Source organism: Mustelus asterias, chromosome 11 (assembly GCF_964213995.1).
Source record: "Mustelus asterias chromosome 11, sMusAst1.hap1.1, whole genome shotgun sequence".
In the NCBI taxonomy this organism is placed as follows: Eukaryota; Metazoa; Chordata; class Chondrichthyes; order Carcharhiniformes; family Triakidae; genus Mustelus; species Mustelus asterias.
In genome coordinates, this window is record NC_135811.1 from 72,155,972 (window position 1) to 72,444,329 (window position 288,358).

A 288,358-nucleotide genomic window follows, 5' to 3' on the forward strand; every position below is an offset into this window, starting at 1 on the left:
CTCCCTCGGTGTTACCCGAGCAGGCGCCAGAGTGTGGCAACTCAGGGATTTTCACAGTGACTTTATCGCAGTGTTAATGTAAGCCTTGTGATACAAATAAATAAACTTTTAAACATTGAGATATCCTGATGATTTGAAAGATGGTATAGAAATCCAAATTCCTTCTCTTTAGCAAGAAAACTAAAGATACTGAAGCAGATAATGCTGAAGGAATAATTTTTCTCTCTGTCTTCACTGGTTTCTATCTTCTAATCTGCATGGGGTTGGCTCTAAGACCAACTTTTTGTGGATGAACCTCCATTGGGAGCTCTAGAGATCTGGAGCTACTGGTTGCAATGCCTGGAGAGAGAGAAAGTGGAGTGAAGAACTTCCTGCTAAGTTTTAATCTCCACACACTAGTCTCCTTTGAGGTGTTGATAATTTGATTGCATAATTTTGGCGTGTGGTCAGATCCTACCCGTGGTCCTCAGTTGTAAAGTCACCGAGCTTTCATGGGATATGTCTTTACTTCCATTTGTTTGTTTTCACCATAATCTTAATGGGGCTGTTGACATCGTCTTGCCTCTTTTCTGATCCTCTTCAATCATCCCTCAAGCCCACATAGCAACACTTTCCACCATCTAATTTTTCTTCTTCCTCTTCTGTTTGTACCTTCCATTTCTCCTTCAATTGTTGCTAGGACAAGGCAATCAGGTCTTTGATTCCAAAATCCGTTCTTGGAAACCTGTCTTTCTCTAACTGTACTAAACAACAATTTTGATTCCTGAATTTCTACACTTGATCGAATCCACTCATTTATCTTTCTGTTTGTCTAGCAGATTCTGAGCACCCTCCACCATTACACATGTTTCAAAAGGTGTTCTCTCATCTCAGAGTTTTTCTGGGCAACATCCAGGCTTGGGATGACAAGTGGCAAGTAACATTCGCACCACAGAAATGCCAGGCAATGAGCATCACCAATAAGAGACACTTTAACCACCGCCCCTCGACATTCAATGGTGTAACCATCACTGAGTCTCCCACTGTCAACGTCCTTGGGGTTACCATTGACCAGAAACTCAACTGGACTCGTCACATAAACACAGTGGCTACAAGAGCAGGTCAGAGGCTAGGAATACTGTGGCAAGTAACTCACATCCTGTCTCCCCAAAGCCTATCCACCATCTACAAGGCACAAGTCAGGAGTGTGATGGAATACTCCCCACTTGCCTGGATGGGTGCAGCTCCAACAACACTCAAGAAGCTTGACACCATCCAGGACAAAGCAGCCCGCTTGATTGGCAACACATCTACAAACATCCACTCCCTCCACCATCAATGCTCAGTAGCAGCAGTGTGTATTATTTACAAGATACACTGCAGCAATTCACCAAAGATCCTTAGACGATACCTTCCAAACCCATGACCACTTACATCTAGAAGGACAAGAGCAGTAAATACGGGGAACACCATCACCTGCAAGTTCCCCTCCAAGCCACTCACCATCCTGACTTGGAAATATATCGCTGTTCCTTCGCAGTCGCTGAGTCAAAATCCTGGAATTCTCTCCCTAACAGCATTGTGGGTCAACCCACAGAACATGGACTGCAGCGATTCAAGAAGGCAGCTCACCACCATCTTCTCAAGGGCAACTAGGGATGGGCAATAAATGCTGGCCAGCCATATCCCACGAATGAATAAAAAAGTCCAACCCTCATATCCAAAGAGTGCAACACCCACATTAGTGACTCGACTTGAAGTTTTTTGTCTTCATGCGGATTTTGATTTCCAGATGTCATTGGTCTTGGTGAAGCAGCTTTTTATTTTCTTCAGTTCTTTGCTGAAGACAGACCAGACCTACAGCTTCACAGGGCAATGAGGCAGGTCCTACATCCACCCTGAGCTGGAATGTTCTATTAGCACCAATCTGATCCACACCGGCCGCCCAGACAATTGGTCCCCCAGAAGAGTCTGAGTGTTTACCTGCCTGTTGTCATCCGGAGCTATGGATAGTGATGGGAGAGGCTCTGATTTCTTTCTATTACATGGCTGACCAGGAATCTGTCCCTTTTTTACTGCCTCCTATTGGTGTGTGTTGGCAGGATTTATAAGTTGATGCTCAACCTGGTTGGCCGAGTTATGAACACACCTTCCTTGGCCGTCAAGTCATGGACTCGAACCCAAACCTTGTGGCTTTGAGGAAGGGACAACTACCCACTGCAACACAAGACCACCACAGCACATCAGCAGGGAATGATAAAAGAAAGTATTATTTAAAATGACAGAGTAAATACACAGCTACTTGTGGTATTTTCAAAGTTAAGCTGCAGACCATAGAGGTATGAAACAAACGAGAGCTTTTATTGGGAACCCTTTATTTACAGACCCTTAGATTAGACTGACTGTAAACCCGACAAGTGCTGATGATGGCATCGGTATGTCACATCATTAAAACTCTTAAAGGGACCTTGTCCCAAATAGGGACAAACATGAATACACACTTTCCTCCCTCTTTACATCAGAGGTTCCTGCAGTGAAACTCAGTAAAACGCTAACAATCCCAATCTACAATATAAACAATTAACAAACACAACTGTCAATAAATTGGAGGATGCCGATTCCTGTGTGGTTGTCGGCGAATCTCAGGCATCAGATTTATTTTGTGTTGACGGCAACCTCTGGTGTTATTGGTTCAATTTGAACCATATCCATTGTTGTCTCAACTGGAGCTGACATATGAGTTGGAGGGTGACTCGATTGCTTTTTTAAGCTTTCACTTCTGAGGCTTCATCTTCTCTACCTCTCAGAGATATTTCCTTGCAGTTCATTCCATTTCACACTTTCATCCGCACTGCTGACCGCGGTACCCCAGGATAGATCTTAGCTAGAGTAAGGTGGAGATGGCATTCTGCAGGCTTTGGAGTTCTTCGACTTCACTCCAGCTCATTTTCCTCTTTAGCTCTTACCCTAGACTGTCAATCTGTTTAGTTGCCAACCGCTGCCCCTCGGGCTGCTTATCAGAGCCTCCTTTACCTGAATCTCGTGGCACAGCCTTCTCCAGATTGTGGTGTGACTCCGTCTCTTCCCTTGGTGTTGTGTTCTCGCTCCATTCACCCTCACGTTTTAGGTCTTGATTCTGTGCCACATCCTTTTGCTATTGCCTTTGTTTATGATCAGCAAACTTTTCTGAAACTTGTTTCTTTCTCCAACATGCCCATTTGATATGCCCCTTTGTGCCACAATGCCTGCATTTTGCAACTTTACTCCAGCAATTATCCAGTATTTGTACATCGGTGTCAATTTTGAATCTGTGCCTGTTTTCGGGTCTCAGCCGATATCTTATAGACTTTAGTGCTTGAGCTTAATTGTTGTGCTTCCTTAGCTGCTAATTCCAGAGAGGTCGCAACTTCTAAAGCCTTCATTCGGTCTAAGTTGCTTTTAGTTAACAGCCTTCATTTCTAACCCGCACACTAGTCTATCTCTAATGGTGTTGTTGAAAACATCTCCAAATTTACAGCATTCAGCTAATTTTTATGAATTGTGTGATTGATTCATTTTCTTGCTGGTTATGCTTATGAAACCTGAAACTCTCGGTAATGACCAAGGGTTTAGGAGAGAAGTAGCCCTGCAATATCTCCACAATCTCACCGCACGTTTTCGAGGCTGGATTTTCGGGTTCACCAGACTTTGTAAAGTTTTTCTCCCCATTGTCTTCAGGATGATCAGGACTATAATGTCTGCCAAAATTTTGTTTGCCTGGACAGGTATTCGAATATTTGAGTGTATGAGTTCCACCATTCAGCATTTTCATCATACTGCCCCACAGTGCCAAAAACTCTCACCATTTTTATTATAGGAAGCCTTGTGTAAGCACAAATATGCCACAAAGTTTTAAATACAACCTTGCTTTTTTTTCAAACGAATCCTGAGCTCTTGTCCTTTCGCTAGTTCTCAATTGTTGCAATTCTTGCTACTCACAGTAGAGGGGGCATCGTTCCAGACACTGTTCCAGAACATACTTCTGGATGACCCTTTGTCAGACTCGAAACGTTGGCTCTATTCTCCCCCCACAGATCCTGTCAGACCTGCCGAGATTTTCCAGCATTTTCTGTTTTTGTTTCAGATTCCTGCATCTGCAGCATTTTGCTTTTAACTGTTCCAGAATATTCCGAGCAGAGCACGTGGCAGCATTTTTTACATTGTTTTCTTTTGAAATCTTTGTTTAAATTCTGATTCCTTTGATGGCTGCTCTGTTATTCGGAACCCCTCTGTCATCAGCTTTCGTGCAGCGATATTTTTGTCTTAATCCTTTTTGAAAATTGGTCAATGATTTTTCTTAATGTAGAAAAATTACAATACATGTGACAATAATAAATTAAAGCAAATAATTCACCGGATTTCTGCAGTTATTTTTCGGGTGTTTTCAACGTGGATTCAATCACCTCGTCGCCAGTTTTCTTTGTGGTATTTAAGAAGAGAAGCTGTGGCCCACAAAGGTACAAAACAGACAAGAGCTTTTATTGGGGAAGGTGTTGTTCTTACAGACCCTTGAATTAGACTGACTGTAAACTCAACTGTTAGTGATATCATCAGCATGTCATGTGATCAAACTCTTCAAGGGACTCTGTCCCAACTAGGGACAAACATGATTATACAACACTACTTATTACAAGTATGGAAGAGTCCCTTTTAAGAAATAGAGCCCATCAAGACCAACTCTCCAGAACAGCTCTAATGAGTGTGACATTACTGTGCCTTTAAAAAATGTAGTTTTAATCATGTTCTCTGCAATTTGTAAGCAAGCCTTTTGTTTTTGTTATTGGCACAGGCTGTCTGATTAGATGTCTTTTTATTGCTGCTTAAATGGTTTCAATGGGATTTTGTTTATTTTTAATTTGGGCCTAATGTTTTATGAGTTTACGACCCTTTTGAATTATTAAGGGGAAGAATGATTGACAGGTCAGGTGATGGGAGCTCTTTTACTTTCAGTTTGGTTCCGTTTCAGAGGCTGTCGTGGTTTTCAAGCTGCAGGCAGGTTTTGTCTCTCTCTCTCCCTGGTGTTTTGAGAAGGTGTTTGGACTTCAGACTGTAAGGTAGTAATTCTGTGCCTCTCTCCCTGGAATTAGAAATTGTGCTATATTGGAAGTAGTTTTTCTTACTTTGCTGGAGTGAAGAATTCTGATGTTGGTGGTTTGCTAGCTGGGAGTGGCATTCTCTCTCCCTCGGGTTCTGCTGGAATTTACAAGGCTGGGAAATCAGAGTTTCAATTCTCCAACCAAAAGACTAAGTTCCAGCATCACTTGAGCATTCTTATTTTCTGTGCTAAACCTGCGGTATGTTTATAGGGAGGTTTTGTGCTATCGGAACAGGGCATTTAGTTGTTAAGATTTATGCAACATCATGGTTGTTTTTTCTTGTTTGTAACTGGTAAAAGCTATTGCTAATTTTCTTTCTATATGTTAACTGTATTCTTAAATGAACTTTTTTTGATAAAGGCTCCCTAGTGGGTCATTTGAATTGTATCTGCAGTGAAACATCTTATGCTTACCTGTGCCAAAATTCAAAGTGCAAAACTTGTGGTCTAGACTGACTTCATAAAATACCTTGGAGTTTCTGACCTGGATTATAACAACGAGCATGAAGCAACTTCAAAGCTACTCTGCTGCTGTGAATGCATTAATTCAGGGTTTCCTAGACTGGGGTTCCAATGGATACATCCGGGCCTTCCAGAAAGCTGCTTGTCCAATCAGAGGCTGCTTCTCCCTGCATTGGCAGCTGTGCAGTGAGAAGCCTGCCCATGATTGGATGAGTTGGAAACAGCGGGAAAGTACGTCTTCAAAATTCCAGACCAGTGTGAGGCTGAAGGAAAGGTGGAGCGAAGTATAGCGGACAATGGAGTAGCGGGGAGAGTGCGAAGGAAAGTGGCCCATAGAACAAGGGGGAGAGCGGGCCATGGGGCGGGTGTGTGTGGGCGAGAGGATCTCGGAGTGGAAGTGCGAGTTGGGCAAGATGGGGGAGGGGGAAACTGGGTGAAGGTTGGGGTAGGAGAACGGACCATAGACTTGTGAGAGAATGGGCAGAGTGTTTGCAATGTGTGTGTCTGTAGGTGAGAGAGAGGTCAGAAACTCCAAGGTATTTTATGAAGTCAGTCCAGACCACAAGTTTTGCACTTTGAATTTTTGCACAGGTAAGCATAAGATGTTTCACTGTAGATACGATTCAAATGACCTGCTAGGGAGCTTTTATGGGCGTCGTTGGCTGGCCATGCCCCACAAATGAATTTTTAAGAAAGTGTTGTGTGAGAGAGGGAGGTGAATGTTTCACACTGTGCTCCTCCCACACTGCCTCAGACTCCTCCAATCAGATTCACTGCGATTTTCAGTGTACCATTACTGTGGTACAGCAAGACGGTAATTCTTCACTTTTATTCCTAGACAGAATTTAACGCTTTCTCTCTCGCTGTCCAGATATATACCTAGACCCACATAATGTGAAGATGCAGCTTCCCCCTGTTGTTCTCCAATCTCCCCCAATAATACTGGATCCCATCGTTGTCATGGTGGATATTCCTACCCCCTGCCCCGGCCCATCACTTGGTTCCTGCCTATGCCCCATGTGGACCTCCACCCACCCCATCTGAAGGCTGTGTACACGGTCACTACCAAGGTGAACTTACCCCCCCCCCCCCCACTCCCACCCACCTCCCCCCCCACCCCAAGCAGAGCTTCACATACCAACCCCCACCCCCAACTTTATTATGTGTTTACAATCTAAATGCCTCCGGTTACCAGCCCTGTACAGAGACAGCCAGGCCCAGGGACAGTGACTGGGAGACAGACCTGTACACCAAGCTGTGCTTTTTCCCTCTGGAGTACACATCCCTTGCCTCTCCCTGCAGCTTGGGCATGCCATACTCCCAATGATTGCTCCTGTTGCATGCACTCTGCATCCTGAACTGTCTCTGGCTTCAGACAATGAGATCCACACTGCCCCTGCGCTGCCTGTAATCTGTGACTCATTTCCACATCGTCACCGGAGTGTCTGGCGTCTGTGACCCCCTGACTGATCCCAGACCACGGACTTGGACTTTTACAGAGTTCCCCATTGCCCTTCGAACTGAGGACCACTGTGTCCCCTCCCAACCCCCCCTTCCCCCACCCCCACCCTCTGAGTGTTTGTTTGGCTTATCCCTAATGTGCCCAACTAACACCACCTATCACCCACTCCTATTCTGGAGTCTGTGTGCATCCCCTTCCAGTCTAAGGGCCTGATTTTACCATTTTGAGTCTAAGTGCCGAATCTGGGCGTCAAATAGATCCGAGCCTGGAATCCTCTTTGCAGCGCGCCCATACGCGTTTTGCCGGCTCCAGTCCGATCCGCGCTGTGGGCGGGGCTTAGCGCTGGCGGACCGATCGGAGCTCTGAACTGCGCATGCGCAGTTCAAAAAAAATCCAAAGCAGGGCGCGAAAGAAAAAAAAAACAGAAAGTGGAGAGAGTGGCTCTCTGACGATCATCCTCTGGTCGGGGGGAGGGTCCGCCACCACTCTGCGGGTGATCCCTCCTCCCCACTGGAGGAACGAATCCCTCCTGCCGGAGTGGACGTGCAGCCATGCCATCCCACAAAACCTTCAGGATGAAGCGATTCCTCGCTAAGAAGATGAAGCAGAACCGGCTGATTCCACAGTGGATCCGCATGAAAACCGGCTACAAGATCAGTACAAGTCCAAGAGGAGACACTGGAGAAGGACCAAGCTGGGCCTGTAAAGGGATACACCATCACTGGTACACTACCAGCCACAGATAGTGCCCCCTGCAGGGGCAAGAGAGCAGGAATGCAGAGGGATCTCGGCGTCCTGGTATATGAATCACAACAAGTTGGTATGCAGGTACAGTACATGATTAGGAAGACAAATGGATTGTTGGCATTTATTGCAATGGAATCTAACATAAAAGTAGGGAAATATTGTTGCAGTTGTGCATTGCTTCAAATTGCATGTGGGGTACCACACACAATCCTGTTCTCCTGTCATATGCAAGGATTTATTTTCAGCAGAAGAAGTTCAAAAGGGTAATCTTACGAGGAAAGGTTGAGCAAGTTGGGCCTATGTCTATTGGAGTTGAGAAGAACGTGAGGTGATTGTATAAAATCCCGAAGGGAGAAGCAAATTCCTGCAGATGCTGGAATCTGAAACAAAAATAGAAACTGCTGGAAAATCTCAGCAGGTTTGAAAGATTAGCTCTATTCTCTCCCCATAGGTGCTGTCAGACCTGCTGAGGTAATTTCCTCCGTGGGAAAATCTAGAACTAGGGGACACAATTTAAAAATTATGGGTTTCCCATTTAAGTCAGAGATAAAGAGAATTTGTTTCTCTCAGAGGTTGTTAGTCTGTTTCCTTTGAGGGAGTGTAAACTGATGTCTTTGGATCCAGCCGAGGCCTCGAGTAGGAGCCCAGTAACACAACAGGGATGTTGCCGCTCTAAGTGCCAGTGGAATTCTTCTGATAAGAGATTGATTGAATGACCTACATCCATGCTTTATTTACCTCCAGCCATGCCTATCTCAATGTTCTTCTGGTTGGCCTCCCATCTTCCATCCAATATAAAATTAAACATTCTGCTGCCCATATCCAAACACACCTGAGTCCCATTAAGCTATCACTGCTGTCCTCATAGAATCATGGAATCCCTACAATACAGAAAGAGGCCATTCGGCCCATCGAGTCTGCACCGACCACAATCCCACCCAGGCCCTACCTCTGTATCCCTACATATTTACCCACTAATCCCTCTATCCTACGCATCTCAGGACACTAAGGGCAATTTTAGCATGGCCAATCAACCTAACCCGCACATCTTTGGTCCTCACTGACTCCAGCTATAATAAATTCTATCCTTCCATGGCCTTAACCCTCCCTATCTCTATAACCTTCTCCAGTCTTAAAATGGTGAAGAGTCAATGATATAGTGGTATTGTCACAAGGCTAGTAGTACCAGGTTAATGCTCAGGGCACATGGGTTCAAAACCCGCCAAAGCAGCTGATGGAATTTAAATTCAATGAATGAAAGTCAAAATTCAATTAATAATTTGAAAGCTGGTCTCAGTAATAGTAAAACTGATAGAAACCAGCATTGATTGTTGTAAAATTCCATCCTAAGTGTCCAGTTAGTATGAAAACAGGAGAGTTGCAGATCTGTTTTTTTGGGGTTGAGTCTTTATTCCCAAACCTATGCACTTAGTGCATGGAAAAATGGGCTCGACTGTTTCCAGCTATTACAGGAAGTGGGTGGGGCTTAATTCGCCAGCCAGCTTGCTCTTCCAGCAGAGGGAGCTATTGCACAGATCTCTGTGGCTGCACATGTGCAATTGCAATAGCAGTTGGCTAACAGAGAGCTATCAGGCCTCTGCTGTTGCTGCCAGCCTCAATCCAGCCCCATTTGCGAGCCCCACACCACCTGAAAATATCACCCCACCCCGCAGACTGATTGTACGCTTCTCCCCAACCAAAGGCAGGCAGAGTGTGTAGCGGGCCCCGTTCTCCCCAATCGGGCCGCCCTGGCCTGGCCACAACCCCTCCAGGCCCTGCCTCTGCCTGGTGCGCACTACCAAGGCCCCAGGCTGGTGGTGCCAAGGTGGCACTGCCCAAGGGAAACCCCTTTGCCCTCAATTCCCTGGGGGGCCTCAATGGCCTCCGGTTCTGCTGGTGAGGCCAACGCGACTGTTCCCCATTCATGGGAAACAGATGTTTTCCTCACCGGAGAGAACCTCTCCTGGCGAGGCCACAAAGGCAAATGAGCCCAAACGATTGAGTTACAGGCTCTCTAATGCCATGTAAATTAAAATTTTAATAAATTTAAATAGATTATTCAGCCTCTGGCCAGAAATCGACAAGAGGCTCACTGCGCCGGAAATCAGTTGCCGGTAAGATCGCGAGTCAAGAAATTGGGCACGATCCTGATTTCCTGGCCCTGATTTGACCAGCTCACTCTGCTCATCGATGGGTGGGGTGAGCCGGTAAAATCGTGGCCATAATGTCCTTTAGGAGGAGAAAATGCCCATATCTATACTGGCTTACACGAGACTCTGGATTTACAGCATGTGGTTGATTCTTAATTGCCCTCTGAAAGCCACTCTGTTCAAGGGCAATTGGGGCAACAAGAAAGAATATTAATACAAAAAACCCTCTGTGATCTTTGCACGTCTCCAATTCTGGCCTCTTTCACATCCACTGGTCCATTACTTTGGCTGCCAAGTTCTAAGGCCTGGTTGAGATCTCTTCATTTGACTTGATGTTTACTTTGTCCGGTTACGTCTATGAAGCAATTTGGGATGTTTTCTTATGTTAAAGTTAATCAATAAATGCCAGTTGTTGCTGATTGATAAATGCCAAGCACAACTCCATGCTGGTATCTGAGCCAGACTCTACAAAGGGGATGAAGGAACAGAAACAGACATAAAGCCACCTCGCTGAAGGTTCCAGAGCTTCTCCTGCCTGTGGTTTGTTCTGACATCGCCACAATGGCTTTGGGTTCCAGGAATATTATTCCCATCCCAAGGTTCATGGCTTGTAGGCAAGGGTATCTCCCTTCTAATGATGGCTGAATTGTGGTGAATAAAGCACACAGGACACAATTTTGTTTAAAACAGCTCAAGTATATTGTGCATGCTGTTTGTTACACCAATTTCCCCAACATTCTCTGAACACTTCCTATGTGAATCACCACACAAAAATCATGCAATGAATGTATATATCTACATAAGAGAAACAATGCATTGTTATGAGCTAGATTTTTCCAGAGCACAGCAGCACAGTTTTAAGAGGGTGCCTCTATATTTGGATTTCAAGGTAGATTCTTGACACCAATCCTCTCTCCTTCTCTCCTGAAGGTGTTGGCTCCTTGGGTTCTCCGAGAGTACCGGTTGCCCTCTGGGTCACCTTGCCTTGTGTTGATCTGAGTGTTGATTTGCTATTTGACTACCTGGGGGATCACATTTGGGCCTTACCTTCTCTTCGCTCCAAGTCCTCATAATGTGCTTCCATCTGATGGTAATCAGATGGGAAAGCACCGACTGAACCTCACTTTCCCTCGCCCAGAGATACGATGGCCAGTTGCAGAATTCCAATGGCCACCCTGGTGCACGGAACGTGTGTCAAACCTGGGACATTCACTTCCTGTACTACTCAACTCCTCATTGGAGCAAACACCAGCCATCGCAGGGCCAAATAAATGACATTCAGCACCTCTTCAACAGCTGGACGTTTTAAGGGGAGGAAAGGATTTTTAGAAAGAAAAATTAGAAACTTCTTTAAAAGTCCTGTGAGGCTTTACTGAGGCAGGATGTATAGCTGGATGCAATGCTGCCATGTTATCCGTTTTAAAATAATCAACATAACTCAAGTCATCTGTGGTTATTGAGGTATGACGGGAATATCAATGATTTGTGACATTTCTCCAGACAATTCACATCTTGCCTTGGGATCCTGTGATTAATGATCTTTCCTTGTGATTGGCTGGAAAGTCCTTGTATTCTGCTTCAAACCTGGCAGCCCAATGGCTTGTTGATGCCACGCCAGGATTGACAGATTGCGGGAACCTTACACATAGCAACAGCTTCAGGTCTTCGTGATCGAGGGTGCTGCTTGGTACATCTGGGACACAGAGGCACAGCCAATGTCTAAAGGGTTAAGAGTGACTTGAAGGGAATTCTGGTATTCAGTAAAAAAAGGGGGGGGGGGTAAAACCTTGAGTGGCAAAAGATAGCCCTCATTCCTCCAATTCTAGAATGTATCAGCCTGTCATCAATTATGCGTTCACTCTCTGTAGTGATATGGTTGCAGTACCATGCTGGTTAGATATGGTCGCATTTCAGAGCGGATAGGTCCAAGATCGCAACAATATCCAGAGAACAACATCACTATACAACATTATATTTCTGTCATGGAATCTCAACAATGTAATCTAGTGCTGCTCTAATTTACATTATTTTCACATTCAAAAGTTACAGCAAACTACAGACATAACAGAACCCTTTAATATATTATTTCATATCCCTGCACCAAATAGCTAGTCATTGCTGAAGTGTTCAAAGTATGAAGACAGTCAAATCCAAAAGACTAATTAAACATTCTTACAGCAGATTTACAAATACAAATTGAGTGTTGAATTATTGGTTTGTTTTTGCATAGTGAACAAGTTCTGACCTGATGGGATTTGCTTTCATTTCAATTCAAGTTCAGATGTTGATTTGTTAGGACGCCTCTTTCTTAAAACTATTTTTGCTACAATGGCAATGACCGTTATGCTCAGGACAATACCCAGTACAAGCAGGATCCACTGGCCCACTTCTGCCTGCCCTGGTTTTAGACTTAGTCCCAGAAAATCCACTTGGACGTCTGAATCATCTGTCACGGCAAGAGCTGGAAAAAAAATGAGAAAGTTAATCGTTATTCTGATCAGCATACAGGGTGACAAGAATCACTGTTGGTATCACAAGGAGGCCTTTCAGCCCCTTGAACCTGCCCCGCCATTCTATCAGAACATGCCTGATCTTTACATGTCCAGTTATCCTCCTTTCCTCACTGTTATGATAGCTACCAAGGACTCCTTTGACTCTCGCTCTAATAAGGTTCTAAACTCTCCCACTAGTGGTTTCTCTTATTTCCTGTTTGAATCCCGTCCCTTGGGTGGCATGGTGGCACAGCGGTTAGCATCGCTGCCTCAGCGCCAGAAACCCAGGTTCGATTCCCGGCTTGGGTTACTGTCTGTGTGGAGTTTCCTCCGGGTGCTCCGGTTTCCTCCCACAATCCAAAGATGCACGGGTTAGGTTGATTGGCCATGCTAAATTGTCCCTAGTTTCGGAGAGATTAGCGGGATAAATATGTGGGGTTACGGGGATAGGCTGGGGTTGTTGTCGGTGCAGGCTCGATGGGCTGAATGGCCTCCTTCTGTACTGTAGGTATTCTATGATTTACTGTTTTAAACACCTTGGTTAGATTACACAAAGAGTTATAGGAGATGGAGGTCTACCCCCAATCTGCAAAAAAAGGATTGCGGATGTTGGGGCGGCCAGATAACATTTTCAAGATAGATTCTTATTAGGCTGGGGATATGGAAATGGATCACTGCCTAATCTTCTTTGCTGAATGAATGAATGAAGCCCTCTAAAACCCTCTTTCTGAGGTGAGGTGCCAAGAACCAAACACAATACTCCAAATAGGGTCAGACTTAAACTCTGCTTAACTGAAGCATCACATTGTCCCCCAGCCTCCTTGGAATAAAGACCAACATTCTTTTGAACATTTTGATACTTGGCCACCAGCTTTCAATGATTCCCAGATGATTTAGAGATACCCAAATTTTTTCTGCTGCCCTTTGTGAGTTTGAGGCCTTGAAAGTTTTGGAAGAGCAAGACCACTGGTCCAAGATGGGTGATTATTAGAGTCACCCCTGTCAGCAGGGCCTGAATGTAGGAGCAAAGCCTTTCCCACTCTGACACTGACCCAGACAAAGGGGCCAGGTTAACCCTTCATTCTTTCAATGTTCTGCTATAGCTGGAGCAGGCATGTTTCTTAGAAGTGACGTGTCGTCAGCTGTGGCTCAGTTGGTAGCACTCTCACCTGATTCCCAGGATTCTGGGTTTATGCCCCATTCTAGGGCCTGAATACAAAAATCAAGACTGACACTTCAGAGAAGTACTGAGGGAGTGCTGCACTCAGGGCTGCTATCTTTTGGGTAAGATCAGAACATAGGACTTTGGAGCAGGAGTAGGCCATTTGGCCCTTCGAGCCTGCCCCACCATTCAAGAATATCATGGTTGATCCAGTCGTGGACTCAACTCTACTTTGCGGTCTGCCCTCAATAACCCTCAATTCTCTTGTCTACTGAGATTCTAAACTGAGGTCCCACCTGCCTGTTCAGAGGGAAAGATTGCATAGCACTATTGTGAAGAGCAGGGGAGTTATCCCTCACCGTCCTGGCCAATATTTATCCCTCAATATCACAAAAATATATTATCTGCCCATCATATTGCTGTCTGTGGGAGTTAACTGTGATAAAATTGGCTACTGTTTTTTCTATATTTCAACAGTGACTACAATGCAAAAATTGGTTGTAAAGCACCTTGAGATATCTGCCGGTGGTCATGAACAGTGCACATTTCTCTTTCCTTTTTAGATGATCAGTTGTTTCTGGGATCAATTAACTCTCCACAATAAGGGTCTGGAGCCCACTTAGGGCCGACTGTACTCTTAGATTTCAGCTGATATGAGTCTCCTACAGGCCATTTCAGGCCAGACTAGTGGAGCTTCCCTGAGGATTTGGGAACACTTGTACCTGCACATGTGTTCTAAAGCATAGCGTTTGTATATTCCACACATCAGGGAGGACTAGCTTAGGAGAAGTTTCTTTATGCAGTAAATGATTAGGATAGGGTAGTTGAAGCGAATAGCAGAGATGCATTCTAAGGGGAAGCTGATTAAAACATGAAGAACAAACTGAAGGTTGTGCTGCTACGGTGCGATGAAGTAGCGTTTTAGGGGATTCACGTGAAACATAAGCACTGGCACAGAGCAACTGGGCTGATCGGTCTGTTTCTGTGTTCTACATTTTGGTTTGATTTGATTTATTGTCACATGTATTAGCATACAGTGAAAAATATTGTTTCTTGCGCGCTATACAGACAAAACATATCGTTCAAAGAGAAGGAAAGGAGAGGGTGCAGAATGTGTTACAATCATAGCTAGGCTGTAGGGAAAGGTCAACTTAATAAATGGTAGGTCCATTCAAAAGTCTGATGGCAGCAGGTAAGAAGCTGTTCTTGAATCGGTTGGTATGTGATTTTATATAAATCTATAAATCAACCCCAAGGATTATGAAAAGCCCATTCAAAAGGTTTTAATTGGATTGACTGACGGTGGTGTGGACTATTCTTTTGAGTGCATTGGTAACGTCGCGACCATGAGAGCTGCCCTTGAAGCTTGTCACAAGGGTTGGGGAACCAGTGTGATTATAGGGGTGGCAGCTGCTGGACACGAAATTTCAAAACCAGGCACAAAGCTCCACCTTGAGCCCCTGCTCCATCAGTATTTGAGTTACGAGTGCTGAAGCTGAGTATTTAATTTCCATATCTTCAGTTACTGGATTGACTAAATGTATGACAAGTTGCCTGAGGTTTCCCTGATGTTCTTCTTGAAAATTGTTGCTCATGTTAATGTTGTTGTCTTTTAGTTTCCTCCTTAGGTGACTTCAGGAGTTAGTGGGGGAAGGAATGTGGTAGCGTGGCCCCTTTAAGGGGGCATTCCCTATGGGCCACGTAGTAGGGTCAGACCCTATGAAGTGTCAAAGTGGGAAACTGAGCGCAAGGGCGTGGATCCAGGGGGAGGATCCACAGTTGGAGCCAGGAAGGAGTAGTGTACAGTCGCATAGTTATTCTGTCTGACCCTGTTGTAAATATAGTTATTTGTTTGTTGGCAATAAAGCCTTTTGTTCTTTAGCTTCAGCTATCAATTTATTACAGTTCCATATTTAATCTTGATCATAGCACTGCAGCCCACTCACACCCAGGGGCTGTAAAGATTAACACGCTGTGAATTAATGGGAGCAGTTGATAAATCATCACTATCAACATCATCATAGAAACACAGAAGAAAAACAAAGCTATTCAGTCCTTCATGCATGTTGTGTAATCCAGTTATGGCTGATCTATATCTTCATTCCATTTTCCCACCTTGGTTCCACAGGCCTATTGCCTAACTAAGGAAAAATCCGTCAACCTCAAGTTTGAAAGTTTTGGGGAAAGGAGTTCTGGATTTCCACTACCCTTTGTGAAGATGTGCTATCTTGACATCCTGAACTAACTTTCCCGAATATTAAGGGAGGGACATAATTAGCTGGTTCTATCAATATGACAACATTATCCTAAGCTTTATTAACAGGGGCATTGAACACAGGAACATAGGAGCAGGATTAGGCCATTCAGCCCATCGAGCCTTCTCTGCCATGGCTGATCATCCATTTCAATGTCTTTTCCCCCCACCTGATCTTCCATTTCATCATTGGCATTTAGAAATCTGTCAATTTCTGTTTGAAACATACTCAGTGACTGAGCTTCCACAGCTCTCTGCGGGAGAGATTTCCAATCCTCCAAGGCAAAAAAAAACTCATCTTGGTCCTAAATGGCTTCCTCCTTGTTTTGAATACAGAAGCAAGAAAGTTTCTTAGACCTGTATAAAACACTGGTTCAGAATATACTGCCCAGTTCTGCGCCCGCACTTTAGGAAAGATGTGAAGGCACTGGAGAAAATGCAGAAAGATTCACATGTGAGTCCAAGGATGATGAAGTTCCAGTTATATAGAACAATTCGAGAATTTGGAGCTGTTCCTCTTGAAGAAGAGAAGGATAAAGTGTGAAGAAATGTGAAAAATAAAACTGTTCCCATTGGTGGAGGGATTGAGAAGCGGGAGGCACAGATTTAAGGCAATTGGCAAAAGAAGCGATGGAGACATGAGGAGAAATATTATCACGCAGTGAGTGGTTAGGGTCTGGAATGAACTGTAAGAATGGAGTGTGGTGGAGGCCTGCTCATTCAAGGCATGCGGGCGAATTGGATTATTGTCCCAAAACGAAGAATGTGCAGACGTATGGGGAGAATGTGGGGCAATGGCACCAGTGAATTGATCAGAGGGCTGGCACAGATACAATGGGCTGAATGGTCTCTTGTTCTTTAACGGTTCAACAACATTCTGCTGACCTGGAGTCCAGTTGTACTCAGGCCATCCCAGGGTCTCCCTATTCTTCACGTTTTCTGCAATGAGCCAATTAGTCAGTGGCTGGAAGTATTTCATCAGAGAATCAGCAGACATCGTTGTGTTCCCTGTGATCATCCTCATGGCCTCGGGCCAAGGTTTGCTGCTTCCCATTTTCATGGCATCCCTGAGGAGGAAGTACAACAAGAACTTACATTTATATGAAACCTTTCACCTGAGAAGTGATACACGATTCCTCACATAACATTACAATGCAAAATTAGACCTCGAGCAACATAAAGAGATATTACGACAGAGCCAAAATCTTAGTCAAAGAGTTAGATTTTAAGGTTTTTACCTTAAAAGAAGAGAAGTAGAGAGGCTGCATTCACTTACATTATAACAGTAATTACATTAGAATAATCATATGTGAAGCTATTTGGAATGTTCCTAGAAGATATGATAGATCCATATAAATGTTGGATGAACAAGTTTGAACAATGTGATGTGAGAATGCTAATTTAGACCAAGGTTTTTGCCATTCTTTCAAAGATCTTAGAAATAGACAATGTCCTGCCAGTGAACTTCACTTCGTGGAGGCAGCACTAGAGTTGGGCTGGGGTTCGCACTCTTGGAAGCAGCAGGCCGTTTTAATCACCAGTCACCTCGACTGAAATTACATTTTGGAAGTACAGGAGTGTGGAATCTAGAGACTGCAGATTCGAACAGATAAGAAGAGGGCAGAACTTGGTGGATTCCTTTGGATAGTCAGTGTACCCCTTTGGAGAGGTAAAGTACCCATTTGGATAGGGTCTCAGGCTAGATTTGGGAGAGGTACAGCACCTCTGGCATTGTTGAAACTGAACATGAATATGCATTTCATTTTACACATAAACTCGTTGGAGCTGTCAAACAGTAAAAAAGCTGTCCAGGTGTCAAGAAACTGTCCAGCTGCCAAGGAACTGTAATAGAGCTGTTAAGTTGTTGCAGGAAGCATCAACACTGTCAAAGAATGGCCACAGATACTAGGTGAGTTGGCACAGATGGAATAAGGGCAAAGGATGGTGGGCATGGGTTTGCATGAGTTCGCAGTATGTTGGAATGGGGGTATGGAGACAATGGGAGTAGACAAATGGACACTCTGTTGGCATGGGCAGTATGGGGGTTCTGGGGTGGGTAGGCATTGGTTGATTTAGGATGTGATGGGTGGGCCATTATTTCAGTGAGTGAATGGTCGATATAAGGAGATTTTGGAGACAATGGTGGTTTGCTGATTCATTAAATGAAAATCAGATTTTTTTCAGAAAATGACATTCTGGGATAGAGTAAGTGAGTTGTTATTTGAGACATGGCATGGTGTGCATGGTGGAATTTTAAAAAATCCACTCATGGGACATTGCTGGCTAGGCCATCTCAAAGAGCATTTAAGAGTCAAACACATTGGATGTGGAGTCACATGCAGACCAGGCTTAGTAAGGATGGCAGATTTCCTTTCCTCAAGGACATTAGTGAACCTAAATGTGTTTTTTTTACAACAATTGATAATGGTTTCATCGTCATCATTAGACTTTCAATTCCAGATTTTTGTTGAATTCAAATTTCATCATCTGCCATGGTGGGATTCAAACTCAGGTCTCCAGAGCATTACCCTGGGTCTCTGGATTACTAGTCCAGTGACATTACCAGTATGTTACCACCTCCCCTATTATGGGCTTTTCCACGTGGTGCCTGGCTCTGCCGTACATTCAATGGGAGAGATTGATCACCATGATTAGCCGATAATTGATTGACAGGTTGTATTATTGGTCATTTTCTTCCAGCATTTACAATGTGTTCTGAGTGTCTAAAAGGTTTGAGGGTATCGGAAGGGCAGTAAGACATAGATAGGAAGACACCTTGCTTTGCATCTTACCCAATGAGTTTTCCTGCAGCTTTTGACCTGTAGATGTCACATTTATACAGAGGTCCCCTCTGATTAGCGACTTTACAAAGACTCTCGTGGAACTGGAACTGGATGATGAAACTCACAAAGTACCTGAGGAAAGGTAAGGCATACAGTCGGATTCCAGATGTGGCATTTAAGTGGACAGATTCATGAATTAGGATTCCGATGACAACTCACAGATCTGAAACGTTAACTCTGTCTCTCTCCACAGATGCTGCCAGACCTACTGAGCATTTCCAGCATTGTTGGTTTTTATTTCCAACATCCACAGTATTTTACTCTTGAGACTCAGTACTGCTTCTTGCTCAGCCCAGCGCCACGTTAACGGACGATTGTGAGGCTTTGTCTAATCCAATTTAATTCTGGTGAGGGGACCTGTACTACATCAACCACATTAGAGGACTGTTTTCAAATTGGAAATCCACCGAGCCATCTCCAACAGTACACTGCCAAAAACTCCTGCAATCCCATTCCTTGACTCTCTTGCTTCTCACTTTTGAAAGGGAAAAGAGGAGGCTTCATTCAGAAAGGGAGAATTAATTAACTTCATAACCCTGCATCCGGGAAGACATTTTGCTCTTTTTAAGAATATTGGATAAATTCCACCTGTATTAGCTTTGTCAATGTGTGATGCTATTGCGCCTATATGTATTTTAATCGTGTTTCTCTGCAGTTTTTTAAGCAGGTCTAGCATTTTTTTGTATTGTTGCTGTGATGTCTGCACCAGTATCTCTAATTGTCGCTGAAGTAATATAATGGGCATCTTGTTTATTTTTAATTTGGACTAATGCAGTGTCCTGGAGTTTCATGACCCTTTTTGAATTGTCGGGTGAAGAATGATTGGCAGGTCAGGTGGTACCTTGCAACATTTTTTTTTATCACAGCAGAAATCCAAAGGTTTTATTTTCATTTTGGCAGATGCTGTTTAGACTGCAGGCTGAAAGCAAAGTTTTTCGCTTCTCTCCCTGGTATTGGAAATTCTGCTGTTGGTGGGCTGGCTCACGAGAAGCGAGAGGCAAGTAGTGTCTCTGTCTCTAGAAGTGTGCTGGAAGTTCCAGGGCCGGAAAGCCTCAGCAGTTCAATTCCATATTCAAGGGACTGATTCACAGCAGGTGTTGCAAAGCTGCAAGATCCAGCATCATGTCAGCATACTTACTTTATGTGCCAAGCCTAAAACGGGGTGTATGTTTGTGGGGTTAATTTGATTTTGAACAGCATATTTAGCTGTTAAGGTTTATACAGTATCATGGGTTTTTTGTAATTAGTAATGGTTATGCTAATTTTCTTACATGTTAACTGTGTTCTTAAATAAACTTTGTTTGATAAAAGCTCCCCAGTGGGTCGCTTGAATCATACATGGAGTGAAACATCTTGGCCGGGATTCTCCCAAAAAATTCTAAGTCCCCAATTCATGTGAGAACAGGAGCAGCTCCCGCCAATTGTTTTAGCATAATTTTTAGATTTAATCTCCAACACTCTGAGCATCACAGAGTGCCCAAGCGGGATTCCCTCTGAAAATCAGGGGGTGGGGCCTATTCCCACTGGAGAGGCCGCCAGCATAGCGCTGGAAAAGCTATTGTGCATGCACCAATTTATCAGAGCGGAGATCGGCACATGTGCAGTGGCCCTGCGTCGCCGGCTTCCTGATCGCTGGCCAGCCTGATTGCTGACCAGTCCCACACCACCCCCCACCCCATGATCACTGGCCTCCCAGACCTCTCCGGGTCAGCCCCGATCCTCCCCCCTGGCCAGTGGCCAGCCCCCATCACCGTCCTCCCTCCCTCTGCCTGCGATCCTAGTGCAGAGTGGCAGTGGGTCCCCCTGCCCACCGATTAGCCACCCCGCCACCTTGGCACTGCCAAATGCCCAGTGGGCAGTGCCAAGGTGCCCCTTGGGCAGTGTCGGAGCCCAGCCTGGCACTGGCCTTATCCCCGACCTCCTGAGGGAGGGGGGGGGGGGGATCTCACTGGCCTCTCTTCACTCCAGTGGAGTCGGCTGCCTGTTCCCCGTTAGTGGTGGGGGGAGAGCGGGAGATGCTAGCGGGCCTAGAGACTTCAGTCCCTGGCCCGCTAATCAGATGCTAATGTTAATTTCAATATTGAAATCAGCTCTGCGCTGGAGATTACTCGCAAAATCTTGGAGCCAGAGATGCGTGGAGGCCGTGGCACCCAGCGAGAAGCCCGTAAAACAGCCTCCTCTGATGTCTCCCGGCCCATTGCGCTGCTAAAGCAGGGAAGCGGGCTGGGAGAATCCGCCCCCCGCCCATGCTTACCCGTGCCAAACTCTAAGTGCAAACTCTATAGTCTCGGCTGACTTCATAAAACACCTTGGAGTTTCGGATCTGGATTATAACAAATGACAGCTGCCCACTCCTTTAACCACACAAGTCCATTTTGGTCACCAGGTACATTCCCACTAATGTAACAAGGGGTATTTCTGAATTCATATTTATGTATTCCTTGTATTCACCCCAATGAGGGATAGATTGGGGGCTGTTTGTATGGTTGCCAACTCTAATTGTGCTTATTCCGGAAGCATCTATATATGCAGACAAACTTATTCCATTTCCATTTTTTTTTAGTAACTGGAAATGGTTAAAAGAATTTTTTAAAACACAACTTTTTAAATGTCTCAGGGAATTTTCTATTTCTTGATTTGCTCACAGTGGTGTCTGGGAGATTAATCTTTCATTCCAGGAGAATCTGGGACAACCCTAGCTGTTAGCGGTAGATATACAATTCTCCAATCAGTGATCAGGATACATTGACACCATCACTGGGCTGGGCTAAGATCCATGTCGGACACATACCTGACATAAGGAACGCTTGAAGGAATATGGAACTTTGCACCGGGATCAAAATCTTCTTCTGAGCGAGGGACAGGAGGACACAGGCCCTGATATTTTAACCTGTAGGAAAGAGATACAAGGTAAGCTGGACAGTTTTACAACACTGGTCCATTTGTAAATGGAAGAATACTTTATATGTAAAGTAAATAATTCATAAATAAAATATACATTTATGTATTACACATATAATTTATATGTATTATATAATTATGTATAATATAAAATATATACATTCTATGTGTTGCTACCCTACTGTGCACGATCTAGTAGAGGAGCATGCTCGAAGGTTAAGGCAGTTTTTAATAATTCATTCCAAGACATGAGCATCACTGGCAAAGCTGACACTTATTCCCCATCGAGAGAACATAAGAACATAAGAACTAGGAGCAGGAGTAGACCATCTGGCCTCTTGAGCCTACTCCGCCATTCAATAAAATCATGGCTGATCTTTTCATGGACTCAGTTCCACTTACCCGCCCGCTCACCATAACCCTTAATTCATTTACTCTTCAAAAATTTATCTATCCTTGCCTTAAAAATATTCAATGAGGTAGCCTCAACTGCTTCACTGGGCAGGGAATTCCACAGATTCACAACCCTTTGTGTGAAGAAGTTCCTCCTCAACTCAGTCCTAAATCTGCTTCCCCTTATTTTGAGGCCATGCCACCTAGTTCTAGTTTCACCTGCCAGTGGAAACAACTTCCCTGCTTCTATCTTATCTATTCCCTTCATAATCTTCTATGTCCTATAAGATCTCCCCTCATTCTTCTGAATTCCAATGAGTATAGCCCCAGTCTACTCAGTCTCTCCTCATAAGCCAACCCTCTCAACTCCGGAATCAACTGAGTGAATCTCCTCTGCACCCCCTCCAGTGCTAGTATATCCTTTCTCAAGTAAGGAGACCAAAACTGTACACAGTACTCCAGGTGTGGCCTCACCAGCACCTTATACAGCTGCAACATAACCTTGCTGTTTTTAAACTCTATCCCTCTAGCAATAAAGGACAAAATTCCATTTGCCTTCTTAATTACCTGCTGCACCTGCAGACCAACATTTTGTGATTCATGCACAAGGACACCCAGGACCCTCTGCACAGCGGCATGCTGCAATTTGTTACCATTTAAATAACAGTCCAAGAGAGAAGATCCTGGTGGCCTTGCTTCTTGAACTGCTACAATTTATGTGGTGTAGGTAGACCCACAGTGCTGTTAAAGAAGGAGTTCTAGGGTTTTTACACAGCTACAGAAAGCTACAGTGATATGTTTCCCAGTCAGGATTGTGTGTGACGAAGGGGAACTTGGTGATGGTGGTGTTCCCATACTCCAGCTGCCTTACCCTTATAAGTGGTAGAGGTTGTGGATTTGGAAGGTGCTGTCAAAGGAGCCTTAGTGAGTTGCTGCAGTGCATCTTGTAGATGGTATGCACTGTGGCATAGTGCGCTGGTGGTGGAGGGAATGAATGTTTAAGGGGTGCCAATCAAGTGGGTTGCTTTGTCCTGAATGGGTGTTGAGTGTTCTTGGAGTTGCTCTCATCCAGGCAAGTGGAGAGTATTCCGTCACACTCCAGACTTGTGCCTTGTAGATAGTAGGGAGATTTTGGGAAGTTGGGAGAGATCCAGCTTCTTGTCTTCCCCTGATGCTCACACCACATTTACTCCCTGCAGTCCATTTGTTGGGGGGATTAGTTGGTGGTCGTACTGGGTTAGACTGCTTGCCTGGGTGTTGCACATCTGCTCTTCAGCATGAAAGCAACTTCAAAGACACTGTGATATTCTCATATTCACTGTCAGTATTATATCACTGAGACATGTGACATCTTGAGAATGTTTCTAACAATCTAATCGGCCAATTGTATGATCTAGATTATAATATCCAAGCATAATACCAACAACAGAAATCCAATTGTTTGATTGGCTGCCCTGAGAGAGTGGTTATCCAATGCCATGTTTTGATGTCATGAGTTGTTAATGATGTCAATATTTGTTTTTTTCTGAAACCTCAACAGTTAGAACATCAACCAATCTTCACAAATATTTCCTGAAAGTAGTTGTTGGCCACTATTTGAACATAAAGTTCAGAGCTTCACTCATGGACAACGATCTCCTGATGAGCCTTGTTTGTGTATTGAGGATAAATCCAATATCAGGTCAACAATTTCTGTAAGCACTATTGAAATTGGATAGTGGAACAATGCAAAATACTGACCCAAATCATTAGGACAGGTGACACAAGGCCCACAAAAAAAATCATACCAAGCACAAGGGGCTATTTCAAGAGGGGTGGAATTCACAAATACACAACTCATGTTAAACTTACATTGAAGTCTGGTTTGGCCACACTTGGAGTTACAGTCACCATATTATACACAGGTTACAAAGGCACTAGAAGAGGGTCAGCACCAGAACTGTGAGATTATCAAGAATGAATTAACTGACTGTATGTGTGCTCTCTTAACAAGGCGACATAACAGATTTCAAATGATCCAAATATTTTTGTCGAGTAGACACAGCGAGTGTTCTCAGGGAAGAGAAAAGCTAGGGCTTATCGGTAATAGGGTAGTCATCATGAAATTAACTGGGAATGAAGAAGAAACCTCTTTAACAGGAAAGTAGCGAGAATGTGAACACACGACCACAGGAAATGGTTGAGGTGAATGGTATAGATGCATTTATGAGGAATTTGATAAGCATATGTAGGCAAGGGGATGAAGGACTATGTTGATAAAGTTAGATGAGGAAAGAAGGGTGGAAACACAAATGGAGCAGAAACTCCTGCATCGACTACTTTGATCAAATGGCTGAAATTATATGAATTTCTCATTGAGGGCAACCTAACTTTATGTAGCTTTCTTTCCTGTTTCAGTCTCTCCTTGCTCTTACCTGGTGTCACTCTGTCATCTGATGTACTCAGTCTTTCTCCCTCAATAACTGATGTACTCGGTCTCTCTCTCTCTCACTCCCTCTGTTAGCTGAAAGACTCGCAGTCTCTCTCTGTTTCTTCCTCTCTTTCTGTTACCTGAAGTACTCGCAGTCTCTCTCCCTCAGTAACTGATGAACTCAGTCTCTCTCTCTCACTCTCTCTGTTAGCTGAAGGACTCGCAGTCTCTCTCCCTCAGTAACTGATATTCTCAGTCTCTCTCTGTTTCTCCTGCTCTCGCTGTGAGCTGAAGTACTTGCAGTCTCTCCTTCTTCCTCTTTACCTAAGGAATGAGTAATTATTTTATTTCTGTCACAAGGTGGTAACCTTCTTTTCTCCCGATTATTTTTGTTTCTCTCAATTGCTCTCTGCTGCTATTTTATTTGTGTGTCTCTGGATTGTACCTGAGGTTCCACCATTCCTGGTTGTAAGCATCTTCTGAAATGCGCCCATCAAACACCTTCCATCGCCATTGATCCATCAGGTAGCTAAATGGAAGGAAAGCAATCTTGTCCAAGGCGATGCTCATCAGGTAATTAATATCACTCTCTGGGTAAGAGAAATGTCCAGAAATTATATTTCACAATTGTTAATATTTAATCAATTATCCTCATGAATAATTCCACTTCCTGACTCTAATATCAAACTGCTGTTCGGGAATGGAGAGGCAGCATAATCTGATGCAAATTTGGTCCATTTTCCTTCACTATTTGTGCCAATACTGTGCCTTTAAGAAGTATATTTTAATCATGTTTCTCTGCAAGTGTTTCAACCAGGTCCTAGCATTTTATTGGTGCCATGATGTCTGTAACTGGTGTCCTCTAATTGTTACTGAAGCAATATAATGGACATCATGCTGATTTTAATCTGGCCTAATGCAGTGTTCTGGGGTTTAATGGTCCTTTGAGGATTGTTGAGTTATTGGGAGCTTGATTTGGGGATGATTGACAGGTCAGGTGATGTGCCTGGGGACAGTATTTTTCCACAGAAAATTCCAAGTTTTTTGTTCGGTTTTCAGTTGCTGCTAGAAGCTGTTGAAAGAAGGCAGTGTCTCCGTCTTTCTCTCTCTCTCTCCAGAGGTGTGCTGAAAGTTCCAGGAACTGGGAAGCCTCAGAGAATTGTTCCAATATTCAAAGGACCAAATTCACAGCAGGTGTTAAACAGCTGTAACTCCAGCATCACGGGAACATACTTGCATTTTTGTGCCAAGTCTGAAGAAGGTTGTATGTCTGTGGGATGGTGTTTAACTTGGAACAGCAGAGATAGCTAGCTGTTAGGAGTTATACTGTGTCATATTTAATTGTTGTAATTGGTAAAAGTTATGCTAAATCTTCTTGTTATATTTTAACTGTGTACTTAAATAAAATTTGTTTGATAAAAGCTCCCTAGTGGGTCATTTCATAGAAGTATCATAGAATCCCTACGGTGCAGAAGGAGGCCATTTGGCCCATCGAGCCTGCATCGACAGCAATCCCACCCAGGCCTTATCCCCGTAATCCCACATATTTACACTGCTAATACCCCTGACACTAAGGGACAATTTTAGTATGGCCAATCCACCTAACCTGCACATTTTTGGATTGTGGGAGGAAACCGGAGCACCCAGAGGAAACCCACGCAGACACGGGGGGAATGTGCAAACTCCACACAGGCAGTCACCCAAGCTGGGAGTCGAACCCGGGTCCCTGGTGCTGTGAGGTAGCAGTGTTAACCATTGTGCCACCATGCGCCCACTTGAATCATACCTGGAGTGAAACACCATATGCTTACCTGTGCCAAATTCAAATATAAAACCTTAGGGTCTAGGCTAAGTTCAAAATAGAGTTTCTGGCCTGGGTCTTAACATGTTGGATCTGGGAATCTATTTCATGTGTTGGTGTTAGAATACAAGGAAATAGAGGTAAACCTTCAGCTGCAAGGCCTTGGTTATGCCTAGGGGCTAAATGACGTACTCATGTTCCTGTTGCTATGCTGTTAAACTGAAGATCCCATGACACTATTCAAAGTAGAGCATTGAAGCTCTCCCTCGTGACCTGATCAATACTTACTTCTCAAAAGCTACAGAAGGATATAGATAGGCTGGAAATTTGGGCAAAGAAATGGCAGATGGAGTTCAATCCTGATAAATGCGAAGTGATGCATTTTGGTAGAAATAATGTAGGGAGGACCTATACGATAAATGGCAGAACCATAAAGGGTGTAGATACGCAGAGGGACCTGGGTGTGCAAGTCCACAGATCCTTGAAGGTGACGTCACAGGTGGAGAAGGTGGTGAAGAAGGCATATGGCATGCTTGCCTTTATAGGACGGGGCATAGAGTATAAAAGTTGGGGTCTGATGTTGCAGATGTATAGAACGTTGGTTCGGCCGCATTTGGAATACTGCGTCCAGTTCTGGTCGCCACACTACCAGAAGGACGTGGAGGCTTTGGAGAGAGTACAGAGGAGGTTTACCAGGATGTTGCCTGGTATGGAGGGGCTTAGTTATGAGGAGAGATTGGGTAAACTGGGGCTGTTCTCCCTGGAAAGACGGAGGATGAGGGGAGACTTAATAGAGGTGTATAAAATTATGAAAGGCATAGATAGGGTGAACAGTGGGAAGCTTTTCCCCAGGTCGGTGGTGACGTTCACGAGGGGTCATAGGTTCAAGGTGAAGGGGGGGAGGTTTAACACAGATATCGGAAGGACATATTTGACACAGAGGGTGGTGGGGGCCTGGAATGCGCTGCCAGGCAAGGTGGTGGAGGCGGACACACTGGGAACGTTTAAGACTTATCTAGATAGCCATATGAACGGAGTGGGAATGGAGGGATGCAAAAGAATGGTCTAGTTGGACCAGGGAGCGGCACGGGCTTGGAGGGCCGAAGGGCCTGTTCCTGTGCTGTATTGTTCTTTGTTCCTTGTTCAATCTGCATCACTAAAGGACATTATCTTGCCATTGTGACATTGCTGCTTGTGAGAGTTTGCAGTGGGCAAATTTGTTGCTGTGTTTTCTACACTGTAACAGTAGCTACATTTCAAAAGTACTTTGCTGGTTGTCAAGCACTCTGGGATGTCCGAAGAAAAGGTCGACAGTCTCAGTACCTTCATGTGGGGCCTTAGTTCCCTAGATGCAATTTTATGTCAAGTCCAGGGGCTGGGTGGTCGGGGAGTTTGAGAGACCAGGAGGGTGTGGGGAGGTTACAATCCAGCCTCCATTGGCTCCTCCTCTTTGGGACTGCCTGTAGTCCCAGCAGTGACCACCACTGGAAGCTGACACTGTTGGGACGACAAAGTTGCCAGCCATCCAACTGGCTGACACTCTATAAAATGGGGGTAGAGACCTTGACCAAAGCCAATTAATGCCTTGTCAAGCGTTGAATAGCTGTAAGGCAGCTGGTAACTTTCTTTGGGGATGGGGGTGGTGTAAGAAACCCCACCATCTAAAAATTCCTGCCTTCTGAGTTCAAGCCACCATCCTCTGGACTCTATTCCAACCTGCCTCTGCACACCTCATGGGTAATGGCCAATAATCATGCCCCATTGACCTCACAAATCCTCCACAGTAAGAGTCTGCAATTACCTTTGTTATTTTCCACCTTGTCAAGGAGCCCGATGCTGTGGAGATGTTTGGGAGTAGATACTGACAGAGCCATAACATCTCCAATGGCCTCGTGGAAACCAGGGTTAGCTCCGTCTCGGAATGAGATGTGTTGGTCTTTGTACTGAAGGAAATATTGAACGTGACCCATTTCATGGTGAGCTGTTATCAGGTCTTCCATGTTCACTACCGTGCACTGCTTAATCCTGACAAAAGAACAGGAAATGATAATATTGTGATGGAATACTCTCCACTTGCCTGGATGGGTGCAGCTCCAACAACGCTCAAGAAACTCAACACCATCCAGGACAAAGCAGCCCACTTGATTGGCATCACATCAACCATGTTCAACATGCAAGCCCTCCACCACCAGTGGCAGCAGTGTGTACCAAGCACAAGGTGCACTGCAGCAACTCAGCAAGGTTCATTCGACAGCACCTTCCACAGTTGCAACCTCTACCATCTAGAAGGACAAGGGCAGCAGACACATGGGAACACCACCACATTCAAGTTTCCCCCCAAGCCACTCACTATCCAAATAGTGAGAGGCACAGATTAGTTAGATAGTCAATATCTTTTCCCAAAGGTAGGGGAATCTAAAACTAGAGGGCATGGGTTTAAGGTCAGAGGGGAGAGATGCATAAGTGTTCAGAGGGGCAATTTCTTTCACACAGAGGGTGGTGAGTGTCTGGAACAAGCTGCCAGAGATAGTAGTAGATGCGGGTACAATTTTGTCTTTTAAAAAGCGTTTAGACAGTTACATGGGTAAGATGGGTATAGAGGGATATGGGCCAAATGCGGGCAATTGGGATTAGCTTAGGGGTTTAAAAAAAAGGCGGCATGGACAAGTTGGGCCGAAGGGCCTGTTGCCATGCTGTAAACCTCTATGACTCTGACTTGGAAATATATTGCTGTTCCTTTACTGTCGCTGGGTTAGAATCCTGGAACTCCCTCTCTAACAGCACTGTGGGTGTATCTACATCACATGGACTGCAGCGGTTCAAGAAGGCAGCTCACCCCCGCCTCCTCAAGGGCAGTTAAGGATGGGCAATAACTGCTGACCTAGCCAGCATTGCCTGCATCTCATGGAAGAATAAAAGAAAGACTTTTGTAGCACTTGGCAATGAGGAAAACGTCCCAAGCAAACCACTCTATCAGGAAATTGTATCATCAACATGGCGTAAGATTGTGCCAGAAGTTGCTGAGGGTTGTTACTGTGGTGGGGGTGGAATTTTGGACCACGAGGCTTGCCTTGAGTCTGGGTTGTGTAGGAAATAGCTGCAGGTCAGCCCATGAGAGGGAGGAGTACATAATTTGGAGTAACACATGGCCAAGAAGTTGCCAGGGCATAGAGTTGAGCTTTTTTAGAAACCAGTAGCCAACAAACACAATCAATCACTCCGTGTTTACTTGGCATTGTGGACCCCAGTTTGGCCAGTGAAACACACTTCAGCTTTGGGCAAAAGGAGCAAAACTGGGAGGGGTTCTGCCAGCGTGGCATACTGCCAGTTCTGTCGCTGCTTTTGAATGCAAGATTGAGGGTGTGGGAGGGAGTACATCTGACCTCACCCACTGGAGTTCCTGAAGGATCGGTACACAGGGAGTGGTGAGCTGGCAGAACCAGAATCAAAATTTCCCATTCGCTCGCCAGGCTTCGGCCTCCGGATTGCTCTGAACAGCCCAGGTCTGTTACAGCACAGAAAGCAGCCATTTGGCCCATCGTGCCTGTGTTATCTTCATCCACCTCCTTGGCTTCCCCCACTGTTGCTGTGCGTACATTCTATGTCTGAACAACATTTATCTTTTGATGACAAACTGAATTTTTCACCCACTAGTTACTGTCTGATTTATTGAAATAATCCTTCCCTAGTATATGTAAAAAAAAGCCTTTAATTTCAGTCAGTTCTCCCTTAAACCTGCTCTCTTCCAATGAGAAGATCCTTAGGTCGGGATTCTTTAATCTCTTCCGTTCCCGCCGCACTGCCTGTAAATACACGGAACTTGGTGTTCTGTCAAAACTCCATTCACTGCGGCAGCAATGGAGAATCCAGCCGCGGAGGAGGTTAGGTGTTTTTGGTATTTGTCTTTCCACAAAACTACATTGTTCCCGTTACTCACCCCTTTCTCTCGGATCAGCTGCAGCACTCACTGGTCAGGAGGTCAGGGGTTCAAGACTCACTCCAGAGACTTAAGCACGCAACCTAGATTGACCCTGAGGGGGCTGCACAGGTGGTACCATCTTTCTGGCTTCACCAACTCTGAGGGGAGAGGAGGAAGTAGGGAACAACTCAAAGGGGATTAGTGGATTGGGGGGGGGGGGGGGCAGTGGTGCTGGCAAGAATGTTAGAATGTTGACTGGGACTGGAGGATGTTCAGAGGAATGCAGTGCACAGCCTTGAATGGGTTCAGGAGGAGTTGTCCAAAAACAAAACTATGCCCTTGTGACAGTTTGTGTATAAAATACTTTACTTGCATCCCACTTTCTTGACTCATTGATGCTCTGCACACTGCTCCTTCGAAGCTTCGAGTTCTCCCCAACACACAAACACACACATATCTCCTCGCACGACAAGCATACACAGAAGTCCCTCTTCCCAAACCCCCTCTCCCCATTAAATGTATAAACTGTCTCCCAACCCTGGACTTGCTGAACACCACTCTCAGCTTTGCCATATGCTCCCCCCTCCCCAACTCCAATCGGGTTTGCCAGTACCCCATCGTTAGACATGCCGAACCTCCTCCTCGCCGACTCTGGGCATTCCGGAATCCTGGATTCCAGACACCTCCCCACCCCCCAACAACCCCCACACCTGAAAAAACATCTTGGAGTAGTCACATGAGTCACACCGTTTCAGCTCTGCGCTCACCTGTCTGCACCTTGTACCTGACTGAGCTCCGGGCTGCACAAGCACCGCAACACAGTGCATGTTGGCAGACACCAAAATGTCTCTCCAGTCGCTGCCTGGAGGGAGCCAGGGCCCATGCTATCCCGGGAAACCCACACACTGGAAGCAGGACAGTAAGACAAATCATGGGACAATCTCGGTTGGTTACCCTGCGTTATTTAGGTTCGCAGTTAACTTGATGCCCTTTCTGTTAGAGTTGTGAACGAAGCCCAATCCATCACCCAAACCAGCCTCCCATCCATTGACTCTGTCTACACTTCCCCGCTGCCTCGGCAAAGCAGCCAGTATAATCAAGGACCCCACGCACCCCAGACATTTTCTCTTCCACCTTCTTCCGTCGGGAAAAAGATACAAAAGTCTGAGGTCACGTACCAATGGACTCAAGAATAGCTTCTTCCCTGCTGCCGTCAGACTTTTGAATGGACCTATCTCGCATTAAGTTGATCTTTCTCTACACCGTAGCTATGACCGTAACACTGCATTCTGCACTCTCTCGTTTCCTTCTCTATGAACGGTATGCTTTGTCCTGCTTAGCACGCAGGATACAATATTTTTCACTCTATACTAATACATGTGACAATAATAAATCAAATCAAATCAAAAAGAGGGATATCAAAGATCCCACAACACTATTCAGAGAGCAAGAGAGTTCTCCTTGGTGGTCTGGGCAATATTTATCCATCATGTAGCATGAGCTGGTCACTATCAAATTGCTGTCTGTGGGATCTGGCTGTGCACAAATTGGCTGCTGTAATTTCATGGTACATTGCTGACAATACTTTAAAAAGACCTCATTGGCTGTGAGCCTCTGATGCCTCTCAGCAATATCCTGCTGCCCCCGACACTAACCTAAAGTCTTTCTTGTTGAAAAAATCCCAGGCAGAAGCATGGCAAACAACTTCACGGCCTTTTGGCTTCTCAAGCATCGACTTATCCCAGAATTCCTTGGGCATTGGTATGAGGCCAAGCGATGTGAAGAAATGGTCCGATTCATTAAACATTGTTCTGGGAGTCCAGCCCTGTTCACGAGAGAGATTGAGTTAAATGCAGCAGAACAATGGCACGGGAGCAATGAGACCCTGCTAGGCCCTCCTCCTGCTTGCTGTCTGCTTTGTGCTGAACACCGTGGCACACAGAACTCTTGAGCGTAGAACAGAAGGGTGATCTATTACAAGGTGTAGTAAATGAGAACATAATGGTACAGGACAAATGGGTATAAGCGAGAGTCCTGAATGGGCAAGACTAGGATGTACCAAGTGTTAGATTGACTGTGCCGGTTTATATTGGAGTCTCCAAACTGGAGTAATTCACGTTGGTTTTTTCAGTGGGACGTGAGAGGAATCTCCCACACTCTGTGCACTGCAGAGTTCCCTGGTGTGTATATCATTCGAAATCAGGGGTGGGATCTATTCCCACTGGAGAGGCCGGCAGCATAACACTGAACGGGCCACTGCGCATGTGCCGATCTGTCAGTGCTGTGATCAGTGCATTGCCAGTAACCCCGCACTGCTGGCCTCCTGATTGCTGGCCAGCCCCATGAACCCCGCAGCGCCAGCCCTCCGACCCCCCCACAGCCCGATCGCTGGCCTCCTAACTATTCGTGATGAGGAGATGCCGGCGTTGGACTGGGGTAAACACAGTAAGAAGTCTAACAACACCAGGTTAAAGTCCAACAGGTTTATTTGGTAGCAAAAGCCACTAGCTTTCGGAGCGCTGCTCCTTCGTCAGGTGGGTGGGAGTTCTGATCACAAACAGGGCACAAAGACACAAACTCAATTTACATGAATAACGATTGGAATCATTATTCATGTAAATTGAGTTTGTGTCTGTGTGCCCTGTTTGTGATCAGAACTCCCACCCACCTGACGAAGGAACAGCCTGTTCCGAAAGCTGGTGGCTTTTGCTACCAAATAAACCTGTTGGACTTTAAGCTGGTGTTGTTAGACTTCTCCGAACTATTCCCCAGCCCAGCCCCGAACTGCCTCCCTCCCGGTCCACCCCGATCTCCACCCACCCTCTCCCCAGGTTCCCTACCCCCACAATCCCGACCTTCCCCCCCACCCCCATCAGCCCACCCCGATCACTGGTCTCCCTCCTTCCCCCGTCAATCCTCTTTGCAGAGAGGCAGCAGGACCCCCCCACCCCCACTGATTGTCCCACCGGTCCCTGCCCCCAGAGGTCCCACCCCCTTGCCACTGCCAATGCACCCCCCCCCCCGCCTAACCCTCTTGGGGGTCCCCAATTGCCCCCCCCTTCACTCCAGCGGGGTCGGGCCACTACTTCCCCGTTAGTGGGGAGCTACAGTAATACCTGCTGGAGTGAACCACTCTGGCCGGGGGGGGGGGCGCCGCCGGATATCCAGTGCTGGGAGATGCTATTGGGGCGGGAACGCATGCGTGAACCCTGCGAATCGGCCGACGCAAGAATCACCCCCTTAGTTTTGGATTGAATTGGAGTAGAAGGGTGAAGGAGTTACCCGGTGTAATGGGAATTATTCCCTCAGAGACTAACCTGAGCAATCATTTGAGGTGTAGCATCAACATGGCTGGCACTGGGATAAGGCATCACTAGCTTGTAGACATTGTTCCACGATTGGGCCCACATATTTCCTGACAAAGCAGAAAGGTAATGTCAACCAGATGCAGAATGTACAAATAAAGAACAAAAGAACAATGAAAATTACAGCACAGGAACAGGCCCTTCGGCCCTCCAAGCCTGCACCAACCATGTTGCCTGACTTAACTAAAACTCCCTACCCTTCCGGGGACCATATCCCTCTATTCCCATCTCATTCATGTACTTGTCAAGACGCCCCTTAAAAGTCACTACCGTATCCGCTTCCACTACCTCTCCCGGCAACAAGTTCCAGGCACCCACAACTCTCTGTGTAAAAAATCTGCTTCGTACATCTCTTTTAAAACTTGCCTCTCGCACCTTAAACCTGTGCCCCCTAGTAATTGACTCTTCCACCCTGGGAAAAAACTTCTGACTATCCACTCTGTCCATGCCTCTCATTATGCTAATCATTGCTAATGCTAATGCTAATCATTATCTGTTAAATTTCTATTGCATTGTTTTGACATCTGTTCAAACATATGTTTATGATGGTGTCAGCTCAAACCATCTACAGTTGCAGCCACAGAATCATCCACATCTTTATTCCCTTCTCCATAGCTCAGTTGATAGTGCTCTTGCTGTCCCTACCAGTCCAAACCACATCCCTTGAATGAATTTTAAAAATCTCTCCGAAGATATATTCCATTGAGAGAGAAAAAAACTCTATGAGAAGGATGCAACATCCATAGTTAACTCAGGAATAAAATTGAAAGAAAAAGCATTCAGTTCTGATAAGATTTGTGGCAAGTCAGAAGATTGGACATAATTTAGAAACCAGCAAAGAAAATAACTAAAGTAAAGATGAGGGAGAAATTAGAGTACGAGAGAAAGACGGTAAGAGTTTCTACAAGTATTTGAAAAGAAAAATACAAACTAAAGGACGTGCGGTGAGACGAGGGGAATAAAGTCAGCAATAAGTCAATGTTGGAAGCACTGAGCAGGTATTTATTGTCTGTCTTCATTGTAGAAGACACAAGAAACAACCCAAGAATACTCAAAAGTAAAGAGTAAAAAGGGAGAGAGGAACTTAAAACAAGCACAATCATGAAGGGAAAGGTACTGGGAGAACTACAGTTACAAGAGGCTGACTCATCCCCTGGCCTGCATCCTGGAGTTTTAAAATAAATGGCTGCAGAGATAGTGGATGCACTTGCTGTGATCTTCCAAAATTCCATAGATTCTGGAAATGTCCCAGCAGATTGGGAGATCACAAATGTAACACCTGTATTCAAGAACAGAAAGCAGGATATGATAGGTCAGTTTTCCCAACAGCTGTCATTGTGAAAATGCTAGAATCCATTATTAGGGAAGTAGTGGCAGGACAGTTAGAAAATCATAATACAATCAGGCAGAGTCAACGTGGCTTTGTGAATAGGAAATCATCTTTGACTAATTTATTAGAGTCCTTTGAGGAGGTAACACGCAAGTTGGATAAAGGGGAACTTGTGAAGGTAGTGTTTTCGATTACCAAAACGTGTTTGATAAGGAATCACATCAAAAAATAAGAGTTCATGGTGTAGTGGTAACATCTTAGCATGGCTAGAGGATTGGTTAACTAACAGGAAACACAGAGTGGGAATAAAAGAATAATTTCTGGGTTGACAAGCTGTAACTAGTGGGGTGCCACAGGGATCAGTGCTGGGGCCTCAACTATTTATATCAATTACTTTTTGAAGGGGCCAAATGTATGGTAGCTAAATTTGCTGATGACACAAAGATAGGTAAGAAAGTGTGTTGCTTGAGGACACGATGGGCGAGATTCTCCGGCCTCCCAGCTATGTGTTTCCCACCAGTGGGAGGTGGTGCATTGTTTGCTAACGGTGGGATTCGCTGTCTCACTGCTGTCAGTGGGAATTCCCACTGATATCACCCCATGCTGGCGGGAAACAAATGTGCATTTGTTCATTTTGAAAAAGCAGTGTACTATTTAAATGGAGAGGGATGGTAGAACTCTGTGGTACAGAGGGATCTGGTTGTCCTTTTACATGAATCAGAAAGATAAGTATGAGGATACAGAAAATGATAAGGTAAATGAAATGTTGGCATTTATTGCAAGGGAAATCAAGGATAAAAGAAGGGAAGTTTTGCTACAACTACTCATGGCTTTAGACACCACATCTGGAGTACTGTATACACCTTGTGTCTCCTTACTTAAGGATATAATCGTATTAGAAACAGTTCAATGAAGGTTTACCCAACTGATTCCTAGGATAAAGGATTGGCTTACGAAAACAAGTTAAACAGGTATGGTCTATACCCACTGGAATTTTAAAAGAATGAGAGGTGATCTTATTGAAGCCTAAGGTCATGAAAGGACTTGACAGAGTGGATACTGAGAGGATGTTTCCTCTTATAGGGGAATCTAGAAGGAGTGCCTTCTAGATGAGGAGGAATTCCCTCTCTTGTTAATTCTCTTCCACAAAGAGCAGAGGAGGATGGATATTCAATATATTCAAGGCTGGGTTTATGGATTTTTGATCAACAAAGGAATCAAGGGTTATAGGGGCAGACAGCAGAATAGAGTTGAGTCCACATTCACACCATGGAGCGGCATGGTGGCACAGTGGTTAGCACTGCTGCCTCACAGCATCAGGGACCTAGGTTCGATTCCTAGCTTGGGTCACTGTCTTTGTGGGGTCTGCTCACTCTCCCTGTGTCTGCGTGGGTTTTCTCCGGATGCTCCGGTTTCCTTCCACAGTCTGAAAGACGTGCTGGTCAGGTGCATTGGCCATGGTAAATTCTCCCTCAGTGTACCTGAACAGGAGTGTGGCGACTAGGGGATTTTCACAGTAACTTCATTGCATTGTTAATGCAAGCCTACTTGTGACTAATAAATAAACTTTAAAACTTCAGATCAACCATGATCTTACTGAATGGCGGAGCAATGTAAAAATACAACATTGCTTTCCTGCTCTTATAAACAATGCAAAATGAGAATCCAGAAACTAATATATCCCTTTTTTTAGTTGTGTTTTGTACTTCACTCAACTTCAAGCACCAAAAATCCTCCAAGCCACCTGTCTCACTCCCTCTTCCTCAACTTACACAAACACTTCCATTTAGAGTGTAACGTTCTTTTAGAATCATAGATTGGTGCAGCACAATGGAGCGGCTTTCTCCCAAAGCCAGTTCCTGGGAAGAACGATCTAAACAGTCCCATTTCCTCTCCTTTTCCTGGTGGTCCAGTTAATGTTTCCTCCTTCAAGTATTTATCTAATTCCTTTTTAAAAGTTACCATTGAATTGGTTTCCACCACTCTTTTCAGCGCCTTCCAGATCATCATAACTCGCTGCATTAAAAAATTCTCACCTTTGCTCTATTTCTTTTCTGAGTTACATTACACCTGTGCCTTTTGCAACTGGAAATAATTTCTCCTGATTGACTTTATCAAGACTTTATCATGATTTTGAACACCTCTCTCCTTAACCTTGTGTGCTCTAATCCCAGTTTCTCTGGTCACTTCATGTATTAGAAGCTGCTCATCTCTGGTCCCATGCTGGTAAATTTTCTCTGCACTATCTTGCCTTACTGAAATGTGATGCCCAGAATTAAATGGAATATTCTAAATGAGGCGCAAGATTGTTTTATAATGCCGTTCTTCTTTTTCACAATTGACAATATTTCCTGACATCCAACCCCTCGCTTCTGACTCCTTTCCCTGTCAACACCAATATCATCAACTCCCTCGTAATACAAAGAAATCTCAACCTCTCTGTCCTTGCTCACCCCATTAATAACCTTGCCTTCTACCCCAAGGTTCTTGAAGGTGTTGTTCCAAGTTTGTGTCTATTACTCCTGGAACTCCCCAACCCATAATGTGGAGATGCCGGCGTTGGGGTAAACTGGGGTAAACACAGTAAGAAGTTTAACAACACCAGGTTAAAGTCCAACAGGTTTATTTGGTAGCTTGTGGCTTTTGCTACCAAATAAACCTGTTGGACTTTAACCTGGTGTTGTTAAACTTCTCACTGTGTGTACTCCCCAACCCCCCAGAGCACTGAAACAATGCTGACTAAAAGTCATGGGTTGAGTGCCTCTTTCCTTGATTAATTGGATTGGAGTGTGGATTAGATCACTGTTTGGAAGCAGTAGTTTGGACACTGCAAAGGAAAATTAAAACCCTGCTTCACAAAGCTCATATTAAACACACCCAGGGGCAAATTGAAAACTGAAGAAAGAGAATGTGCTGACTAGTATGTATTGCAGTCACCATTCCAGAATAAGCTGGTGTAACTATCCATCTTACCCAAGAGGTGGGCTGGGATTGGACCTTTCAGGTTGATGTATTTACTTCCATATTTCTTGTGCAATGCTCTCCTGACGTAGGCGTGTAGGTTCTGATATAGGGGCTTCAGCTGGTTGTAAATTCTCTCCAAATCTGCTTCAAAGGTTTTGGAATCATAAAGAGACCTCCAGAAAGCTCCATTATCAGCATGACCTGAAATAGAAAGGGAAATAAAATGGAGAATGTGTCATTCCATGTAAATTCATTCCTGTTCATCTTTTCTCACATTAAGGGAATAATACAGGCATATTGAATGATTAATGACTGGCAATGAGTCTCACACCTTTGTCAAGTCTAACCGACCTGCTGCATGGATTAGATATATGGAACCCTTCTTGTTAAGTCCCAATGGATGAGATCCCAGAGCATCAACCCAACACTGGTTAGCAATTGCACTCAGAGGTCAGGGGGTGACAGGTGTGGGAAATAGAAAAATTCAAATTGTTTCTTCTGAGACACACTGTTAGATTTACCCCATGCTGTACCTGTACTGGGAATGTTTGATGGGGACTGTGTAGAGGGAGCTTTGCTCTGTATCTAACCCCATGCTGTGCCTGTCCTGGGAGTGTTTGATGGGGACTGTGTAGAGGGAGCTTTACTCTGCATCTAACCCTGTGCTGTACTTGTCCTGAGAGTGTTTGATGCAGTAAGGAGTCTAACAACACCAGGTTAAAGTCCAACAGGTTTATTTGGTAGCAAATACCACTAGCTTTCGGAGCGCTGCTCCTTCGTCAGATGATGAAAACGTGTTTGATGGGACAGTGTAGAGGGAACTTTACTCTGTATCTAACCCCATGCTGTGCCTGTCCTGGGAGTGTTTGATGGGGACAGTGTAGAGGGAACTTTACTCTGTATCTAACCCCATGCTGTACCTGTCCGGGGAGTGTTTGATGGGACAGTGTAGAGGGAGCTTTACTCTGTATCTAACTCCGCGCTGTACCTGTCCTGGGACTATTTGTTGGGGACAGTGTAAAGGGAGCTTTATTCTATATCTAACTCCGTGCTGTACCTGTCCTGGGAGTTTTTAATGGGACAGTGTAGAGGGAGCTTTACTCTGTATCTAACCCCATGCTGTGCCTGTCCTGGGAGTGTTTGATGGGGACAGTGTAGAGAGAGCTTTACTCTGCATCTAACCCTTGCTGTACTTGTCCTGAGAGTGTTTGATGGGACAGTGTAGAGGGAACTTTACTTTGTATCTAACCCTATGCTGTACCTGTCCGGGGAGTGTTTGATGGGACAGTGTAGAGGGAGCTTTACTCTGTATCTAACCCCGTGCTATACCTGTCCTGGGACTATTTGTTGGGGACAGTGTAAAGGGAGCTTTATTCTATATCTAACTCCGTGCTGTACCTGTCCTGGGAGTTTTTGATGGGACAGTGTAGAGGGAGCTTTACTCTATATCTAATCCCATGCTGTACCTGTCCTGGGAGTGTTTGATGGGACAGTGCAGAGGGGGCTTTACTCTGTATCTAGCTCCATGCTAAACCTGTCCTGGGAGTTTTCGATGGAAACAGTGTAGAGGGAGCTTTACTCTGATCTAACCACGTGCTGTGCCAGTCCTGCGTCTGTTTGATATTGATGTTGAAATTTTGGTGCTAACATTGCTCACTATGAATTTATGTTTCTTTTAACAAAAGGAATTCAACAGCCAAAGATACAGTCAAGTCACTGCAATGCTCCAGAATGTCAATTTTCCCTTCGGCAGCTTGTGTGACTAAAGTCCTAAGGACCCTCCTACTCCATTAGGCCTCACCATTCAGCCTCGCCGCCTTGTTGCTCAACACCACGTATCTCTTGAAGTTAGTCCTCATTTTCTTTCCTGATGCGTCTCTCCATCCTTTCCAAGCAAACAGCAGCTCGTTGTAGTCATTTGAAGTTGCCATGAGCTCTGTTAGATCTGTGGATGGTTGACAGATCAGACAGTGTAAGACCTGAAGCTGAAAAGTCCTGGGTTCCAGTAATTAACAGAATCTTGCTGGCCATCAGCACCAGTTTCCACTGGGCATCAGACCAGAGGGACAGCTCAGTGTTTTCAAACCCTTCAAAACCCATATATATTCAAGACGGTTTGTGTGTATTGTAGAGCTTTGTTTATGCCTTTATAATAACAGGGCTGTGGGTCCATATATATTTATAGGGTTGTGCATATAAAGGGTGCTGCACATTTTATAGGGAGGATATTGGGAAGATTCACTCGCATTATATCAGCAAGAATGAGAGGGTATAGTGAAGAAGAAATGTTCAACATTGCAGTCATAATGCAAGAGAGAATTAGAGAGCTTAAGATGATGAGAAAATTGAGATATTTAATAGTGCAAGACTGCCTCTTGTGTTGGTGAATTCTGGAGGCACGGAACGAGGATTATCACTGGAGAAGATGGCAGAAGATTGGAGGAAATGCTTTCCTGCAGAAGACACTTTCAACAGGGGTTCGAGGGGTCGAGTGGCCTATTCCTGTTCCTGGTTCTTATGTTCATACCTCACGTGTCAGAACATAGTTCAAACGTACAAGAGCTGATGAGAGAGGATGTTTGTACAGATAAAAATATGTTTGCCAAATCATTGCACATTCAATCACACATGCAGAAATGATGCTGTGCAGGAAAAATGAGAGAAGGTATTCCATTCTAGTCTGTGACTTACCAGGGTCCAGAGGGTGACAAGTCTTGTCAGCGCGACACACTTTTGCAACACTGTAGGTAGTTTCCATATCAGACAAGACATTATTGTACTAGAAAGAAACATGTTGGAATGTTAAAAATGCAATTGTTTCGATTCAATACACTCAATAGCTTGAAACTGCAAACACGTGGTAACTAAATGTGCTAAAGATTGGAAAATAATTCACTCTGAATACCATACAGTACAATCAGTAACTCACTGAATACCGTACCGTACAATCAGTAACTCACTGAATACCACACAGTACAATCAGTAACTCACTGAATACCACACAGTACAATCAGTAATTCCCCTTGAATACCTTACAGTAGTTGTTTACTCTGAATACTGTACATTGTGATGAAGAATTCACACGAATACTATAGACAAATGAGTAATTTACATTGAATTCTGCATAACGCTACCAGGGGAGAGAGGAGCGACAGTGGCAGGCCAGCTAAATATTAGCTGGTGGTTTAATCATTGGGACAATGATAGCAGCAAATGTTTTTTCACCCACCCCCGCTCCTTTCATCCTCACAACCCTCATCTCACCCACTCAACTCCCTTCATCACCCAACTCCACTCCTTCAACCTCACCGAACCCTTCCCCCACCTGCCCAGACAGTCTGCCTTCACTCTAACCAAACCACACTGTCACACTCCCAGACCCCCACCATCAGCTACTTCTCCCCACCAAAACCCACCCCTCCATAACCACCACCTACCCCTCCCCCACCATCATCCACCCCTTCTCCCACTGTCACTCGACCCAAATCCGCACCGTCACCTACCTCTCGCTCACCGTCACCGTCCCTAACCCCCTCCATTCACCTATCCTTTCTCCCTCCCTCCAAGGACAGCGCACAAAAGGAATATCAAGCAAGATGGAAAGTCAGTAGAACTTTATTAAGTGAAAACATTTCAGCTGGAGGTCCACAGATCGGTTTTACGCTGGCGTGGATTTTCTGAGGGATCTTGCGCTGGTGTCCACCATGATGGATCAGGAAACCCACTGGGGGCCGGCATGAAACAAATTTGCATCCCGCTGATGGGATACAAATGAAGGCCCAACTGGAATCCTCCACTGGTGCCCGAGTCTCCATGACACGAGCGGGAAAACACGCCAGCCCGGAACACATTTGGAGTAATATGGCATGCAGAAGTCAGGACTTAACAATGCGGTGGTGGTTGCCTCCGGAAATTGGGATGGCCACTGGCAATCATGGATTTGGAACACCACAGCCGTGGGTGGAGGGAACATCTACAACTAGATCTTCCAGGTTTGGTGCCCTGGCAGAGATCCAGCTTTTAGCCTTATAATTTTCCTGGAGACCCATCTTCTTTCTTCAATAGTGCATCAGTGATGCTGGATGCCTTTTCAATATAGATATGGTGGCACGGGCTTCATGCCATCCAGGTTGCTCCACCATGGAATATGGCGCAAACCACCCAGTTGCATAATTAATCAGGTTGGGGCCAGATGAAATGGCATGCTTTCCCACCATCCTCCACAGTGGGAAACACTCCATGTTCCTGCTCCCACCACGGGACTTGGTCCCCAAATGGGTGGATTTCACCCATTATCTGATCATTATCACAATGGTCCTTGTGCATAGACTGGCTGCAGTCCTTCTTCCTTTTGCCTCTCCTGTGGCGTCCTCTTGCTCAACAACCCTGCTCCTCCTCATTGCCGGCCCCTCCATGCTTCTTGTAGTCTCCGCTCACCTTCCTGGTGGACCTGTGAGAAGAACAAAATGTTACAATAGCACAATAGCTTCATTTGTCACATCACCATTGTTTTATCTTCATATTAAATGTAAAAGATGGAAAAAAACATTTTGCCCCGAGCCATGCATGCCAGTGCTCATCCACTGTACAAATGTCCTCCCAGTCTAACCTCCTCTCCTCATGCACGTGGTTGTAAACTTGCACTGACCGGAGGGTTGGTAACTAGATACAGGTGATAGGTAAAACGGTCCAGTGGAACTCAGGAGACTTCTTTTTAACATAACAAATTCTGGTATGGAATGCACGTCCAGATAGGGCATTAGAAGTGATCCAAGGCTAGCTTTCAGTAGGGTGATGAGGAAAGTGGGACTAACTGGAGAGCTCTACCAGGGAGTTGGCACAAACACAATGGACACAAAGTCCAAAGATGTGCGGGTTAGGTTGATTGGCCATGCTAAAATTGCCCCTTCGTGTCCTGGCATGCGTAGATTAGAGGGATTAGCGGGTAAAATATGTAGGGATATGGGGGTAGGGCCTTGGTGGGATTGTGGTCGGTGCGGACTCGATGGGCCGAATGGCCTCTTTCTGTACTGTAGGGTTTCTATGATTTCTATGATGACTTCAGCTCTGCTGTACAATTCTATGCAGCCATGGGAGCCATGAACTTCACAAATCTCAGATGTTCCTCCTCTTTGTCTCAATCTTGGGTTTCCCCTGTCCAGTGCACTTATCCTGACCCTCCAATCTCTCCACAGGCCACAGTTTGTACATCCTTGCAACTGGGCAGCTAAGGGATTCTGTCCTTGTGAGATTAGTCTCCCTCAGGAAGGGAGTACCTGCAACTCTCTCCCAGGCGTTATGAGCCCCCTTACCAAGCACAGATAGAGAACATTGGAGAGAGTGCATCACACTTAGTGTTTAATGTGCTCGTGAGTATAGGAATAGGAAGATAGAGCAGATGAAGGTGTGGCTGAAGAGATGGTGACAGAGGGAGGGTTTCCTGGATTACTGGATCCTTTTCTGGGGAAGGTGGAACCTGTTCACTTCGGGTGGGTTGCACCTGAACCGAAATAGGATCAACATCCTGTGGGGAGGTTTGCTAGTGCTGTTGGGAGGGTTTAAACTAATTTGTCAGGGGGATGGGTTGCGGAGTGGAGGTACTGTAGGGATTGATGAATAGCCAAATATAGAAGAAAAACCAGGTCAGTCTGGAAGGCAGTACAAAGAGAGATGTTAAGGCACAAAGGAATATGGCAAGGCTGGATGGCATTTGTTTTATGAACCATAAAATGCCTGCAGTACAGAAAGGGGCCATCTGGCCCATCAAGTCTGCACTGACTTTCTGAAAGAGCATCCCACCCAGGTCCTCCGTCCGTTCTATTCCCCATAACCCTGTGCATTTACCATTGCTAATCCTGCACATTTTTGTACACTAAGGGGATAATTTAGGATGGTCAATCCACTTGACCTGCACATCTTTGGACTGTGGAAGAAAACTGGATCACCTAGAGAAAACCCACGCAGACATGGGGAGAACATGCAAACTCCACACAGTCACCCGAGGCCGGAATTGAACATGGGTCCCTGCTATTGTGAGGCAGCAGTGCTAACCACTGTGCAAGAAGTCTCAGGGATAAGACTGATGAACGAGGGTGTTGATTGACACATGGCTATCGCAGAGACATAGTTATAGAGGGGCAGGACTGGCAGCTCAATATTCTGGGGTATAGAATGTTCAGGCAAGGTGCGGGTGGGGGGGGGGGGGTGTAAAAGAGGAGGTGGCATCACAATATTGATCAAGGAGTCAGTTACTGGAGTGAGGAGGGATGATATCTTAGCAGGCTCCTCAATTGAGGCCATATGATGGAACATTAGAAGAAGGGGGCAATCGTGTTGTTAGGAATGTGCTAGAGGCCCCGCAAACCGTCAGGGAGAGATAGAAGTGCAGGTATGTAGACAAACCTCAGAAAAGTGTAAAAATAAAAAGGTAATAATAGTCAGTGATTTCAACTTCCCCAATCTTAATTGGGATAGGCAAAGTGTGAAAGGCTTAGAGGGAGCGAGATTCTTAAGGGCTTCTGAATTGGGAAAAGGCAAATTTTAATAGGATAAGACAGGATCTGGCCAAAGTGGATTGGGAGCAGCTGCTTGTCGGAAAATCCACATCAGAGCAGCGGGAATCATTCAAAAAGGAAATAGAGAGAATCCATGGCCAACCTGAAAAGGTAAAAGGTGGGATCAATAAGTCCAGAGAACCATGGATGTCAATGGATATACAGCATTGGATAAGGGAAAAAGGGAGGCTTATGGCAGACACAGGGGGCTTAAAGCAGTGAAAGCCCGAGGGGATTATAGAATGTGCAGGGGGTACTTAAGTAAATTAGGAAAGTGAAGAGGAGACATGAGAAAACACTGGTGGGCCAAATAAAGGAAAATCCCAAGGTATTTTGTAAGTATATTAAGGACAAGAAGGTAACCAGGGAAACAGTAGGATACATTAGGGACCAAAGTGACAATCTGTGTGTGGAACCAAAAGATGTAGGTGAGATATTAAATGAGTATTTTGCATCTGTGTTACGATGGAGAGGGACAATGTAGGTATAGAAAGCAAGGAAGGGGACTGTGAGATAATTGAAAAGATTAGCATTGAGAGGGAGGTGTTAGCAGTTGTAGCAGGTTTAAAAGTGGATAAATCCCCAGGCCCAGATGAGATGTATCGTGGGCTGCTGTGTGAGACAAGGGAGGAGATGGCAAGGCCTCTGACGCTAATTTTCAAATGCTCTCTGGCCACAGGAGAGGAGTCAGAGGACTGGGTGCTAACGTGGTACCATTATTCAAGAAGGAAAGTAGGAAAAAAACAGGTAATTACAGGCCATTGAGTCTAACATCAGTGGTAGAGAAATTATTGGAAAAGATTCTGAGGGGCAGCATTAATCTCCATTTGGAGAGCAAGAATTAATCAAGGATAGTCAGCATGGCTTTGCCAAGGGGAGATAATGTCTCACAAATTTGATTGAATTTTTCAAGGAGGTGACTAGGTGTGTAGTTGAGGATAATGCAGTTGATGTAGTCTCCATGGACTTCAGTAAGGCTTTTGACAAGGGACACTGATCAAAAAGGTAGGATCCCATGGGCTATTTGGAAAATTGGATCCAAAATTGGCTTAGCGGCAGGGTGCAGAGGGTGATGGTTGAAGGTTGTTTTTGTGACTGGAAGCCTATGACAGGGATCGGTGCTGGGTCCCTTGCTGCTTGTAGAGTACATTAATGATCAGGACGGGAATGTGGGGGTTATGTTCAGTAAGTTTGCACATGACACAAAAATTGGTGGTGTGGTAAACAGTGAGGAGGAAAGCCTTAGTTTATAGGATCTTATAGACGGGTTTGTCAGACGGGTAGAACAGCGGCAAATGGAATTTTACCCTGAAAAGTGTGAAGTGATGCATTTTGGGAAAACTAACAAGGCAAGTGAATATACAATGATCGGTAGGATGCAGGAAGTACAAAGGACCAGAGGGACCTTGTGGTACATGTCCAAATATCCTTGAAGGCAGCAGGACAAGTAGGAAAGGTCGTTGAGAAGGTATATGGGATACTTGCCTTGATTGGCTGAGGCATAGAAAATAAGAGCAGAGAGGGAGGTGGTGGGGTAGTGGTATTGTTGCTGTGCTAGTAATCCAGACACCCTCTTTCCATGAAACCACACATACCTTGCAAGGATCCTTTGTCTTCACAATCCCCAACGGTCGTGACAAACACCTCCACCTCGTGCAATGGTGCCTAAGGGTCTTCATTAAGGAGGTTGTAGAAACTCTTCACCTTCTCTTGAAATTTCTCTTGCGACATTTTTATTTGTTTCATTTCTGTGAGCAAATGTCAAAAATGGTTAATTCCTTCAAAATCTTTACAAAGCAGCTTGTAAAGGAAGTATTTAAAATTTTAATAATTTTTACAAGTTTGTTAAGGGTTCTCAGAAATTACGTGTTGCTTACCTCTCATTGCCACATCTTAACTGAGTTTGTGGCGACTGTTTTCAGGTTTGAATAGTGCTGTGTGGTTGGTCTGTGAGTTACACCATAAGACACAATTAAATGTTTATGAGTTTAGGGGACTTTAAAAGCACACCCTGTGAAGAAGTCTAGAATCTCTGACAGCAACATCTTGGTTTCTGCCTTTAACTGCGCATGTGTGGACTCCAGAAGTTGTTGCAATTTCAAAGCAGTAATAATGGTTTCACTATCATTACCACTGCCATATATGTGTCACTGGAGTATAACACAATGCAATTAGAAATTTATGTCACATACTGTGCAACTCAATCAATAATGCATACAAAACAATATATGGCGCAGTAATTCAGATCGATAACTATGTAATATAAAAAATAATTCAAATCATTCCCCTATTTTGCAGGCAGTAATTCACAGCAAATAATACATTCAATAGTTGACATTGATAACCACAAGACATAACCAGTAATTTACATCAACTGCTAAATGACAAAATCAGTGCTTTGCATCGAATACTATATAACGCAATCAAAGATTTGAGGACACAATCAGTAATTAATATCAAATACGAAACAAAATATAAATAATTCACATCAATGTTACAGGCAGTCAGCGAATTACGCTAACCTCTACACAACACATTCAATAATTTATGCTAAATTCAAGCTGACTAATTTAATAATTGGTATCAAATACAGTGGTAGCACAGTGGTTAGCACTGCTGCTTCACAGCTCCAGGGACCTGGGTTCGATTCCCGGCTTGGGTCACTGTCTGTGTGGAGTTTGCACATTCTCCTCGTGCCTGTGTGGGTTTCCTCCGGGTGCTCCGGTTTCCTCCCACAGTCCAAAGATGTGCAGGTTAGGTTGATTGGCCATGCTAAAATTGCCCTTAGCGTCCTGAGATGCGTAGGTTAGAGGGATTAGCGGGTAAATATGTAGGGATATAGGGGTCGGGCCTGGGTGGGATTGTGGTCGGTGCAGACTCGATGAGCCGAATGGCCTCTTTCTGTACGGTAGGGTTTCTATGATTCTATGATTCTTACTATTCCATGTGCCCAAGTAAAGCATATTAAATATAACACAACATAATTAAGAAATTCTTATCAAATGCATGTGTTCCAAACTGTTATTAATATCAGATACTCTGTGATAAAATTGGTAATTCAAATCAAATACTTCCCAACAAAGTCATTCACATTCAGTCGAATATTTCACCGGATGATCAGTGATTCACATCACATAGCGCATAACAAAATCAATAAATTACACTGAGATATTATAGTCAGTACCTTACAACAAACGTTAAAAAGCACACACAGTAATTTATGCTAAGTATTACTAAATGCAATCAGTAATTCACCTCAAATACTAAACCACAAAACTAGTAACTTACATTACATTCCACAGGTGGAATTTTCTGGCCCTTCCTGCTGCCGGAGTCTTTTGGTCCTGCCAATGGCTACCCCCACTGCAGGTTCCCTGGCAACAGAAGGTGCGGACCATGCAAGATCCTGTAGACATTGGATGGTTAAAAAGATCCCACCTCTGCCGGCGGAAGACGTGCCACAGGTGGTGGTGGGGGTGGGGGGAGAACATCCTGCCTTACATACCTGAATAAATAATTCAACTGAATGCTGGACAGCTCAGTAACCATAGAGCGTGATTTTCCCCAATCTGCTGCGAAAGTGACTCACCATTGGCGGCGGGGGGGGGGGGGGGGAGGGGCAGGATCTTCTGGTCCCACATTTATCAAAGGGGTTTCATAGAACATAGAAACATAGAAACCCTACAGTGCAGAAGGAGGCCATTCGGCCCATCGAGTCTGCACCGACCACAATCCCACCCAGGCCCTCCCCCCACATATTTTACCCGCTAATCCCTCTAACCTACGCATCCCAGGACTCTAAGGGACAATTTTTAACCTGGCCAATCAACCTAACCCGCACATCTTTGGACTGTGGGAGGAAACCGGAGCACCCGGAGGAAACCCACGCAGACACGAGGAGAATGTGCAAACTCCACACAGACAGTGACCCGAGCCGGGAATCGAACCCGGGATCCTGGAGCTGTGAAGCAGCAGTGCTAACCATTGTGCTACCGTGCCACCCCTGTTGAATGCACCCCTCGTCGCCGTGAAACCCGTGGCAGGGATGTGCCATTGGCGGGACAGGAAGATTCTGCTGGCATGTGCGATGTTTATGTACCTTTAAGAGTTTTTAAAAAATGTATGCTCACTGCCTTAGGTGATGTCATTGTTGGGAGGAGGAAAAAAACTGTGGGCAGGTTAGGTGGCAGGAGTTCATTTTCAGTTTTGGGAGTTGGAGTGTTAGCAACATCAAGCTGAAAGAGAAGTCTCTCTCTCTCCCTGTTCTTTTTTTCTTTGGAAATTCTGTTGGTTAGCTGAAAGCAAGATCTTGCTTTTCTGAAGGGTGAAAATCTGCTGCTGTTGGGGGCTGGACCAGAATCTCTGGTGTTTTGGGAAGCTGTCTTGTCTTCAAACTGTTCTGAATCTCAAGAGCATTTGACTGCAGAATTCAACTAACAACCTCAATCCCAATATCACCTTAGTCTATGCTACGATGAACGTGTTTAAAGGGTTGTTCATGAAGGCTGGTTTGATTGGGACAGCTTATATATATTCCTTAAGGGTTATACATTATCATGATTGTTTGTTTCTTGTTTGTAATTGATAAAAATTCTTGCTAATTTTCTTACTATACTTGTTAACTATATTCTTAAATAAATTTTGATAAAAGCTCCCTAGTGGGCCACTTGAATCATACCTGAAGTGAAACATCTCATGCTTATCCTAGCCAAATTCAAGATGCAAAACTTATGATCCCAGGTGGGCTCCACTGAACACTTTGGAGTTTCTAACCTGAACCATAACACGTAAACAGCCAGAACATCTTCCCCATTGGAACAGGAGCAGGCCATTCAATCTCATGAGCATTTTCTGCCATTCTATAAGACCTTGATGATCAGTATTCCAACTCCAACTGCTAGCCTTGGCTCCATATTCTTTTACCTCCTCATTGAACTAAATTATTTATTAATTGAGTTAACATCTATGCTTGCTGTTGGGAGATGAGGGCACTTCCACCAGCCTTTGCATGATGACTTTTAATGCTGATTTTATTCCTGGACATACACACCAGTAAAAGTTGTTTCTAACTCCCTATTAAAACCTTTCAAAATTAAGAGCCTTAATCAACTCGACACTTAACTGTCTGCATTCCAGAATACAAGCCAACTTTATGCCGTCTCTGGAATCATTGGTAACATTCTGAGAATCTATGCTCTTCTCTTTCCAGTTTCAAACGATGCATGTACAGTAAGCAATGACGGTGAATGGTACTTTGGCTTTAATTGCAAGGATGTTGGAGAAAGAAAATCTTGCTGCAGTTATAAGTGCTTTAGTGGGACCACACCTGGAATGCTGTTACCGGTTTTGGTCTCTTTTCCTAAGGAAGGATGTACTTCCCTTCAAGATGCTGCACTGAAGGCTCACTGGATCAATTCCTGGGGTAAGAGGGCTGTCGCGTGGGGAGGGTTTGAATGGAACTGGACAATATTCTCTAGAATTTCATTGATATATTTCAATGAGATCTAGAATGAAGTATGAAGTTTTTCAAGGTTTAGATGCTGTGAGGCTGTTTCCCTGGTTGGAGCATCTGAAAATAGAGGGGGCATGGTCTCAAAATAAAGAGTCGGCTATTTATCACTGAGATAAGGAAAAATCCCTTCACTCAGAAAGTTGTGAACCTTTGGAATTCTCTACCCCCAGGTTGTGGATGTTCAGTCAATGAGTATCTTCAAGGCTGAGATCAATAGGTTTTTGGTTACGCAGGGATTCAAGGAATTGGGGTGGGAGGGGGGTGGGGGAGGAGGGTGGGAATATTGAGTTGAGGCTACAATCAGATCAGCCATGATCTTATTGAATGGCAGAGCAGGCTCAAAGGGTCGTGAGGCCTACTTTTGCTCCTAACTCATATGTTCATACGTTTGTATGCTTCACAGGAACATGATAAAGCAAAATTGGATACCAAACTATATTAGCAGATGCTAGGTCAGATGATCAAAATCTTGGTCAAAGAGGTAGGTTTTCAGGGCAGAAGTTGTCACGCTGTGGGAGATTACAGAGATAGTGAGGGGCCAGAATACGATGAGACTTGAGAAAAGTAAAAGTATTTTAAAATTAAATTATGTTTTTGTTGGGAGCCCATGTCAGTGAGCATTGGGATGATAGGTGAAGAGAACTTGGCATGAGGAAGGACTTGGGCTGTACAGGTTTGGATGACTGCAAATTTACGGAGGGTGTTGCAAAAATGGATTCTCGAAGTAATGAAGGCATGCATAAAAGCAGAATGGAGATGGTCATGTTCTTACGATAGTCTTTGCTGTGGCACGAATGAGGTTGGAAGTTCAACTCAGGGACGACTATGATACCAAGGTTATGAACAGTCCATCAAATGCTATATGACACAATCAGTAATTAACATCAAATACCAGAACAGAAAACTCGTTTTTGATGCGAATTACAATAAGGCAAAATGAGCAATTTTCACACTTAATTCAGACCAAATACCAGACAACAACATCAATAATTCTTGTCAACTAATAAACAGCACAACTAGTTATTTGCACATTACAAATTAGAACTTCAAAATAAAGAGTAGACTACGCAATCAGTAATTCACTTAGAGTATTATGTTCATAGAATCCCAATAGTGCAGAAGGAGGACATTCAGTTCATCAAATCTGTACTGCCCCTCTAAAAGAATACTTAGATCTACCCCCCACCCTATCCCCACAATCCTGCGCATTGATCATGGCCAACCACCTAACCTGCACATCTTTAGACCGTGAGCACCCGGAGGAAACCCACGCAGACATGGAGAGAACGTGCAAACTCCACACAGATAGTCACCTAAGGCCGGAATTGAACCCAGGTCCCTGGCGCTGTGAGGCAGTGCTGCTGACCACTGTGCCAAATCTGCTGTCCATCACACCAAACAGTACGCAAACAAATCAGTAATTTAAATCAAAAACTGTATAGCTCAATAAGATTTTCACAATAAAACATTATACAGCATAGCCATTCATATCGAATGCTACGTGACACAACCACTAATTAAGGACAAGTGAAAAGAAGTCAGCCATTCAGCCCTTGGGCCTTTTTATCCAGTGCGATCATGGCTGATCCGAATCTGAATTCAATGCAGCTGTCTTGGATTCCTTTCTACGAGTGATCTCAGATTAAAATTTACTAATTGAACTAGCCTCTGGGAGACTGTTCCACACTGCCACTATTTTTTGAAGAAGTACTTTCTAACTTTTGACGGAACGACCTGGCTTTGATTCTGATGTTATGTTTCCTTGATTAGAATCCTCTACCAGGGGATTTTTTCTCTCTGTCCACAGCATCCTAAAAACCTGAATCCAATCATCTCCTTAATCTTCTGTATTCAAGGAAATACAAACCTAGCTCTTGACATCTCTCCTCATGACTCTTGGTTCACTGGTGACATTTTGTTTTATCTGTGTTGCATTCTTTCTAAGGCCTATTTATTCCACGTAAGGTGCGTTGCCTGGAATTGTGCACAATATGCCTAACCAAGGCTTTGAAAAGCTGCATATCCAAGCATTTTTTAAATGCGATAAAGATTCCTGCCTCTATTGTCCTTTCAGGCAGTGGGGCCCACAACCCTCTGGGTGAAAACAATGTCCTGTAGTTTACTAAAAAATTCTTTGACTTTAAAGCTATGCTCCCTGGTTATTAACTCCTCTGCTGAGAGAATCAGATCATTCCTCTCCATTCTAATCAAGACCATCATTTGTTTGGCCTTCATTGCGAGAGATTTCGAGTACAGGAGCAGGGATGTGTTGTTGCAATTATACAGGGCCTTGATGAAGCCACACCTAGAATATTATGTGCAGTTCTGCTCCCCTTTTCTGAGGAAGGATGTTCTTGCTCGCAAGGGGATGCAGTGAAGGTTTACCAGGTTGATTCCAGGGATGGCGGGACTGATGTATGAGGAGAGATTGACTAGGTTAGGATTGTTTTCATTGGAGTTCAGACGAATGAGAGGGAATCTCATGGAGACTTTAAAAATTCTAACAGGACGAGACAGGCTAGATGCAGGGAGGATGTTCCCGATGGTGGGAAGGTCCAGAACCAGGGATCACAGTCTGACGATTCAGGGTAGACCATTTAAGATGGAGATGAGGGGACATTTCTTCACCCAAAGAGTGGTGAGCCTGTGGAATTCATTACCATAGAAAGTAGTTGATGCCAAAACATTGAGTTTATTCAAGAGGCGGCTAGATATAACACTTGGGGCGAATGGGATCAAAGGTTATGGGGAGAAAGCAGGATTAGGCTATTGAGTTGGACAATCAGCCATGATTGTGATGAATGGTGGAGCAGGCTCAAAAGGCCGAATAGAACCATAGAACCATAGAAAATTACAGCTCAGAAACAGGCCTTTTGGCCCTTCTTGTCTGTGCCGAACCATTTTTTGCCTAGTCCCACTGACCTGCACTTGGACCATATCCCTCCACACCCCTCTCATCCATGAACCTGTCCAAGTTTTTCTTAAATGTTAAAAGTGACCCCGCATTTACCACTTTATCCGGCAGCGCATTCCACACTCCCACCACTCTCTGCGTGAAGAAGCCCCCCCCTAATATTCCCTTTAAACTTTTCTCCTTTCACCCTTAACCCATGCCCTCTGGTTTTTTTCTCTCCTAGCCTCAGCGGAAAAAGCCTGCTTGCATTCACTCTATCTATACCCATCAAAATCTTATACACCTCTATCAAATCTCCCCTCAATCTTCTACGCTCCAGGGAATAAAGTCCCAACCTATTCAATCTCTCTCTGTAACTCAGCTTCTCAAGTCCCGGCAACATCCTTGTGAACCTTCTCTGCACTCTTTCAACCTTATTTACATCCTTCCTGTAACTAGGTGACCAAAACTGTACACAATACTCCAAATTCGGCCTCACCAATGCCTTATATAACCTTACCATAACACTCCAACTTTTATACTTGATACTCCGATTTATAAAGGCCAATGTACCAAAGGCACTCTTTACGACCCTATCCACCTGTGACGTCACTTTTAGGGAATTCTGTACCTGTATTCCCAGATCCCTCTGTTCAACTGCACTCTTCAGAGTCCTACCACTTACCCTGTACGTTCTACTTTGGTTTGTCCTTCCAATGTGCAATATCTCACACTTGTCTGCGTTAAATTCCATTTGCCATTTTTTAGCCCATTTTTCTAGTTGGTCCAAATCCCTCTGCAAGCTTTGAAAACCTTCCTCACTGTCCACTACACCTCCAATCTTTGTATCATCAGCAAACCTGCTGATCCAATGAATGGCCTCCTCCTCCTATCAGCTATGTTTCTATGTTTCTATCTTTATATACCTTGATTAAATTTTCTTTCAGACACCCCTATGCTGATGAAAACAACCTCTGCCTACCAGAAAATTGATTTAATGCACAAAGACTTCAGCCAGTGTGGAAAGTGTTGAGGTGTGCCAGGTGTTAGTGTGGCAGGTTGATGCCAGGTGGCTGCTCTGGGATCAGTGATGAGGATACAGTTTGTATTGGTGGCCTGTTGGTTCCATTCCTGCTGCCACATGGCTTCTGCTGTTATTCCTTGGCACAGTGTTCTTAGCTACACAATTAGCGTGATGGGAGGCGAGCAAAGTCCTTGTGTAGCATCAAATTGTGGTTGATGTAATCTTTCTCCAGGAACTTTCTTGTGACGATCACCCTCCTGATGTGAGGGCCAGGATATTGTTCAGCACAGGGAGTCAGTGGAGTAGAGTTGATCGGGGGTGGGGGGGGGTGGGGGGGGGGGGGATAGACAAGATGGTACGCATGTTGAATTGAATTGGGTGTCTACAAGTGAATCCTGAATGGAGCTCACACAGTCACGCTGACATTAAAGCATGAATGTAGCACAGAGAGATAGCGACAGTAAATAATGAATGGAGTTCACACAAATAAAGAAAATGCCTGCTAAATAGAACGATGAGAGCATAAGAAATAGGAACAGGAGGAGGCCATTTGGCCCTTTTGAGCCTGCTCCACCATTCAACAGGATCATGGCTGACCTGACATTTCTCATGTCCATTTGTGGGGATCAGGGCTAGCTGGCTGGGAGAATTGGGGAGCAGCGGGAAAGCGGGTTTTGTGCCTGTTGCCAAACCCGCTGTGACTCTCCCAGGCAGCGCTGCTGGCGCTGGATAGGTTCTCAGCCAGAGAAGCCTATTAATATTCAAATACACACATTTAAATACAATTAGCAAACTTTGAAGTGGTTTGCAAAAGAGGAAGTGAAACCACAGACTATCAATTAGGTCTGACTCTGTCTACATTGGGTCAGGATCAATGGGGTACTTGAGGAGCAGTCAACTATAAAGGGAAATCAAAATAAACATGTGTGGTTAGAGGGTGATAGAAACCCCTTGATCTGACAGCTACATTTTTACGAGGCACTGAATGTTGAGTTTGAATGTTGGCTTCAAGTGCAATGGAGAGAGTTTCAATGATTTCTGCTTGTTAGGGAACCACAGCAACTTTAAATCAGAGCTGTGTGCATACATTGGGGCTGAATGCACAGCTGGGAGGCAGGACCCCCAACACTCCCCCCCCCCCACCCCAGGTGAAACTGACATCTCCTCAATCAGCGGACTGCAAATGGGTCTGCTCACACCTGCAGCATCTGACAGGGAGAATGGAAACCTCCGCTGCAGAATGGAGTGCTGCAATGATTGATCTTGCCAGTTGATCCAGGGGGGGCATGGAGATCAAAGTTACCTGGTACTTCAGAATTTGCACAGCTGGCAGGCAGGAATGGAGATATTAATCACAGGGCTGCCTCAAATCACCATGTCAGGGGTGATCTTCACATATGCCAGGGCTAGAAGGAGCAGTCCAGCCAAGACACCCCCAACCCAGCAGAGAGTGGCAAGGTCAATCACTTGTCTCCAGCCCAAGCCCACCCAATCCCCATGTTCCTTGAGGGACTCTTCCTCTGCAGCCTGGCAGCAGCAGAGGGGCAAATGGCCACTGGATCTACCTCCTCGAGCATTCTTGGGGCGCAAGATGCCAGGCCAAGGTGTCAGGGGCAGTGCACCATTTAAAGATGGCGACCCGGACTTGGAACATCTGGGCTGGCTGGCGGTTTGTCCGCTATGAATAAATTAGCATAAATACTTTGGGAGAATCCCACCTGATAGACGCTGCTAACACCAGTGGGAAACTCTTCAAGAAACCCTCCAATCCTCCAAGTGGCACAGTAGCACAGTGATTAGCACTGCTGCCTCACAGCGCCAGGGACCTGGGTTCGATTCCCGGCTTGGGTCACTGTGTGTGCGGCGTCCGCACGTTCTCCCTGTGTCTGTGTGGGTTTCCTCCGGGTGCTCCGGTTTCCTCCCACGGTCAGAAAGATGTGCTGGTTGGGTGCACATTGACCATGCTAAATTCTCCCTCAGTGTACCTGAACAGGCGCTGGCTGGAGTGTAGCGACTAGGGGATTTTCACAGTAACTACACTGTAATGTAAGCCTTCTTTTGGGACTAATAAATAAACTATAAAAACGTTTTAAAAGTTTCCTGTTGGCATGGGCATTTAGATTCATAGAGGTTTACAGCATGGAAACAGGCCCTTTGGCCCAACGTGTTCATGCTGCCCTTTTTTTGACCACTAAGCTAGTTCCAATTGCTCACGTTTGGCCCATATCCCTCTATACCCATCTTACCCATGTAACTGTCTAAATGCTTTTTAAAAGACAAAATTGTACCTGCCTCTACTCCTACCTCTGGTAGCTTGTTCCAAACACTCACCACCCTGTGTGTGAAAAGATTGCCCCTCTGGACACTTTTGTATCTCTCCCCTCTCACCTTAAACCTAGTAAGAAGTTTCATAACATCAGGTTTATTTGGAATCATGAGCTTTCGGAGCGCTGCTCCTTCATCAGGTGACTGAGACTTCTTACTGTGCCCATCCCAGTCCAACGCCGGCATCTTCACATCATGACCTTAAACTATGCCCACTAGTTTTAGACTCCCTTATCTTTAGAATCAGATGTTGACTATCTAACTGATCGATGCCCCTCATTATTTTATAGACCTTTATAAGATCACCCCTAAGCCTCCTACGCTCCAGGGAAAAGAGTCCCAGTCTTCCAGCCTCTCCTTATAACTCAAACCATCAAGTCCCGGTAGCATCCTCGTAAATCTTTTCTGCACTCTTTCTAGTTTAATAATATCCTTTCTATAATAGGGTGGCCAGAACTGTACACAGTATTTCAAGTGTGGCCTCATCAATGTCTTGTACAACTTTAACAAGACTTCCCAACTCCTGTATTCAACGTTCTGAGCAATGAAACCAAGCATGCCAAATGCCTTCTTCACCACCCTGTCCACCTATGACTCCAATTTCAAGGAGCGATGAACCTGTGCCCCTAGATCTCTTTTTCTATAACTCTCCCCAACACCCTACCATAAACTGAATAAGTCCTGCCCTGGTTCGATCTACCAAAATGCATCACCTCGCATTTATCTAAATTAAACTCCTTCTGCCATTCGTCAGCCCACTGGCCCAATTGATCAAGATCGCGTTGCAATTCTAGGTAACCTTCTTCACTGTCCACTTTGCCACCAATCTTGGTGTCAACTGAAAACTTACTAACCATGCCTCCTACATTCTCATCCAAATCATTAATATAAATGATTGGTCCCAATTTGGGAGAATCACGGCCAGGACTCTGCCCCCACAGCTCTCTGTGGCAAGGAGTTGCAAATCCTCAGAGAAGAAATTCCTCCTCATCTCAGTCTTAAATTGATGCTCCTTTATTCTGAGACTATGCCTTGGTCCCAGACTCTCCCATGAGGGGAAATATCCTCTTAGCATCTACCCTATCAAGCCCCTTAAGAATCTTATATGCTTCAGTGAGATCACCTCTCATTCTTCTAAATTCCAATGAGTACAGTCCTAACCTGTTATAAGACAATTCCTCCATAGAACATAGAACATAGAACAGTACAGCACAGAACAGGCCCTTCGGCCCACGATGTTGTGCCGACCTTCATCTGAAACCAAGATCAAGCTATCCCACTCCCTACCATCCTGGTGTGCTCCATGTGCCTATCCAATAACCGCTTAAATGTTCCTAAAGTGTCTGACTCCACTATCACTGCAGGCAGTCCATTCCACACCCCAACCACTCTCTGCGTGAAGAACCTACCTCTGATATCCTTCCTATATCTCCCACCATGAACCCTATAGTTATGCCCCCTCGTAATAGCTCCATCCACCCGAGGAAATAGTCTTTGAACGTTCACGCGATCTATCCCCTTCATCATTTTATAAACCTCTATTAAGTCTCCCCTCAATCTCCTCCGCTCCAGAGAGAACAGCCCCAGCTCCCTCAACCTTTCCTCATAAGACCGACACTCCAAACCAGGCAGCATCCTGGTAAATCTCCTCTGCACTCTTTCCAGCGCTTCCACATCCTTCTTATAGTGAGGTGACCAGAACTGCACGCAATATTCCAAATGCGGTCTCACCAAGGTCCTGTACAGTTGCAGCATAACCCCACGGCTCTTAAACTCCAACCCCCTGTTAATAAAAGCTAACACACTATATGCCTTCTTCACAGCTCTATCCACTTGAGTGGCAACCTTTAGAGATCTGTGGATATGGACCCCAAGATCTCTCTGTTCCTCCACAGTCTTCAGAACCCTACCTTTGACCCTGTAATCCACATTTAAATTAGTCCTACCAAAATGAATCACCTCACATTTATCAGGGTTAAACTCCATTTGCCATTTTTCAGCCCAGCTTTGCATCCTATCTATGTCTCTTTGCAGCCTACAACAGCCCTCCACCTCATCCACTACTCCACCAATCTTGGTGTCATCAGCAAATTTACTGATCCACCCTTCAGCCCCCTCCTCTAAGTCATTAATAAAAATCACAAAGAGCAGAGGACCAAGCACCGATCCCTGCGGCACTCCGCTAGCAACCTGCCTCCAGTCCGAAAATTTTCCATCCACCACCACCCTCTGTCTTCGATCAGACAGCCAGTTCCCTATCCAATCGGCCAACTTTCCCTCTATCCCACACCTCCTTACTTTCATCATAAGCCGACCATGGGGGACCTTATCAAACGCCTTACTAAAATCCATGTATATGACATCAACCGCCCTACCTTCATCAACACACCTAGTTACCTCCTCAAAAAATTCTATCAAATTTGTGAGGCACGATTTGCCCTTCACAAATCCGTGCTGACTATCCCGGATTAATCCGCATCTTTCTAAATGGTCGTAAATCCCATCCCTAAGGACATTTTCCATCAATTTACCAACCACCGAAGTCAGACTAACCGGTCTATAATTACCAGGGTCATTTCTATTCCCTTTCTTAAACAGAGGAACAACATTTGCCACTCTCCAGTCCTCTGGCACCATCCCCGTGGACAGCGAGGACCCAAAGATCAAAGCCAAAGGCTCTGCAATCTCATCCCTCGCCTCCCAAAGAATCCTAGGATACATTTCATCAGGCCCAGGGGACTTATCGACCTTCAGTTTATTCAAAACTGCCAATACATCCTCCCTCCGAACATCTATTTCCTCCAGCCTATTAGCCTGTAACACCTTCTCTTCCTGAAAAACATGGCCCCTCTCCATACTGAGGATCATCCAATTGAACCTTCTCTGAAAACCCTCCAATAAGACAGTTTGCCGAATTCTCCCATCCAGCCTGTCACTGGGATTTTAGTGGGCGGCTTGTGGAGAATTTGAAACGACATTGTGGTTGGGTGGTAATTTCCGGCTTTTAGACCAGCGCGGATGGAGAATTCCACCCAATAGTTTTCCTTAAATAAGGAGACCAAAATTGCTCCCTGTCCTCCAGATGTGGTCTCACCAGTACTTGGTACAGTTGCAGCAAGACTTCCCTATTCGTATATTCCAACCCCCTTGAAATAAGGGCCAATATTCCATTCGTCTTCCTGACTATCCACTGTACTTGTGTGCTAGTTTTCTGTGCTTCGTGCACAAGTGCCCCCAAACCCCTTTGTGTTGCATCTTTCTGCAGTTTTTCTCCATTTAAATAAAACTCTGTTCTTTAGTTTTCCCTTCCAAAATGAAGAGCTCACACAGATACACAGTGAACCCTGAATGGAACTCAGACAGAGACACACAGTGAATCCTGAATGGAACTCACACACAGACACACAGTGAATCCTGAATGGAACTCACACATAGACACACAGTGAAACCTAAATGGAACTCACACACAGACACACAGTGAATCCTGAATGGAGCTCACACAGAGACATAGTGAATCCTGAGTGGAGCTCACACAGAGACACAGTGAATCCTGAATGGAACTCACACACAGACACACAGCGAATCCTGAATGGAACTCACACAGAGACACAGTGAATCCTGAATGGAGCTCACACAGAGACACAGTGAATCCTGAATGGAACTCACACACAGACATACAGTGAATACTGAGTGGAGCTCACACACAGAGAGACACAGTGAATCCTGAATGGAGCTCACACAGAGACACACAGTGAATCCTGAGTGGAACTCACACAGAGACACAGTGAATCCTGAGTGGAACTCACACAGAGACACAGTGAATCCTGAGTGGAACTCACACAGAGACACAGTGAATCCTGACTGGAACTCACACACAAACACACAGTGAATACTGAGTGGAGCTCACACACAGAGAGACACAGTGAATCCTGAATGGAGCTCACACAGAGACACACAGTGAATCCTGAGTGGAACTCACACAGAGACACAGTGAATCCTGAGTGGAACTCACACAGAGACACAGTGAATCCTGACTGGAACTCACACACAAACACACAGTGAATACTGAGTGGAGCTCACACACAGAGAGACACAGTGAATCCTGAATGGAGCTCACACAGAGACACACAGTGAATCCTGAGTGGAACTCACACAGAGACACAGTGAATCCTGAGTGGAACTCACACAGAGACACAGTGAATCCTGACTGGAACTCACACACAAACACACAGTGAATACTGAGTGGAGCTCACGCACAGAGAGACACAGTGAATCCTGAGTGGAGCTCACACACAGAGAGACACAGTGAATCCTGAATGGAGCTCACACAGAGACACACAGTGAATCCTGAATGGAACTCACACAGAGACACAGTGAATCCTGAATGGAACTCACACACAGAGACACAGTGAATCCTGAGTGGAACTCACACAGAGACACAGTGAATCCTGACTGGAACTCACACACAAACACACAGTGAATACTGAGTGGAGCTCACACACAGAGAGACACAGTGAATCCTGAATGGAGCTCACACAGAGACACAGTGAATCCTGAATGGAACTCACACACAGAGACACAGTGAATCCTGAGTGGAACTCACACAGAGACACAGTGAATCCTGACTGGAACTCACACACAAACACACAGTGAATACTGAGTGGAGCTCACACACAGAGAGACACAGTGAATCCTGAATGGAGCTCACACAGAGACACACAGTGAATCCTGAATGGAACTCACACAGAGACACAGTGAATCCTGAATGGAACTCACACACAGAGACACAGTGAATCCTGAATGGAGCTCACACAGAGACACAGTGAATCCTGAGTGGAACTCACACAGAGACACAGTGAATCCTGAGTGGAACTCACACAGAGACACAGTGAATCCTGAGTGGAACTCACACAGAGACACAGTGAATCCTGACTGGAACTCACACACAGAGACACAGTGAATCCTGACTGGAACTCACACACAGACACAGTGAATCCTGAGTGGAACTCACACAGAGACACAGTGAATCCTGAGTGGAACTCACACAGAGACACACAGTGAATCATAAATAAACTTCACACAAATCCTGTGGAAACATCGCCTCTTTAAAGGGCAATCATTTGCAGGCCACATGATCGGACCAGACTCCATTGAACAAAAATGTAGGAAGCTGGGCCAATCCACTGTGAGGGTGCATGTACTAGGACTGGGAAGTGTTCAGCTGGAGCCTGGGAAAGAGAGCAAACCTGTGGGAAGTTTCTGTCAACCCTTTCGAAATTACATAGTTATTATGGATTAATAAACCCTTCTTGTTGGAGTCATTTTGAAATGCTTCGTTATTACAGATGCAGACAATGATTCCTGAATGGAGCTTGTAGACCGAGTGATCACGTGATGATACGGCTACTCAAAGGGTGATGTGACTGATGCACGGGATTACTCCCCTGATTGCAGGTAAATTAGAATCATATAATAGCTGCTCAGACTAGTGAGTGAATTATTGTCACCAGTCATTGGAGCACTTCTATGTGGTGCCAGGAGATGGCAGTATGGCACACAGTCTTCACCGCATCAATCTGCTCATGTTGATGATAATATTGTGGACAGCTGGACCAATTTTGAAAAGGAGTGGCGCATATATTGTGGTTCCAGGCTATCGGATAAATCCAAAAAGCTAAAAGTTTACTACTTACTAAATCTAGTATGCCCGGAGGCCGTCATCAAGTTTGAATAGTTTGTCTTTCAAACTGAGTGGAAAGAAAACACTTAAGTCATCCGAAAAGTTTGAAAATATTTGCTTTCCGGTGACGAATCAACAGGGACATGTTTAATTCTGTAAACCGGAGATCTGATGAACCGATAATCATAAACCACAACCTTGAGAATCTTAGTGAAAAAATGTTCATTCGATATCTTGACCAATACCCTCTGTCCTCCAGAGTGATCGAGTGTGCAAGCTGTTGTTGTAAGATTTAACACAACAAACAGTCATCAGCATTTGCATGTTAAATGAACAATGTGAAATAAAGCAGCAAGGGTTTAGGTGGGAAACAGCAGTTTTTGCGGTGTAGGGCATGCCCTGTCCCAACTGTGGAAGCCACCGCCCTCGGAACAGAACAGCAGGTGGTGTTAAGGCCAAAGCTGCAATAAGTGTGGCTAGTGGAATCATTTTGCAAAATGCTGCCGATCAAAACCACAGCAACCTGCCTTTGCCACCAGTCACATTGCAGCCAGTCAGTCCTCCAAGGTAAGAAACGTCAGCTAGGTGAACGAACTGAAGCTCAGCCAGAGCACTGAAACCACTGAGTCTCCAACAACACTGTGATTGTCGATATCATCACAGGAAAGGCTGAGATTTTCACCATCCCGAACATGAAATGCAGCAACGCAAAACTGAAGGTAAAGACCGACACTGGAGCAAAGTGTAGTCATGTATTGCCCAGCCGAATGCTACAGGAACTAAACCCATATGCAGCACCGGAGCCCAATATCCAGATAGAGCTTGTAGTTAATGCCAGACCATCCACACTCCATTGCCCACAGGGCAGCTTCAAGCTTTACATAGTCGACCAGAACATAAGGCAACGTGTTAGGTCTTTGGGACAGCATCACACTGGGATTCATCCACCTTGGTCCAGAGGGACATGCACTACGATTCCAGGCCCCAGGAATGATAGAGCATAAAAGACCCTTTTCAACTGCAACTCCATTGGAAAGTTCCCAGTAATATACTACATGAGTCTAGATGATTCAGTCCCACCAACAGTTTGTGCTCAGAGAAGAGTATCAATAGCACACACACTAACATCTCAATATCACTGGGTGTCCCAAATTACATAGGAAAGTTGCAGATAGCATGATCGCATGATGACATGATCATATGGCAACTTGGAGGTTCACAGAATGGAAACATGACATGACTCTGCAGTGTGGGCAGAGTAGAAGAGCTGCTCAGAGCACTGAATCGAAAACACTACAGCGAATCCTGAATGGAGCTCACACACAGAGAGACACAGCGAATCCTGAATGGAGCTCACACACAGAGACACAGTGAATCCTGAGTGGGGCTCACACACAGAGACACAGTGAATCCTGAATGGAACTCACACAGAGACACACAGTAAATCCTGAATGGAACTCACCCAGAGACACAGTGAATCCTGAATGGAACTCACCCAGATACACAGTGAATCCTGAATGGAACTCACCCAGAGACACAGTGAATCCTGAATGGAACTCACACACAGAGACACAGTGAATCCTGAATGGGGCTCACACAGAGACACACAGTGAATCCTGAATGGAACTCACACAGAGACACACAGTGAATCCTGAATGGAACTCACACAGAGACACAGTGAATCCTGAATGGAACTCACCCAGAGACACAGTGAATCCTGAATGGAACTCACCCAGAGACACAGTGAATCCTGAATGGAACTCACCCAGAGACACAGTGAATCCTGAATGGAACTCACCCAGAGACACAGTGAATCCTGAATGGAACTCACCCAGAGACACAGTGAATCCTGAATGGAACTCACCCAGAGACACAGTGAATCCTGAATGGAACTCACACACAGACACACAGTGAATCCTGAATGGGGCTCACACAGAGACACAGTGAATCCTGAATGGGGCTCACACAGAGACACACAGTGAATCCTGAATGGAACTCACACAGAGACACACAGTGAATCCTGAATGGGGCTCACACAGAGACACAGTGAATCCTGAATGGAACTCACCCAGAGACACAGTGAATCCTGAATGGAACTCACACACAGACACACAGTGAATCCTGAATGGGGCTCACACAGAGACACACAGTGAATCCTGAATGGAACTCACACAGAGACACAGTGAATCCTGAATGGAACTCACACACAGACACACAGTGAATCCTGAATGGGGCTCACACAGAGACACAGTGAATCCTGAATGGAACTCACACACAGACACACAGTGAATCCTGAATGGAACTCACACAGAGACACAGTGAATCCTGAATGGAGCTCACACACAGACACACAGTGAATCCTGAATGGAACTCACACACAGACACACAGTGAATCCTGAATGGGGCTCACACAGAGACACAGTGAATCCTGAATGGAACTCACACAGAGACACACAGTGAATCCTGAATGGAACTCACACAGAGACACAGTGAATCCTGAATGGAGCTCACACACAGACACACAGTGAATCCTGAATGGGGCTCACACAGAGACACAGTGAATCCTGAATGGAACTCACACAGAGACACACAGTGAATCCTGAATGGAACTCACCCAGAGACACAGTGAATCCTGAATGGAACTCACCCAGAGACACAGTGAATCCTGAATGGAACTCACCCAGAGACACAGTGAATCCTGAATGGAACTCACACAGAGACACACAGTGAATCCTGAATGGAACTCACCCAGAGACACAGTGAATCCTGAATGGAACTCACCCAGAGACACAGTGAATCCTGAATGGAACTCACACAGAGACACAGTGAATCCTGAATGGAACTCACACAGAGACACACAGTGAATCCTGAATGGAACTCACACAGAGACACAGTGAATCCTGAATGGAACCCACACAGAGACACACAGTGAATCCTGAATGGAACTCACACAGAGTCACAGCGAATCCTGAATGGAACTCACACAGAGACACACAGTGAATCCTGAATGGAACTCACACAGAGACACAATGAATCCTGAATGGAACTCACACAGAGACACACAGTGAATCCTGAATGGAACTCACCCAGAGACACAGTGAATCCTGAATGGAACTCACACAGAGACACAGTGAATCCTGAATGGAACTCACCCAGAGACACAGTGAATCCTGAATGGAACTCACCCAGATACACAGTGAATCCTGAATGGAACTCACACAGACACACAGTGAATCCTGAATGGAACTCACCCAGAGACACAGTGAATCCTGAATGGAGCTCACACAGACACACAGTGAATCCTGAATGGAACTCACACAGACACACAGTGAATCCTGAATGGAACTCACACAGACACACAGTGAATCCTGAATGGGGCTCACACACACTGACACACAGTGAATCTTGAATGGAACTCACACAGAGACACACAGTGAATCCTGAATGGAACTCACACACAGACACACAGTGAATCCTGAATGGAACTCACACACAGACACAGTGAATCCTGAATGGAACTCACACACTGTGGTAAACCACTGTTATATGTTATCTGTAGTGGTTAAACACCGTAGTTAGTATTTCTCAGTACCTGTATATGTGGTACATCCCTGTCGGTTCCGCCCAAGTCTCCTCCCCCTGGTCTGGGTATAAAGGCGGTGGCTCCTCTCCCTTGCCCTCAGTTCAGACCCGATCACCGACAGGGATGGCTCCAAGTTCTTGCTAATAAAAGCCTATTTGTCTTGCTCACAACTAGTCTTGGCTCGATTGATCGTGCATCACTTTTATTAGCAAGTTTTTTTTTATCAAATGGAACAGTTACTGAAACCCGAAAGGCTGAATCTGGACCCACAAGCTGCTGGAGCCTCTAACATGTTTGACCACTGGCTGCAATGCTTCGAGGATTACATCGAAGCCTCCACTGCCATCAGTACAGATGCTGACAAACTACGGGTGCTCTGCGGCTGGGTAAGTGACGTAGTATACGCTACGATCCGAGACGCGGAAAATTATACGACCGCTATCGAACTGTTAAAAGGCCTGTATAATAAACAGCCTAACGAAGTCTACGCGAGACACCTCCTCGCTACGCGCAGATGGCAGCCAGGTGAATCAGTCGACCAGTTCCTGCACGCGTTGCGACTGCTTGCCTGGGACTGTAACTGTACGTCTGTGGCTGCCACCCAATATACAGATGATTTAATCAGGGATGCCTTTGTCACGGGCATCGGGACTACTTACATCCGACAACGGCTGCTGGAACAGGGTGCGCTGGACTTAAAGAAAACAGAGCAACTGGCTGAATCCCGAGAAGTGACCTCCCAATACTTCGAAGCCTACTCACCTGACCACGTGGGCGCATCCTGGACACCGCGGCCGTTGCTACCGGGAGGACCACAGTCCTACGCCGCCCCACGCCTCTCCGGTGACCTGACCACTGCTGCAACCTCTGGAGGCCCGAAATGCTACTTCTGCGGCCTGGGTAAGAACCCCCGACAACGCTGACCAGCGAGGGAGTCGTTCTGCTCTGCGTGTGAGAAGAAGGGGCACTATGCCAAGGCCTGCCGTAAGTCTGCTCCCAAATCCACGAGCGCGTGTGTGACCCGCGGGGGCCGCCATCTTGGACGCCCCCGGCCGCGTGCAACCCGCGGGGGTCACCATCTTGGACGCTCCCGGCCACGTGCGACCCGTGGGGGCCGCCATCTTGGATGACCCCAGCCACGTGCGACCCGCTGGGGCTGCCATCTTGAATGACGTCATCGGCCGTCGGCGACCCGCGGGGGCCGCCATCTTGGCCGACAACGGCCGCGAGTGACCAGCAGGGGCCGCCATCTCCTATCTCATCAGCCCCCTACGGCTATCTGCAGGATTCAACAGTGGCATCGGTGACCCTGGACCAGACGAAGCCTCATCGTCTTGCCGACTCCATGATGGACATTGAGGTAAACGGGCACAGGGAGCATTGTTTGTTTGACAGTGGGAGTACGGAGAGCTTCATTCACCCCAATACGGTGCGCCGATACGCCTTTTCCGTGCGGCCCGTCCAGCAGACGATCTCCATGGCGTCGCAATCCCACTCTGTAAATGTCCTCGGCTTCTGCGTGGTGACCCTGAAGGTGTGGGGCATGGTATACGATAACTTCAGGCTCCTCGTGCTGTCGCACCTCTGCACTTCCGTACTCCTGGGGCTCGACTTCATGACCCATCTGAAGAGTGTCACTATACAGTATAATGGGCCTTTTCCCCCGCTCTCCGTCTGCAATCAGCAGTGTCTAAATTGCCCACCGCGCACCACCTGCAGTCTCTCGACTCTTAAGATCGCCCCTCCCTCCTTGTTTGTGAATCTCACTCCCGACTGCAAGCCCATCGCCACCAAGAGCAGGCGGTATAGTGCTGGAGACAGGGCCTTTATCAGGTCCAAAGTCCAGCGGCTCCTCAGAGAAGGGATCATCGAAGCTAGTACCAGTCCCTGGCGAGCACAAGTGATAGTCGTTAAGTCCGGGGAGAAACACAGGATGGTCATTGACTACAGTCAGACCATTAACCGATATACGCAGCTGGATGCGTACCCCCTTCCCCGCATATCTGACATGGTCAATCAGATTGGACAATATCGGGTATTCTCCACCATTGACTTGAAGTCAGCGTACCACCAGCTCCCTATCCACCCGGAGGACCGCCAATATACGGCGTTCGAGGCAGATGGTCGCCTTTACCACTTCCTCAGGGTCCCCTTTGGCGTCACCAACAGGGTCTCGGTCTTCCAGCGCGAAATGGACCAAATGGTAGACCAGAACGGGCTGCGGGCTACCTTCCCGTACCTGGATAACGGCACCATCTGCGGCCATGACCAGCAGGACCATGATGCCAACCTCCACAGATTCCTGCATACGGCTAGTCTCCTTAACCTGACCTACAATAAAGAGAAGTGCGTGTTCAGTACACACCGCCTCGCCATCCTCGGGTATGTAGTGGAGAATAGGGTCCTCGGCCCCGATCCCGACCGTATGCGTCCCCTCCTGGAACTTCCCCTCCCCACTCGCCTCAAAGCACTGAGAAGATGCCTGGGTTTCTTCTCGTACTACGCACAGTGGGTCCCCAACTATGCGGATAAAGCCCGTCCGCTCATAAAATCCACCCTTTTTCCCTTGACGGTGGAGGCCCGCCTGGCCTTCGACCACATCAAAGCTGACATCGCGAAGGCCACGATGCACGCTGTAGACAAATCCATCCCGTTCCAAGTGGAGAGCGATGCGTCTGATTTCGCCCTAGCCGCCACCCTTAACCAGGCGGGCAGACCTGTGGCCTTCTTTTCACGAACCCTCCAAGGCCCCGAAACTCGACACTCCTCTGTCGAAAAAGCGGCCCAAGCCATAGTGGAAGCTATAGGGCACTGGCGCCACTATTTAGCTGGTAAACGGTTCAGCCGACTCACGGACCAACGATCCGTTGTCTTCATGTTCAACAACATGCAGCGGGGCAAGATCAAGAACGACAAGATATTACGGTGGAGGATTGAACTCTCCACCTACAATTACGATATCTTGTATCGGGCCGGGAAGCTCAATGAGCCACCTGACGCCCTGTCCCGTGGAACATGCGCCAGTGCACAGGTGGACCGGTTACGGGCTCTCCACAACGACCTCTGCCACCCGGGGGTCACCAGGTTTTCCCACTTTATTAGAGCCCGAAACCTGCCCTACTCAGTTGAGGATGTCAGGTCTATAACTCGGAACTGCCAGGTCTGCGCGGAATGCAAGCCGCACTTCTACCGGCCAGACAGGGCACATCTCATAAAAGCCACCCGCCCCTTTGAACGCCTCAGCATCAACTTCAAAGGTCCCCTCCCCTCATCTGATCGCAACATATACTTCCTCAATGTCATTGACGAGTACTCACGTTTCCCCTTTGCAATTCCCTGCCCAGATATGTCCTCGGCCACAGTTATTAGGGCCCTGCGCGGCCTCTTCACTCTGTTTGGTTACCCCAGCTATATCCATAGCGACCGGGGACCCTCCTTCATGAGGGAGAAACTGCGACAGTACCTGCTCTCCAAAGGCATAGCCTCAAGTAGGACTACCAGTTACAACCCCCGGGGTAACGGATAGGTAGAGAGAGAGAACGCCACTGTCTGGAAGACCGTTTTACTAGCGCTACGGTCTAAAGGCCTTCCAGTCACCCGCTGGCAAGAGGTCCTACCGGAGGCACTACACTCCATTAGGTCCCTCCTGTGCATGGCAACCAATGCCACCCCCCACGAACGGATGTTCATGTTCCCCAGGAAGTCTTCCTCGGGGACTTCACTACCGTCGTGGCTGGCATACCTGGGCCCTGTCCTGCTTCGGAAGCATGCCAGGACCCGTAAGTCTGACCCCCTGGTCGAGAGGGTACAACTCCTCCACGCCAACCCCCAGTACGCCTACGTGCAGTACCCCGACGGGCGGGAGGACACAGTATCTATCCATGACCTAGCGCCCGCAGGTGACTCAAGGACCCCTGTAGCCCCCAACCCCTCATCCCCAACCCCCGACTTTGTCCATACCATGTCAGAATCACTACTCACTCCTCTCACCCCTGTGTACAGCTCGCCTGAGCCCCAGGAGTCGTCACCACGCACCCGATGGGCGGATGAAAACACGGATGACAGCTACGTTCCGGCGCTCGAAACGACACCGCGACCTGAAACCACGTCGGAACCGGTACTATGGAGATCGCAGCAGAAGAGCAAGACTCCGGATAGACTCAATCTGTAAATATTGTAAATATTGTTCACTCTGCCTCACCCCCGATGGACTCTTTTTTAAACAGGGGGTGAATGTGTTATATGTTATCTGTAGTAGTTAACCACAGTAGTTAGTATTTCTCAGTACCTGTATATGTGGTACATCCCTGTCGGTTCCGCCCAAGTCTCCTCCCCCCTGGTCTGGGTATAAAGGCGGTGGCTCCTCCCCCTTGCCCTCAGTTCAGACCAGATCACCGACAGGGATGGCTCCAAGTTCTTGCTAATAAAAGCCTATTTGTCTTGCTCACAACTAGTCTTGGCTCGATTGATAGTGCATCACACAGACACACAGTGAATCCTGAATGGAACTCACACACAGAGACACAGTGAATCCTGAATGGAGCTCACACACAGAGACACAGTGAATCCTGAATGGAACTCACACAGAGACACAGTGAATCCTGAATGGGGCTCACACACAGAGAGACACAGTGAATCCTGAATGGGGCTCACACACAGAGACACAGTGAATCCTGAGTGGAACTCACACATAGAGACACAGTGAATCCTGAGTGGAACTCACACACAGACACACAGTGAATCCTGAATGGAGCTCACACAGAGACACAGTGAATCCTGAATGGGACTCACACAGAGACACAGTGAATCCTGAATGGGACTCACACAGAGACACAGTGAATCCTGACTGGAACTCACACAGAGACACAGTGAGTCCTGAATGGAACTCACACAGAGACACAGTGAATCCTCAATGGGGCTCACACACAGAGACACAGTGAACTCACACAGAGACACAGTGAATCCTGAATGGAGCTCACACACAGAGACACAGTGAATCCTGAGTGGAACTCAGACAGAGACACAGTGAATCCTGAATGGAGCTCACACAGAGACACAGTGAATCCTGAATGGAACTCACACAGAGACACACAATGAATCCTGAATGGAACTCACACAGAGACACACAGTGAATCCTGAGTGGAACTCCACAGAGACACACAGTGAACCCTGAATGGAACCCACATTGATACAGATGGGATTTGGGGGGTGGGAAGAGAGAGCTTTCAGAGTTGTGGGGGGTGAGAAGGAGAGCTGTGGGGTCATGAGGTGGGGGAGAGCTGTCAGATTGATATCTGGTAGTGTGGGGTTGGAGGCAGCTAAAGTGTGATGTCTTTTTGAACAATTGCTTGGTAGACACTGATGGTTCCTCAGAGAACATTTCACACCAATTGAATCTCCGCTGGAAATAAATACCTGTGTAAGTTTTTCGAAGGACTGTGGAGCTAGACTCAGGACTGTCCGAGCAAAATTCCCACCGCCTCAGAGCCCTCGACCCATTTCCGATTCCTGCGATTCCTCTGGAGGCGTGAGCCACCGTTTGGGAAGAGTATAGTCCCAAATCTGCCTTGTGTGCCAGGGAGTGAACGTTTAAATATCAGTTGTAGAGGTATGAGTTCTGAAGAGTTAATATTCTTTCCAGTTCATGAAAACAGAGAAAATTTTTAGTACAAGTGGAGGTTTCAGAAATGAGAAACCTCCTGGATCTGGAAGTTAGTTTCACCTCTAGCAACTGGGTGAGTGGATATCACACGTAATGGAACTCAGCAACAGGGTTGCACGATGCATGTCATATTCCTGATCTGAGAGTCTGCCAGAGTCTGTACGAGAGCTTCATTTAGCACAAGTATAGTCCTTGAAACCAGTCCAGGGTAGTGGAGGCAAGCTGTGCAGTTAAAATGGAAGAAGTAGCCGATACACACACACCTTTCTCATCTCAATTTTATTGACTGCAACTTTAAGGCCGAAATTCTCCCGTCTCGCCCGCCGCAAAAATTGAAAAAGAAAATCCGGCGGAATGCTTCAAAGTTTGCTGAGGTTGGGCAGGAATTTCTGGTCTTGGGCCATGTGTGGCTGGAGAATCCTGCAGTGAAAACCATCCCAAACTAGCGAGACCCTTCTAAATGGGCAGATGAGACTCTGAAGAGGTCTTCAAGGCCTGGTCTGCCATTTTAACTCGAGGCCTGAACAGGACAATGACTTCCTCTGCTGACCAAGCCAGCTGGCAAGACTCATAGCTAGAAGATGCTCGACATTCAAATAATTTTTATGATTTTTGTTTGTGGGCTCAGAGGAGCTGGAGTCTTCCCGCAGGCCACACACACAGAAACGTGGGGTCGTCCCTTGTCTCAGAATTTCTCCCATACCTCATCGCCTGATGTGGTCTCCCGTCCCTGGGACTGGATTTATGAAATAGCTGATTGGGTCCATGTGTGGGTCAACTTCTCAGTGATGGGCCTCACACCATTTTATGTACTTTCCGTAAAATTCCCTCTATCGGCTGAACCTTCTGGCTGAGAAGACGGGGTAACTAAGAGGCTCTCACAATCTAATGTCACTGGCTGCAAAAGATTTTTCACTTTTTCACTTGTGTCGATCTGGGAGAGATCTTCGAACAACCGGTGAAAGAAACAGAATCAATAAAGATGGACAGGTTCTTGAGGTTTATTTATTAGTGTCACAAGTAGGCTTACATTAACACTGCAATGAAATTACTGTGAAAATCCCGTAGTCTCCACACTCTGCCACCTGTTTGGGTAGAATTTAGCAAGGCCAATGCACCTAACCAGCATGTCTTTTGGACTGAAGGCCTATATATCAAATCTGAAGGGGATAATCTGAATTAAAAGTCCTGATTTTAAATGTTGATTTAAATAGAAGCATTTGCAATACTAACTGCACATATTAAGTAAAGAGGAAAACATATAAACTACCTTAACCTCTTCTTAAGATCTTATTTATTTGTCCTCATTACAAATCGGTACCATAAAAATTGTGTCCACGTTAAGACCTGGAGAAAGTTATTGATGGTGTTTTGTGCAGGAACGCACTTCCATATCAATCCATTAATTTTCACGGGTTCATCATCAAAACTTTAACCCTGCGAGCTCCGAGCTGACTGCTCACAAACTACGTTTTGGACATGTTCAGTTCTCCAGCAGCTCATCCCCCTTACAGCTGCATGGAGTCTGACTCTGCATTCATCACACCAACAGGGATCAAAGAGCTCGAAACACTTCACTTGCACAACAACTATCTGCTTCATTTGGGTCTCAGCAGTCAGGTGTCTGATCCATAAATTAGGCTAGTCTCTTGCTCCATAACAAGTTGTGCCAGGTTTATGTATGAACCCAACGTGTTGCAGCCCCTATTATAGTTATGTAACAATGAGCTATTTCCGATAATAACACAATAACTAGGAGCTTCACTGACCTCTTTCACTTCCTCTTCAGGAAGAGCTGCCCGTTCAATGTCACTGAGTTTCTTCAGAATTCGTTTGATTCCTGGGTTTTGGAAGTCTGTGGAGTCAAAATTCCGAGCTCCCTTACCATACACCAGTGAGTGGTTAGACATCTTCAGGCTCTTCTCCAGCTAATTAAAGAAAATAATTCATGAGGCGTTTTCCAGCTGTGGCATTCAGGTAGATGATTTATTTATTTTAAACGTTTGCATGCACACTTACTAACACATTTATATATACCCAATCAAATACATCCCTAAGTGCAGACACATGCTGATTCACAGGCGTGTATTGACATCACTGACAGTCACATGGCCTTACACTCTGACTGTCGGTGCATGCACAGTTTTTCTAACCACTGATGTCATCGTTGTGCATCTCAAAACCTTTTCGCACCCACTGCCAGCTCCTTTCACTGCTCCCAGTCACACACACACACACCTCTTGGCTCCCTCCTGCCTTTCACTGCGAGGTTGCTTGTTCCTTCTCTCTCTCAACTCCCCCTATTATTTCGCATGTTCCTTTGCTACTCCCTTTGTTTCTGCCTGCCACTCCCGCTGTCCATTCAGGGAGCGAGCCAGCAACAATACGAGTGGTGAGAGGTCCTGGAGGATGTGAAGAAACAGTGAGGGGTCTCTGGGGAGAGGAACCAGGACAGAAATATCTTTGTTTGTTTAGCTGCAGGCAGCAGCCTGGGGTGGGGCCATCAGTGATGTCAGAGACACTGGTGCGGCATCTGTGCATGTGCAAGAAGTAACACCCCTCGCGTTGTAGCAGGGGTAAATGCAGCCAATTGGAATCTAACAGGCAGGAAAGTGGGAGGTGGAGGGGAAACTTCTAGAAACCATATTTTGGGACAAAATTAATGGTCACTTGGGCAAATGTGGGTTAATTAAGGTGAGGCAGCATGAATTTGCTGAAGGCAAATTGTGCTTTACTAATTTAGTGGAGCTTTTTAAAGAGGTAATATAGAGGATTGTTGAGGGTAATGTTGTTGATGTGGCGTACATGGACTTCCAAAAGGTATTTGATAAAGTGCCGCACAACAGACTTGTGTGCAAAGTTATAGCTACTGGAATGAAATGGACAGTAGCAACATGGATATTGTGATGATACTGTGCCTTTAAGAAATGTATTTTAATCATGTTTCTCTGCAGGATGTTTCTGCAGTCCTTGGCAATTTGTCGGCACCATGTTATCTGTTGGCTGGTGTCCTTTATTGTTGCTGAGGCAGTGTAATTGATATCATGTTGATTTGAATCTGGCCGAATACAGTGTTCTGTGGTTTTAATGGTCCCTTAGGATTGCAGAATGGAGTTTGGCTGTGGGTGATTGACAGGGCCTGTCATGTGGCTAGGGGCAGCTATGCTTCACAGAAAAATCCAGTTTTTCGTTTCGATTTCAGTAGTAGCTCCAAGTGGAGAGTAGCAACAGTGCTTTTTTCCTCTCTCTGGAGTTGGAGTTTCTGTTCTCTACGCGGCTCTTTTTGGAAGCTGCCTGACATTAAATTTAACTCTCTGAAGTTTGGCCGTTTTGAGGATATCCTTCTCTGCAAAAAGCTGGTGTGGATTTCTGTCCACAGGTGTTACAAAACTGAAGATCCAGCTTCACGTGAGCATACTTGCTTTTTTGTGCTAAGTTTGAAGAAGGGTGTATGTCTGTGGGATGGTGTTTAACTTGGAACAACAGAGATAGCTAGCTGTTAGGAATTATACTGTGTCCTGTTTAAGTCTTACAATTGGTAAAAGTTACGCTAATTCTTTTTGTCATATTTTAATTATGTTCTTAAATAACCTTTGTTTGATAAAAGCTTCCTAGTGGGTCACTTGAATAATACTTGGAGTGAAACACCTTATTCTCATCCTAATGCCAAAATCAGATGTAAAATCTAGGGTCTAGGCTAACTTCACAAAATACCTTGGAGTTTCTGGCCTGGATCTTAACAATATTGGATTGGCTAAGTGGCAGGAAATAGTGAATATTATATATACACACATATATATATTTTAATGACATAAACCTTGTTTTACAGAGCACAATTTCAATATCTGCGGATGATACAAAAGTTGAAAGTATTGCAGATTGTGAGGAGGACTGTGTGGAACTTCAAAAGGACAATTTGGTGACTGGGCAGACAGGTGGCAGATGAAACTTAATGCAGCAAAATCTGAAGTGATTCATTCTGGAAGAATATAAAATAAAAAGATCAATTCTAAAGGGGGTGCAGGAGCAGAGGGACATGGAGTATAGGTGTATAAATTATTGAAGGTTGCTGCTGAGGGATAAAGCTCACAGAATGGTGGGCTTTATTAAGAGTTACAAAAAGAACAAGATTCAAGGAGGTTAGAAAGGGTCTGGACAGAGCAAAGTAGTAGAAGGATTGAGAACCAGAGCACATAGATTTAAAGTAATTGGCAAAAGAAACAATGGCAACACGAGAAAGAAACATCTTCACGCAGCAAATTGTTAAGATCAGAAATGCACAGGCTGAGAGTGTGGTGGAGGTAGGTTCAATCGAGGCCTTCAAAAGGAACTTATTATCTGAAAGGAAGAATGTGAAGGACCATGGAGAGGAGGCAGTAGGTGAATTGCTCTTTCAGCCAGCACAGGCACAATGGGCCAAACGGCCTTCCTTTAAGCTGTAGCCATTCTATGATCCTGTAAAGTAGTGGAACACCTGGTTTTATACTCCGATATTACCCTAATGAAAGGATAAAATTGGGTGGTGTATAAAACCAGCGTCCCACCTGTTAGTTCCCATTGGAAAGGTTAGGTTAACATTTCTCCCTCGAGATGCACATGTACAATGAATTTGGGAGTGACATATTGTGATGTGTTGACAGGTCTGTCCACGGTCATGTACTATCCAGAACCTCAGCAATGATGGTTTATTGTACATTAGTGGGAACGAGTCACTGGTAGCCAATGACAAAGTTATAGCTCATGGAATATAAGGGACAATAGCAATGTAGATACAAAATTCGTTGAATCACAGGAAGCAGTGAATAATAGCCAATGGATATTTTTTGGGTGTATATGTGCATAGATCATTGAAGGTGGCGGGACAGGTGGAGAGAGCAGTTGATAAAGCATATGGGGGCAATTTCCCCCCCAAAAAACTACGTGCCCAAAAGGGTGGGAAAATGGGAAATTTTTCCGCCAGTTTTTTGGGCAACAGTGGGGGGTGGGAGGGGGGGGGGGGCGAATCCCACCAGAGAGGCCGGCATCAGCACGCTGAGGGGGCCACTGCGCATGCGCAGAGCTCCCAATAGAAAGATTGGTGCATGCGCACTGGCCCCCCACCAGTCAGCCTCCGGGTGGTTTCCCCAATCCCCCCACCCCAATCGCTGGCCCCAACATGCCCATCCTGCCAGATAGCCAGCCCGACCTCCCTGGGCTCTCTAAATAGATGCAAATACTCATCATAGTATTGTAATTGCGCCATACAAAATGGCCCGGGAAATTTGTTTCTATCCTCCTGCTGGTATTTCCTGGCTTGCTGTGCTACTCAAGGATGAGAAACTTCAGCTACGAGGGTAGATTAGAGAATTTGGGGCTGCTCTTAGGGAGAAGAAGGTTAAAAGGAGATTTGATAGAATTGTTTAGAATTATGAAGCGGCAGGACAGAGTGGGTAGGAAGAACTTGTTCCCACTCGTAAAACATTTGAGAAAAAGAGGACACAGATTTAAAGTGATTTGCAAAAGAAGCAGATGTGATAAAAGAAACTTTTGTTTGTGTTTGGAATGTACAGCCTGGTGGTGTGGTGGTGGCAGCCTCAATCGAGGCATTCAAGACGGTGTTAGATGATTACTTGAATAGAAAAAATGTGCAGGGGTATGGGGAAAAGGCAGGGGAATGGCATTCAGCCATGATGCTTGTTTGGAGAGCCAGTGTGGGCACAATGGGCCAAATGGTTTCCTCCTGCACCATATCAATTCTGTGATCCTGTGATAATGTCCTTTAGCAAGATGTTGCAATGATGGTCTATTCTACATGTAGCAAAGAAAAATCATTGGTGTTCTATTATCAAAGGGTTGGATGTTGCTAATGGAGATTTATTGCCATCAGATATCAAGTGTTCACTGACAGGACAGACCAGATTTGGTTTAATGCTCAGAGAACTACAGTTGTGTTTTCACTCATTTTGCACCTTGTGGATTCAAATTCTGAAGCAGAGTTCCACTGAATTACAATATCATTGGAACTTGGGAAGGGTATCCTCCCGAGAAATCCGCTGCCTTCAATTTTGGTTAATATAGTCCTCGAGTCCAGGTGAAACTGCATATGGGGCTTAGGATGCTGCCAAAAAGGATGAACATACCATGACCTTGTTGTTATGTTCAGTGATGTTGGTATTGTATGTCCATGAGGCCTCTGTATAATCGAACCATACTTTCTCCGTAACCTTGTCGTAGTTCTGTACAAAGTTCTGTGCTAATCTTTCATCGGTGACTTTGTCTGCAAGGATTTAAGTGACAGATTATAGTCATGGGAGCAACAACAACAAGAGCAACAAAAACAACAGTAACAACAGCAACTAGAGCAACAGCAAGAGCAACAGAAACAGCAACAGAAATAGCAGTAACAACAGAAACAGAAACAGCAGTAACAACAGCAACAACAGAAACAGCAGTAACAACAGCAACAGAAACAGCAGTAACAACAGAAACAGAAACAAGAGCAACAGCAATAACAACAGCAACAACAAGAGCAATAAAGCAGCGCCAACAACAGTAGCAACATCAGCAGCGACAACAGTAATAACAGTAACACTAACAGCAACAACAAGAGTAACAATAACAGTAACACTACCAACAGCAGCAACAACAGTAACACTAACAACAACAGTAGCTAAAACAGCGACAACAGTAACACTAACAGCAGCAACACCAGTAACAGGAGCAACAACAGTAACAGCAGCAACAACAGTAACAGCAGCAGCAACAGTAACACTAACAACAACAGCACCAACAACAGTAGCGACAATAGTAACAGCAGCAACAACAGTAACAGCAGCAACAACTGTAACAACAGCAGCAACAGTAACACTAACAACAGCACCAACAACAGTAGCAACATCAGCAGTGACAACAATAGCAACAGTAACACTGATAGCAACAGCAACAACAAGAGTAACAATAACAACAGTAACACTAACAACAACAGTAGCAACAACAGCGACAACAGCGACAGCAACAACAGTAACACTAACAACAGCAGTAACAGCAGCAACAACAGTAACAGCAGCAGCAATAACAGCAACAGCAACAGTAATACCAACAACAGCACTAACAACAACAAGTGGCAACAACACTAACAACAACAGCAGCAACAACAGTAACACTAACAACAACAACAACAATGGTAGCAACAACAGTAACAACAACAGCAGCAACAACAGTAACACTAACAACAGCGGCAACTGTAACACTAACAACAACAGTAACACTAACAACAACAGTAACACTAACAACAACAGTAACACTAACAACAGCAACACTAACAACAACAGTAACAACAACAGCAGTAACAACAGTAACACTAACAACAACAGTAACACTAACAACAGCAACACTAACAACAACAGTAACAACAACAGCAGTAACAACAGTAACACTAACAACAACAGCAGGAACAACAGCAACACTAACAACAGTGGCAACTGTAACACTAACAACAACAGCAACACCAACAACAACAGCACCAACAACAGTAGCAACATCAGCAGCGACAACAGCAGCAACAACAGTAACATCAGCAGCGACAACAGCAGCAACAACAGTAACAACAGCAGCGACAACAGCAGCAACAACAGTAACAACAGCAACAGCAGCGACAACAGTAACAGCAGCGACAACAGTAACAGCAGCAACAACAGTAACAACAGCAGCAACAGTAACACTAACAACAGCACCAACTACAGTAGCAACATCAGCAGTGACAACAGTAATAACAGTAACACTAATAGCAACAGCAACAGCAACAACAAGAATAACAACAATAACAACAGTAACACTACCAACAACAGCAGCAACAACAGTAACACTAACAACAACAGTAGCAACAACAGCGACAGCAACAACAGTTACACTAACAACAGCAGTAACAGCAGTAACAGCAGCAACAACAGCAACAGCAGCAACAGTAACACCAACAACACTAACAACAGCAACAACAACAGTGGCAACAACAGTAACAACAACAGCAGCAACAACAGTAACACTAACAACAACAGTAGCAACAACAGCGACAACAGCGACAGCAACAATAGTTACACTAACAACAGCAGTAACAGCAGTAACTGCAGCAACAACAGCAACAGCAGCAACAGTAACACCAACAACACTAACAACAGCAACAACAGCAACAACAACAGTGGCAACAACAGTAACAACAACAGCAGTAAGAACAGCAGCAACAACAGTAACACTAACAACAACAACAATAACTGTGGCAACAACAGTAACAACAACAGCAGTAACAACAGTAACACTAACAACAACAGCAGCAACAACAGCAACACTAACAACAGCGGCAACAGTAACGCTAACAACAACAGTAACAACAGCAGCAACAACAGTAACACTAACAACAACAACAATAACTGTGGCAACAACAGTAACAACAACAGCAGTAACAACAGTAACACTAACAACAACAGCAGCAACAACAGCAACACTAACAACAGCGGCAACACTAACAACAACAGCAACACTAACAACAACAGTAACACTAACAACAACAGTAACAACAACAGCAGTAACAACTGTAACACTAACAACAACAGCAACACTAACAACAGCAACACGAACAACAACACTAACTACAACAGCAACACGCATAACAACAGCAACACTAACAACAATAGCAACGCTAACAACAACACTAACTACAACAGTAACACTAACAACAGCAACATTAACAACAACAGCAACACTAACAACAACAACACTAACAACAACAACACTAACAACAGTGGCAACAGTAACACTAACAACAACAGTAACACGAACAACAACAGCAACACTCACAACAGCAAGACTAACAATGGTAGCAACAACAGTAACATCAACAACAGCAGCAATAACAGTGACTCTAATAACAACAGCAGTAGCAACAATAATAACAACAACAGCAGCAACGACAATAACAACAACAGCAACAACAGTAACCACAACAACTGCAACACCAGTAACTGCAAACAACACTAAAAACAGCAGCAACAACAGTAACAGCAGCAACAACAGCAACAGCAGCAACAATAACACCAACAACAGTGGCAACAACAGCAGCAACAACAATAACACTAACAACAGCAGCAACAACAGTAACACTAACAACAGCGGCAACAACAGTAACACTAACAACAGCGGCAACAACAGCGGCAACAACAGCGGCAACAACAGTAACACTAACAACAGCGGCAACAACAGTAACACTAACAACAGCAGCAACAACAGTAACACTAACAACAGCGGCAACAACAGTAACACTAACAACAGCGGCAACAACAGCGGCAACAACAGCGGCAACAACAGTAACACTAACAACAGCAGCAACAACAGTAACACTAACAACAGCGGCAACAACAGTAACACTAACAACAGCGGCAACAACAGCGGCAACAACAGCAGCAACAACAGTAACACTAACAACAGCGGCAACAACAGCGGCAACAACAGCAGCAACAACAGTAACGCTAACAACAGTGGCAACAACAGCGGCAACAACAGCAGCAACAACAGTAACACTAACAACAGCGGCAACAACAGCGGCAACAACAGTAACACTAACAACAGTGGCAACAACAGCGGCGACAACAGCGGCAACAACAGTAACACCAACAACAGTGGCAACAACAGCGGCAACAACAGCAGCAACAACAGTAACACCAACAACAGTGGCAACAACAGCGGCAACAACAGCAGCAACAACAGTAACACCAACAACAGTGGCAACAACAGCGGCAACAACAGCAGCAACAACAGTAACACCAACAACAGTGGCAACAACAGTAACACCAACAACAGTGGCAACAACAGTAACACCAACAACAGCGGCAACAACAGTAACACCAACAACAGCGGCAACAACAGCGGCAACAACAGTAACACCAACAACAGCAGCAACAACAGTAACACCAACAACAGTGGCAACAACAGTAACACCAACAACAGTGGCAACAACAGTAACACCAACAACAGCGGCAACAACAGTAACACCAACAACAGCGGCAACAACAGTAACACCAACAACAGTGGCAACAACAGCGGCAACAACAGTAACACCAACAACAGCGGCAACAACAGTAACACCAACAACAGTGGCAACAATAGCGGCAACAACAGCAGCAACAACAGTAACACCAACAACAGTGGCAACAACAGTGGCAACAACAGTAACACCAACAACTGTGGCAACAACAGTAACACTAACAACAGTGGCAACAACAGTAACACTAACAACAGTGGCAACAACAGTAACACCAACAACAGTGGTAAAAACAGTAACACCAACAACAGTGGCAACAACAGTAACACCAACAACTGTGGCAACAACAGTAACACCAACAACAGTGGCAACAACAGTAACACCAACAACAGTGGCAACAACAGTAACACCAACAACAGTGGCAACAACAGTAACACTAACAACAGCGGCAACAACAGTAACACCAACAACAGTGGCAACAACAGTAACACTAACAACAGCGGCAACAACAGTAACACCAACAACAGTGGCAACAACAGTAACACCAACAACAGCGGCAACAACAGTAACACTAACAACAGCGGCAACAACAGTAACACCAACAACAGTGGCAACAACAGTAACACCAACTACAGCGGCAACAACAGTAACACTAACAACAGCGGCAACAACAGTAACACCAACAACAGTGGCAACAACAGTAACACTAACAGCAGCGGCAAAAACAGTAACACCAACAACAGTGGCAACACCAGCGGCAACAACAGTAATACTAACAACAGTGGCAACAACAGTAACACCAACAACAGTGGCAACAACAGTAACACTAACAACAGTGGCAACAACAGTAACACTAACAACAGCGGCAACAACAGTAACACTAACAACAGTGGCAACAACAGTAACACCAACAACAGTGGCAACAACAGTGGCAAAAACAGTAACACCAACAACAGTGGCAACAACAGTAACACCAACAACAGTGGCAACAACAGTAACACCAACAACAGTGGCAAAAACAGTAACACTAACAACAGTGGCAACAACAGTAACACCAACAACAGTGGTAAAAACAGTAACACTAACAACAGCGGCAACAACAGTAACACCAACAACAGTGGCAACAATAGCGGCAACAACAGCAGCAACAACAGTAACACCAACAACAGTGGCAACAACAGCGGCAACAACAGTAACACCAACAACAGTGGCAACAACAGTGGCAAAAACAGTAACACTAACAACAGCGGCAACAACAGTAACACCAACAACAGTGGCAACAACAGTAACACTAACAACAGCGGCAACAACAGTAACACCAACAACAGTGGCAACAACAGTAACACCAACAACAGCGGCAACAACAGTAACACTAACAACAGTGGCAACAACAGTAACACTAACAACAGCGGCAACAACAGTAACACTAACAACAGCAGCAACAACAGTAACACCAACAACAGTGGCAACAACAGTAACACTAACAACAGCGGCAACAACAGTAACACTAACAACAGCAGCAACAACAATAACAGTAACAACAGTGGCAACAACAGTAACACTAACAACAGTGGCAACAACAGTGGCAACAACAGTAACACTAACAGCAGCGGCAAAAACAGTAACACCAACAACAGTGGCAACACCAGCGGCAACAACAGTAACACTAACAACAGTGGCAACAACAGTAACACCAACAACAGTGGCAACAACAGTAACACTAACAACAGCGGCAACAACAGTAACACCAACAACAGTGGCAACAACAGTAACATCAACAACAGTGGCAACAACAGTAACACCAACAACAGTGGCAACAACAGTAACATCAACAACAGTGGCAACAACAGTAACACCAACAACAGTGGCAACAACAGTAACATCAACAACAGTGGCAACAACAGTAACACCAACAACAGTGGCAACAACAGTAACATCAACACCAGTGGCAACAACAGTAACACTAACAACAGTGGCAACAACAGTAACATCAACACCAGTGGCAACAACAGTAACACTAACAACAGTGGCAACAACAGTAACACCAACAACAGTGGCAACAACAGTGGCAAAAACAGTAACACTAACAACAGCGGCAACAACAGTAACACCAACAACAGTGGCAACAACAGTAACACTAACAACAGTGGCAACAACAGTGGCAACAACAGTAACACTAACAACAGTGGCAACAACAGTAACACTAACAACAGTGGCAACAACAGTAACACTAACAACAGTGGCAACAACAGTAACACCAACAACAGTGGCAACAACAGTGGCAAAAACAGTAACACTAACAACAGCGGCAACAACAGTAACACCAACAACAGTGGCAACAACAGTAACACTAACAACAGTGGCAACAACAGTGGCAACAACAGTAACACTAACAACAGTGGCAACAACAGTAACACTAACAACAGTGGCAACAACAGTAACACCAACAACAGTGGCAACAACAGTAACACTAACAACAGCGGCAACAACAGTAACACCAACAACAGTGGCAACAACAGTAACATCAACAACAGTGGCAACAACAGTAACACCAACAACAGTGGCAACAACAGTGGCAAAAACAGTAACACTAACAACAGCGGCAACAACAGTAACACCAACAACAGTGGCAACAACAGTAACACTAACAACAGTGGCAACAACAGTGGCAACAACAGTAACACTAACAACAGTGGCAACAACAGTAACACCAACAACAGTGGCAACAACAGTAACACTAACAACAGTGGCAACAACAGTGGCAACAACAGTAACACTAACAACAGTGGCAACAACAGTAACACCAACAACAGCGGCAACAACAGTAACACCAACAACAGTGGCAAAAACAGTAACACTAACAACAGCGGCAACAACAGTAACACCAACAACAGTGGCAACAACAGTAACACTAACAACAGTGGCAACAACAGTAACACTAACAACAGTGGCAACAACAGTAACACCAACAACAGTGGCAACAACAGTAACATCAACAACAGTGGCAACAACAGTAACACCAACAACAGTGGCAACAACAGTAACATCAACAACAGTGGCAACAACAGTAACACTAACAACAGCGGCAACAACAGTAACACCAACAACAGTGGCAACAACAGTAACACTAACAACAGTGGCAACAACAGTGGCAACAACAGTAACACCAACAACAGTGGCAACAACAGTAACACTAACAGCAGCGGCAACAACAGTAACACCAACAACAGCGGCAACAACAGTAACACTAACAACAGTGGCAACAACAGCGGCAACAACAGTAACACTAACAACAGTGGCAACAACAGTGGCAACAACAGTAACACCAACAACAGTGGCAACAACAGTAACACTAACAACAGTGGCAACAACAGTGGCAACAACAGTAACACTAACAACAGTGGCAACAACAGTAACACCAACAACAGCGGCAACAACAGTAACACTAACAACAGTGGCAACAACAGTAACACTAACAACAGCGGCAACAACAGTAACACCAACAACAGCGGCAACAACAGTAACACTAACAACAGTGGCAACAACAGTAACACTAACAACAGCGGCTACAACAGTAACACTAACAACAGCAGCAACAACAGTAACAACAGTGATTCTAATAACAACAGCAGCAACAACGGCAACAACAGCAACACTAACAACAACAACAGCAACAACCGCAACACTAACAACTGCAGCAACAACCACAACAACTGCAGCAACAGCAGCAGCTGTAACACTAACAACAACAGCGACAACAACAACAGCAACAACCGTAACAACCACAACAACAGTAACAACAGCAACAACAGCAATGACAGTAACACTAACAGCAACAACAGTAACACTAACAGCAACAACAGCAGCAACAGTAACAATTGTAACACTAAGAACAACAGTAACAATAGTAACACTAAGAACAACACCAACAACAGCAACAACAACAGTGGAACAACAGTAACACTAACAACAGCAACAACAGTTGCAACAACAGTAACAAGAAAACAACACTAACAACAATAGCAACAACAATAGCAGCAACAACAGCAGCAACTACAACAACAGTAATACTAACAACAACAGCAAAACTAACAGCAGTAACAACAGCAATACTAACAACAACAGCAGCAACAAGACCATACAGAACTCCAACACCTACAGCAACACCAATACATCAAAAACAACAGCCACAACAGCAAGACCCACAGCAACGACAACAAAAGCAACAACAAAAAACAGCAACAACACCAAGAACAACTACAAAACAGCTGCAACTACAACAGCAAGAACAAAACAACAACAATAGAAATAACAACAACAGCAGCAGCAGCAACAATGTATATATATAGCACCTTTAATGTGGTTAAAATGTCCCATGACTCTTCATTGGACTAAATCTGACATTGAGCTACAGCTATTTGGACAGGTGACCAAAATCTAGGTCAGAGAAATGGATTTAATGAGCATCTTAAGGAAGAGAGACAGGTAATGAGCTGGAGAGGTTTTGGGAAGGGGTACCAGAGATTATGGTCCAGGTGTTGAAGTTATTGCCACCATTTGTGGGGCAAGGAGATGCACAGGAGACCAGAATTGAAGGATTGTAGAGAACTGAGAACTTGGAAGGTTGTAAAGTTGGAGAAGATAGCAGAATGAAGGGAGCATGGAGGGATTTGAAGACAAGGTTGCAGATTTTAAATTGGAGGCATTGCTAAAGTGGGAGCCCATTCGGCTAGCACTTAGATGACTGCATGACAACATGGCAACACACAAGGCACACACTGGGTAATTCCTACCTGTGTTCAGCCACTCAGAATAGTCACGAGTTGATTTGGCAGATGTGTGCAGCCAGCACACTCTCAAACTTTGGGGAATTATGGGCAACGCTCTAACCAATGCCATAGTGTTTAAATCTGTGGTCCCGTTCAATGTCATTACATCCCATAATGCTGTCACTGACAGATTCTGGGGGTATTTATCTGCTCTTGTGTCATCAGCACTATGATCTCACTAGGATATCGCTATGAGGGTCGGCACGGTGGCACAGTAGTTAGCACCGCTGCCTCACAGCGCTAGGGACCCGGGTTCAATTCCCGGCTTGGGTCACTGTCTGTGCGGAGTCTGCACGTTCTCCCCGTGTCTGCATGGATTTCCTCTGGGTGCTCTGGTTTCCTCCTGCACTCCGAAAGACGTGCTGGTTGGGTGAATTGGCCATGCTAAATTCTCCGAACAGGTGCCAGAGTGTGGCGACTAGGGGATTTTCACAGTAACTTCATTGCAGTGTTAATGTCAGCCTAATGTGACACTAATAAATAAACTAAACTAAAAAAAAACGATCAAACCTTTTCAAAACTCGAGGTTCATAGAGTTGAACAAGTATAAACCAACAAATGAAGTGAAATTCCAGTAAGCTGACCCTCTTTCAGAAGCTGCATGGAATTCTATAAAGTTACAGGAAAAATGGAAGATCGGATGCTTAAGCATCTCACTTTTGCTTCAACTGCCTGCTGAAAGTGGTGCACATTGTCAGATAGACAGATTTGCAAATTCATTTGACAGAATGCTTCATCGCCAGAACTTTCTGGCAAGCACCAAGACTATCTTGGCTGCTGCTGAGAAGGGTTGTCTGTGTCAGATCCTTCCCCCCCATGCACAGAGCCTCAGTTCCCCCATGCACAGAGCCTCAGTTCCCCCATGCACAGAGCCTCAGTTCCTCCACATACTGCCCTCGAGGTTGCTGTGGTGGGGAAGAGAATGTCATTTGCCTCCTTCCGGAATGTGCCTTAATGAAGAAGGGGTGGGATTTTCCAGCCCTGTCCGCTCCCGGTTAGAGTCAATGGACTTTGGGCTGGCCTGCTGCATCCCCCGCCAGGGCAGGGACGGAAAATCTTGGACAAGGTCTGCAGTGGTTTCAGTCAATGTACAGCCTGAGTAGCTCCATGGTGCACGACTCTGAGACTCTACAGACTATTCCCAGAAACGCACTCCCAGATAAACAGCAACTGTTGCTGGCAAACAATCAATTCAGTGAAAGACTCCCTTTGGTCTGCCCTCAAACCAGTGTAAAGAGCTGTCAGTGTTGTAGCCTACCATGCCCCAAGGCTCAGGATACATATGCTGAGGGGCTCACTGAAGCTTGGGGTAGTTGCCGCAACACTTAGTGGGAAACGGGGACATTCTAATGCCCCACCATAGGAAACCGAGAGACTGGGAAAAAGGGGCTGTATGTACCAGAGAATCTTTGATATGAAATATCCATTTTAACTACAATCTATAATTGTAAAGGTAGTGAAACTTCTCAGTGCGCCACACACCATGTTGAAAGGAATTTAGCTGTATTGCACTTTTTGTAAATGTCAAATTTAAGCTGTTATACAATGAATTTTAGAAATATAATGAATAAAGTGTAATTTTTGTAAAACTAAACCTGTTTAAAGGCTTCCTGATTTGGCTCGATATTCTGGCCTTATGTCGGTTGGTAGCACTCTCATCTAACATATGCAATAGGGGCAGGAGTAAGCCATCCGGTGTTAAATGTCCCACGCCAGAACATCTGGCACCGATATTTCGAGGGATGAATTCTCCAAGCAGGGCCATGGAGTTTTGGTTGGAGTGTTTGATCTGCTCTGCATGCTGTGGATGTTTTCCTTTAGGGAAGCCAGCCTTAATTGACAGACCTAATTCCCAGTCAAGAGGGGGATATTCTGGAACTGAAGCAGCAAGTAAGGAATTATGGTAATCTCCAAGCAGGCTTTTTATTTTGATGAACCGTGACACAAGAGATGCAATGGGTGAGGAGAATATGATTCCTGACTGGCAGAGGGACTGTGGAGGGACTGGGGAGGGTGGCGGGAGGAGGTAGTTTGCTTGAATCTGTGGTGCCTCACATGACAAGGTGGTCATTTGGCTGGATCTGGGTAGGGGCAAATACTGCTGCTGTTCCTGGACCACAAGCAGTGCTGCAAAAGCATTGACCTTTATCCAAAGCTGTCCTCTCATCCCTTGACCGTTTGAGTTCCTGTGGTCTGGAAAACCCAGACAACCTGGGTTAAACCTGTGGCATAGGTGAACTCTCTGGCTTGCAATCTCACTATAATATTTAAATGGCCAACCTTTCTCCATATGGTTCACTGTCCCCCAATCCTTTCCGACCGCCCTTAAATCCAAGTGAACCAGTTGGGAGTCGAATTTGACACTTAAACATTATTACACCTCATCCTACACCAACATACTCGTTTCTAGAGTTTAGGATGACCCCCATAATATCATTTGACCCACCAGTGCAACACTGAATGAGTGCTGCACTGTTGGAGATGCAATCTTTCATGTGCAATGTTAAACCTGTCTGCTTCCCGGTGGGTGTAAAAGACAACAAGGCACCTTTTTGAAGCAGGGATGTGATCTCGAGTGTTCTGGCTAAAATCTATCCTTTTACCAACATCATTCAAAGAACAGATGATCTGGACCAGTGATGGGAACCTACGACCCAGGGACAAAATGCAGGCCATCTGGGCTCTGAGTGTGGCCCACAAGACATTTTGTTGACTGTTGCCCTTGCACGGGGCTGCCACATTCCGCTGATTTCCATCCATGTAGTTATTTTCCTAACGCTGCGACTGAAGTAATTCGCACGTAAAGCAAGGGCAAGTGAAGCGAGGTTCTTGCTGATTGCTCACAGCATTGACTGTGAGAGCCTCTGTGTCCCAACTGTAAATATATATTTTACTTCAACTTTACCACTTGAAGTTGATAGTAGTTATATTTATAATTAAACATTATTTTTATAATGTGTTATGAAGTATTCGGCATGTATCAAATTAATTTAATCTTGAGTGAACAAGCCTGATTTCAATCTTTTGGCCCACTGAGATGAAGGAGAGCCACTCAGGTGACCCACTCACCAACCTAGTTTGCTAACCACTGATCTGGTCATTGCTGTTTGTGGGATCTTGCTGTGCACAAATTGGCTGCCACTTTTCTAATATTACAAAAGTGACCAGGCATTTCAAACAACTGACTGGATTGACTCTGAAGCACATCCTGAGGTTGGGAATGGTCCTATAAAAATACAAGTTTTTCCTTTGTTCTTTCAGTTAATCTCACAGGAACTGACTCAATGACGATGTACAATGAAGGGTCTCACTGTCTGCCGCAACTACTGAAAGTTGTGTTATCATTGTTGTAACGTAGGAATCGGGGTAGGAGATTCACACTCAGCAAGAAATTGCTAAATGAAATAAACCAACGTCCATCTAATTCGCTTTCTATTATCCTGGTCGACCCATGATAAAATGATAATGGAGTTTTGACCAACCCCAGTGATCATTCTCTGTCAATAAAAAGTCTAAATCAGACCCAGATCGGAGGTCAGGATAACCCCACTGGTGGACAGCTTTGGAAACACTGGGTTCAAATACTTGTTAAAAGGAAATTACTGCGGATACTGGAATCTGAAACCAAAAGAGGAAACACTGGAAAATCTCAGCAGGTCTGGCAGCATCTGTAAGGAGAGAAAAGAGCTGACATTTCAGGCTTTGATAAAGGGTCATCTGGACTCGAAATGTCAGCTCTTTTTTTACCGATGCTGCCAGACCTGCTGAGATTTTCCAGCATTTTCTCTTATGGTTCAAATACATGTGTTTCTCTCGAGCATGTTACACTCACCGATATCAACTTTCTTATCCTGTATCACAGGATATAACTTTACTTATGTTGAGTCTAGAGTACTGGTTGAGCACTAGGAGGGCTATAGAATGCTTCCTTTTATAAGCCAATGCATTGAAGGTTGGAGAGGGAGGTTAAGGGGAGGTTATCTGGAACTATGCAAAACACTAATTAGGCCACAACTTGAATACTGTGTGCAATTGTGGTCACCTCATTACAGCAAGATATAATGCATTGGAGAGGGTACAGAGGAGATTCAAAAGGATGTTGCCAGGACTGGAAAAAATTTCAGCTTTGAGGAAGATTAGATCATTTGTTCTCCTTAGATCAGAGGAGGCTGAGACGAGGTTTAATTGAGCTGTACAAGCTTGTGAGGGTTGTGGATAGAGTGGATGGGAAGGACTTATTTCCGTCAGTAGTGAGGTCAGTGATGTGGGAGCATAGATTTAAATGATGGGTAGAAATATTAGAGGGGGTCTGAGGAATTGATTTTCAAAAGGTTGTGGGGGTCGGAGATTTGCTGCCTGAAAGAATGGTAGAGGCAGAAATCCTCAACTCATTTCAAAGGTGTCTGGATACGTACCTCAGGTGCTGTAACCTGCAGGGTTACAGTCCAAATTTTTTGGTCGCTGCAGACATGAGGGATAGGGTGGCCTGTCTGAAAAGGAGGAATGTGCAGGAATGAGGGGAGAGGGCAGGAGAGTGGCAGAATGTGAATGGCTCCTTAGGAGAGCTAGCATGGACACAATGGGCTGAATGGCTTTCTTCTGTAAGGATTCTCTGATTCTAACAGCCCGTACACGTGTATTTACACTGATGACATTATGAGGCACACAGGGAGATCTGGGAATAGTGACTCTGCAGATTGCTTATTGTAATCAGTTTTCATCAAGACCAGCAGCTCTCCTTCAAAACTGAATAACCCAGAGAGGTACGGCATAGCCAGTCAGATTGCTGCACTTGATTGAATGAAGCTGATTGGTTGCTGGTACAGGCTTGACCAAATGCCTGAGGTAAGTGTCCTCTAACACCTGACCCATTTCTTACACCTATCCTTCTTGACACTTACCAATGCCACCTGGGTATCCATCAGGGACTGGAGGGCGCCATTCAAAATCGGGCCAACCAAGCTCCTCATTGTTTTGCTTGTTCTGTTCCTGCAGCCAGCCAGTGATGGGTGTAAAATACTCAAGCAGGGCTGAAGCATCCATTTTGTTGCTGCCAGTCATCTGCTCAAGGATAACCTGCCAAGCTTCAGAGGAACCAGCGCTCAGTGCTTTACTGAAAGAGAGAGCACAGGAAAGTATTTACGCATCATTTTCCAAGATGGCACAGACTCATGTAATGTAGTGGCCAGGATTCCCTGACCTGGTTTGGGGGTGGGATTCTCTGGTCCTGCTGCTGTGAATGGAGTTTTGGCTGAGCGCTAAATTCTCCATTCCCGTTGGCACTAGTGGTGGGACAGACGACATCGGAGAATTCCGGCCAGTGGAAGAGATCGCTGGTTGGTTCGATTCAGTGTAGAATCCAGGATTGCTGCCTCATGCATTGGCAGTGCCTATGTCGGTAGGTTTATATTGGATTCTACACGTGCATCCTGATAACAAATATGGTGTTGTATCATTCCTCCCAGCCATGTGGCTATTTAGTTTTGTAATGTCTTTGGGTGGATATCACTATGACCAATATTCCAGTCACAGGGTTGGGCTGCCACCATCCCTGATGACGTAGGTTCTCAAAATCACTTTATACAATAAAAATAAGTCCAGCCAGTCAAGGAGCTCAACAATTCTGGGGCCCCAATGACAGGTATAGCAGACTGCCTTATTTAATATTCTGATAAAAGTGGTGAGGTCTCAGTACCTCAGCAAGAAGCAGTGACTGAAGGCCAAAGAAAGGAGAGACAAAAATGAAGAGCAGGGAGATGGTCAGCCTGGCTAACACTACATTTCCTCAGTGGGCCTTTGTGTCTTTCTCAGGCAGGTGCGTTATGGGAAAACCCTTTATTCAACTGCAATTTTGGATTTTAATGAGATTTGAGCATGCTCTGTGTGGCCACAGGATTCAGTCTCCACACACCATTGATAATATTGTGGCAGGCATCTTTTACAGATAACGATGCAGAACCTACCGGAGTATGTCACCAGCTTGGCGTGACTGGTAGATGTCACATTTGTGCAGAGGTCCTTGGTGTCCAGATGCATTGCACAGAGCTTTGTGAAATTGGAACTGCAGAATAAAACTCACAAAGTATCTGCAAATAGTGAGAGAAAATTACAAACACAGGAACTGGAGAAGACAATTCAACCCCTTGAGCAATCCCGCTGTTAAATTAGATCACAGCTGATGCCTAATTCACTCCATTTACCTGCCTTTACTCCCTATCCTTGCAGGCCCTTACCCCAATAAAACTCTCAGGCTTGAATATTTGAAATGATCCATCCCCCAAGCCTTTTTGGAGCTTGTGGCTCCAATTCCATTTCTCTCCCTGTCAATGTTTTGAGACTAAACCAGACTGTTCACAACTTTGTCACAACTGACATCAAGATGAACTCCAGCCACATATCGGGTCATCATTAAAACTGCCTATTTACACTAGTCATCGAGGTCATAGATGTTAACAGCATGGAAACAGGCCCTTCGGCCCAACTTGTCCATGCCCGCCCAGTTTTTAACCAATAATCAAGTCCCAATTGCCCGTGTTTGGCCCATATCCCTCTATACCCATCTTACCCATGTAACTGTCTAAATGCTTTTTAAAAGACAAAATTGTACCCGCCTCTACTACTGCCTCTGGCAGCTCGTTCCAGACACTCACCACCCTCTGTGTGAAAAAATTGCCCCTCTGGATCCTTTTGTATCTCTCCCCTCTCACCTTAAACCTATACCCTCTAGGTTTAGACTCCCCTACCTTTGGAAAAAGATATCAATGCCCCTCATTATTTAATAGACCACTAACTCTATAACATCACCTCTGCCTCTGCTGAAATCCTCATTCATTTTTGCTTGTCTTACATCCAGTACAGGATGAGGAATTATTTCCTCCAATTAAATATTGGGAAAAATGAAGCGATTGTTTTCGATCCCCACTCAAAATATTGTTCCTTTCCTGGCCATAGTGTGAGATTAAGTCAGTTTGTTGAAAATTTTGGTGTCACCTTTGACACTGAGATGACCTTTCAACCTCATTTGTGTCATGATAAAAATCTCCTGACTCTTCCTGCTATGGACCCATGTTTGTCTTCACTAATCTTTTTACTTTATCTATAGAAGCTTGAACAAGCCATTTTGATGCTTCTTGCTAGTTTATGTTCATGTTCTGTTCTCCCTTTATTCATCACTTCCTTGGTACTCCTTTCCTGAATTCTAAAATGCTCCCAATCATCAAGCTTACTACTTTTTTTCGGTAACTTTATAAGCCTCTTCCTTTGATTTAATACAATCTTCAACTCCCTTTGTTAGCCACAGTCGATTTACATTTTCTGTTGGATTCTTTATTTGTTGGAAACCATGGGGGGAATTTTATGCGAAAAATAGGCCCCACCCCCGGCACTGCCCAGATGATTGAACACCGGACTCACTAAAGACATGCTAATGAACATTTAAATATATTTGAATAAATGATTCAGCTTCTTGCTGGAAATGGGTGAGAGGCTGACCGTGCTGGAAATCCTGGTTAGATCGCATGAGCCAGGAAATCGGGCGCGATTTCCTTGCTCTCGCGCGATTTTTACTGGTTCGCTCTGTCCATCGATGGAGAGGGTGAACCAGTAAAATTCCACCCTGTGTATTAATTCTTTAAATTCTGGCCATTGCTTGTCTACCAACATAGCTTTTAGTGTAGATTCTCAATCTACCACAGTCAATTTACCCCTCATATCTTCATAGTTTCCTTTTTTTATACCTTCCTCCCACCTGATCCTTTATCTCCTCCCTCCTCACTGTTCAAGGCCCCACACACTCCTTTCAGGTGCAGCAACATCTCACTTGCACCTGCATCAATTTGGTGTACTGCATTTGCTGCTCCCAATGTGCTGTCCTCTGCACTGGGGAGATTAAATACAGACTGGATGACCACTTTGGGGAACACCTTCGCTCAGTGAGCAAGAATGACCCCAACTTTCCCATTGTTTGCCATTTCAACTCAGCATCTTGCTCTCACGCCCACGTCCATCCTTGCCCCGCTGCAATGTTCCAGTGAAGTCCAATGTAAACTGAAGGAGCAGCATCTCAACTTCCAATTCGGCACATTGCAGTCCTCAGACTCAACAGTTCATTCAACAACCTCAGCATGTGACTTTTCTCCTCCATCATGACCCTTTCTTTTATATCCAAAGCATTTTTTATCCCAATACAAAACCTCCCCACCCCCTCCCTCATTGGGTCATCTGTCACTTGTTCTTTAATTTTGCTTTCATTGAACACTCAGCTTTGTTTTCCTACTGGAACATTCTGTTATCTTATTTTTCTGCCGCTACTCGCACCTCCTATAGTTCTTCACACTGCCATGAATGTTTCCTGTCTTGTGCAATACACATCTTTGTTACAATCTCTCCGAGCTCCCATCTATTACTGAGCTTCTAGTCTGCTCCACCCCCACTCATACAGTATATGATCCATCACATTTCTCCCCCTCATTAGCTCTGAAGAAAAATCACATAAACTTGAAATGTTAATTCTATTTCTCACTTCACAATTGCTGCCAGACCTGTTGAGTATTTCCCAACATTTTCTGTTTTGTTTCAGATTTCCATCATCTGCGGTATTTTGCCTTTATAACTGTAAGTCTTTATTGATTCCTGGGACTATTTACAAATATACAGTGGAGGGTACAAGCAAGGAGCTGTCTCCATGTTTGCTGGTACAAACATCTCTGTCCAACACTCAACTGATCCTGGGTGCTGGTCATGTGCCTCTTACATCATTGTGTGGATGGTACTGTACTCAGTCCCACATTAACCCTCTATGTGCCAGGCCTTTATACTACATCTGTGAAGCACTTTCAGAAGTTTCATAAAGTCATAGAGGTTTACAGCATGGAAACGGGCCCTTTAGCCCAACTTGTCCATGTGCCCCCTTTTTTTAACCACTAAGCTACTCCCAATTGCCCGTGTTTGGCCCATATCCCTCTAAACCCATCTTACCCATGTAATTGTCTAAAATATTTCATTATGTTAAAGGTGCTATGTTGTTGTTCTTTTCAAATCCCTCCATGGTTTCATCCCTCCTGATCTCTGTAAACTCCTTTGGTTATACAACTTCAGTGAAACCTGCGCTCATCTAATTTGTCCTCTTTTGACTTCTGGTTTTGATCACTCCACCACTGATGGTCCTGACTTTAGCTGCCAAGGTCCATTGAATTCTCTCCTTTGCCCGCTCCCCTCCTTTCAGACACTCCAATTTCTTTGATTAAGCTTTTAGCCATCTGCTCCAATATCCTTTTAACGTGGCTCAGTGTCTAATTCTCCTTTCAACGCTCATTGGGACATTTTAATGCATTAAAGGCGACAAATGAACTGTTGCTGTTGAGAGAGTTGCGGATTTCCAAGATCTTTGTGTCAGGAATGCTTCTGAGTTCACTCCTGAAGCCCAATGTTACCCCCCAGCCAGTGGAAATAGTTTATTTCTATATACCCCAGCAAATCATAGAATCCATACAGTGCAGAAAGAGGCCATTCAGCCCATTGAGCCTGCACCGACAACAATCCTATCCAAACTCTATCCCCGCAAGCCCCATGTATTTATTCTACTAGCCCCCCCTGACATTGAGGGAAAATTTACCATGGCCAGTCAACCTAACCCACACATTTTTGGATAAAATCCTTTTATCATTTTAAAAACCTAAATTAGATCAGCCTGCTCTGCGTCTCCCTCCCTCCATCACTCACTTCCCTCCTTCCCTTCTAAACACAAGGGTCTGCAATTCAAATAAAAGCAAAATACTGTAGGTTGGGCAGCACGGTGGCACAGTGGTTAGCACTGCTGCCTCACATCTCCAGGGACCCAGGTTCATTTCCGGCCTCGGGTCACTGACTGTGTGGAGTTTGCACATTCTCCCCATGTCTGCACGGGTTTCCTCCGGGTGCTCCGGTTTCCTCCCATAGTCCAAAGATGTGTGGGTTAGGTGGATTGGCCATGAGTGTCAGGGAGCCTTGCAGGGTAGATTTGTGGGGTTATGCGGATATGGCCTGAGTGGGATTGTTGCCAGTGCAGGCTCGAAGGGCCGAATGGCCTCCTTCTGCACTGCAGGGATTCTATGGATTCTTCTATGATTCTATGATACTGGAAATCTGAAATAAAAACAGAAAATGCTGAAAAGATTCTGCAGGTCTGGCAGCATCAGTGGAGAGAGAAACAGCTAATGTTTCGAGTCCAAATGACTCTTCCTTGGAACACCAATTGCAAACTAAATTCATGTAACCTTTGTTTAACCCTTTTAGCCCCTGTATCATTCTGTGCTGGACAATCTCTGACGTCTATAAATCCTCACTATGGTCAAATGTCAAAAGCTGAATGTCTGATGATTCATAGTCAGTCTTTGGTGTTTCTTTTTTCCCCATTCCTCAGTCTTTCCGAACCCCTCTCAAGAAGGTGTTGATTCATGTTGGGGATCAGTTCTAACGTCACTGCCTGTTCTATGCTATCTCATTGATTGGGAACTTGGGGTCCGTAGCCCCAATGGTTTTAGCAAGGGTGGAGATTGAGGAGGGAGAGAAGAAGCTGTGACCGTCACCATCCTCCGCTGTTTGCTAAGGTTCCACTCGCTGGATCACCACTGCCTCCTACCCTGCAACAGCAGTGTCACTTTAGCCTGGACTTTAGTCCTCAGGGAAGCAGGTCATCAGCCTGTCCTGCACCTCCCTCTCTCCATCACGCATTTCCCTCCTTCCCTCGCTTCCCTCCCTCCCACTTGGCCACTTGCTCTGCCTACCCAACCCCATCTGTTGTATCAGGAGTTGAGACTTGGAGCACCAGTCAGCGCCACTAACACATCCCTTGGACAGGAAAAGGATTAAAAATAACACACTGGAAATGGGGTTCTTCTGAAATTCAATGCTTTTGAAATTAAGATGACACTACAGTTTGAAACATAAATGGGCCTATTGTAAAGAGAATCCTGGGGGATAGGCTGAAACATGGCTTTGATGGACAGTAATGTTGTCCAATCTGAAAGCCTTGCGATGTGATGGAAGGGTGCGCTGCGGTAATCAAGCACTTGGCAGATGCTGCATACCTGGGAATTGTTAAACATTGGCCACACTCCAGTTCCCACCAACCCTCAATGATCTTGCTGAATGGGGAACTAAGTTCTGCCACAAGAGCAGGGCAGCAATGCCATTGGCAGCGGTAGCAGTCCCAGAAAAACAAACGGTACTTTGCACTCAAGTCATGCATATTTTCCAGTGCACTCTCTATTCTATCAGGTTTATTTGGGCAGGGTATGGAGAGTGGTGCCATAAACACAGTTTCACATACAGCTATTGACCCCCCAAGCTTGGCCTCCTTTTCCCTGGTCGAACAAAACTCCCCACACAAGAAAAGCAGCTTCCCCTCCCTCCAAATCCACCAGGAAGATGACTTTGCCTGCTGCAAGTCATCTATAACCCACTGTGGATCTGAAGGCAATGGGAACATAGAAAAGTCAAGTGTTTCTCCCTTTTGATCAACTTAATCACAAAATGGGCAATTTAATCCATGACTCGTAATGAACAAGCATTAAAAATTGGTTCCCACTGCTTGCCATCAGTAATCATGACCCGCCTTTAATTCACTGCCAACCTACTGTCTAACTACCATCCCACCATCAAAATGCTGACATTTTGCCTCCTACACAATTACGTCCCCCCACCCGCCTCATTTCCCACTCTCGAGAGCTTCACTAGGTTCTGCCCTAAGTTCCTGGTTCCTTTGCCAACAGCAAGAATGAAGGAGCTCTGTCTGAAATCCTACTCCGTTGGACAATGTTACCTGATGTAAGGTGTGTTTGCCGGGATGTGGTACTTGGCACCAGGATCAAAATTTTTTTCATTTCTTAGAATGGGTGGGCAGATCCCTTGGTACTTTGTCCTGAAAAACACGTAAACGTCAGAAATTAAATCCAAGGCAAACCCAAAGACTCAGATCAACCTCTCAGTATGAGCCACTCGTTGTTTTGTTGTCGCTTTACCTCAGGTACCACCATTCATAGTTATAGTTCTTTGGTGAAATCCGCCCACTGAACACTCCCCAGCGCCATTGGTCAATCAGATATCCAAATGGGAGGAAGGCAATTTTTTGCAAGGCCATTTTCAGGAGGTAGTTAATGTCGGTTTCTGTCAAGGAAATAAAGTGATTGCATTAAGTAAAATAGAAGCTGAGTGAGTGATTTCCCTTGCAAAGATTTTCATATCCCCTAACTTTCTTTCCTTTCCTGAAGGTGCTGACTCGGGGTTCTAATGGACAGCACAGCTCTTCAGTACGCCAGCCAGACAGGCAGATCATGTATTGAGTTCCTGATAAGTCTCACAATACCAGGTTAAAGTCCAACCGGTTTAATTTGGTAGCAAAAGCCTTTTGCTTTTGCATCCAAATAAACCCGTTGGACTTTAACTTGGTGTTGTGAGACTTCTTACTGTGTTTACCCCAGTCCAACGCCGGCATCTCCACATCTTGAGTTCCTGATGACAGGAGGGATTTTGAGGCTTTAGAGAGGGTTCACTGGGAGACTAATTGCTGCAAGAAAATATATACGCAAAGAAAAACTTGAAAAAGCAACTCATTTATTGTTAGAATGATGCAGGGGGTGGTATAGTAAACTTGTCTATGGGCTACAAAATGATGGGACAAGATATATGAAAGCAGACTGTTTCCAGTGGTTGTAGCTGGGGCTGGGCAATATATTTGCCCTCTGTGCTGCTGGAGAAGAACATTAACCAGTGTTCCTGCCCTAATCACCACTCAGCCACTCTTTTTGCAATGCATCTGTGGTAATAGTCTGTGAACACCCACTGACTGTAACACCTGGAAGAGTGGTACCTTAGTGAGCTGTCAAAGTGCTGCCATGAAACGATCCCTCAGCAAGAGTCAGCAATTCCAGGAGAGGCAACATGAAAACTGAGGAAAGGTAAAACAAATCAAGAAATAACAACTGCCTGACACCAAGTTGAGCTTAGAAAGCTGATCCTGACTGGTGGAGTAAGCTTTTCTTTCACCTTTTTCAGGCTGACCTAAAGTGCATTTTAGCTAATGAAGTCCTTTTTGAAATATATGTAGGGTCAGAGGCTAGGAATACTGCGGTGCTTCCTGAACATAGAAATACTCACCTCCTGACTCCCCAAAACCTATCCACCATCAACAAGGCACAAATCAGGAGTGTGATGGAATACTCCCCACTTGCCTGGATAGGTGCAGCTCCAACAACACTCAAGAAGCTCAACACCATCCAGGACAAAGCAGCCCCGCTTGATTGGCACCACATCTACAAACATCCACTCTCCACCACCAATGCTCAGTAGCAGCAGTGTGTACCATCTACAAGATGCACTGCAGCAATTCATCAAAGATTCTTAGACAGCACCTTCCAAACCTATGACCACTTCCATCTACAAGGACAAGAGCAGCAAATACATGGGAACACCACGACCTGCAAGTTCCCCTCCAAGCCACTCACCATCCTGACTTGAAGTATATCGCTGTTCCTTTGCAGTCACTGGGTCAAAATCCTGGAATTCCCTCCCTCACGGCATTATGGATCAACCCACAGCACATGGACTGCGGTGATTCAAGAAGGCAGCTCACCACCACCTTCTCAAGGGCAACCAGGGATGGGCAATAAAATGCTGGCCAGCCAGCGATGCCTGTGTCCCACAAATGAATAAAAAAAAGCAGTAGCCCCCAATTTGTGCACAGCAAGCTCCCACAAACAGATATGTGATAATAACCAGAAAATCCATTTGAATGATGTGTTTTACATGGTAATTATTAGCAATGTCGCCTGGGAGAATCCCTTTGCTCTTGATTAAAAGAGTAGCATTTTTCACATGCACCTGAAAAGGCAAACAGGACTTCAGCTTAATGTCCCATCCAAAGGATGACACCTCTGACAGTGCAGCACTCTCTCAGTATGGAGCTTGCCAGTCTGAAGTTTGCACTGAAGTCTCTGGAGTGGGACTTGAGTCAATAATTTTCAGACTCAGAGGTCCTGGGGAAGGGGAAGGAAACAGGTTAATTGCAACTGAGTGAGGAGGAAATGTGTGTGCCAGAGATTTGCTGCAGCTATCAGACAGGCAAGTTCAGAGGCAGTGCTGCCTGCACTGATAAGCAGAAGAAATGTCAGTCAACCTCCAAGGTGATAAATGTCAATGAATTTTATCTTTGACTTTGAATTAAAATTCAGCTTTTCTTTCTATTCTGTGAGTTTGTGCTCATTATGGTGAAGATAGTCATCAAAAGAGAATGGACCACTGCTTTTCTTGATCTATATTAATAACCTAGACTATTTCAAAATTTGCAGATGACATAAACTTGAAGCATTGTGAACTGTGAGGAGTCTAGGCAGCACGGTGGCACAGTGGTAGCACTGTTGCCTCACCACGCAAACAACCTGGGTTCAATTCTGGCCTTGGGTGACTGTCTGTGTGGAGTTTGCACATTCTCCCCGTGTCTGCGTGGGTTTCCTCCGGGTGCTCCGGTTTCCTCCCACAGTCCAAAGATGCGCAGGTTAGGTGGATTGGCCATAATACATTGTCCCTTAGTGCCCCAAGATGTGTAGCCATGATGTGGCGATGTCGGCGTTGGACTGGGGTGAGCACAGTAAGAAGTCTCACAAAACCAGGTTAAAGTCCAACATGTTTATTTGGTAGCACGAGCTTTCGGAGCGCTGCTCCTTCACCTGATGAAGGAGCAGCGCTCCGAAAGCTCGTGCTACCAAATAAACTTGTTGGACTTTAACCTGGTGTTGTGAGACTTCCTACTGTGCCCAAGATGTGTAGGTTAGGGGGATTAACAAGTGGGGTTATGGGGATAGAGTGTGGGTAAGATACTCCTTTGGAGAGTCCGTGCAGACTTGATGAGCCGAACGGCCTGCTTCTGCACTGTAGGGATTCTATGATAGTGACTGATTTTATGAGGATATAAACAGACTGGTAGAATGAGCAGGCATGTGGCAGATTAACATGATTGCAGAGAATTGTGAAGTGATACAGTCTAGTAGGAAGAATCAGAGGCATGGTAGAATATAGAGCACGATTCTAATAGGGGTGCAGGAACAGGAGAAGCCTGGGATAGATATGAGCAAAATCATTAAATATGGAAGGGGTGATTTCACAAGCTGTTAATACAACATGTGGGATCCTGGACTTTATAAATAGGAGCATACAGTATTAAAGGAAGAAAATTATGTTAAACCGGCAGAAAACACTAGTTCAGCCTCAACTGGAGTATCGTGTCCAATACACTGCATTTTTGGAAGGATGTGAAAGTATCAGAGAGGGTGCACAAATGATTTACGATCATATTTGCAGGAATGAAGGACTTCTAGTATGTGAATAGATTGGAAACATTGGGATTATTCTCCTTGGAGAAGAGACTGTTGAGAGGAAAGTTGATAGAGGTGTTCAAAATCATGAGGTGCCAAGAGAAAATATTACCTTTAACAGGAGAGTCGAGAACCACAGGATACTGATATAAGTTGAATGACAAAAAGAGCCAATGGTGATATGAGGAGCAATGTTTCTACGTAGTAATTATGTATGATCCAGAATGTACTGCCTGAGAGTTTGATGGAGGCTGAGATGTTGGGGCTTTGAAAAAGGAACTGGATAATCTCTGGAATAGAAAACAATTCAACCGCTATGGAGAAGGGGCAGGCAAGTGGGTCAAACACGTTGTTCCTACAGAGAGCTGTCAGAGACAAAACGGCCGGAATTTTTCCATTTTGTTTCGAAGTGCCGGGCGGGCGTGTAACTGGGAGAGTTTCAGATCTCTTTTTGAGCATGTTTTTAGGCCTCCCCCCATACGCACTCTGGCTGCAAAATTTAAAGCAAGTTTGTTGCTTGCTGCAGAAGGTGGGGCTTAATGCGCCCGAAAGCCTGCAGAGGGAGGTAGTGTACATGTGTAGACCACTGATGCTGCACAGGTGCATTAACAGATAGAGAGCTTGTCAGGCCCCTGCTAGTGCAGGCAGCCTGAAATAGCTCCCCCCCCCCCACTCCCTGCAATCGTGAGGGCCCACGGCTCAAGATGCAGCACCTAGTGACCCCACCACTGCCCAGACCGCTCACGGACCCCTTCCCTCCCCCCACTGATCACGGTTCTGCTGTCCTGACCCCACCGATCGCTGCAGAGTGCCAGCGGGCCCTCTCGCCCTCTCTCCCCCCACCAATCGCTGCAGAGTGGCAGCGGGCCCCCTCTCCCCATTAGCCCCACCCCCACTGAGCCCTCCCCCATTGGCCCCACCCCTACTGGCCCTCCTCCAATTGGCCCCACCCCTGGCACTGCCTGGTGGGCATTGCCCATGTGCCAGGGTGGCATTGCCAGACTGGCATGGCCCAAGGGGCATCCTCCCCTTGACCTCGTGCTCCCTGGGGGGAGGTCTCTGCTTCCACCAGCGAGGCCAAGACAACAGCTCCCCATTCATGGGGAGCATGTCTATTCCTCACCGGCGAGAACCTCTCCTGGCGAGGCCATAGAGACAGGTGATTCTGGACGATTGAACGCCGGGCTCGCTAAACACATTCAAAAGGCGATTTGCATGTATTTAAATAAATTAATTAGCCTCGCTCCCATTTCCAGTGAGAGGCTGACCACGCTGGAAATCCTGCGCTTGTAAAATGGCGCCATGATAACAGGCTCCAATTGCACTACTCGCTTTACGTCCCACTTTACAACCACGTCGCGCCCGAAAACGGGCATGATGTGGTCGTAAAATACTGCCCAACGGGTTGAAGGGTCTCTTGTTGTGATGTAACTAAGCTATCATTTGATTCGTACACCTATATCAACCTCAAACAATCTCGGATATACTGGACCATGGGTTAGATAAGGAGTAAAGCTCCCTCTACACAATCTGGAGACAATACACATCTTTTTAGCCTGTCTTGATGCTCTCTCCACTCACGTTGTTTTGTTTCTTAAAGACTTGATTAGCTGTAAGTATTCGCATTCCAACCATTATTCATGTAAATTGAGTTTGTGTCTTTATATGCTCTGTTTGTGAACAGAATTCCCACTCACCTGAAGAAGGGGCTTGCAGCTCCGAAAGCTTGTGTGGCTTTTGCTACCAAATAAACCTGTCGGACTTTAACCTGGTGTTGTTAAACTTCTTACTGTGTTTACCCCAGTCCAACGCCGGCATCTCCACATCATTGAACATTCCCAGGACAGGTACAGCACAGGGTTAAATACAGAGTAAAGGACTCCCCAGTAAACACTCCCAGGGCAGGTACATCAGGGGATTAGTTGCAGAGTAAATTTTTCTTTGTTTTTTTTATTTTCACTCTCTCTTTCTCCATTTCTGATGCAAAGACTCACAAGCCAGCTTGGGGATTCACGTGTCAAGATTTTGGATAAGTGGAGTGAACGGCCAGTCAAGGATGGAAGAAATAGCCAACTATTACAATCTATTTACGGCACACAAACTGGACATTGCTCATGAAGTTTCGGGATTGGAAAGTTTATTTTTATTCTTCCAAGGAATGAGGGCATTGGTGGCTTTATTATCCATTTCTATTTGCCCTTGAGAAGGTGATGGCAATCCACTTTCTTGAACCGCAGCAGTCTCTATGATGTAGATATACCCACAGTGCTGTTATGGGAGGAGTTCCATGATTTTAATCCAGTGACGGTGAAGGAACAGCAATATATTTCCAAGTCAAGATGGGATGTGGCTTGAAGGGAATCTTGCAGTGGTGGTGCTCCCATGCAGCTATTGCCCTTGGTCTTCTGGATGGTACAGGTCATGGATTTGGAAGGTGCTGTTGAAGGAACCTTGGTGAGTTGCGCAATGTGAAATGGTGCACGCTGCTCCCACTGTGCATTGGTGGTGGAGGGAGTGAATATTTGTGGATGGGTTGCCAATCAAGCGGCCTGCTTTGTCCTAGATAGTGTTGAGCTGCTAGAGTGTTGTTGGAGCTGCACCCATCCAGGTGAGTGCAATTCCGTTACATTCCTGACATGTGCCTTGTAGATGGTGGACAGGCTTTGGGAAGTCAGGAGCTGAGTGACTCACCCACCAGATTCCTAGTCTCTGACCTGCTCTTGTAGCTGTAGTATTTATATGGCTGGGCCAGCTCTTGCTGAATAATGACATAGACTGCTTCAGCACCTGAGGAGTTGTGAATGGTGCGTGTGGTAGCAAAGCTAGTCTCACTAATGGTGACCATGAAGCCATTGTTAATTGTTGCTAAGACCCGTCTGGTTTACTAATGTCATTTAGGGAAGGGAGTCTGCTCTCCCCCACCACCCCCTCCTCCCCACTCCCACTCCCACCCCACCCAGCAATGTGGTTGATCCTTAACTGCCTGCTGAAATGGTCTAGCAAACCCCTCAGCTCAAGGGCAATTACAAAAGGGCAACATATGCTGGTTTTATAGTGATGCTCACATCCCATGAAAGAATGAAAAAATAGGGGCTTGGTCCCCACTATCCAAAGTGTCAGTTCCCCACCAACTCCAGCAGATCTGATGCTGTCTCATGCTTTAATGAGTGTGATTGGCAAAGGCAGGGCTTCTGCCTGTCACTGGGAGGACTGGATTGGTTGACAGTTCTTCAGTCATCCAGGAACAGTGCTGTAGTGGCCAGAAGAGGCACTGCAGGTAGGTGCCTGGAGCTAAGTGCTGGGAACTGGAGAAAAGGCATGGGGCAAGATGTGAGGTAGTGGGAGTTTGGGGGTTGTAGTGGGAGTTTGGGGGTTGTAGTGGGAGTTTGGGGGTTGTAGTGAAGGCCTTGGGAGTCATTGGGGGGGAAAACTGGGGTCTTGGGGGATAGATCAAATAGGTCATGCTCTCTCCCCTTCACCTTCCCCCTCCCCACCTCCACCAGAGTACAGTTTAAGGCGAGGAGTGTAACATTTTGGCCATAAAATGTTCCAGGAGGCTTGGAGCATTTTGATTGTTTAAGTTAAGTAACTGAGCTAGAAGGTAGCTGTTGGAGTTCAATGTGGATGTAAATAGTTTGAAGGACAGTTGGGAACTAAAGCAGGAGTCTGTGATAAATGAGTGAATGCAGTGTTAATCCAGATAAGATCTTGGGGTTGACATGTTATTGTCTACGGAATTATTGGTTCAGTGCTTAACTGTGGTAAAGATGGGTAAGGTATAAACTGCACATGCAAAGAATTTTCACTGAAAGCAACTTAAAGTTCTATCCAAGAGGAACGCCGGGCTCCTGAATAATCTTGAAAACACAAACAGATGGACCGGTCAAAAAGTAGAAATGTAACTATTTAGGGAGTGAGGAAGGAGAAATTCTGATCTCCAAATAGTTCAGCCAAGGTCTAGGAGGCTTGCAAAGTATTCAGAAAACTCCCTGAACAATATCAGATCTTATTGAATGGTGGAGCAACCTGGAATGACTGAACGGCCTATTCCTGCTCCGGATTTGTAAGTTTGTTTTTTATCTCAAAGAGTCGAGAGTCTGTGGAACTCTTTTCTCCAGAGAGTGGTGGAGGCCCAGTCATTGAATAAGGCAGAGTTTGATAGATCCTTGACTAACAAGAGAGGGACTGGCATAGTGGTATTATCATTAGACTTGTAATCCAGAGATCCAATGTTTCAGGGGTCTCGGTTTGAATCCCACCACAGCAGCTGGTGAAATTTGAATTCAATAAAATTCTAGAATTATGACCATAATGACATAAATCCTTGGAAATGGGTACTGGGACCTCCAGTAAGAGTGATGATGAATTGTGGGAGAGTATGGAGGGTGGGGGCACAACATTCTCAGCCCTTATTTTCTTCTCAGTCCCTCTGTAGGGCACCTGAATAGTCACACAATGCTGTGATTAGTGCTGGGGTGTAATATAGATCAGAGGGCTTATATTCCAGTGAGCCACTGAAAAATCAAAGAAAGTGGAAGTTAAGTATAAATTCACTCACCCCTATCCTTGCGGCCAGAAAGCCCCAGCGTTAGGCTTTCTAGAAAGGCCTGTTTGATATACTTCTGTTTTACCTACTCTGATTTCAGCACAAGGTTCCATCAGGGAGTACACCTACACTGGGAGGTGTGAATGACCTAGGTCTAAAAATTGAGCAAACTGTTCTACGAGGAGAACGATTGGCTGGTAGAAGTGAGGAAACAGGTGAAAACCTGTACGAAGAAGCTTGTAGCTTTTGCTACCAAATAAACCTGTTGGACTTAAACCTCTTATGAAGAATAAGTTACCAGGGAAAGTCACTGAACAGTTCATGGGGAGAGAAATGGTGGAACTGAGCAAATTAGTCAGTGGAGTTGAATTTTATTGATGCATTGGGGCTCATTGGGTAAAATGTCCTTGCCCTGTTCCTAAACATTGCTCCCCTTTATCTCATAGATTCTCGCAGTCCTTGAACCTGATAGTGAAGGAACTTTGAGCAACTTATCAGTGTGCTTCAATTACAGATATAGCTATTACTCAAGTTGTTCAATATAAATTATAATCTAAAACAGATAACAAATTCAAAGTGTAGGTGCTTTTCAATATGAGTTAAGTGTCGTATTCATGAGGAATTACACAAGAGGATGTCAATTATTGCCCAGCATTACGGTCTAGAAATACAATAATGAAATATTGATGCACGGCACTACCTTCAGCCCCTTGAAATCCAACCTTGGTTTTACCTAATAATGACCGTTTGTTGTACCTTGTTCTCTTGTCTATTTTCTCCAATTTAAGGGTTATTCTGCTTTGAACATTAGTTTTGTGTTATCCTTTTTCGGTCCCTCAATCATTTTTAAAAATTGCCTCCATTGTGGTTCATATCACAGCAGCAGAAAAGCACTTGCCCAATTCCTCTTTGAAAATTACAATTGAATCAGCTTCCACCACCCCATCAGGCAGCATCTTCCAGATCATAAATGCTCGCCATGTAAAAAACTTTCCTCATCTCTCTTGGTAATCTGATCCAAGCCAAAGCCAAGACCAAGACACAGAACTTTTCTTTATTAAGAGGGTTTATTGACTTGTTCAATCTCACAACTGCCCTCCCATTCCACCCAGTGTCCCAGCTGTCTCCCATTTCAACCTTTTTTCATAGAATCCCTACAGTGCAGGAGGAGGCCATTCAGCCCATCGAGTCTGCACCGACAACAATCCCACACAGGCCCTATCCCCGTAACCACATGTATTTACCCTGCTAGTCCCTCTGAAACTAAGGGACCAAGCATGGCCAAACAACCTAACCCACACATCTTTGGACTGTGGGAGGAAACCGGAGCACCCGGAGGAAACCCACGTGGACACGGGGAGAATGTGCAAACTCCACACAGACAGTGACCTAAGGCCAGAATTGAACCCAGGTCCCTGGCGCTGTGAGGCAGCAGTGCTAACCACTGGGCTGCTGTACTGCCCAAACAAAAAATCAAAACAAAGATCAAAAAAATGTGAGGGGGTGACACCCCCTCCTGAGGCACTAATGTGAAAGAAAACGTAACAAATTAAATCAAAAAATCATTCCCATGGGTGATGATGCACCCAGGCTCCATGCCACCCATCTGTAGCCGAAGGCCTCAAGCATATTGTTAGACCACCCAGCTGTGAAACATAGCTGTGGTAGAGGGACAGACAGCTGGGTTGGACAACCTGCTTGTCCGCTATTTATACTCTTTTTGAACAAAAAGTCAATAAATTAAACAAATATCAATACATGGGAAAGGGTGACAGTCCCCGATGGGGCATTGAAACTAAAGCAAAACATCAAAGGAAATTTAACTAACTAAATCAAAATATCATTTCCAGGCAGGGGGTGATGAGGTACCACAGCCCCCATGGTGCCCACTGATCACGGAAGGCCTGGAGCGTGCTGGTGGACCACACGGGTGGAATTTTCCCATCCCGCCCACTACAGGAATCGTACGGGCAGGACATGAACCATGCAAAAGTCCATTGACATCAGGCAGCAATTTCCTGTCTTGGGGCAAGCAAGGCCAGAAAATCCTGCCCCTCATGTTCCCCCTTCAAGGCCACTTGGCCATCAACATAGCCGTGGTAGAGAGGCAGATAGTCAGGTCCGATTAGCCCCTTGTCCTCTATTTATATGCTCTTGTTAAAACCATTAAATCAAACAAACTAATTAAGTACTTGAAATCCCTGAAAGGGGTATTGTAAAAAAAAACTTTAAAGAAAACTTTGCAAATTAAAATGTCATCTATTATATGCTTTTAAATTAAATAAATGGTCAATAAATTAACCAAGAATGAGAGGGGGTCACAATCCTGGTGGGGCACGGTAACAAAAATCAAACGTCAAAGAAAACTTAACTAATCAAACCAAGATATCATACCTGGGATTGTCACCTATTTATATGTACTCAAAAACAATTAATCCCATCACCTGTTTCTCACAAACTCAAGAATGTAACTGACATTAACAAACCTTAACGATGTAATCGGCATGGCATTAACACCTCTGATTCTTTGTTATCTTGAATCAGTCTCCTCTGTTTAATGACACTATTGCCAGTTTCTCCTGACCTGCACTACTTGAACATAGAACACAGAACAGTACAGCACAGAACAGGCCCTTCGGCCCACGATGTTGTGCCGAGCTTTATCTGAAACCAAGATCAAGCTATCCCACTCCCTATCATCCTGGTGTGCTCCATGTGCCTATCCAATAACCGCTTAAATGTTCCTAAAGTGTCTGACTCCACTATCACTGCAGGCAGTCCATTCCACACCCCAACCACTCTCTGTGTAAAGAACCTACCTCTGATATCCTTCCTGTATCTCCCACCACGAACCCTATAGTTATGCCCCCTTGCACTACTTGAGTTGCAAAGTCTTTTGAAAAAGCTATCCAATTAGTCCCACCCTCCTGCTTTTGCCAACATAATGTTGCGATTATTAGGCCAGATTCTCTGATTTCACCACGGCTGGGATTTTCCGGTCCCACTGCAGAAAAATGGAGATTTGGCTAATCGCCAAATTCTCCGTTCTCGCTGACGTGAATTCCAGCCATTGTTTCTCTTCAAGTACATATCCAATCACATGAATAAATCTGCTTCCACCGCCCCTAAGCCATAGCTGGATCTGTGGCGGGAATTCTCCGGCTTCGCCCACGGTAGGGATTCTCCGCTCCTGCTGCAATGAATGGAGTTTAGACTGAGTGCCAAAGTCTCCATTCTCACTGGCAGCAGTGGTGGGGTGAACAAGGTCATAGTAACCTGGCTTATGCCTTATGTTTTGTTCTGGCGAGGTGCCTTCTTACCATTGTCATCCACGGCATTTTGCAGTAATCCGATCTTTCTCAAGTGCTTGGGAGTAGATACTGAGAGTGCCATTACGTCTCCGACTGCTTCATGGAAGCCTGGGTTGGCCCCACTCCTGAAGCTGACTGGTTGATCCTTGTACTGAAGATAGTATTCCACATGGCCCATTTCATGGTGCACCGTGAAGAGCTGTTCCATAGTGACTGTCGTGCACTGTTTGATTCTGGAGAGTCAAACGGAGGGGGATGTATGGTTAAAGAAGCCTCTTGGTCACATCCAGAAAGAAACAATTGTTACCAAAGATCCAGTGAATAACCTCTCATTAATACCAAGACTAGCATTTATATGGCTTTCACAACCCCAGTACACTTTACATCCAAATGAAAAATTTTGAAGCTAGTCAATGTTGTAATGTAGGGATCGCGGGCGACAAGACTCCACAAGGAACAACTCAACAAATATCTGCATATTCTGTTCTGGTGGTGTTGGTTGAGGAGTAAATATTAGCCAGGACACTGGGAGAAATTTCCCAGGTCTTCTTCAAATAGCACCGTGGGATATTTTACCTGAGAGGGCAGACAATTATAACATCTCATTCAAAAGACAACACCCAGGACAATGGAGCATTTCACTGAAATGCCAGCTTGGATTTTGTGCTTTGTTACCTGCAGTGGGATTGAACCCACAACTTTCTAAGGCAGAGACAAAAGTGCCTCCATCTGAGCCTCAGCTGCTTTCCAATAACTTCATCAGTGTTGTATCACATAACATAGAGAGGGGGATAAAACTTGACCTCCTCTTGGGAAATAAGAAAGGGCAGGTGACAGAAGTGTCAGTGAGGAATCACTTTGGCACCAAAGAACAGTACAGCACAGGAAACAGGCCCTTCGGCTCTCCAAGCCTGTGCCGCTCATTGGTCCACCTAGACCATTCGTTTGTATCCCTCCATTCCCAGACTGCTCATGTGACTATCCAGGTAAGTCTTAAATGATGCCAGCGTGTCTGCCTCCACCACCCTACTTGGCAGCGCATTCCAGGCCCCCACCTCTCTCTGTGTAAAAAACGTCCCTCTGATATCTGAGTTATATCTCGCCCCCTCACCTTGAGCCCGTGACCCCTCGTGATCGTCATCTCTGACCTGGGAAAAAGCTTCCCACTGTTCACCCTATCTATGCCCTCCATAATTTTGTACACCTCTATTAGGTCTCCCCTCATTCTCCGTCTTTCCATGGAGAACAAGCCCAGTTTACCCAATCTCTCCTCATAGCTAAGACCCTCCATACCAGGCAACATCCTGGTAAACCTTTTCTGCACTCTCTCTAAAGCCTCCACGTCCTTCTGGTAGTGCGGCGACCAGAACTGGACGCAGTACTCCAAATGTGGCCTAACCAGCGTTCTATACAGCTGCAAAATCAGACTCCAGCTTTTATACTCTATACCCCGTCCTAGAAAGGCAAGCATACCATATGCCTTCTTCACCACCTTCTCCACCTGTGCTGCCACCTTCAAGGATTTGTGGACTTGCACACCGAGGTCCCTCTGTGTTTCTATACTCTTAATGGCTCTGCCATTTATTGTATAACTCCCTGCTACATTAGTTCTTCCAAAATGCATCACTTCGCATTTATCTGGATTAAATTCCATCTGCCATTTCTCCGCCCAATTTTCCAGCCTATCTATATCCTGCTGTATTGTCCGACAATGTTCATCGCTATCCGCAAGTCCAGCCATCTTCGTGTCATCCGCAAACTTGCTGATAACACCAGTTACACCTTCTTCCAAATCATTTATATATATCACAGGTCCCAGTACAGCAGAGGTCCCAGTACAGAGCCCTGCGGAACACTACTGGTCACAGACCTCCAGCCGGAAAAAGACCCTTCGACTGCTATCCTCTGTCGCCTGTGGCCAAGCCAGTTTTCTACCCATCTAGCCACCTCTCCTTGTATCCCATGAGCCTTAACCTTCTTATCCAACCTGCCATGAGGGACTTTGTCAAATGCCTTACTGAAATCCATACAGACGACATCCACGACCCTTCCTTCGTCAACCGTTTTTGTCACTTCCTCAAAAAACTCCACCAAATTTGTAAGGCACGACCTCCCTCTTACAAAGCCATGCTGTCTGTCACTAATGAGATTGTTCCGTTCTAAATGCGCATACATTCTGTCTCTAAGAATCCTCTCCAACCAGTGATGATTAGTTTTAAGATAACTATGGAGAATGATATGTCTGGCCCAAAAGTTAAAATTCTAAATTGGGACAAGGCCAATTTTGATGGTATCAGACAAGATTTTCCAAAAGTTGATTGCGGAAGTCTGTCGGCAAACAAAGAGACGTCTGGTGAGTGGGAGGCTTTCAAAATTGTGTTAACCAGGGTTCAGAGTAAGCACTTTCCTTTTAGAGATAAGGGCAAGGCTGGTAGAAGTGGTGAACCCTGGATGGCTCGAGATATTGAGGCCCTAGTCAAAAAGGAGGAGGCATATGACATAGATAGGCAGCTGGGATCAAGAGGATCCCTTGAAGAATATAGAGGGCGTCAGAGTAGAGATAAGAGAGAAATCAGGAGGACAAAGAGGGGGCACAAGATTGCTTTGGCAGATAAGGCAAAGGAGAATCCAAGGAGCTTTTACAAATATATAAAGGTCAAAATAGTAACAAGGGAAGAATAGGTAGGACCTCTTAGATGACCTTGTTGATCCTTATGTGCGGATCCACGAGAGATGGGTGAGACCCTAAATGAATATTTCTCATCTGTCGAGAAAGGCATGGATGTTAGGGAACTTGGGGAAATAAATATTGATATCTTGAGTGTACATTTTACAGAGAAGGAGGTGCTGGAAGCCTTAAAGTGCATCAAGGTACATAAATCACCAGGGCCTGATGAAGTGCATTCCAGGACATAGTGAGAGGCTCGGGAGGAAATTGCGGGTCCCCAGCAGAGGTATTTGAATCATCGACAGCCACAAGTGAGGTGCCTGAAGATTGGAGGGTGGCAAATGTTTTTAAGGCCACACTTGAAATACTGTGTACAATTCTGGTCACCCTGTTATAGAAAGGATATCATTAAATTAGAAAGAGTGCAGAAAATATTTACTAGAATGCTACCGGGACTTGATGGTTTGGGTTATGAGGAGGGGCTGGATAGACAGGGATTTTTTTCCCCTGGAACATAGGAGACTTAGGGGTGATCTTAGGGGGCTACAAAATAATGAGGGGCATAGATGAGATAGATAGTCAACATCTTTTTCCAATGGTAGGGGAGTCTAAAACTAGAGGGCATAGGTTTAAGGTAAGAGGGGAGAGATACAAAAGGGTCCAGAGGGGCAATTTTTCATACAGAGGGTTTTGAGTATTTGGAACGAGCTGCCAGAGGCAGTAGTAGAGATGGGTACAATTTTGTCTTTTAAAAAGCATTTAGACAGTTCCATGGGTTAGATTGGTGTAGAGGGATATTGGCTAAACACGGGCAATTGGGACTAGCTGAATGGTAAAAACTGGGCAACATGGATAAGTTGGGCCGAAGGACCTGTTTCCATGCTGTAAACCTATATGACTCTATAACTACCAAAAATAATATAAGGCCAGCTAGAGGGATTATTTCATCGAAAACATCCCATGTTCTTAATCTTTTTGACCATCTTCACGTTTTCTTTATATTGGTTCATGGGATATTGGCGTCGTTGGCTGGGCCAGCATTTATTGCCGAGGGCATTTATGAGTCAACCACATGACTATGGGTCTGGAATCACATCGGTCAGACCAGGTAAGGATAACAGATTTCCTTCCCTGATGGACATGAGTGAACACAGTAACAGTTTTAACAACACCAGGTTAAAGTCCAGCAGGTTTATTTGGTAGCAAATACCATTAGCTTTCGGAGCGCTGCTCCTTCGTCAGATGGAGTGGAAATTAGTGGACATGAGTGAACCAGATGGGCTTTACGACAATCGACAATGGTTCCATGGTCATCAGTTATTTTCAGATTTTGTTTTAAATTGAAAGGTGCTATTGTTGTGCAGGCTTGCTGGGCCAAATGGCCTCTTTCTGCACTATAGGGATTCTATGAATTCAAAGTTCACCATCTGCCATGGGGCAATTTGAACCCGGGTCCCCAGAGCATTACTCTGGGTCCCTGGATTGCTAGTCCAGCAATGATACCACTACAGCACCTTCTGGCCTGCTACAAGGGGCGGTTCGGTGGCACAGTGGTTAGCACTGCTGCTTCACAGCGCCATGGACTCAGGTCCTATTCCTAGCTTGGATCATTGTCTATGCGGAGTTTGCATGTTCTCGCCGTGTCTGTGTATGTTTCCTCTGGGTGCTCTGATTTCCTCCCACAGTCCAAAAGACGTGCTGCTTAGGGTGCTTTGGCCATTGCTAAATTCTCCCTCAGTGTACCCAAACAGGTGCTAGAGTGTGGCGACTAGGGGATTTTCACAGTAACTTCATTGCTGTGTTAATGTAAACCTGCTTGTGACACCAGTAAATAAACTTTAACTTTAAAAGTTGGGGACCAACCTGAAGTCCCTACGGTTGTAGAAGTCCCAAGCGGATGCGTGGCAGACAACCTCCCTGCCATCCTTGGGCTTCTCCAGCATTGAGTGATCCCAGAATTCCTGTGGCATGGGGATCAGCCCCAGGGAGTTGAAGAAGCGCTCGGACTCCCGGAACATGTGAGTGGTATTCCATTTCTGTAAGATATTGAGAGAGGTGAGGTATCCATCGCCAGGACAGCTGCGATGTGCACACAAAGGGGACTGGGAAACTGATAAAACACCAGCCGCCCCTTACCCGACGCCATTACAAGCCTCATGTTGCACATCATGAGGGAAATCTCCTTGGACCTCAACATAAGCTTCATCTTGGAGGTGATCCCCACTCTTCTGATGAAATATTGTTTTGAGGGGTTTAACCGGTCCCGGTCGTTGCCGCTGAGGACAATTGCCGACCCCCTCCTGCGGCGGCTAATGGCAGACTGACACCTCGTGGCGGCTGGGCTGGAAAATCTCCCCCCAAAACCCATGACCATCACATTAGTGAGTTTGTGTTGGGTCGGTGTTAATCTTCACTGCTGCATTACTTTCTTCATTTACTGGTGGCCCCCACGCTTCCAATTAATTTAGTGATGTGCAAACGACTGCTCCTCTATTTGTTTATTCTCTGGGGTCTGTGCATGGATTATTACTAAAACAGAAAATGCTGGAAAACCTCAGCAGATCTGACAGCACCTGTGGAGAGGGAATGGTGCCAACGTTTTGAGTCAGGGTGACCCTCACCCAGACTGGAAACGTTGGCTCTATTCTCTCTCCACAGACGCTGACTGACCCGCTGAGATTTTCCAGTATTTTCTGTTCTTGTTTCAGATTTCAGCAGCTGTAGTATTATGCTTTTATTTCCATGGATTATTGATTCTCTAACACCTGCTGCTTCAAAAGTATATGTTATTCTCTGGTGTTCTTCCTTCATTCAATTCTTTTAACATTTCTGAACCCATAGCAGCTCCTCTAATGTATATTTTAAAATCTTTTCATGGGATGTGGGCATTGCTGGCAATGTCAACATTTTGTTGCCCATCCCTAATTGTGCTTGAACTTGGCTTGCTGGGCCATTCCAGAGGGCAACCACATTGCTGGGGGTCTGGAGTCACATGTAAGCCAGTGCAGGTAAGGATGGCAATTTCCTTCCGTAGTTTCTAGGTACCCAGATCACCAACAACCTGTCCTGTGTCCTGGTGCCCCCCCCCCCCCCCCCTGCCCCCCCCCCTCGCCCCCCCCCCCCCCCCCCCCCCCCCCACCATGCCGACACTATAGTTAAGAAAACCATCAAAGCCTCTACTTGCTTAGAAGACTAAAGAAATTTGATGTGTCCACTACGACTCTCACCAACTTTTACAGATGCACCATAGAAAGTATTCTTTTTGGTTATATCACAGCTTGGTATAGCTCCTGCTCTGCCCAAGACCGCAAGCAACTACAAAGGGCCATGAACGAAGCCCAGTCCATCATTCAAACCAGCCCCCCACCCATTGACACTGTCTACAGTGGCTAGTGATTGTGGAGGGGGGGAGGGAGCAGGCAATGATCGCTGGGGTGGAGCGTTGGGAGTGGGAGAGAAGGACTGATGATCACGGGGATGGGGGTGGGAGAAGTGAATGCTAGCTCCAGCTGGGAGTGGGGAGGGGAACACTCAATGTTCTCACACTGTGCCCAAAGGTCGGAAGATCCCGGGAACTGGGTGACAAAGGGGTTATGCATATTTAAATACTCCGTTAAATTTGCTAATTGGCATCGTGCTCTTTCTGGGCACGATCCAGTTTGTGCCATTAGGAAGGGACCGGAATAATTACAAACTGTTCGTGACTGAGCGTGGAACCGATATTTAGGCCCAAAGGCTATCTTCCACTATCAGTGCAATCTGTGCCAGGCATGACAAGGTCGGAAAATTGCCCACATGAATTCAATTGCTCCCCAAGCTCCATTTCTCTAAACATAAGGAGATAAGAAATAGAAACAGAGTAGGCTATTTGGCCTCTCAAGTCTGTTTCCAGATTCAACAAAACCATGGCTGATCCTCCACCTCACCTTTACCTTTCTGCACTATTCCCATATCCCTAATTCCTTTATTATCCAAAAATCTGTCTTGACTACTCAACAAGTGATTTCCACAGCTCTCAATTCAATCAGTCCAACGATTCGCAACCTTCAAGTTTGTTGATGCATTTTGTTGGAATACTCACTGGTTCATGAATTTTTCATTCTGCATGTGCACCATGTTATTAATTGATTGACCAGGTTAGTATACCTGTTGATCTTTTTATTTTGTGATTCACTGCTATCTCCTGCTCCTTTGATGGATATTAAAATTGCCTCTGAATTTGTTAGCATTTTAAGTTCTTCATTTGCTGTTGCCTAATGCCCTATAAATTGATTGATTCTATATGTCCCACTGCACCATTGACATTAATTAATTGAAGGGCATTTGACGTGTGCTATTGTACACACACTTGAGTGAACTTTTGATGCATGTGACTTGGTGTTTGGTTTGTGTTCCTTCTTTTGCAAGGATTTTCTCTTACTAAAATTTTCTAGTTTACTCCATTAATATTTCATCTCCAAGCCATCAAGTCTGTTGTCCGTTAGTTTAGGGTGCAACATCACCAAACTCTTTCAGGAACATTCCTGGGAGTTTTCCTGGAAACCTGAAGAAACGCCCAACAAAATTCCCGAGAAGTTTTCAATATGATATAAGGCTTCGCTTCCTGTGCGCAATGCCAGAGTAGGTTCATTAACATCTTCTATGTACAGAGATAGAATAACTAGTTCATAATGTAAATACAACAGCAACCTGCCTTTATAAAACACTTTTAACTGAGGGAACCACCCTTAGAGAATATTGCTTTGCATGAGAGCAATCAGATATCTAAAGAGCATCTTAAAGGAGGAAAGTGATGTCGGACAGGGTTTGTCGATCTCATTTGTCCCACCCCCACTGCCAGTAAGAATGGAGAATTTTACGCTCAGCCATTCACTCCGCTCACTGCAGCGGCACTGGAGAATCCCAGCTGCGGGCAAGGTCGGAGATTTCTGATGGTAGAGATGGAGCGGTTTAGGGAACACATTCCAGAACTTGGGACCTAGAGTTGAAAATTGGAGCAGTGCAAGAAGGCAGGATTAGAGGATTGAAGAGATCTCGAAAGATTGTACAGCCAGAGGAGATCATAGAGATGAGGATTGTGCAGGCAGCAGTTGGATTTGAACATAAGGGTGAGAATTTTAAATTTGAGGTGTTGCCAGATGTGCAACCAATGCAGGTCAGTGAGCATAGGGACTGTCACAGTTTAGCATGAAGGCAGCAGAGTTTTAGGTGAATTCTTGTTTATGTGGGTTGGAAGATAGAAGGTGGCCAGGGGAGCTTTGAAATAGTCATTTAGAGGTAGAAAAAGCACAAATTAAAGTTTTAGTGGCAGGTGAGAAGGGGGTGTGATGGGTGATGTTATAGAGATGGCAGAAAGTGGATTTTTCTAATGGAGGGGATATGAGGTTGGGGAATGAATTGTTGGTGTGTTTTCAGCAAAGAGAAAAGACAATGACCTGGATGTTTACAGGGGCAGGTAATGTAAGTGGGGGGGCGGGGAGAGGGGGAGGGGTGGGGAGAGGGGGAGGGGCGGGGAGAGGGGGGAGGGGCGGGGAGAGGGGGGAGGGGCGGGGAGAGGGGGGAGGGGCAGGGAGAGGGGGAGGGGGCAGGGAGAGGGGGAGGGGGAGCTTTGAACTGTAAACCTGGAAGTGGGTTTTACAAAATGCTGTGAGGTTTTAACCCTGTAATTTTCCTATTGTGTATCTGACAGACTTCGGAGTCATTAGAAGCAATTCGGAATGATCTGTTACCCCTGGAGGCTTTGTATGGGGGAATATGTGGACCTGGGGGCATGAGGTGAGGTGAGGTGGGGTTGGGTGCACTCTCGCTCCTCCTGACCTACAAACAGTGCTGTAGAGGAGCTACCATCCCCTCCCAAAAGCTACCTTCACCTCCTAGGAGCTGCTGAGAATTCTACTGCTACAATGAAACTGCCAAAGCAAATGAAATCAGAAGCTTCCAGCCTTGTTAAAAATTTTAATTGAATTCACATCTCCTGGTTGGCTGTCCACTCCTTGTCCCACCTCCATTAAACCTGGAAATGGACATGTCGGAAGTGGAGTTGGGATGGTGTGAAAATTAAAATAATAACATTTTAACATCTGACCTGACACCAACCCACCCATTTTGGGGTTTTAAAAATCACCCAAATGGCTTTAATGAATGTTTAATCATTGTTAAATATTTAATTGGAAAAAATTATGACTCATTCGACTAGTGTCCAGTTCCATGCTGTCACGTTTGACCATTAACTACTGTCTGACATGACCTAAAAAGTCACCCATGGGTGCTAAAGACTCTTAACAAGTGGTTTACGAAGTCCCAGTTCCACTTTCTCGGGCAGCCAGCCATAGGTAATAAATACTTGCCTTGCTAGCGATACCTACATCCTGAGAATATTTTTAAAGCATATTGTAGATACAAGGTAGTGGATTTGATAACATATTATAAAAAATATATTATAAATAAGATGTCTCATATGAATTATGGAAACAACGATATGGTGCTTGATAATATATTGTTGAAAGAAGACTAGCACATTCATTTATATACATCTATAAACTAGATACAATAACTAATACAATATTCAATATATACAAACATAGTACTTTACATAAAGCCTAGATACAATGATATCCATTATAGGCACTGTAGCACATGATTATGTAACCTTCGATATAGATAAAATATTTGATCCTGTATTTCTGATGATACTGTTGTCTTTAAGAAATGTCCTTGTACAAGGTCTGTTGTAGCACTTTTATACACTCGGAGCCGCTCTGTCTACTGGCATCCTGTACTGTTGCTACAAAAGCATAATTGCTTCTAATGGCTAGAATGGTGGTTTTAATCTGAACTAATGCTGTTCTGCTGGGATTTTTCAGAGTGGGGCTTGATTGGGATGATTGGCAGGTATGGTCACGTGACAGGGGAAACTGGACTTACCCAGAATATTCAAATTTAGATGTTGCTTTTGAGGCAAGAGAGCAGTGTCTCTCTTTTCCCCTCTCTGAAGCTGGAGTCTTGAATCTGTCAGGAGATAAGTTTCTTTCTTGGAGATTCTGCTGTATGAGAGTGGACCTTTCTCTGAGAGTTGCTGTTTTGGAAACTGCAGAGAGAGAGAGGCATCCTTTTTCTGTCTCTGAAGTCTGGAAGCTGCCAGAGATTAAGTTGTGTAACCTCCCTGAGGTTTTGCTGTTTTGAGGATATATCCTTTTCTGAAAATTGCTGCCTGGATCTCTGTCCAGAAGTGTTAAAAAGCTGAAAATCCAGCATCACGGGAGCGTACTTGTTATCCATAGAAGAAGTTTCACAGAATCCCTACAGTCCAGAAAGAGGCTATTCGGCCCATCAAGCCTGCACTGACTACAATCCCACCCAGGCTCCATGCCCGTAACTCCATACATTTACCCTGCTAATCCCCCGACAGTAAGGGACAATTTGGCCAATCAACCTAACCCGCAAATCCTTGGAGTGTGGGAGGAAACTGGAACATCTGGAGAAAACACTTGCAGAGACGGGGAGAATATGCAAACTCCACATAGACAGCCACCCGAGGCCGAAATTGAACCCGGTCCCTGGCAGTGAGGCAGCAGTGCTAACCACTGTGCCACCGTGCTGCCCCAAAACTCAATCTTATTTGGCAGAGGTAGGATTTGAACTCACACCTCTGCAGAGACTGGAGTGTTAGACTGCTTGCCCATGCTACCATATCCAGTACTTCTTTGCGAACTAATTCTGGAGAAGGGCGTATGTCTATGAGGTATTGCTTTAAATTGGAATAACAGAGATAGCTAGCTGTTAAGGATTATACTTTGCGATGTCTAAGTCTTTCAATTGGTAAAAGCTATGCTAATTCTTTTTGTTATATTCTAACTGTTTTCTTGAACAAAGTTCATTTTTATAACAGCATCCTTGCGAATCACTTGAATCAACTTATGTTCAACCTAATGCCAAAATCAAATGCAAAAGTTGAGGTCTAGGCTAACTGAACATATACCTTGGAGTTTTTGGTCCATGCCTTAGCATATTATAGACAACTTATCTGATGAGAAATTACTGATAGCGGGATATGGTAGCTTCATACATTATTGGTACTCGGGTGTAGTATTTCAATGATTTTATAGATATGGGACATAGCTGCCTACAAATATATGAAAGACACTGACATATACTGACTAATGATTGAAAGATAAATTGATACAGTACCTGCTATATATATTATAGATATTATACCTGATTATCTGATATATTACATGTAAAGCAATAAAGAGGTTGGTATATTTCATGTACCAGCATGTCTATTGTGGTAACACTCATTTAAAAATTCAAAATGTTTTCCCCCTAGTCTCAGCTATTCCATATGGTATCAGATTAGGCAAGAAAAAATGTTGCTATCCCAGAATATTGCGTAAAAGTTTTATTGGTTGTGTAATTACCTTTGTAATCTCCCACATTTTTTTGTTCGAGTCTCCTAATTGGAAATATTAAGTTTCAAGTCCAAACATGGCTGGTATGTGGAACCACACAAGATGATCAACTCACCTTTGCAATCATTGTATTGGTGACATCAATAGTGCCTTTATTTGGGAATGGAATCATCATGTCATAGATGTTGTTCCATCCTTGGGCCCACATATTACCTGAAAAGAGGAAAAAGAGCAAGAATAGATGTCTCTGTCTGTGACAACACTATGAATTTCCATAGTGCCTTTGGCATAGTGAAATAACCATGTTGCTTCCACAGGAGAGTAATCAGACAGAATCTAACCCTGAGACAAAGAAGGAGACATTAGAACTGGTGATCAAATGTTTAGCCAAATAAGTAAGTGTTAAAGTGGGTCTAAAAGGAGGAGAAAATATTTCTCCTCTAAAATTAGCAGTCTTTCCCCTTGTTTTTGTGGCTATGACTCATCTTTCATTCCCTCACCCTGCAGTATAAATATCTGCCACTTTCTATGCCTTTTAGCTTTGACAAAGGGTCACCAGGACTCAACGTCAGCTCTTTTCTCTCCTTACAGATGCTGCCAGACCTGCTGAGATTTTCCAGCATTTTCTCTTTTGGTTGGAGAAAATATTTCTGCTGGTTGAGGATTCTAGGAGTAGGGGCCGTAGTCTAAATATTAGAGCCGACCTTTCAACATTGAAATTAGGAAAGACTTTGTACACAAGGAGTGGTGAAAGTTTGAAACTCTCTTCTGTAAATGGTAATTGGTGCTTGGTTTTACATTGAAGATTGACAGAAGGTATTAAGGAATATGGAGCTTGGTGGCCAGTCAGCCACTATCTCAGTTAATGGTGGAACAAGCTCATGTGTCTAAATGGTGTCGTCTTAATGTTCCAAAGCAAGGAAGAGGGAATACCAGACATTAGGACCTGCATTGCCGAAGGTGCCAATGGGAGAAGAAGTGACAGTTCCATGATTTTCCAATGCTCTTTCTGAGGCTTTAATGGAAACAAAGTCCGACAAGAAAAATGTTTTCCCAGCATCTGGTAGAAGAAATCTGTCAAGAAAGACCAAGGCGGCATGGATGAAAGTGAAGGTGGATGTCGTTAATTAGAGAGTTGTCAGGACGGCATGGATCTGGTGCAGAAAGCACTTCAATGATCTGATGAAGTCTGGAAAGTTGAGTGGCCAGTGGTTGCCGGGAGATAGGTTTCTAACTCTGTACACAGTGTTACAACTGAGATGCACTATTTGTCACCAGTTCCATTACTCCACAACATGTATTTAAATAATTTCTCCTGCTGGTTATGAAGCCAAATATGTGCTTTACCTCTTAGTCTCAGAATGACCACACTAAACAACAAAATTATTAGTTTATCGTTAAAACAGACTTGTCAAGGATAAAGGCAAAGCTTATTAACATATAATATGAAATATGCTGTTAGGATCCTTGAGGTTCAATTAAGCAGCACTTTTTACTCCACTTCCAATAATTTTTTTTTGCTTTAGATTTGTTGTTTGCAGCAGGATGTCTTAATCGCTGGAGACTCCAGAACAATCCAATAAGTTTGTCTAAACCTACAATCAACTTGAGGAATCTGTTTGTATCTAATACATGCAAGCTAGTATTTAAGTTCAGTATCAATTAACTTTTAATTGTTTTATTTATAAGCAATGCGAGTTTTCAGGTGACGGTAATTACCCAATAGATGTGCAGGAATAGGTCCTTTGAGATTGATGTACTTGGGTCCATATCTCTGATACAACTTTCTCCTCACAAAGGCATGAAGATTAAGGTAGAGAGGTTTGAGCTGGTTATAGATATTTTCAATATCTTCTGCAAATGTCGGTGAATTGTACCAGGATCTCCAGTTTGCTCCTGTGTCACTAAATCCTGCAAACAATGACAATTAGCTGTGGCTACAGGAAGTTTCATATCATTTAACAACAACTTGCCTGTAAACAGTATCATTAACTTAAACATTCGAAGGTGATTCACAGAATTGTCATCAGACAATTGTCAGAAAGCCACGTGAGGAGATAATTACACATGATGGAAATGTTTGGTCAGAAGTGGGTGTTACGAGCCTCGAAGGATGACAGAGAGATGATGTAGAATGGGATTCTAGGGCCCGTTCAACATGTAACTTGATACAGATTAGCGTTAGACCTTGTTAATCACTAAAAAAGATGGAAAGGATAGAAAGTCTTGGAAATTGAATATAAAAGTTGGGAGGCCATGCTTCAGTTGTACAGGGAATTGGTGAGACCACATCTGGAGTAATCTGTACAGTATTGGTCACCTTATTTAAGGAGGGATGAAAATGCATTAGCAGTTCAAAGAAGCTTTACTAAACTAGTAGCTGGAATGCACGGATTGTTTTATGAGGAAGGGCTGGATTGGCTAGGTTTGTATCAGCTGGAGTTTAGAAGAATAATAGGTGACTTGATTGAAACATACAAGATTCTGAGTGGTCTTGGCAGGATGGATATGGAAAGGATGCTTCCTCTTGTGGAAGAATTTAGAACTTGGAGTCACTGTTTAAAAATAAGGGGTTGCTCATATAAGACAGAAATTAGGATTTTTTTTTTCAGAGGGCCGTGAATCTCTGGAACTCTGTTCCTCAAAAGGTAGTGAAAGCAGAGTATTTGAATAGTTTTAAGGCAGAGCTAGATAGATTCTTGATTAACAAGGGGGTTTACTTATTTACTAGTGTCACAAGTAGGCTTACATTAACACTGCAATGAAGTTACTGTGTAACCCTCTAGGGAGGTACCCCTGCCCTTCCTGAAATGTAAGCAGAGCTGGAAAGGCGATGCGGGATTCAATTCCTAGCAGCTTGCTTCCTGGGAAACACAGCCAAATCTGAAGCTAACCGTATGATTAAAATATTTAAATAATTGATCCCTCCAGTAAAACCAGAAGTGGGTGCATTGTAGATGTGTTGGAGTTGGGTTTTCAGTTTTGATTGCCCCCTTCCATTACACTCCTCTCCAACATATCCTAGCGTTGGGTGGTTAGAAATCCACTGTTAATGTCAGAAAGATAAGGGCTGAGATTATGCATGCTTCAGAAAATTAATTGAAACATTTTAATGCCTTCAGTATCCCTGGTCTGACAAAAACACAGGGATTTTCAACATTGCTGCCAATCAGTGCCTAGGAATCAGCAGCTATGCCTGACTGGTACATGGGATTCACTTTGTTAATGTCACTTACCATCCAATCGAGAGGCTTTGTTACTCAATTTTACAAATTCTGTGTACTTGTCTCTCAGTGGATTCCCAGCAGAGTTGTGCCACCCTTCCCAAACATACAGCAGCTTTTTGTAACTCCGGGATTTTGCCATTATTTCCACAAGATCTGGAACACCAGAAACAAGAAACAATATGTCAGATTCTGTCTACATTGTGCCCATCACACAGGACAGACACAGCACAGGCCTAGATATAAAGTTCCCTCTACACTATCCCCATAGGTGCAACACAGGATTAGATACAGAGTAAAGCTTTCTCTACACTGTTCCCATCAGACACTTCCAGGACAGGTACAGCATGGGGTTAGATGCAGAGTAAAGCTCCCTCAACACTGTTTCCATTGAACACTCCCTGGACTGGTATAGCACAGGGTTAGATACAGAGTAAAGGTCTCTCTGCACTGTCCCCATCAAACACTCCCAGGGCAGGTATCATAAAATCATAGAATCTACAGTGCAGAAGGAGGCCATTTGTCCCATCGACCCTGCATCGACCACAATCCCACCCAGGTCCTTTCCCCACAACCCCACGTATTTACCCTCCTAATCCCCCTGACACTAAGGGGCAAGTTATCATGCCAATCAATCTAACCCGCACATCTTTGGACTGTGGGAGGAAACCGGAGCACCCGGAGAAAACCCACGCAGACACGAGGAGAATGTGCAAACTCCACACACTCCAGGCAGGTACAGCAGGAGCTTGAAGTAGAAACCCCTGTAATCTGCCCCAATACTGCATCTTATATCGTCTTACATCAATCATTCTGTAGACACTTCCTCTGATGCCCAAATTACACGAGCTCCTGGAATTTATATAATGTTTTCTATGTTGTCAGATGCTTCAGAATTCTAAACAATAAGAAGGATTGAATCTGAATCTGGGGGATGGGGAAGAGAAATGGAAAGTTAATGATGGAAAACCCAAGGCACAGTTATACAGAGCGTCTTTGAAACTGGGAAGGAAGTAGCAATGGGATAGGAACTGAGATCTACAGAATGGCTGTATAAAACACTATAATGATGGAGAGGAGAGAATGAAAGTTCAGGAAAGTCCAGTGTTAGAGGGGCAGATGGAGCGAGGAACAAAGTGCTTAAACATCTTCATGTTTTGGGATTCCTTATTTTTCTCTTCCATTCCCATATTTTCTCTGTACCTTCCCACAATGTCTGGAGCAACTGCAGCTGATGCAAATATGTGGCTTACAATAACTTGAACTCAAGGCTTCCTTAAAGGCTGAACTCAATGTCCTCCACAACAGATCCTGACTGATGGACATCTGGTAAACATCAGGTTACCCCTAGTGTCCCGATAGTCATACCAGATTGGCGTTCTCAATGTTCCCAAAATTATTTGTCAGCCAATAAGTTGGCAATGTCCAGTTTTGTCTTTTTCGAGTGCTGGAGAATGGAGGATGATCACTGGACCCTTGAGTTGAAAGATGTGCAGGTTAGGGTGGATTAGTAGGGTAACTGCATGGGGTTACAGGGATAGAGCCTGGGTAAGATACTCTGTCGGAGAGCCGGTACAGACTTGATGGGCTGAATTGCCTCCTTCTGCACTGTAGGGATTCTATGACTCTTGTGCCAATTTTGGCACAGAAGAAGGTTATTCAGCCCATCGAAGGATGAGGGACTTGAGCTACAAGGTTTGAGAATCTAGGGTTTGTTCTCCTTGGAGCAAAGGAGATCGAGTGGATATTTGATAGAGGGGTTTAGATAAACTGGACTCAAGTAAACAGTTCCAATAAGCTGATCATAAAGGAACTTGGGGACACAAAATTGAAGATTTGGGCAAAAGATACAGCAGGGATGTGAGGGAGAACAGTTTTTCCTTTGTAAGTGGTAATGAGCTGGAAGTTGCTGCCGTTGAGGGTGGTGGAAGCGGAGACGATCAATGATTTCAAAAGGAAATTGGTTGGGCTACACACAATACTCCAAACTGAGGAACAGGCCTTTGTGGCAATGGAGCACTCAGTCTGTATCGGCAATCCATGCTGAAAAGTATTTCTCAGTGCGTTACAGCGAATTGTCATCCCGCACTTAGAGCATTTTAAAAATAGAAACACATAAAATGGCTAAAATCGAATAGACAATATAAGACATAGGAGCGGAAGTAAGGCCATTCGGCCCATCGAGTCCAATCCACCATTCAATCATGGTTGATTTCAACTCCATTTACCCGCTCTCTCCCCATAGCCCTTAATTCCTCGAGAAATCAAGAATTTATCAATTTCTGTCTTGAAGACGCTCAACGTCTCGGCCTCCACAGCCCTCTGTGGCAATGAGTTCCACAGACCTACCACTCTCTGGCTGAAGAAATTTCTCCTCATCTCTGTTCTAAAGTGACTCCCTTTTATTCTAAGGCTGTGCCTCCGCGTCCTAGTCTCCCCTGCTAATGGAAACAACTTCCCTACGTCCATCCTATCTAAGCCGTTCATTATCTTGTAAGTTTCTATTAGATCTCCCCTCAACCTCCTAAACTCCAATGAATATAATCCCACAATCCTCAGACGTTCATCGTATGTCAGGCCTACCATTCCCGGGATCATCCGTGTGAATCTCCGCTGGACCCGCTCCAGTGCCAGTATGTCCTTCCTGAGGTGTGGGGCCCAAAATTGCTCACAATATGGAAATAGAAACCAGAGAACATTAGCTTGCACCCGATGAATATGACACCTTTTGTGCTCGCAATGGTGAGACTATTCAGTATCTCTTCTCGCATTGTTGTTTCTTACGTTATGCACCCTTTTTGCCCCATGTGACTTACCAGGTTCGAGAGACCAGCAGTTGGACTCTTGTTTGGGCGGACACACCTTAGCAGTGGAGTAAATGCTGTCCATTTTGCTGAGGATTGTGTTGTACTGCAAAGAAAGATAGTTGATCAACACTTTCCAACTCATCAGTGAAGGGCAATGTACCAGCTACAGGAGGCATAATGGAGCCACATATGTGCTGCTTCCTGAGTTATCATAGACAGGAAATAGGGACAGTCGGGGAGTGTGAGATTGAGCCTCCACCACTTTTTGTACAATCACATATTTCCTGGAGCAACTAAATCTGCCCATGGGGCAGATTAGTGTCTTAATGTGGTGGATGTGATGTTGGAATGTATCCTAGGTTATCTTCCTGAGATTATGCTGGACAAGATTCAGGCTTGAAACCTATCAGGACAAGCTTCCATTGTGTACCAGTACAATTCAGTGGGTAACACTCTTGCCTCTGAGTCAGAATGTTGTATGTTCAAGTCCCACTTCAGCATGTAATCGAGGTTGTCCATCCTGTGCAATTGTGAGGGAGTATGCACTGTCGGAGGGGCAATGCTTTTGATGAGATACTTAATCATGGTCCAGTCTGACATTCCAATTGAATGTAAATGATCCCATGACACATTTCAAAGAAAGACAAGAAAGCTCTCCTGGTGTTCCAGTCAATATTCCTTCCACAAACCATCTCCACCAAAATTTCCTATCTATGGTACCTTGATATTGGTAAACTGACTGCTGCAGTTACATAATAACAGGAAATATACTTGCAAAGTAATTGGGCACAAAGTGTTTAGGATGTTCTAAGGACATGAAAGTGTTTGTCACTCCAATTGGACTACATTATAAGGAATTATATAGCACATATGGCACAGAAACAAGCTATTTGACCCAGCTGGTCCATGCTGGTGTTTATGCTCTACTCAAGCCTTCTCCCATCTTTTTTCATCTAAATCTACCATTGTAACCCTTCCTTTCTCCTTTATTTACTCGTCTAGCTACCCCTTAAATGTATCTAGACTATTCTCTTCAACTATTCCCTTTAGTGGTGAATCCCACATTCTCACTGCTCTTTGAGCGAAGAAGTTTGTACTGAATTCCCTACTGGATTTCTTGGTGACTCACTTATATTGATGGCTTCCAGTTACGCTGTTTCCTGCAGGAGGAAACATTTTCTCTGTATTTACCCTATCAAAATCTTTCATCCTATTAAATACCTCCAGCAGGCCATCCCTCAGCCTTCTTTTTTCAAGATGAAAGAGACCCAGCCTGTCAATCCTTTCTTTATATTTATACACACGTATTTCTGGTACTATTTTTGAATATGGTCATCATTATAGCATCCCTGAGATAGCCCGAAAACACTCTTCTTCCCAGATGAGGTTGTACAGCCGTGCTAGGAGGGTATCTTTGTTGTTTCTCAGAATTTCAGTCGACTGCTCCAGAGGCCTTGTTGTTGTTTTTCAACCTCATTCTAGACCGGGCTGATGCCGAGATTGGGTTGGACAAGGTACCGACGGCATCAAGTCAAAAGCAGAGTCTCAGCTGAGACGTTTGGCAAAATGTTGTCTCCATTGAGCATTGACTGCTTCCCTGACCTAGCTGAGCTCCTGTCCATGCTTGGCTTTCAGTGGATGGGCCCTTGAGTGCCTGGACCCATAGATTGCCTGAAGAAACTGCACATGTTGTCAGCGTCTGCCAGTTGCTGGATCTTCCTTACTCCTCCTACCCACCTTATGTCATGGTTTTATTCTGCGTGAGTGCTATCAATTCCTGTAGGACTGCTGCTTTGCTCATGAGCCTTGGCAAAGTTCCAGGTCATTGAAAACTTTGCACTTATCCTCCATTAGGTCCCGGATCTTTCTCTCCCTCCATTTGTATTAGAAATTCAACCATATTGTGATCACTCATTCCAAGAGGATCCCTCACAAGAAGATCATTAATTTTACACAGGACCAGATCCAAGATAGCTCGCTCCCTCGTAGGTTCTGTAACATGTTAATTAAAGATAACATCAGGGCAGTAGTGAGAGACGATATAGGCTCTAAGGAGCAGAATGTGGAATCGTTGTGGGTGGAGATAAGGAATAGTAAGGGGAGAAAGTCACTGGTGGGCGTGGTCTATAGGCCCCCAACTAATAACTTTGAGGTGGGTCAGGCTATAAACAAACAAATAATGGATGCGTGCAAAAACGGAACAGCAATAATCATGGGGGATTTTAACCTGCATATTGATTGGTTGACTCAAGTCGGATGTGGTGGACCCGAGGAAGAGTTCTTTGAATGCTGTCGGGATAGTTTCCTCGAACAGTATGTTACAGAACCTACGAGGGAGCGAGCTATCTTGGATCTGGTCCTGTGTAAAATTAATGATCTCCTTGTGAGGGATCCTCTTGGAATGAGTGATCACAATATGGTTGAATTTCTAATACAAATGGAGGGAGAGAAAGATCCGGGACCTAATGGAGGATAAGCGCAAAGTTTTCAATGACCTGGAACTTTGCCAAGGCTCATGAGCAAAGCAGCAGTCCGACAGGAATTGATAGCACTCATGCAGAATAAACATTGTATTCACAATGTTTTCTAGTAGGGAGACCAAGAACCTCTTTTTTTGTTAGTTTAGTTTAGGATTGATTAGGTACTATGGGCACACACTGTCGTTGCTGGGGTTGGAAGTTGAGAGGTTGGCAGTGAGGCATTGACAGGGAAGGGTCACCTTGTTAAGATCTTTGAGGACTTAATTTTCTTGGACATCTCGTCTGTTGTTTTTGCTATTTGGGGGTCAGGGAGATGGTAGATCGGATAAGGCAGTAATTGGCCCAGCAATCCTTAGTACCTGTCATGGTGTGGGTGATGTGGCCACCTCTGCAGTCTATTACTTGAACAGTGACATAGCTGAGCAAGTGCTAGTGTTTAGAGTCATTGAGGTTTACAGCATGGAAACTTTCGGCCCAACTTGTCCTAGCTTGTCCGGTTTTTACCATTAAGCTAGTCCCAATTGGTCAACACAGTGCAAGGAGATGGTCTGGGGAAGGATAACCAGTTTGCGACAGGTAGGGACAGAGCGTGCAATCAAAAGAATGCACTAACAAATCGGGTCCATATAAAGGCTAGCATAAAGACACTTTACCTGAATGCACGTAGCATTCGAAACAAAGTGAATGAGTTGATGGCACAAATCAGTACAAATGGGTATGATCTAGTGGCCATTACAGAAATGTGGTTGAGGGTGACCAGGACTGGGAACTGAATATCCAGGGGTATCAGACATTTCGGAAGGATAGACAGGAAGGAAAAGGAGGTGGGGTAGCTCTGTTAATTAAAGATAACATCAGGGCGGTAGTGAGAGACGATATAGGCTCTAAGGAGCAGAATGTGGAATCGTTGTGGGTGGAGATAAGGAATAGTAAGGGGAGAAAGTCACTGGTGGGCGTGGTCTATAGGCCCCCAAATAATAACTTTGAGGTGGGTCGGGCTATAAACAAGCAAATAATGGATGCGTGCAAAAACGGAATAGCAATAATCATGGGGGATTTTAACCTGCATATTGATTGGTTGACTCAAGTCGGACACGGTGGACTTGAGGAAGAGTTCTTAGAATGCTGTCGGGATAGTTTCCTCGAACAGTATGTTACAGAACCTACGAGGGAGCGAGCTATCTTGGATCTGGTCCTGTGTAAAATTAATGGTCTTCTTGTGAGGGATCCTCTTGGAATGAGTGATCACAATATGGTTGAATTTCTAATACAAATGGAGGGAGAGAAAGTAGCGTCCCAAACCAGTGTCCTCTGCTTGAACAGAGGGGAGTACAATAGGATGAGGGCAGAATTGGCTAAAGTAGACTGGGAGCGCAGACTAGTTGGTAGGACAGCTGAGCAACAGTGGCGGATTTTTAAGATTTTTCTCAGTACTCAGCAAAAATATATTCCTGTGATAAAAAAGGAATGTAAGAAAAGGGATAACCAGCCGTGGATAACTAAGGGAATAAAGGAGAGTATTAAATTAAAAACCGATGCGTACAGAGTGGCCAAAACTAGTGGGGAATTAGAAGATTGGGAAAACTTTAAAAAACAACAAAGAACTACTAAGAAAGCGATAAAGAAAGGAAAGATAGATTATGACACTAAACTAGCACAAAATATAAAAACTGTTAGTAAAAGTTTTTACAAATATATAAAAAGGAAAAGAGTAGCTAAAGTAAATGTTGGACCCTTAGAAGATGAGAAGGGGGATTTAATAATGGGAAACGAGGAAATGGCCGAGGCCTTAAACAAGTTTTTTGTGTTGGTCTTCACGGTAGAGGACACAAATAGCTTACCGAAAATTGATGATCGTGGGACTGTAGGAGCTGAGGTCCTTAAAACGATTACTATTACTAAAGAGGTAGTGCTTGGTAGGCTAATGGGACTAAAGGTAGACAAGTCCCCGGGCCCGGATGGAATGCATCCCAGGGTACTGAAAGAAATGGCAGAAGTAATAGCGGATGCGTTGGTTGTAATTTATCAAAATTCGCTGGACTCTGGGGAAGTGCTGGCTGATTGGAAAACAGCTAATGTGATGCCACTGTTTAAAAAAGGAGGTAGACAAAAGGCGGGTAACTGCAGGCCGGTTAGCTTAACGTCCGTAGTTGGGAAATTGCTGGAATCCACCATTAAACAAGAAATAGCAAGACACCTGGAAAAAAATGGTTCGATCAAGCAGACGCAGCATGGATTCATGAAGGGAAAGTCGTGTTTGACGAATTTACTGGATTTTTATGAAGATGTAACGAGTGCGGTTGACAGAGGGGAACGGGTGGATGTGGTGTTTTTGGATTTCCAGAAGGCATTCGATAAGGTGCCTCACAAAAGGTTACTGCAGAAGATTAGGGTTGGGGGTAAAGTGTTAGCGTGGATTGAGGATTGGCTATCTAACAGGAAGCAGAGAGTTGGAATAAATGGGTGCTTTTCTGGTTGGCAGTTGGTGACTAGTGGCGTGCCGCAGGGATTGGTGCTGGGGCCTCAACTGTTTACCATATACAGAGACGATCTGGAGGAGGGGACCGAGTGTAGGGTAACAAAGTTTGCGGATGATACAAAGATGAATGGGAAAGCGAATTGCGTGGAGGATGTGGAAAGTCTGCAGAGAGATTTGGATAGGCTAAGTGAGTGGGCAAGGATCTGGCAGTTGGAGTATAACGTTGACAAGTTGGAAGGAATAATAGTAAAATGGACTATTATTTAAATGGTGAAAAATTACAACATGCTACTGTGCAGAGGGACCTGGGGGTCCTTGTGCACGAATCGCAAAAACTCAGTTTGCAGGTGCAGCAGGTGATCAAGAAGGCAAATGGAATGTTGGCCTTTATCGCAAAGGGGATGGAGTATAAAAGCAGGGAGGTCTTGCTGCAATTGTACAAGGTACTGGTGAGGCCGCAATTGGAGTACTGTGTGCAATTTTGGTACCCTTATTTGCGGAATGATGTATTGGCCTTGGAGGGAGTACAGAGAAGATTCACCAGGTTGATACCAGAGATGGGGGGGTTAACTTATGAGGAGAGATTGAGTAGATTGGGCCTGTACTCGTTGGAGTTTAGAAGGCTGAGGGGAGATCTTATAGAGACATATAAGATAATGAAGGGGCTAGACAGGGTAGAGGCAGAGAGATTCTTTCCACTTAGAAAGGAAACAAGAACTAAAGGACACAGCCTCAAAATAAGGGGGAGTCAGTTTAGGACAGAGTTGAGGAGGAACTTCTTCTCTCAGAGGGTAGTGAATCTCTGGAATTCTCTGCCCATTGAAGCAGTGGAGGCTACCTCGTTAAATATGTTCAAGTCATAGGTAGATAGATTTCTGATCAATAAGGAAATTAAGGGTTATGGGGAGCGGGCGGGTAAGTGGAACTAAACCACTATCAGATCAGCCATGATCTTATTGAATGGCGGGGCAGGCTCGAGTGGCTAGATGGCCTACTCCTGCTCCTATTTCTTATGTTCTTATGTTCTTAAATGCCCACGTTTGACCCATATCCCTCTATACCAATCATACCCATGTAACTGTCTAAATGCTTTTTAAAAGACAAAATTGTACCCGCCTCTACTACTACCTCCAGCAGCTTGTTCCAGACACTCACCACCCTCTTTGTGAAAAAATTGCTCCTCCTTTTGTATCTCTCCCCTCTCACCTTATACTATGCCCTCTAGTTATAGACACCCCTACCATGGGAAAAGATGTTGATTATCTACCTCATCTATGCCCCTCATTATTTTATAGATCTCTATAAGATTACCCCTAAGTCTCCTACGCTCCACGGAAAAAAGTCCCAGCCTGTCCAGTCTCTCCTTGTATGTCAAACCATCAAACCCCGGTAGCATCCCAGCAAATCTTTTCTGCACTCTTTCTAGTTTAATAATATCCTTTCTATAATTGGGTGACTAGAACTGTACACAGTGTTTCAAGTGTGGCCTTACCAATGTCATAGAATCATAGAGTCATAGAGGTTTACTGCATGGAAACAGGCCCCTCGGCCCAACTTGTCCATGCTGCCCATTTAAAAAAAAACCCCTAAGCTAATCCCAATTGCCCGCATTTGGCCCATATCCCTCTATACCCATCGTACCCATGTAACTATCTAAATGCTTTTTAAAAGACAAAATTGTACCCGCCTCTACTACTACCTCTGGCAGCTTGTTCCAGACACTCATCACCCTCTGTGAAAAAATTGCCCCTCTGGACACATTTGTATCTCTCCCCTCTCACCTTAAACCTATGCCCTCTAGTTTTAGACTCTCCTACCTTTGGGAAAAGATATTGACTATCTAGCTGATCTGTGCCCCTCATTATTTTATAGACCTCTATAAGATCACCCCTCAGCCTCCTACACTCCAGAGAAAAAAGTCCCAATCTATCCAACCTCTCCTAAAAACCCAATCCATCAAGTCCCGGTAGCATCCTAGTAAATCTTTTCTGCACTCTTTCTAGTTTAATAATATCCTTTCTATAATAGGGTGACCAGAATTACACATAGTATTTCAAGTGTGGCCTTACCAATGTCTTGTACAACTTCAACAAGACATTCCAATTCCTGTATTCAATGTTCTGACCGATGAAACCAAGCATGCCGAATGCCTACTTCACCACTCTGTCCACCTGTGACTCCACTTTCAAGGAACTATGAACATGTACCCCTAGATTTCTTTGTTCTGTAACTCTCCCCAACGCCCTACCATTAACTGAATAAGTCCTGCCCTGGTTCAATCTACCAAAATGCATCACCTTGCCTTTGTCTAAATTAAACTCCATCTGCCATTTGTCAGCCCACTGGCCCAATTGATCAAGATCCCATTGCAATCGGAGATAACTTTCTTCACTGTCCACTATACCACCAATCTTGGTGTCATCTGCAAACTTACTAACCATGCCGCCTATGTTCTCATCCAAATCATTCATATAAATGACAAATAACAGTGGACCCAGCACTGATCCCTGAGGCACACCGCTGGTCACAGGCCTCCAGTTTGAAAAACAACTCTCTACAACCATCCTCTGGCTTCTGTCAAGAAACCAATTTTGTATCCATTTAGATACCTCACCTTGGATCCCGTGAGATTTAACCTTATGCAACAACCTACCATGCGGTACCTTGTCAAATGTCTTACTAAAGTCCATGTAGACAACATCAACTGCAGTGCCCTCATCTACCTTCTTGGTTACCCTTTCAAAAAACTCAATCAAATTTGGGAGACATGATTTTCCACTCACAAAGCCATGTCTTGTACAACTTCAAAAAGATATCACAACTCCTGTATTCAATGTTCTGACCAATGAAACCAAGCATGCTGAATGCCTTTTTCACCACCCTGTCCATCTGTAACTCTACGTTCAAGGAGCTATGAACCTGTAGTCCTAAATTTCTTTGCTCTATAACTCTCCCCAATGGCCTACCATTAACTGAGTAAGTCCTGCCCTGGTTCAATCTACTAAAATGCATCACCACACATTTATCTAAATTAAACTCCATCTGCCATTCATCAGTCCACTGGCCCAATTGATCAAGATCGCATTGCAATCCTAGATAACCTTCTTCACTGTCCACTATGCCACCAATCTTGGTGTCATCTGCAAACTTACTATTCATGCCTCCTAAATTCTCATCCAAGTCATTAATATAAATGACAAATATTTGGACCATGTGTGTTGTCATGAGGTCTTTCAAGAAAGGAGACAAGTCTGATTGCAGTAACTACAGAGGAATGTGCCACCAGAAAGATCATTGCAAGGAACCTCCTCAATCACCTCCCAGTGACCAAGAAACTCCTTCCACAGCTGCACCGCAGCTTTCTTAAATAAGGTAAAAGTAAAGTTTATTTATTAGTCACAAGCTTACATTAACTCTGCAATGAAGTTACTGTGAAATTCCCCTAGTCGCCACACTCCTGTTCGGGTCAATGCACCTAACCAGCACGTCTTTCAGATTGTGAGAGGAAACCAGAGCACCTGGAGGAAACCCACGCAGACTTGGGGAGAACGTGCAAACTCCCCACAGACAATGACCCAAGCAGGGAATTGAACCCGGGTCCCTGGCGCTGTGAAGCAGCAGTGCTAACCACTGTGCTACTGTACCGCTTTCTGTGTGCTTTGTTTCTTAAGTTTGCAGCAACACTTTATTGTGGGGAACTTCCCATCCCTTCAGCCATCGGCCTTTTTTAAAATTTAAAATGCCAGCGCTTCTGTTTGTTCTGAACATCAGCAATTCCTTTTTATTATGTTTCTTTATTTTAACTTAAAGCCACAGCACCTGCTCAGCAAGATTAATTTCCCTTTTTTGTTTACTTTGTAAGTTTCTTTTGTACACCTTTGACACTCTTGACCAATTTTACAGGTCCTTTTCTGCGCCTGTCTTTTAGCTTCTTTAATGCACTGAGCCTGAAGGACTGCGACCTAGTCTACAATGTAAATATAGGTATTTTCTATATTTTGCTCACCCTTTTTGTGGTTTCTGATCCAGGGATCTTGCCATATTCTCTCTGTTGCCTACCCGTCTTGTGTCCATCTTCTCTGCCTCCTACATTACTCAGGATTTGGCAATGTCTTCTTAGTTGCACATCTTTCTATTTAGGCTTCAGTGTTCCATGCCTTGGGATATTGTTCTGCTTTCCTGCATTTAATTGCCACCTCTTTATCACCATTGATCACCAGCATCAGTCAGCATGGTACTATCACTAAATCCCACTCTGAGAGCATGACATATTATGTACTTGATATGGATTCTTTATGTTGCAGTGGTGGTGGCTCATTGATGAGATCTTGAGACTTATATGTTTATACATAAGCACTCTTATTGGTAGGCTTTAACTATGTACAGTTCCAAGTATGGTTTTGCATGGAGCTATTCCATGCAGGCATTATGCTTACTGAGTTCAGTTCTCGACTATTTTATGAACATGTGACTATGTACATCACACTGTAGCCAATGCAACTCTCCAGACCCACATTAACTCTCGCTCTGCTGAGCACCTTTATACTATAATGCATGCTCGCACATATCACCACACTACAAAGTTATGAGGGGCAAATTGGCTGTGGAAAATTCAATTATCCTGCCAAAAGTCGATTGACTTTGGCAGGACCAGGAGATCCCACCTTCTATGCCTGTCTCCATGGAGGAAGATACAAAACCTTCCAGAAATAGTAAGGAACCAAGGGACTAGTCAAAATGGAGTACTGAAGGAATTTATTAGTGAAAAAGTAGCAGAGCAGAAATTAATGCAAATGAAAGTTGATAAATAAGCGGCAACAGTTTAAAAAGCAGGAACACAGAACGTGGACAGTTTAAAAAGCAGGAACACAGAGCGGTGACAGTTTAAAAAGCAGGAACACGGAGTTTGTTTGTGCATTATATTTATTTATTTATTTTTCAGTTAAATTTGTGTAAAAAATCAGAGGTTTTTTTCCAAAACAGGAAGTAGGCCCAGCAGAAGCCTGGGAAGGTTTTGGAGGGTTTAAAAGTGCTTACCTTGGAGGTTTCAGCCTCATTGTTCCACAGGAGCAGGCTGAGGGTAAGGGAGTTTGTTTGTGCATTATATTTATTTATTTATTTTTCAGTTAAATTTGTGTAAAAAAAATCGGAGTTTTTTCCAAAACAGCAGAAGCCTGGGAAGGTTTTGGAGGGTTTAAAAGCAGGCTGCACTTTTGAGCGGGCAGCGTCGTTAGTGGGCAGCAGAGTGAGCAGGGGGCAGAGTTAGAGCTGAAGGGCTTTGGCTCAAAAGGGCTTCGGCGAGAACAGGCAGAGGCGAGAGTAGGTTTTTCTTTTTCAGAAAGTTTATTCCTGTTTTTCCCCAGAGTAAAAAAAAATGCCAGGCAAGATGTTGGAATGCTCCTCTTGCAGGATGTGGGAGATCAGGGAGACCTCCGGTATCCCTGACGACAGCACCTGCAAAAGATGCATTCAGCTGCAGCTGCTAGCAAAGCGTGTTAGGGAACTGGAGAAGGAGCTTGATGACCTCCATCTAATTCGGGAGAATGAGAAGTATATAGACAGTAGCTTTAGGGAGATAGTTACACCTAAGCAGCAGAGCACAGGAAATTGGGTTACTGTAAGGAGAGGAAATGGCAGTGTGAAAGGACAGGCAGAGCAGGGTTCCCCTGTGGCCATACCCCTCCACAACAGGTATACTGAATTGGATACTGTTGTGGGAGATACTTTACCTGGGACAAGCTGCAACAGCCGGAACTCTGATACTGAGTCTGGTTCTACAGCGCAAAAGGATGGGATGAAGAAGAGGAGAGCAGTAGTGATAGGGGACTCAATGGTCAGAGGTATGGACAGGAGGTTCTGTGGTCGGGACAGAGACTCCTGCATGGTTTGTTGCCTCTCAGGTGCCAAGGTCAGCGATGTCTCTGATCACGTGCACAGCATTCTAAAGTGGGAAGGTGATCAGCCAGATGTCGTGGTACACATCGGTACAAATGACGTAGGAAGGAAGAGTGAGGAGGTCCTAAAGAGTGAATACAAAGAGCTTGGAAGGAAGTTATAAAGCAGGACCCCGAGGGTAGTAATCTCAGGATTGCTACCTGAGCCACATGCCAGTGAGGGCAGGAGTAGGATGCTTGGGCGGATGAACACGTGGCTGAGGAACTGGTGCAGGGGGCAGGGTTTCCAATTCTTGGATCATTGGGACCTCTTCTGGGGCAGGTGGGACCTGTACAAGAGAGACGGGTTACACCTAAACTACAAGGGGACCAATATACTTGCAGGGAGATTTGCTAGTGTTATTGTGGAGCGTTTAAACTAGATTTGCAGGGGGATGGGAACCAGAGTGCCAGAGCAGATAGTGGAGCAGGGGTAAAAAGACAGGTTAGTTCAAGCAAAATCACAAATGGAAGGGTTGAGTGTGGTGGAAATAATCTTTTGAGGTGTGTCTATTTCAATGCCAGGAGTATTGTGGGGAAGGCAGATGAGCTGAAGGCGTGGATAGACACATGGAAATATGACATTATAGCCATTAGTGAAACTTGGCTACAGGAGGGGCAGGACTGGCAGCTCAATGTTCCAGGGTTCCAATGTTTCAGGCGGGATAGAGGCAGAGGGATAAAAGGTGGGGGGGTGGCATTGTTGGTCAGGGAAAATGTTACAGCGGTACTCAGGCAGGATAGATTAGGGAGCTTGTCTACAGAGGCCCTATGGGTGGAGCTGAGAAACAGGAAAGGTATGACCACATTAATGGGGTTGTATTATAGACCACCCAATTGTCAGCGAGAATTGGAGGAGCAAATTAGCAGAGAGATAGCTGACAACTGCAAGAAACACAAAGTTGTGATAGTAGGGGATTTTAATTTTCCACATATAGATTGGGACTCGCGTACTGTTAAAGGTTTAGACGGGGTAGAGTTTGTAAAATGTGTTCAGGAGAATTTTCTACATCAGTATATAGAGGTGCCAACTAGAGAGGATGCGATATTGGATCTCCTATTGGGAAATGAGTTAGGGCAGGTGATGGATGTGAGTGTGAGGGAACACTTTGGATCCAGTGATCATAATGCCATTAGTTTCAACCTGATCATGGATAAGGATAGATCTGGCCCTCGGGTTGAAGTTCTGAACTGGAAAAAGGCCAAATGTGATGAAATGAGAAGGGATCTGGGAAGTGTGGATTGGCACAGGCTGTTCTCTGGTAAGGATGTAAATGGAAAGTGGGAGGCCTTCAAAGGAGAAATTTTGAGAGTGCAGAGTTTGTATGTTCCTGTCAGGATTAAAGGCAAAGTAAATAGGAACAAGGAACCTTGGTTCTCAAGGGAGATTGTAACACTGATTAAGAGGAAGAGAGAGTTGTATGAAATGTACAGGCAGCAAGGAACAGATCAGATGCTCGAGGAGTATAAAAAGTGTAAGAAGCTACTTAAGAGGGAAATCAGGAGGGCTAAAAGAAGACATGAGGTTGCTTTGGCAGACAGAGTGAAGGAAAATCCAAAGAGCTTCTATAGGTATGTTAGGAGCAAAAGGATAGTGAGGGATAAAATTGGTCCTCTTGAAGACCAGAGTGGTAGACTGTGTATGGAACCAAAAGAGATGGGGGAGATACTAAATGGTTTTTTTGCATCCGTATTTACTGAGGAAATGGGCATGGAGTCTATGGAAATAGGGCAAACAGATAGGGAGGTCATGGAACCTTTTCAGATTAAAGGGGAGGAGGTGCTCGCTGTCTTGAGGCAAATCAGAGTAGATAAATCCCCAGGACCAGACAGGGTATTCCCACGGACCTTGAGGGAAGCTAGTGTTGAACTTGCAGGGGCCCTGGCAGACATATTTAAAATGTCAGTATTCACGGGGGAGGTGCCGGATGATTGGAGGATGGCTCATGTTGTTCCGTTGTTTAAAAAAGGTTCCAAAAGAAATCCGGGAAATTATAGGCCAGTACGTTTGACGTCGGTGGTGGGCAAGTTATTGGAAGGTGTGATAAGGGATAGGATCTACAAATATTTGGATAGACAGGGACTTATTAAGGAGAGTCAACATGGCTTTGTGCGTGGTAGGTCATGTTTGACCAATCTATGAGAGTTTTTCGAGGAGGTTACCGGGAAAGTGGATGAAGGGAAGGCGGTGGATGTTGTCTACCTGGATTTCAGCAAGGCCTTTGACAAGGTCCCTCATGGGAGGTTAGTTAGGAAGGTTCAGTCGCTAGGTATACATGGGGAGGTAGTAAATTGGATTAGACACTGGCTCAATGGAAGAAGCCAGAGAGTGGTTGTGGAGGATTGCTTCTCTGAGTGGAGGCCTGTGACTAGTGGTGTGCCGCAGGGATCGGTGTCGGGTCCATTGTTGTTTGTCATCTATATCAATGATCTGGATGATAATGTGGTAAATTGGATCAGCAGGTTTGCTGATGATACAAAGATTGGAGGTGTAGTGGACAGTGAGGAAGGTTTTCAAAGCTTGCAGAGGGATTTGGACCAACTAGAAAAATGGGCTGAAAAATGGCAAATGGAATTTAACGCAGACAAGTGTGAGATATTGCACATTGGAAGGACAAACCAAAGTAGAACGTACAAGGTAAATGGTAGGACTCTGAAGAGTGCAGTTGAACAGGGGGATCATAGAAATCATAGAAACCCTACAGTGCAGAAGGAGGCCATTCGGCCCATCGAGTCTGCACCGAACACAATCCCTGATCTGGGAATACAGGTCAGAATTCCCTAAAAGTGACGTCACAGGTGGATAGGGTCGTAAAGAGTGCCTTTGGTACATTGGCCTTTATAAATCGGAGTATCGAGTATAAAAGTTGGAGTGTTATGGTAAGGTTATATAAGGCATTGGTGAGGCCGAATTTGGAGTATTGTGTACAGTTTTGGTCACCTAGTTACAGGAAGGATGTAAATAAGGTTGAAAGAGTGCAGAGAAGGTTCACAAGGATGTTGCCGGGACTTGAGAAGCTGAGTTACAAAGAGAGATTGAATAGGTTGGGACTTTATTCCCTGGAGCGTAGAAGATTGAGGGGAGATTTGATAGAGGTGTATAAGATTTTGATGGGTATAGATAGAGTGAATGCAAGCAGGCTTTTTCTGCTGAGGCTAGGGGAGAAAAAAACCAGAGGGCATGGGTTAAGGGCGAAAGGAGAAAAGTTTAAAGGGAATATTAGGGGGGGGGGCTTCTTCACGCAGAGAGTGGTGGGAGTGTGGAATGAGCTGCCGGATAAAGTGGTAAATGCACTTTTAACATTTAAGAAAAACTTGGACGGGTTCATGGATGAGAGGGGTGTGGAGGGATATGGTCCAAGTGCAGGTCAGTGGGACTAGGCAAAAAATGGTTCGGCACAGACAAGAAGGGCCAAAAGGCCTGTTTCTGAGCTGTAATTTTCTATGGTTCTATGGTTCTAAATCCCCTGATGATCTAGATCCCAGGGTGTTAAAAGAGGTGGCTACAGAGATAATGGATGTTTTGGTGATCAACTTTCAAAATTCTATACATTCTGGAAACGCGCCTGCAGTTTGGAAGGAGCAGATATAATCACACTATTTAACAAAGGAAGGAGAGAGGAAATGGGGACTACAGACCCTTCAGCCTGACATCAGGGAAACTGCTGGAATTTATTCTAAAGGATGAGATAACCGTTCACTTACAAAATAATGATCTGATTGGGTAGAGTCAACATGGATTTATGAAAGGCAAATCATGTTTGACAAACCTTTTGGAGTTTTTTGAGGATATTACTAGCAGAATGGATAAGGGGGATACCAAAGGATGTGGTGTATTTGGATTTTAAGAAGTATTTTGAGGAGATGTCATGCCCAGGGTGGAATTTAACAGCGCTGGCATGGTGGGGGCAGGGCCATAAAATGTGGTGAGCCCTTCAAAAAAACTAGAAAATCCCACCTGCAGAAGGGGCTGTAAAATTTCACACATAAGGTTCGTGAACAAATTTAGAACACATGGAATTGGGGATTATCTATTGGCATGGATTGAGAATTCGTTAATAGACATATAACAGAGAGTAGGAATACATTTGGGTGGAATGGACGTGCAGATATTTTTTCTTAAATGGGGAGTGTTGATGTCAAAGGGACCAGGGTGTCCTTGTTTGGGAGCCACTAAAAGCTAGCATGCAGGAGCAGCAAGCAATTAGGAAGGCAAATGGTAAATTGGCATTTGTCACAGAAAGATTTGAATACAGGACTAAAGATGTCTTTCTTCAATTGTACAGAAGTTTGGTTGGACCACACCTGGAGTTGGCTGTACAGTTTTGGTCCCCTTACCTAAATAAGAATCTACTTTCCAGAGAGAGAGTGCAGCAGAGGATAACCAGACAAATTGGTGGGATGGTGGGCCTGTCCTCTGAGGAGAGCTTGAGAAGACTGGGCCTTTATTCTCTAGAGTTTGGAAGAATGAAAGGTGATCTCATTGGAACTTACAAAATTCTTAAAGGGCTATACGAGGCAGATCCAGGAAGGATATTTTCACTGGTTGGGATTAGGGATGGGGAAGTCTAGAGTCAGGGGACACAGTCTCAGAATAAGGTGCAAGCCATTTAGGACTAAGGTAAGGAAGAATTTTGTCACTCAGAGAGTGGTGAATCTTTGGAATTCTGTACCCCAGAAGGCTGACCCTGAGCATGATTAAGAAAAATCCATAGATTTCTCAATACTATTGACATCAAGGGATTTGGGAATAGCATAGGAAAATGATGTTGAGGTAGATAATCAGCCATGATCGTATGAATGGCGACGCAGGCTTGATGGACTGAATGGCTTACTCCAGTTCCTATGTTCCTACTCATGTCTCAAAACAAAACCTTAAACCTAAAGGGTAAGAGGAGGCAGTGGCATAGTGGTAGTGTCACTGGAATAATAATCCAGAGACCCAGGGTAATGCTCTAGGGATGCAGGTTCAAATCCCACTATGGCAGATGATGAAATTTGAATAGAAATCTGGAATTAAAAGTCTAACCATGCCCACAAAACCATTGCTGACTGCCATAAAAACCCCATTTCATTCACTAATGTTCTTTAGGGAAGGAAATCTGTCATCCTTACCTGGTCTGGCTTACATGTGCTACATTTGAATCCAGATCCACAGAAATGTGGTTGACTCTTAACTGCCCTCAGGGATGGCCAGCCAGCAATGCTCAAATCACATGAATGAATAAAAAAACCCCCAGCCAATTACATAGGAAGAGAGGTAACTAGTTAAGGCTTGATTATGCAAATACATCAATAGGTATTGCAGTAAATGAACAGTACGGAACCTTTGAACAAAAATGTTGACATGTTCAGCAAAAATAAATTCCACTGAAAGATTTAAAAAATTGACAAGAAAGAGGGATTTAAATTTCCCCAGTAAGAATACCTGAATTTTCAAAAGATATTTGATAAGATGTCCCCCACAGGTTTATAACCAAGATAAGGGCGCATGGAGTTATGGGTAACATATCAATATGCTGGAAGATATGACACTGAACAGGAAGCAAAGAATATGGATTAATAAAACATTTCGATGCTGGCAAGCTGTAACTAGTGGATTACTGCAAGGATCAGTGTTGGGACTTCAGTTATTTTATATCAATTTACATTAATGACTTATACTAAGAGATTGAGAGTAATATATCTAAGTTTGCAGGTGATATAAAGTTAAGTGGGAATGGGAATGAGGAGGACACAAAGAAGCTGCAAAGAGATTTGAATAGATTAAGTGAGCGGGCCACAAGGTGGCAGATGGAGTAAAATGTGGGGAAGTAAGAGACTATCCACTTTGGTTGTAAGAATAGTAAAGACCAATATTGTTTGAAAGGCAAGAAACTTGTAAATGTTGATGCCCAGGAAGACTTGGATGCATTTATAAAGGACCTTAGGAAGCTAGCATGCAGATAGAGCAAGCATTTAGAAAGTCAAAAGGCTTCTTGGCCTTTTAAGGTAAAGAAATTAGAGTACAAGAATGAGGAATTCCTGCCGTAATTTTACAGGAACATTAGTGGGAGCACACCTGGAATACTGTAGACAGTTTTGGTTTTCATTTCTAAGGAAGAATATAATCATATTAGAAGATGGTGAAAGATGATTTCACTTGGTTGGGAAATCTTATTTCTTCACACAAAGGGATGGGAACACTTGGAATTCTCTGTGCCAGAGGGTTGTGGATGTTACATTATTGAATTTATTCAAGGCTGAGATAGACAGATTTTTGATTTCACTGGGAATCAAGGGATATAAATTATTTTTATATATTTATGGGATGTGGGCGTCACTGGCTCAGCCAGCACTAATTACTCAAGCCTCAGGGCATTTGAGAGTCAACCACATAGCTGTGGATCTGGAGTCATATGTAGGCCAGACAGGAAAACAGATTAGCGAACCAGATGGTCATTGCACTTTTAATTCCAAATTTTTATTTCAAATTTCAACATCTGTAGTGGTGGGATTTGAATCCAGGTTCCCAGAGCATTACCCTGGTTCTCTGGATTACTAGTCCTGTGACAATGCCACTATGACACTGCCTTCATGAGAAGAGTAGGTGAGAAAGTGGAGTTGAAGTAGACTATCAGCTATGATCTCAGTGAATAGAGGAGCAGGCCCAAGAGGCTGGGATTGTCTACTCCAGCTCCTAATTCTTTTGTTCTTTTCAAAAAAATTGTCTTTGGGTTCTGACGCAAACTCCATCAGGACACAATGTCTATTATTCACAACATTGTCCCCAGTTTGATTCCAAGATGAGTTGGGGAGGTCAGTGATTGCTTTGGGAATGTCAGTGATGCAGTTACAGCATTAGTGTGGACAACAGTGTTCCTGGGGTGACAGTGCTGATAAGACCAAAAGCTTACCTGCTTTCTCTCATTGAGAGGGAGGTTGGCAGCACCTAGGATACCAATATTATTGATGAGTTTTGTCAAGGTTTTATCTGTAAAATTGTTCTTGATATCATTAAACAGCTCCTTTGCTTTCGAGGCCCAAAGTTCCACAAAGTTCTGTTCTTCCAGGGAGGCATTGATCTGTGTATCAGAAATAAGACCACACATTAGTACAGTAGCATTAACAGCCTGCTTATGCCAAACTCCTCCATCACCAGCTTCACCTTATCTCTCTTTGCAGCGAGGCACAAGACTTTCAAGACTAAGATACCTTGGCCAGGATGATTGACCATGAAGGCAACATGGCTGCCCTTCATCAGACATTTTGAACAAAGAATACCGGGTAGCCATTGGGAACAAGAATCCTGAGCCAACTGTAGTGGCCTTGCTGCATCCATCTAAAACCAGCTCAGCAGAGACTGAAGATAGAAAACGCAAACTTCCAAGAACAGCAGGGGCTATCAAAGACTTGGGCAGTGTTAGAGAAATCCCTCGGGTGAGCCTTATCAATCTACCTGTCCTGGGAGTGTTTGATGGAGACAGTGTAGAGGGAGCTTTACGCTGTATCTAACTCCATGCTGTACCTGCCCTGGGAGTGTTTGATGGGGACTGTGTAGAGGGAACTTTGTTTTGTATCCCCAACAGTTTACTTCTACTTTGTTAAAGTTAAAGTTTATTTATTAGTCACAAGTAAGGCTTACTTGTGACTCTCACTGCAATGAAGTTACTGTGAAATTCCCCTACTTGCCACCGTCCAGCACCTGTTCGGGTCAATACACCTAACCAGCATGCTGCTGTGCAGAAGGACTTGGGTGTCCTTGTGCAAGAATCACAAAGAGTTGGTTTGCAGGTGCAGCAGATAATTAAGAAGGCAAATGGAATTTTGTCCTTCATTGCTAGAGGGATGGAGTTTAAAAACAGCGAGGTTATGTTGCAGCTGTATAAGGTGCTGGTGAGGCCACACCTGGAGTACTGTGTACAGTTTTGATCTCCTTAATGAGAAAGGATATACTGGCACTGGAGGGGGTGCAGAGGAGATACACTAGGTTGATTCCGGAGTTGAGAGGGTTGACTTATGAGGAGAGACTGAGTAGACTGGGACTACACTCATTGGAATTCAGAAGAATGAGGGGAGATCTTATAGAAACATACAAGATTATGAAGGCAATAGATAAGATAGAAGCAGGGAAGTTGTTTCCGCTGGCAGGTGAAACTAGAACTAGGGGGCATGGCCTCAAAATATGGGGGAATAGATTTAGGACTGAGTTGAGGAGGAACTTCTTCACACAAAGGGTTGTGAATCTGTGGAATTCCCTGCCCAGTGAAACAGTTGAGGCTACCTCATTGAATGTTTTTAAGGCAAGGATAGATAAATTTTTGAACAGTAAAGGAATTAAGGGTTATGGTTAGCGGGCGGGTAAGTGGAGCTGAGTCCACGAAAAGATCAGCCATGATCTTATTGAATGGCAGAGCAGGCTCGAGGGGCCAGATGGCCTACTCCTGCTCCTAGTTCTTATGTTCTTATAATTAGAACATAGAACATAGAAAAAATACAGCACAAACAGGCCCTTCGGCCCACAAGTTGCGCCGGTCATGTCCCTACCTACCTAGGCTTATATATAGGCTTACCTATAACCTCAATCCTATTAAGTCCCATGTACTCATCCAGAAGTCTCTTAAAAGACCCTATCGAGTTTGCCTCCACCACCACTGACGGCAGCCGATTCCACTTACCCACCACCCTCTGAGTGAAAAACTTACCCCTGACATCTCCTCTGTACCTACTCCCCAGCACCTTAAACCTGTGTCCTCTCGTAGCAGCCATTTCAACCCTGGGAAATAAGCCTCCGAGAATCCACCTGATCTATACCTCTCAACATCTTGTACACCTCTATCAGGCCACCTCTCATCCTTCGTCTCTGCAAGGAGAAAAGACTGAGCTCCCTCAGCCTATCCTCATAAGGCATGCCAACCAATCCAGGCAACATCCTTGTCAATCTTCTCTGCACCCTTTCAATCATTTCCACATCCCTCCTGTAATGAGGTGACCAGAACTGAGCACAGTATTCCAAGTGGGGTCTGATGAGGGTCTTATAAAGCTGCATCATTATCTCCCGACTCCTAAACTCAATCCCTCGATTGATGAAGGCCAGCACACCATACGCCTTTTTAACCACCTCCTCTACCTGCGAGGCCGATTTAAGAGTCCTATGGACCCGGACCCCAGAGTCCTTCTGATCCTCTACACTACTAAGAGTCTTACCCTTGATATTATACTCCTTCATCCCATTTGATCTGCCAAAATGGACCACTACACATTTATCCGGAGGGAAGTCCATCTGCCACTTCTCCTCCCAGTCTTGCTTCCTATCTATGTCACGCTGCAGCTTCTGACATCCCTCCAACCTACCCACAACACCACCAACCTTTGTGCTGTCGGCAAACTTACCAACCCATCCCTCCACTTCCTCATCCAGGTCATTTATGAAAATGACAAACAGCAAGGGTCCCAGAACAGATCCCTGGGGCACTCCACTGGTGACCGACCTCCATTCAGAAAAAGACCCATCTACAACCACTCTCTGCCTTCTGCAGACAAGCCAGTTCTGAATCCACAAGGCAACAGCCCCTTGGATCCCATGCCCTCTCACTTTCTCGAGAAGTCTTGCATGGGGGACCTTATCAAATTGTTTGCCATATCCTCTCAAATCTGCATCCCTTGTGTTTAAGGGAGTGCATATGGAGGCTATACCAGGGGAAATACCCAGAGTGAGAGAATATGGTTTTATTGAGGGCTGTGCTGTCTGTGTTCATAACATGGCTCTGGCCCACGCTTTCTCTGTGTAACACTCTCCAGCCTGTTTTCTGTGCATAACACACTTTGGACTGTATTTACGGTCTGTATCACACTCTGGCCTACTTTTCTTTTGTGTAACACACTCTAGCCTGTCTTTTCTGTATGTAACACACTCCTGCCTGTGTTTTGCTCTGGCTTGTGTTTTCTGTGCAAAATGCACTCCAGCTTGTGCTTCCTGTGTGCAACACAGTCCGACCTGTCTTTCCTGTATGTTTAATACTCTCTGGCCTGTGCCTTCTGTGTAGAGCACATGCTGGCTTGTATTTCCTGTGCATTAACACAATTTGGTCGAGCGTTTTCTGTGTGTAACACATTCTGGTCTGTGTTTTGCACCAGCTTGTGTTTTCTATGCATTAACACACGTTGGCCTGTGTTTGATGTGTGTGATGCACTCTGACCTTGTTTTCTGTGCATAACATTTCAACCTGCACTTTTGGTGCTGAACATGTTTTTGCTTGTGTTTTCTATACATAACATACTCTGGCCTGTTTTCCCTGTGTGCAGCACACTCTGGCCTGGGGTTTCTTACGCTCCAGCCTATGCTTTCAATATGTAATACACTCTAGCCTGCGTTTTCTGTGTGAAATAAAGCCTGGCCCATATTTTCTGTGTGTGTAATACACTCTGACCTATGTTTTGGTGTCTTAACATATTCCGATTTGGTTTTTCTGTGTGGTGAGAGATGATCTGCTGGGTATCTCTGTTAGCCATTGTACCGCCGGTTACCTGGTCAGTGACATCTGACCTCAGTGGCATTCTAATTACCGACCACAGGTAGAAAATTAAATCTCGAGGCAGTTTCTGTGAAAATTGCTTTGACTGAAGAAATTTGCTGTTGCAATTGACGTGGGAGTTGTGTTCCAAAAGCAATACTGGAAAATGTTAGATGGTTGTGTTGGACATAATGTTGATATCTACAAGGTCACCGTGTAGTCAAACATCACTGCAAACATTTCATCCACTTTAATACACAGTCTGATTAGCAACTAAAGGATATAATTTTTCAAGAAATTCTCAAAGTTGCCTGCCTCAGGCCTTGCTGGAACAATTGCATCAAAGATCAGAATGAAATAGACCTCACTCAATATTTTCAGCAGTGGTTGGTTTGTTACCAATTGCCTTCCTCCCTGAGTGAAAGAGATGCAATATCAAACAATGCTCCTGATCACTATCCAGTGACTGCCACTCAAATATTGGACAGAAAAAGAACATTGGATTAACCTGTGAAGTCTCACCACTGGTGATATTTTGACAGTGATTTAAACCTTTAACAGCGTTGAGCTGATGACTCAAACTGATGACTGGAAACAAGGATTTTGTGCCTAATGTAATTGCTGTTTTCTGTATTGCAAAGAGAGTTGGAGAATGTCCATCCTTTGTCCAATTCAAGGGTTTGATATGGAGGCACCTCAGACTTGGTCTATACTGTGGAAAATTGAAGAAAACTACAATGGACAGCACCAACTGCTGTACCTGGCTTTTTACCACCTCAAAAAAGCCTTTGACCGGGATTTTCCGCCCTCATTTCCGATGGGCAGGAGAGCCGATGGAGGTGGAGAATTCAACCTCAAATGGCGTTTACACCAGCAGGATTTCCATTCAAATTGTCCCCACCCTCTAGCTAATGATGTAGAAAGGTTGGGAACCCCATTACCATACATTTACATCTCAGTAGGGGCTTCTTCATTATATTATCCTCCCATGTTCGGAATTCCCTCCCCCACTGAAGGAACAGAACGTCACACTGGCAGGGTTTACAACAAATCTGGACCAATGGGGACCTGGCAAATGCTCCCACGCAGGTACAGCCCCCAGGGGGCCGGGGGGAGGGAGGGGGATGGAAAGATCATGCCCAGACAGCACCCCAGTGGTGCACCTGGCTGTACCCCCTGGCAGAACCCCCTGTGGGGCAATGTCTAGGCAGTGTCCTGTGTTTGTGGGGGTGGGAAGGAGGTTCCACGGGGACTCTTTTTTAGTGGTTCTTAAATTTGACCACCCTGAGGGCCCTCAGAAATCTGTCACATCCTCTGTTGACTCCACAATCACACGCCAGCTGTGGTCCTCACCAATGAAACCACCACAGACCCTATCTCAATGTAGGCTGGGGTCAAACAAGGCTGTTATAAAGTTTTACAGTTCATTTATTAGTGTCACAAGTATGGCTTACATTAACACTGCAATGAAGTTACTGTGAAAATCCCCTCGACGCCATACTTCGGCGGCTGTTCGGGTACACTGAGGGAGAATTTAGCATGGCCAGTGCACCTAATCTTTCAGACTGTGGGAGGAAACTGGAACACCCGGAGGAAACCCACGCAGACACGGTGAGAACATGCAGACTCCGCACAAACGGTGACCCAAACCGAGAATTGAACCCAGGTCCCTGGCCATGTGAGGTAGCAGTGCTAACCACTGTGCCATGTCTCATTGCACCAACTTGCTTCTGTATTCTCCTCACTGCAATACTGCATCTAACCTCAAGAAAATTGCCCACAGACGTGGAGATAATCTACAGAATAAAAATGTTCAATTTACACCACCTCCAATCGAAAACCAAAATAATTCCAATTTCAGTCATCGCGCTTCAGTATGCAAATGACCCTTGTTTGTGTGCTCACTCAGAAACTTGTCAGATAAAGGTCTGACACATAAAGGGTCAATGTGAGTCTGAGTACAGTACCACCCACACAGTGATGTAAGTGAGCGCATGACACAGACCCAGGGGCCATGTGGTTTTGAGTAGAAATTAGTAATACTTAAGAGAGACCTCCCAGCCTATATACATTACTGTACATGTGTAAGTAGTTCTAGTAATTGAAAAATACTTGCATTTAACCTACTGAAGGCTATGAAGACATATTTAAGACATGTGGTTCTGTAACCAACACCCTCTCAACAAAACAGAGCTCCAGGTCATTGCAAAGTCCTACTTCAAATGGTGTCACGGTGGCACAGTGGTTAGCACTGCTGCCTCACAGCTCCAGGGACCTGGGTTCAATTCCTGGCTTGGGTCACTGTCTGTGTGGATTTGCATGTTCTTCCCCTGTCTGCGTGGGGGGGTTTCCTCCGGGTGCTCCAGTTTCCTCCCACAGTCCAAAGATGTGTGGGTTAGATCGATTGACCATGCTAAATTGCCCCTTAGTGTCCTGGGATGCATAGGTTAGAAGGATTAGCGGGGTAAATATGTGGGGTTATGGGGATGGGGCCTGGGTGGGATTGTTGTCGGTGCAGACTCGATGGGCCGAGAGGCCTCCTTCTGCACTGTCGGATTGTATGATTCAAAGCACATGAGTAAATGGACCTTTCATGAAACATCCAGAAAACTAAAGTCCTCTTTGAACCAGCTCCCACAGTACAACAACCATTAAGGACAGTTTGGCTGGGTTTCCCTTTGAGATTGTTATTAAGCAGCACTTATGTATAATTAATGATACCTGCCAAATCTTTGCACATATTCTCTTGAATATGATTTGGGGCGATCCAATGGAGATGTTTCAGATGTTAGGGTGGATAGAGACAAACTATTTCCTGGGGGAGTCCCAGAACAAAAGGGTCACAAGCTTAAAATTTAATTGAAGCCATTTAGGAGTGATCTCAGGAAGCTTGTATTGATGAAGTTATGCTACCATCAATGTTTCCTCTAATTTTTTTCCAAGTGCGTGGGCGATTATTTTAAGTGCACAGCCTCTTTAATTTTTTTGTAGACCACACATTGGGGTAAGTTCAATTGCGCGGTCTGCACAGCAACTTTCATGTTGCTGAGTGGACTAGAGGAAACGTTGACTTTCTTAGAATGAATTGTGGAACATGTTCAAGGGAATGAACAGCTGATTCCTGTTCCTGTGTTAACCCAAGTCAATTGAAGGCTGACAAAATATGTTTTATTGTCACAGGAGATGTGAATGGAGCAGAACTCTGTGAGATCATCAGCAAACAAACCCTCTGTTGACATGCAATAGTGTGTGAGCAGAAATTTCTTCCAATGAAATATTGGGAAAACTGAAACCATTGGTGGGACATTAGGTGGGATTTTACGGTCTCGCTCACTCCGAAACCGTAAAATCCCGCCCAAGATCAACGGACCTTCCCATGTTCCGCGCCCCTCACCCGCTCCGATCCCTGTGGCGGGTGGGGCGGTAAAATTCCAGCCATTGTATTTCGCCTTGTGAGGAGCTGCCAACCACATGTCCAAGATATCACTAAAACTGCCTTTTTCCACCTCCTTAAGATTATTCAATTTCTCCCCTGTCCCAGCTCACCTGAAGTCCTGATTCATCTGATAACCCTGGATTTGACTATTACAATACACCCCTGGATGTCCTCCCACATTCTGCCCTCTGTAAACTTGAGCTGATCCACCACTCCACTGGCAGTTTCCTAACTCACAACTAATCCATTCATCCATCAGCCTGTGCTCGCTGAACTACATTGGCTCCCTGTTAAGCAATGTCTTTCAATCCTTCTATCCACCTTATCTTGAAAATGTCTTCTACAACTTTAATTCTGGCCTCTTAAGCACCCTGATTTTAATTGATGCGGCATTGGTGGCCAAGTCTTCAGTTCCCTAGGCCCCAGGCTCTGGAGTTTCCTCCCTACACCTCTCTATCTCCTTTTCCTCCTTTAAGACACTCCTTAAAACTTAATTCTTTGGTGGAACGTATAATTATCTGACCTAATATATGCTTTGAGGCTTTATGTGGAATTATGCTTTATCGTATCTCTATGCTGCATCTTGCAAGCTTTTAATATGTTAAAGGTGCTATATAAGTACAGACTGTTGTAATTACAAGTTGTGATTTGATGGAGGAAGGTCAGTTGTTGATCAATCCATACTTTCTTTAGTTGTGCAATTAAAGAAAGTATGGACAGTTCTCTGAGGAAATCCTATAGTTATGTACAGTAATGCAATAGTGCAATAGATATGTCACTGGAATAGGAACCTAGAAGCCTGACCTAATAATCCCATGGGATCCCATCACAGTAATTTGAGAATTATGGGGAGGCAATGGCCTAGTGGTATTATCACTAGATTATTAATCCAGAAACTCAGCTAATGTTCTGGGGACCCAGGTCCGAATCCCACCACGGCAGATAGTGGAATTTGAATTCAATTTTAAAAAATCTGGAATTAAGAATCTACTGATGACCGCGATATCGTTGTCAATTGTCGGAAAAACCCATCCAGTTCACTAACGTCCTTTCGGGAAGGATATCTGCCATCATTAAGCGGTCTGGCCTTCATTTGACTCCAGAGCCACAGCAATGTGTTGACTCTCAACTGCACTTTTTTAAGGGGGAGAGCAGGAGGGCAATAGTTATTGGGGACTCGTTAGTTAGAGGGATAGATAGGAGGTTCTGTGGCAGCAAAAGAGACTCGAGGATGGTATGTTGCCTACCGGATGACAGGGTCCGTGACGTCTCGGACCGTATTTTCCGGATTCTTAAGGGGGAAGGGGAAACAGTCACAAGTCGTGGTACACATTGGTACCAATGACATAGGTAAGAGAAGGTGATGGGGATTTAAAACAGGAATTTCGGGAGCTGGGCTGGAAGCTGAGAGCCAAGACAAAACATGTGGTCATCTCTGGTACGTTACCGGTGCCACGTGATAGCGAGTTGAGGAACAGGGAGAGAGTGCAGTTAAACATGTGGTTGCAGGGATGGTGTAGGAGGGAGGGTTTCAGATACGTGGATAATTGGAACACATTCTGGGGAAGGTGGGACCTGTACAAACAGGACGGGGTGCACCTGAACCAGAGGGGCACCAATATCCTGGGAGGGAAATTTGATACGGCTCTTCAGGGGGGTTTAAACTAATTTGTCAGGGGAGTGGGAAAAGGAGTTGTCGTCCAGAAGTCAGTGTTGAGGGTGGTGAGGTATTGGGGAAGGTATCAAGGTCAAGGGTGGGTACCGGTAGACAGGAAGGTGGGTTGAAGTGTGTCTCCTTCAATGCAAGGAGCATCCGGAACAAGGTAGATGAACTTGGGGTGTGGATTGGTACTTGGGACTACGATGTTGTGGCCATTACGGAGACGTGGGTAGAACAAGGACAGGAATGGTTGTTGGACGTTCCGGGGTATAGATGTTTCAGTAAACGTAGGGAAGCTGGTAAAAGAGGTGGAGGAGTGGCATTGTTAATCAAGGATAGTTTAACGGCTGCGGAAAGGCACTTCGAGGGGGATCTGCACACTGAGGTAATATGGGCTGAAGTTAGAAATAGGAAAGGAGCGGTCACATTGTTAGGCGTTTACTATAGGCCCCCAAATAGTAATAGAGATGTGGAGGAAGAAATTGCTAAGCAGATTATGGATATGTGTGGGGGTCACAGGGTAGTTGTCATGGGGGACTTTAACTTTCCAAATATTGATTGGAACTTTTGTAGGTCAAATAGTTCGGATGGGGCAGTTTTTGTGCAGTGTGTGCAGGAGGGTTTCCTGACACAATATGTGGATAGGCCGACAAGAGGTGAGGCCACATTGGATTTGGTACTGGGAAATGAACCGGGCCAAGTGTTAGATTTGGTTGTGGGAGAGCACTTTGGAGATAGTGACCACAATTCGGTGTCTTTTGTTATTGCAATGGAGAGGGATAGGGCCGTACGGCAGGGCAAGGTTTACAATTGGGGGAGGGGTAATTATGATGCGATTAGGCAAGAATTAGGGGGCATAAGATGGGAACAGAAACTGTCAGTGAAAGGCACTAATGAAAAGTGGAACTTTTTCAAGGAACAAATACTGGGTGTCCTTGATCGGTATGTCCCTGTCAGGCAGGGAGGAAATGGCCGAGTGAGGGAACTATGGTTCACGAAAGAGGTGGAATGTCTTGTGAAAAGGAAGAGGGAAGCTTATGTAGGGATGAGAAAACAAGGTTCAGATGGCTCGAATGAGGGTTACAAGTTAGCAAGGAATGAGCTGAAAAAGGGGCTTAGGAGAGCTAGAAGGGGACATGAGAAGTCCTCGGTGGGTCAGATCAAGGAAAACCCCAAGGCTTTTTACTCTTATGTGAGAAATAAAAGAATGACCAGGGTGAGGTTAGGGCCGGTCAAGGACAGTCGTGGGAACTTGTGTATGGAGTCAGTAGAGATAGGCGAGGTGATGAATGAATACTTTTCTTCAGTGTTCACCAAGGAGAGGGGCCATGTTTTTGAGGAAGAGAAGGTGTTACAGGCAAATAGGCTGGAGGAAATAGATGTTCGGAGGGAGGATGCCCTGGCAGTTTTAAATAAACTGAAGGTCGATAAGTCCCCTGGGCCTGATGAAATATATCCTAGGATTCTTTGGGAGGCAAGGGATGAGATTGCAGAGCTTTTGGCTTTGATCTTTGGGTCCTCACTGTCCACGGGGATGGTGCCAGAGGACTGGAGAGTGGCGAATGTTGTTCCTCTGTTTAAGAAAGGGAATAGAAATGACCCTGGTAATTATAGACCGGTTAGTCTTACTTCGGCGGTTGGTAAATTGATGGAAAAGGTCTTTAGGGATGGGATTCACGACCATTTAGAAAGATGCGGATTAATCCGGGGTATTCAGCACGGATTCGTGAAGGGCAAGTCGTGCCTCACAAATTTGATTTAATTTTTTGAGGAGGTAACTAAGTGTGTTGATGAAGGTAGGGCAGTTGATGGATTTTACATGGATTTTAGTAAGGCGTTTGATAAGGTCCCCCATGGTCGGCTTATGATGAAAGTGAGGAGGTGTGGGATAGAGGGAAAGTTGGCCGATTGGATAGGTAACTGGCTATCTGATCGAAGACAGAGGGTGGTGGTGGATGGAAAATTTTTGGACTGGAGGCAGGTTGCTAGCGGAGTGCCACAGGGATCAGTGCTTGGTCCTCTGCTCTTTGTGATTTTTATTAATGACTTAGAGGAGGGGGCTGAAGGGTGGATCAGTAAATTTGCTGATGACACCAAGATTGGTGGAGTAATGGATGAGGTGGAGGGCTGTTGTAGGCTGCAAAGAGACACAGATAGGATGCAAAGCTGGGCTGAAAAATGGCAAATGGAGTTTAACCCTGATGAATGTGAGGTGATTCATTTTGGTAGGACTAATTTAAATGTGGATTACAGGGTCAAACGTAGGGTTCTGAAGACTGTGGAGGAACAGAGAGATCTTGGGGTCCATATCCACAGATCTCTAAAGGTTGCCACTCAAGTGGATAGAGCTGTGAAGAAGGCCTATAGTGTGTTAGCTTTTATTAACAGGGGGTTGGAGTTTAAGAGCCGTGGGGTTATGCTGCAACTGTACAGGACCTTGGTGAGACCACATTTGGAATATTGTGTGCAGCTCTGGTCACCTCACTATAAGAAGTATGTGGAAGCGCTGGAAAGAGTGCAGAGGAGATTTACCAGGATGCTGCCTGGTTTGGAGGGTAGGTCTTATGAGGAAAGGTTGAGGGAGCTGGGGCTGTTCTCTCTGGAGCGGAGGAGGCTGAGGGGAAACTTAATAGAGGTTTATAAAATGATGAAGGGGATAGATAGAGTGAACGTTCAAAGACTATTTCCTCGGGTGGATGGAGCTATTACAAGGGGGCATAACTATAGGGTTCATGGTGGGAGATATAGGAAGGATATCAGAGGTAGGTTCTTTATGCAGAGAGTGGTTGGGGTGTGGAATGGACTGCCTGCAGTGATAGTGGAGTCAGACACTTTAGGAACATTTAAGCGGTTATTGGATAGACACATGGAGCACACCAGGATGATGGGGAGTGGGATAGCTTGATCTTGGTTTCAGATAAAGCTCGGCACAACATCGTGGGCCGAAGGACCTGTTCTGTGCTGTACTGTTCTATGTTCTATGCACTCTGAAATGGTCCAGCAAAACCATTCAGTTCAAGGGCGATTAGAGATGGGCAATAAATGTTGGCCGGCCAGCGACATCCATGTCCCGCAAATGAATAAAAAAAAACTGGAATTCAGTTAAAAAAGCAATCTGAAGAAAAAGTGCTATGAAGCTGTCGTATTGTTGTAAAAAATCAAACTGGTTCACTAATATGCCGTAGCGAAGAGAACTAGTCATCCTTCCCAGATATATGAATGCAGTCTTTTCAAATTATTAACTGCTTAGTTGTTGGCAAACTGCTGAAATAAGTAACAATAACAGCAATGTGGGAGCATGCTCACTACATAGCCTGCAGCAGATCAGGAAGGAGCCTTGCCAAAGTTTCTCAAAAGCAATTATAAATGATTAATAAATACCAGCCACGCCTAGATCCTGAGAGTTAATGACAATAATGATGAAAAATGTCCCAAGGCCTTTGAAGATTGGCCTACAATAATCACCATGAGAGGAAGAATGGACGTGATAAGCTTTAATTTAGGTTTAGAGTGCATGTATGTGAATGCATAGAATGTGCTCTGTAAGGTTAGTGAACTGTAGGTACAAGTAATCCTGTGGAAATTTGATGTTGTGGTGGTAATGGGGATCTGGCTTTAAAAAAAACTGGACTCGGTGCTAAATAGTCCTGGAAATAAGGTATTCAAAAAAGGTAAGGAAGGAGGAGCACTATTGATTAAGGAGAACATTGTAGTGTTGGAGAGAGAGGTTGTCCCACAATCGTAGAGGCCTGATAATTAGATTTAATTTTATTCCAAACCTGTAATGTCACTGGCGGGGGGCAAAGACAACCATGACAGGACTTCCCGCTGATGATGTGACTTGGGCCTCTGTGAGATTTTGCGCTCTCATCACCATTCACGCCCCATGTGAACAGGAGTGCAAAACCCCGGCCGTAAAGTTGGGCCAATAATGGTTTATAAGGGAATTTAGATGCTGACCGAATCATTTTTTTGTATTTGTTCATGGGGCCTAGGCATCGCTGGCTGGGCCAGCATTTACGCCCCATCCCTGAGGCAACCAGATTGCTATGGGTCTGGAGAAACATGTAGTAAGAAGTCTCACAACACCCCAGGTTAAAGTCCAACAGGTTTATTTGGGAGCAAAAGCCACTAGCTTTCAGAGCGCTGCTCCTTCGTCAGGTTAGTGGGATTTCAGTTCACAAACGTGTAGGCCAGACCAGGTAAGGACAGTGGATTTCCTTTCCTCAAAGACATCAGCGAACCAGATGGGTTTTTATGACAATCGGCAATGGTTTTGTGATCATCATTAGACTTTTAATTCCAGATTTTTATTGAATTTACATTTCACCAGCTGCCATGGTGGGATTCAAGCCCGGGTCCCCAGAGTGTTACGCTGGGTCTTTGGATTACTAGTCCAGCGACAATGCCACTATGCCACTTATTGGATTTGATTTGATTTATTATTGGCACATGTATTAGTGTACAGTGAAAAGTATTGTTTCTTGTGCACTATACAGACAAAGCATACCGTTCATAGAGAAAGAAATGAGAGAGTGCAGAATGTAGTGTTAGAGTCATAGTTCGGGTGTAGAGAAAGATCAACTTAGTGTGAGGTAGTTCCATTCAAAAGTCTGAGGCAGAAAGGAAGAAGCTGTTCTTGAGTCGGTTGGTACATTTAGGGCGGCACGGTAGCACAGTGGTTAGCACTGTTGCTTCACAGCTCCAGGGTCCCGGGTTCGATTCCCAGCTCGGGTCACTGTCTGTGTGGAGTTTGCACATTCTCCTCGTGTCTGCGTGGGTTTCCTCCGGGTGCTCCGGTTTCCTCCCACATCCAAAGATGTGCAGGTTAGGTGGATTGACCAGGTTAAAAATTGCCCCTTAGAATCCTGGGATGCGTAGATTAGTGGGTAAATATGTGGGGGTAGGGCCTGGGTGGGATTGTGGTCGGTGCAGACTCGATGGGCTGAATGGCCTCCTTCTGCACTGTAGGATTTCTATGATGACCTCAGACTTTTGTATTTTTTTCCCGACGGAAGAAGGTGGAAGAGAGAATGTCCGGTGTGCGTGGGGTCCTTAATTATGTTGGCTGCTTTTCCGAAGTAGCGGAAAGTGTAGACATAGTCAACGGATGGGAGGCTGGTTTGCATGATGGACTGGGCTACATTCACAATCCTTCATAGTTTCTAGCAGTCTTGGGTGGATCAGGAGCCATACCAAGCTGTGATGCAACCAGAAAGAATGCTTTCTATGGTGCATCTGTAAAAGTTGGTGAGAGTCGTAGTTGATATGCCAAATTTCATTAGTCTTCTGAGAAAGTAGAACATTGGTGGTCTTTCTCAACTATAGTGTCAGCATGGAGGGACCAGGACAGGGTGTTGAAGCTCTCGACCATTTCTACTTCATCCCCATTGATATAGACAGGGACACATTCTCCACTACGCTTCCTGAAGTCAATGCTGTCTACTTTATTTTGTTCACATTGAGGGAGAGATTATTGTCGTTGCACCAGTTCACCAGATTTTCTGTCTCATTCCTGTACTCTGTCTCATCATTGTTTACTTCCAACTCAATACTGTGGTGTCATCAGCAAACTTGAAAATTCAGTTGGAGGAGAATTTGGCCACACAGTCATAGGGAGTATATAGTATGGGGCTGAGAACACAGCCTTGTGGAGCACTGGTGTTGAGGATGATTGTGGAGGAGGTGTTGTTGCCTATCCTTACTGATTGTGGTCTATGGATTAGGAAGTTCAGGATCCAGTCACAGAGGGAAGAGTTGAGGCCCAAGCCACAGAGTTTGGAGATGAGTTTCGTTGAAATAATGGTGTTGAAGGCTGAGCTGTAGTCAATGAATAGGAGTCTGACAGAGGTGTCTTTGTTATCTAGGTGTTCCAGCATTGAGTGCAAGGCCAGGGAGATGGCGACTGCTGTGGACCTGTTGCGTCGGTAGACAAAATGTAGTAGATCCAGATAATCCGGGAGGCTGGAATTGATTTGTGCCATGACTAACCTTTCAAAGCACTTCATAATGATGGATGTCAGAGCCAGCAGACCATAGTCATTAAGGCATGCTGCTTGGCTTTTCTTTGGTACCGGGACTGCCTCCCCATTGTAACAGAGAAGGTACTGAGACACTAGATGTACCAAAAATTGACCAAGAGGAGGTATCAGCATGAAAGACTGCACCTAAAGTTGATAAGTCACCAGGACTGGTCCTCAGAGAAATAGGGGTAGAAATTATTGAGGCACCGGTCATAATTTTCCAATCCTCCTCAGATACAGGGGAGGTGTCAGAGGACAGGAGAATTGCAAATGTTACACCCTTTTTCAAGAAAGGATGCAAGGATAGCCCAGCAACTACAGGCCAAACTTGACTTGGCTGCTAGTGTGAATGCTCCTTAACATCAGATCATTCCCGCATGCTCACATATGCACTGTCTCCCCATGCTATCCTCAAGGTGGCAGTGATGGGGAAGAGAACACAGTCCATCCCCTTCTGGAATGCGTTTTTCATTCTTTCATGGAATGTGGGCATCACTGTCTAGGCAGGCACTTACTTATTGTCCATCACTGCCTTTTAGAAACTGTCAGTAGATCACCATCTTGAACCGCTGCAGTCCATATGGCATAGTTGCACCCGTAATGCTATTAGCGACAGAGTTCAGTATTTTGACCCAGCAACACTAAAGGAATAGTGACATAGTTCCAAGTCAGGACAGTACTTGGCTTGGAAGGGTCTTTGCAGATGGTGTTCCCATGTACCTGCTGCCCCTTGTCATAGAACATAGAAAAAATACAGCACAAACAGGCCCTTCGGCCCACAAGTTGCGCCGGTCATGTCCCTACCTACCTAGGCTTATATATAGGCTTACCTATAACCCTCAATCCTATGTGAGTGTACCTTTAAGAAAGGTTTTTTAAAAAGTCATGCAGTTTACAGCTTTAGTGATGTCATGGGGGTGGAGCTAAGATGTTGCAGTCAGGTGATAATCTATCACCTCATCACCAGTCAGTCAGGTGATGAGGTGATAATAATCACCTCATTAGAGGTGATCTCTAATCTTTCTATTGGAGATAGAAATATCTCTAATGGAACACATTAGAGATATTTCCCTAAGAATTATACATTATTTTGGTTGTTGTGTTTCTTGTTTGTAATTGTTAAAAGCTCTTGCTAATTGTGGTCTATGGATTAGGAAGTTCAGGATCCAGTCACAGAGGGAGGAGCCGAGGCCCAAGCCACAGAGTTTGGAGATTGTCATGTGAGTGTACCTTTAAGAAAGGTTTTTAAAAAAAGTCATGCAGCTCACAGCTTTGGTGATGTCATGGGGGGGTAGAGCTAAGATGTTGCAGTCAGGTGATAAACATGAGATGATAATCGTGAGATTATCACCTCATCGTCAGTCAGTCAGGTGATAATAATCACCTCATCATTAGAGGTGATCTCTAATCTTTCTATTGGAGATAGAAACATCTCTAATAGAACACATTAGAGATATTTCCCTAAGAATTATACATTATCGTGGTTGTTGTGTTTCTTGTTTGTAATTGTTAAAAACTCTTGCTAATTGTTTTACTATACATGTCAATAATATTCTTAATTAAACTTTGCTTTTGATAAAAGCTCCCCGTGGGTCAGTGGAATCACACCTGGAGTGAAACCTCTCATGCTTGTCCTAGCCAAATTCAATGTAAAACGGTACAGGTCAGGCGAGCTTCATAGAACACCTTGAAGTATCTGACTTGACTTGTAATACCTTGTTCTTCTAGGTGATAGCAGTCACAGGTTTTTAGGTGATATACACGGCTGCTGCTGTGCATCAGTGGTTGAGGGAGTAAATGTTTGTGGAAGGAGTAACAGTCAAGCGGCTGCTTTGCTTTGGATGGTGTTGAGCTTATTAAGTCTTGTTGGAGGTGCACCCATCCAGGCAAATGGAGAGTATTCCATCACTCTCCTGACTTGTGCCTTGCAGATTGTGGACAGACCTTGGGGAGTCAGGAGGAGAATTCCCAGCCTCTGACCTGCTCTTGTAGCCACCACATTTATATGGCTAGTCCAGCTCAGTTTATGGTCAGTGGTAATTGCCAGGATGTTGAAAATGGGTTTCATCGATGGTAATGCCATTGAATGTCTGGGGCTGATGGTTAGATTCTCTTTTGTTGGAAATGGCCATTGCCTGCTACTTGTGTGGCACAAATGTTACTTGTCACTTGTTAACCCAAACCTGAATGTTGTCTAGGCCTTGCTGCATTTGGGCAAGGACCCCTTCAGTATCTGAGGTGTGGTTAATGGTGCTGAACATTGTGCAATTATTAGAGAAGATTGTCTGAAAAGATATATTCTGGCTTTTGCCAAGATTCATTCCCAAACAGCTTCACAATGCAGGACTCTGTGCTCTATAGCTTATTCCCAGGGACATGCATAGATAAATATCAACTGCCACTGCAGGACTATCATAGTGGTGAAAGACGCTCTTTGGTCTGCTATCTATGATGGAAAGGGTCACGAACAGGGCTGTCAAATGGCACTTGCTTTGTAATGACCTGTTCACTGAAGCTCAGTTGATTTACACCAGGACCACTCTGCTCCTGACCACATTACAGCCTTAGTACAAACATGGACAAAAAAGCTGAACTCAAGGTGTGGCGAGAGTGACTGCCCTTGACATCAAGGCAACATTTGATTGAATATGCATCCAGGAGCCCGAGCAAAAGTGGAGTCAATAGGAATCAGGGGAGGAAACCCTCTTCCGTTGGGGTCATACCTGGCAGAAAGGAAGATGGTTATGGTGATTGGAGGTCAATCATCATAGCTACAGGACATCAGACTAGTGTCTTAAGCTCAACCATCTTCAGCTGCTTCATCAATGACCGTCCCTCCATCATTAGGTCAGAAGTGGGGATGTTCGCTGATGACTGTGCAATGTTCAGCACCATTTGCGACTCTTCAGAGACTGAAGTAGTCCATGTCCAAATGCAGCAAAACCTATCTTGGGTTGACAAGTGGCAACTAACACAAGTGCCAGGCAATGACCATCTCCAACCAGAGAGAAGCTAACCATCACCCCTTCACATTCAGTGGCATGACCATTGCTGAATCCCCCATTACCAACATCCTAGGTTACCATTGACTAGAAGCTGAACTGGATTAGCCATATAGATACTGAATGGCCTGTGCCTGTGCTGTACGTTCAATGTAATTAACATCCAGCACATTTAAGGATGAGTAGAACAGCTTGATGAGGAGACAAAGGTGGATTATATACATTGGAAGCAGGCAGCTGCACAAGCCCTGAGCTGTTCACTTACCTCTTCCCCTGCCTGATATTCTACATTCTGGTGACACTATTTCAAAGCTGCTATCTCACAGTGAGGAGATTACAGTGACAAGCTGACTGTTTTTATTAATTATGCCTGAGTTGCATGGGAGCTGCAACTTCACAGAAAAATTCAGCAACAAATCAAATACTAAACTCATTCAGAAAAGCATGGTATTTACAAAACTTTCCACAGACTTGGAAATATAGTCACCCTGAAACATAAGGCAGGAGTTCCAATTACTTCTTCATCTAAGAAATTAAAACTATTCCAAAATAACTCAATAACTTACTCCATGATTGACTCTTAACAGTCATTATAGGCTATCTAAAGACGTGTATATTTCAGTGACACCTTCCAAACCGACTCAGCGACACACTCCGAACCGACTCAGCGACACACTCCGAACCGACTTAGCGACACACTCCGAACCGACTCAGCGACACACTCCGAACCGACTCAGCGACACACTCCGAACCGACTCAGCGACACACTCCGAACCGACTCAGCGACACACTCCAAACCGACTCTGTGACACACCGTAAACCTAGTGTGTGGTATATTGTACTTCAATTATACAGTGTCCTTTGAAGCTGTGATCTGAATTATTTATTGTGATATTTTGGTCTTTGCTAATCTATGGCAGTGTGATTCTGTAAGAAGTTTAACAACACCAGGTTAAAGTCCAACAGGTTTATTTGGTAGCAAAAGCCACACAAGCTTTCGGAGCTGCAAGCCCCTTCTTCAGGTGAGTGGGAATTCTGTTCACAAACAGAGCATATAAAGACACAGACTCAATTTACATGAATAATGGTTGGAATGCGAATACTTACAACTAATCAAGTCTTTAGGAAACAAAACAGCAAAACAGTGTGATTCTGACCATGGAAAGACAATTAGCTCTTGGTCTCAATTATTTGTTGAAGAATCGATGAATATAATTCATCAGCCTTATTAAAATAATAATATAGTAATATGGCTGATAATACTGGTGAATTCGTCAATGTGGAGCGTACGTCACGTCAAAATGGAGTGTGGTTTTAATTGAAGATGCTAGCGTTTGCAACATGGGAATTCATCCTAAGACATTTCAGCCTTGATTAGAGATGACTAAGAGGGGACCTTACAGAGTGTAGGGTATAGGTTATATGGTCTCCGGATTGTAGGAGGCTGGATGCACCCTCCAAGTTGTGTTTCAGGCCCCTCTGAGTTCCCAGCATGCTGACTCTGTCGGAATTGCCTGGGGAGTTTCAACTTCTTTTCGGCAATTTTCCTGCTCCGCAGACCCTCAGATGAAGTCTCTAACCCAGAGTTAAAGTTGGGGACTTTGGACAGTTCTGAAATGTTCACTAGCATAATTACTCAGGAGGTTTTGGACCGAAAAATCTTAGTTCAACCCCTGGATAACAATACGACTACACTGACATCTTCGTTGACACACTCAAACAGACCCTCCCCTGAACCCCCTTCTCCCCCCCCTCCTCTCTAACCCCTGACTCCCTCACATTCCAACCTGACCATCCCCCATCTTGACAACCCGTCTCAACCAGACCCGACTATCTCTGACCCACCTACACCTCTAACCACCTCATCCATCTCAGCAACCTAACACCCCACCCAGCTACCTCAACCTACCTGACTACCGCCCTAACCATCCTATCTGCATGCCACTCTACCCACCCACCTATCAGCCTAACAAGTTGCCACCATACACATTTATCTCACTCATCTACCCACTTAGACACCTCCACACTCACCCGTTTGCTCGCACATTCACTTTTGCATTCATTCAATAGCACGTTAAGAACCTTAGTGGCTTTTAGGTATTTACCATAATGTGGCAGCTAAAGCCATTAAAAAGGAGGCATCTCTTCTGCGCAGAATCTCTTCACTGACCATTGACAGACACAGGTGAGGTGCCTGACGATTGGAGGGTAGCAAATGTTGTGCCTTTGTTTAAGAAGGGCTGCAAGGAAAACTATAGACCAGTGAGCCAAACATCTGTAGTCGAGTAAGTTGTTAAAAGGTATTCTGAGAGACAGCATCTATAGGCATTTAGCGAGATAAGGACTGACTAGGGACAGTCAGCACGGCTTTGTGAGTGGAAAACTATGTCTCACAATTTGGTTGGGTTTTTTGAAGCGGTAGCCAAGAAGATAGATATGGTCAGTGCAGTCGACATTGTCTACATGGACTTTAACAAGGCCTTTGACAAGGTACCGTATGGTAGGTTGTTGCATAAGGTTAAATCTCATGGGATGCAGGGTGAGGTAGCCAATTGGATACAAAATTGGCTTGACAACAGAAGCCAGAGGGTGGTTGTAGAAGGTTGTTTTTCAAACTGAGGCCTGTGACCAGCGGTGTGCCTCAGGGATCAGTGCTGGGTCCACTGTTATTTGTCATTTATATTAACGATTTGCATGAAAATTTAGGAGGCATGGTTAACAAGTTTGCAGATGACACCAAGATTAATGGCGTAGTGGACAATGAAGAAGGTTATCTCGGATTGCTATCCAGGAGATCTTGATCAATTGGGCCAGTGGGCCGATGAATGGCAGATGGAGTTTAATTTAGATCAATGTCAGGTGGTGCATTTTGCTGGATCAAATCAGGGCAGGACCTATTCAGTTAATGGTAGGGCGTTGGGAAGAGTTATAGAACAAAGAGATTTAGGAGTACAGGTTCATAGCTCTTGAAAATAGAGTCACAGGTGGACACGGTGGCGAAGAAGGCATTTGGCATGCTTGGTTTCATTGGCCAGAACATTGAATACAGGAGCTGGGATGTCTTGTTGAAGTTGTACAAGAAATTGGTAAGGCCACACTAGGAATATTGTGTACAGTTCTGGCCACCCTATTATAGAAAGGATATTATTAAACTAGAAAGAGTGCAGAAAATATTTATTAGGATGCTACTGGGACTTGATGGTTTGAGTTATAAGGAGAGGCTGGATAGACTGGGACTTTTTTCCCTGGAGTGTAGGAGGCTGAGGAGTGATCTTATAGAGGTCTATAAAAGAATGAGGGGCATAGACCAGGTAGATAGTCAACATCTTTTCTCTAACGTATTTAAAACTAGAGGGCATAGGTTTAAGGGGAGAGAAGGGCGATTTTTTTTTTTACACAGAGGATTGTGAGTGTCTGGAACAAGCTGCCAGAGGTAGTAGTAGAGGCGGGTACAATTTTGCCTTTTAAAAAGTGTTTAGACAGTTACATGGGTAAGATGGGTATAGAGGGATATGGGCCAAATGTGGGCAATTGGGATTAGTTTAGTGGTTAAAAACTGGGCGGCATGGGCAAGTTGGGGCGAAGGGCCTGTTTACATGCTGTAAACCTCCATGCTCTGTACTAGGATTCCTGTGCTGAGGAAGTTTGTTCCTGTGCTGTACTGTTCTTCTTTGTTCTTTGAGAGTTGAAGGCAATGGCAAACCGCCCCTGGCAAAAACTACGAAGAAAAATGGCTCAGGATGGTGCATTCGCAGATAATGAGCCAAGGAGCTGCCTTTGGGCAGAGATCGTATTATTGTTTGTGTGAATTTGCTGAGTGCCAATCACCTGCTGCTTTTCTTACATTACAATAAGAAGTCTCACAACACCAGGTTAAAGTCCAACAGGTTTATTAATAAACCTGTTGGACTTTAACCTGGTGTTGTGAGACTTCTTACTGGGTTTACCCCAGTCCAACGCTGGCATCTCCACATCATTTCTTGCATTACCACAGTGACTGCTCTTCAAGAAATACCTCATTGACTTTAAAGTGCTTTGGGATGTTCGGTGGCCGTGGAAAGTGCTTTGTAAATCTAAATCTTCCTTTTTCATTGAAATTGGTCGTGAATTGTTTTTATATTCATCAGGAACCCTGACTTAATACCTTATCTTAAAGATAACGTCCGTCCCCCCCCCGCCCCCCGCCTCAAGTAAACACATCTTTATTATGAACTGGGAGTGACAAGCTAGATTCTGCGCTCAGAACTCTAGAGTGGGACTCAGAAGTGAGGATTCCACCAGCTGAGGCATGGCAGATACATGCGGAAGGCTGTACAATTTTCTAAAGCTATTATTCATGCATGACTGAGACAAGCTGGAAAGAGTGCAGAGGAGATTTACCAGGATGCAGCCTGGTTTGGAGGGTAGGTCTTATGAGGAAAGGTTGAGGGAGCTAGGGCTGTTCTCTCTGGAGCGGAGGAGGCTGAGGGGAGACTTAATAGAGGTTTATAAAATGATGAAGGGGAAGATAGAGTGAACGTTCAAAGACTATTTCCTCGGGTGGATGGAGCTATTACAAGGGGGCATAACTATTGGGTTCATGGTGGGAGATACAGGAAGGATATCAGAGGTAGGTTCTTTACGCAGAGAGTGGTTGGGGTGTGGAATGGACTGCCTGCAGTGATAGTGGAGTCAGACACTTTAGGAACATTTAAGCGGTTATTGGATAGGCACATGGAGCACACCAGGATGATAGGGAGTGGGATAGCTTGATCTTGGTTTCAGATAAAGCTCGGCACAACATCGTGGGCTGAAGGGCCTGTTCTGTGCTGTACTGTTCGATGTTCTATGTTCTAAGGGTGGCTGGGAAAATTCATGAAGAGTCAGGAAACTATATCTGTAGAGTAGCAGCCTTTTAGCATGTGTTTGATGGATGGTGGTGAGTGTGAGAAGGATTCTCCTGTTTGACACCCTTCGGTGTACTTCCCATTGCATTGCATAACATGTTGGATGGTGTTGTCTTTAAAGGACGAATATTAGATCAAACACCAGGCGAATTTCCTGACTTCTGGTGGGATTTTTTAGATTCATTCATCTGAATGATCAGAAGGAGCGTTGGTTCAATGTTTCATCCACAAGGAACCATACACCGCTGTCAGTCCGATACTGTGTTCAGCTGGAGCATCAGCTCAAATCTACAATGAGGCCTGAACCACCATTCTTCCAATTTACAAATGCGAGTTTAGGAAACATACTCACTCTGACATTTAAGATGATAGTCATGATGTGGAGATGCTGGCGTTGGACTGGGGTAAGCACAGTAAGTAGTCTCACAACACCAGGTTAAAGTCCAACAGGTTTATTTGGTAGCAAATACCATAAGCTTTCGGAGCACAGCTCCTTCGTCAGATGGAGTGGATATCTGTTCTCCAACAGTGCACAGACACAGAAATCAAGTTACAGAATACTAATTAGAATGCAAATCTCTACAGCCAGCCAGGTCTTAAAGGTACAGACAATGTGGGCGGAGGGAGCATTCAACACAGGTTAAAGAGATGTGTATTGTCTCCAGACAGAACAGCTAGTGAGATTCTGCAAGATCAGGGGGAAAGCTGTGGGGGTTACTGATAATGTGACATAAATCCAACATCCCGGTTTAGGCCGTCCTCATGTGTGCGGAACTTGGCTATCAGTTTCTGCTCAGCGACTCTGCGCTGTCGTGTGTCGTGAAGGCCGCCTTGGAGAACGCTTACCTGAAGATCCAAGGCTGAATGCCCGTGACACGGATGCCATCATCTCACGTGAGAACACCATCTACCAGGTACACGGTACCTACTCTTGCAACTCGGCCAACATTGTCTACCTGATATGCTGCAGGAAAGGATGTCCCGAGGCATGGTACATTGGGGAAACCATGCAGACGCTACGACAACGGATGAATGAACACCGCGCGACAATCACCAGGCAAGACTGTTCTCTTCCTGTGGGGGAACACTTCAGCAGTCACGGGCATTCAGCCTTGGATCTTCAGGTAAGCGTTCTCCAAGGCGGCCTTCACGACACATGACAGCGCAGAGTCGCTGAGCAGAAACTGATAGCCAAGTTCCGCACACATGAGGACGGCCTCAACCGGGATGTTGGATTTATGTCACATTATCAGTAACCCCCACAGCTTTCCCCCTGATCTTGCAGAATCTCACTAGCTGTTCTGTCTGGAGACAATACACATCTCTTTAACCTGTGTTGAATGCTCCCTCCACCCACATTGTCTGTACCTTTAAGACCTGGCTGGCTGTAGAGATTTGCATTCTAATTAGTATTCTGTAACTTGATTTCTGTGTCTGTGCACTGTTGGAGAACAGATATCCACTCCATCTGACGAAGGAGCTGTGCTCCGAAAGCTTATGGTATTTGCTACCAAATAAACCTGTTGGACTTTAACCTGGTGTTGTGAGACTTCTTACTGTGATTTAAGATGATTGCCAGGTTAACAGTAACAGTTACCAGGCAGAATATCCAAAGACCCAAACGAACAGTGTTGACCAAGCGTCTGTTGCCCATTTCGTATAGACATATGCCAAGTCCCCATATCATCTAACAGTGCTTTCATTACATATCAAAGCAAGTCACACATTCAAACTGTAAGTTACAATTGAATTCCTTCTCTGCACACTTGTGTCACATCAAAGATCTTCACACACAGATCAGTGTAATGCAATTTATGATGCACAATTGCTCAAACACATGCATGCCCTGCCACAAACCCTGCTACTGACTCCCTCCTTCTCCCTGGTAACTGCCTGAAGCTGAACGAGTCTGTTTACAACCCTGGTGTCATATTTCACTCTGAGATGGGCTTCCGAACAAATATTTGTGCTCTCTCTAAGACCACCCATTTTCACCCCTTTAACATTGCCTGACTCAGCACATCTGCTGCTGAAACCCCCATCAGAATTGTTGTTACCTAAAGACTTATGAACTCCTTGCCAACTTCGCCATCCTCAATAAACTGAAGCTTGAGCCCATCAATTTGAAAGTAACAGGGTAGTTGTACTGGGGGACTTTAACTTTACAAATATTGACTGGAAAAGCTATAGTTCGAGTACTTTAGAGGGGTCGGTTTTTGTCCAGTGTGTGCAGGAAGGCTTCCTGACGCAGTATGTAGATAGACCAACAAGAGGCGAGGCCACATTCGATTTGGTACTGGGTAATGAACCAGGTCAGGTGTTAGATTTGGAGGTAGGTGAGCACTTTGGTGACAGTGACCACAATTTGATTACGTTTACCTTAGCAATGGAAAAGGATAGGTATATACCAAAGGGTAAGAGTTATAGCTGGGGGAAAGGAAATTATGATGCAATGAGGCGAGATTTAGCTGGCATAGGTTGGGGAAGGAAACTGCAGGGGATGGGCACAATTGTAATGTGGAACTTGTTCAAGGAACAGCTACTACGCGTCCTTGATAAATATGTACCTGTCAGGCAGGGAGGAAGCAGACGTCTGAGGGCACCGTGGTTTACTAAGGAGGTTGAATCTCTTGTGAAGAGGAAGAAGAAGACTTATGTTAACATGAGACATGAAGGCTCAGTTAGGGCACTTGAGAGTTACAAGTTAGCCAGGAAGGACCTAAAGAAAGAGTTAAGAAAAGCCAGGAGGGGACATGAGAAGTCTTTGGCGGGTAGGATCAAGGAAAACCCTAAAGCTTTCTATAGATATGTCAGGAGTAAAAGAATGACTAGGGTAAGATTAGGGCCAGTTAAGGACAGTAGTGGGAAGTTGTGCGTGCAGTCTGAAGAGATAGGAGAGGCACTAAATGAATATTTTTCGTCGGTATTCTCACTGGAGAGGGACAGTGTTGTCGAGGGGAGAACTGAGATGCAGGCTGTTGGACTGGATGGGATTGATGTTCATAAGGAGGAGGTGCTAGCAATTCTGGAAAGGGTAAAAATAGATAAGTCCCCTGGGCCGGATGGGATTTATCCTAGGATTCTCTGGGAGGCTGGAGAAGAGATTGCAGAGCCTTTGGCTTTGATCTTTGTGTCGTCATTGTCTACAGGAACAGTGCCAGAAGACTGGAGGATAGCAAATGTTGTCCCCTTGTTCAAGAAGGGGAGTAGGGACAACCCTGGTAATTGTAGACCGGTGAGCCTTACTTCTATTGTGGGCAAAGTATTGGAAAGGATTATAAGAGATAGGATTTATAATCACCTAGAAAGGAATAATTTGATTAGGGATAGTCAGCACGGTTTTGTGAAGGGTAGGTCGTGCCTCATAAACCTTATTGAGTTCTTTGAGAAGGTGACCAAATAGGTGGATGAGGGTAAAGCGGTTGATGTGGTGTATATGGATTTCAGCAAAGCATTTGATAAGGTTTCCCATGGTAAGCTTTTGCAGAAAATACGGACACATGGGATTGAGGGTGATTTAGTGGTTTGGATCAGAAATTGGCTAGCTGTAAGAAAACAGAGGGTGGTGGTTGATGGGAAATATTCATCCTGGAGTTCAGTTATTAGTGGTGTACCGCAAGGATCTGTTTTGGGGCCACCGCTGTTTGTCATTTTTATTAATGACCTGGATGAGGGCGTGGAAGGATGGATTAGTAAATTTGCGGATGACACTAAAGTCGGTGGAGTTGTAGACAGTGTGGAAGGAAGTGGCAGGTTACAGAGGGACATAGATAAGCTGCAGAGCTGGGCTGAGAGGTGGCAAATGGAGTTTAATGCGGAAAAGTGTGAGGTGATTCACTTTGGAAGGAGTAACAGGAATACAGAGTACTGGGCTGATGGTAAGAAACTTGGTAGTGTGGATGAACAGAGGGATCTGGGTGTCCATGTGCATAGATCCCTGAAAGTTGGCACCCAGGTTGATAGGGTTGTTAAGAAGGCGTACGGTGTGTTAGCTTTTATTGGTAGAGGGATTGAGTTTCGGAGCCAGGAGGTCATGCTGCAACTGTACAAAACTCTGTTGCGGCCGCATTTGGAGTATTGCGTACAGTTCTGGTCGCCGCATTATAGGAAAGATGTGGAAGCATTGGAAAGGGTGCAGAGGAGATTTACCAGGATGTTGCCTGGTATGGTGGGAAAATCGTATGAGGAAAGGCTGAGGTGCTTGAGGTTGTTTTCGTTAGAGAGAAGAAGGTTAAGAGGTGACTTAATAGAGGCATACAAGATGATCAGAGGATTAGATAGGGTGGATAGTGAGAGCCTTTTTCCTCGGATGGTGATGGCTAGCATGAGGGATATAGCTTTAAATTGAGGGGTGAGAGATATAGGACAGATGTTAGAGGTAGGTTCTTTACTCAGAGAGTAGTAAGGGCATGGAATGCCCTGCCTGCAGCAGTAGTGGATTTGTCAACATTAAGAGCATTCAAATGGTTATTGGATAAACATATGGATGATATTGGAACAGTGTAGATTAGAGGGGCTTTAGATTGGTTCCACTGGTTGGCGCAACATCGAGGGCCGAAGGGCCTGTCCTGCGCTGTGATGTTCTATGTTCTATCAATGACCTAGGATTAGACAAAGTCCGACAGTACCCTGTGCGTTACTCTGCCATGGTCCGGAATCACAAGTACAGCTACACACTGGAGATGCACTCCATGAGTTGGGGAGATACCAGTGAGTAAATCATAGGTGTAAAGAGAAGCAAGTGCTGGTGGCAGAGGAATATCAGAAGTCCATATTTTGGAAAGAAAATGGGAATACACCCTCTATGGAAAAGCACTGAACGATGCGGATAAACAGAGATGCAGTTCTCAAATGCATAATTTTCTGGAAATGTGAGTAGATAAAACCATAAAATTAATCCAACATTTTCAATTTTATAATGAGGAATGTTGAATAGAGGAATAAAGGGGTGATTATAAATTTGTTCAAATCATTGCTTTAGGCCTGATTAGCTGTGTGCAGTGTTGGGAGGTGAAACAGTGTGGATCCAGCAGGAAAGGAAAGCTGTAGTTACGAGGAGATCCATGAGATACTGGGACTCCAGTTGTTACTGGAGCAGAGGTAACTGAAAATAAATTTAAGAGAGTTTTTAACATTTTGATGAGTTTTAGATTGGGGGCTTGGTGATATTAGCGGGGGAGGTGCTTGGGGCTTTGGTGTTGGGGGGGCGGCATTGACTTAAATTATCGTTAAGAGAGTAAGCAGAGAGGGGAAATTTCTTTACTCAAAATGTGTTTGAATTTTTTTTGGGTTCCATCAAAGTTTAGAGGTTTGTGTTAGCACGGGAGGGCCTTATAGCTGGTCAGTCAATATCTTATCAGTCTGGGCTACTCAGGTCATTGCCTGTCTCTTTGTACTGCAACAGGAAACGTTGGGTTAAACTAATCAGCAAACTATCAAGATGACTATTATTTCAGCACCTAGAGGTTTGGTGAGAAACAACTTCCCTTCAATATACATTCTTGGTATTCTATGAGAGGACTCACATTAAGGGGAAGTTATTAGGAATAGTGAGACCCCTGCTGAGGTAAGCTAATGAGCCAGAAGCTTTTAAAAAAATAATTCATGGGATATGAGTGTTATCGACATTTATTGCCCATCCTTAGTTACCCTTGAGAAGATGATGGTGAGCTGCCTTCTGGACCCGCTGCAGTCCATGTGGTGTAGATACACCCACAGTGCTGTTAGGGAGGGTGTTCTACAATTTTGATCCTGTGACAATGGAGGAATAGTCATGTCAGGAATATGTGTGTTCTGAAGGGAAACTTGCAGTGGTGGCATTCCTATGTGTTTGCAATCTTTGTCCTTCTAGATAGTAGAGGTTGTGGATTTGCGAGCTGCTATTGAAGGAGACCTGGTGAGTTGCTGCTGTGCATCTTGTAGATGGTACACACATTGCTGCCATTATGGACTGGTGGTGGATCTTGATCAAGTGAGCTGCTTTCTCCTAAATTGTGTTGAGCTTCTTGAGTATTGTTGGAGCTGCACTCATCCTTGCAAGTGGAGACTATTCCATTTCACTCCTGACTTGTACCTTGTAGATGGGGTACAGGCTTTGGGGAGTCAGGAATTCAGTAGTGCTCACCGCAGATTTCTAAGCTTCTGATTTGATCTTGTAGCCACAGTATTTACATAGAACCATAGAAGAACATGGCTGGTCTAGTTCAGTTTCTGGTCATGATAACTCCCAGGATATTGATGATGGGGGATTCAGTGATGGTAATGCCATTTAATGTAGAGAGAGATGGTTGGATTCTTCCTTCCTGGAGATGGTCATTGTCTGATGCTTCAATGACACAAAGGTTACTTGTTATTTTTCAGTCTATAATTCTAGCCTACAGAAACCAAATCTGATCACCTTGGGCCTGCAGGAAACCAAATATTAATTAGTTTATTGTGTGACCATAATAAATACTTTATTTTTGTGCCTGAATAATAAGTTTGAATCTGAACAATGCACTGAGAATTCCTGACATAGGAACATGGGATGATATGTGGCTGGAATGGTTGAGGCATAGACCATTGCATCTTTTAAAGGAAAATTGGTTGAACATTAGAGGAAGATAATGGAGAGAATTGGACCAATTATCCCTGATGGTTTGACGCGAGGCAGAGATGGAAATATTGAGGGTGTTGATTGTGGCAACTGTAGAGTCTGGATGAAGCTGTAATTGTGTGTTTGGTTTCAACATGTGAGTTGTGACTCAGTTGGTAACACCTTTGCCTTATTGTAAGATTATGGTTTTAAGGTGGAGGTAAAAGATCCCATGGTGTTATTTCAATGAAGAGCAGGTGTCTGGTCAATATTTCTCCCTCAATCAACATCACAAAAACAAGTTAGCTGGTCATTATCATGTTGCTGTTTGTTATGTGCGAATTGGATGCTGGATTTCCTACTTTTGAACAATGACTAGACTTTAAATTATTTCATTAACTGTAAGGTGCTTTGAGGAGATCAGTGGAGAAAGCACTATAGAAAATGCCAGACTTTATTTATTTCTTTGTTGCTGACTCAATCTGTGAAGCTGGATGTTTTTAGATCATTGCCACTCTCTATCAACTTGCTTGGTGCAATATGGCAAATGGAAACAGGATTTTCTGCTTGGGTTTTGCAGGTTTTGTTAGTCGCCTCGAACTGTCCTTATTTTCATCTTGTCTCAGTCTAACTGTGAAGAAGTTGGCATGCTTTCAAAGAAGCTTCTATTCATCACGATAACCCATTCCCTCAACTGACCTGTGGAATCTGTTGCCTTTAGATAAATGATTTATTGCTATCACAGCAGGAGAAACCTTTCCTGTGTTAAGAGCCTCTTTATATAGCCCACCTTTCTTAAACAAGTTTTTGCCCTAACGTAAATATCCAGATGTGGAAAATGTGATTCCAGACTGCAACACACTGCACAATTTTCTGGCAAACTATGAGAATTCCAGAGTGATTTAATTTGCAGATAATTCAGCTTTATGTAAACATTGAGATGAAAACCTTATATTAGGAATTCAAATAGAATTTTCATGGGAATTGATTTCAGAATGGACAGGATACAACGCAAGTTACAAGGCTCCCACCCCCAAAACATTGAGCGGGGCCAAAATGCAGGACGCAACATCCTAAATACCACCCGCCATAGATTTGTGTTTACCCAAAACTCTGCTGCCTGCATTCTGATTCATCTTGAGCCCAGTGCTCGCTGACCTACATCGACTACCGATTAAGCAATGCCTCAGTTTCAAAATTCTCATCCTAGTTTTCCAATCTCTCTCTCCATGGCCTTGCTCATTCTGATCTCTGTAATCTCCTCCAACCCCACAATCCTCCAAATAATCTGCACTTCTCTAATTTGGTCTCTTGTGCGCCCCTGCATTTCATCACTCCAGTCTTGGTGGCCATGCCTTCAGCTGCCAAGGATCCAAGCTCTGGAATTCTCTCCCCACACCTCGCTGCATCTCTCTCCTCCTTTAATATAATCTCAGAACCTATTGCTTCAATCTAGCTTTTGGCCATCTCCATTAAATTATTTTCGGCTCAGCTTCAGATTTTGCTTCATTCCTCTGAAACACTTTTACTTTATATTACATTATTACATAAATATAAATTGTTTTTGGCTGATGTGGCACAGCACAACTGCGATAATGTCATGTGATGCTGCACTTGCGTTTGTGTCCAACGCAATATTGGGTCTGACTAAAGACTGTGAGGGGGCAAATTAGGAGAAAACACTTCACACAGAAGCGCGCAAATAATTTGTCATCAGTATTGAGCTGGTCCTGGTATATGATATCGGCTAATCTCAAAATGATTGGATGGGCTCATCTATTCACTTTCCTCCCCATCCTACCAGTGCCCACCATGATCAACATTGGGTATTATCGGTTAAACCCCTGACAGCCAGTTGGTGAATGAGGAGAACAGAAATCAATCTCTATTCAGTTTGATTTTTTTTGTGCCTTTTGGTACTTTATTCCGAATCAAAAAAGCCAATTAATTCCAAACGGAGTCCCCACATGAGGGACAAACTAGATCCAAGCTGACAAGACAGGATATGCATCCCATCTTTTTTTTGTTTTTATTCGAATTCAATCAAATCAAGTCCAATTCAGAGTCTCAACAAGTTGAGACATTCCCGATCCAAGCTGACAAGACAGGGCTCTCACCTCCTGTCTTGGGCCTGATCTACATGATCCAAGCTGATTGGAGTAGGAATAGCTCCTCCTCCAAGGCTTGATCTCATTTGCATCTTAGCCAAAAGGCCGAGATGCCGCTTTTAAAAATTGCTTCAAATGAAGCTAAAATGTAACCTAATGACTTCAACCAAGCACAGCATGTCGATACCACACTTGATCTTAGCCATCTTGGGCATGATCAAATGAGATCCAAGCTGACAGGATGAGGCTTTACATCCCCTCCCAGGCTTGATCTGAGATTCATCTTAGCCAAAAGGCTGAGATGGCTTTGAAAAATTGCATCAGTTAAAGCCTCGGTTTAACCTCTGGCTACCCTGATCGCTTACTCTACCCTAGCACAGACAAATCATGATCTTCACAAAGTGAAAAATACATGTGTATAATGCTTAAGTCTACATTGCATCACCAGTGTCGTTAAGTGGCTCTTCATACTCTTTTCAGTAACTATTAACAAATTAACTAATTAACAAAGTAACTAACTAACAGCCCTTTAAAAGGGCACTGTATCAAATGTGAAAAACCTTAACAGAAACTTATCAAAGTGAATTAAAATGTCCTTCCCAGGGCTGATGATGTACTCAGCCCCTGTGGTGCCTACTGGTCAAGGAAGACCTCAAGTATGCTGGTGGACACCACATGCTCTCTCTCCAAGGACATCCGGCCATGGTATAGCTGTGGAAGAGGGTTACACCATCAGGCTGAGTGACCCCTCAATCGCCTGCTGCCTGGACCTATTAATTACCAACTTGTCCAGGCCCAGGAACAGGCTAACAAGGAGGTCCAACTCCCTCCTTCCCCTTCTTTGCACCAGGTAACCAAAGAAAGGTGCTGAAGCGCAGAAAAAGTGGAGATCTGTTCCTGTACCACCTGCAAAGATGCCAGCCAGTGGCAGGGCTTGGAAATCCTGCCCTTAGCATATTTTCTTGACAAATGAAAATTGGCACCGATGGAGAGTGATGAAAAGAGTGAACTACGGGACTGCTTAGAGTCAGTAGACTGGTCAGTATTTAAAATCTCTGTGACCAGCCTGAACGAGTACGCCACAATAGTAACCGACTTAATTAGTAAGTGTGTAGAAGACTATGTGCCAAAGAAGCAAATCTGTGTATTTCCCAACCAGAAACCATGGATGAACAGGGATATCCACTGCTTGCTGAAGTCCAGGTCTGAGGCGTTCAAGCCAGGCAACCATGACATATACAAGAAAGCCAGATATGATCTAGAGAGATCCATCAAAGATGTCAAGCGACAGTAGCGGACCAACCTAGCCACACGGACTCCCACCGACTATGGCAAGGTCTGCACGATATAACAGGCTACAAGATGTAAAATCGCCGGCACCAATGCACCCCTCCCCGATGAGCTCAATACATTCTATGCCCGTTTTGAGCAAGAGTTCAGCGAGTGCATACCCTCCTATGTCCGAGGTCACCATTGCAGACGTTAGAGCAACTTTCTCAAAGGTCTCTCACGGAAAGTGACTGACCTGGATGGGGTACCCCGATGAGTACGCAGATCCTGTGCGGACCAGCTAGCGGGGGTATTCGCAGTCGCCTTCAAGCTCTCTTTACAACAATCTGTGGTCCCTATCTGCTTCAAAAAGCCAACCATAATCCTTATACCAAAGAAAGGTCAGGCAGCATGCCTTAATGGCTCTGACATAAATTCATAAGACATCCATCATTATGAAGTGTTTGAAAAGTTAGTCATGGCACAAATCAATTCCGGCCTCCCAGATTGCTACTACAGCTCACCTACCACCACAACAGTTCCACAGCAGATGCCATCTCCCTGGCCCTGCACTCAACCCTGGAGCACCTAGATGCAGATTACTATTTATTGACTACAATTCAGCCTTCAACGCCATTATTCCTACGAATTTCATCTCCAAACTCCGTGGCTTGGGGCTTGGCTCCTCCCTCTGCAACTCGATCCTGAACTTCCTAACCCACAGACTGCAATCAATAAGGATAGGCAACAACACCTGCTCCACGATCATCCTCTCACTGGTGCCCCACGAGACTCTGTCCTCAGCCCCTTACTACGCTCCTTACACACCTTTGACTATGTGGCCAAATTCTCCTCCAACTCTATTTTCAAGTTTGCTGATGACACCACCTAAGTGGGTCGGATCTCAAACAATGATGAGACGGAATACAGGAAAGAGATAGACAACGTGGTGAACTGGTGCGACAACAATAATCTCTCCCTCAACGTCAACAAAACGAAGGAGATAGTCATCGACTTCAGAAAGCGTGGTGGAGGACATACCCCTTTCTACATCAATGGATATGAAGTAGAAATGTTTGAGAGCTTCAGGTTTTTAGGTGTCCAGATCACCAACAACCTGTCCCAGCCCTCCATGCTGACACTATAGTTAAGAAAGCCCACCAATGCCTCTACTTTCTCAGAGGACTAAGGAAATTTGGCATGTCAGCTACGATTCTCACCAACTTTTACAGATGCACCATAGAAAGCATTCTTTCTGGTTGTATCACAGTTTGGTATGGCTCCCGCTCTGTCCAAGATCACAAGAAACTACAAAGGGCTATGAACGAAGCTTAGTCCATCACTCAAACCAGCCTCCCATCCATTGTCTACACTTCCCGCTGCCTGAGAAAAGCAGCCAGCGTAATCTAGGACCCCACGCAGCCCGGACATATTCTCTTCCACCTTCTTCTGTCAGGACAATGATACAAAAGTCTGAGGACACCTACCAGCCGACTCAAGAACAGCTTCTTCCCTTCTGCCATCAGACTTTTGAATGGACCTACCTCGCATTAAGTTGATCTTTCTCCACACCCTAGCTATGACTGTAACAGTACATTCTGCACTCTCTCCTTTCCTTCTCTATGTATGTTATGCTTTGTCTGTATAGCGTGCAAGAAAAAATATTTTGCACTGTATACCAGTACATATGACAATAAATCAAATCAAGAGAGAATTGCAGGGTAGAGACAGATGGAGAAGATTGTGAAAGTGCGATTGTAGATTGGAAAATTGTCAGTGACTAGTCTCCTAAAAGTGGTCTCCTACAGAATTATTGAATCGGAACAATGTTTTCCTATTCACAGGCCATTCAACTAATGGGTTAGTCAATGGTAGAAGCAGAGCGATGTAGAAAATGTCTATTACTGAGTGCTGACTTTATAATTGGATTTAAAAAAAAAACCCTTAGAGTAAAATGCACCCTAAAGAGCTATAAAATCGTAATGAAATAAAACATTCTGTTGTTCAAGGACATTGTTCCTATTGAGATGAGCTCTTGTGAGACAGCTGCTCATTTTCAATTTGCAAATTACATGGCAGACAGATAACATCTTGCCAGAAAATAAATACCAAGTACTAACTCAATTGCTGAATGTGTAAAACAAGGCTAGTTTTGATCTGCTTTGAGTCATGTTTCTAGTCAGTCATAACCCAGGTCAACAGTTTCCGTGTCATTGGCTGCAGGCTATATTTTTGTTCTGGTAGCTATTGAGGCACATTTACTGTGAAACCTATGCTGGAAAAAATTATAGGGTGATGGGGAAAGAGTAGGTGGGGTAAGACTAATCGGATAGAAATTTCGAAGAGCTAGCCCAGACACCATGGACCAAATGGCCTCCTCCTGTTCTGTATGATTCTGGAATCCTACACTGATTTTAAAAAAAGAACGATATGGTACTTAGCCTGGCTGCAAAATTAAACACAGTAAGAAGTTTAACAACACCAGGTTAAAGTCCAACAGGTTTATTTGGTAGCAAAAGCCACTAGCTTTCGGAGCCTTAAGCCCCTTCTTCAGGTAAGTGGGAATTCTATTCACAAACAGGGCATATAAAGACACAAACTCAATTTACAGAATAATGGTTGGAATGCGAATACTTACAGCTAATCAAGTCTTTAAGGTACAAACAATGTGAGTGGAGAGAGCATTAAGGCAGGTTAAAGAGACGTGTATTGTCTCCAGACAAGACAGCCAGTGAGACTCTGCAGGTCCAGGCAAGCTGTGGGGATTACAGATAGTGTGACATGAACCCAATATCCCGGTTGAGGCCATCCTCATGTGTGCGGAACTTGGCTATCAGTTTCTGCTCAGCGATTCTGCGCTGTCGTGTGTCGTGAAGGCCGCCTTGGAGAACGCTTACCTGAATATCAGAGGCCGAATGCCCGTGACCGCTGAAGTGCTCCCCAACAGGAAGAGAATAGTCTTGCCTGGTGATTGTCGAGCGGTGTTCATTCATCCGTTGTTGCAGCGTCTGCATGGTTGATGAATGAACACCGCTCGACAATCACCAGGCAAGACTGTTCTCTTCCTGTTGGGGAGCACTTCAGCGGTCACGGGCATTCGGCCTCTGATATTCGGGTAAGCGTTCTTCAAGGCGGCCTTCACGACACACGACAGCGCAGAGTCGCTGAGCAGAAACTGATAGCCAAGTTCTGCACACATGAGGACGGCCTCAACCGGGATATTGGGTTCATGTCACACTATCTGTAATCCCCACAGCTTGCCTGGACCTGCAGAGTCTCACTGGCTGTCCTGTCTGGAGACAATACACATCTCTTTAACCTGTCTTAATGCTCGCTCCACTCACATTGTTTGTATCTTTAAGACTTGATTAGCTGTAAGTATTCGCATTCCAACCATTATTCTGTAAATTGAGTTTGTGTCTTTATATGCCCTGTTTGTGAACAGAATTCCCACTCAGCTGAAGAAGGGGCTTAAGGCTCTGAAAGCTTGTGGCTTTTGCTACCAAATAAACCTGTTGGACTTTAACCTGGTGTTGTTAAACTTCTTACTGTGTTTACCCCAGTCCAACGCCGGCATCTCCACATCACCACTGCAAGATTAAATACAGGTATGACACGATGAACAGCCTTAGATCATATGACATGGCACAAGGTGGCCCTTGATATTTTTGTCAGGTCACAACAAAGCTACAGTGTTGGAGAGTGTTGAAATCGCATTGTGAGCTCCTTCTTTGAGCACTATCGTGGTACTGTTTTCAGATCTTTTCTGTGCAGTCATCACACTGTGATTTCAACACACTCTACAGCCAATGAAATACTTTTTGAAGTGTAGTCCTTGTTGTGATGTAGGAAAAACTGCAGCCAATCTGTGCACAGCAAGCTCTCACAAACAGCAATGTGATACTGAGCAGATCATCTGTTTTTGTCATGTTGACTGAGGGATAAATAGTGACCAGGAAATGAGGGTTAGTTCCCCTGCTCCTCTTTGAAAGAGTGCCATGGGGGATCTTTTTCTGAAAAGGCAGTCAAGCTCTCTGTTTAACATCTCATCCAGAAGATCTGACAGTGGAGCACTCCCTCAGAATGACACTGGAGTGTCAACCTGGAGTTTTGTGGTAAATCCTGGAGTGAGACTGAAGTCGCAATCTTTTGCCTCAACTGAATCATAACTGACACACGGTGGTAGCTTCGGCCCATATGACAGATTTTTGCCCCATGATATAAAAACGGGAAATCATTGTAAATAATAAAGCCCGAGGAAGAACATACTCCTTCTTCCATCTTTATGTCTAACTTGCTGTTGTAAAAATGAAAGTATGATGACATCGAACCATCATTCACGCATATTCATGTTTAAGAAATGCAATTGTGGAAACTTTCTTCTTCACGCAGAAAGCCTTGATAACACAGAAAAGCATTCAAAGATGCTGAAAATGGAGGCCTCAGTGAAGAGAAATAAAGAATAATTCCTCCCCTCAAAAAAACAATATTTGGTGTCCTCCTGCATTCAAACATGTGGCCAGAAATTTGGACTGGTTCAGAATTGGCATAAGTGTATTTGGATGGAGTTATGTTAGTGAAACCAATATTAGGCCCTCTATATGACTACAGTAAATACACCTTCTCTGTGCAGGCCAGTGTTAAAGATGGAACGGGTCAAGATTTCTGACAAGGATTCCAAACTGCCAATCCCATCTCTTACAACAACGCCACACTTGGAGTTGGGCGCTAGCTGCACTCCGCACCCTTGTCCATCAGAATTTAACATCAAATAGCTTTGCACACAATATACAACAAAAAACAGGCCATTCAGCCCATCCAAACCATGCTGACGCTTCTGCCCATTTGGTCCTCCTCATTGTTCCTCAATGAATTTTATCCAGTAGTCAAAATTCCCTCCTCCCTCGTCTGCTTATCTATCTTCCCTTGAAACAATCTGTACTTCAAGGCTCACTTGTTGGTTAAAGAAGTTTCCTTTGAATTCCCTATTGGATTTCTTGGTGATTATCTTATATAGATGGCCTCTAGTTATGTACTTCCCCACAAGAGGTAACATTCTGTGGTATTCAATTTTAGAAGGGAATTTTACATCAGCTAGTGAGATCCACAGACAGATGGAATTTTACTGCCTTGCCCACCCCAGAATCGGGGCAGGTGAGGCTTGCAGAACGGAATTCTCCGTTGGCCTTGGGCGGGATTTTATGAGCCTCACCCAAGCGAGGTTGTAAAATTCCGGCCGTAGTCTTTTTAGGAGACAGGATGGCGAGAAGGGTTAAATGATTCTTTATAACAAGTTAATATGGACAGTTTGCTCATATATATCAGAGTATTGAATGTATTTTAATATATAAAATGTATTGTTCGCCTCAGTCAAAAAGAGCAAATGCTGCAAAGTGTGATGGTAAGATCAGAAGGTTAGAGCTATAAGCTGGGAATCCATTAATCAGCAAAAGTAAGCATTAGACGTTTCAAGTTTTTGGGACAAATGTTGTCCAGACATAAAATAATGTATTTCTAGGACCCAGAAATCACATATCTTTCTGTCTTGGCAACGTGCTGGGAGGAAATGTTCATCTATGGAAAGCTACCATAGTTACATAGCAACCAGGAAGTGTGTTTAGCCAAAATGGGAAGATTTCCGGATTGAATGGACTAATGAGATGTCATTGTACTGAGTGGCAAATTGTAATTGACAAAGATACTTGTCAAAAACTGGACTGACACGTGAACACTAAATGAAATTGATTTTAAGCTAATGATGTGTATTTTACATAACAAAAGGTATAATTGTTCTGTATTTTGGTTGAGTGCCTCAGATCTTTGGAGAGGTTTCACAGCCCTGAACCTGAGCTGTCTAACCCTTTGGAGACCTCCGAATGGCCGTATGTTAATGTATTGTTTGTCTTGTATGATTTTTGTGTTTTAAATACATTTTTGTTACGTCTTTTGAACAGAGACTTTGCCTTTTGCGAGTTTTTGAATCGAGTCTAAATTTTTAGACATTGGCCACCTTTCTAAAAGAAATCCTCTACAATACCATTCTTCTCAAAATCTTTCAACAATTTAAAGACATCTGTTAGCTCAACTCATCCTTCACTTTCCAAAAGAAAGGAAATCCATCCCCTTCATCCTCTCTTGCCAAATTTATGCATGTCACAGATTACTTAGTGAGTTGGAGCTTTTACATGCATGTTACAGCCTGGAGCTATGGTAGAGTCTCCGATTTCATTCTATCACATTGCTGTCCAGGAATCTTTCCAACTTTTACCATCTGCCATTGGCATGTCTTATAAGGATTTATAAATTCATTTAGCCACATTATGAACATGTCCTTCAAATCCTGGAGGGGGACTTGAGCCCAGAGCTTCTGGCTCAGAGGCAAGGATGCTATCCACTGCACCATACAGCATGCATTCCCTCGATAAAGATATCCTCACAATTCTGATATCATCCTTATAATTCTTGCTTGTATGTTTTCCATGTCTCTCTATATCCTCTTCATGATATAGTGAGCAGAACTGAGCACCATACTCCAAGTGTGGTCTAACCAAGATTCAATATTTCATTCTTTCTCTACTTTTCAATTCTATCCCTCGGGAAATGACTCGGAATGCTTAACTTGCTTTTCTTTTGGCCGATCTGAGTTGTAATTTCTAACGGCTTGTTTATTTGTACTTCCAGATACTTTTGTTCCTCAAGCCCACAGAGAGCTGCCAGTTCAAGGCCAATGTCAATCTTCCCTTTGAGTGCTTTTTATTCTGTTGTTTTACTGCCCGCAAAGTTTTACCACATTCCCCACCTCACCTCACTATTCCTCACCCCTCCTTACTATCCCTCATCTCACTATCCCCCACCTTACTATTCCTCATTTCAACCCTCACCTCACTATCCCTCACTTCACCTCACTATCCCTCACCTCTTCTCACTATCATAGAATCATAGAATCACTATAGTACAGAAGGAAGCCATTCGGCCCATCAAGCCTGCACCGACAACAATCCCATCCAGGTCCTATTCCCTTAACCTCATGTATTTACCCTGCTAATCCCCCTGACACTAAGGGGCAATTTAGCATGGCCAATCAACCTAACCTGCACATCTTTGGAGTGTGGGAGGAAACCGGAGCACCTGGAGGAAACCCACGCAGACACGGGGAGAACGTGAAAACGCCACACGGACAGTGACCCGAGATCGGAATTGAACCCAGGTCCCTGGCGCTGTGAGGCAGCAATGCTAACCACTGTGCTGCCCCATTATCTTTCACCTTTCCTCACTATCCCTTACCTCTTCTCACTATCCCTCACCCCTCCTCACTACCCTCACCTCACTATCCTTCACTTAACCTCACTATACCTCTGCTCATCTCAATTTCTTTTATCTCTCCTCACTATTCATTACCTCGCTACCCTCAACTCATCTTTCACCTTCTGCACTGCAAATCCTCTTGGCTCACCATCACTGCCTCTGGGGTATTATAATTAGTGGGTAACCAAATACAACAAAGATTGCTTTACATTAGATTGACCTCATAAACAGAGACTCTATTCAATATAATAACCCTATGTACATTTCCTTATTGTACATCCTGTGCTTCAATTGAATTCTGCATTGAGTACGATATGAAGAGTAAACATTATCAGTATCTATGTTTAAGGGCTTTCATTGGGTGATACTTAGTTTGTTATTGAAATTGTGCTCCGTAACTATTATTCTTTCTTGTTTAATTATTAGTTTCCGAGTCCTGTATCAATCAATTCCTTACTGTTTTATATAATGCAAGCAATACATTTTGTCCTGGAACTAGTTGATAACTTTCTGCCTCCGGGAGTTTAATTGTTGGCTTTCGCTTGTACGAAGGACATACAGACTCTCTCCTTTGAAACAAACAGTCTTCACAGTAAGGTCATTGCCTTCCTCATGCAACCTGCAGAATCCATTGAACCTGAACATGAAGGTGAATTAGTCTGGGGCAGAAGTGCAGAGCACAGGCCGATTAGAAAAAGTAGTCATGATTTGGAGATGTCGGTGTTAGACTGGGATGGGCACAACACCAGGTTAAATTCCAACAGGTTTATTTGGTAGCACAAGCTTTCGGAGTGCTGCTCCTTCACCAGGCAGTCAGTTTTATACCTTGCTTGAATTTATTTTGATTGGTGTAGAAAATTGGGTTGCGTGTCACATGGGCTTTCAAGGCACTTTCATCCATTCAGCATTCCTTTCCACGTTCAAGTTTCACCTCTGCATGTGATCTCGTCCCACCCATTGATGAGCCACAGGCCTCAGAACAAAGCAGCCCATCTCACAATCTCCACAAATGATCCAAACATGAGAAGCCTGTGCCCTTGCACTTCATTATAAACACTGACAGCACTGACGGAGGCCATTCGCCCCCTAACACCTCATAGTCTGAAGAATCTAATTGAATTTCACTACCCTGCTCTCGCTCAACAGCTGTCGCTCTCTCTCTCTCTTACATTCTGAGTAGGCATGAGTATAATTGGTTGTGACGTTTCTCTGCTCCTTCTCCTGCCGACCAAAATGTGACTAGGTGCACATTGTGGAGACATATCTCAAAATTGTCTGGTCTGAATATTTCTAGAAATGTTGGAGCAGTAACTGTATCCTGCCGTCTCTGTAACAAGGGGCAACACTGAGATCCCTCCACTCCACTATGAGGTCGTGAACACATTGCCAGGACTAGTGAACAGGACTAGTGCTGCCTACAATGTGTTTCTTCCCTTGATTCTGCATTATAATTGTTGCTACATTTCAAAGTACTGTAAAGATTTTCATGATTTTCTCCCAAAATCATGAAAATCTTTAGCTAAGTGCACATTCTTTCTTTTTCATTATACGAGTCAGGACAAAGTCAGGAGGGTATCTGGACTTTGAGAGGCAAGAATTTTGCCCCATCTCAGAACCACCTCCAAAGTGTCAAAGCCTCAATAAATGAAACGGCTTATCGACATCTGCCAATGATTAATGACATGGAGGCAAAAATGATTCGGCCTGGGTTGCAGAGGCAACATGCATCTCAAAGAGGCAGAAATGGGCTAGCCTTAAACTGAGCCTTCAAGGGGAATAGACAGGCATTTCTGCAGATGCAACCGAGACTGCAGGATAGGATGTTGCCTCCCTGGTGCAAGGGTCAAGGCTATCTCAGAGCGACTGCAGGGCATTCTGGAGGGGGAGTGTGAACAGCCAGCTGTTGTGGTACATATAGGCACCAACGATATAAATAAAACACAGGATGAGGTCCTACAAGCTGAATTTAGGGAGTTACGAGTTAAACTAAAAAGTAGGACCTCAAAGGTAGTAATCTCAAGATTGCTACCAGTGCCACATGCTAGTCAGAGTATGAATGTCAGGATAGCTAAAATGAATACATGGCTTGAAGGGAACAGGTTGAGCCGTAGGCTGGGAGAAAGGAGAAGTGTCTTTGACAGGCAGAGGTGGCAGAGCCAGATGCCATAAGGCGAGAGGGAGAGAGCAGCAAGTAGCAGGAGTCCACGGCTGATGTGTTGCGCTGTAATCAGAGGCACTGCTATGAATTGGGCAGCTCAAAGACTGACTGTGACTAAAGAACTAGACAGTGAAAGTGGAGCGGACATGCAGCTGCTGGGCCGAGTCTGAGAGCTCCAAGGTGAGGAATTCCCCTCATAGGGCAAAACGGTGGCACAGTGGTTAGCACTGCTGCCTCACAGCTCCAGGGACCTGGGTTCAATTCTGACCTCGGGTGACTGTCTGTGTGGAGTTTGCACGTTCTCCCCGTCTCTGCACGGGTTACCTTCGGGTGCTCTGGTTTCCTTCCACAGTCCAATGATGTGCAGGTTAGGTGGAATGGCCATGTTAAATTGTCCCTTGGTGTCCCAAGATATAAGATTAGATGGATTAGCCATGGGCTGAACTGCCTCTTCTGAACTGTAGGAATGCTATGATTCTATGATATCTGGGAGACAATGTAATCTGGGTCATGTGGTGGTAGGAAATTAGTGACCAGAGCTCCACCAACTGAACTCTGCTTCCTGGCTATTAAAGATCATGAGTTAAGCTCGCAACAATCTCCTAATGGCTCTGGAGTGTGGTTTATGAATATCCATTATAAATGATCTGTTCCTTCAAGTTAAGCTTGCCCATTAATTTTCATACTGATTCAAGAATAGATACAAATCTGCAGGCAATACCTACAATGTTTTCAAGAGCACTTGGGGTGAATGGATCAAAGGATATGGGGGGGAAGGTGGGATCAGGCTACTGAGTTGGATGATCAGCCTGAACATAATGATTGATGGAGCAGGCTCGAAGGACCAACTGGCTTCCCCCTGCTTCTATTTTCTATGTAATGCATCTTGTAGTTGGTATACACTGCTGCACTGTTCATTGGCGGTGGACGGATTGAATGTTTGTGGAAAGGGTAGCCATCAAGTGGGCTGTTTTGTCCTGGATGGTGTCAAGCATCTTGAGTGTTGTTGGAGCTGCACTCATCCAGGTAAGCGGAGAGTATTCAATCACACTCCTGACTTGTGCCTTGTAGATGGTGGACAGGCTTTGCAAGGGCAGCAGGTGAGTTATTCGTCGCAGGATTCCTAGACTTTGATCTGCTCTGGTAGCTCTGGCTAGTCCAGTCAGATATCTGGTCAATGGTATCTCCCAAGCTGCTAATAGTGGGGGATTCAACGATGGTCATGCCGTTGAATGTCAAGGGATGATGGTTAGATTCTCTCTTGTCAGAAATGGTTATTGCCTGGCACTTGTGTGGGGTGAATGTTACTTGCCACATGTCAGCCCAAGCCTGGATATTGTCCAGGTCTTGTTGCATTTGGACATGGAGTACTTCAGTATCTGAGAAGTCGCAAATGGCACTGAACATTGTGCAGTCATCAGTGAATATCCTCAATTCTGACTTTATGATGGAGGGAAGGTCATTGATGAAGCAGCTGAAGATGGTTGGGCCTTGGACACTACCCTGAGGAACCCCTGCAGTGATGTCCTGGAGCTGAGATGATTGACCTCCAACTATCACAACCATCTTCCTTTGTGCCAGGTATGACTCCAACCAACAGATTCCCCCTGATTCCCATTGACTTCAGTTTTAACAGGGCTCCTTGATGTCACACTTGGTCAAATGCTGCCTTGTTGTCAATGGCAGTCACATTCACCTTGCCTCTGGAGTTAAGCTTTTTTGTCCATGTTTGGACCAAGAATGTAATGATGACAGGAGCTCAATAACCCCCGCAGAATGCAATCTGGTGCACCAGTGTACAGGTTATTTCTAAGCAAGTGCAGCTTGATACTACTCCTTTCATCACATAACTGATGATCGAAGTAGACTGATATGGCAGTAATTGACCGGGTTGGATTTGTCCTGTTTCTTGTGTACAGGACATACCCGGGCAATTTTCTACATTGCTGGATAGATGCCAGTGTTGTAGCTGTACAGCTTGGCTGGGATGTGGCAGGTTCTGGAACACAAATCTTCAGTACCATTGCCAGAATATTGTTAGGGCCCATAATTTTAGCAGTATCCTGTGCCTTCCACCATTTCTTGATCTCGTGTGGAATGAATCCGAATTGGCATCTGTGATGCTGGGTACCTAGAATCATAAAATGCCTACAGTGCAGAAGGAGGCCATTCAACCAATCAAGTCTACACCAACTCTCTCTGACAGAGTATCTTACACCAGGCTCTTTTCCCCCCACCCTACCCCCATAACCCCACACATTTATCATGGCTAATCCATCTTACCTACACATCTTGGGCCACTAAGTGGCAATTTGCCATCGCTTATCCACCTAACCTGCACAGCTTTGGACTGGGAGGAAATTGGATCACCTGGAGGAACGCATGCAGATGGGGAGAATATGCAAATTCCATCCAGACAGTCACCCAAGGCAGGAATTGAACCCAGCACTGTGAGGCAGCAGTGCTAACCACTGTGCCACCCAAGGAGATGGATCAGCAAATCAGCACTTCAGGCTGAAGATTGTTGCAAATGTTTCAGCCTTATCTTTCCAACTGATGCTGAGCTCCTTCATCATTGGAATGGGGATATTTGTGGAATTTTCTCCTTCAATGAGTTGTTTAATTATCCACCCCCATTCATAACTGGATGTGGCAGGAATGCAGACCTTAGATTTGATCTATTGATTCTGGAATCACCTTACTCTCTCACTTGCTGCTTATGCTGTTTGGCATACAAGTAGTCCTGCCCTATAGCTTCACCAGATTGACACCTCATTTTAACGTATGCCTGATGTTGTCCTGACATGCCCTCCTGCACTCTTCATTGAACCAGGGTTAATCCCCTTAATTGGTGGTAATGGTAGAGTGGGGGATATGATAGGCCATGGGTTTACAGATTGCGGTCGAGTACAATTATGCTGCTGCTGGTGGCCCACAGCACCTCATGGTTGCCTGATCTTGAGTTGCTGGATATGTTTAAAATCTATCTCATTTAGCACGGCGGTAGTGCCACACAACACAATGGAGGGTATCCCCAATGTGAAGACAGGACTTTGTCTCCACAAGCAATGTGTGTGCTGGTCACTCCTACTGATACTGTCATGGACAGATGCATCTGCAGCAGGCAGGTTGGTGAGGATAAGATCGAGTGTGTTTTTCCCTTTTGTTGGTTTCCTCACTACCATCCACAGTCCCAGTCGAGCAATTATGTCCTTTAGGACCTGGCCAGCTTGGTCTGTGGTGGGGCTAATGAGTCACCCTTGGTGATGGATATTGATGTCCCCCACCCGGAGTACATTCTGTGTCCTTGCTAACCTTAGTGCTTCCTCCACGTGGCGTTCAACAAGGAGGAGTACAGATTCACCAGCTAAGGTTGTACATGATAATTTGTTTCCTTGCCCACGTTGACCTGATACCATGAAACTTCAATGTGTGCAATTTCGATGTTGCAGACTCCCAGGACAACTCCTTCCCAACTGTATATCACTGTGTCGCCACCTCTGTTGAATCTATCCTGCCAGTTACACAGGACAAACCTAAGAATGGTAATGGTGCCTGGGACATTTGATTTAATTTGATTCATTATTATCACATGTATTAGGATACAGTGAAAAGTGTTGTTTCTTGCACAGACAAAGCATACCGTTCATAGAGTAAATAGTGGGGAAGGAAAGGAGAGCATGCAGAATATGGTGTTCTAGTCATCGCGAGGGCAAAGAGAAAGAACAATTTAATATAAGGTAGGTCCATTCAAAAATTTGATGGCAACAGGGAAGAAGCTGTTCTTGAGTCGGTTGGTACGTGATCTCAGACTCTTGTATCTTTTTCCCGACTGAAGTGGAAGAGAGTATTTCCAGAGTGCGTGGGTTCTTGATTATGCTGGCTGCTTTTCTGAGGCAGCGGGAAGTGTAGATGGAGTCAATGGATGGGAGGCTAGTTTGCATGATGGACTGGGCTACATTCACAATCCTTTGTAATATCTTGCGGTCTTGGACAGAGCAGGAACCATACCAAGCTATGAAACATCCGGAAAGGATGCTTTCTATGGTGCATCTGTAAAAATTGGTGAGAGTGGATGTGCCAAATTTCTTTAGCCTCCTAAGAAAGTAGAGGCATTGATGGGCTTCCTTACCTATAGTGCCAGCATGCAGAGACCAGGACAGCTTGTTGGTGGTCTGGACACCTAGAAACCTGAAGCTCTCGACCATTTCCACTTCATCCCTGTTGATGCAGACAGGATGTAGAGATGCCGGCGTTGGACTGGGGTAAACACAGTAAGGGTTTTAACAACACCAAGTTAAAATCCAACAGGTTTATTTGGTAGCAAATGCTATTAGCTTTCGGAGCGCTGTGAAAGGAGCAGCGCTCCGAAAGCTAATGGCATTTGTTACCAAATAAACCTGTTGGACTTTAACCTGGTGTTGTTAAAACTCTTACGATGTAGACAGGGGCATGTCCTCCTCTATGCTTCCTGAAGTCCTCCTTCATTTTACTGACATTGAGGGAGAGATTATTGTCTCTTTCCTATACTTCATCTCATCATTGTTTGAGATCCTACCCACTACGATGGTGTCATCAGCAAACTTGAAAATGGAGTTGGAGCAGAATTTGGCCACACAGTCATAGGTGTATAAGGAGTACAGTAAGGGGCTGAGGACACAGCCTTGCGGGACACCAGTGTTGAGGTAGATGATGGAGGAGTTGTTGTTGCTTATTCTTAACTGATTGTGGTTTGTGGGTTAAGAAGTCTAGGATCCAGCTGCAGAGGGAGGAGCCGAGCCCTAGGCCACAGAGTTTGGAGATGAGTTTTGTAGGGGCAATGGTGTAGAAGGCTGAGCTGTGGTCAATATATTGGAGTCTGACGTAAGTGTCTTTGTTATCCAGGTGTTCCAGGGTTGAGTGTAGGGCCAGAGAGATGGCGTCTGCTGTGGACCTGTTGCGGTGAAATGCGAACTGTAGTGGATCCAGACAATCTGGGAGACTGAAGTTGATGCATGCCATGACTAACCTTTAGAAGTACTTCATAATGATGGTTCTCAGAGCCACCGGGTGATAGTCATTTAGGCACATTGCCTGGCTTTTCTTTGGTACAGGGATGATGGTTGTCTTCTTGAAGTAGGTAGGGACCTCAGATCTGTATAAGGAAAGGTTAAAGATGTCTGCGAATATCCCGCCAGCTGCTCCACGCTGGTTCTGAGTGCTCGTCCACGTGCCCCATTTGGGCCAGTCAGTTTCTGTGGGTTGACCTTCGAGAAGGCTGATCTGACATCTGTGATGGTGACCTCGGATACCGGTTCATCTGAGGCTTCCGGGGCGGATGACGTCCTCTCACTGACCTCTTGTTCAAAACAAGCATAGAATGCATTGAGCTCATTGGAGAGGGGTGCAGTGTTGCTGGTGATTCTACATGCCTTCATCTTGTAGCCTGTTATGTCGTGCAGACCTTGTCATAGTCGGTGGGAGTCTGTGTGGCTAGCCCGGGACTCTAGCTTAGTCTGGTACTGTTTCTTGGCATTTTTGATGGTTCTCTGCAGGTCGTATCTGGATGTCCTGTATAGATCCGGACTTGAACGCTTCAGACCTGGATTTTAGTAAGCAGTGGATATCATTGTTCACCCATGGTTTCTGGTTGGGAAATATTCGGACTTGCTTCTTTGGCACACAGTCTTCTACGCATTTACTAATGAAGTCTGACATTATCTGTGAGGTATGATTCCATGAGTGTGACTATGTCTGGCTGTTGCTTGACTAGTCTGTGGGTCAGCTGCCCCAATTTTGGCACAATCCTCCAGATGTTAGTAAGAAGGACTTTGCACAGTTGATAGGGCTGAGTTTGCCGCTGTCGTTTCTGGTGCCTAGGTTGATGTCGGGTGATCTGTCTGGTTTCATTCCTACTGGATAACTAAGTTACTGATAATCAGTGTTTCTGTATCGCACTTCCTGAAACCAGAGGATCTTTTAACAAATGGCATCCTCAGATGAAAACTGTTAGTTACTCTGTTGCTATCACAAACATCTGGAGATTGCTCAGAACTGCCTCTATTGTATTATTATGCGTTATTTTGGTCAGAAAAGCTGAATGAAGGATGAGAAAATAAGAGGCACGCATTTGAGCTCCATAAGCAGCACAGGACAATCTTAAGGGAAGAAAGTACAATATGGGACAGAAGCCAACCTTTAGCCTGCCTTCTCAGGGCACAAAACACGGGGCCAATCCAAGTTAGGGGAAGTGATTGCATACGACCTTGCAAGACAACTATGGCAAACAATGGCAAATCGTGCAAGGCAAAATGCCAGAAACAAATGGCAGGCCCCAAATGGATCCATGAGTTGAGACTGAAAGCCCAGAAGGCACACAGCCATGCTTTTTGGGTGAGGTTAAGGATTGTGGTTTCCCATTCTGGAATATGGACATCTTGGTTAATGGCCATCTGACAAATTTTCAAATAGTTTCAGGTGCCAACATGACTGTCCCGCCCAAGAGAAAAGCCAAAAGACCTCTGGTTTCGAATAACAAACTCTCCACATTATAAAGCAGGAGGCATCCAACTTCCAATCATTGGCATGGTCCTGCAACCACTGAGGTTTGGTGGCAAACAGATCTTTATACGTCAACCGTAACCAGCTTTTTACTCTCTTGAGCAGGGATGCCTACATAGACTTGGAGCTCCTCTGGATGGCAGGTGATGTCAAGACAACCAATATCGTCAACCAACCAGAATGGTATGGTCTCAGGTACTCAAACATTAGAGTCTTCAGACTTAGACTTCAGTTCTGAATTCTCTTCAGTCTTTGTGGATCAGATTTATCCATTCTCATTGCAGGCCCCAGCAACTCCCTCAGTGGTCAGACCAACCTACTGTCCAAGAGATAATCATGATACCTCTAGTGGTGAGTGATGAGCTGTCCAAAAAGATTCTACCATTAGCTCTGATGGTGGTGCAGCTGGTCAACACAGCAAGCACTGTGCACCCACTGCAGCACCAGCCAGCACACTACCGCCACGAGGGATGTTGGAACACGCTAGCTGTCTCCCACGATCAACAACAAAAAGCAGACGTGAGTGTACCATTAAACATCCTCCTCAGCACAGTGCTGCCCTTCCTCAGTCACAGAGGGTATCAAGGTGGTCGACACACAGAAAGAAGAAAAGAAAGAAGCGACATGGAGACAAGCACTATACTCGTCCATCCCGCAAGAAACAATTCAGAGTAGCAGCAACTGAAGAAAAGAATGGAAGCTGACCCAGATGCCCGTCCAACCTCCAAGCCAACAGGAAGAATCAGAACCAACACAGCCTAGCTCTCCTCTAACACAATGTTGAACGTGCTGTGGAAGCACTGTAGGAGCTCCTTGTGACTGAAAAGGGAGAGATGGTGAGAATGTTGTAATAATGCCAATACAGTAATAGCATTGTCGACTGAGTGGTCCTGTGAGAACATGATGACTTGGCTACAAAAAGATGTCAAATGACGGAAGCACGGGCTTATCCCCGGGAGCACGGGCAGAGCACAAGTGTTGTATGCAGCTGTCGAACTCAGGAATAAACTACCTTTGTTGGAAGTCCTTGTTGTCAGTGATTCAGGGAGCTTACAGAATTCTACCAGCAATAACATAGTAATAGCAATAATGTTGTAACAACAATATAAATATATAAGACTGATAACAACATAAGACATGAAATAAACTATTGTAACTCCACATATATTGCTTAAAGACTTGGGGGCAGTGTAGTATAAGAATTTGGCATGTATAGAGTTAATGGTACTGAGTATAACATTGCTACACACTGATGTAAAAGGGCACATAACCCAGGGGTCAGTCTGATGTTAAGCAGAGACATGTATGGACCTAAGTATGGAGATACCTCCTAGCCTGTACCCTTTAATGTACATATGTAAATAGTTATACTAGTTAATAAAGACTTATAGTTAACCCACAGGAGGCTATGAATGCTTATTTAAGACATACCATCCTGTAATCAACACCCTCCCAACACTCAGCCGCCCATATCTGAAGGATTCCTCATTTTCCTCAGTCTTCCCTATACAGGATGTGGAGATGCCGGCATTGGACTGGGGTGGGCACACTAAGATGTCTCACAGCACCAGGTTAACGTCCAACAGGTTTATTTGGAATCATGAGCTTTCGGAGCGCTGCTCCTTCCTCAGGTGAGTGGAGGTAGATTTCACAAACACGGCATATATAGACAAAGGCACAATTGCAAGATGGTGGTTGGAGTGCGAGTCTTTTCAGGTAATCAAATCTTTACAGGTACAGACAATGCGAGTGGAGAGAGGGATAGTCACAGGTTAAAGAGGTGTGAATTTTCTCAAACCAGGACAGTTAGTAGGATTTTGCAAGCCCAGGCCAAATGGTGGGGGTTATACGTAGTGTGACATGAACCCAAGATCCCAGTTGAGGCCATCCTCATGCGTGCGGAACTTGGTTATCAGTTTCTGCTCAGCAATTCTGCGTTGTCATGTATTTTGAAGTCCACCTTGGAGAATGCTTACCTGAAGATCGGAGGCTGAATGCTCTTGACTGCTGAAGTGTTCCCCGACTGGGAGGGAACGTTTCTCCGCTCCGGGGAAGACTACGGAGAAACTACAACATCTTCTCTGGAGCCTTCAACATGTCATCGATGAAGACGAACATCTCGCCAAGGCCATCCCCACACCCCCACTTCTTGCCTTCAAACAACTGCGCAACCTCAAACAGACCATTGTTTGCAGCAAACTACCCAGCCTTCAGGAGAACAGCAACCATGGCAACCTCTGCAAGATGTGCCGAATCATTGACATGGATACCATCATCGCATGTGAGAACACCACCCACCAGGTACACGGTACATACTTATGCGACTTGGCCAATATTGTCTACATAATACGCTGCAAGAAAGGATGCCCCGAGGCGTGGTACATCAGTGAGACCATGCAGATGCTACGACAACAGATGAACGGACACAGCGCAACGATCGCCAGGCAGCAGTGTTCCCTTCCAGTCGGGGAACACTTCAGCAGTCAAGGGCATTCAGCCTCTGATCTTCAGGTAAGCGTTCTCCAAAGCGGCTTTCAAGACACACAACAACGCAGAATTGCCAAGCAGAAACTGATAACCAAGTTCCGCACGCATGAGGACGGCCTCAACCGGGATCTTGGATTTATGTCACACTATCTGTAACCTCCACTATTTGGCATGGGCTTGCAAAATCTCAGTAACTGTCCTGGTTTGAGACAATTCACACCTCTTTAACCTGTGCTTATCCCTCTCTTCACTCGCATTGTCTGTATCTGTAAAGACTTGATTACCTGAAAAGACTCGCATTCCAACCATTATCTTGCAATTGTCTCTTTGCCTATATAGGCTGTGTTTGTGAAACCTACCTCTCCACTCACCTGATGAAGGAGCAGCACTCCGAAAGCTCGTGATTCCAAATAAACTTGTTGGAATTTAACCTGGCGTTGTGAGACTTCTTACTGTTCCCAATGCAGAGCAGTGAGAAAATCCCAGAGACTGAGGCAGTTCAAGTGATTTAAGAAGTTACTTACGCAGATGGAATTCTCAGCTGACAGATGACGACTCAATTTCTGGAAACATTCTCACCAAGCCACAGGAATGGACTCCCTCTGGGATTGATGAGACTGTTCCCATATTGCTGCAGCTACTGATGACCCGATAGTGCTGGCAATTACCTTGGTGAAATGATCCTGGGGATAATGGTGTTCATTAAAAATCCCACAAACACACTCAGTAAATCTCACACTGTCTCTTTCTCATCTCATTCATTCACTCATTCAATGATTCTCTCCCACTCTTGCATCTCTCACTCAGTGTCTCTTCCATTCACTCGCTCACTCACTCACTCACTCACTCATTCAATGATTTTCTCTCATCCTGCAGCTGGAATTTATGGCTGCGATTCTTCCATCCACGCCAGCCACTTTTCTGGCGGGTCCGGCTGGGAGATGCACGACTGCGGCCTTGAAAGGGAATTGGGGGAAGGGGCTGGGAATGCATGCACATCTCCCAGAGCTGGCGAACAGTCGCTGCGACAATGGATGAATGAACACCGCTCGACAATCACCAGGCAAGACTGTTCTCTTCCTTTTGGGGAGCACTTCAGCGGTCACGGGCATTCGGTCTCTGATATTCGGGTAAGCGTTCTCCAAGGTGGCCTTCACGACATACAACGGTGCAGAGTCGCTGAGCAGAAACTGATAGCCAAGTTCCGCATGCACGAGGATGGCCTCAACCGGGATATTGGGTTCATGTCACACTATTTGTAACCCCCACAACCTGCCTGGACCTGCAGAGTTTCACTGGCTGTCTTGTCTGGAGACAATACACATCTTTTTAGCCTGTCTTGATGCTCTCTCCACTCACGTTGTTTGTATCTTAAAGACTTGATTAGCTGTAAGTATTCGCATTCCAACCATTATTCATGTAAATTGAGTTTGTGCCTTTATATGCTCTGTTTGTGAACAGAATTCCCACTCACCTGAAGAAGGGGCTTGGAGCTCCGAAAGCTTGTGTGGCTTTTGCTACCACATAAACCTGTTGGACTTTAACCTGGTGTTGTTAAACTTCTTACTGTGTTTACCCCAGTCCAACGCCGGCATCTCCACATCATAACAGTCGCTGGCCAGATCATGCTGAAAACTGGCAGGAAGGCAGAGAAGTCATTTGAATCGGTTTTTAATCTATTTGAAATATGTAGATTTGTTAATTATTGGGACCTGAAAGGTTCCGATCGAATCTCCCACCCCGCCAGGAGTGCTTCATTCTGGCGGGGTTCAGACTAGCTCCCCACGTGTGGGCAGACCCCGCTGGAATGAAGGGGGAAGGCAATTGGGGTGGTGGTGAGGGGGGGTGGTGCATGGGCACCCTGGCTGTGCCAGCCTGTGCCCCCTGGCACTGCCCAAGGGGCAAAATGCCCATGCCCAGGGGACACCTTGGCACTGCCTATCAGGCATCGGGTAGTGCCAAGGGAGCGGGGCCTCTTGTGGACGGGGCCTAGGTGCGATTGGTGAGGGTGGGGGGTGCCGCTGCCACTCTACATTGGGATCAGTCTGGGATGGAGGGAGGGCAGTGATTGGGACGGGCTGGGGGGTGGTCTCCTTTTGGGGTGGGGTCTGCCCCTGCGGGGCGGGGGGGGGGGCATTGTCTCCAGCCAGCTAACTGTTCTGGCTGGAGACAATACACATCTCTTTAACCTGCGCTTAACACTCTCTCCACTCACATTGTCTGTACCTTTAAGACTTGATTACCTGTAAAGACTCGCATTCCAACCATTATTTTGTAAATTGAGTTTGTGTCTTTATATGCCCTGTTTGTGAACTGAAATCCCACTCACCTGATGAAGGGGCAGCGCTCCGAAAGCTAGTGGCTTGTGCTACCAAATAAACCTGTTGGACTTTAACCTGGTGTTGTGAGACTTCTTACTGTCTTTTCCCAAGTCGCAGGCAGTGACGAGTGGGGTATCGCAGGGATCAGTGCTAGGATCCCAGTCCTTCACTGTACATATCTGATTTAGACGAGGGAACTAAATGTAATATCTCTGTGGTGTAATGAGGTAAAACACAAACTCTGGTCAGTGAACTAATAAAGATTTATTAACAGAATTGCCATACACACTACAGGAGTAAGTAAAAAGGTTTTAACTCCACACACCCAAAACTACGACTCTGAGGAAGCAGCCCAGGCAAGTCTGAGTGAATCCCCAACTTGGCTCTCAATTGGACCAGCAGGTCACATGACCCTTTCACGGAAAAGCTTCTTAAAAGGCTTTTACACCACAGTCTCCAAATTTGCGGATGACACAAAGTTGGGTAGGAGGGTGAGCTGTGAGGAGGATGCAGAGATGCTTCAGTGTGATTTGGACAAGTTGAGTGAATGGGCAAATGCAAGGCAGGTGCAGTATAATGTGGATAAATGTGAGGTTATTAACTTGATAGCAAATACAGAAAGGAAGATTATTATCTGAATCTGAGAGTGTGCAATGAGACCTGAAAGACCAGTGGCTGAAAATAAACATGCGGATGCAGCAAGGGGCGTAGAAGGCAAAGTGTATGTTGGCCTTCATAACTGCCCTTGAGGGGGCAGTTAAGAGTCAACCACACTGCTGAGGATCTGGAGTCTGAATCAGATAGGTTTTCACAACGATTAGGCCTTTAATACTTATTGTCTTCAAATTTCATCATTTGCAGTGGCGGGATTTGAACCTTAGAGCATTATCCTGGGTCTCTGGATTACTAATACCATTATGCCACCATCTCCTCTTGCCATTACATTGTTAAATGTTTTCTCATTTATTTAACTGAGAGGTCTTTCAGAAACAATTCCCAATTAATTTACTTTAGTTCCTTACTCATTCAGTTCTAATTTACTAGCATTTCAGTGCTGCGATTTATTGATGCTCTGAGTGGCAGACTTGGCATGGACAAACTAAATTCAATAGCAGAAGCATTAACTTTCTATTAAAGCAGTCAACAAGAGAATTTAATGTAAGCACTTTCATTAAGTGTTCCACATCATTCTTTATTTGTTTTCAAGGTCTCTGACTAGAAATGAATCACCTCTAATGGGGTGCAGTAAAATTGTGTTAACCAATCAGGTTGATGACCCTTTGTCACCTCTGAGGAAAGAACCATCAACCTGAAATATTAGACAGAATTTTATTGGCCTCAGAGGGACATGTTGGGATGTGGGGGCACTGGACAAATACAGGAAAGCTGCCCAGTGCAGTCTCTCTTTGCCAAGGCATTTTCCCAGCAATGGGCTGCAATGTAGATCAGCTTGTCTATTGCTGCTGGTATCTTACTGGTGGCAGGGTGACCCCGTCCCCAAAGTGCGGTTTGATGGAAGTAACGAATAGAGGGGGTGGGTGGGGAGAAGGTGTTGGAGCCTGAGACCTGGCAGTACAAAAGAGAGGGTCATTTGCAGGAAAGGAAGCCCCTGTGGTTCCCACGATTTTCCCGGATGTGTTTCCCGTTGGATCTTCAGTCTCCTGAATTTTTAATTTTTTGGGGATTTTACTATTGGAAGCAGCAGACCTTCTGCTTACCTCAGTGCTCTCCCAGAAGATTTGTTGATACTTCAGGACAGCCGATTGGGCTAGCAGCACCTGTCTGCCATCCATCATCGTAGAACAGAACCATAGAATCTCTGGAGTGCAGAAGAGGCTAATCGGTCCATTGAGTCTGCACTGACTCAGAGTACCATGCTCGGGCCCCCTCCCCTGCCCTATCCCCTTAAGTCTTTTAAGAGACTTTTGGATAGGTTCATGGAGATTAGTAAGATGGAGGGTTATAGATGAGCCTAGAAGGTAAGGAAATTGTTCGGCGCAACTTGTGGGCCGAAGGGCCTGTTTGTGCTGTAGCTTTTCTATGTTTTCTATGTTCTATAACCCCATACATTTACCATAGCTAATTCATCTAACCTGTGCATCTTGGGAAACTCAAGGACAATTTGCTATGGCCAATCAGCCGAACCTGTACACCTTTGGACTGCTGGGGAAAACCAGAGCACTTGGGGGAAACCCACGCAGACATGGGGAGAATGTACAAGTTCCACACAGCCCAAGGCCGGAATTGAACCCAGATCCCTGGCGCTGTGAGGCAGCAGTGCTAACCACTGTGCCATCATGCTGCCCTGTCATTGGATGGTGGCCCTGCAGGTCGCCAATCAGGAGGACACCTGTGGCAAAATCACCAAGCCAGTCCCATATCCGGCAAGTATGGCCTCAGGACCCACTTTTCACCTCAGTGTCATGGTCCTGAAGCCCACGTAAAATTCAGGCCATCAACTCTGCTTCTCCCCCCACAGATGCTGCCATACATGCTCAGTATTTCCAGAATTTGTGTTTTTTTTATTTCAGCAAGTGGGTTTGAGTATGGGAGTAGCAAAGTCTTGCTTCAATTGCATAGAGCCTTGGTTATACCGCAGCTGGAGTGGTGTGTGAAGTTTTGGTCTTTTTACCTTAGGAAGGACATCACTGCCATAGAGGGAGTGCAGCGAAAGTTCAGCGGACTTGTTCCCAGGATAGTGGGACAGTTCTAAGAACAGAGATTGGGCAAACTGGCCCTGTATTCTCTTGGGTTTTGTAGAACGAGAGGTGATCTAATTGAAACCTACAAAACACTTGAAGAAATAGACAGAGTAAATGCAGGTAACAAGCTCCCCTTGGTTGTGGACCTAGAACCAGGGGGCACAATTTCAAACTGAGGGGGAATACAATTAGGAACGAAATGAGGAGAAATGTTCTTGTACTCAGAGGATTGAGAGTCTTTGGAATTCAGTATTCCAGAGAGCTATGGAAGCTCAGTCATTGAGTTTTTTAAAGCTGGGATTGTTTAATGCAGAAATTGACAGATTTCTAAATATCAGTGGCATAAATGGGGATAATGTGGGGAAAAAGGCATCGGAGTGGATGATCAGCCATGATCGTACTGAATGGAGGGGCAGGCTCGATGGGCTCATAGAAATCATAGAAACCCTACAGTGCAGAAGGAGGCCACTCGGCCCATCGAGTCTGCACCGACCACAATCCCACCCAGGCCCTACCCCCACATATTTTACCCACCAATCCCTCCAACCTACACATCCCAGGACACCAAGGGGCAATTTTTTAACCTGGCCAATCAACCTAACCCGCACATCTTTGGACTGTGGGAGGAAACCGGAGCACCCGGAGGAAACCCACGCAGACACGAGGAGAATGTGCAAGCTCCACACAGACAGTGACCCAAGCCAGGAATCGAACCCGGGACCTTGGAGCTGTGAAGCAGCAGTGCTAACCACTGTGCTACTGTGCCGCCCTGGCCTCAATGGCCTAAACCTTCCAAGTTCAAGTGAAGACAGGCGTCCAGCAGAGAGCAGCAGAGTGATGACGCTGACTGGCTGTCAGGGTGACGCTTTGCATCTTTGGTGGCAGTCACCATTTCCAGAAGGAGGACCTGAGCAAGACAGTGGTTTGTGGTGGGGCTGTTGTCAAGGGACAGTTAAACCCAAAATGCTACTTCAGTGTTTCCCTCCTCCCTCCTCCTCTAACCAAAAAAAAGTCACTATGAGGACCACAAGCAAGGGAAAGGTGAGTGAGATTCTGTTATCCTTTTAACTGTAAAAGGGCAGTTAGGGCAGTATGCTCCTCCTGCCAGATGTGGGAAATCAGAGAGCAATCTAGTCTCCCTGACAACTTTGTCTGCAAGTAATGTGTCCAGCTGTAGCTTCTCACAGACCGCATTGTTTGGTTGGAACGGCAGCTGGACACACTGCGGAGCATAAAGAGGGCAGAGAGTGTGATAGGCACTAGTTACGGTTGTCACACCGCAGGTTCGGTTAGGTAGATGGATGACTACCAGGAGAGGCAGGCAGGTAGTGCAGGAATCTCCTGTGGCTATTCCCCTTTCAAACAGATATACCATTTTGGATACTGTTGAGGGGGATAGCCTGTCAGGGGGAGATACCAGCAGCAGCCAGGCCTGTAGCACCACACCTGGTTCTGTTGCAGAGCAGGGTTGGACAAAGAGCAAGCGAGTAGTAGTAATAGGGGACTCAATAGCTAGAGGCACAGACAAGCATTTCTGTGTCCACGATCGAGACTCCAGGATGGTGTGTTGCCTCCCTGGTGCCAGGGTCAAGGACGTCTCTGAGTAGCTGCAAGACATTCTTATGGGGGAGAGTGAACAGCCAGAGGTCATTGTACACATTGGTACCAACGACATAAGTAAGAAAAGGGAAGAGGTCCTGAAGTGTGAATATAGAGAGTTAGGCAGAAGGCTAACCCCGAAGGTGGTAATTTCTGGACTACTAGTGAGTGTAGGAATAGAAAGATTAGGCAGATGAATACGTGGCTTGAGAGCTGATGTAGAGGGCAGGGATTTAGATTTGTGGATCAGTGGGATCTCTTCTGGGAAAGGGTGACCTGTTCAAGAGGGACGGGTTACACCTGAACTGGAGGGGTACTAATATCCTGGCGGGGAGATTTGCTGGAGCCACTCTAGCAAGTCTAGTTTGGCGGGGGGGTGAGGGGAAGGGAGGGGAGGGGGGTGGTGGTGGGACCCAAAGCGGGGAGGGGGGTGGTGGTGGGACCCAAAGCAGGGTGGGGGAAGGGACCCAAAGCAGTAGGGAGACAAAAGAGAAGGTTAAGGTCGTCAAATAGTAAAGGCGGTGTCAGTAATCCTAGTACTAGACAGGTCAGGCAGTAGCAGGGCAGAGAGCAAGGGAAGCCCAGATTAAACTGCATTTATTTCAATGCAAGAGGCCTGACAGGCAAGGCAGGTGAACTCGGGCCATGGATAGGCATATGGGGCTGGGACATTATACCTTTTACTGAAACATGGCTAAGGGAGGGACAGGACTGACAACTCAATGTTCCAGGCTACAGATGCGATAGGAAAGATAGGACAGGAGGTAAGAAAGGAGGGGCAGTTGCACTTTTGATTACAGAGAACATCATGGCAGTACTGAGAGGGGATATATCCGAGGATTCGCCCACTGAGTCTATATGGGTAGAACTGAGAAATAAGAAGAGGAAGATAACTTTGGTAGGATTGTACTATCAGCCCCCAAATAGTCAGTGGGAAATTGAAGAGCAAATATGTAAGAAGATTTCAGATAGCTCCAAGAAAATTAGGATGGTAATAGAAGGGGTACTTCAACTTTCCCAACATTGACTGACATATTATTAGGGGCTTTGATGGAGAGAAATTTGTTGAATGTATTCAGGAGGACTTTCTCATTCAGTCTGTGGATGGCCTGACTAGAGAGGGGGCAAACTTGACCTCCTCTTGGGAAATAAGGAGGGCAGGTGACAGAAGTGTTAGCGAAGGATCACTTTGGGACCAGTGACCATAATTCCATTAATTTTAAGATAGCTATGGAGAATGGTAGATCTGGCCCAAAAGTTAAAATTCTAAATTGGGGTAAGACCAATTTTGATGGTATCAGGCAGGCACTTTCAAAAGTTGATGGGAGAGTTTGTTGGTAGGCAAAAGGAGCCTGGTAAGTGGGAGGCTTTCAAAAGTGTGTTAACCAGGGTTCAGGGTAAGCACATTCCTTTTAGAGTGAAGGACAAGGCTGGTAGAAATAGGGAACCCTGGATGTCTCGGGATATTGAGGTCTGGGTCAAGAAGAAGAAGGAGACATATGACATGCATAGGCAGCTGGGATCAAGTGGATCCCTTGAAGAGTATAGAGGGTGTTGGAGTAGAGTTAAGAGAGAAATCAGGAGGGCAAAAAGGGGAGACGAGATTGCTTTGGCAGATAATGCAAAGGAGAATCTAAAGATCTACAAATACAAAAAAGGCAAAAGAGTAACAAGGGAGAGAGTAGGGCTTCTTAAGGGTCAATAAGGTCATCTATGTGCGGGTCCTCAAGAGATGGGTGAAAACCTAAATGAATATTTCTCATCAATATTTACTATTGAGAAAGGCATGGATGTTAGGGAACTTGGGGAAATAAATAGTGATGTCTTTTGGAATGTACATATTACAGAGAGGGAAGTGCTGGAAGTCTTAAAGCGCATCATGGTAGATAAATCCCGGGACTTGATGAAGTGTTCCCAGGACGTTTTGGGAGGCTAGGGAGAAAATTGCAGGTCTCCTAGCAGAGATATTTGAATCACCGATAGCCACAAGTGAGGTGCCTGAAGATTGGAGGGTGGCAAATGTTGTCCCTTTGTTTAAGAAGGGTTGCAGGTAAACGACTGGGAACTACAGGCTGGTGAGCCTAACGTCTGTAGGGGTAAGTTGTTAGAAGGTATTCTGAGAGACAGGATCTACAGGCATTTAGAGAGGCAACGACTGATTAGGGACCGTCAGCATGGCTTTGTGAATGGGAAATCCTGTCTCACAAATTTGATTAAGTTTTTGAAATGGTAATCAAGAAGGTAGATGAGGGCAGTGCAATTGATGCTGTCTACATGGACTTTAACAAGGCGTTTGACAAGGTACTGCATTATAGGTTGTTGCATGAGGTTAAAACTCATGGGATCCAGGTGAGGTAGTCAACTGGACACAAAATTGGCATGACAGAAGACAGAGGGTGGTTGTAGAGGGTTGTTTTTCAAACTGGAGGCCTGTGACCAGCGGTGTGCCTCAGGAACCAGTGCTGGGTCCACTGTTATTTGTCATTTATATAAGTGATTTGGATGAGAATTTAGGCAGCATGGTTAGTAAGTTTGTAGGTGACACCAAGATTGGTGGCATAGTGGACAGAGAAGAAGGTTATCTAGGATTGCAACGGGATCTTGATCAATTGGGCCAGTGGGCTGATGAATGGCAGATGGAGTTTAATTTAGATAAATGTGAGGTGATGCATTTTGGTAGATCGAACCAAGGCAGGACTTACTCAGTTGATGGTAGGCCATTGGGGAGAGTTATTGAACAGAGAGATTTAGGGGTACAGGTTCATAGCTCTTGAAAGTGGGGTCACAGGTGGACAGGGTGGTGAAGAAGGCATTTGACATGCTTGGTTTTATTGGTCAGAACATTGAATACAACAGTTGAGATGTCTTGTTGAAGTTGTACAAGACATTAGTAAGGCCACACTTGAAATACTGTGTACAGTTCTGGTCACCCTATTTTAGAAAGGACATTATTAAACCCCAAAGGGTGCAGAAAAGATTTACTAGAACGCTACCAGTTCTTGATGGTTTAAGTTGTAAGGAGAGGCTGGATAGACTGGGACTTTTTTCTCTGGAGCGTAGGAAACTTCGGGGTGATCTTATAGAGGTCTATAAAATAATGAGGTAGATAGTCAACATCTTTTCCCGATGGTAGGCGGGCCTAAAACTAGAGGGCATAGATTTAAGGTGAGAGGGGAGAGATACAAAAGAGTCCAAAGGGGCACTGTTTTCAAACAGAGGGTGGTGAGTGTCTGGAACGTACTGCCAGAGGTAGTAGTAGAGGCAGGTACAATTTTGTCTTTTAAAAAACATTTAGAGAGTTACATGGATAGGATTGGTATAGACGGATATGGGCTAAACACAGGCAATTGAGAATAACTTAGTGGCAAAAACTGGGCAGCATGGACAAGTTGGGCTGAAGGGCCTGTTTCCATGCTGTAAACCTCTATGACTCTACTCCTGCTCCTATGTTCCTATTTCCAGCATTCACAGTATTTTGCTTTACCATTAAAAGTGTGTAGAGGTCTCTGATTATTTCCCAATGGAAAAGCAGATTTTTGCTCAACTCCAACTATAGGATTCAGGAAGTCAATCAGAGAGTACACCAGAGAGATTCCAGAGGTTCTGTAGTCAACCAGTCCCTCACACTCACATCAACAACACAAATATCTAGAAGGACATCAATTTTTGGAGCACTTTTACTGCAGCAAAGCAAGAGAATACACTTCACCGGAGCATTATCAAACCAAACCCAACACTGAGAGCTGGGAGTTAGGACAGGTGAATAAATGCTTGCACAGAGTTACATAAAAATTACATCACAGAAATAGTTGCCAATTGCAGAGTGAAGAAAATTGGGGATGTGCAGGAGGTGAGTACTGGAGGAGGGCAGATATCTCACTGGATTGGAATGGGGCTAATTAATATACATACAGCCCATGGAACTGAAAAACATCAATTGTTTCTTGGACCCTGATGCACAGTCCAGGCCAACACCCTTACCTGATAACTGATTATACAGCTTGATTGCCCTTTAAGTAAAAAAAACATGAAATTTTCCTCTTTCTCTCAATTTCCCTGATATTTATCTTGTTTTGTATGCCACTACACTAAGTTGTAGTTGTACAAGACATTAGTCTTGGAATACTGTGTAGAGTTCTGGTCACCCTATTATAGAAAGGATATTATTAAACTAGAAAGAGTGCAGAAAAGATTTACTAGGATGCTACTGGGACTTGATGGTTTGAGTTATAAGGAGAGGCTAGGTAGACTGGGACTTTTTTCCCTGGAGACGAAAGAGGCTCAGGAGTGATCTAATAGAGGTCTATAAAATAATGAGGGGCATAGATTAGGTAGATAGTCAAACATCTTTTCCCAAAGATAGGGGAGTCTAAAACTAGAGGGCATAGGTTTAAGGTGAGAGGGGAGAGATACAAAAGGATCCAGAGGGGCAATTTTTTCACACATAGGGTGGTGAGTGTCTGGAACGAGCTGCCATAAGTGGCTATAGAGGCAGGTACAATTTTGTCTTTTATAAGCCATTCAGACAATTACATGGGTAAGATGGGTATAGAGGGATATGGGCCAAACGTGGGCAATTGGGACTAGCTTAGTAGTTAAAAAAGAGTAGCATGGACAAGTTGGGCCAAAGGGCCTGTTTCCATGCTGTAAACCTCTATGACTCTATGACTAAGTCTGAACACAGCTGCACTGAGTTGTCACACTTGCTGCAGCATCCAAGAGTTGGAGTTTTAGGGTCTACTCTGGAGCTATGTTTTCCTGCATTTCAACAATGACTACATTTCAAAAGTCCTGTCAATCATTTTAGGAGATCCTAAGACTGTGAAAGGTGCAATAAAAGTGCAATCTTCTCAGTGTGAAGAGGGAGTGTTGGGTCAACCCCTGTGAGTAAAACAATGGATAAGATTCTCTGGCCACCCCGCAGCTCGTTTATTGGTTGGAGGAGGTGGCCTGCCATTGGCTGGTGGTGGGATCTTCTGGTTCCGCCGCTGTCAATGCGATTTCCCATTAAATCCACCCCACACCATCAGGAAACTCACAATGGGGTGTGCCATCGGCAGGACTGGAAGATCCCACTGGCATGAACAGCCAGAAAATTCTGACCTAAGTCTTTTTACTTTCACTGACAATGAAACATTGCATTTTAGTCACCCCTGCTGAAGCCTACTTGAGCTGGAAGGTTTTGCGCCAATGATTGGGCTATTTATGCTATGGAGTCCGGTCTAAATTTTTATATCATTTTTATACAGGGCATGCAGAGGAGACTTGCATCCCATTAGCTTGGGCTCGACTTGAAGAAAAGCCTTTCGTGACCACTGGATATCGCAAAGCACATCACAGCCAGTGAAGTACTGTTGTAATGTTGAGAACGTAATAACCAATTTGTGCACAGCAAGCTCCCACAAACAGTAATGTGATAATGACCAGATAATCTATTTTTGTGATGTTGATTGAGGGATAAATATTGGCCAGGACATTGGGGAAACACCCCCACACTTCCTCTAAATAGAGCCATAGGATCTCTCCTGTCCAGTTGGCCGGGCAGATGAGGCCATTGTTTAATGTCTTATCTAAAACATGGCACCTCTGCCAGTACATCACTCCCTCAGTGTCAGCCTTGATTTTATGTGCACGTCTCTGGACTGGGACTTCTGACTGAGAAGCAAGGACTCCAAGTGTGCCAAAGTTGACAATCAGAAGTTCTCAGAGATGAAAAGCCAGTGTCCAATTGGCTACATTAAACAAAGAACTAATTTCATACTTCACATGTAACATGGTGACTGATAGCTGGCAGAGTACTTGTGGAATAAAAACAGAAGGTTGCTGGAAATACTCTGCAGACCTGGCACCTTTTTGGAGAGAGAAATACAGTTAAGATCTCCAATCTGTGACCCTTCATTGAAAGGTCTTGTTCACAGCAACAGGAAAGGAATGCTGATATATTTCCAAAGCATGCTGGGCTGGGCTTTGCAGGAGCTTGCCCTTGTTCTTGTCGGTGCTTCAGCTCAGGGTTTAACACAGTGGTTTAGTGCAGAGGCTAACTTTTCAATGTTATTTCTTTAAAGCTAACAGAGCAAAACTCCTTTGCAATTGGAGGCTGACCTTGCTGGACCTTTGTTTAACACAACACAGGAACAGTATAGAACAATGAGAGAAATGAACTCGAACTCTGTGAACTTATCCCCAGCCCCAAGTTAATTCTCACCTGCCCAGGTGGAAGCTGACACAATCGGGCCAGCCACTTTGTTTTATGTCCTGCCTGACTTTACTGCCACCTACCGCCCTGTGAGTTTAGGTTAAAATGACCTCTTGTAATTCCATCACAAGATGGGGTCTGGCAGTGCCGCAAGTCTGACTGTGCAACAGAAACAGGGACGAGCCCATCATTGACTGGGAAGAGCTCCTCCCCTAATGAGAAATTGCTGTGACACTGAGTAACTTAGGACAGCAAGTGTCTGAGAGTGGGTCAAGGAACCTACGATGGGGAACCTAGAAGGTAGCCTGGATGCCAGTTCTTATCGTTACCCTTTCTGAATGGGCATGGGGATATTAGATTGGCCTGTGAGGACCCATGATCAATACGCCAGCAACATTCAATGTCCAAACTAGCAGGTGATGAATGTGCACTCAATGTGTACTCAGAATGGCGAATGCCCAATGCAGTGCTCCCAGTTCTGGTCAGATGCCAAAGTGAACGAGGGTCCAAGAGAAAAAGGAAAACAATTGGCCAGACCATGAGATTCCGCTTTGTCATTGGTAGATTCCTGCTGTTGCATACTGCCACTTCTCGGTCACTCCCCTTGACCAACGATGGCCTAGGATGGGAATAGAGGGATATGGTCCCCGGAAGGGTAGGGGGTTTTAGTTTAGTCGGGCAGCATGGTCGGTGCAGGCTTGGAGGGCTGAAGGGCCTGTTCCTGTACTGTAATTTTCTTTGTTCTTTGTTCTTTTGTTCCTTTGACCCACGTTTCACACCCCCTCAGATACTTAGGCAAGCTGTCCGACGATCGGTAGATCCTCCTTCCATCATCGCTAGAACCTCTCTCAAAACTTCTCTCAGAACTTCTCTCTGACCCTCTCTCTGACCCTCTCTCTGACCCTCTCTCAGACCCCGCTCTCAGGCCCCCCTCTCAGACCCCCCTCTCAGACCCCCCCTCTCAGACCACCCCTCTCAGACTCCACTCTCAGACCCACCTCTCAGACCCCCCTCTCAGACCCCCCCTCTCAAAACACCCCTCTCAGACCCCCCCTCTCAGACCCCCCTCTCAGACCCCCCCTTTCAGACCCCCCCTCTCAAAACACCCCTCTCAGACCCCCCCTCTCAGACCCCCCCTCTCAGACACCCCCTCTCAGACCCTCCCTCTCAGACCCCCCTCTCAGAACGCCCCTCTCAGAACCCCCCTCTCAGAACCCCCCTCTCAGAACCCCCCTCTCAGACACCCCCTCTCAGACCCTCCCTCTCAGACCCCCCCTCAGACCCTCCCTCTCAGACCCCCCCTCTCAGAACCCCCCTCTCAGACCCCCCCTCTCAGAACCCCCCCTCTCAGACCCCCCCTCTCAGACCCCCCCCTCTCAGACCCCCCCTCTCAGACCCCCCCTCTCAGAACCCCCTCTCAGACCCCGCCCTCTCAGATCCCCCCCTCTCAGAAGCCCCCTCTCAGAACCCTCCTCTCAGACCCCCCCCTCTCAGAACCCCCCCTCTCAGAACCCCCCTCTCAGACCTCCCCTCTCAGACCTCCCCTCTCAGACCTCCCCTCTCAGACCCCCCTCTCAGACCCCCCTCTCAGACCCCCCCTCTCAGACCACCCCTTCTCAGACCCCCCCCTCTCAGACCACCTTCTCAGACACCCCCTCTCAGACCTCCCTCTCAGGCCCGCCCTCAGGCGCCCCCCCCCTCAGCTCCCCCCTCAGGCCCACCTCTCAAGCCCACCCCCTCAGCCCCCCCATCCTCAGCCCCCCCCCCCCCCATTCAGGTCCCCCCTCAGTACCCTCCCTCAGCTCCACCCCCCCACCTCCCCCCCCCGCACGCCCCCCTCAACCCCACCTCCTCAGCCCCGCCCCCTCAGTCCCCCTCACCCCCCCAGCCCTGCCCCCCCCTCAGGCCGCCCCCTCAGGCCCTCCCCCTCAGGCCCCCCTCCCCTCAGGCCCCTCCCTCTCAGGCCCCTCCCTCTCAGGCCTCTCCCTCTCAGCCCCCCCCCTTCTCAGCTCCCCCCCCGTCTCAGGCACCCCCCCCCCCTCTCAGCCCCCCTCCCCTCAGGCCCCCCCCCTCAGGCCCCCCCCCCTCAGCCCCCCCCTCAGGCCCCCCGCCCCTCAGGCCCCCCCCCCCTCAGGCCCCCCCCCCCTCAGGCCGCCCCCCTCAGCCCCCCCTCCCCCCAGGCCCCCCTCCCCTCAGGCCCCCCTCCCCTCAGGCCCCCCCTCCCCTCAGGCCCCCCCCTCCCCACAGGCCCCTCCCTCTCAGGCCCCTCCCTCTCAGGCCTCTCCCTCTCAGCCCCCCCCCCTTCTCAGCTCCCCCCCCGTCTCAGGCACCCCCCCCCCCCCTCTCAACTCCCCCCTCTCAGGTCCCCCCCTCTCAGGTCCCCTCCTCTCAGTCCCCCCTCTGACCCTCTCCCGGAACCCTCTCTCGGACCCACTGACCCTCCGTCTGACCCCCCCCCCGACTCTCTCTGTGACCTCAGACTTACTGTCAGACTCACTTTCTGAGGGAACTGAACCAAGTGCAGTGGAATGAGTGCCTGTGCTGATTGGCAGTGAATCAGTTAAATGCGGGAGAGCCTGTGTATGAACCTGTGAAGTGAAGAATTACAGCCTTACTTTCAGGATGAGGCACAAACTGGGTCCTTCCTTAAATTTCTGCAATTAAAATAAAATCCAAAACCCTGGGATCAAAGTTGTTTAGCTCTGCTATTTGAGCTGAAGTGTAGGATTCATGGCCTTTATTTTGTATTTTCATTATTGTCATTATTGAGGTTGAAAGAAGCGTGTGACCAGTAAAAAGAACGGGGTTCCCATGCCCATGTGTCTAAACAGATCCTGGACTCTATTACAGTAGATCGTTAATAAGAGAGTAAAGGTGGTACCTGTTTCTGCTGATTGTACTCAGTCAAATTGGTGTTGTAGTCCCAGCTGGCTGAAACACTCTTGAAGTACATGGTTTCGGCTATTTTGTTGTAATCGCTTGCAAATAATGCTGCTCCCTGTTCATCCTTGTTGTATGGAGGAAAAAGGGCACAGGACCCCCCAAAGAAGAGGACCATTGCGAGGAACCAGGACATAACGGTCTGCATATTGTGATGACAGTCCCTTTCTCAGTGTGTACTCCAGCTCCAGCCTCTTTAAATACAAACGTGTCCAGCCCAGGCTTCCCAGCTCTGATCTGCTGATAACACATAACCTAACAGCACCGTTCAGAATAATAAAAGCTCTCCTTAGTTGTTTCCTTGTTTTACTGCACTCTGTGTTAAAGGCACCTCCCAGAGCCATCAGCTACCCCAGCCAAAACAGATTTCTTCACATCTGCCGGTCTAGTTGCTCTTGCTGTACGAAGGTTGCTTCATACTACAGGAGTGTTGGAGTAAGCTGAATCTTGCTCAGTCTAACACTGCCTCTATACGGCAGCATAAGGCACCTTACACTGAATTATCTCTCCCTCTCTCTCTCACTTACACATACACACACCCCATGAGATAGACTCTCTCCAGAGCTGTGACCACTAATCCCATTTCTTCATCCTTTGAGCAGAATGCAGCTGCACATTACATTGATTTATATCAATGCCGAACAAGAATACACACACACACACAAAACCCAGGCAGTTTCTGCCTGGCAATTCTTGGCAAAGCCTTTCACTGACCAATTACGGCTTCCGCAGACATGAAAATTTTGTTTTTTGTTGAAATGTATATTGCGTTTACCAGGTTTGCATCGTGAAGTTCAGCAAACAGGAAGCAGTTGAATCAATTCTCTCTTCCCCCGCCCCTCCCCCCCCCCCCCCCCCCCCCCGCGCCCCCAGCCCCTGCAACCACACCTCAAGCCCAGTTCACAAGGTTGAGAATGGCAATTTTTCATCCGGGGGATTCAAGGGTTTTCATACATTTACATCGAATGTACAGGACAGAAACAGGTCAGCTTGCCCCAGCTAGTCTTTGATGCTGTTTATGCTCTGTACGAGATGCCTCCCTTTATCTCACTTTCTCAGTCTTTCCTTCGATTCCTTTCTCCCTCATGTGTTTACTTAACTCCCCTTAAATGCATGTTATTTCCTCAACCGTTCCTTGTGGTAGCTAATTTCAAATTCTCACCACTCTCTGGTAACAAAGTTGCCCTTGAATTTGATTTATTAAAGCTGACCCGACAGTAAAAGTCCCTCATTCTGGTCTCCCCCACAGCTGGAAAAATCTTCTTCTCAAAGCCATGCCTTTCAAATCTCTTTTTAATCTTAAAGTTCTCTTAACCTTCTCTTTTCTGAAGGATAGAGACCTTGCCAGTTCAGCCTTTCAAAATTCTGTGCTGCTTTGTCCCTGTATAAAGGAGGAAGAGTTTGTGTGTAATTCTAGGTGGTGCAGGCAATATAACCTTACTGTATGGAGAAAGTGGGTCGGCAGACTGTTTTTGATGTGATTGGGTGGATGGCCTGTCAATCATATTAAAATTAGGTAATCTCTTAAAATTACATTGACCTCAGAGTGATGATGTCAAGGGGCATCCTGCCTACTCAATACTTGTCCAAAGTTAAACTTGGAGCTAATTCCTGTCACTCCCACATTCCCTGGCCCCAAATAGTATATGTTCAGGGGAGAGGGCAGGAGTTATGCATGAGAACTCCAGAGGTGGGTAGATTATGGTTATGGGGGTTGTTGGGGGAGCGGGTATTTGTGGGTGGGTCGGGGAACCTGACAAATTACAGGGGGTTTAGACATGGTGGGAGGGTCTAATTGCAATGGGGTCAGGCAAATGTGGGTTGGAGATTGCAAAGGTGGGGGAACGGGCCTCAGTGGTGGGACTGGGAAGATCTTATCAGTGGAATGAGGAACAAAGTTTACTGGTTAGATCATTGGGCCTGGAGAAAACACTGCTGCTCCTCCAATGGTGGGGAAGAGTCCAATGGCACAGAAGAAGGCAAAATTGGGGTTGCCTGGGCAAGTGCTCCTGCTCCCCCTGGCCCACAAGTCGTGCTATAAAATTACCTGTACTCAAACTCCCCTCATCTCTCTTGAACAGCTGGATTTCCTAAAGCCTGGGAAGGCTGGTTGGTCAGGATTAAACCTGTAAACCAGGTTACATGTAAAACAGACTCCCTGTCTCTGTTGCTCCTTCTCTCACCTTAACCTCCGTCACATCTCCTTTTCACTCCTTTACTCTCACACTTTCTCTTTCCCTCTCTGCATGTTTTGCTCTCATCTAATTCATCCAGGCCACAGAAAGCAGATCAGTGAATGGGGGGAATCGCGGACATTCCTGGAAAGTCACAGCACTTTGGGATTTTGCATCTTTCTACAGGCGATATTTTGATGACTGTGTCTCAGGTTACCTCATCGTAAGCCTTCAGTCCCCACACCATTGGGTGTTCAGTAATGCTGGAGTAATAATGAAGGAAACTGTCCTAAACATTAACCCCCCTTTTATGTTTCAGTAACCAACATCCCAGTCACAGAATTTCTGGATTTAATCCATTTTCCTTTTCTCTTCACTATTAGACTCTTGACCCATCAGGCTATAGGAAAGTGAGAGTCTGGGGCTGTTGTTGAAGGGATGTGAGGCTCTGTGCAGGGATTGGAATGATGGGACGAGTTATTTCATTCCCACGTGACTAAGTAAAAATGTCTCAGGCACCTGCTTACTTTGCGACAGGAATGCCCCAGAGTTCAATGTCGGTTACTGGCATTGATCTTAATTGAAGATTACGGTGCTGATCACTGAACCCCACTCCCATGCTCACTGGTTTGATTCAGGGAGATTTTTGTTATTCAAATTATTAAGGGATTTGGGTAAAGGTGGGTAGAAGGAATTAGGTCACAGATCAGCCATAATCTCATTGAATGGCTGAACAGGTTCAAGGGGCTGAAAGTTCTCTCCCTATGTCCTATAGTTCTTTTTTATTTATCATTCTTCCTGTTTATCACTTTGTACAACTGTGTTCTGATCTGCCCCTCATTTTCCAACATTTCTTTGCCATTTCATTAATCTCAGGTCTAACAGTGAGTGTTATTTTCTGTCTCTAGTTTGAAGTCAAGTAAAGAGCCAATATTTAAACCCCACAATATGCCATGCACTAACCTCATTCAATCTGATCTGTGTCAGCTGTGGGTATATCATATGCTGTCTGACTCAGGAGATTGTGAGTTCATCAATCCAGAGAGTTAAGTGTAAAACTCTAGCTTGACAGCTGGGTGCAGCACCGAGGGAGTGTTGCATGGTTGGAGGTACTGTTTTTTTGGATGAGATGTTAAGCTGAGGCTTTGGGCCAGATTCCTATCTCTGAATAGATTTTTAAAGTTTATTTATTAGTGTCACAAATAAGCTTACATTAACATTGCAATGAAGTTACCATGAAAATCCCTGAGTCGGCACACTCTGCGCCTGTTCGGGTACACTGAGAGAGAATTTAACATGACCAATGCACCTAACCAGCTCGTCTTTCGGACAGTGGGAGGAAATGGGAGCACCCGGAGGAAACCCACGCAGACACAGGGAGAACGTGCAGACTCCACACAGACATTGACCCAAGCTGGGAATCAAACCAGGGTCCCTGGCGCATTGAGGCAAAATGATGCGGAGATGCCGGTGTTGGACTGGGGTAAGCACAGTAAGAAATCTCACAACACCAGGTTAAAGTCCAACAGGTTTATTTGGTAGCACAAGCTTTTGGAGTGTCGCTCCTTCTTCAGGTGAGTGAGGAGTTGTGTTCACAAACAGGGCATACATAAACACAAACTCAATTTACAAGTTGGAATGCGAGTCTTTACAGGTAATCAAATCTTAAAGGTACAGACAATGTGAGTGGAGAGTGGGTTAAGCACAGGTTAAAGAGATGTATATTGTCTCCAGTTAGTGAGATTTTGCAAGCCCAGGCAAGTCGTGGTGGTTACAGATAGTGTGACATGAACCCAAGATCCCGGTTGAGGCCATCCTCATGTGTGCGGAACTTGGCTATCAGTTTCTGCTCAGTGATTCTGCGTTGTCATGTGTCGTGAAGGCCGCCTTGGAGAACGCTTACCCGAAGATCAGAGGCTGAATGCCGTGACTGCTGAAGTGTTCCCCGACTGGAAGGGAACAGTCCTGCCTGGTGATTGTCGAGCAGTGTTCATTCATCTGTTGTTGTAGCATCTGCATGGTCTCGCCAATGTACCATGGCTTGGGACATCCTTTCCTGCAGCGTATCAGGTAGACAATGCTGACCGAGTCGCAAGAGTATGTACCGTGTACTTGGTGGATGGTGTTCTTACGCAAGATGATGGCATCCGTGTCGATGATCCGGCACGTCTTGCAGAGGTTGCTGTGGGAGGGTTGTGTGGTGTCGTGGTCACTGTTCTCCTGAAGGCTGGGTAGTTTGCTGCGGACAATGGTCTGTTTGAGGTTGTGCGGTTGTTTGAAGGCAAGAAGTGGAGGTGTGGGGATGGCCTTGGCGAGATATTCGTCTTCATCGACGCATTGAGGCAGCAGTGCTAACTACTGTGCTGCCATGAATGGAGATGGGAGTTGGGTGAATAAGCATGTAATTCTGATTCTTCTGGATGCAAAAATAAATTATTTCTGCCTTCCTGACCTCGCACTATTTCATGTGACCTTTTTGTCGTACAGCAAGGCCTTGAGTATGAATCCCGCATGCAACCCTTCTCAGGTTGGTGTCATCATTGTGAGGACCATAAGAAATTTTCATTTCCTTGCCCCTGATATCTTCATGTGCTGGTGTGGGTTTTGGAAACAATAACAATACCACCAAGGTTGAGAGTTTGTGACCACTGTGGAAAGCCTGCTGAGGCATCAGAAACATTTTGGCAGGTAAGTGTTAACTGTTTTGACACTTTCAAATTACATTATTAGATGTTGTATGTAACACAGATGTGTTTTTAATGAAGTGACTTATAGTATTTTGTCCTGTAAGAGTAAGCTAACCGTTGCATTGACCAGCATTGTGTAAGTGTTAACATGCATTACAACCTTTTCCCAATAGCAAAATATCTGCAACGCATTATGCAGAAGAATGTGCTGGGAAACTCTTCCCCCCCCATGTTTTTGACTGAGATTTAAATGCACTGATATGTTTTACATTGAAAAAAAGCTCTCCTGTTAACGTTTCAAAATAATCTAACTACCTGCTCCACTCTACTGACTAACAGACAATCGGCTTTGAAATAGAAAAGACACAAGCTGCAGCTGAAAAGAAAGCAATGGCCTGGATTTTCCACTCCCCTTGATGTTGGGCGAGTTTGGCAACGGAAGTTGAAAATATCGTGCGAAGGGCAAATATACGTCGGTGTGAAAGCATGATACGATTGTCGTGAATGGCTTTTATGAATGAGAGATTTTCTTCAACATGAAGTGTCTTTGAATATGGCAACTCAATTAGATGAAGGGATATGGGAAGTATAAGGGTATGGAAGGAGCATGTGGGCATGGAGGGGGAATGGGTGGTATGGGGATAATGAGGGAGAATGGATGGGTCTTGGGGAATGAGGGGGCATGGAGGAAGGATAGGGTAGGTAGGGGTGAGGTCTGGAGGCTAATGGGCATAAGAACAATGTTGGGAAGCTTAGCCGATGTACCAGCCAACCAAGGCACATTGTCTAACAAGCCCACCATGGCATCCACACTCCTCCAATGCCATCTCAGGACTAGGAAAAGCTGAACCCTACCGCCTACAACTCCAGGAGAGGAAGTTATGGTGGTTATGGCAGAGGTGAGGGGCTTGGGTTTCCAAACTCGGGAAATGGTCTGACTCACATTTCCCGAGCCCAACATGAAAATACAGCCCCTTACCTTCCCTCTCTCTTGGACATAAATGATTCCCTGGTACTGTTTTGAAGAAGAATGCCCTGGTCAATATTTAACCCTCAGTACACACCTGAAAACGATGATCTGATCTTTCTACATCACTTCCCTGAGACCTTACATTTCTTACAATACTGCATTTCCGAAAATGATTGCCTTGGTTTTAAAGTATTCTGAATATTCTGAGGTTTCTTTCTCAGGTGCTTGGTCCAGTGAGCAGTTTGATTTCAATTAAGGAAGTTCCCTATAGAACTCTGCCTCAAGGGACGGTTTTGATATCATTAGTTTTATGAATTGCTGATCCCTGTCCTGTCCATTACCAAGGGTTGAAACTAATGATCTGCTGAACATGTATCCTTGGGGCAGGTACGGGGAGAGAGAGAAAGCCTGCCTCTGACTCCAATCTTCATTTCATCACACAACGTAATGTGGGTCATTTCATTTTGCTCAGTTATTTGACTTCTGCCTATATTTTTCTTGTCCCTGAGGATATTTTTGATATAGATCCTTAACTGGAGCTTCTGTAATGGATGAATGGGTAAAGATACACTGTTATACCACGTGGAAGAGATAATGAAAGAAAGTCTTGCATTTATAAGACCATAAGACATAGGAGCGGAAGTAAGGCCATTCGGCCCATCGAGTCCACTCCACCATTCAATCATGGTTGATTTCAACTCCATTTACCCGCTCTCTCCCCATAGCCCTTAATTCCTCGAGAAATCAAGAATTTATCAATTTCTGTCTTGAAGACGCTCAACATCTCGGCCTCCACAGCCCTCTGTGGCAATGAATTCCACAGACCTACCACTCTCTGGCTGAAGAAATTTCTCCTCATCTCTGTTCTAAAGTGACTCCCTTTTATTCTAAGGCTGTGCCCCCGCGTCCTAGTCTCCCCTGCTAATGGAAACAACTTCCCTACGTCCATCCTATCTAAGCCGTTCATTATCTTGTAAGTTTCTATTAGATCTCCCCTCAACCTCCTAAACTCCAATGAATATAATCCCACGATCCTCAGACGTTCATCGTATGTCAGGCCTACCATTCCTGGGATCATCCGTGTGAATCTCCACTGGACCCGCTCCAGTGCCAGTATGTCCTTCCTGAGGTGTGGGGCCCAAAATTGCTCACAGTACTCCAAATGGGGCCTAACCAGTGCTTTATAAAGCCTCAGAAGTACATCCCTGCTTTTGTATTCCAAGCCTCTTGAGATAAATGACAACATTACATTTGCTTTCTTAATTACGGACTCAACCTGCAAGTTTACCTTTAGAGAATCCTGGACTAGGACTCCCAAGTCCCTTTGCACTTTAGCATTATGAATTTTGTCACCGTTTAGAAAATAGTCCATGCCTCTATTCTTTTTTCCAAAGTGCAAGACCTCGCACTTGCCCACGTTGAATTTCATCAGCCACTTCTTGGACCACTCTCCTAAACTGTCTAAATCTTTCTGCAGCCTCCCCACCTCCTCAATACTACCTGCCCCTCCACCTATCTTTGTATCATCGGCAAACTTGGCCAGAATGCCCCCAGTCCCGTCATCTAGATCATTAATATATAAAGAGAACAGCTGTGGCCCCAACACTGAACCCTGCGGGACACCACTTGTCACCGGTTGCCATTCTGAGAAAGAACCTTTTATCCCAACTCTCTGACTTCTGTCTGACAGCCAATCGTCAATCCATGTTAGTACCTTGCCTCGAATACCATGGGCCCTTATTTTACTCAGCAGTCTCCCGTGAGGCACCTTGTCAAAGGCCTTTTGGAAGTCAAGATAGATAACATCCATTGGCTCTCCTTGGTCTAACCTATTTGTTATCTCTTCAAAGAACTCTAACAGGTTTGTCAGGCACGACCTCCCCTTACTAAATCCATGCTGACTTGTCCTAATCCGACCCTGCACTTCCAAGAATTTAGAAATCTCATCCTTAACGATGGATTCTAGAATTTTGCCAACAACTGAGGTTAGGCTAATTGGCCTATAATTTTCCATCTTTTTTCTTGTTCCCTTCTTGAACAGTGGGGTTACAACAGCGATTTTCCAATCCTCTGGGACTTTCCCTGACTCCAGTGACTTTTGAAAGATCATAACTAACGCCTCCACTATTTCTTCAGCTATCTCCTTTAGAACTCTAGGATGTAGCCCATCTGGGCCCGGAGATTTATCAATTTTCAGATCTTTTAGTTTCTCTAGCACTTTCTCCTTTGTGATGGCAACCATATTCAACTCTGCCCCCTGACTTTCCTGAATTGTTGGGATATTACTCATGTCTTCTACTGTGAAGACTGACGCAAAGTACTTATTAAGTTCCTCAGCTATTTCCTTGTCTCCCATCACTAGATTACCAGCGTCATTTTATAGTGTCCTTCCAGACATCACAAAGCATTTGATAGCCAATGAAATATTTTTGAAGCATAGTCAGTGTTCTAATGTAGGAAATATGGCAGCCAATTTGTACACAGTAAGATGTCACAAACAACAATAATCGTGACCAGATAATCGGTTGTGATAAAAGTTGGACTGAACACCAGAGAGGGCTTTGCCATTTGTCCTCGAAATGGCGCCATGGGATTTGTTGCAGCCACCTGAAAGGGAAGACAGGGTTGAAGTTTAAAGTCTTATCTGTAAGATGGCACCTTGGACAGTGCAGCACTCCCTCAGTACTGCACTAGAATGTTAGTCTGCTTTATGTGCTGAAGTCACTGAAGTGAACTTTGAACTCACAACCTTTGGACTCAGGGGCAAGGGTACCACCTCTGAGCAGGGGTTGCAGAGTTACACCCAGGTTGATTCCTTGACGGAGCTGAATTAACTTACTCTAGCCTGGAATAGGAGTAGATGGGAGAAGGTAGCGTAGTGAAAACATAACTGGACCAGTAATCCAGAGGCTCAGGTGGCTAGGTTGATTGGCCATGCTAAATTGCCCCTTAGGGGGAACAGCAGGGTAAATATGTGGGGTTATGGGGATAGGGCCTGGGTGGGATTGTTGTTGGTACAGGCTCGGTAGGCTGAATAGCCTCCTTCTGCACTGTAAGAGTTCTATGAATCTATAATTCTAAGTGAGACCCTGTTGTCAGAAATTCAAGCCATTGAGTTCAACAATTTCTGACTGTTAACTCTGTCCCCACTTTGTTTAACTTTCTCCACTTGTTTCAGGGTTTTCAGTTCGCAGTACACCTGCTCTGAGCACATCTTTAGTTTCTTTTCTTGACCCACCTCCATTCCCTGGAAGACTAGCTCCTCTGTCACTCAATCTTTCCTGACTTTCACCCTATCACATATCTTCCTTTTGCCCTTTGCCCAAAACCTATATCTCAAACTTGTCTCCCAGTTCTGATGAAAGGTCACAGAGCTGAACCGTTAATTCCATTTCCCGCCGCACAGATGCTGTCTGACCTGAGTTTTTCCAGCATTTCCTGTTTTAATTTTAAACGGGAAATGTGTTGCATTAGTTGAAAGACCAGGCTGCATTGAAAAGAGCAGTAATATTAATAGAGAACCGGGTGATATTGGACAGGAACCCTACTCACGTTTACTGTGAAGGTTCCTAATCCTGTACTATGCAGTGCTGTGAGATGTAGGGAATATGAATCACTGATGTTAGCATGTAAGAGCTGGCGGCGCTTCTAATTTTCAGCAAAATCCCACTAGTTACATCAGAATATGATCACACCCGTGGCATTATTGAAGACTGTGGTGAAATCACTTGTTTAAGACAATTTCTTTTAACAATTCACAATGGAAATAACTATGGGGAGGGATATTAAAGCCAACAGATGATTCACTATCATCCATTTTATACAAATACACAAAATTAAGATCTATCCCACTGTGTTGATGTAACTCTGCCCTATCCACTGTTTAACACTTGGGTCTTTAGCAGTATATTTTAACTAGATTAACACCTCCACTCAAACAGTGTGATATTTCACACCAACATGAAGCTACAAATCGTCTTCAAAGTAGAAAAACATCCCAAGCTGCTTCACGGGGGCATGAGGCGAATAAGAACACATCACACCCATCTGTTAGTATCAATGACAGCCATGTATAGGTTTAACCCCAATCCGATTGGGATCAGGAGGCGTGAATGTCACAACACTGACTTAGCAGATGAGAAATAGGTTATCAAAATTACACCTGAAACCTCAATTTGGGCTGTTGTCAGAGCACTGCAGGTGATTTTAATCTTTCAGTATGACAAGTTTTTTTTTATTGCCCTTGTTGCTTTTTGCTGCTGTCATTGAATATGAGCTCCAGCAAGGCTTGCGGTCAGAGTTCATGATAGTTGCCACAAATAACCTATGGAAGTCTGGAGAAGACATCACTGTGGCTCCTTTACAAGTTTCAAGTAACAAGTAGATTTCTTTTCTCATCTTTCATTGTTGGTAAAGGATTATGGCCCTTACGAAAAGCTGAAATTGAATTTAAATAGATTTTCTGCTTTTCACTGCTCTTCTGTCTAATATTGCACCTTAGGCTATGATTTGTGCATATGAAGTGCCAATTCATCTCCCAGGAGTGGATTGGTTGCCTGCCTCCCCCCTGCCATCAAACCCCCAGTCCCCACTCGCCCCCCCCCCCAACCCCACCCTGTCCCACCTGCTTGTGGGGTCGGGGATGGGCAGTGGGTGGGGAGGAAAGCTTCTAATTGGGCAGCATCATCAGGAGCCCATCCCCTTTCCTGATAGACACCAAGGCAAGAGGTGGTTGATTAGGAACCTGGCTCCAGTAAAATTGCTGACCTACTCCTGCTTCCTGTTTAGTGTGGACTTCGGAGAACCCCCATTTGGTTCCAACATCACGATCCTGATGCCTGCAGTAAAATCCAGCCCTTAATGATCAGATTCTATTCCAATAGGTTCCAGGACAGCTTAAATGCCAACTGCTTAACCTGGTCCACAGCCAAAGCAATAACCAGCTTAGGAGCAGGCTGTTACCTCCTCACTCAGGATTGCAGAGACACTGAACTTTGGATTTCCTGGCACCTGTTGCCATAGGTCTGAACCAAACCTGCTTCTTGTTAACATTTGCTGTTGGTTTTAATTATCAGTAAAGATTAGTGCTGACATTTACAACCATATTAAGCAAGCACCAAAGAGACAGATATCCGACTGGGTCTGCTATCATTTCATACATTTAATTCCAATCACATTAAAGTTTTTAATAACAGTACTTCATTATCATGTACTCTGATCTCCACATGGTTCAGCTGGACTGTGAGTTTCTCAGTGTGAGACACCAGGATTGATTGCTTAGTCTGTGCCGAGTAATGGTAAGAATGACTTACGTTTATATAGTGCCTTTCACATCTACAGGGCATTCAAAAACACATCACAGCCAATAAACAACCCTTGTTTGAAGTGTGGTCACAGGAAAGCTGAAGGCTGAGGGGAGACCTGATAGAAGTCTACAAAATTACAAGAGGCATAGACAGGGTGGATAGCCAGAGATTTTTTCCCAGGGTGGAACGATCAACTATAAGAGGGCACAGATTGAGGGTGAGAGGGGGTAAGTTTAGGGGACAAGTGCGGGGAAAGTTTTTCACACAGAAGGTGGTGGGTGCCTGGAATGCACTGATAGAGGAGGTGGTGGAAGCACGCACATTAGCAAGGTTCAAGGCATATCTCGACACACATGAATGGGAGGCGAACAGAGAGACAGACTTGGTGGGCCGAAGGGCCTATTCCTGTGCTGTATTCTTTGTTGTAATTTAGGAAACATGGCAACCAACAGCAAGCTTACCACAACAACAAGGTGCTAATGTTTTTTAGTAATATTACTTGAGGGACAATGATTGGCCAGGACACTGGAAAAGTTGCTCTGTGCTTCTTTGAATGGTGACATAGGATCTGTTACACTCACCAGAGAGATCAGACAGACTTTAACATTTTATCCACAAAACAGCACTTGCCTCTCAAGCCTAGGTTACGTGCTCAATTCTCTGGCATGATGCTGAAAGCTACAGGATCAGACAGGGTTTGGTTGGAATGCTGAAATAATGGCGAGGCACCGACACCTAAAATGGATTATCTAGTAACCATCCCATTGTTTGTGGGATCTTGCTGTGCACAACTTGGCTGCCATGTTTCCTAAGGCACAACAGTAATTATACTTTGAAAGAATTTGAGTGGCTGTCAAACACTTGGTGGCATCCTGAGGTTATGAAAGGTGCTATATAAATGCAAGTCTTTTATTTTATTTGCAAAGGTAGAACATGGGATAAGACAGCCAAAATGTAGGAGTGTTTACGCTGTTTCAAACTGTGATTTCCTCTGTTGCTTTAAACTGTTTTACTCGGGAAAATGTATGAAGGTGCAAAAGCAACAGAATTTATAATTCTCCATCAGTTTACATATTGGCTTTGGTTTCGAGTGAACACGTAGAATCCCTACAGTGCAGAAAGAGGCCGTTTCACTCATCGAGTCTGCACTGACTCTCCGAAAGGGCATCCCACCCTGGCCCTGCCCTCCACCCTATACCCGTACTCCTGCGCGCTTACCATGGACAATCCAATCCACCTAGCCTGCACATCTTTGGACTGTGGGAGCAAACCAGTGCTCCAGGAGGGAATCCATGCAGACACAGGGAGAATGTGCAAGCTCCAAACAGGCAGTGACCCAAGGCTAGAATTGATCTTGGGTCCCTGGTGCTGTGAGGTAACAGTGCTATCCATTGAGCAACACATCACTTTCTAACTCAGAGGGGACAAAGCTAACCCTTGTACTTCTACCAATAAAATAGAAAGCCGACTTCAGTCTGTTTCACATGTCCAGGCCATTTTTAACTTGTTGGCTGTTTGGAGCCTGGGTCAAAGCAGATCGGTTTTAAGTATTTTCACAGCAATTGAAGGACTATCAAATCAGACAACTTCATTTTGCTATATCATTTTTGGAAACAATGGTATCTCAGGAAAAGTCAATTAGAAAATAATCCCAGAGAATTGACCTAATTAAACTTTCACTTAAAAATATACAATGAAGAGCATCTTGCAAATTGCACAGACCCTTGTGTCTGTCACATGAGGGTAACACAGCACTTTAATGTTCATGTAATGCTTTGACTTGTTCTCTGAGACCAAAATAACTAAATGAGTTAACATTCTTAGAATTATTTTTAGGACTATTATAATTGTATTTTAAAATAAATGGTTGCTTTTAGCGCCACAGAGTTTCAGCCCACTACTGTGAAATAGAATGAAGCAGCTGAAAAATGCAGACAAAAGCAAAACCAAAATCCTCCTGGAATTAAACCAGTCAAGATAGCTGCCGACATCTCAGGGCATGTTTCTTTGAAGAAACCCAGGACTCCTTCTCAACAATCATGTAGAGAACTTTTTAATCCATTATGTTTCAAAATGGGGTCGCAGAGTCGCTGAGCAGAAACTGATAGCCAAGTTCCGCACACACAAGGACGGCCTCAACCGGGATATTGGGTTCATGTCACACTATCTGTAACCCCCACAGTTGCGTGGACCTGCAGAGTTTCACTGGCTGTCTTGTCTGGAGACAATACACATCTTTTTAGCCTGTCTTGATGCTCTCTCCACTCCCATTGTTTTGTTTCTTAAAGACTGGATTAGTTGTAAGTATTCGCATTCCAACCATTATTCATGTAAATTGAGTCTGTGTCTTTATAAGTTCTGTTTGTGAACAGAATTCCCACTCACCTGAAGAAGGGGCTTAGAGCTTCGAAAGCTTGTGTGGCTTTTGCTACCAAATAAACCTGTTGGACTTTAACCTGGTGTTGTTAAACTTCTTATTGAACAACTGAACATTGATTTCTGTGTGGGTCTTGATTCACCAAGCATTTGATGGATGTTACAAGGTGCAAGGTGAACACTACCAAATGGGCACTGCCCAACCACGCCCCCGACCACCGGGGGCTTCAATGGCCACCGAGCCTCCCGGCGTGGCCATCGCGTCTGGTCTCCGCAAGTGAAGACCCGCAGTGATTCTCGCTGGTCTTGTGCCAAGCTCGAGATTCCGATGGTCCCGGGAGCTGGGAGAATCCGCGTTGAATGGGCCATGCACGTTTAAATGCTGAATTAAATATGCTAATTAAATACGCCCTCATACTCTTTCTGGGCGTGATCCAGTTTGCGCCATGAGGAAGGGATTGGAACGATTGCAAACCATTTGGCGCCGGGCGCAAAACCAGGCTTTAGGCCCGCACGCTATTTTTCGGGATTCGCGATCTGCACCAGGCGTGGCAAGGCCGGGACATCGCCACCATGATCTCATTAAAACATAATTCTGAAAGGGAGACTGACAGCTTGGACACTGAGAGGTTGTTTCCCTTGTTTGGGGAATCAAGGGCATAGGGACGCAGTCCTGGGTTAAGCGGTCAATAATTTAAGGCTGAGATGAGGAGAAATTACTTCACTCAGGTAGTTGTGAATCTTTGGAACTCTCTACCCCAGAGGGTAGTGGGTACGCCATCATTGAATATACTTAGTGCTGGGATAGACAGATTTTTGGTGTCTCGGGGAATTAAGGGCTGCAAAGAACACGTGGGATAGTGGAGTTTTAAAAAAATTTATGGGATATGGGTGTTGCTGGCTCGAGCAATATTTACAGCCTATCCCTAATTGCCCTTGAGAAGGTGATGGTGAGCTGCATTCTTGAACCACTGCGGTCCCTGAGGTGTAGGTACACCTACAATGCTGTTAGGGAGGAGGTTCCAGGATTATGACCCAGCAACAGTGAAGGAATGATGATATATTTCCAAGTCAGAATAGCGAGTGTTTTGCAGAGGAACATTCAGGTGGCAGTGTTCCCAGGTAGCTGCTGCTCTTGTCTTTCTAGATGGTAGAAGTCATCGGAAGATGCTACCTAAAGAACTTTGGTGAGTTGAAGCCTAAGATTGAACATGATCATATTGGACAGTGACTTGAAGGATTGTAGTCCATTCCTACTCTTATTTCTTCTGTTCTTATGGACTGCCAAAAGGTGCTGAGATTCAATCACCAGATATTGGCACAAGTGACTGCCTGTTCAACTAGAGATTTAGTTGTTATTTGTAATGCATCCAACTTCACAGTTAGCATGAATGAGGTTAAATTGCACTGCCAATGCTCTAAAGAAGGGAGGAAAAAATGAATCTACTGTTTAATATTAACATAATACCGTTCTAATTCATGTACCTGTACTTACTGCAATTCCTTCTAATTGTCCCTGGTTTATTCGCTTTACTTCTGGAATATTGAAATTCTTCATGATCCTCAAATTCGTAATCCTTTTCAGCCTCTCTTTCTTCAGCAACATGGTTCCAGGTCTTGGTTAAAAAAACACAATAATTAGGAGCAGGAGTAGGCCCTCGAGCATTTGATAAGATCATGGTTAACCTGATTGTGGCCTCAACTCTACTTTCCTGTCTGCCCGCCCATAACCCTCAGCTCCCTTGTCGATGAAAAATCGACCTAATGCAGACTTGAATACATTTAATGATCTAACGTCACTGCTCTCTGGGATAGATAATCCCAAACACTAACGATCCTCTGAGAGAAAGTAAATAATTCCCCTTTTCTCAGTCTTAAATTGACGTGAAAAAACATCCCAGACGCAACTCAGTTTTGCTCTTTTTTTGAGATTAAGATGTTGGAGTAGATTCCTAGTTGGGCACATAGAATCGTAGAGTCTTTACAGTGCAGAGGAAGCCATTCGGCCCACCAAGTCTGCACCGACTCTCTGACAGACATCTTATCCAGGCCCTTTCCCCTGCCCTATCCCTGTAAACCCACACATTTACCATGGCTAATCTATCTAACCTACACATCTTGGGACACTAAGGCGCAATTTGGCATGGCCAATCCACCTAACCCGCACATCTTTGGACAGTGGAAGGAAACCGAAGCACTTGGCGGAAAACCCACACAAGACGCAAGAAGAACATGCAAACGTCACACAGGCAGTGTCTCAAGGCTGGAATTGAACTCTCGCCCTGAAGCTGTGAGGCAGCAGTACTAACCTCACAAACTGAAGACAAATCATTCACACTGCTTTAAGATGATAGGAATTGGAGGAAGCCATTCAACCCCTCGAGTCTATTCCACCACTCACTTAGATCACAGCTGATGTGTACTGCATCACCATTCACTCAACTTGGTTCCATAGCCTTTGATATTCTTGGCTAAGAAAAACATTTCTTAGGATTGTGGTTGCGGTTGGTGCAGACTCAATGGGCCGAATGGCCTCTTTCTGCACTGTAGGATTCTATGATTCTATGATTTCAGTCTTCGTTTTGAAATTTTCAACTGGCTCGCAGCCTCATCAGTTTTCTGGGTGAGAGAGTTGCAGGATTCCATTATCCCTTGTGTCAAGAAGTGCTTCCTGGCATCACTCCTCAATCATTTAGGGAGGCAGTGGCCTATTGGTATTGTCACTGGGCTAGTAATCCAGAGACCCAGCATAATGCATTGCGGATCTGGGTTCAAATCCCACCATGGCAGATGGTGAAATTTGAATTCAATAAAAGTCTAACGATGACCATGAAACCATTGTAGATTGTTGTAAAAACCCATTTGTTCCACTTTAGGGAAGGAAATCTGTCGCCCTTACCTGGTCCAGCCTACATGCGACTCCAGGTCCATAATAATGCGGTTGTCTCTTAACTGCCCCCTTAAGGGCAATTAAGAATGGGCAATAAATGTTGGCCCAGTTGGCGATGCCCACATAGCAGAAAAGAATTTTAAAAATATCCAACACCACTTTTTGAGGTTGTCCTCCTTTATTCTTGTTTCTCCCACTAGAAGAAGTGCTTCTTCTCGCTTTGCATTATTGCTTTCTTTAATCATCTTCATAACCTAAATTAGGTCATCTCTATTATTTTATACTCAAGTGGTTACAATCCTTGTCAGTGCAATTATGCCCTCATAATTATACTCTTTTAGCCCCAACACATATGTTGGCCCTGATCAGATGCCAGTATATGTGAAGACTTGCTAAAAAGCTTCGACAAATCAGAGAGTAGCCTCAGCTCAGCTACTTTCCTTTTTAGCATTCCAGAATGGGACAACAAGTCTATTGGGTGACCAACTGGGCCGAGTTCCCTGAATAGCCCTGGAATAGCCCTGGCATTGCTATTGAGAGTGGGCAGAAGAAGCCCCTTTGCCCCCTCGGCAGCACAGTCTTCAGTGAGAATTGTGTGGGCAGGAAGCTGGAGGATGTGGATTCTATCCCGATTGTTATTTCACCCACAGTGTTGTGTGGGCAAGAAGTTGGGAGTGAAGCCTATTATCTTCATTCAGCCTCAACCTTAATGTCCCTTCCATACCCGTGCTGCATAATGTTATCTCGCAGGATGTTAGTATATCAGCTGAGTTTTTACACAAGTCCAGAAGCTTTCGGGGTCATTTTCTGGTGCCAACCCAAAGACAAACAGACAATGGACCAAGGGATTCTACTTTGGGTGCAATTGGCAATCTGGGCACAAATTATATTCAAAATTCAACTCGAATTTGATTTCATTTTGCTGAGTGTAAAAATTCCAACTTATTGTCAGTTTCCTCTTTGTAATGTCCTAACTATATTATGGAATGTGGGTTTTACACAAAAAGAAAAAGATGTAGTTAGCACGCATAGATTGAAAATAACAACAAGTAGGTTTATTGAAGGAGCTGTTGCTTGTACAGAGTTCAAGCCAGTGGGCTGATGAATGGCAGATGGAGTTTAATTTAGATAAAGGCGAGGTGATGCATTTTGATAGATTGAACGAGGGCAAGACTTACTCAGTTAATGATAGGGTGTTGGGGAGAGCTACAGAACAAAGAGATCGAGGGGTTCATGTCCATAGCTCCTTGAAAGTGGAGTCACAGGCGGACAGAGTGGTGAAGAAGGCATTCAGCATGCTTGGTTTCATCAGTCAGAACATTGAATACAGGAGTTGGGATGTCTTGTTGAAGTTATACAAGACATTGGTAAGGCCACACTTAGAATACTGTGTACAGTTCTGGTCACCATATTATAGAAAGGATATTATTAAACTGGAAAGAGTGCAGAAAAGATTTACGAGGATGCTACCCAGACTTGATGGTTAGGAGAAGCTGGATAGACTGGGACTTCTTTCTCTGGAGCGTAGAAGGCTGAGGGGTGATCTTATAGAGGTCTATAAAATAATGAGGGTACAGATCAGCTAGATAGTCAATATCTTTTCCCAAAGGTAGGGGAGTCTAAAACTAGAGGGTATAGGTTTAAGGTGAGAGGGGAGAGATACAAAAGGGTCCAGAGGGGCCATTTTTTCACACAGAGGGTGGTGAGTGTCTGGAACAAGCTGCGAGAGGTAGTAGTAGAGGCGGGTACAATTTTGTCTTTTAAAAAGCATTTAGACAGTTACATGGGTAAGATGGGTATAGAGGGATATGGGCCAAATGCAGGCAATTGGGATTAGCTTAGGGGTTTTAAAAAAAGGGCGGCATGGACAAGTTGGGCTGAAGGGCCTGTTTCCATGCTGTAAACCTCTATGACTCTATGATTCTATAAAAGAGGAGCCTGTGAAACATCCCAAAGACATCACCATCAAATCATGCAACCAGTTCTTAAAGCAGTCACGCAACCACGTAAATATAAGAACAAAACTCTTCTACAAGCCAGGGCAATCAGGCAGTGTTTTAGATCATAATTTTTTTTTTTAATGTAAAAGATATTCCTCGCTATACTTAAGAGAACTTAGTGTATTTAATTAATAAGGCTAAAACATAGGTTTATTACAGAAAGTCAGCATTTTACTCCCAGTGTCTAGTATGAATAATCAGATTTTAAATGATTCCAAATGAATTTAAAATCTTCTGCAGAGCATTCTTCATTGATGTCTAGTTTTGAGTTTCTTTGTCAGTTAAAAATGCAAAAGCTTTAAAAAGTACCCTTGTCGAAGATTACATTTTGGAGCCTTTTTGAAAGTTGGTAAATGGGTTGATGGAAACTTGTCAGAATGATTCATTCGAGCTGGGAACGTGGTCACTTTTATGGTGAGACCAACTTCCAGACCCATGGGGGATTTTCACTAACTTCATTGCAGTGTTAATGTAAGACTACTTGTGAACTAACAAAATATATTTCAATGTATTTTTTTAACTAGCGCTGAAGATTACAGAAACAATTTGCATTTGAAGTTCCTTGATGCCTTCTGCCAATTTGTCTGATTTTGGGCAAACCTGGTCAAAACCCCAGGCCAAGGAACTTAATTTCACACCTTGACATCTTGGACCCAAGTCCTTCACTGGATTTTAATAATGACCATGTTACCCTATTGTAGTATTGCCCATCTTCTTCTCAAGTTAGGAGAAAGGCCCACCTGTAATAACCATTGTAGTTGGATACTTGGGGCCACTTTGGAAGGGAAATACTGCAAAGTGGTATAAAAGGTCTGCTTTATCTGCTTTCTTTGGTTATGTTTTTTTAAATTGTATTTCAGACTTAGATTTACAAGATCTTTTAATCCAGAGACGCATCCTCATCCAAGCCAATTCCTCATTTCCAACACAACTGAATCCTTGGTAGTTTTGCAACATGGATTTGTTTCTGCAATTTGCAAATCAGTCGTTGAATAAAGTTTCCATCGAACAGTTCCCCAAATCTTAATTGGTTTAAATTGGCAGTGCAGGATTGGGAATGTTAACAAATCAGAGAAAGAAGTTCAGACCCAGCCTCTGTGTGTCTCTGCTCATTGAAAGAAAGATGGTTGAATTAATGTTTGAACAATTGAGCAACAATGCAGGCTGGTGTTTCCTCGACAAGGTAACCTTCAGAGACTCATGCAACACAGGAGGAGGCTGCTCAGCCCATCGTGACAGTGGCAGGTCTTTGAAAGAGCAATTAAATTAGACTCACTCGCTTGCTCTTTTCCTGAAGCCTGGAAACATTTTGTCCTTTCAATATTTGTTCAATCCCCTTTGCCGAGCAATCTGCGTTCCGGGTCACAATTACTTGCTTTGTCAATTGTTTTCCTTGTGCTGCCTTTCATTTTTTGCTATGCTAGTTACCTGAAAACTCTGTCCTTTGCTTACTCACCCTCTTGTGATTAGAAACGGTACCTTCTTATTTCCTTTACCAAAACCCTTCATGATTTTTGAACTCCTTTATAGAATTTTCCTAAAATGTTTTCATTTTATGGTGAAGAATCTTGAAATCTTTCACCCTCGATGCCATTGCAGTAAATCTCCACTGCAACCTTTCTAAAGGCCTTGGCAGTCTTCCTGAAACGTGCTGCTCAAAATTGGGAGGTTTTCAACCAGTGCTTATTAGGTCTCATGGCGCAGCGGGTAGCGTCTCTCTGCCTCTGAGCCAGAAGCTCCGGGTTAAGGTCTCACTGCAGGACTTGATGACCAAGGAAGATGCATTCATTAATACGGCCAAAAAAATTGATTATTAATCTGCAAATCCTTCAAACACAGACCAATGGCAGACAGTAAGAGCTAGAGAGATTCCTGGTCAGCCATGTAATGGAAAGAAAGTTGGAGCCTCTCCCAACACTATCCGTAGCTCCAGACTACGACATGCATGTAAACATACAGGTTGCCACAGCAACTTGGATTCCCCGCATGAACTTTGACGCACCATCACTAACCCAAAGTTTTCTGACAATTCACCATAATGTCCATCGCAAAGGCGCAATGGGTAAAGGTACAGTACCTTTATGTGAGACTGTATAAAGCCTTTCAGCCAGTGTACACCGAGGGACTGGTAACTGTGTAAAACCTCTCCGACTGTGTGCTTAATCCTAACCATATTGTAACTTTATTGAAGCACCTCAAAGTGCAGCATGACTGCAGTATATAGTTTGGAAAGAATTGTACTCCCTGGAATGAAAATATTGAAATGTTTGTGATGTTCTCATTACTGAACTGAAACATTTCAGAATGCATCTTGATCTCTCGAGGGAATGTGAAAGCTATTGCACTTTATGAGAATTTGGAAGGTTTTGTAATGTGTCATTCAGAATTTATATAAATACAAATTTTTGCAAAAAAACCTTTATTTGTGCTTGTTTTCTATCCCTCAATTTATAAAGCCAAGGATCTTGGCTTGCCACATGAAGAGACTTGCGTATTTACACTCCAGGGATTTTCTCCTTCAAGCTGGGAACCATGAATTGGGCCATTTCCAATGTTGTATTCCTGACTTCAGAAAGCTGGGGTACTTCTGCAAGATTTTGATCTCAGAAAGTTAGACTTGGGCAGCAGTCAGGAATACTATCTCCTGAAGCAGGCACACAGCAGCAACAGAGGCGTAGGGTGGCAAGGCAGGGTGATGAGAAGGCCCGCTTTGATTCACTGGGATATTGTCCGTGTCTTGTGCATGGTTATTAGGCCTCCTAGTCCCCATGCCTCAGCCCCACACCCACCACCATGGTCCCTCATATCCCCTCCATACCCCAGTACCCTTTCCATCCCCCATAACTTCTTTACAACCTCATAAAGGTGTCAGTCAGCTACAATCATACATAGTATTAATGAATAAAGTTTTAATCCTCTTAACACCATTTAATCTTGTCCAAACAAATAAACAGGCAATGGAAGACCACATCAAAGAAATAATTACTTATTACTACCTCATCAAACTGTTAAACAAAGCTAACACGCTCCTTCAAGCTGCATAAATAGGTGCTGATGGACAACAGTGGACTATAATCATGGCCCCTTTTTGGGGCAATCCAGATCAGGAGTGTCTCTCAGACGATTCCTCTGAACGTTAGGTTGCGAGAAATGATAAATATTAAATGTTAATGTTATATTAATTGTGTTATTAATATTAAGAATATACATGTGGTGGGTATTGATTGATTTCATATCTTGAGCATACTGCCGGGCCATTGAGGTGGTGGTATGTAGGAGGCAGAGATCTATAATGCTGCATTCTGTGAATACAAGGTTCTATGTTTGGTTTCAAACTTCACCCTCTGGCTTGGATCAAACAGATGTAAAGAATTGATGCATCATTCCGCAATGCAAAGGAGTCACCCAAGAGTATTATTATTCTCCAAATTGCCTTTTAACAAATTTGAGCCTGATTACAATATTTGAATATTATTAGGGTCTATACTACTTATCAGTAATGTATTCTGCCATCTAAGAGGACACGGAATTGGGTCCTCTAGGTAATGGTACAATACACTACGTGAGACAATGGCTGGAATTTTGATTCAACTCCCTTATTCCTACAGGAACACCAACTATGCCCCACTAGCCCCTTTGCTGCCATCTGGCTTTGCCCACAGGAAGTCCCTAACGCCCCTGATCCACACAGCACCAACTGACAGCCCCCTGACTAGACCCACCCCCGACTTACCCCGCTTGTCTGCAACCCCACCTGAATGTACACCCCTGACTGTGACCTTCTCCCAATTACATCCCGCCGCACTACACCCTCCCTAAATTCCACACCCACCCCCCCCCAACTGATTGCACCTCCTCCCGTCTGCCCCCTGACTGCACATTTCTGATTGTACCCCCGCTGACTGCATCTTCCCGACAGCACATTCTTAACTGCATATTCCCAACAGCACACCCCCTCCCCGCCCCTGTCGACTGCACCCCCCAACTGAAGTGCCCCCCCCAAATGCACCTTCCCAACTGCACATTCCTGCCTGTACTCCGCTGACTGCACCCTCCCTGACTGCACATTCCCCACTGCACTTCTCCCCCCGACTGCATATTCCCGACGCACCTCCGCCCACCCGCGGACTGCACTCCCACGACTGTACCCTCCCAAATGAACCTTCCCAACTGCATATTCTCAATTGCAGATTCCCGACTGCACATCCCGATTTCAACCCTCCAGTTGACTGCACATCCCCAACTGCACCCTACCTAACTACAACCTTGTCCTAGCTGCACCCCATCACAACTGCACCCCCACCAAATCTGCCCCCCCCCCTGTCAGCTTCCAACACTGACTGCAACTCTCCCTACTGCACATCCCTGCTGCACCCCCGACTGCAAACACACCCTGCCTAACGGTACCCTCTGACCACCTGCCGCCCCGCCATCCCCGCCCACCAAGTCCCGCTCCCAACTGCACTCCCCCCACCATCTGACCCTCCCCCGAAACCACCCGACCATGCATCCACTCCCCTCAAATCCTACACACTTATCTCATAGTGTGGAATCTTCCCTTTAGTACACCAAGTGCTAGCTCAGGCGAGAAAACCAACATGTAACTCTCCAGCTGTACAGTCGAGTTTTCCCTCCAGATTTTAGTGCACACTGTGCAAAAAAAAATCTGGGGATGTGGTTTTCACTTGTGATGCAGAGGGTCCTAGTTTTGATAAAGGGATCCAAAGAACCTTGCATTTATGTAAAAGCAAAATACTGCCGATATTGGAGTCTGAAACAAAAACCAAAAATACTGGAAAATCTCAGCAGGTCTGACAGCATCTGTGAGGAGAAAGTAGTGTCAATGTTTTGAATCTCGATGATCCTTCGTCAGAGCTGAGATCAAAGAGAATCAGCAGAGATTTATACTATGAGGGGTAGGATGGGGTGGGGGGAGGGTGAAATTTGACAAAGGGAATGTAAATGAGGATACAGAAGGCTGGGAAAGACGCTAAAAGTGTCCATTAAGTGGTCATAATGCATGAATGGCAGAACAGAGGTACAGATGGTTAAGGGACTGCCCGAGGAATGTGGCAGTTGCCTGGAGGAGGGGGGGAGGGGGAGGGAGACAGGGGCACCCTGCTCCCCTGTCCACATGTCCATCCTTGGCCTTTTGCAATGTTCTAGCGAACCCCAACGCAAGCTGGAGAAGCAGCACCTCATCTTCCGATTGGGCACTTTACAGCCTTCCGGACTGAACATTGAGTTCAAAAACTTCAGAGGGTGAACTCTCTGCTCCACCTTCACCCCATTTCCATTTATTTTACTTCATTTTGTTTCACCTCGTTCATCCATTTTATCATTCTTCTCTCTCACTTCCATTTTTTCACTTCTCCATTCCAGTTCTCCTTTTCTTGCCCATTTCCACCCCCCCCCCCCACTCCTTTCAGCGCAACTGCCACATTCCTCAGGCAGACCTTTAACAATCTCTACCTCTGTTCTGCCATTCACACATTCCAATCACTTAATGGACACTTTTTGCACTTTTTTCAGCCTTCTTCATCCTCATTTACATTCCCTTTGTCCCATTCAAACCTTCCCCCCCCCACCCCGCCCCACAGCTCACCCTCATAGTATAAATCTTTGCTGATTCTCTTTGCTCTCAGCTTTGATGAAGGATCATCTAGACTCGAAAAGTTGGCTCTAATCTCTCCCCACAGATCCTCTCAGACCTGCTGAGCTTTTCCAGCATTTTCTGTTTTTGTTGCATTCATGTAACTCTTTTCTGGACCTATTTTCTCCTCTCTTCCCTCCCAAGACATTTGCTGGTTGACAACCCCATTCCCTGTCCTCAGAAATATGAAGGGGAAAGAAGAATTGCTGTAAAGAGAGACACGCTGTCAAAGTTTTTCATCTTCTACACATCTGGACAATTGCAAGAATTCCAAATTTCAAAGAGTGCAGCAATTTACATACATGAGAAAAGGACGCTGATTGGTTGGTAAGTCAAGTCTGATTGGTTGTGGCGTTCTGTGGAGAATGCACAGTGAACTGTTGTCATCAATGTATTTGTATAATTGAAAAAGGTATAATGCTTGGACATGTTCCTTTTGCCTGAAGAGGGCAGGTCCCTGCTGATGAATATATGTAATTTCTATCAAGTATAAGTGAACCACATTGAGAGCAGGACTGACAATCTTAAATTGGTTGTTAGTGTAATTCTCAGGAATGCTCAGCAAGTGTTGCCTAATCATGGAATCAAATTTAACATTAGACATTGACTGAAATTTTCTGGCCCTATATACCGGTGGGATTTTCTGGTCCCGCTGATGGTGACCACTGTAGTATGTTTCCCATCGACAGAGGGAACAGGGCATACAAAGCCCTATGGGCATTGATGGAATCGGATGATCCCAGTGACAGCCCCCTGGAAAATATGCTGCAGGGGGTGTGGGGAGGGCAGAAAATCCCACCCATTGGCCAGAATGTTACCATCCCGCCCCCCCAAGGGAGTTGGTGCAGGCAAGGGATGGACCATGGGAAGGTCCGTTGACTTCGGGCGGGATTTTACGGTTTCTGGATGAGCAAGGCTGAAAATCCCGCCCATTATGTTTTCAGTTTGGCACACATGGCTCTGTCGAGTGAACAACTGAAGGAATGTGCTGATTTTTAAAATTCATTCGTGGGACATGGGTGTCGCTGGCTGGCCAACATTTATTGCCCATCCCTAGTTGCCCGAGGGCAGTTGAGAGTCAACAACATTGCTGTGGCTCTGTAGTCACATGTGGGCCAGATCAGGTAAGTACGGCAGATTTCCTTCCCTAAAGGACATTAATGAAAACAGGACTTTTCTGACAATTGACAATGGTTTCATGGTCATTCGTAGATTATTAATTCCAGATTTTCTTTCTGTTGAATTCAAATTCCACCATCTGCTGTAACAGGATTCGAACCCGGGTCCCCAGAACATTAGCTGAGTTTCTGGATTAATAGTCCCACGATAATACCACTAGGCCATCACCTCCCCATTTAAAATAAAATATAAATCTCAAGAAATGAAACAATTCAATGCAATGACTGAAGGCAAAAATCAAAAACAAAATAGAGTCAAGAGATTCAACAAACCTGTTGAAGAGAAAGATAAAAGAATTAATAAAATAAGGTGCTAACATTGAAAACAAGAGCTACACTAGGAAAAGTAGTAAGTATGGGATTGAGGTGAGAAATCACATGAGTTGCCGGAGAAGACTGAAGTTTGGGGGAGAGCACAATTCAGACTGAAGGAGGGCAGGCAATGCTATTTGCAAAGGTAACATAGGTGTTAACTCAAATAAAAAGAGTAAATTCTGCAAATTCTCAACAGGTCTTGCAGCATCTGCGGAGAAAGAACAAAGTGAACCAATATCTTAGGTTGTTGGCCTTTCAGATTTCCAGCCTCTGTAGTATTCTGCGTTTGTGTTGGCATAATCATACTGTGAGGAATCATGCCCTTTTCAGAAAATGCATTCAATCATTAATAAATTCTGTCTGGAACAATGGGAGGTGACACCACAATTTGTACTGTATGTTACATCGATGTGCAGGAAATAGAAGAACTCACTCAAAGTGGAAGTATTTAACACATTAACTTCACTGGGTATGTATCGCTTGTGATCTCGCCTAATACATTTACTCCTCCTAAACACAAAACCCACAGGTTTGATCCTTAATCTGTACTTCACTGGCTCATGTCAGCCAGTGCTGTGTTTAGGACATCACTAATGCTGGAATAAGGAGGAGAAAATAAGTAGTATTTGTGCCTGTGTGCGCACATCTGTATGTCAGTGCCAACAGTAAGTAGCCTGGGAAGTGTTGACAGCTAACATTCGCTGTCGAGACTTGTATTTGAGTGATCGCTATTTTATGGTGGAAACTGATGCCACTGTGGATCTGTATTCTGGCTTGAGTCAGATCTTTCATGAGAGAAGAGGAATAAGTATAATTTTCACTGTATTTTAGACCTGTAACAAGCATTTAATCAGTTCTTCATGGCAGTCAATTGTAAGGGTCAATATTAACAGCCATGCATGAGAAAATTAATATCTCTACTGTCATGAGAATGTAGTTAAACAGAATAACATTCTAGCAGGAGGTTAATTATTCTCAGTGACAGTAAATGCACCTTAAAAAGCCATATTGATGCAAAATGTATGAACTAGTATTTCTCTAAGCCATGTCCTACATGATTTTATCCTGTCTGGATAATGATGCAGTCCTGTTTACCACAAGTATTCTCCTCATCATTATGACCGAAGCCTTCCTCATTCATCTGGCTCCCAGCCAACTGCATCAAAGCACCAGCAGAGATTGCAGACTTCACACTGCAGCCCACCAACCTTGTCTCCCCATTCATTGCATTTTGCCAGCAGTCCATCGCCACTTCCTTCCACTTCATCTCAACGCGTAAGAGAGACACAGGGACTATGAAGAGCAGGAATATCGCACTTTCCATGTTCTCTGTTCTCCAACATAATCTGATCTCCCAATTAAAGCGAAGACTGTAACAGATACAAAGCAAATCTTAACCATCACCCTCAAGAATCTATATTGACTTCAACGTTACTTCAATGCCAGTTCCTTTGATTTATTCATGATCATTGTAAATAAATATAATGAGGGGCATTACGGAAATTTGTTAAATTGTCTCACTATTTCAAGCAAAGGCCTTCATTGCTTATGGTGACTTCAGAGTCCTCCCAAATTTAGTGAAATTTCAACTACCACCCCGTAACCTCCTTAGGTAGTCCCAGGGGATTGAGGCTGACCTGTTTCCACTCTAATTCGATGCACTCTGAGATGTCAGATAAATCCAATATGCGATCTGCAGACTCTGCCATGTGTGGGACAGGTGGTGGTTGAAGGGTTAGATGGGCCGTTGGAAAGTTTATGCATTTCGCATTTGGAAAGGTACTCTGATGCATCTCAGCACTTACACAATGCTGATCAATGTAATCGTAACGTTGCTTTTGCAGGACAGAGCCTTATAATTAATCACTGCAATAAAAACACATCTAACTTATAATGCAGCGTCTATCTATTGAAACTGAAAGAAGAGAGTTTTTTTGTATTTCATGACCTGGCAATGAAAGAGTTGCATTGTATTTGATTTTTCATTTGGAACTGATGTTCCCTGTGGTCCATTCCTTCTCTGAGAGGCTGCAAAGCATGTCCACTCGAGGACCAACTTCACTAACATTGCAGAGGTGGGATTGGGGGGGGGGGGGGGGGGGGGGGGAGAATTTAAACCATCCACCCCCACAATGGAACCATCAAGGGTGGATGTGAGTGGGCTATCCGCACTCTTATCATGTGCCATTTTTAATGGGCTTCCAAGTTGAACCAACTAGGTGACAATCCAGGTATATATTTTTGGTCATCTAGAGAACTGGAGCTTTGGATGCCCTTTCTTTCCCTCACATGGGAATATGAAGACCTCCCTTTATTCATTAATAATTTTACCTGCTAACCTTTGGTTCCCATCCACCTGAGCCAGGTTGCTTTTCAACTTATGAAGTCAACTCTGCTCCAGTCGATTAATTCCACTTTTTATATGCCGTTATCCTGTTCCATAATTATTCTAAACCTAGTAATATTGTGTTCACTATTTTCCAAATGCTCCTCCACTGCAACATGCTCCACTTGCCCCACTTCATTCCGCAGGACTAGATTCACCATAACTTCCTTCATCATTGGGCTGAAAACACAACGATTAAGAAAGTTTGCTTGTACAATAGTTTCTCCTCTCTTTTCCCTGTACACAGTTATTTCCCAGAAATTAAAACAGGGAATTGTGGTAATACTCAGCAAGCCAGGCAGCATCTGTGGAGTGAGAAACAGGCTGGATTTTTTCATGCCCCATAGTGGGTTTTTTCACGGAGGAGACGTCTTACCATTGGCCCCTGATGAGATCTTCCAGTCCCGCCAAAGTCTATAGCATTTTGTATGGCTCGCCCGTCCTGCTGCTGGCGGGGTCGACTTCGACAGGACCAGAAAATTCTACCAGCAGGAAGGGCCAGAAAATCACGCCCAGGCAGTTATGAGAGATTAGGTGACAACAGCTTTCTTGTTGCAAGGCCAAAGGGAGTGGTAATGGGACAAGTAAAGAAACAAAATGATGTGCTTAGAGGAGATGTCAATGGCAGGATAAGTGAACGAGATGAGAGAAAAGTGAGAAAAAATATAAACAGGAAGCAGAGATCATGATCTAAAATTGTTAATCTCAATGTTGAGCCCAGAAGATTGTAAAGTATCCAGTCAAAGCCTACAGTGCAGTTCCTCAGGCTTAAGTTGAGCTTCATGAGAGCAGGCCGAGGATAGAAAGGTCAGAGTGGGAACTGGACAGAGAATTGAAATGGCAGTCAAATTGAAGCACAGAGTCACTTCCACTGACTGAATGGAGGTGTTCGGCAAACTGGTCACCCGGTCTGTCTGTGAATACAGTTAGTAAGTTGAAAGATTGAAAGAGCTATTTCCAAGATAATGTTAGGATAATAACTGTCCCCAATTATCAATACCCAAAAGATGTTGCACTTTTCTGCAACTTGTCTTAAAAATTTCTTCTCTTTTACCCCATTCTGTTTGGAGGCCTATTCTATACAAAAATAACATGATCCCTTTCTCCTGCAGCAGCAACATCCTTGACCATTACTGCACTCCCCCTTTCCTAATCCCTTTGTACCCAGGGTTATCATGAGCTCATTCCTTCCCTTGTTGAGTCATTGCTGTCATTACTACTATATCATCATCTCATGTGGCTACTTGTGCCTGTAGCTCATCAACCTCATTGTCCACACTCCATGCATTTGTACATATGAGCCACAGGGTTTGACTTTGTAAGTCTGCTGATTTTTGTATTGCAGGAGTCTGAAGTTCAAAAAATGGCATGAGTTTCTCCCCTGTCAAGTTCCAGAATAATGTGTGCCGATTACCCATGTTATTAGGGCGATAGTGCAAGCATACCATGCAGGTGGCGGCATGGTGACACAGTGGTTAGCATTGCTGCCTCACAGCCCCAGGGACTTGGGTACAATTCCGGCCTCGGATCACTGTGCGGAGTTTGCACGCCTCCCTGTGGGAGGCGAGGGAAGAGATTGCAGAGCCTCTGGCGATGATCTTTGCATCGTCGATTGAGACGGGAGAGGTTCCGGAGGATTGGAGGATTGCGGATGTGGTTCCTATATTCAAGAAAGGGAATAGGGATAGCCCAGGAAATTACCGACCGGTGAATCTAACCTCAGTGGTTGGTAAGTTGATGGAGAAGATCCTGAGGGACAGGATTTATGAACATTTAGAGAAGTTTAGTATGCTCAAAAGTAGTCGGCATGGCTTTGTCAAAGGCAAATCGTGCCTTATGAGCCTGGTGGAGTTCTTTGAAAATGTGACTAAACACATTGACGAAAGAAAAGCGGTAGATGTGGTTTACATGGACTTCAGCAAGGCGTTCGCTAAGGTCCCCCATGCAAGACTTCTTGAGAAAGTGAGAGGGCATGGGATCCAAGGGGCTGTTGCCTTGTGGATCCAGAACTGGCTTGCCTGCAGAAGGCAGAGAGTGGTTGTAGATGGGTCTTTTTCTGAATGGAGGTCGGTCACCAGTGGAGTGCCCCAGGGATCTGTTCTGGGACCCTTGCTGTTTGTCATTTTCATAAATGACCTGGATGAGGAAGTGGAGGGGTGGGTTGGTAAGTTTGCCGACGACACGAAGGTTGGTGGTGTTGTGGATAGGTTGGAGGGATGTCAGAAGCTGCAGCGTGACATAGATAGGATGCAAGACTGGGCGGAGAAGTGGCAGATGGACTTCACCCCGGATAAATGTGTAGTGGTCCATTTTGGCAGGTCAAATGGGATGAAGGCGTATAATATCAAGGGTAAGACTATTAGGAGTGCAGAGGATCAGAAGGACCCTGGGGTCCCGGTCCATAGGACTCTTAAATCGGCCTCGCAAGTAGAGGAGGTGGTTAAGAAGGCGTATGGTGTGCTGGCCTTCATCAATCGAGGGATCGAGTTTAGGAGTCGGGAGATAATGATGCAGCTTTATAAGACCCTCGTCAGACCCCACTTGGAGTACTGTGCTCAGTTCTGGTCGCCTCATTACAGGAGGGATGTGGAAATGATTGAAAGGGTGCAGAGAAGATTGACAAGGATGTTGCCTGGATTGGTTGGCATGCCTTATGAGGAAAGGTTGAGGGAGCTCGGTCTTTTCTCCTTGGAGAGATGAAGGATGAGAGGTGACCTGATAGAGGTACAAGATGTTGCGAGGTATAGATCGGGTGGATTCTCGGAGGCTTTTTCCCAGGGCTGAAATGGCTGCTACGAGAGGACACAGGTTTAAGCTGCTGGGGAGTAGGTACAGAGGAGATGTCAGGGGTAAGTTTTTCACTCAGAGGGTGGTGGGTGAGTGGAATCGGCTGCCATCAGTGGTGGTGGAGGCAAACTCAATAGGGTCTTTTCAGAGACTTCTGGATGAGTACATGGGACTTAATAGGATTGAGGGTTATAGGTAAGCCTATATATAAGTCTAGGTAGGTAGGTAGGGACATGACCGGTGCAACTTGTGGGCCGAAGGGCCTGTTTGTGCTGTATTTTTTTCTATGTTCTATGTTCTCCCTGTGTCTTCGTGGGTTTCCTCCGGGTGCTCCGCTTTCCTCCCACAGTCCAAAGAAGTGCGGGTTAGGTTGATTGGCCATGTTAAATTGGCGCTAGTGTCAGGGGGATTAGCAGGGTAAATATGTGGGGTTATGGGGAGAAGGCCTGGGTGGGATTGTGATTAGTGCAGACTCAATGGGTCGAATTACCTCTTTCTACACTGCAGAGATTCTATGATTCTATGAAGTGCTGAAGCATGCAATGTGGACAGACTAGAACATCACACAGTGACAAACAATGGTTTGGTCCCAACTTGCTGCTCCAATGTGTTAACCCTGCTCTTAAATAATACAGCTGAACTCATGGGGCCTCCACACTCTTGCAGTGCTCTTGTAGGTGATCACCATGGAATTTACCAGTAAGGTGCTTTTGACTTTCTTTTACTGCTCTACAGTTAGTGGAAGTACTGTGTAACATGTTCTTGGAGGATCTCACACTAATTGTCGAATCAGAAGAGAGCATTGTTCAACCTTTGCAACGAGTAGGGTGGATTGTGAAAGCCTCTGAGTAGAAACTTGCTCTCGGTTATGGGATTTCTAGTTATAGCTTCTTTTGGACACAGCAAGGCATGGAAACAGAACAGAGGCAGCTGAGAGAGGAAGTCGTGTGCAGAGTGTTGTATTCCTGACAATCAATTGGTGAAGGAAAAATGAGGACCAGTCTTTACTTGGAATAGCTTTATTCACAGAATGAAACATTGCAGGCGTTTATCTCCTGATTCCACTCAACTCTTGAGTCAGTAAGTGTCTCTTTATATGTGCTTAAGTAACCAACCAATCAATGTCCACAACTTAACCACAGTTGATACAATTAACACAGAGGAGGGGGAGGGTTTTCTGTAGAAGGTCATACCTGTACGACAATATCAATGGTATTTATTTAGTTTACATCATCAGTGACATAGGATCACATGATAACAGAGCATGGGGAGAGTTAGTTCTATGTAGAGCATCATGTAGAGATTATCTTGTAAATAGTTAGTATAATGTTCAGTAAAAGATAGTTTGCTAATAGTATTGCCTTATTTGTAAGTCCAGGAACATGACTACCACATACCAGATCAATGGCAACAATAACAGAATACTCACCCATGGTATTCAGAGAGGTTTTTTCCCACCTTCACCTCAGCCAGGCATTGCATCTGAGCTGTGACAATTCACCGGTCACTGAACAGTCACTCCTTCAACCAGACCTGCAGCCACAGTGCAGGGTGAGGGCGGTGCTGCCAGTGACCACCAAGGACATTATTGCCCTCAATATTTACACTGCCCTATCAATGTACTCATCTGAATCGTCTGCAGGAGAATACGTTTGCAATCTCACCCTCCAGCAGATTGGCACACACACAATCCAGTCCTTCTGATCTTGCTTCAATTGCTCGTATTCAGTGAATCACCAGGCTGGATTATAAGGTGAATGAACTTCACAGCTCAACATAGTTATTTCATCAGCAGCAACGCTTGCTAACTGCCCCATGAAGAAATGAGAAAAATAATGCCTGGGAGACCCTGGTGGGATTGCTCATTTAAATTGGCTGCAGTAGGTTGTCAAAAGGAGCCTGAGGATCACAAACTGTGTGCATCTGCTAGTACAGCCCATACTGCTAAATCATAGAATCCCTACAGTACAGAAGGAGGCCATTTGGCCCTTCAAGTCTGCACCGACCACAATCCCACCCAGACCCTATTCCAGTAACCCCACATATTTACCCTCTGACACAAGGGTCAATTTTAGCATGGCCAATCAACCTAACCCGCACATCTTTGGACTGTGGCAGGAAACCGGAGCATCCGGAAGAAACCCACGCAGACATGGGGAGGACATGCAAACTCCATACAGACAGTGACCCGAGGCCGGAATTGAACCTGGGTCCCTGGCACTGTGAGGCAACAGTGCTAATCACTGTGCCACCGTGCCGTGAAACTTTCGTAAGAAGCAGTGTCTGTGTTTGCTCTCTGTTTCCTTCTCAGAATCAAAGGAACCATGAATAATTTCAGCAAAGGTCAACAAAGAAAGACAACCTCAACACCTTCCAAAACAATTCAAGGTCAATGAAATTCTTTTAAACTTACTCATTGTTATGATGTAGGAAACTCAGTGACCAATTTGTACACAGCAAGATCCAATGAACCGCAATGAGATGAAAGACTAAATAATCTGTTTTTCATGCAAATTGAGGATTAATTATTGCCCCAGGACCTTGCGGAGAATATCCCTGCTTATTTTCAAGATGGTGGGGTGACCGGATCCCTTGGTTTAATACTGATGCGCATCAATTGGACACGAGGCACAAAGCTTCGGTAAAAGAAGGCTTTTATAACTAACAATGGAACTATCAGAACTTTAACACACTATCCCAGACTGAAGAGGTCCCGCCCGAGCAGGGGGTCTTATACCTCTCCCAGGAGGCGGAGCCCGACTGGGATGTGCCACAACAGTTACAACCACAGGTGTATCAATCCCACCCGAGCCCAACAACAACATTAGAACAACCCAACAACAACATTAGAACAATCCCACAGTGGGAACCAACGATGGTTCACCACAAATACCTCATCTAAATGATGGTTCCACCAATAGTGCAGCACTTTGTCAGTACGGCACTGAAATATCAGCCTAGATATGGTGCTCACATCTCTGGTATGGGCCAAGAATCCATAACTTTCTGACTCAGAGATGAGCCAGTAAACCATGTCTGCCTCTTGGACTGATAACACACATCCAATTTGACATCCCCCATTTTATATTAGTGCCAAGGGATGAAATGACCTGAACTGAGTATTGGAATCTGTTGTATTGACCCAGATTATGATGATGAATGAGATGTCTCTTCTGTTTGGATGCTGGCTGATCCCTCTCCTTAATAAACTAACATCACGAGGAAAGGGTCCTTGAATTGTTTAAGGATATCACTCAAACAAATGGTTTTTTGTTAATGTCATGCTAAGTCTCACTGTCGTACTGCCAATAAACCACTTAGTTTAAATGATGACTTCATAACAGTTCAAGGGGCCTTTCTATTGGGCTTTTATTCCTGAATATGATGTCTCTTTTCTTTGGTTCTGACTGTGACTGTGTCAAACGTGAGCATCTGGAGCTCCTTTGACTGAATCTACCCTTCTACTGATCCTCGTTTACTTTGTAAGTCACTTTTCTAAATAGATTGAATATGTATTATAATCTGAGTTGGATCTGCAAAGACGATCATAAAAATTCCTGAATATACCTCCCACTATCTAGCTAATTGTTCACTGCTCCTGGATTCTTTAAGAGAATAAAGATGATTTTCTTCACCTTTGGAAATTGAGGCTAATTCTTTGTCGACTCAGATACTTCCCTTAGCACCACCAGCCGCATATCCTCGTCCTCCAACCTAGCCTACACTTTCTACAAAGAAAGACTTACATTTATATAGTGCCCTTTAGAACCTCATGCTATTGCAAAGTGCTTTGCAGTTAATTAACCCTGTGGTTAACTGACTTACTAACCATGGCTCCTAAATTCTCATCCAAATCATTAATATAAATGACAAATAACAGTGGACCCAGCACCGATCCCTGAGGCACACCAGTGGGCACAGGACTCCAGTTTGAAAAATAATCCTCTACAACCTTCTGCCATCAAGCCAATTTTGTAAATATTTGGCTACATCACCCTGGAGCTGTATTAATATCTGCCAATCTCCCTTGTGCTTTGAACTATTAGTCGGGCCTGGGATGGAATCATAGAACCCCTACAGTGCAGAAGGAGGCCATTCGGCCCATCGAGTCTGCACCGACCACAATCCCACCCAGGCCCTACCCCCACATATTTCTAATCCCTCGAACCTATGCATCTCAGGGGCAATTTTAAACTTGGCCAATCAACCTAACCCGCACATCTTTGGACTGTGGGAGGAAACCGGAGCACCCGGAGGAAACCCACGCAAACACGAGGAGAATGTGCAAACTCCACACAGACAGTGACCCAAACCGGGAATTGAACTCGGGACCCTGGAGCTGTGAAGCAGCAGTGCTAACCACTGTGCTACCGTGCCTACAAGAGCACTGCAAGAGTGTGGAGGCCCCATGAGTTCAGCTGTGTTAGTTTATTAAGGAGAGGGATCAGCCAGCATCCAAACAGAAGAGACATCTCATTCATCATCATAACCTGGGTCAATACAACAGATTCCAATACTCAGTTCAGGTCATTTCATCCCTTGGCACTAATATAAAATGGGGGATGTCAAATTGGATGTGTGTTATCAGTCCAAGAGGCAGACATGGTTTACTGGCTCATCTCTGAGTCAGAAAGTTATGGATTCTTGGCCCATACCAGAGATGTGAGCACCATATCTAGGCTGATATTTCAGTGCCGTACTGACAAAGTGCTGCACTATTGGTGGAACCATCATTTAGATGAGGTATTTGTGGTGAATGTCAACAATAAACCACAGAGCCTGTCCAGCAGACAGATGGCAGGGTAACTAGTGTGACATTAGTGAGATATGAACTTGATCTCATATGAAGCCCCTCAAAGGTCTTTCAGCAGGCAGGGCAAATACTTACCATACGAGAAGGCAGGGTGAATAGTCGCTACATGAGCTCCAACCTAGCAGCAACCCCCGACTTGAGAACTTCCAGCCCAGCCCAAGACCTCCCAAGTCCCTGCACCTTGACCCCACCCCCCCGCAATCCACACCATGGCAGTGGCTGACTTGCCCTTTTGCACTCTGGAAGTTAGTACGCAGCAGTACTCACCTCTTCGCTTGCCCTTGCAATTCATGGTGCCTGGTCCACCCTAAGGGAACAGTAGTGATTGCGCTCACATGACTTCCCAGTGGGGGCATAGGAACATTCTGGAAGGAGGAATGATCGCATGTCAACTTCGCTAATGAGATTGAAACCAAGTCAATCTCATGCTAATCAGCCTTGCGCCCTTTCTGGGCGAGATCCGGTTTGCGCCAGCAAAAAGGGACCAGGAAGATCACAAAATATTTGGCGCCAGGCTCAAAACCCGTCTTTGGGTCCGCATGCAATTATCCTGGATCAGTGCGACCTGCGCCAGGTGTAACACGGCCGGAAAACCACAGCTGTTAGCTCTGTTTCTCACTCCAATGCTACCAGACCTGCTGAGTCTTTCCAGCATTTTTTGTTTTTAGACCAGAAAGAACACCCCTGACCTTCTTTGAAAGAGTTTTATTTTATTCTGTTGGAGATGTGGCATCACTGGTTGGGCCAGCATGTATTTGCCCATCCCTAATTGCCCTCAAACTGAGTGGCTTGCTGGACTATTTCAGAGAGCAGTTAAGAGTCAACCATATTACTGTGGCTCTGGAGTCAGACCAGACTAGGTAAGGACAGTAGATTCCCTTCCCTAAAGAACATTAGTGAACAAGATGGTTTTTTTTTAACAATTGACAATAGTTTTATGATCTTCATTAGACTTTTGATTCCAGATTTTTATTCAATTCAAATTTCACCATCTGCTGTGGTGGGATACAAATCTGGGTCCCCAGAGCATTTCTCTGGGTCTCTGGATTTCTAGTCCAATGACAATATCACTATGCCAGTCATGGGATCTTTCACAACCACCTGAGTGGGCAGATGGGGCTTTTGTTTCACATATCGTCAAAGAAATGTCATGTCCAGCAGTGCAGTACTCCCTCAGTACTGCTCTGCAATGTCAGTCTTGATGTTTCTGGAATGTGGCATGGCATGACCCCCAGACTTCAGACTCAAAGGCAAGATTACCAGCCATGATTGACACCAGCACAATGAAGTCTCCCAGTTGGCCCCCTCCCAGGCCTCACCTGAATCATCTCCTCCAGAAGAGACAATTCCTATCCCTTGACTGCTTCCTATCCAACTCCTGAACACACAACTAACATCCTTTGGTCCAATACCAGTTGATGTTGGTAATAGCTCCCTTTTCCCAGGGTTGTTGTTATCCTTCATCACTTACACTTCTCAAGGACTCAACATTTACCCCTCCTATCCTCTTTGTCTGCACCTCATCTCTAACCTCTCTATAATACTGAAGGAATTCTTGCCATCAAATCCTACAGACATCTCTTCCATTATTCATTGATCATTTCCCTTTGGATCTGCTGAACACCAAGACCGCTGTGGGCATTACCATGAACAACACTCCTTTATGACTGCACTGGTATACTATCTCTCCTCATTCTTCTTAACTCTAACTTTCACCATTGTTTCTCTTCTATAGACCACCACCAGGTTCCTGAATATATTTAACCTCTATTTTAACTCTTTGTGCCCAATGAGAACAGCTTGCTATGATCTACTCATGTGATCTTCACTGTCCCCATACATTACTATTTTAACGGGATGTGTTCAGTCACCAAGGTCCTTGCATCAGGCAAGCGAGGCTCTCTTTGGAATTTGAATGTCGTTATGGTTTAACAATATTGTTGAGATCCTGCCTTATTTGAACCTCAGTAGCTGCATCTAGTAAGGAGCAGTGGGCACCGAGGAGCAGCATAACTTGTTTTTATAGAATAAAATCTCTTTTGTTCTTATAGAAGATTTTTCTTATTCACTGGAGTGATCTTCTGGGCTCGACATTGAAACGTACAGCCTCCTTGAGCTTCCGTCCAACGGGTGTCATCTCTTCAGCTTTGCACCATCAATAAATTTGGATTTGTAGCTTTTTGTTCCATCATCTGATTGTTAATCAACATAGAGAACATATGAGGCCCCAAAACTGATTCCTGTGGGACACCATCACATCGTGTCAATTAGAATACGTGTCCATTATCCCAACTCTGCCTCCTGCCACTAAGTCCATTTCCTAACTGTGATAATAACTTACTATCAATTCCATAAAATCATAAAATAGTTGCAGGACAGAAGCAGACCATTCAGCCCATCAAGTCTTTGACAACTGGCCACAAGACCGGTTTAGCTCATGCCAATCTCCTGTCCTTTCCCTGTAGTCCCGCATGAACTTCAATTTTAGCCAACAGCCTTTTTTGAGAGGCTTTATTAAATGCCATCTGGGAATTCATATAAATAACATCCGTGGATTTTCCCTTGCCTATTATTTCAGTTACATCTTCAAAAGATTCAATCAGATTTGTTAGGCATGACTGACTCTTTACAGATCCATGCTGACTCTTCCTGATCAGTTGAAAATTTTCAAGGTGTTCAGTCACCCTCGTATTAATTATTGAATTTGAGGAGTCGGTTAGCTCAGTTGAATGTATGGTTGATTTGTGATGCAGAGCGACGCCGACAGCATGGGTTCAATTCCCATACTGACTGAGGTTATCCAAGAAGGCCTCACTCTCTCAATCTTGCCCCTCACCTGAGGTATCATAGAATCCCTACAATGCAGAAGGAGGCCATTTAGCCCATCGAGCCTGCACCGACCACAATGGGCGGCACGGTAGCACAGTGGTTAGCACTGCTGCCTCACAGCGCCAGGGACCTGGGTTCGATTCCCAGCTTGGGTCACTGTCTGTCTGGTGTTTGCACATTCTCCTCGTGTCTGCGTGGGTTTCCTCCGGGTGCTCCGGTTTCCTCCCACAGTCCAAAGATGTGCGGCTTAGGTTGATTGGCCAGGTTAAAAATTGCCCCTTAGAGTCCTGAGATGCGTAGGTTAGCGGGATTAGCGGGTAAATATGTGGGGGTAGGGCCTGGGTGGGATTGTGGTCGGCGCAGACTCGATGGGCCGAATGGCCTCCTTCTGCACTGTAGGGTTTCTATGATCTATCCCACCCAGGCCCTATTCCTGTAACCCCACTTATTTACCCTAGCTAATCCCCCTGACACCATGGTCAATTTAGCATGGCCAGTCAACCTAACTGGCACATCTTTGGACTGTGGGAGGAAACCAGAGCACCCGGAGGAAACCCACACAGACACGGGGAGAACGTGCAAACTCCACACAGACAGTGACCTGAGGCTGCAATTGAACCCGGGTCCCTGGGGCTGTGAGGCAGCAGTGCTAACCATCATGCCATCGTTCTGTCCAGTGGGGACGAACAGGTTAAATCACCACCAGTCAGCTCTCCCCTTCAAAAAGGGGGAAAAGCAGCTTCTGGGATTTTGGTGACTTTCAATGATTGACTTTAACGATCTCCTAATAGCTAACTGTTAGTCTAGCTAGCCTATAATTGATCAGTTTCCCTCTCACCTTTCTTAAAGAGTGGAGAGAAACGCACAATGAATTAATTGTAAAGGAACAATCCCCAAATCAAGAGAGCTCAGAGGCACCATTTCCAGATCTCATGATTTTCTCTGGCGTGGAGAGTATGATCCAGCTGCAATCTTTTGCGTGCCCAATGATATTCTCCCTGCGTTCCCAGCCACTTTTTCTTACAGAAGTCTGAGCGACAATGATTTTAGCAAATCATTTCCAGCTGTCTGCCTCAAGTCACATTGGGAGGAGAAATCATTCAAAGTCGGATTGTTTTCACAGCCAGTGAGCCAAAATACACTGCAAAAAAACAAGCACCGCTCTTTAAAAATAACAAAAAATGTTGGAAATACTCGACATGCCTGGCAGCCTTTGTGTAGGGTGACGCAAGGCCCAAAGTTTCAGGTTAACCTTCCAACAGAACAGAAAAGGTTCAAATGTAATAAGTTTTGAAGATGCGAAAGGGGCAATAGTGTGGTGAAGAGCAAAAGGGAAAGTCTGGGACATGGCGAAGAGCAGGAGAGATGAAATGACAAAGGGGTTCAATTTTCAAGACCAAGATGGGATGGGGGGGGGGGGGGAGAAGTAAAGTAAAGGGGTGGCACAGTGATGAGCATTGCTGCCTCACAGCGCCAGGGCCCCAGGTTCGATTCCCAGCTTGGGTCACTGTCTGTGCGAAGTCTGCACATTCTCCTCATGTCTGCGTGGGTTTTCCTCCGGGTTCTCCAGTTTCCTCCCACAATCTGAAACACGTGCCGGTTAAGTGCATTGGCCGTGCTGAATTCTCCCTCCGTGTACCCGAACAGGCGCCGGAGTGTGGCCACTAGGGGATTTTCACAGTAACTTCATTGTGTTGTTAATGTAAGCCTACTTGTGACACAAATAAATGAACTTTACTTTAAACTAAGTAACAACAGGTGTCTCGAGAGGAAGCATGAATAGGGTTCGGTAATTCATCAACGCCAATGATGCACCCCCACCGCGGGCCTCCCAGTGGTGAGAGGGGTGAAATCAGTGAAAAATCCCTTTGACAACGGTGGGACCAGAAGATCCCACTCCTGTGAACAGCGCACTACACTATTGGAAAAATGGCAAAGCTATTACAGAAATAACTGTTACAGGTTTAAAATTTTGGTAATTTTTGGGAGTAAAAGGGGCGGCACAGTAGCACAGTGGTTAGTACTGCTGCTTCACAGCTTCAGGGACCTGGGTTCGATTCCCGGCTCGGTTCACTGTCTGTGTGGAGTTTGCACATTCTCCTCGTGTCTGCGTGGATTTCCTCCGGGTGCTCCGGCTTCCTCCCACAGTCCAAAGATGTGCGGGTTAGGTTGATTGGCCATGATAAAATTGCCCCTTATTTTCCTGAGATGCGTAGGTTAGAGGGATTAGTGGATAAAATATGTAGGGATATGAGGATAGGGCCTGGGTGGGCTTGTGGTCGGTGCAGACTCGATGGGCCGAATGGCCTCTTTCTGCACTGTAGGGTTTCTATGATTCTATGATTCTACTCCTGCCATGAAAAACACTGCGGAGAGGCCAGAGAATTCTCCCTGGAGAATAAGGCATTTAATTAAAATGTGAGGGGCACTTAGCTTGAGCAGTTTGTTCAATGCTGAACTTTTGTACCATTATTATCTCCGATGTCCTTTTAAAGCTCACAGCCATGTGGTTGAGACGTGTATGATCGAGCACTGGAGGAACCTGGTGGATAGCTGGGCAGGAATTTGTTTGCTCTCAAATACTGATTTCCGTTCCCTAGAAATCTCGAAATCTACGAGAACACATTTCCATGATTCTGTTTCTGTCTCTGAGACTGAGGCCTTGAAAAGTCCGGAGTCCTTGCAAGCTCCGATATCTGAGCTCAGTATGCAGAACATCTTTGAGAAAGGAACATGTTGCCCGAGGTTAGGAATTCTTGGCACGATATTCAGTGTTTGTTTACTACGTCAGAATAAAAAAACCTTTCACCTTAATTTTGTTTTCTTTACTTCATGCTCATTTCTGAAAATTATGATTTATTTTGCAAGGCTGTGCTGTTTAGCCAAGAGCTGTACTGTGATCCTTGATGCTGCATAACAGCAGGCTACCTGAATGTGAATGTCATCGTGACCAAATCACACACACACACGCACATGCGTATGCACTCCCCTCAGCAACCGATTCCTGGCTGTTATTGCCCTTGCTGTAACGATATGCTTCGTACTTCATTGTTGCACATCAACAGCCCATTGGGCATTTGTTATATAGTCAATATTTATCCCTTCAGTTAACCCTAGGAACAGATCAAGATAAGTGAACTGGTGAACTGGTCCACTGCCTGTAGTTTCTGCCCTTTGATTGTGATTATGGGTTCTGTGTACGGTGCATGAGGAGCAGGCTGGTGCATGACTTCAGTCTTTTTCATGTTGACGGTGAGTCCAAAGTTGTCACAAGCCGTGGAAAATTTGTCCATACCGACTTGCATCTCTGGCTCTGAGCCAGTATACAGGGCGCAGTCATCGGCAAAGAGGAAGTCTCTCAGAACAGTCTCCTTCACTTTGGTAATAGCTTGAAGTCTCCTCAGGTTGAAGAGCTTCCCATCCACTCTATACTTAAGGCTGATTCCAGCAACACTGTCCTGGAAGGCATCATTCAGCATGGCAGTAAACATCATGCTGAACAGTGTGGGTGCGAGCCCACAGCCCTGTTTGACACCATTGGTGACTGGGAATGCCTCAGAGGATTCTCCGCCGTCCAGTACTCTGGCCATCATGGAACTGGCGTACCATCTGAATGAATTTGGGGGGGGCAGCCGGACTTTGACATGATCCTCCTCAGGCCTTGTCGGTTGACAGTGTCGAAGGCTTTCGCAAGGTCAACAAAAATTGTGTAGAGCTCACGATTCTGCTCCTGACACTTCTCCTGAAGTTGGCGCGGCAAAAATCATGTCAATAGTCCCGCAACCTTTGCGGAAGCCACACTGTGACTCTGGAAGCAGGCCCAGCTCCAGATGAGTGACCAGACGATTTAGCAGGACTCTTGCAAGGGTTTTTCCTGCGATGGAGAGCAACGAGATTCCTCGATGGTTGTTGCATACTTGCCGATTGCCCTTCCTCCTGTAGAGGTGTGCGATGGAAGCATCTTTAAGTTCCTGAGGAATGGATCCTTGCTTCCAAAACGACTAGAACAACTTGGTGAGCTTCTCGATAAGTACAGGACCAGCAGCTTTGCAGATCTCTGCGGATATGGCGTCTGCCCCTGGGGCTTTGCCACTAGATAGCTGGCTAACAGCTTTCGTGACTTCGGCTACTACTGGTGGGTCATTCATGGCGCTGTTGATATCGACCTGGGGAATCCTGTCTATCGCCTCATCGTTAATAGATGACGGTCAGTTGAGGACGGCTTCAAAGTGTTCAGCACATCTCTGCAGGATCTGAGCCCTCTCTGTAATGAGAGTTGTCCCATCTGTACCGAGCAGTGACTATTGATACAGAAGTTAACTGCAGAATAGCAAAGGCAAGTTCTGCTTTCGGTAGACTGCGTTCCACTGTATGGGAACGTCGAGGAATCAGCCCAGCAACAAAACTGAAGGTCTACAGCCCCGTGGTACTCACTACCCTCCTATATGCCTGTGAAACGTGGACTGTGTATCGAAGGCATGTAAGACAGCTCAATCATTTCCACATGACTTGTCTTTGCAGAATATTACGCATCAGATGGCAAGACAAAGTACCAGACACTGAGGTTCTCTCTAGAGCAAGTCTCCCATCAGTCCACACACTGCTGATGAGAGCACAGACCCGGTGGGCACGTCATGTCATCCGTATGCCGGACGAGCGCATACCCAAGCAGCTCCTTTTTGGGGAACTCTCTGCTGGAAGACGCTCGCATGGAGGGCAGAAGAAACGTTACAAAGACACACTCAAGGCCTCCCTGAAGTTGCTTGACATAGACACGACCACCTGGGAAACGCTGGCACAAAACCGCCCTACCTGGCGCTGCCTCATCCACAAGGGCAAGCTTATGAAGCAAAGTGCAACGCTGAAGCACAACTTAAGCACGAGCTGCGCAAGTCCAGAACCACCAGCGCAACAACTAGAGCACCTACAAAAGTTTGCCCAGTATGTGCCAGCACAATCCGTGCCCGAATTGGCCTGATCAATCATCTTCGGACACACCGCATCCAGCCTCATAATGACTAATGGTGACGAGATCCTCATCGACGGCGATGGACGAACAACAACAACATCAACAACAACAGGAACAGATCAATTATCTCTGTGTGTGGGAGCTTGCTGAGTGCAAATTGGTTGCTGTGTTTGTGCGTTACAATATTGACCAAAAGGAACATCCTCTCCCTGTATCCCGGACTTCTACTTCTCTCAGAATAATTGGTCATGTAAATGTATTGCTCATTCTTTGCCATCTATTAAGGCACTTACAGCACAACTTCCTGTCCATGCTACCTGTGAATAAAGCAGCCTCTCACAAAAGCAGCCGTCTCACTCACTGAGACTTGGAAATTCTTCGGCCATTCAGAGAAAGGTGGATGGTTCAGAAAGGATTTCAGTAATTTGATTTATTAAATATTATTCTGCTCAACCCTACTCGGGACAGGGAACTGACTAAGCTTCCATCTGAGGAGCAGTGTCAAGACACAGAGGAATCAGTCAGTGGCAGCAGAGCAACTAAAGAAATAAAATTGAGATGGGTTATAGATGACCAGGTCACAGCCCAGGAGATGAAGAAAAGAATCTACCCCATTGTGAAAGGCAGTGTTCAACTCAGTGTCTTTCTATTGGTGCGTTCAGTGAAGGTCAAAGAGGCAAATGCACAAAATGATGTCAGGGAGAGTTGTTTGTAGACCAGAGAGTCTGCTGTACACATGGCAACCTGCCTGTACATGAGAGAGTTTGGGTGTGATAATCCCGAGGTGGGTCCATGGGGAATCATTGATTGATCTCCCTGTGGGGCTTATTGAGTATGAGTTCCTCTGGTAACAGGACGTGGCCTGCTCAGCTGGAACACATTACCTGAGCCGTTTATAAGGCAGGCCCAGGACATATGAAGTCTGCCCGTATACGGGGAGGTTTGTCTGTACACACACAAGGCTGTCTGCCTGTATGCAAGGCAGTGGGCAGTATTTTACCATTTTTTGTCTACGTCCCAGGTGGCCGTGGAGCTGGGAGAGTTCCTGATCTGTTTTTTGGGGCATGTTTTCAGGCCACCACCCCCCATACGCACTCTGGCTGCAGAATTCTGAGTGAGTCCGTTGCTCGCTGTAGAAGCCTGTGGGCAGGGCTTAACGCACCTGAAAACCTGCAACCCTGATCGGAGCCTCCAACTGTGCACGCACAGAAAAAAAAATAACGCAGCTCCCCTGCCAGATCCCTCCCAGGCCGGATAATACCTCCCCCGAACCTCCACAGATATTGTGACCCACCCCAACATTACTGTTCCCTTATCCCCCCATCTCCCCACCACCCAGACCAATCACAGCCTCCCCTGCCGATCACTGGCAGATTGGCAGCGGCCCCCGCCCCCCCCCCCCCCACCCCGGACCCACCTGCACATGGCCCCCATCTCCCCCCGTCTCCGATGGCTGTCTGACACCTCCCTCTCTCCCCTGCCCTCAAATCATCATAGAGGCACAGATTCCACACCACCACCCCTCTACCTGCCACCGCTTCCCCCCCCCCCCTCTGCCCCCGCCCCCACCCCCACCATCAGCACACCTGCAAGTGCTCACTTGCCTTCCTCTCAATGGTAAGCAAACTGCATGGAACTTGCTGGGACGCTCTCCCAAACTGCCTGCAGCTGACCTGCTCTAACAAGGGGCAGCTCCATAAAAATCCCAAGGATGGATAATCAGGCAGGCAGTGCAGGAAAAAATGTCATTTAAGAAAGTAGCTCCCAGATTTGTGGAATCAGACCTGACCAGGTTGCTGGACGTTGTGGCAGCAAGGCAGGGCACCCTCTGGGCCATCAGCGACAGCATGGCTGGGCTGGAGTGGAGACGTGAGCACCTGTCAATTCTTCACTCAGTTTGAGTCAGTTACTCGGGGGCATGGGTTTAAGGTGCGGGGGGCAAGGTTTAAAGGAGATGTACGAGGCATGTTTATTTACACAGAGGGTGGTGGGTGCCTGGAACTCGCTGCCGTGGGAGGTAGTGGAAGCAGATTCGATAGAGACTTTTAAGGGACATCTTGACAAATACATGAATGGGATTGGATTAGAGGAATATGGTCCCCGGAAGGGTAAGGAGTTTCAATTCAGATAGGCAGCATTGTCGGTGCAGGTTTGGAGGACTGAAGGGCCTGTTCCTGTGATGTAATTTTCTTTGTGATTTGTTCCATATTCAATGGAGAAATGTCAAGCAACATTCTGGCATCCCAGATTCCTCTCCCTCCCTTGCACAAAATCTTCTGTCCTGTGGCATCTGGCATCATGGCCCCCACTGCTCATCCAGCCCCTGACAGCTCAGGCGAGTCCACGGAGGAAGCGGATGAAGGGACCTCCGAGGATGGCACCTTTTTGGCATCAGCTTGCACCTCAAAACTCACCATCCCAGACACTCTCACGTCAGTGGGTCCAGTTAGTGGTGAGGCATCTGGGCCACTCTCTGGTGAGCACGACACATCTGATAATGTACATCGGGTGAAGGAGGGAACGTCCAAGGCCTCTGGCACGCTGGAGGCCAAGACTCAGCTGGCCCCAGGCTACATGCTGGACCTCTGGGATCACTTCTCTCTCAGCTGCTGGAGATGCAGCAAAGATGTGGAGATGCCGGCGTTGGACTGGGGTAAACACAGTAAGAAGTTTAACAACACCAGGTTAAAGTCCAACAGGTTTATTTGGTAGCAAAAGCCACAGCTTGCTACCAAATAAACCTGTTGGACTTTAACCTGGTGTTGTTAAACTTCTTACTATGCAGCAAAGAGTCAGGAAATGCAGGATGGGGCTGATGGCAACACAGGACCGACTGTGAGGTTGTTGGGAGGAGTCCCAAAGCTTTCAGGTGGACCAGCTATTGTCTGTCTTGCATGGTTCCCAGACCAACATTGCAAAGGTGGCATCCACGGTGGAAAGCCTGGGGCAAGGAATTCTCACCATGAGTGGCAGGCTCCAAGCAATGGCCGAGTCACAGCAGGCCACAGTAGAGTCCCAGAGGGCCGTGGCTGAGTCACAGCGGACCGCAGCTGAGGGACTCAACAGGCTTCTCAAGATTCTGCGATCCATGGCATGAGAGCTTGCAGGAGACCCAGCAGGACAGCGCAAAGACACAGTGGGCTACGGCAGCAGCCCTTGAGAATGTGGCTCAGTCACAGAGGGTCATGGCTGAGGGGCTGCAGAGTGTGGCCTAGCCTCAGAGGGCACTTGTTGCCACCATTGACAGGTGGCCCCCGACTCAGGTGGCCATCACAGAGGGCTCGACCACCATGGTTAGAACGCAGGTGGTCCTCCAGGAATGGAAATGCCAGGTGACGCCGGAGCTTCTGGAGCTCACTGCAGAAGCACCGCCATCCCATGGAGTGACCCAGGGCCCACAGGAACCCCAAGGAAGGAGGAAGGACTCGGGCCCATGCCTGGGCCATCCAGTCAGGAGATTGTGGCTGTGGCTACACCTTCTAACTCCCCCCTTTCTGACACCAGGGCATCTCAGGGGCAGTGGGATGAAGAGGGTATCATTGATACATCCCAGACACCTGGAAGCTGGCCAGTGCCCTCAAGGTCCAGGCCCGCCAGAGGACGCTCGCCAAGCACATCACTGGCCATGGGGCGTGGTAGGAAGCTGGCCCCCTCCATCTCCGGTGTACATGCTGGGGAGACACCAAGACATAGTGGTAGGCCAGAAGTGGTAGAAGTTATAGCAGCACTAAGATGGCACGGGCGAAGGGCAGCACTAGTTAGATAGATATTTAAACACTTTAAAGTTTCTTGTTCACATGTTTTTATGTTAGCACTTATCATTAAGACACTTTTATTGTCAGCAATAAATGTTTTTTCACCACCCACCTGTAACTAATTTGTCTCAGATTTCCCTCTAACAGGAATGATGTTACCCTGATGGTTGCCGGAGGGATCCTTCATGTCGATGTCAGTGGGGGAGGCCCCCCAACAGTGTGTCACTGATAAAATAAAGGCATGGCATCCCCAGAACCCACAAGAAATTCCCTCCCCTCCCCCACACCACCCACATCAGGGCCCTGGATGGGGGCTGATCCCATACCCACTACACAGATGTGGGCCCAGGTGCCAGCGTGCATGCGGGGCTCAGGTAGGAGTCAGACTAGTTTGCACCAGGGCATCATCATTATGGTGCTTAATGAGTCTGCCAAAAAACTCGCTAACACAGTGTACCCAGGCCCACCACTGGTGGTACAATGTTGCAGGAGACAGTAGGACTTTGTGGTGGGGGTGGGGGAGGTGGTGGTGGGACCCACGTACAGCAACACAGGGCTCTAGTGAACAAAGCACCCGGTGATCAGGGCCTCCCTCACCGCCCTCGCATGCCTGATCCTTGCTGCCAGCCCTCCAGCGCCTGGATGGTGTTGCTTGGCATTGTCCTTCTCCTCTTCCTCCTCCTCCTCCCCAGCGACACCCAGCTGGTCGGCCTCCATGTCCTCCTCCTCCAAAAGGTCTCCTCGCTGCTGCGCCAGGTAGTGAAGGGCACAGCACACCACCACAATGCGGGAAGAAATCAGGGGGCTGTATTGTAGGGCCACGTCAGAGCATTCCAGGCACCTGAACCACATTGTGAGGCGCCCTATGCACCTTTCCACTATTGAACGGGTGGCAACGTGGGCCTCATTATACTGGGTCTCTGCCTCAGTCTCAAACCTCTGCACAGGCGTCATCAGCCATGTCCGAAGTGGGTAACCCATGTCCCCCATGAGCCATCCCTGCACCTGGAGATATCCTCCGAGATGTCTGAACTCCTCAAGATGAAGCTGTCACGCACGTTGCTGCGGTGTCTGGCGCAGACGTGCATGATGTTCATCTTGTGGTCACACACCAATTGCACATTTAGGGAGTGGAACCCCTTTCTGTTGATGAATTGTCGTAGATTCTGAAATGGGGCCTTGAGGGTGACATGGGTGCAGTCTATAGCCCCCTGCACACTAGGCATCCCCACAATGGCTGCGAATCCTGCAGCCCGGGCTTCCTGTCAGGCCTGGTCCAGGTCAAATTTAAGATACTGGCTAGCCCGGGCATAGAGGGCATCTGTGACCTTCTTCACACAGGTGTGGACAGCGGACTGGGAAATGCCACCTAGATCTCCATTGGGGGTCTGGAAAGACCCGGTGGCATAAACGTTTCGCAGCCACCGAGAGTAGGTTCCCCCCTGCTGCGAGGTGCCAGGTCCTGCAACAAATGGCACAGCTGTTGCACTATCTCCTTTCGGAACCGGAGCCATTGGCACACGCGATGTCTGACATTTTTTCAAAGGGCACTCACATGCGGAACTACCAGGGTCTCCCTTCTTCTCCTGCCCCCTACCCCCACCCCCCCATTGGCGATTGGTGGCCACGTCCTGCCTCCGGTGGCCCTCTTCCTCTCTCCCTCTATTCCTGCGAGTGATAAGGCCTGGGCCTCCTGTGCTCGCAATTCTTCCTCCTGCTCCTCCTCCTCAGTTCCAGCAGCAACCAAAAGAACAGCAAGATCAATTGGTTGCATCGCAAAAGCCATCTCGTCAATCTGAAGGGGGGGGGATTTGGAGAATGCAAGAGACAGATGGAAAGGTTAAGGAATGCTGCTTGCCCCTAACCCAGCAGCACACACTGCCCATCCCCCCCACAGGTGCCCCAGCAAAATAGCCCCCCATCCCCCCCACAGCCCCCATCCCCCTCCATCCCCCCACTCCTCCTGAGCACCCGGAGGAAACCCATGCAGACATGGGTAGAATGTGCAGACTCCCCCCGGACAGTGACCCGAGGTTGGAATTGAACCCAGGTCCCGCCTCTGTGAGGCAGCAGTGCTAACCACTGTGCCACCGAGCTACCCCAATAGCTGAATGTGTTGATTTGCCCGATGCTTGTAGTTAGCCAGACGGCATTGGGCCAGCAGATTTCCTTCCTTAGGAACATTAGTGAACCCATTTTCTTGACAACTCAGCAGTGCCTTGGGCCTCATTTTTGATACAGATCTCAGTATTTCTTATTTCAAGTATTTGCTTTAACTGAATTCAAATTCCCAAATGGCCATGGTGTTATTGAACTCAGTTTCTCTGATTTATTAGTCCTGCTCTTCCTGGTCAACAAGGAAACCTTACAAGAGCATAAATCATGACTATCCAGGGCCTCTTCTGACTCTGGAACTAATTCACAGCATCCTTCCCTGGTGCATTTCACTCTAAACTTTATTCCCTCTTGCCAAAATTAAAGTCTCATTAGCAGCCAATTGATACATAAACCCTGATCTTTCAATATTTAATTGTCTCTCAACTTCCCGCAGTTTGGACCTCTCTCTGTAGAAGGATATTTAGATCTTTTTTTATTCATTCGTGGACATGGGTATCTCTGGCCGGCCAGCATCTGGAGAGAATCGGAAAACACGATTCTCGCTGGCAAGACCGTGATTTCCAATTTTCAAACCCCCTCGCTGGCAGAGTTGACGCCAAACACACCACGGGAGCCTAGAAACTTCATTTTAATACACTAGCATCTCATTAGCCAGCACTCACTCTGGAATGCCCCCATCACTTCAGCGGGTGCCAACCTGACATCACAGCAGCGCCATTTACACCAGGTATACGCAAGCTAGCAAGCTCACCTCCGAGGTGGATTTCTGATATGAGCACTCAGGCTGCCATTACCCTTCAGGGGGCATCAGAGATGACGCAAGGGATACAAATGAGTTGACCTCAGAGGAATGGGTGGGGTTCTCTGTCATGAATTCGGGCGGAGGGGTCCTGTGCAGGCCTTACCTTCCCCTCACGTAGGGACGCTCCTTGTGTTAATAGGGTCTGGTGGCTGGTACGCAAACCCATGTCCTCCTTGCTGGGCTTGCTGAGTGAATGCCCTTCCTTGGTGGGAGATTGAGAGTGGCTGGGAGGAGGTTAGTACAGAGGATCAGTACTGGGGGCAACCATGAGGTCCCTGGGTGGGGTTCTGTGAGAGGCTAGGCTGCAAGGGCAGAGTGGTGGGCTCATGAATGGGATACTTCTCTTCTTCATGAGGCAAAGACCCTCTCACTTGGGGGAGGGAATGTGCAGTGTGTTCTGATTCCCACACTCAGTGTGAGACCAAAGGGATAAAGCTGTATGAAAGTTCGAATCCACTTCTAAAGGAAGTTTTACTGTCAGGAATAAGTTTTGGTGTGCATGGCTGGGGCTGATGGAAGACTTTTAAACTCTACAGCCCTTGTGACCTGGGAGAATGAGGATGTCCTCGGGATGTGCTCGACATGCTAACTGCAGACTTCTCAGAAATCAGCTGTGCCTAATCAGCCATAAAAGGAAGCCATTCACTTCAACAACAACCTCACCCTTCCTTGAGTAGTCGATCCTGCTCTTTAAATCTCCAGAGTTAAACAACAATGCCACTGATTGGAATCTGTCTCCTAGCAGTTTGGAGGGCCAAGAATTGAGATGTGAAGCTGAATCAAGTTTCAGTATGGCACAGACTACATTGATGTGAACCCCTATACAAGGTGTGATGGTGATGTCTATCGTTACCCCACCCGTTCAATGTTATGACGGGGGCCATCCTCGAGAAGCCCTGTCAGGATGCAGAGGCTGGTCTCCTGCATTCACCTAACTGCCCTTTCATGTTTTGGGGTGGAGGATGCGGGAGTTTAGATGCCACTGAGACTCTGGAGGGTCAACTGGCTTCAGCCTGGTGGAGTTGAGGGGGACCAAAGTGGGGAAGTGGCTATAGTGTGAGAGGGGTGGGTGTGAGGGATGGTGGTGAGGCAATTACTGAGTGGGGTGCACTTGGATGGTTATCCCAGAGGTGTTGAGAGATGAGAGTCAAGTCTCTGTCAGGAACTCACAAAGCTCAGTGAGGCGGTGTCTTATTTTCAGTGTATGATTCTGGAGAATCATGGAGCATGTTGAGTTGGCTTTTCTACACATTACCATAGAGCATCAGCAGATACATCGATGGGTCGCTGCACGTGGCCAGGATCTGTGCCCTGCAGAGGCAGCAGCTGGGCCCATAGCTGTTTCGGAAGCAGCACCACCAGCCATTCCGACATCAGGGATCCTGGAGTTCACATGCACCTTACAGCTGAGTGAGCAGGCTCCCAGCATTTCGACAGTCTTTGGCCTCGTGATCACAGGAGAAGAGCAGTAGACACAAAAGGAGTGAGCGTTGATGAAGGGCGGAGTGTTTCATCCTTCCATAGGTGGAGGTTTGTGGAATGGGGTCCGAGGGGTGATATCGGAGGGAGGAGAAAGGGGGTAATGCTAACAAAAGCGTGTCCTTACTCTGTGATGCGCTATCAATAAGGCGAAAGACTACCGATATGCCAATATAAGTGTAGGCTTTTATTCACAACAGAATCAGGAGCAGATCCCAACAAATAACCAACCTGGACTGAACAAGGGGGAGGAGACAGCCACCTTTATACTAGGTGCCGAGCGGAGGAACCAAACTGGAAAGGGATGTGTCCAGGTATGACAAGCACACACAACGGTGGTCCATATAGGACAAAGGCACAACTGAGGTCCACCACATTCACCCCTTCCTTTTAAAAAACAACACGGGGGTGAAGCGGAAACAATATTACAAGTCCAGACGAACCGGTGGCTTGATCCGCCGTCGCGATCGTCGTAGTGCAGGTCGCAGAGTCGTCCGAGCAGGGTGCGATGTCGGCCCAGGCTCCGCACAGTGAGCGTCGAGAGAAGGCGCTAGGTGGTGTGAAGCGGACTGATCCGTCATCCCGTCCAGTTGTCGGGTACTGCGTGGCGACGGCTCCGGCGCCTCAAGTGAGCTGTACACAGGGGCGACGAGAGTGAGCAGTGGCCCTGGTGGCGTATGGGGAACAGTGGGAACCAGAACTGGGGGGTGGGGGGCTGCAACAGGCTCTGGGCACACTACATTGGGGACAGGGACTGAGGGAGGAAGAGGCGTAGCAGTCTCCGAATGGACGACACCAGGGACCGTGGGGCGGAAGGACGTGGTGACCTCAGGGGCACCCGCGGGTGCCAAGTCACGGACAGAAACCGTGTCCTCCCGCCCATCAGGGTACGCTACGTAAGCATATTGGGGATTAGCGTGGAGCAGTTGGACCTCCTCGACCAAGGGATCTGCCTTATGGGTCCGGACATGCTTCCGAAGCAGGACGGGTCCCGGGGACATCAGCCAATCCGGGAGCGAAGTACCCGAGGAGGACTTCCTGGGAAACGAAAATATCCGCTCGTGAGGGGTCGCATTGGTCGCTGTGCACAAGAGTGACCTAATGGAATGTAATGCGTCCGGAAGGACGTCTTGCCAACGACTGACTGGTAGGCCCCTAGACCGTAACGCTAATAGAACGGCCTTCCAGACGGTTGCGTTCTCCCGCTCTACTTGACCATTGCCCCTGGGGTTATAGCTAGTGGTGCGGCTGGAGGCAACGCCTTTGGCGAGCAGGTACTGCCTCAGCTCGTCACTCATGAAAGAGGACCCACGATCGCTATGGACATAGGCTGGGATGCCAAACAGGGTGAAGAGCTTGTTCAGGGTCCGAATCACTGTAGCCGTGGTCATGTCCGAGCAGGGGAAGGCAAAAAGGAAACGTGAGTATTCGTCAATGATATTCAGGAAATAAACATTGCGGTTAGAGGAGGGGAGGGGGCCTTTAAAATCAATGCTAAGGCGCTCAAACGCGCGAGTGGCCTTTACAAGGTGCGCCCTACCTGGCCGGTAGAACTACGGTTTGCACTCAGCGCAGACCCTGCATTGCCTGGTAATCGTCCGGACTTCCTCAAGGGAGAAGGGCAGGTTACGGGACTTGACAAAATGGAAAAGTCTGGTGACACCCGGATGACAGAGGTCGTTATGGAGGGACTGTAGCTGGTCTAGTTGGGCGCTGGCGCATGATCGACGGGACAGGGCATCTGGTGGCTCATTGAGCTTCCCGGGCCGGTACATGATGTCATATCTGTAGGTGGAGAGCTCAATCCTCCACCGCAAGATCTTGTCATTCTTAATTTTGCCCTTTTGCCTGGTGTTAAACAGGAAGGCAACTGACCGCTGGTCCATAATTAAGGTGAATCGTTGGCCTGCGAGATAATGGCGCCAGTGCCGGACGGCTTCCACGATGGCCTGGGCCTCCTTCTTGACCGAGGAGTGTCGAATCTCAGGCCCTGTAAGGTCCGGGAAAAGAAGGCCACCGGACGGCCCCTCTGGTTAAGGGTGGCGGCTAGGGCAAAGTCAGACGCATCACTTTCCACTTGGAATGGGATGGATTCGTCCACAGCGTGCATCGCAGCCTTCGCGATGTCCACTTTGATGTCGTCGAAGGCCCGACGGGCCTCCTCCGCCAGGGGAAAAGAGGTCGATTTTAGGAGCGGACGGGCTTTATCTGCGTAACGGGGAACCCACAGGGCATAATAGGAGAAGAAGCCCAGGCATCTCCTCGGTGCTTGCGGGTAGTTAGGAGATGTCTGGTGTAAACCACGTTAGGGCTCTTTTGGAACTTGTTGGGTTTTAGAAACTGCTCCATACTGGTAACTGTTGTGAATAAAATTGATGCGCTATCAATAAGGCGAAAGACTACCGGTGTGCCAATATAAGTGTAGGCTTTTATTCACAACAGAATCAGGAGCAGATCCCAACAAATAACCAACCTGGACTGAACAAGGGGGAGGAGACAGCCACCTTTATACTAGGTGCCGAGGGGAGGAACCAAACTGGAAGGGGATGTGTCTAGGTATGACAAGCACACACAACGGTGGTCCATATAGGACAAAGGCACAACTGAGGTCCACCACACTCTGTCACCATCCTGGGAGGGTCATAGCGCTGCCATTCTCACACTCCACAGGGATGAGGCACCAAGTGAGCATGGTAATTCACAAAGCTTGGCATGAAATGACAGAGTGGAGGTTCTGTGGGTGAACAAAGTGTTTTTAATTTAAGGATTATGGTACTGTCATGACATCGGGGGGAGGGGTCCTGTGCCTTCTTACCTTCCCCTCATGCAGGAACGCTCCTTGCGTTAAGGGGGTCTGGTGGCTGGTACGCAAGCCCATGTCCTCCTTGCTGAGTGAATGTCCTTCCTTGGAGGGAGATTGATAGTGGCTGGGAGGAGGTTAGTACAGAGGATCAGTACTGGGGGCAACCATGAGGTCCCTGGGTGTGGTTCTGTGAGAGGCTAGGCTGCAAGGGCAGAGTGGTGGGCTCATGAATGGGATGCTTCTCTTCCTCATGAGGCAAAGACCCTCTCACTCTGGGGAGGGAATGTGCAGTGTGTTCTGATTCCCACACTCAGTGTAAAGCCAAAGGGATAACGCTGAATGAAAGTTCGAATCCACTTCTAAGGGAAGTTTTACTGTCAGGAATAAGTTTTGGTGTGCATGACTGGGGCTGATGGAAGACTTTTAAACTCCACAGCCCTTGTGACCTGGGAGAATGAGGATGTCCTCGGGATGTGCTCGACATGCTAACTGCAGACTTCTCAGAAATCAGCTGTGCCTAATCAGCCATAAAAGGAAGCCTTTCACTTCAACAACAACCTCACCCTTCCTTGAGTAGTCGATCCTGCTCTTTAAATCTCCAGAGTTAAACAACAATGCCACTGATTGGAATCTGTCTCCTAGCAGTTTGGAGGGCCAAGAATTGAGATGTGAAGCTGAATCAAGTTTCAGTATGGCACAGACTACACTGATGTGTCCCCCTATGCAAGGCGTGATGGTGATGTCTATTGTTACCCCACCCGTTCAATGTTATGACGGGGGCCATCCTCGAGAAGCCCTGTCAGGATGCAGAGGCTGGTCTCCTGCATTCACCTAACTGCCCTTTCATGTTTTGGGGTGGAGGGTGCGGGGGTTTAGATGCCACTGAGACTCTGGAGGGTCAACTGGCTTCAGCCTGGTGGAGTTGAGAGGGACCAAAGTGGGGAAGTGGCTATAGTGTGAGAGGGGTGGGTGTGAGGGATGGTGGTGAGGCAATTACTGAGTGGGGTGCACTTGGATGGTTATCCCAGAGGTGTTGAGAGATGAGAGTCAAGACTCTGTCAGGAACTCACAAAGCTCAGTGAGGCGGTGTCTTCTTTTCAGTGTATGATTCTGGAGAATCATGGAGCATGTTGAGTTGGCTTTTCTACACATTACCATAGAGCATCAGCAGATACATCGACGGGTCACTGCACGTGGCCAGGATCTGCGCCCTGCAGAGGCAGCAGCTGGGCCCATAGCTGTTTCGGAGCAGCACCACCAGCCACTCTGACATCAGGGATCCTGGAGTTCACATGCACCTTACAGCTGAGTGAGCAGGCTCCCACCATTTCGACAGTCCTTGACCTCGTGATCACAGGAGAAGAGCAGTAGACACAAAAGGAGTGAGCGTTGATGAAGGGCGGAGGGTTTCATCCTTCCATAGATGGAGGTTTGGGGAATGGGGTCCGAGGGGTGATATCGGAGGGGGGAGAAAGGGGGTAATGCTAACAAAAGCATGTCCTTACATCTGCCACCATTCTTGGAGGGACATAGCGCTGCCATTCTCACACTCCACAGGGATGAGGCACCAAGTGAGAATGGTAATTCACAAATCTTGGCATGAAATGACAGGGTGGGGTTCTGTGGGTGAACAAAGCGTTTTTTAATTTAAGGATTATGGTACTGTCACGAATTCGGGCGGAGGGGTCCTGTGCAGGCCTTACCTTCCCTTCACGCAGGGACACTCCTTGATTTAAGGGGTTCTGGTGGCTGGTGCGCAAGCCCATGTCCTCCTTGCTGGGCTTGCTGAGTGAATGCCCTTCCTTGGTGGGAGATTGATAGTGGCTGGGAGGAGGTTAGTACAGATGATCAGTACTGGGGGCAACCATGAGGTCCCTCGGTGTGGTTCTGTGAGAGACTAGGCTGCAAGGGCAGAGTGGTGGGCTCATGAATGGGATGCTTCTCTTCCTCATGAGGCAAAGACCCTCACACTTGGGGGGGGGAATGTGCAGTGTGTTCGGATTCCCACACTCAGTGTGAAGCCAAAGGGATAAAGCTGAATGAAAGTTCGAATCCACTTCTAAGGGAAGTTTTACTGTCAGGGATAAGTTTTGGTGTGCATGGCTGGGGCTGATGGAAGACGTTTAAACTCTACAGCCCTTGTGACCTGGGAGAATGAGGATGTCCTCGGGATGTGCTTGACATGCTAACTGCAGACTTCTCAGGAATCAGCTGTGCCTAATCAGCCATAAAAGGAAGCCATTCACTTCAACAACAACCTCATCCTTTCTTGACCAGTCGATCCTGCTCTTTAAATCTCCAGAGTTAAACAACAATGCCACTGATTGGAATCTTTCTCCTAGCAGTTTGGAACCCAGGGCCAAGAATTGAGATGTGAAGCTGAATCAAGCTTCAGTATGGCACAGACTACATTGATGTGTCCCCCTCTGCAAGGCGTGATGGTGATGTCTATCGTTACCCCACCCCGTTCAATGTTATGACGGGGGCCATCCTCGAGAAGCCCTGTCAGGATGCAGAGGCTGGTCTCCTGCATTCACCTAACTGCCCTTTCATGTTTTGGGGTGGAGAATGCGGAGGTTTAGATGCCACTGAGACTCTGGAGGGTCAACTGGCTTCAGCCTGGTGGAGTTGAGGGGGACCAAAGTGGGGAAGTGGCTATAGTGTGAGAGGGGTGGGTGTGAGGGATGGTGGTGAGGCAATTACTGAGTGGGGTGCACTTGGATGGTTATCCCAGAGGTGTTGAGAGATGAGAGTCAGGACTCTGTCAGGAACTCACAAAGCTCAGTGAGGCGGTGTCTTCTTTTCAGTGTATGATTCTGGAGAATCATGGAGCATGTTGAGTTGGCTTTTCTACACATTACCATAGAGCATCTGCAGATACATCTGCACGTGGCCAGGATCTGTGCCCTGCAGAGGCAGCAGCTGGGCCCATAGCTGTTTCGGAGCAGCACCACCAGCCACTCCGACATCAGGGATCCTGGAGTTCACATGCACCTTACAGCTGAGTGAGCAGGCTCCCAGCATTTCGACAGTCCTTGACCTCGTGATCACAGGAGAAGAGCAGTAGACACAAAAGGAGTGAGCGTTGATGAAGGGCGGAGGGTTTCATCCTTCCATAGATGGAGGTTTGGGGAATGGGGTCCGAGGGGTGATATCGGAGGGGGGAGAAAAGGGGTAATGCTAACAAAAGCGTGTCCTTACTCTGCCACCATTCTTGGAGGGTCATAGCGCTGCCATTCTCACACTCCACAGGGATGAGGCACCAAGTGAGCATGGTAATTCACAAAGCTTGGCATGAAATGACTGGGTGAGGTTCTGTTGGTGAACAAAGTGTCTTTTCATTTAAGAATTATATGAAAATGGTTTTGAGGTTCACCCGTGCCCACCAAGTGCCTACAGTTTCTTACTCTTCCTCACTCTCCTGCTATGTCAGGTTCTGTGGCTTTGCTAGTTAAAGCATTGGTCTAGTAAACAAGGGATTCTGGGTCCCGGTGGAGCCTTTATCCGTGTAAAGTGATCTATGCAATCGACAACAAGGCAAAATGTCCTAGTGGTTGTCACGTTCGCTAACACTCGAAGGGTCCTTGGTTTGAAACCAGGCAGAAACAGCATCAAACTTATTTCAAAGTGAGAAAAAGATCAATAATTCATGTTTATTGGGGGGCACAGTGGTACAGTGGTTAGCACTGTTGCCTCACAGCGCCAGGAGCCTGGGTCAATTCTGGCTTGAGTGACTGTGTGGCGTTTGTACGTTCCCCCCGTGTCTGCATGGACTTCCTCGGGGTGATCCGGTTTCCTCCCACACTCCAAAGATGTGATAAATTGCCCCTTAGTATCAGGGAGATGAATAAGGTAAATACTTGGGGTTACACGGATAGGGCCTGGGTGGGATTGCTGTCAGTGCAGGCCTGATGGGCCGAATGGCCTTTTCCTGCACTGTAGGAATTTTATGACTCTATGGTATGTCTGGATGTCTCCCCAGGATCCACAGCTGAGGTTGAGGTGGCATGCTGACTGCCATGCCCTATGGCCTGAGACGACCTTGGCGGGCATCTCCTGGGGGGCCTGAACCTTGAGGGTCCGTACCTGCTTTCTGGCAGCAAAGTGTTGCAGTGATGCCCTCCTCATTGTCGGGCTAGAGGTCACTCACAGGGTGGGAGATGTCGGATGACCTCTATCTCTTGGGTGGAAGGCCCCGGGCTGTGCTCCTGCCAATTCTCTTGGGTGTCCAGAGGCCCCTATGTTCCTTCATGAATTGAGGGGCAACTATAGTGAGATTCAGAAGCCCCACCATCTTCTGGGGCTGACACTCATGGAATCCCACTAGTGTCTGCACCGCGCAGTTGAAGCCCTGCACCATGGAGCTCATGGCCTCAGCCTTGGAGGTCATGAGCTGAACCATGGAGCGGACATCCTTTATCATGGAGTGCACGTCCTGCGCCAAGTTCTCCACTGTGGACCCACCCTCTCAGTGTTGGACTTATTGCACAGAAGTGATGGCACCATCTCCTTGGACAAAATAGGACTGGTCCAATCGACCCTGCAGTCCAAGGAGTGATGTTGTCATCCTTCCCTGATGCTTGTGACTCTGCCTTTGCAGCTCCAGCAGCTCTGGAATGACTAGACCCAGGGGCACTCATTGGTAAGGGCTCAGCAGAGTCTGGGGTTCCGGCATCCCTTTGAGTCCAGATCCCTGGGATGTTCCTACCTCTGCCTGCTGTAGCTCTTTAACTGTGAGGTGTTCACTAGCGAATGACCCAGAAGGCTGCCTACTAGTTAATCCCACCAAAGTGTGAGTATCTGTACTGGTTGAGGGTGTGGGTGATAGCTGTGACACCTCTTAAAGTTGAAGTAAAGTTTATTTATTAGTCACAAGTAAGGCTGACATTAACACTGCAATTAAGTTACTGTCAAATTCCCCTGGTTGCCACACTCTGCCGCCTGTTCGGGTCAATGCATCTAACCTTTATGGTGGAGTCTGAGAAGTCTCCCTCAGAGCTGCTCAAGTCCGTGGTCTCCAAGTGGTCTGAGGATGGTACTGGCTGTCAACTGATTGCCCTGAAAGGGAAGGAAGATAGCATGAGTGGATCTCTCTCACTTGGAAGCTAAATTTACAGTCAATGGAAACATCGAACATTACAGCGCAGTACAGGCCCTTCGGCCCTCGATGTTGCGCCGACCTGTGAAACCAACCTAAAGCCCATCCAACCTACAGTATTCCAAACTGCCTGGTTTGAATTTAAACAAAGCAATTAACTGTCAGGTATCAATTAATTGGTGCATTCGCCATGGTAACACCTCTACCAATCAGAGTCCACTTGCCAACCAATCAGCATTCTCTTCTCATGAAGTATAAACTGTTAGTCCCTTTATATTTGGTATTTTGCGAATTGTCCTTATGAGTGCAAAACAAAAACTTCAACAACATGTCTTTTTTCCAGATACTTGTGAAATTATAGTCTTGAACAGCAGCAACCAACAAAAGTAAACAATTTTTCCTTGTATCCCTCTGATGGATTCAAAAACAGAGAGCTGAATAGTGTGTCCTTATTTTAACCCTGTACATAACCCATTCTCTTTAGGATCAGAGGGTTAAAATCAGCAGTTTCACTGTTAAAGTCTCACTTTGATGATCATTCCCATTTCCTAGTGAATCCACTCTGTATCCCTTCAGGTGCCTCAACATCCTTCCTATAATGTGACGCCCAAATCTCCACACAGTATACAACCTCTAAGTATGGCCTCACCAAGGTTTTATAGAGATTCTCTATTCCATCTCATGTTTTTATTTTACATTCAGTATAATAGCCCTTTCTAATGACCTTGTCCACTTGAGTGTCCACCTTTAATATTTTATGATGCAGGACTCATCACTCCCTTTGCTCTTGAATAATTGAGCCACAATTTGAGGTCCAGCTTTAATAAGGTTCTCACTTAGTTATCAAAATTCAACTTTATTATCCTCTGAAAAGGAAGAATGTGCAGGGCAATGGGGAGATAGTTGGGAAGTGGGCTCTAGGTAAACTCTTTCTTTGTAGAGCCAGAGCAGACATTATGGGATGCATGGCATCCTTTTCACACAGTCACAAAATCCTCACAGCACAGAATGAGGCCATTCAGCCTATTGAGTCTGTGCTGGCTCTCTGAAAGAGCATTCTACAAAGCCCCACTCCTCTGACTTACCCCCGTAACTTTGCACATTCTTTCTTTTCAGATAGCAATCTGATTTCCTTCTGAATGCCTCGATTGAACCTGCCTCCAGCACCCTCTCAGGAAGTTCATTCCAAAGTCCTACCATCCTCTGGGTGAAAATAATTTTCCTCAAATCACTTTCACTCCTTTTGTACATTATTTTGAATCTGTGCCCCCTAGTTCTTGATGCTCTCTTGAGAGGGAACAGCTTCTCAGTATTTACTATTCATTTTGATCCATTTTGAAAGGTTACCTCTAATAATTCCTTCCCTCATAATCTTCTCCAATAGTCTCTTTGTCAAAAGCTTGCTAAAAGCCATGATACATATGGGGGATTCTCTGGTCTCCCCGCAGTGTGTTTCTCATGGCTGGAGGCAGTGGACCGTTCGCCAGTGGTGGGATCTTTTGATCCCGCTGCTGTCAATGGGATATCATCATTGATTCCACTCTACACTGTCGTGAAACCCGCGGCGGGGGTGAGCGGACGGTAGGACCAAAGATCTGCATGAACTGCCGGAGAATTCTGGCCATATTATCCACTGTATTGGCCCCTCGCACAATCTCTACATCAATTTATGCTTTGCAAGTACAGTCGCCAAGCATAGGGGGATCCTGCAAAAAAAGACACAGGCCGTAACTCTACCACCTCACCCGCCCAGAATCGGAGTGGATGAGGGTCCGACAATGGAAATCTCCATTGACCCTGGGTGGAAATTTCCAGGTTCGCCTGAGTGAGGCCATAAAATTCTGCCCACAAACAGACTGACTTGGTTTTATAAAATGCCTTTCACAAATACCCGATGTCTCAAACCAGCTTACTGCTGAAGTATTTTTGAAATATATATTACTGTTGTAATGTAGGAAACACATAGCTGCCAATTTACGTACAGCAAGATCCCACAAAGAACAATGTGATAATGACCAGGTCATCAGTATGTTTTGATATACTGATTGAGGATTGCTACCTGAGCCATGAACGAATTGGCAGAGGGTAGTTAAGATCAGTGAAGTGAATTTGTGGCTCAATTATTCATGTGGGAGGAATGGGTTTTGGTACATTGGGCACTGACACCAGTACTGGGGGAAGAGGAACTGTAACGTTGGGACAGTCATCATCTGAACCTATTGGGACCAGAGTCTTGGCGAATCGTTTAACTAGGGCTGTGGAGAGAACTTTAAACTAAACAGAGGGGGAGGGGAGGGTTCGCATGGGAGAAGATTTGGAAAGTTAAAGAGAAAGAACAAAGCAATAGTGCAAGGTAGCAATACAGATAATGTTAACCAGAGTGTGACAGGAAGGAACAAAGAACAAAGAACAAAGAACAGTACAGCACAGGAAACAGGCCCTTCGGCCCTCCAAGCCTGTGCCGCTCCTTGGTCCAACTAGACCAATCATTTGTATCCCTCCATTCCCAGGCTGCTCATGTGACCATCCAGGTAAGTCTTAAACGATGTCAGCGTGCCTGCCTCCACCACCCTACTTGGTGCGTACAAAGATAAGGGTGCACCAACAAATATGGTGAGAAGAGAGAAAAATGTCTTTAAACTAATGGGTTGGGAGTGGGGGCTGGGGTCAGATGAAAGGAGAGTTAGAAATCCAAAATAAAAGTTGCAGCAATAGGAAATATACAAATAAGTAAAAGCAAACTGAGTGGGACAGGAAGAGAGAGAGAGAGAGCATAAGGACAATAGTGCATCAGAGAGTAAAGTCCTAGCAGGGCATAGTAATAAAAAATAAAATTGAAGTCATTTTACCTGAATGCATGGAGCATCTGCAATAAGATGGATGAACAAATTGTCCAAATAGATTTAAATGGTTTAGATCCAATCGTCACGACAGAGACATGGGGCAGAATCTTGTCACCACGTCTCGTGAATTTGGTGAAGTGGGGGGTGGGTGGGGATGCTTTTAGCCAGATGGGAGAGTGACGGGGGGGGACCCCACTGCCTTCTCACATCCATTCTGATTAAATCCATAGTGGGAAGGTCTGTCAGCAGCCTTCCCACTCCACCATTAATTCCCATCCTTAAGTAGGCAGTTAATGCTTGCCAGCTCCCAGGGATAGGTTTCTCATTTGCAGGCCCCACAGTGCCTGATCAAGGGACCCAGAATCAAGAAGGGAACCTGTGGAGAGACACCACCCTTCACTTGCTGCCAACCACCCCTCCATTCCACCCTTCCTAGCCACCTCCCCACCCTGCAACTCCTCTCCTGCTTGGACTTCACCTCATTCTGAGGCCTCAGGTGAGTGTAGTGCTGGCAGCAGCCACCACATTCCAAGCAACATTACGAAGTACAGAAGGACTGCTGCCCTCTGATTGGCTGGCAGCTCTCAATGGGTGTAACTTCTGTCATTGAGGTCCACAATCCCTGGGGAAAGTTCACCACTGGCTTGGTAAGTGTCAGAGGAGCACATGATGTATTGGGCCTCTTGACAAGAGGCAATGCGGATTTTGTCGTGGTTCCCCAGGACGACAATTCGTTCACATCGGTTTAAAACAGAGAGTCTGAGCAGTGATCTTTCAAGCAATAGACTTTATTTCGCAGCACAACAGAATAAAGTCGGGATGTCCGGATCAATCCAAAGAGCCCTCAGGCTTTCAGTCTTTAAATACATTTCAGCTTCATATCTCAGGATTCTTATCTCACTTTTACATCCTGACCTTGTTTCTTATCTTACTTTACAGCCTGACCTTGTTTCTTTGGCCACCATTGTTTTTAGTTGACCCTTTATCCGTTTTATTCGCGATTTGTCGCTCCCTGTTACATTTCTTTGTTTCTTAAACCATGGTGGTTATATCTCTGCCCTTACCTCAACTGTCTGCTTGCACAATAATCGTAGTTTTTGCTGACTTAGGCCGAATGTGTTAGAAAAGACATCCTCTTTGCTGACTTAGGCCAAATGTGTTAGAAAAGACATCCTCTTTGCTGACTTTTATGGTCCAACATTAAGTTAGACCACTGAGCAGTATTCATTGTTTTCTTAAGTGACTATTGTCTGCTTTTGCTAATCAGTGACTGCCATTTACTTCCCTGTTTCCTCTGCCTTGAGCATGTCATCTATACTTGATCACATTAGGTCACACGAAGTTACTTTAGGTTACATTGGTTACATACCCATCTCACTACTCACCTAAATCTGCTTTATCACTTCACTAAGACCTAAATCTACTTTGTCATCTCACTAAGACCTATGAATCTGAATTCCATACTAAACTCATACAATATCCAGTACAATTTCCCTTACAAGTCCCCCCTTTGAGGCTATTCCCTAGCCTCATCCCAATTATCAAGCTCAAATAATCCCCTCGCTCGATCCCATTTGCATTTTATTTTAATCACTTTTTGCAGGCGATGTGGAGGAGCCAAATATTTTGGTCAGGGATCAGTGTCCCTATTCTAACTTTATCATAATTTGTCTATCCCGGTTCTGATTTTTGGGTTGCTCCTCCAGATTGCCTGCCCCTGACAGTCATCAGCCAAAAACCTTCCCACTCTTGTCTAGGGAAGGGAAAAAGACTGATTCCTGTGTACAGACTAAGTTCTCCTGGTTTCCCGCGGACTTCAGCAAGGTGCTGTTGTTTCCACAAGGTGATCTTCCACTATTGTAGTTATTTTACAGAGTGACGAGTTTCAACTTCGACCAAGGTCATTGTAAATCCACTCAGCGGGGGCGGCTCAAGGATTTCCCATTCCTCTGTTTTTTCTCTTGAGCGTGAGCTGCTTATCACCCGTGTCACCATCTGCCGCGCACAGTGTACTGCCTTCTACTTGCAACGCCGTGGGAGACACTTTGGTGACTTCAAACGGTCCTTCTCGTCTCGGTTCGTTCCAACGTCTCCGGAACTTTCTGATGTATACTCGATCTCCAGGTTTGATCTGATGTTCTGTTACTGGATTCTCCTCCTCCTTGGCTTTCTCCTGTTCAAATATAGTTCTATGTATAACAGTTAATTGTTGTATATATTCTTTTGTGCTTTGATCTAAACATTCTAGCGTAGGACCTCCTGATCCCCTGATCTTAGGTACCGGCATTACTCTTCCTGTCATCATTTCATGTGGGCTCAAATGTGTGATTCTGTTTTCCTGACTCCTGTATTGCATTAGAGCCAATGGCAGAGCATCTATCCAGTTTTTCCCTGTTTCATTGCAAATTTTGCTTATTTTAGCCTTAAGGGTCCCGTTTGCTCTCTCCACCATTCCTTGGGATTGAGGGTGATATACGCATCCAAACTTCTGCTTTATTCGGAGTGCCGAGAGTGTCTCTCTCAGTGCCCTTCCTATAAAAGCAGATCCATTGTCTGAACTTAATTGCGTGGGTATGCCAAATCTTGGGATAATTTCTTTTGACAGGAAGTTAATCACCGTTCCAGATCCTTGATCTTTGGATGGCGTTGCTTCTATCCATCTGCTGAATCTATCAATAATCACTAGCATGTATCTTTTCCCTCTTACCACCTTTCCCATATCCACATAGTCCATGCATAGATGTTTAAATGGTCCTTCAGGAATGGGTATATGCCCTATTGGGGCAGTAATGCCCTTCCTGATATTATTCTGAGCACACACCTCACACTGACTTAGTATGTAGTCAATCGAGTTTTGCAGGTATGGTGACCAGAATCCTTCCTTCTTGATCTTTCTAGCCACTTCTCCTCTTGCACAGTGGTCCACTCCATGCGCTTCGCTAATTAGTACGGTTAGTAATGATGTGGGTGCTATGACTAATCCCTCCCCATTTCTCCATATCCTGTCCTGTTGTCCCTGTAGTGCTCCTCTATCTTTCCACAATGCCTTTTCAGCTACAGAGGTTTCCTCCTGTAATTGTGCTACATCTTCTAATGTGATATGAGGTTCGATATCCCCCGTACCTGGCCCTGGGTGCGGCCTTGCTATTTCTACTGGGGCTATCGTAGCCTTAATGCATCCTGACGCTTCTTTAGCTGCCTTGTCGGCTTTGGTGTTTCCCTGTGTGATGCTGTCTGCTCCCTTTTTATGCGCCTGACACTTAATTATTGCTAATTCCCTTGGACCCATCATGGCCCTTATTAAAGCCCTGATTTGACCTTCGTGTTGTATTGGTCCTCCTCCGCTTTTCATAAATCCCCTTTGCTTCCATATTGCCCCGAACAGGTGGCAGACCCCGTGGGCATAGGCCGAATCAGTATAAATTTCCACTGCTTCCCCGTTTGCTAGCTCACATGCTCTGGTCAATGCTTTAAGCTCTGCTAATTGGGCCGAACAGGGCTGTTCACATTTCTCTGCTTCTATAACTTCAAGTCCTCCTGGTCTTTGTTCGACTATGGCATAGCCTGCGTGGTTTCCTAAGTGATCCCTGTAACATGAGCCATCTACATACAGTATCCTTTTCCCTTCTGTCACTAGTCCCTCTGCTCTTAAATCTTTTCTCAGTTTCATAAACACTTTTGTCTCTCTTACACACTCATGCTCCTCTACCTCATGAGGTAATGGCATGTAATCAGCTGGATTTACTCTGTTGCACTTTATTATCGTGATATCTGGAAATGTGGTTAGCATTCGATAATGATGGATCCTAGCAGGTGTCAGCACAAATTTTCCTTGCTCAATCAATTCCGCTACCTTATGGTATACATGTATGTTTATCGGATATCCCATCGTGACCGTGGCTGCCTTTTCGTACGCCCACCAAGCTGCTGCCAGGCCTTGATAGCACGGAGGGTATCCCATCGCTACGTCGTCTAGCTTGGTACTGTAATATGCTACAGCCTGCCTTCGTCTACCCTTGCAATTTTCCTGCATTAACATTGCTGTAGCAAATCCGGCTTCTCTGTTACTCACAAATAAGTCAAAGGGTTTGTCATAGGTCGGTAAGGCCAATGCTGGTGCCTGTGCCATTTCTCTCTTTATATTCTCAAATGCGTCTGAAGCATCTTTATCCCATTTTAGTTTGGCTTTTAATTCTTCGCACCCTGCCTCCTTCATTATCTTTCGTAGTGCCTGCGTTTTTTCGGCATAGTTTTCCACCCATTCTGAACTGAATCCTGTCATTCCCAAAAATGTCATCATTTGTCCCACCGTCTGTGGTTTCGGAACTTTTAGTACTGCTTCTATTTGCTGTGAAGCTATCTCCTTCTGTCCTGCTGATATTTCTCTCCCCAAGTATTCTACCTTTTTCTGGCACAGCTGCAGCTTTTTCCTTGATACTTTATGACCCCCTTCTGCTAGTCTTTTCAATAGTTTTAAACTATCCTTCCTGCATTGTTCTTGTGTTCCTGTGCATAATAATAAATCATCCACATATTGTATTAGTGTTCCTTCCAACTGTATTCCTTCTAAATCTGCTCTCAACACCTGATTGAATACATGTGGGGAATGTTTAAATCCTTGGGGCATCCTATTGTATGTGTATTGTTTCCCCTCGTACGTAAATGCAAAGAGATACTGACTTTCTTGAGCTAGTGGCACACTAAAAAATGCCGAACATAGGTCTATTACAGTAAACCATCTACTTTCAGGTGGTATATTTGTCATCAAGGTATAAGGGTTTGGAACCTCTGCTGGCATATCTTCCACTACCTCATTAATTGCCCTTAGGTCATGCACCAATCTCCATTTTTCTCCGTCCGCCTTTTTCACTGGTAGTAGCGGTGTATTACACCTGCTCCGGGTTTCTTTTAATACCCCTGCTTCTATCAATCCCTTAATCGTCCCTCTAATTCCTTCAATTGCTTCTGTCTTGATTGGGTATTGCGGCCTATACGGCCCCTGACGTCCTATCTTTAATCTGACTTCAACTGGATTAGCGTTTTTGACCCTCCCTACATCCGTGTCCTGTCTGGACCACAACTCCTGCGGGAGGGAGTTCAAATCCTGCTCTAACCTCTCTCTCCACTCCAGTTCCTGTTTCTCAATTTGCACTCCTATTGTTATCTGCTTTGGTTTCCCAAGCATTTTAACATCCAAAATTATTTTCGTCATTTGTCCATTGCTGGACGTCCAAATATCTACATTGTCTGTCTGGACAAATTCTAAATCTTGTGCTCTCAACACCATTGGTCCTAGGTCTTTTGATCTGTATCCCGGATTCACTTTCAATGTGACATGTGGCTCCGCCCCAGATACAGAGAACCATTTGTTAACCCATTCATTCCTAACAATTGTGAGGGCTACTCCCTCTAGTCCAATTAAAATACTTCCTGACTTCATTTCCTGTTCTCGTCCTGCCTCCCTTTCCCATTTCTCCTGTATCTCAGGTTCCTGCCCTTCATCAAATATCATTGTACTGTGTAATTCTGTTCTTGGCCATTTGGCTTGTGGAACCCAAGTGTTTATAAGCTTTCCCCAACCCTCCCATATCTGTTTTTTAACTTGTTCCTCTATATCTCCCAACCAATATACATTAACCCCTTCCTTTCCTGGTATTTCAAGAGGATACATTCCCATCAAATCAATTCCTTGTTCCGTGCATTCTAATTTCAGTCCTAACCCTAGGATTGCATTCCTTCCTAATAGATTTAAAGGAGTTTTATCACATACTAAAATGGGTACATGGGTTGTCTTATTTCCAATGGTAACAGGCACCGGCGTCGTCATTCGAGCTAATGTTACTCTCCCCGAGAACCCCACAGTTTTTACAAACTGATTTGATAATGGTAAGTGATCCGCATATTTCGTTTGCATGCACGTACATGTGGCGCCGGTGTCTATCATCATGGGGACCTCGATCCCTCCTACTCTAACGTTAACTATAGGTTCCTGCTCTGCAGTTTCTGTTATTTGTACGTACTGTCCTACCATTTCGGGGTTCTCTGGGCCTCCCTATGGGGAACTCTGATGGTTTACCGGCCCTTGAAACATCGGGATGCTGTTTGGCGACCCTTGGATCAGTTGTTGGCCTGTCTGCTGCTGGTTTTCTCCCTGTCTGGGGAAATTCCGCGGGCAATTCCTTTTTATGTGCCCTGCCTCCCCGCACCCCCAACACACACCTGAAGGGCCAGGCAATGGTCCCTGTCTCGGAGTCTGATGATTAACCTGTCCCTGTCCTCTCTGATTCTGATAGGGTGGCCTACCACCTCCCTGTCCTTTCCCATTTCTATTCCAGTCAGTCTGACTTTGCAGGGCGTATGGGTTTTGATAATTTAGGCCATAGGCTCCTGGGTTCATGGACAGTGGGAAGGCAGAAATGTTATAGGTTATGACGGGCTGGCCTCCATCTCCGCTCCCCCCTTTGATTAGTGCAGGTATTTCCTCTGGCTTTTGCTCCACCATCATTGGTGCTATTTTTCTGGGTGCGAGATCCTCTTTTGCCTTCAGTTTATCCTTACTTTTGATCTCCTCCAACTGTGCCTGAAGGAGTTTACGTTGTACCTCCTTCAGCTGTTTGTCTGCATTCTTTTCATCTTTGCGATGTCTCTCTACTGCATGGGCAACATAATCCACAAATTCTCGGTAATTTTTTGAGTCCAAGCCCACCACTTCCTCCAGCCTTGTCTTAGCTGGGGCTGGCAAGCCCTCTAGGATTGCAGCCCGGAACATGGAGTTGGTCAGTGGGTCTATTAGAATGTCCCTCTCCGTGTCCCTTCTCCACCTTTTTAATTGATTCTCCACATACACAGCTGCATTCTCCTCCTCACCCAGTGGCTCTCCCTTTAGGGTTTTTACATCCATTCGATTGGGGTACATATCCCGCAGTGCCTGCCATATGACTTGGCGGTACTGGTCCATTAGTGTCCCATCCACCTCCGGGTCATAAGCTGCGGTCGGGATGCCAGCACGTCTCATTACTTCCGCCATTTGGTCCATTCCTAGCACCTTTGTCAGGAGAGCTTTGATGTCGCCCAGTGCCATCCTTTTTCCCACCATTCCTGCCTCCAACTGTCCAATCCACCTTCCAGCTTCATCCAAAATATTGGGTAATTCATTAATTAAATTAGGCAAATCCTGACCTGACCAAGGGATATACTGCGGTCTGTCACCCTTCAGAATCACCGGGAATATCCTTTTCCCTTTCCTATCCATAACTGGAAACTTTACGGGTGGGTGCCTTTCCCGCCTTGATTTTCTTTGCACCCCTAACATTGATTGGCTCTCTTCGTCTTCACTACTTTCTTCTGTTTCTCCTTCCGTCTCTCTCGCCATTCTACTTTCCTCTGGGTGCTTCCACCTCCATGCTTTCCCCCATTGTTGTCTGTCTGGCTCTTTGCACACTTCCCAGCATATTCCCTCTCCGCTCCTTTCTCTTTCTTTTTCTTCTCTGCTCACTCCGACTCTCTTTCCTTCTATTTTTCCCTGTGATGTCTCACTTCCACACTTGTGAAGATCATTTACTGTTTTCCCCTCATATTCTTTTCTAACATTCTTTCCTCCCTCTTCTCGTTCTTTTTCCTCTTTCATTACCTTCTTTGCCCATTCCAAAAGTTCTACCACCTTTACTTCATCCTCCAACTCCTTCCTCCTTTGATTCAGCCCCTCCAAAACCTCTTCTGTTTTTCTAGCCGCTTCCTCTATACCTTGTCTCTTTTCTCCCTCCTTTTGTGCCCATTCCTCCTTCGTCATCTGTTCTATGTCATATTCTCCCTCAAAATTCATTGTGCCTGATATAACTGGGTACAGTCCCGTGGAGCTCTGTTTCTCTAAGTAGGGGGGTGGGGCTACGTTTGGATCTTCCAATTTTGCTTTTTCCTCAAGTTGTACTGGCATCTGCATTCTACCTCCCCTCCACACCCCTCTTCTCTCTTTCCCTTCTTGTTGGAATAGGGCTAATATCTCTAACTCCTTTTCTCGCTTTTCCCTTCTTTTGCTCGATTTATCCTTAATCTTATAGTTCTTTATCATTCCCTTCTGGTCCTCACACCTCTCTATGCTCCATGTGCCTTCCTCCGGCCACTGTGTATTGGTCTTATTTGTTCTTTTGGCCCATTTTTTAGAGACGTGTTCTATATCTCCCCTAAGGGCTGGGAACTTATCCCCTAATATCTCCACTGGTGTCTTAACTTGGTGCGCCATTACTCGTCTTTTTGGATCACTGTCACAATTTTTATCACTTAGTCTGTCAGAGTTAGGTATTACAGTGATTATTACTTGCTGTATTGTTTTTCCGTGCTCAGTCCCCTGTTTACCTTTCCTTTGGATTTCTTTTGCCAATATCTGTAACTCTAACCGGGGTCCTGATATCCACTTCCCCGTAGTCCCCTGTCCCGGCACTATCTTCCTCTCCCGGGCCAGAGGGTAGTAGGTTTTCACTTGCTCGTCTATGTGTATAAGAATCCTGTATCGGTCAGATCCCTTTATTAATTTCTCTAGGGTTTCCAATTTTATTTCGTCTATCCAATTCCTATCGACTACTCTTTCCCAATTTACATACGGCCACTCATTCTTTATCTCCTCTAAGTTAGTTATATGTGTAATCTTTTTCCAATCCAGTGTTGCTTCCGTTTTTGTTATTATTCAAAGATTAGTTATTCCCAATCTTGCCACCAGGCAATTTTGTCAGGGTAATCTTTCCAAGTTGTTAGTTATTACCCTACCTATGTTCCGACTCTCCTCTTATTTCTGTTCTCCACGCTGTTACCTCAGACCAGTTTGTTCAAATTGGTCTTTTACTTCCTCTATTCTAGCTGCTACTCCCCTTTCCTGTGCTTAGAATTCACTCCTGTGCTTTTGACTACTGTATTAGGTCAGAGAGTGATCTCTCACTGATCTCTCTCCCTCTCGGTTGACGTCCCTTACCCGAGGTCCTGGGTAGGTTTGGACTGGCAGATTTTCCCACACTTACTCTCTTCTGGGCAAGTCGTGACCTGAAAAACCCGCTCCAAACCGCTCGACTTAACCTAATTGCATTACTTTAGCTTTCAGCCTTTTTCCCGTCTCACTTTTTACCCATTCACAGACAATACAGTATTCGCAGCGCGCTTTTGCATGCAAAAATTCTGCTCTTCGGATCAGACTCAGTCTCTCAAAATTTTTACACAATTTGGTTTTACCTGTGCAGGATATCTTTTTGGGTTGGGGAGATCCAGGACCAGCAGAGAGCCGGGCGCACCGGGCCTCGAGAAAACCCCTTTTTGACAACAAGGATTTACATGCATGCAAGTCTGCTTACCTTGTTGACAGAAGGCCGGCTGGGGACTTCTCGGTTCCAGTTGGACCACCGTCTCCGCCACTCCTTCCAGATGCTTTTCTGGGCGATCTCTCACCAACCCTGCTCGCAGCGCCAATTTTGTCGTGGTTCCCCAGGACGACAATTCGTTCACATCGGTTTAAAACAGAGAGTCTGAGCAGTGATCTTTCAAGCAATAGACTTTATTTCGCAGCACAACAGAATAAAGTCGGGATGTCCGGATCAATCCAAAGAGCCCTCAGGCTTTCAGTCTTTAAATACATTTCAGCTTCATATCTCAGGATTCTTATCTCACTTTTACATCCTGACCTTGTTTCTTATCTTACTTTACAGCCTGACCTTGTTTCTTTGGCCACCATTGTTTTTAGTTGACCCTTTATCCGTTTTATTCGCGATTTGTCGCTCCCTGTTACATTTCTTTGTTTCTTAAACCATGGTGGTTATATCTCTGCCCTTACCTCAACTGTCTGCTTGCACAATAATCGTAGTTTTTGCTGACTTAGGCCGAATGTGTTAGAAAAGACATCCTCTTTGCTGACTTAGGCCAAATGTGTTAGAAAAGACATCCTCTTTGCTGACTTTTATGGTCCAACATTAAGTTAGACCACTGAGCAGTATTCATTGTTTTCTTAAGTGACTATTGTCTGCTTTTGCTAATCAGTGACTGCCATTTACTTCCCTGTTTCCTCTGCCTTGAGCATGTCATCTATACTTGATCACATTAGGTCACACGAAGTTACTTTAGGTTACATTGGTTACATACCCATCTCACTACTCACCTAAATCTGCTTTATCACTTCACTAAGACCTAAATCTACTTTGTCATCTCACTAAGACCTATGAATCTGAATTCCATACTAAACTCATACAATATCCAGTACAATTTCCCTTACAATATCTCACCAGATCCTGAGACACCCATCACCTCCACAAGATTGTGTCCATGATTACAAGATGACCAAGGTTGGGAAATAAACATTCCACAGCATACAACTTTTCAAATAGACAGGCAGAATGCAGAAAGGTAGCCCTGATAATAAATGATGACAGAAGGAAATTGGTGGGAAAGAATGGTTGGAGATGAGGAATAACAAGGGTGAGAAAGCACTGGTGGGAGTAGTTTATGGGCCTTGTAACAATAGTTACACATTAGACAAAGCATTAAACAAGAAATTGTTGAAATTTTAACAAAGACAATGTAAAAGTTGTGGGGGACTTTAACTTTCTTTATAGATTGGACCAAATAGGCAAAGGTTATCTGGAAAATGAGTTTGTAGATTGCTTTTGTGACAGTTTCCTGGAGCAAAACATTGTGGAACCAACTGAGGGTAAAGCTCTAATATTGTACAGTGAGGCAGGATTGCTTAGTAATGTCATGGTAAAAGATTCACAAGGAAATAGTGATCTCATAATACAGCTGATTTCCACATTAAGCTTGAAAATGACAGGAACAAGAATCTTAAGGCCAATTACGTGGGCACGAGTAGTGAGGTGCCTACGGTTGATTGGAAAAATAGGCTAAAAGATATGGCTGTAAATGAATAGTAGTAAACATTTAAAGAAGCAATTCTAGATGTCCAACAAAACACATTCCATTGAAAGACAAAAACTCACCGAAAATGAGTTTGTTACTTACTAAGAGGTTAATAACAGTATTTGACTAAAATAAGAGACTTATAATTTTGGAAAGAGCAGTAGTAAGTCTGAGATGGGGAGCAAAGGGCTACCAAAAAGTTGATAAAAGGCCAAAAAATTAAAATGAGAGTAAACTGGTCAGGGATATAAAACCAGATTGTAAAAGCTTCTACCATTAAATAAAAAGGAAGAGAATAGCTAAAGTAAATGTTGGTCCCTTAGAAGCAGAGACAGAAGAAATCATCATGGGGAATGAAGAAATAGCAGAGGCATTGAACAAATGCATTGTATGGTTTCACAGTAGAAGACACAAGTTGCAAACCAGAAATAAAAGGCAACTCGGGGCTATAAAGACTCAGGAAATTAAGGTAATCGATATCAGCAGAGAAGAAGCACTAGAGAAACTCAAGGAACAAAAACCTAGGACCTGATGGCCTCAACCTATGGTTTGAAAAAGATAACTGCAGGGATAGTGGATGCACTGACTGTGATTTTCCACGATTTCCTAGATTTTGGAATGATCCCGCAGATTGGAAGTTTGAAAATGTAAAAGGCCATTAAAGAAAGGAGAGAAAAAGGAAGGAACTACTGGCCAGCTAGCCTGACATTAGTCATCAGGAAAATGCTGGAATCTATTATCAAGGAAGTTTTAACAATGCACTTAGAAAAGTATAAGCGGATCAGAACAAGTCAAATTGGTTTTACAAAAAAATAATGTAATCTTTGACATATTTATTGCAATGAGCAGGATAGATAAAGGGGATCCGGTAGATACACTAATTCTTGGATTTCTAAAAAGACATTTGATAAGATGCCACACAAAAAGTTCATACACAAGGTACTGGCACATGGAGTGGGGTAATATATTAGAATGGATAGAGGATTGTTCAATGGACAGGAAACAGAGAGTAAGGATAAACGTGACATTTTCAAGTTGGCATCCTGTGATTAGTGGAGTAGTGCAAGGATTAGTGCTGGACATTGTAGAGCAAAGGGTTAACTAATGATAGCTACTGAGCATGTGCGTAAGGTGCTATGTCAAAGCAACATCACTCACTGAGAGGAGATAAGTATGAAGCATTTCAGTGAGTAGCTCCAACTATCCTTTTTAGGCTGGCGAGAGTGGGTGTAGGTAGAGTGGGTAAGTGATATTTGCACTTTCCCCATCTCAGGTGGGGATGGAGGCTGGGGGCTCACCCAACTCCCCCCTCCCCCCAGCTTAACCGCCAATGCCATTATCATTCCCCTCCCGATCATCCAGGTGTACACTTCCCCCCACCATCCCTGGACTTACCTTTTCAAAGGTCCCTGGACTTAGTCCCACGCAGAGCACTGCAGTACCTTTTCTGGCCAATGCAGTGCTGTTCCTGGCCTCCTTGAAGAGCTATTGGACAATCTGAATGGCCGATAGCTCTCACAGACAGGACTTCCTTCCACGGGTGGACGGAAATCCCACCCACCGCCAATCAATACTCAAGTGAGTGTTGGATGGCAGTGGGAGTTAGAGAGTTGGCGGCTGTGCGTTGTGTGCCAACTCTCAGGATGGCGAGTGATGATCACTCGTCATCCTTAAAATTCTACCCTTGAAGTGGGAAACTTAGTTTTGCTGGTTGAGGACTCTCGGGCTAGGAGACAAACAGCGGAATTTTACGCTGCCAGGATTTTATGGTAGCACCATGGCAGGAAAATTTGGGAAAGCTGATACGATGAAAGGAAGTTTGGGATTCTCTTCCACAAAAGACAGCTCATGCTCGCCCATTTGCTGCTTGCAAACTGAGTTTGATACATTCTCATTAACCAGAGATTTTCATAGAATCATAAAATCCCTATAGTGCAGAAGGAGGCCATTGAGCCTGCACTGACAACAATCCCACCCAGGCCCTATCCTGTAACTCCACATATTTACCTTGCTAATCCCCTGACACCAAGGGGCAATTTAGCATGGCCAATCCACCTAACCCGCACATCTTTGGATTGTGTGAGGAAACCGGAGCACCCGGAGGAAACCCACGCAGACACGGGGAGAACGTGTAAACTCCACAGACAGTCACCCAAGGCCGGAATTGAACCCGGGACTCTGGCGTAATGAGGCAGCAGTGCTAACCACGGTGCTGCCAGGATATAGGGCAAAAGAGTTAGGTCGCAGATGCCAAGTTCTCAAGGGGATCAGCCTCAAGGAGATAAATGACCTACCCTTATTCCTAGTTACAGCTTCTTGTTCAACATTTTCGCTGTTGTTTGTTTGCCTCCTAGCCCCTATCCCTGTACCTCCCAGAAGGAAATAACAGTTTGGACCTGTATTCTTATTTCCCAGTTTTTACTGCTGTTCCATTTTAAGGTAAATAAGACCAGTCCAACCAGTATTCTTATTTCCCCATCTTTACTATATATTTTTTACTCTGGGCTGTGGTCAGTCCAGCAACTGTCCATCAGCGTCTATCCACATTGCTGTCTGGAACTCTAATACATTGTTGTCATGTGATGTGTAACAGTTTAGTTCCAGAGTACTGGATTACCTGTAACTATTCTGATCTTTTTCAGTCCGAGCGTAAATCTCAAACAATGTCAATATCCTGATAAGTGTAATATGAGAATCCACTATAATCAGAGAGATTAGGTTCCTTAATATTGTTAGCAGACAGATGGAGACAGGATAAGGTAACACCAGAGCAAATAAACCATAAATCATCCGAAACAACCCCTTAGTACTTAGCTGGAAATAGAATTGCATGGAGGGCCATTATAGCACTGGTGCAGGAGGGAGATAATGTACTGCAGCTACAAGGTACCAAAGGTGAAGAGCCTTCGATTGCCCTGTCAGCATGTGTTTTTAGTCGCAGTGACATCTGATTGCATGATGATGGGTTTTGCAGTTTATAGAGTAATGATGTCGTAAAATTGTTTGATATGGAGTTTTCAGTAACTAGACATGACATGAGTTATTATAAACAAAATGATACTTAAATGGTGACTCATAATGTACATAGACCTGAACGACTGTGGAGACACAAAGAAAGGACAAGAAAAAGAGGCCTGGACCATGGATTCAGAGAGGAGACCATGGTCTCCACAGATCATTATTAAACAGAACAACCACTTCACCATAGTCACATCTGTCCGGGAATCAGCCAATAGCGTTCTCTCATGCGCTTTCTTTGTATTGGGTCAGTTAGTCAAGGTAGGCCCACAAATGGCACTGGGGTGACTTTCTTCGAATGTTCTGCCAATTTACTGGCAATGATGCTTTCCTTGTGTCAAATGTCATTGGATGAAGGTGCAGCTGGTTGCATGGCAGAGTGGAACAAGGCGAGGTGGCTGTAGGCTGTCTATTACTGGACATGGTCCCCTTATCTGACCCCATAGGTATCATCTGTGACAGGGTATAATGTGCAGTAGCAAGTGGAGTATAATTTAAGAGCATTGTTTGGAGGATAGCAACACTGACACCTCGAATATTTATCTCCAAACATCCCCAGCAACTCCGAAGGCAGTCACTGCAATAGATCGAGGGCAACTTGATGTAACTTGAATCAACAAAGGCTTTATCATCAAACAATAAGAATAATATATACAACAAGATTAGATCAAATTACAATGCGACTGCTCTATTTGATTCCTTGGCTCCAACTGCGAGACCTTCCTCGACCTGTGATACCGATTGGCTGTTTCCCACCATGACAATCCATAGGCTCTGAACCGATCATGCGGCCCTCAGGAAATGTCCCACCCTTAAAGGGCCACACTACTACACTCCTCCCCCACAAAAAATCCAAAACACATCTATGGAGGAATAAAGAACAGGGTTAGTAAGGCACGCAATAAGCTGCAGATTAGAAGGGTAACAGAAAGAACCACTAGGAAAAGCATCAAAGGTTTAATTGGTCCGGGGACTCCAGGCTCTGGTAGAACACTTCAGTTCAGTGGCAGCTCTTCGACATTTAAAGGGCCAGAATGGACAGATGAAAAAGACAGACTCACCAATCCAGGATCCAGTGGTTCTTCAGCAGCTTCTGGTTCCTCAGTCTCCACAACCATTGGTTGCTCCAGTCCCACATACTCAACCACAATCCCAGTAACCAGCCCTGGCATCCTCAAACTACCTGCAGAGGGCACCTGTGGATCCCCTGCGTCCATTACTGCTCTCTTCCTCAGGTAGTCCGCGTATTTCCTAAGCTGACACCCTCTTATGTCCATGACGCAGGAGACTGGTCGTGTTCTCCCCATGCTTTTACCAGCCACCCATGCCGGGCCTGCTGCAAAATTTCTAACCATGACTGCATCTTCCACTTTTTTCTTCCTAAATTGCGACTTCCCTTCTGAGAGGCTTGCCTGGCCTCCACCCACCCCACCAAATTTGGGAATATCACATCCAATCGTGTTCTTAAATGGTGTAACTCG

General features: G+C 45.3%; 1 protein-coding gene across 1 annotated transcript; it reads right to left on the reverse strand.

The window, feature by feature from the left end:
* Window positions 1–10,609: 10,609 nt before the first annotated feature.
* ace (angiotensin I converting enzyme (peptidyl-dipeptidase A) 1) lies at window positions 10,610–211,238 on the reverse strand. Its single transcript, XM_078223747.1, has 25 exons — window positions 210,683–211,238; window positions 143,939–144,106; window positions 126,160–126,253; window positions 123,356–123,499; window positions 121,839–122,030; window positions 120,235–120,332; window positions 113,575–113,747; window positions 109,053–109,276; window positions 97,839–97,983; window positions 97,640–97,738; window positions 91,803–91,925; window positions 90,741–90,952; window positions 77,121–77,257; window positions 72,771–72,929; window positions 40,460–40,547; window positions 39,570–39,713; window positions 37,778–37,969; window positions 33,427–33,524; window positions 31,765–31,934; window positions 27,992–28,215; window positions 24,835–24,979; window positions 21,477–21,575; window positions 18,635–18,757; window positions 16,728–16,909; window positions 10,610–12,395 (listed from the first exon to the last, which is right to left on the reverse strand). Exons 1-25 carry the CDS (start codon window positions 210,887–210,889, stop codon window positions 12,196–12,198), a joined length of 3,840 nt encoding a protein of 1,279 aa, XP_078079873.1. The 5' UTR covers window positions 210,890–211,238; the 3' UTR covers window positions 10,610–12,195.
* Window positions 211,239–288,358: the final 77,120 nt, after the last annotated feature.

What these genes read in the sequence shown, in the direction of transcription:
- ace (XM_078223747.1), bottom strand. Translation starts at nt 210,889, where the DNA reads ATGCAGACCGTTATGTCCTGGTTCCTCGCAATGGTCCTCTTCTTTGGG. An exon ending in TTCAACAAGAAAGACTTTAG is followed by an intron (nt 28,216 to 31,764) that starts GTTAGTGTCGGG and finishes TTCTTTTGTCAG; the next exon opens with GATTAAGCAGTGCACGGTAG. An exon ending in TGAGTACAACTGGACTCCAG is followed by an intron (nt 12,396 to 16,727) that starts GTCAGCAGAATG and finishes TTTTTTTTCCAG; the next exon opens with CTCTTGCCGTGACAGATGAT.